The sequence below is a fragment of the Ovis canadensis genome, chromosome 10 (assembly GCF_042477335.2).
Source record: "Ovis canadensis isolate MfBH-ARS-UI-01 breed Bighorn chromosome 10, ARS-UI_OviCan_v2, whole genome shotgun sequence".
In the NCBI taxonomy this organism is placed as follows: Eukaryota; Metazoa; Chordata; class Mammalia; order Artiodactyla; family Bovidae; genus Ovis; species Ovis canadensis.
This window is the reverse complement of record NC_091254.1, coordinates 67,289,519-67,577,876: the sequence shown is the minus strand read 5'-3', so window position 1 is coordinate 67,577,876 and position 288,358 is coordinate 67,289,519. Positions and strand designations below refer to the sequence as shown.

Here is a 288,358-nt window from a genome sequence, read left to right as displayed (position 1 = left end):
TCTAGGTTTCGTACTTTCCTTCCTTACTGGAGAGTTGTTGCTGGCAAGTGACTATACTCCTTAATCCTCTCTCCCTTTCACCTACATATAGACATTGTGACTGACTTGCCCTGTGGAATGAGAGCAGCTGTGATGATGTCACCTCCTTGCTGTGATGAGAAGCCACAGGTTGAAAATGGCAGAGCCCCCATCCACTTGGACCATGTTTAAGTGAATGGGGCAAAGCACTTCAACTCCCCACCAGGAACATCTGTACTGGAGTACTGTACAAACAAAAAATGTAATTGTCCTGTTATGTGACTAGCATCTGGGGGGTTTTGCCTTAAAGTGGTTAGCATCACCATAATAAATACATGGTAGATATGTTAATAATTATTCAAAATATCTATGAAACAAATTTGTTACACTATGCTTTCTATAGAAGTTAATGCAGATGGGGAATCTGGATTACTACAAAAGTTAGAGAACAATGTCAAAGAGGCCATCTGGGTAGAGCTTCATTTTGTTTTATGTCTTCATTGATCCATCATGATACAGATTCTAGCCCACTGTATAGTGGGTTCAGAGTTAAATTTGTTCAGGTGACCTAACAGCCAAATTAATAAGAAATAAATTTATAAACCCTGATGCCAATACATTCATTTATTATAACACCTGTACTGGTCTGAGTACCCAGGGTAATTCTGAGAATTACCAATCCTACCTTTTGAGTTGTTTTTTTGTTGTTGTTGTTGTTTTTTTGCCCTAGATCCTATGAAGACCATAATCCTGTTAACATAATTACTTTAAATAGCCAACCTACAGTGCGAATGAGTAGATCAATGTTACATCGTAATCTCCCTGCAAATATATCTGACTCACTTAGTAGACAGAGACTGGAAGGGATTTATTTCAAAACCATTTTTAAGATGGTGCTAAGTCACCTCAGTCATGTCCAATTCTTTGCAACCCTCTGGACTGTAGCCCTCCAGGCTCCTCTGTCCGTGGGAATTCTCCAGGCAAGAATACTGGAGCGGGTTTTCACGCCCTTCTCCAGGGGATCTTCTCGACCCAGGGATGAAACCTGCATCTCTTACTTCTCCTGCATTGACTGGCAGATTCTGTGCCACAGCACCACCTAGGAAGCCCTTTTTAAGGTAGATTGCTCTTCCAGATGAGGTAAAGAATCCACCTGCCAAGGCAGGAGATGAAGAAGACTTGGGTTCGATCCTTGGGTCAGAAGACTCCCTAGAGAAGAAATGGCAACCCACTCCAGTATCCTTGCCTGGAAAACTCCATGGATGGAGGAACCTGGCAGGGTCCTGGCAGGCTCCGTGTGGTCAGAGTCAGGCACAACAGAACCTGCAGACATGCTCTACAAATGACTACAGAAATCTGCTTTATATGGATATTTAATAGTTTTACTCTAAACGATTGACATTTCCTTCATTGAGGGACCATATTATGCTAAAAAAAAAAACACAAAATGGGTCATAATATCATAAAAGACAAGAAGTAGGAGTGAAAAAAGAGGATTGAACAATTAGATAATGAGAAACCCCAAGAGCCTTGAAGAGATGTAGACATCAAAGTGAAAAGATGTTTCCCATGACATCGGTACCCAGATCGGTGGTCCAAAGGAAACCAAAGTGATTGGCTTATTTATAGAATCGCTGTGCTTATGTTCACGTTCTGTAAATACATCCCACATGCCTGAAGTAAATGAAACTGGTCAATGTATTCAAAGAACACCTGGCCCATATGTTCTTCCTTCCTGAGTCAAAATTCAAACCAAAAATGCCCCATCAAATAGTGACATTTCCTGAGTCATGTGATTAGAAGGCCAAATGTAAGAGGTCATATTTTGCAGGATAAGTAACAGAGAAACCTTAATATGAAAAAAATGTTTTAATATTTAATGGGGATCATGCCAACAGAATAGAGCGTATCTAATGAGGAGTTCTAAATGTGCTTGGGCCCACTACAATGTCAGAAATATCCTATTACAAATCAAAGGTCATAGACTGTGAAATGTGCTTTAAAATCTGTGTAGTCAGGAAAATTTTGTACAAGGACTCTTCTAGTAAACTCTGCAATAAAACACCTTTTCTATCAATGACCTTCATTGTGTTAGTCTGGTCTACCAGAGAAGATGTATGCTTCACAAGCAAGAACTGAATTTTTTTCCTTCTTTTGTCTTTTTAGCCAAGAGAATTTCATGGACTGTATAGTCCATGGGGTTGCAAAGAGCTGGATACAACTGAGCAACTTTCACTTTCACCTGGAATGGAGACAAGGAAGACAATCAACTGGAATGCAGAAATTAGAATGTTAGAGCTCTTATTAATGTCATTCGACTTTGTAAATGCTTAAAATTAACATAATATTTTATTTATAAAATACCTATTTGGGAATACATACACAAACTTCTTAATTAATAGTGATGTAGGAGTAAACATTTCTAGACCACTACCTTATGGAAACTAGCATTAAAAATTATTAAAATAATGTGCTGACTGGGCTGTTGCCATGCCAGTGGTATAGCTGCAGAGAAAATGAAATGGTTGCCCTTGAGATTGAATTCATTCTTTCATTCAGCAATTATGTATTGGGTACCTACTGTATGCCAGAGGCTGTGTGTGGCAACAGTCACCAGAGGAATGATTGTGTTGTTAAAAATAGAGTGAAGTGACAGTAAGTCCATGACCATTTTCCCCACTGGAACTGTCCTTCCTTCTTCTAAAAAGCGCTCTGATCCCTTTTCTCCAGGTAAGGACCTCCCTAGAGGAACCACAATTAGTGTATGGCTGAGAAACTATGATTTACACTGTGCTCACTTAGTGAATATTTACTGACCTACCGTGGGACTGTCAACACAGAATTAAAAAGATAATTCAATGATTCCAATACTGCTCAGGGTTGTGAAGTGCATATACTTTTCAATTATAGGGTCCAGGATCCCAAGAGAAAAAATGGGATCCGTATACAGTTGCCATGAGTGGCAAAGAATAATTTCCTACTACATCCTAACAACTGCCCTAACAGATACCTGGAGAGACTTACATGCTGCCTTCATATGTAAACATATAATTAAATATATACAAACAAATATATAGAACAGATTGTGATACAAGACCAAAATTATAATGATCCCTGAGTTTAATGTACATGAGGGGATACATTGTAATTGACAAATTATACACATAAGGCAGCCACATGATTTGGAATAATGTGCTCCACAAAAAGGAAATGTCTGATGCACATTTGTTTTTTTCTTTTCTATTTTTTTTTCCTTCTTAAAGAACATTTATGTAGCTTGCTTAGTCATGTGATTTTCTGTCTTGCAGACATCTGGCTGAGTATGTCATGATGCTGTAATGCGTGTTGTGTCTCTCAAAGCAATATTTCTCCAAAATTCAACTCCTGTTTAAACAAAAGTAGCTTTCTCTTTCCACATTAAAATTAAGATTTAAAAAATAGCTTCAAGGGCCCTAGCATTTCCTAGGTCTATAAGAAAGGAGCTTTAGCAAGATTTGATCCATCTTCAAAAGAACCACAATCCTCAAGAGAAATCTATTTATGTAGAGTTCACAATGGTAAACCATGTGGTTGTCTTGATTACCTTAATAGATGAAAAAGTAGGAATCAGTCAACCAGCTGACTTTTACTCCCCTCACTCAGACATCTAATGGATGAGGACTCGAAGCAAAAGATTATTGCCTTTTTTGGCCACAGAATCTGCCAGAAACAGTTTCTGCTCTGAAGCACTAGGAAGAGAGAGAATTTTGAATGTCATTGGCTTTCCTCCATAATTCTTGATTCAGTATGTCTGCCAGCAACTTTCAATAAACTCTTCATTGTCCAAAATTATTCTGATTCCTGGAAATAGGACTCAATCTGATTTAGATTCCTGTGTTAATAATCAAAGATATCATAATAATATTATGTGAAGAATTAAGAATTGTCAAATGTAAAAGATTGTGTTAGTAAAAATATAAACATGTTTTTCAAAATTATAAACATACCTTTTAACATACCCCAATGTATGTGTGTATGTAAAAGAGAAAACATATGCTATGAAAATATGATATAGACTATACTTAAAGTTATTTAGTCTTAAGCTCTCAGACTCACAAATAAAAAAGACTCTAGTAGTCTAGCAACATAGTTTTGAAGAAAGGAAATGTGGAAGCAAGCCAACCTAGGAACTGATTAAGTATTCAGCAGAGAATTTTCTGTGATTCTGTCAAAAGGCTCTGTCAGTGCATTTAACTATGTGGACAAAAGGTTGTTGAAAACACACAATGGATTTTTTTTTCCAATTCAAATGCTATAGATGAAGTGATATTCACATAGAAGCACACCAGATCTTCAAAACTTAATAAAAGCCATTCTATTCATTTTATGACTTGAACTTGCAAGTGAAGTAAGAAACTAATAAAAAGCAAACATTAAAAATATATCTTTAGGAATGGAATTCTTACTTTTTAACATATTTACTTCAAGGCATACATTCAAGAACAGGGCAAGTGCTGGGGCAGACACAAAGCAGAGATGTAAGCAAGTTATTTCACCCTGATATAAGAATAGCATCATTTGTATTCGGCCTCAAAAGTCTCATTATGTGAAAAGTAGGCACACTTTTGTCTTGGAATATTTGTAAAGAGAAATCACCAGTTTAGCAGAACAGTCTGAAGACTTACATTCAAAGCAGCCACATATTCAAATTTGGATTAAGCCTGAGATGTAAGCAAAATGACTCCATATATTTTAATGGCTGTTTGATTTAAAACTTCTTTACTTCCATGAGTCAATAGGTATAATACTTTCAGTCAGTACTAACTCAACAATAGAGAAAAAAGCAACAGGTCAGATTGTATTTATGAGGACATGAGAATTCTGTGCTCTTCTTCCAGCTAAGATTCTGTATTCATGTGTGTGTGCGCTAAGTTGCTTCAGTTATGTCCAACTCTGTGTGACCCCATGGACTGTAGTCCACCAAGCTCCTCTGCCCATTGGATTCTCCCAGCAAGAATATTGGAGTGGCTGCCATGCCCTCCTCCAGGAGATCTCCCCAACCCAGTGATCAAACCCATGTCTCTTAAGTCTTTTGTATTTTCAGGTAAGTTCTTTACCACTAGTGCCAACTGGGAAGTGCTCTGAACCCTGTAGTCAAATCATAAAAGTTCTGATTAGAAAGATCTTGGAAACATTTCAGAGAGAATTGCTCAAACTATGCTGTACAGACTCCTCAGTCTCATGGGGGCCAACAGGAGAGGAATGAAGTGATAGGGGGACAGGAGGACCAGAGATGCTCTGCTTTTCTAGTTAAAACTACTTTACTGGGCTTCACTGATGGCTCAGACAGTAAAGAATCTGCCTGCAATGCAGGACACCTGTGTTGGATCCTTGGGTTAGGAAGATCCCCTAGAGAAGTATTCTTGCCTGGAGAATCCCATCAACAGAGGAGCCTGGCAGGCTACAATCCATGGGGTAGAAAATAGTTGGACACGATTGAGCAAATAACACACATGTAATAAGACATTAACAAAAAAAAGAGGAGTGTTCTATTTTTTTTTTAAATAAAACCTTTCCTCATTTTATAGAGACTAGAACAGAAACTTAAGAGAACATACTTTCTTAAGTTCACAAAACTAGGTAGAGACATAACCAAAGTGGATGTGTTTACTTTGTCCAAGCTCACCTAGTGAATAAGGTATGTAATAAAGAGGCCACTTCTATTTAACATCGTCAAGACTTAGAAAAATCAGTCAATAGATTTAGGAGAGGCCATCCTATCCAATCTCCCAGCCAGCACAGACATCCTTTCCATAGTACCTATGACAGACGGTTATTCAGCCCCTGTGCGGCTATCTCCAGAGACAGGGAGATCACTACCTCATGTGACAGTACATTCTAGAGTGGAGGCATGTCTAAATTAAAAGTGTTTTCAGGAGCTGGGAAAAAAAAAACTCTACTACTGGAACTTTGGACTTAAACCTAATTTATGAGCCAAGCAAAGGGATAAGCAATTCAAAATCATTGCAAATATGAATTTTAGTGTCTGTATTTAACACATTTAGGCAGAATGTATTTCTTCTGCCCTCTCATAAACTTCAATATATCAGTAAGGAAAAGTTTGAGCAGCAAATCACAGAAAACTTGACAAACAGTGGCATAAACCATAAGTGTAATTTTTCATTTTCTTATTAGGTGATTTGGAGATAAGCAGTACTTAGATAGATACAGTGGTTCAACAATATTATTCAGGACTCAGGCTCCTTTGCTCTTTTCAGATTCTCAGCATTTGTCTCTTTCTGTCTTATTAGTAATGTTGTCTTTCATTTGAAGGACAACTGGCTTAACAAAAAGGGGAAGCACAAAGAAGAAACATTTTTTAGAGTGTCTCAAAATATTATACAGGTAAAAGGGCTCTCTGGCTTATGAAATTATATATTGGATTCGTTTGGTAGGAAATTTCATTTCTTTCAGAGGAAATAAAATAATCCAGCTAAGTTGCTCAATTACAGTAGACTTGTACTGAATCATTCTGCTTACCTTTTACTCTAATTATAAATACTTCTGTTATAATAAAGCTTTCCATGAAGATTTTCTTGTAGGGGAAGAAGACCATTAGTGGGCCAGAAGACTACATTCCAAGGTGGTTAAATAAATTAAAAAATCACAGAAACTTTGAAGCTGTATGAAACTCAATTCATATCTGGACTTGGCCATATACGAGTTGTGTGAACATGGATGGTTTATTCAATATTTTTGAACTTCAAGTTCTTCATCAATAAAATAGGAGCCTCCATAAATAAGAGAGACAATGTAAAAGTTCAAACAAATAGAAGGAATGTACTGATTGGTTTCAGGAACAAGGGAAAAAGGAAGGAAGTTCAGAAAGAGGCAGAAAGGGAAGAAGGAAGGAAGGAAGTTATTTTTCCATTATTTAGTTGATGTTTTGACTTATATATAAGTACTATAGGAGATTAGTTAGAATAAGTCAGTCAAAAGTAACCCCTGAAATCAAGAAATTTTTTGTTTGGGATCTAAGGCCTAGTTTTAAGCTCTGGAACTCAAATCTGTAAACTACTCCAAGTTTCTTTGCTCAAGCAGGCATAGTCATCGCAAATGATTGCTCCAGACTGCACATTGTGGATATCATACTCAATAGCTTTCTATTGGGTGTAATGTCTAGACTTGTTCCTGATTCTGCACAAAGAATGACACCAACCAGGTCCCCGCCTTCTAGCAGTTATCCTCTGAGATAGTCAGTACATATATACCCATACTGAAGCGTGGAGACAGCACCAAGATGCTAGTGGCTATAATATGATATCAATTCAAACAGAATATTCTTCCCCCCATCAATGGAATTTCATTTTATCTTCCAATGGCAGAATGCAGATTAAAAGTCTAGTTGTCATCCTGCATCTCGTTACTGACTTTAGTCACAGAAAAACCAGCTATCCTGAAAATCACTGAATGTGATCAACAAGGACTCAAGCATATGGGAGTTAGTATTGTGTGTGACAGAATACAGAGTATTTTTCCTTAAGCTAAAGAACTTTACCAAACGTCATTTCCAGGTTAAAACAGCATACATTTTGATAGAAGCTGCAAAGAACATATTTTGTTTGCAATCTGGCTGGCAGAAAGGGGGTACCGACTGCCCATCACTGGGAAGAAAATGACGGGAAAGTTTTCATTAAGACTGAACCTGCAAACAGCTGTCAACCAGGAGGTGAAGCAGGATAGTCATAAATTATGAGGAAGATGGAATTACTGGGCCCCAGCTAATCCCTAAAGAAGATACACTTGTTTTAAAAAGGAAACAGTAATTAATAGGAATCAAAATTATTACCCAAAAGAAAGCTTAATTCCAAAAGGAAAATAGCTTTTTATCATGAATCCAATATTCTAATAGTTAAAACATATATTAAACCAGCATTTGTCTACAAATGTCTCTCCCTCAACACTCCCGTATCATCCCCCACAGAAGCCCGTCACCAGACTTACACATACATCAGCAACCAAAAACCTGTTATTCTGTCTTCCTCATTTTTCATGATAGACAAATGGAATGTGGAGAGTTTGAAATGCTGATGGTTTATCCAATGGAAGTGTTTAGAGGTGGAGAGAGACATGGATTTGTTGTTCTGGCTCTCTGTAGGTCCCTGAGATGGATCGACAGGTATCTTCATCCAGATCCTTGGTTGGTCATTGTTCCCAGATTCTGAGCCACCAGTGGCCTAGATTTAACTTTTTCTGTTTCTGTAGATTCTGGTCGACATCCTCACGTACTTTGTCCACAGCCTGTGTCTGTTTTCTCCCAGCATGTATAAGCCAGAGCCATTTAGAATGCCCTCAACTATAAGGATTTCTAAATTTCTCAGGAATCTACAGAGAAGTTTCTAGGATTTTGGAAAAGATGTTTTGGGAGTGGACTATACTTTGCTGCACACTGTAGTAGTTCATTATCCCTAAAGGAAATTATTCTTTGTGAATTATGAACAGAACCAAGATGTCATCATTTTACTACTGACCCTTCAACTAAAGCTATTATCTTGTCCATGGAATGATACCCAGGCCTGTGGTTATACAGAAATAGCTTATCCGTTTCTTCTTAGAGTCAACATTCAGCAAATATTGATAGCAGCTGTTGCTGCTGATGTTTAGTTGCTCAGGCCTGTCAAACTCTTTTGTGACCCCCATGGACTGTGGCCCGCCAGGCTCCTCTGTCCATGGGATTTCCCAGGCAAGAACACGAGTGGGTTGCCATTACCTTCTCCAGGGGATGCTTCCAACCCAGGCACTGAACCAATGAATCCTGCATTAGCAGGTGGATTCTTTACCACTGAGCCATCAGGAAAGCCCATTGGCCAGGCTATTTGGGTTTAACTTTCCTAATCTCCCTTACAGAAAAGATCCCTTCCCAGAATTCAAATTTCTTATAATTGAAAAGATACTAAGCAAACTGTCAAACAAAATAGGAGTTTTTCAGATAATTGTGCAAAGAGTTTTTCTTTGGCTTGTATAGGACAAACATCAGTAGCTGTTAATCTGTATTTCTAAAAACAAACTTTCCTGTCTTTCAGACAGTTCAGACCACAGTACTGAGTGGTTTGACTATAGCTCGAGTAGAAGGCTTTTCTGATTTAGAAAACTGCTACTCGTATTTGAATATTCACTTGTCCATCCTCACCTGATTCATTTATTTACTTGATCTATCCCCACCGGCTTCCCTAGAGCAATTCTGGTGGCTAGGTGATTTTTTAAATTTAAATAAAAAACAGAATGAGCTAGCCACGCATCTTCTCTTGTTTTCATTTACAAGATGTGCTTGCTTAATAAAGTAGAAATGCTAGGAGAGATGACAAGTTCAAACTGGGTGGCAATTTGGCCAAACCTGAACTGCAGGGGGAAGGTGTAAAATGGTGGATGAATGAATAAAGTGGACGGGCAATTTGGGGTGAGTGCTTTGGGGACACCACCTGCTAAACACTGAAACCTTTAGAAACATTGCTCATGTGGAGAATGAAGGGTAACTGTGGGCAAGAATTAAGAATTGTAGATGAGTCCAGTGGATGGAGACCGTTAACAGGGGGAATACACTGAAGTTACCAAAGTGAGGACAACTGTCTTGTTAGCACTTAATTAGGATGATAGGTGTATCCCTGGTACCCTATCAGGCCTCTTTCTTACTTTTAAATTGTAAGAGTTGGGTTATTAGGCATGGTCTCTTTAATTACCTTTATATTCACTTGTCCAATAAAACTGATAACAGTCATAGTGTCCTTCAGACTCAAAACATTAACTCTACCAGCAGTGCAGATGAATAAGAGAGAGAGGACCCTGTCCACCTCTAATGGGGCTTTTCAACCAGCCCTCTAATCAAGCTTATTGCTGTGAGCCCTGAAGATCCATACAATTACATGAATATTGGAAGGAAGGCTTTACTCTTTCCCTCTAGTGTCCATATGAAAGCTCAATCTCACCCAACACAACACATGTAAACTACTCAAGAGACTTCTAGGAAAAGAACACCTGGCTGGACTTGGATTCAGTACCCAACATCCAGTCTATGCGATAATATGTACCTGACATCAAAGTCATTGGTTATTTTAGGAAATCCGCATTTTGGGGCTTCACTGTGAAAGTGTTAGCTGCTCAGTCATGTCCAACTCTTTGCAACCCTTTGGACTGTAGCCCACCAGACTCTTCTGTCCATGGGGATTCTCCAGGCAAGAATACTGGGGTGGGTTGCCATTCCCTCCTCCAGGGGATCTTCCTGACCCAGGGATTGAACCCAGGTCTCCCACATTGCAGGGGGATTCTTTACCATCTGAGCCACTAGGGAAGCCCAGATGCTCTTGAGTGCTTCATTATATTAATGCACAGAATTCAGAACATTATTCCACAATGGTTATTATAAAAAATTTATTCATCTTACTTGATCTAATAAAATGTTTCCTCCATAGAATTACAGACAGGAGCCTAACTGACTGAATTTCCACATTGGCACTTATTTGGGCTTTACTGAAATATGACATCTGTGAATGACTGGAGGAAAAAGTGAACACAGCCCCTCTGGGCTGGCCAGAACTAGGAAATGTTTGGCTTGCCTTTTTAACACAAAAGAAGCCTGAATTCTAACTCAGGCAAGATGGTTTTTTGAGTTCAAAATCTTCTCAGTCTGCTGGCTTTCCAAATAAAATCGCTATTCCTTGTCCCAATAACTCATCTCGACTTATTGGCTTGTTGCTTATTGTGCAGTGAACAGTAAAAGCTTGGACTCAGAACAAATATTCTAATAAAGTGAAAGTCTCTCAGTTGTGTCCAACTGTTTGCGACCCCATGGACTATACAGTCCATGAAATTCTTCAGGCCAGAATGCTGGAGTGGATAGCTGTTGCCTTCTCCAAGGGATCTTCTCAACCCCGGGATCAAACCTAGGTGCCCCATATTGCTTTACCAGCTAGGCCACAAGGGAAGCCCAAGAATACTGGAGTGGGTAGTCTTTCCCTTCTCCAGCAGATCTTCCCAGCCCAGGAATCACACTATGGTCTCCTGCATTGCAGGCAGATTCTTTACCAACTGAGCTATCAGGGAAGCCTATTCGAATAAAAGGATTTTAATAAAGGGAATAACTACAAGGGTGAGTGCTGGGTTAAAGAAACCAACAAGAGATACCAAGGCACGGAGATATTAACAACAAAAGGAAGTCAAGGCTATCACTTTGGTTAAAGAAGCAAGGAGAGGAAATAGTGTCATCAGAGCACAGTGAAGTCTGGAGCCACAGAGGAGGATCTGCCAGGGATGAGCTGTGGTACTCAGCTACTCCCAAAGACAATCAAAGAAGAAAGAGAGAGGACATGAAATACACTGATTATCTTTCTTCTAGCCCTTTCATCTCCTGTCAGTGTTTCCCTTTGGCTGAGACCAATCAGAATTCAGAAAGGGAGCAATCTTCTGGGGCACAAAGCAGAGAGGATAATAGATTGCAGAGAGGGCAACAGAAGAACCATAACCACCAAGACTCAGGAAAACACAAGAGAAGGCAAAAAAAAAAAAAACACAAAACTGTATAGAGTCTTCTAATCATCTCCTCAAATTCCTAGAATCTTCTGAGTAAATTCCTAAAAAAACCATTAACACCTATAGTTTTTACCAGAAAATTCATGGGCCTGTGCCAAATGGCTCTGGTTTGTACATGGTGGGAGAAAACAGCCACAAACTGGGGACAGAGTACTTGAGGATGTTGTCCAGAACCCACAGAAACAGAAAAAGCCAATGCATTTGGTGGCTCAGAATCCACCCTTGAGTCCTCTTCCAGTCACTACCAGCCTCCTCAAGGACAACCACTCTCATGAATTCTATAAACAAACATTAGATTTAACTGATTCAAACTGTATACAAGTGGAAAAAGACATTTTGTGTGTCTGCTTTCTTTCATTCAATACTCTGTTTCTAAAATTCTCCTATGTTGTTGCATGTAGATGGAGCATATTCATTCTCACCGAAAGAAGTAGGGACTTCCCTGGTGGTCGAGTGGTTAAGAACTCGCTTAAGAACCCACCTTCCAATGCAGGGAAACATGCCCACAGGGAGACTAAGCCGATGTGCCACAACTACTGAGCCGATTTGCAGCAATGAATGTTCTGAGTGCCCGCAGCTAAGACCTGATGCAGTCAAACAAACAAAATAAATATTTCTTTAAAGAAAGAAGTGTACGAAGTATATGAAGATACTTCAACTTATTATTGATTCTACTATTGAGCAGGCTTCCCTGGTGGTTCAGATGGTTAAGAATCTGCCTACAATGCAAAAGACCTGGGTTTAACCCCTTGGTCAGGAAGATCCCCTGGAGAAGGGAATGGCTACCCACTCCAGTATTCTTAGCTGGAGAATCCCATGGTCAGAGGAGCCTGGTGGGCTACACTCCATGGGGTGGCAAAGAGTCAAACAGAACTGAGCGACTAACATTTTCCCTTTACTTACTTTCTTTTCATGGACAATTTTGCACATATGAATTTTGAATATGTATTTGCATTTCTTTAGGGAATGTAAGCAGGAGTAGAATTATGGGGACATAGATATACATATTAATATGTCAAATATTTTCCCCAGATAGTCCAGTGATTGTTCCTATTTATAGTCGAACTAACAGTGCACAAGCATTCTGGTTACTTTACTTCCTTACCAGTATTTTGCATTTTTTTTTCTTTTTTCACTTTAGCCCTTCTAGTAGATATATATTCAGTTACATTGTGGATTTAACTTGCATTTTTCTGATGACTAATAAAGTAAACCATGTTTTAATACATATTGATCACTTGGATGTTCTCTTCTTAGGCATTCCAAAAGTAATTAACAGAATCAATTATTACAGAATTAATTAAAGATAACTAATACTGGCATAATTACCAGTGAAGTGTCTATTCCAATATTTTGTCCATTTTTTCTATTGATTTTTATATTTGTTTCCTTTTAACTGGTAAAAGTTCTTAGTACATGATTGCAAATATTTTCACCCACTCTGTGAGTTGTATTTTTTTACTACCTTGGTGATATCGTCTGATGAACAGAAGTTCTCAATTTTAATATCCAATTTACCATTTTCTCTTTCGTGTTTCAGAGGGTTTTTTGTCCCTGTCTAAGACATTTTCACCTGCTCTGGGATCATGAAGATGTAGTTCTAAAAATTTTGTTATTGTTTCTTTCATATTTACACCTTGATGTGGATGTTGATTTTTGTGAGGTAGAGTCAAGTTAACTTATTTTTCATATCAATATCATATTGACTCTGAAATATTTATTCAAAAGATCATTCTTTATCTATTATATGGCAGTGTCAACTTTGTCAAATCAGATAAGCATTTACAGGCAGATCTGTTTATAAACTTTATCTTGTTTCATTGTTCCTTTTCTTTTCATACTTAAGCCAGTATTGCATGCATGCATGCTAAGTCACCTCAGGCATGTCCTGCTCTTTGCAACCCCATGAACTGTAGCCCATCAGGGTCCTCAGTCCATGGGCTCCTCCAGGCAAGAATACTAGAGTGGGTTGCTATGCCCTCCTCCAGGGGCTCTTCCAGACCCAGGGATGGAACCCATGTCTCTTATGTCTCTTGTATTGGCAGGCAGGTTCTTTACCACTAGTGCCATGCCCTTTAATTAATGCTGTAGTTATTAATTATTAATTCTGTTAATTACTTTTGGAAAGAGGTAGGTAGGTAGAATAGGGAAAAGGAGTCCAAAATGGTGGTGGCTAAAAGACAAGGAAGGGAAAAGCCCGCAAAAAATAGAACAAAAGAAGGTCCGAGGACCGGAGTGAGGAGCTCAGGTAAAACAAACAACGCTCCTGGCTGGCCCAATGTACATAGGACAGGCCCAGGGAGAGATAAACATATAAATAGAGGAGCCAAAGCTAGCTCTCTCTCTCTCTCTCCCCTGGGCACTGGGGCGCTCTTCTCCTCCTGTCTTCATGCCTCGAAGATGGATTTTCCTGCTCTCTTCTAAATATAATAGAGCTGTAACACTGAGCTGTAACACTGATTTGTCTAAGAGCTATAACATGGTCTATTCGAGACCTGAGAGCTATAACACGGTCTATCCAAGACCTGAGAGCTGTGACATGCGGAGGGGGCTTTAATGTCCGTCACTCCAAATCTTTGTTGTGGCAAGACAAAGAACCGAGGAACATATACTCGAGTGACAGAAAGCCTGAATATTTTCATCTGGAGTGGGGACTGTTCAACCTACTACTGGTGCCCTGAAACTATTTGTTGAATTATCAGGTAGATATTTTATATTTTTATTTCAACAGATAGAGTTTAGTAATTTTAAAAGTTTGAGAAAAGTTGAGAAATATGGTGTGCCTGTTTTTTACACAGAATGTAAGAGTATATGAAATTTCTACATGAAGATGACCCCCACTAACACTAGATAACACGTTCCTATTTTTTGTTTTTCCACAAGGACTTTTTATGGAACAAAGATGGGGGAAATGGCATTATAAAAGTTTCAGAAAAATTAATTTGGTAAAGTTCAATACTCATTAGTGATAAAAATTAACCAAACTAAAAATAAAAGGAAAATTCTTCCACCTAATAAAGGTCACTTATGAAAACCCTACACCTAATGTCATATTTAAAAAAAACAATGTTTTCCCCCTAGGATCAGGAACAAGGCATGGATTCCGCTCTCTTTACTTCTATTCAACAATGTTCTAGCCATAGAAATGAGACAAAAAAAACAAAAGGAAAGGAAAAAATAAAACTGTATTTTTCCACAAAAACACTGCTATAGGTAGGTAGAAAAAACTACAGATAGAATCTATAATAAAAAATATACAAGAACTAATAAATGAAGTTAGGAAAGCTGCAGGATAAAGATCAACATATAAAAACCCATTGTATTTCTGTACATGTATATTATGATACTGTATAATCACTTCAGAAAATAATAAACACTTAGAAAATTTTAAAAATTTACATACCACTTTTAAAATCTTTCTGAAACATAAACTGCTTGGGGACAAGTTTTTAAAATATGTGTAAAGTCTTTTCAATGAAAAGCATTGTTGAGAGAAACTGTGTGCTTAGTCACTCGGTTATGTGCGACTTTGCAACGCCATGGACTGTAGCCCACCAGGCTCCTCTGTCCATGGAATTCTCCAGGCAAGAATACTGGGGTGGGTTGCCATGCCTTCCTCCAGGGGATCTTCCTAACCCAGGGATTGAACCCACATCTCCTGTATTACAGGCGGATTCTTTACCAACTGAGCCACCAGGGAAGGCCTGAGAGAAACTGAGTTGGACCTAAATAAATGCAGAGTATACTCTATATATATGGATTGGAACATTTGATATGGTTAATGTCAATCCTTCTGAAAATTAGCTATAGATTTGATGGAATCAAAATCAAAATCCTAGCAGTTTCTTTTCTAAGAATTGACAACTTGATTCTAAAATATATATGGAAATGCAAATAGCAAAAACAACTGTGATAGAAAGGAGAGCCAACTTGGAAGAGTTATTGTTCTGACTTCAAGATGTACTATAAAGTTATCAGACATGACAGTGTGGTATGAGCAGAAAAAAAGAAATTTAGAGCCATGGAACAGAAAAGAAAGTTCACAAATCCATATATATAAGGTCAATAATTTTTTAAAGAGATAGTAAAGTAACTCAATGGAGAAGGACAGAATATTCTAAGAAATAATTTTGGAATGATTGGATACTCATGAACAACAATTAAACTTGACTCTTAGCTCACAACATATGCAAAATTAAATAAACAGAATACATACCTCTACGTAAAAGCAAAAGTTATAAAACTTCTAGAAGAAAACATTGAGAGGGTAGCAGGCAGGAAGGCCAGGGGTCTCCAAACGGAGGAAATAGCCTGCAAGTGTCAGACATTTTTACCTCTCTTATTAAGCTGCAGGAGGAAACAAACTAGCGATATATTTTTCCTTCTCTATACAAATTTAAAAGGAGGTTTCTCTTAACATACTGTGTTGCCATAATGACACCTGGTTTCACCTGAAGTTAACTATTCTCAAACCTAGAGATAACCAATGCCTTTTTCTTATGGAAATGTTTGTCTTAAGCTAAAAAGCAGAGACATTACTTTGCCGACTAAGGTCCGTCTAGTCAAGGCTATGGTTTTTCCAGTGGTCATGTATGGATGTGAGAGTTGGACTGTGAAGGAGGCTGAGTGCCGAAGAATTGATGCTTTTGAACTGTGGTGTTGGAGAAGACTCTTGAGAGTCCCTTGGACTGCAAGGAGATCCAACCAGTCCATTCTGAAGGAGATCAGCCCTGGGATTTCTTTGGAAGGAATGATGCTAAAGCTGAAGCTCCAGTACTTTGAACACCTCATGCGAAGAGTTGACTCATTGGAAAAGACTCTGATGCTGGGAGGGATTGGGGGCAGGAGGAGAAGGGGACGACAGAGGATGAGATGGCTGGATGGCATCACAGACTCGATGGACATCTGAGTGAACTCCGGGAGATGGTCATGGACACGGAGGCCTGGAGTGCTGCGATTCATGGGGTCGCAAAGAGTCGGACACGACTGAGCGACTGAACTGAACTGAACTGATGCTAATGTACTATGCATTTACCCCAAACTCTGTCTTCAAGTCGGTTCCGCCTCTTGGCTCAGAACCTACTTGACCAACCAGTATGTTATACTCAGATATTGTTCCTCTAATCTATGTAAATGAAATTATTTGTATGGTGATCTGCCCTTCTTCAAGAATCAAGTTAATCATTTTATGGCCCAGGATGATCCATCTGATGCCAAGATTATCCCAAAATGCATCTTATGGGTGAGGGGCCTGGTGCCATTCTGAGTTTCAAGACATTCCTTTCTTTCATTAACAGACTGCTAGTGACTAGATAACATCCAGCTGAAGACTAGCAGGGGGGTACTCTTTCTGCTCTCTTCTGATGCCTATGTCAGAAGCTTTCTCTATCTCCTTTATACTTTAATAAAACTTTATTACACAAAAGCTCTGAGTGATCAAGCCTCATCTCTGGCCCCGGATTGAATTCTTTTCCTCTGGGGGCCAAGAATCCTGGCATCTTTGCGTGATTCAACAGCAAATTTTCAACATGGGAGAAACATTGTTAACTTTAGGATGGGAAAAGATTTCTAAGAAATGACCCAAAATGAACAATTAAAAATGATAATTAGGCACCATCAAAATAAAAAACTTCTCTTTGAGATCAAGAGAAAACAAAAATATAAACCACCAACAGGGGGAAAATATTATGCATTATATGTGAAAATGAATTTTAACAAGGTTTTGCACCTGAAATCCGAAATTTATATGACTATTTTCCTATTCTTCCAAGGTATTCTCCCAAGAGTGGCACATAATTTATGCCGTAATGAAGCAATGGACAGCAGATAATATATATAGTAGGTGCCTTTGGGCATAAGTGGTTAATTCTTTCACAGAAATTCCACTGAGAAAGAATGTCAACTCAATAATAAGACAATTAACCTAATTGTAAAATAGTTTATGAGTCAAACACACTTCATGAAAGAATATATGTGAATCATCAATATTACTATGAGAAAATTTTCAACATCATTAATCATTAGAAAAAAGTACATTCAAACTACAGTGAGATCTCACGCACAGCCATTAAGTGGATAAAATTGAAGACCCTGGCCATACCAAGTATTTGCAAGGAGGTTGAATGGTTCGAATTCTCATATATTGTTTTTATTTTATTTATTGATTTGGCTGTGCCAGGTCTTAGTTGTGGCCCACAGGATCTTTGATCTTCACTGCAGCATCTAGGATCTTCAGCTGCAGCGTGCAGGATCTTTAGTTGAGGCGTGCAAATTCTTAGTTTTAGCATGTGGGATCTAGTTTCCTGCCCAAAAATCAAACCTGAGCCCCTTGCATTGGGAGCACAGAGACTTAGCCACTGGGCCACCACGGAAATCCCTCTTAGATATTGTTGATGGGAACATACATCAGTTTGGAAAGCAGTTTCTTATCAAGTTAAACATACTCCTACCATGTTACCAAGCATATCTATTCCTAGGTGTTTACCCAACAGAAATGAAAACACACATCTACATAAAGATTTGTACACAAATGTTCCCAACAGCTTGATTCATAAACAGCCAAAACACCAGAAACAAGCCAAATCCAATTACATGTTGACAGGAACACATAATCCTGGACACAACCAACCCAAAACCTAACCTGGAAACAACCCTTCTAAAGCTTCTGATTTAAAGTATCAACTTTAAGAGTTCCTTTTCTATCCTATTAGAATGTGAAGATGAGAGTCCATAGAAAGTAAACACTTAAATGAATGAGTTTGCTCTTGGATTTGTTCTCACACTTCCCTCTGTGAAGCAGGCAGAGCAGGGAAAGGAGACCATTCTTTGTGTCAGTGGTTCTCAACCTGGCCTGCACATTGGTTCCATCAGCAGAACATTAAAAACAAAAACAAAAAAAAAAAAAACAGTATCTGGGTTGGGTTCTACCCCTACAGATTCTGATTCCATTGCGCTAAATATTGTCTAGGCAAAAGGATTTTTTTAAAGTCCCTCTCAAATGCAGGCGATTCTCATACGTAGCCAAGGTTAAGTACTATTGCTGTTTTTGAGGACAGTCATTCTGACAGGCATGAAGTGATATCTCACTGTGGTTTTGATTTTCGTCACCCTGGTGATTGATGATGTTCAGCATCTTTTCATGTGCCTGTTAGCCCTTGGATGTTTTCTTTGGAATACTGTAAGTCAGCTATAGCTCATGTTTGTTAAATAAAGAAGTTTTGCTGTTGACAGCATCTCTAGCTCTTCTGCAGTGAGTGTGATGTATTAGAAGAATGCATGGGATTATTATGACAACCAATTACGATCACACATATAACGGACTTGCACAGTACCTGGTATATGGGAGATGTCCAAAAATTTTTTCCCACATTCCTACTTCCATTCCAGTTTCCCCTCTAAAACTGTATTTCTCAGGGAGGCCATATTCCTTTTAGGTGACAGCTTCACTATCAAAATGGGCTTCCCTGCTGGCTCAGCAGTAAAGAATCTTCTTGCCAATCAATACAGGAAACAGGGGTTTGATCCCTGAGTTGGGAAGATTCCCTGGATTAGAAATGGCAACCCACTCCAGTATTCTTGCCTAGGAAATACCATGGACAGAAATCCATGCGATCTCTGGAAATCCCAGAGGAGCCTGGCAGGCTATAGTCCAGGGGATCACAAAAGAGTCGGACATGACTTAACAACTAAACAACAGCAACAAGAATCAACCACCAGAATCATAAATCCTTTAGGAGTTAGGAAAAAAGCAACAGTAGGAATGAGAAGAGGGCTGTTCATAGGCAGGATGGATAGATACCCAAATGTGGTATTACCTAATTAAAACTCTTACTGTCTGTCCCTTAAAGGAAGCCAAAACTGTGATAAACAGAGGTCCTTCCTTGGTAGTCAATTTGTTTCTCAAAGATTCTAAAAAGAAAGTTAAAGTAAAGAAAGTAAAAGTAAAGTAAAATGATGGTGTGAAGTTACGATCTCTTTTTAAAATATAATTTAGGCAAATCACTTAGACTTGTTCCACCGTCCCTTGGCACTCTCTCCAGAGAGGATAATATGATGTCTCCTTACCAGACAGGTGCAGTGGGAAGACTGGACAACTTTCCACAGGCCCCTCAAGATGAAAGTCATCTGACAAACTGAGGAATGGACTTTTATAAACTTCAGAACAAAGTTATATTCTTTGCAAATCAAAGAGTGAGCTTGGTCAACAGATATGTTTGTCCTCTTTGGGATAAGTTTAAAAGTTGAGTAAAAGTCAACATCTCTATATAAGGTACATCCAGCATTGTTTAAAGATAAATAGCAGGTCATCCAGGGGGCAGTGTGGCTGTGTTATCCATACAGACCACTGAAGCAACCTGAAGCAATTTGCTTCTTACTGACTTGGACTATAGTTTAATAATGCCATATTTGCCTTTTAGAACACGTGTCAAGCAGGCAACTTCATTTTCCTTCACATAGGAAATGAACTGATGCTCCCACAAAATGACTTGCAGCAAAAGACATTAATGGCTCTTCTAGTCTATTTTATCAGAAGAAAGTAAAGGACCACATGAATACCACATGATATCAGTCATTTCCTGACACACTGGCTTAGATTAATAAATAATAAAATGGGAAGTAACTAAGTTGTCATTTAAGGGCTATAATAAGCTTATTTGTATAAAACAATGTTTTATCTTATGGTAGGTATTTACCATCCACCAGGAGCTTATTTCCTACCTAAAGGTGTGAAGGTTCTAATGGTCCTGCTTTCTACTTGTTGAAAACGGAGTGTTTCAACAACTAGATATTACTATATATTCATTCCATATTTCTGAGACACACATTCTGTTTTCCCAAACAAACTTGGAAATTTTATATTGGCTCCTAAAATCTTGTACTGATGTACCTTCCAGAAGGTATTAACTTTGGTGCTTTAAATGGCTGTATAGTCAATATGTCTGTATTGTAACTTTTATGGAAGTCTTTACTGATTTCATAGAGAACTATAGTGTAATAGCAAATCATTATCGTGTGCTTACAAAGCGTTCTACTTTATCTGCACAATAGCCACATGTATTAGGTAATTATTCTTGTTTCACAGGTAAGGAAACTGAGGCACAAAGCAGTTAAGTAATGTGCTCGAAGTCCAAAAGTGAGAATTGTTGAAACTGATGTCTGAAACTAGGCAGCCTACCTCCCGAGTTTATGTCTTTTACTCCTATGCTATAGTGCCCCCATATTCATTCTTTTATAACATCTTACTAACCTTATTTAAAGAAAGAAACAAATCTTTTTGTTGCCAATTCAGGATCCCAACCATAGCTCCAAATCAACTTAACTTGGTTTTGCATCCAAACCCACCTGTCTTTACCCCTTCTTGCACACGCTTTAATTGTTAGAGTTCTTGTTTCCTCTGCATTTTAGTTGATTTTGGTGATTAAAGAGCACTGTTCATCTGAAACAAAAGCAAAGACATTTCTGCCGATAGCAAAAAATGACAGCTGAAACAGCATTTAAAGTACATCTTGAATAAATGTTCAAAAGCATGCCCTTAGGGCAATTTCCTGTTTTACTGGAAAATCTACTTTGCTAGTGTCTGATAAAATTGTATGAACAGTGGAAGCTTAATTCTCCAAGGCATGTTCTATGAAGCATTTGACAGCTTATCTGATGAAATCCACTCTCCTACCAGTTCAGAGACCATGAGCCCCTCATGGAGGAAGCCCAGTATGAATGGCTCTTGTAGCCTCAGGGCTGATGTTATTAGTTCCTAAATGAACTGATTAGTGTTTCGTTGACTTAGTTCCCAGCATCTCATATGCTTGACATGCCAAAGATTTCCTATTTTGTATAATCAAACCACTGTTGGAAATTACTTGCTTGTGTGTGGAAATCTTATTACATCTATTTAATATTTTGAGCCATCTAGGTGATTCAATAAATTTAGACAAAATTAAATAACAACTTACAAGAGATAAGATGAGGTGTCAGTCCAGAGCCACAATTAAATGTTTCACTTCCTAAAACTATGGCAAGAATAAGTAAGAACAAGCATTCAGAGTGTCGAGTGGATGCCCCAGTGCCTCAGAACTAACACTAGGTGGTAGAAAAGATTATGACACAGAAATGTGTCTTATTAATAAAATACTCCCCATCACACAAGTCAAAAATACATCAACAACTCTTAAAATTCAAGTACATGTCCTTAAAATTTTCAACCACAGATCCAATGATCTATACCAAGCTGATTAGCCTATTCTGATCAGTAATTCTGAGCTTATGATTATACACCTAACCAGTATCAGAGTCTTTGAACTCTAAGCATTTGTCAGAATTTACATATGTGTGTGTGGGCACGCATCTCCCACCCTCCTTGGATCAAGTGCTAATTAGTACTGATCAGCCTGCATAGAGAACAGTATTTATGACCTGATGTAAACCAAAGTGATCTAACATGTATCTTTCAGGAAGCCATCCCAGCAACAAGCTGGATAACCAATAGCCTCATTTTGGGATCTCCACAGAATTATTTTGGGGGTCCTCATGGAACTGTTTTTTACTTTGGTGTGCTGTCATAAAGGACTGGGCTGTGCTTAGTCACTCAGTCGTGTTTCGACTTCATGGACTGAAGCCTGCCAGGCTCCTCTGTCCATGAGGATTCTCCAGGCAAGAATACTGGAGTGGGTTACCATGCCCTCCTCCAAGGGATCTTCCCAAACAGGGATCAGATCCAGGTCTCCCACATTGCAGGCAGATTCTTTACCGACTGAGCCACCAGGGAGACAAACATGAGAATTTGGGGTTTATTTCCCATATAGATGCATGTAGAAGGGAATGGCACTCCACTCCAGTATTCTTGCCTGGAGAGTTACATGCACAGAGGAGCCTGGTGGGCTACAGTCCACTGAGTCACAAAGAGTCAGACAAGACTGAGAGACTAACATAAGCACACCATATAGATGCAACAGAGAAAGTTATTTCTCATGCTGTATTGCATCTTTTATGAGAAAAACCCAGGATACTTTTCTGGGGTTTCAAAATTGCTCTGCTTTAGAATAATTGGTTAATTTTTGCCTTATGAACACTGTAAAGAATGTTTTTCTTTTTCTCTTCTAGACAGTGTAAAACCAAAGTTGCAGCTCATTCAAGAATATGCACCAGTTTCTGATGAGCATTGCATGTATTTATCTGAGATTCATCCTACATTTTTTTATTGACCTACGGTGGAATTGACCTGCATTTTGTATTCCAAGGCCAAATTTGCCTGTTACTCCAGATATCTCTTGATTTCCTACTTTTGCATTCCAGTCCCCTATAATGAAAAGGATACCCTTTTGAGGTGTTATTTCTAGAAGGTCTTGTAGGTCTTCATAGAACTGTTCAACTTCAGCTTCTTCTGCATTACTGGTCAGGACATAGACTTGGATTACTGTGGTATTGAATGGTTTGCCTTGGAAATGAACAGAGATCATACTGTTGTTTTTGAGATTGCATCAAAGTACTGCATTTTGGACTCTTTTGTTGACTATGATAGTACTCCATTTCTTCTAAGGGATTCTTGTCCACAGCAGTAGATATAATGGTCATCCGAGTTAAATTCACCCATTCCAGTCCATTTTAGTTCACTGGTTCCTAAAATGTCAGTGTTCACTCTTGCCATCTCCTGTTGGACGACTTCCGATTTGCCTTGATTCAAGCAAACACCCTCTTCCAACAACAGAAGAGAAGACTCTACACATAGACATCATCAGATGGTCAATACTGAAATCAGATTGATTATATTCTTTCCAGCCAAAGATGGAAAAGCTCTATACAGTCAGCAAAAACAAGACCAAGAGCTGACTGTGGCTCAGATCATGAACTCCTTATTGCCAAATTCAGACTTAAATTGAAGAAAGCAGAGAAAACCACTAGACCATCCAGATATGACCTAAATCAAATCCCTTACAATTACACAGTGGAAGTGACAAATAGATTCAAGGGATTAGATCTGATAGACAGAGTGCCTGAAGAACTATGGACAGAGGTTCCTGACATTGTATATGAGACAGGGATCAAGACATCCCTAAGAAAAAGAAATGCAAAAAGGCAAAATGGTTGTCTGATAAGGCCTTACAAATAGCTGAGAAAAGAAGAGAAGCTAAAGGCAAAAGAGAAAAGGAAAGATATACCCATTTGAATGCAGAGTTCCAAAGAACAGCAAAGAGAGATAAGATCAATGCAAAGAATGAGGAAAGATAAGATCAATGCAAAGAAATAGAGGTAAACAATAGAATGGGAAAGACTAGAGATCTCTTCAAGAAAATTAGAGCTACCAAGGGAACATTTCATGCAAACATGGGTACGATAAAGGGCAGAGATGGTACGGACCTAATAGAAGCAGAAGATATTAAGAAGCGGTGGCAAGAATACACAAAAGAACTAAACAAAAAAGATATTCATGACCCAGATAACCATGATGGTGTGATCACTCACCTAGAGCCAGACATCCTGGAATGTGAAGTCAAGTGGTCCTTAGGAAGCAAGACTAAGAACAAAGCTAGTGGAGGTGATGGAATTCCCATTGAGCTATTTCAAATCCTGAAAGATGATGCTGTGAAAGTGCTGTACTCAATATGCCAGCAAATCTGGAAAACTCAGCAGGGGCCACAGGACTGACAAAGGTAAATTTTCATTCCAATCCCAGAGAAAAATAATGTCAAAGAATCTTTAAACTACCACACAATTTCACTCATCTCACAAGCTAGCAAAGTGATGCTAAAAATTCTCCATGCCAGACTTCAACAGTACGTGAACCGTGAACTTCCAGATGTTCAAGCTGGATTTAGAAAAGGCCAAGGAACCAGAGATCAAATTGCCAACATCTCCTGGATCATTGAAAAAACAAACATGTCTTTCTGCTTTATTGACTATGACAAAGGCTTTGACTGTGTGGATCACAACAAACAGTGAAAACTTCCTAAAGAGATGGGAATACCAGACCACACGACCTGCCTCCTGAGAAATGGATATACAGGTCAAGAAGCAACAGCTAGAACTGGACATGGAACACAGACTGGTTCCAAATCAGTAAAGGAGTACGTCAAGGCTGTATATTGTCATTCTGCTTATTTAATTTATATGCAGAGTACATCATCCAAAATGTTGGGCTGGATGAAGCAAAGCTGGAATCAAGATTGCCAGGAGAAATATCAATAACTTCAGATACATAGATGGCATCACCTGTATGGCAGAAAGTGAAGAAGAACTAAGGATCCTCTTGATGAAAATGAAAGAGGAGAGTGAAAAAGTTGGCTTAAAATTCAACATTCAGAAAACTAAGATCATGGCATATGGTCCCATCACTTCATGGCAAATAGATGGAGAAACAGTGGAAACAGTGAAACACTTTATTTTCTTGGGCTCCAAAATAACTGCAGATGGTGACTGCAGCCATGAAATTAAAAGATGTTTACTCCTTGGAAGGAAAGCTATGACCAACCTAGACAGTATATTAAAAAGCAGAGACATTACTTTGCCAACAAAGATCCATCTAGTCAAAGCTATGGTTTTTCCAGTAGTCATGTATGTATGGATGTGAGAGTTGGACTATAAAGAAAGCTGAGCACTGAAGAACTGATGCTTTTGAACTGTGGTGTTGGAGAAGACTCTTGAGAGTCCCTTGGACTGCAAGGAGATCAACCAATTAGTCCTAAAGGAAATAAGTCCTGAGTATCCATTGGAAGGGCTGATGTTGAAGCTGAAACTCCAATACTTTGGCCATTTGATGTGAAGAACTTACTCACTGGGAAAGATCCTGATGCTGGGAAAGAATGAAGGCGGGAGGAGAAGGGGACAACAGAGGATGAGATGGTTGGATGGCATCACTGACGCAATGGACATGAGTTTGAGTAAACTCTGGGAGTTGGTGATAGATAGGGAAGCCTGGAGTGCTGCAATCCGTGGGGTCGCAAAGAATCCGACACGACAAAGCAACTGAACTGAACTGACGGTGGATTTACAGTGTCATGTTAGTTTCTGGTGTACAGCATAACATTTTTATGGATTATTCAGTCCATTAAAAGTTATTTAAAAAATAATCGCTATATTTCCCTGTGCTGTACAATATATCCTTATTGCTTATCTATTTTATACATAATAATACACATTTCTTAATCTCATACCCCTATCTTGCAACTCCCCCTTCTGTCTCCTGACTAGTAACCTCTAGTTTGTTTTCTACATCTGTCAGGCTGTTTCTTCTTTGCTATATTAATTTATTTGTTGTAATTTTTAGATTCCATGCATAAATGATATCATATAGTATTTGTCATTGTCCGGCTTATTTCACCAAGCATAATATTCTCTAGGTCTAACAATGTTGGCACAAATAGAAAAATTGCATTCATTTTATGGCTGAGTAATATTCCATTGTGAAGAGGAACTAAAAAGCCTCTTGATGAAAGTGAATGTGGAGAGTGAAAAAGTTGGCTTAAAGCTCAACATTCAGAAAACAAAGATCATGGCATATGGTCCCATCACTTCATGGGAAATAGATGGGGAAACAGTGGAAACAGTATCAGACTTTATTTTTCTGGGCTCCAAAATCACTGCAGATGGTGACTGCAGCCATGAAATTAAAAAGACGCTCACTCCTTGGAAGAAAAGTTATGACCAACCTAGACAGCATATTCAAAAGCAGAGACATTACTTTGCCAACAAAGTTCTGTCTAGTCAAGGCTATGGTTTTTCCAGTAGTCGTGTATGGATGTGAGAGTTGGACTGTGAAGAAGACTGAGCACTGAAGAATGGATGCTTTTGAACTGTGGTGTTGGAGAAGACTCTTGAGAGTCCCTTGGACTGCAAGGAGATCCAACCAGTCCATTCTGAAGGAGATCAGCCCTGGGATTTCTTTGGAAGGAATGATGCTAAAGCTGAAACTCCAGTACTTTGGCCACCTCATGCAAAGAGTTGACTCATTGGAAAAGACTCTGATGCTGGGAGGGATTGGGGGCAGGAGGAGAAGGGGACGACCGAGGATGAGATGGCTGGATGGCATCACTGACTTGATGAATGTGAGTCTGAGTGAACTCTGGGAGTTGCTGATGGACAGGGAGGCCTGGCGTGCTGCGATTCATGGGGCCACAAAGAGTAGGACACGACTGAGCGACTGAACTGAACTGAGCTGAATATTCCATTGTATATGTACATACTACACATTCTTTGGCCATTCACCTGATGATAGGTATCTGGGTTGCTTCCATATCTTGGCTATTTAAATAGTGCTGCTAAACAGTGCTGGGAAAACTGGACAAATACATAAAGAATAAGGTTATAACATTTCCTTACACCATATACAAAAATAAGGAGGACTGAACACTTAAATATAAGACCTGAAATTATAGAACTCCTAGAGGAAAACGTAGGCAGAACACTCTTTGACATAAATCATAGCCATATTTTTCTAGATCTGTCTCTTAAGGCAAGATCAAAACTAAGCAAATAAGACTAATTCAAATTGAAAGGTTTTGCACAGCAAGGGAAACCATTAACAAAACAAAAATACAACCTACTGAATGGGAAAATATTCACAAATGATTTGAGCAGCAAGGGGTTAATATTCTAAAATATATAAACAGCTTATACAACTCAATATCATGAAAACAACCCAATCAAAAAATGGGCAAAAGACTTGAACAGGCATTTTCTCAAAGACATGCAGATGGTTAACAGGAGCTTGCAAAGATGTTTAATATTGCTAATCATTAGAAAAATGCAAATCAAAGCAACAATGAGATATTATTTCATACCTGTCAGAATGGCTAGCATGAAAAAGATTGCAAATAACAAATGTGGTGAAAATGTGGAGTAAAGGGAGCCCTTGTACACTGTTGATGGGAATGTAAATTGGTGCAGCCACTATGAAAAATAAAACAGAAGTTCCTCAAAAAACTAAAAATAAAATATATGATCCAGGAATTCCACTCCCGGGTATAAAGCCAGAAAAAAATTAAAACACTATTTTAAAAAGATACATGCACCCCAATGTACATCCTACATTTTAAATCTCATCTATTCTTGGGATGTTTATCTTCTTGCACTGATTTGATCACAAACATCATCTAGATTCAGAGTGTGTATTCCGGTCACTTGAAATTTCACTGGAGTTTATCAAGGCATAAATAGATGAATGAATGTCCTGGGGTTAAGCACATTATTTACATTTCAAGGTGATTTTTGTGATTGTGTGACAAGGCTGAAAATGGGAACAAAGATACAGTTACTGATGATCACGAAAATCTGACAAATTCAGTAACAAAACATTCCATTTGCTGGCTCTACAATACCAAGATAATTACTTAATTTCCCCAAGTCTCATTTTTTCTTAATGAGAAAGGTGATATTTCATACAGTTGTTACAAACTATTATTCATTATCTAATCATGAGATCATTTATTCATTAATTCAACCAGTAGAGTAGGTTGTGTACATACTACAAAGTGCTCTGCATACTAGGAACAGAGCAGAAAATAAGACAGGCAAGGTTCCTTCTTTATTCTTATGAGAGGAGATGGAAAATAAGAATATAAGCCAATAAACAAGATCATTCCAATAGAGTAAGTGCGGTGAATGCTGACAGAGAAGTTGGTCATAGGAGTCTTCTTAAGAAAGTGACACTGAGCTGAGACCCAAGTGATGAGCAGCATCAGTTATACGAGACAGAGGGAGGAGCATTTCAAAGCAGTTCAGGCCAAAGCATCAGCAGATTTAAAGGCCACGAGATAGAAACTCACTTGTTTCCATCAAAGAAAAGGAAGAAGGTCACCATGCTGATTATGGTGGGTGAGAACAGAAGGATTGGGAAGAACCGAGAACACATCCACCACCTTCTCTGTACTTGGCATACAGTCAGTCTTCTTATGTGGTAGATGTCAATTACTGTGTTTCAATATGTTTAAACATAGACTGGAAAGCAAAGATTGTTTGAAGTTATTTTTGCCACTCTCAGGCGTAAAACAAACAAACAGAAAATACTTCATCTAGTTCTGCCATGAGCCAAGTCATAAAGCAGAAAGTAAGAAAGATGATGGGTAGAGTGGGACAACGTCAGTTCCCTGAAGAGGCACCCAGGATTTGTCCTCTGAGCATGGGCATAAAACAAGAGCTGTGTAAAGGTGTATAAAATGTCATCACCACACCTCCAGGGTCCTCACAAAGTCCTGACTCTTGATGAGGGTACAAAACAAGGACTGAGAGCCACGGTGGGTTAGTCCTCAGCCCCTCTCCTCCAGTAGCAGATACCCCACAATGGAGCCTCTGTTTCCCCTCTAGAAAAGGTAAATTTTAAAAAACCCATAATAGAGCCTCTGCTTTTCAGGTGCTTGATAACTACTAAGACAAGGTTATTTTGTTGTTGTTCAGTTGTTAAGTCATGTCTAACTCTATGCGACCCCATGGATTACAGCATGCCAGGCTTCCCTGTCCTTCACTATCTCCTGGAGTTTGCTGAGATTCATGCCCATTGAATTGGTGATGCTATCTAACCATCTCATCCTCTGTCACCCCCTTCTCCTCCTGCCTTCAATCTTTCCCAGCATTAGGGTCCTTTCCAATGAGTTAGCTCTTCTTATCAGGTGGCCAAAGTACTATGCGTACACTCTGTGCACACAAGACTATGCACACACATAAAGAGAGAAATGACTATGGTGCAATAGGAACAATTACTACTCTCTGCAAAAACTGACCAATAATACGCAGTATATGCCATGTTTTACCAACATTCCATCTTTGAGGATGTATGAAAAATACCCTGGAAATTTTTGTATAAAATCGTCCTTTAGAAAAACAATAGCTCTTTATTACATAAGTTAACACAATTGTATAGGAATTTTGGGAAAACATGAAGCCTTTTGATCATTTTAAACCTGTGATACTATAGCCAGCATCCTGAACAGCCTTAAACTCTCATATGGTTTGTTTTGTTAAAGAGATAAATCCAGAAGCCAAACTCATATAGCTGAATTATCTTCAGCATCTAGAATCAGGTAGAATTCTTTCTAACTTTTTTCTTTTTGCACGCCCAGTTGCTAAATCATGTCCAGCTCTTTGCAACCCAATGGACTGTAGCCTGCCAGGCTCCTCTATTCATAGGATTTCCCAGGCAAGAATACTTCTCCAGGGTATCTTCCCAGACCAGGAATCAAACCCATGTCTCATGCTTGGCAGGCAGATTCTTTACCACTGAACCACCAGGGAAGTTCCACCACCAACACGATGGGCTTTCACAATGGTGAACATGTTCCATGTAAGAAAACTTCTGATCTCAACTGAGAGAAACAAAGCAACTACTGAAGTGTCACTGCTCAAATGCAGTTCTGCAGGAGCTTGTATTTCCCCAAGGGCCCCAGGAACTTCACAGTAGAGAACATTCCAAACTCTGTGCCCTCCGGAGTGTCTTGGGGACCAAAGAAGCTGGTGTTTAGTTGAATCTGATGCCCTGCAACTGAGCACTTTTCATCAAGCATCACAGTTCATAAACTCATGAGAAAAGATGGTAGGATCTCCCTTAATTCCTAAAGTAGATAACAAATGTAGAAGGAAGGATTCTATTTAACTCCTACTCTGGGGAAAATTTATAGATAAGATAACAAATGGTAGAAACACCACAAAAAAACAAAAATACAGAAGATCTGATGTGACTTCTTGATATCTATGTGAGTTTTTATGAGATAAGAACCATCTGGCAGTTGTCTGCAGTTGGGGTTGGAATTTTGGTCTTGTTCCTCTGTCGCTGTTATTGTAGTTCATTTTATGTGGAAAAACAGCAGCTAGAGTGGCCTTTGAGACTTTACTTTTAACCTTCTCTTCTAAGATCTTAGAACTTTCACATGGTGGACATAAAGCTGATTTATGGGGTTCTGAAATCTGTCATAGGCTTGGGGCTTTCAAGCCTTTCCCAGATGATAAAGAATCTGCCTGCAATGCAGGAGACCCAGGTTCAATCCCCAAGTTGGGAAGATCCCCTGGAGAAGGGCATGGCAACCCACTCCAGTATTTTTGCCTGGAGAATTCCACGGACAGAGGAGTCTGGCAGGCTACAGTTCATGGACTCGCAAAAGAGTCAGACACAACTGAGTGACTTTCATTTTCTGAAAACAGTCAAGTCTTTGTAGATAAGCATTCTGTAGCAAGTTGGGTGAATTTGCTTTTGCTATTTAAAACTACTGATACTTCCTTAAAAAGAAAACCAAAACTAGCCTTGAAACATTTCTTGTAACCCAGTGATTCACCTAGAACAGCAAATATACTCATCTGGTTCTTTTATAAGATGTTGGGATACTAACACTCCAAGTTCAAGTTCATAAAAGACTGCAACTTTCCTAAAATGCAAAATATTTCCCTCAGTTATTGGCTGTGGGAATTTTTTCCAAGTTATTTTTTTCCAAACGCACAGTTCATTTTGTAAAGATGAATCTTTCTAACAGGACTTGATTGAAATCATGAGACCCACATTTGACAGTCTGCTTCTCAACCCACCTTGAGCTTCAAGATTCAGTAACGATGATGGGCCTCTGTGGTTTATGTAACAGATGCTTCTTTGTGAAGCATAAGTGCAAACTGAAATGTGGGTAGCAAGGCTTTTCAGAGTTCACACGGATCTCCCATCCCCATCTGTTCTTAGCCAAGAACCTCCACACTGGCTCTGAGTACATGTTTCTAGAAGTTCTTATTTACTCCATTTAAAAACAACTCAGAGCAGTTGCACCTCAACTTACATCATTTGGTTTTCAGGCAGCCTTCTCAGTGTCAGCTCAAAATGTCCCCCACAGTCTAAACCAAAAGTTCACTGTACAAACTTGGGCAAGATTCAAAATATAAATCACAGGTGCTTGTCAAGTTCATGTAAGCACTTGAAGGCTCCCCAAGGACACGTGCACAGAAAAGCTGACTACCTACAAGAGACAGAGAAAGGCCAGCTCGGGTCAGTGTGTGGGTCCCCTTTCCTCCTGCACCTCTCAATGAGTCCAGAGCAAAGCCTGCCTCGCCTTCCTCTTTGTGAGCAGCAGGGGAGTGTGACAGACACAACCTAGGCAAAAACCAAAGTTGTAACCTTGTTCCAGGGACGTCTTGGAGCACATCTTGTCTCTGTAGGCTCACTCACTTCCACGAAATAAACAAAAGAGGCAGCAGAACTCAAACTCTCCAGAGAGTAATCCCTTCCAGGACTCAGCTTTCTGAAATGCCATTATTTGTCACTCGGCACGAAAGTCTTCTATGTCCTGAGCAGTGACTATGCAGGAACAGTCCTACCTACACAGGAGGACCAGGACCCGCTGCCAGAAAGCATCTCAGAGACAGGCAGAGAGGACTATGAGAGCGAAGGGGCAGCCTGGTGAATCATGCACAGAGGGCAGGAATTCTGCAGCTCCACGAGCTGCTGAGGACGCAGATTCCCCAACTAAGAAGATACTTCACAGAAAGAGGAAAAGTCTGGGGAAAAGGGAGGAGTCTGAGACAGATCACAGGTAAGATCCATAGAAGTTTCCACGGAGGTCTTCTGTGATGCTATGTGTAACACAAGAACAGGAATGGGTCCTCTCTGTCCTCAGCCACACAAAAGCAGAAGAGCCAGAGGAGAGTCGGGGAATCACCTGGTGGGAATTCCTAGAGAAAACGCCAGTGACGCGGCCATCACTGGTGTCAACTGTGTCTTTACAAATTAAGACCTCCCCTTCCCCCCAACACACATTTGTTGTTCAGTCACTAAGTCTTGTCTGACTCTTTGTGACCCCATGGACTGCAGCGCACTAGGCTCCCCTGTCCTTCACTACCTCCTGGAGTTTGCTCAGACTGATGTCCCCTGAGTCGATGATGCCATCTAACCATTTCATCCTTTGTCTCCCCCATTCTCCTCCTGCCCTCCATCTTTCCCAGCATCTTCACATCATCTGTAAAATCAGAAAACCAAGGGAAGTAGACAGAAGAAAGTAGAAATGTACAGAAAAATTAAGAGAATGTTGAGAGAGATGAGAGATGGAGCAAGGTGAGAGGGAGAGAGAGAAGCATGGAGGTTGGGTGCAGGGCACAGAGACTGCTTCTCTTTTTTATTGGAGTCTAGTTGACTTACAATGCTGTGTTTCTGCTGTGCAGCAAAGTGGTTCAGTTATGCATATATATCCTTCTCCTGTTGATCACAGGATATGGAATATATTTCTCTGTGCTATACAGTAGGATCTTGTTGTTTATCCAGACATTGCTTCTCTTTAAAAAGAAAACAACAGGATCGCTTCTCCCAGGGAAAGTGTTCTAAGCATGGGGACTACTAACTTTACCCACACTTGGATGAAGCTAACATTTTCAATTGAACTATTTTTATTTCTCCAGAATAAGAGAAATCCAAGGAGATAGATGCCCCTCTTTTGGCATAAGCTTCAGCACACAATGGCGCAGGTGGTGTTTGCATGACTTTTCTAAAACTTCTTAGAGAGGGAAAGTAAAGGACTCTGCTACTAGAACCTTTGCATATGTTATTCCAGTAAATTCTAGTAGCAATTTCTTGATCTTGCCAATATTATTCCTACTTTGTGTAAAGAAATAAAAACTCAAGAGGTTGACTGAGTGAAGTTTGGACAGATGGAAATCAAAGATTTGAACTCAGACTGTTTGGCCCTGGAAATTATGTACAATCACTTTATCCCACACTGCCTGTGAGTCCAAGCACCTATAACTGAAGAACTCACCTCCTGTACTCATTTATTTTATGAAATCGAAGTTTCATGCAACTTCACAAAGACCTTGAACTCTGGCAACCTCAGCTATTTTAATCTTAACATTAATGTATTACTAAACAAAAACAATATTGCTTTATTTTTTAATTCAATGTATTTCTTAAAGTGAAAGTCACTCTGTCATGTCCAACTCTTTGATACAATCCATGGAATTCTCCAGGCCAGAATACTGTAGTGGTTGCCTTTCCCTTCTCCAGGGGATCTTCCTAACCTAGGGATCGAACCCAGGTCTCCTGCATTATAGGAGGATTCTTAACCAGCTGAGCCACAAGGGAAGCCCAAGAATACTGGAGTGGGTAGCCTATCCCTTCTCCAGTGGATCTTCATGACCCAGGAATTGAACCAAGGTTTCCTGTATTGCAGGTGGATTTTTTACCAACTGAGCTATCAGGGAAGCCCAACCAGCTATTTAATTGCTGCTGCTGCTGCTGCTGCTGCTGCTACTAAATCACTTCAGTCGTGTCCGACTCTGTGCGACGCCATAGACAGCAGCCCACCAGGCTCCCCCGTCCCTGGGATTCTCCAGGCAAGAACACTGGAGTGGGTTGCCATTTCCTTCTCCAATGCATGAAAGTGAAAAGTGAAAGTGAAGTTGCTCAGTCGTGTCCGACCCTTCGCAACCCCATGGACTGCAGCCTACCAGGCTCCTCCATCCATGGAATTTTCCAGGCAAGAGTACTGGAGTGGGGTTGCCATCACCTTCTCCATTAAATTGCTAAATAATATCAATTTGCTAAATTCCACCCCACTGCTGCACATCAGCGACTCTTGTTGAGGTGACCAGTGGTTCTCTCCTGCCAAATCCAGTTGTCCAGACAGTCCTCACCTCACAGGACCTGGTTGATAGGATTTGACACTGTTGATTATTTCCTCCATTTGAAAGTCTTTAGTAACTTAGTTTTCAGAAAATTACACAGTCCGGTTTTCCTTCTGCCTCAACTAATGGCCCTCCACAACCTCTCGTGCAAGCAATTTCTCCTCTTCTTCCCCCTTTTTTAGCCACATCAACTCCCTAATTTATTTTATCTGCTGTTTCAGTTTCAAATACCATCTGGATATCCCAGACACAAATTCTGCCATAAGCTTCAGATTTACATTTTGAATTGCCTAGACATCTTCCAATGAATCTCTAACAGGCAGCTCAGATTCCGTGTATCAAAAAAAAAACCCAACAAAATCCTTGCTTTCCCCTCAAATCATGATCCTCTCTCAATCTTTCCACTTTTAGTAAATGGAGCCTTCACTCACCCAGTTGCTTCGGCTAAAACTGCAGGAGTCATCGTTAAATTCATTGACCTCTTACATAGTGTATCAAATCCAACAGTAACGCTTTTGATGTAATCTTAAAAAAAACGCTGAAACTGCTAAGAGAGGAGAATTTAAATGTTCTCACCGGAAACAAAACAAAATCCAGTAAATACATGAATTGATTAATGCATCAATAGTAATTAACTTTTTGAGGGGAATATTTTCACAGTGTATACAAATATAAAATCAGCATATTGTACATTTTTAAATCTTGCAATTTCTTTAATCATATCTCAATGAAAAACTGTATAAAATAAAATAATAAATTTTATGGTAAACATTCTAAAATCCAGACATTTCTTCACAATCTATTGCCATTTTCCTAATCCCAGATTCCATCATCTCTCACCTATACACTTCCCAGGTGGCACTAGGCATAATGAACCCACCTGCCAACAGAGGAGACATAAGAGATGCAGGTTTGACCCCTGGACCAGAAAGATCCCCTGGAGAAGGGCATGGCAACTCACTCCAGTGTTCTTGCCTGGAGAATCCCATAGACAGAAGAGCCTGGCGGTCTACACTCCATAGAGTCACAAAGATCAAACACGACTGGAGTGACTTAGCCTGCATGCACACTCACCTATACCATTGCAGTAACCCCCCCAACCCCCAACCCTAGCTTCTTCTCTTACGCTTTGAAAATATATTCCCAACACACCCAGAATAAAAGCCAGCTTTTCATCTACAAGTTCTTACGTGACCTGGTCCTGCCAGTCTCTATGATCTCGTAGCCCATTCTTCCCTCACTCATTCTTTTCCACCCCCTTCTCTTGGTTCATCAAACACACAAACTTACTTCTACCTCAAGCCTTTGCATTCACTGTTTCCTCTGCCTAGAATGCTCTTTCTCCAAACCTCCTCATTCATCCATCCTCTCATTCCATTCACTTCTTTTAAAATGTTACCGTCTTAAAGAGGACTCCCTTACTACCCAACCAGAGATCTTCCTCCATCTTTGCCCTGAAGTGTACACTGTATTTTGGAAAAGGCAATGGCACCCCACTCCAGTACTCTTGCCTGGAAAATCCCATGGACAGAGGAGCCTGGTAGCCGACAGTCCATGGGGTCGCTAAGAGTCAGACACGACTGAGCGACTTCACTTTCACTTTTCACTTTTATGCATTGGAGAAGGAAATGGCAACCCACTCCAGTGTTCTTGCCTGGAGAATCCCAGGGGTGGGGGAGACTGTTGGGGTCACAGAGTCAGACAAGACTGAAACGATTTAGCAGCAGCAGCAGTACACTGTATTTAGTTTCACTGGATGTCCTAACATATAACATATTGTGTGTTTATTATTTGCCACCCAAGTTACTAATTCCATATGAGGAAAGACTTTGTTGCATTTGTTCTAAGTGGTATTTATAGTGTATAGAACAGTGTGCATGCATGCTCAGTCATAACTGACTCTTTGCAACACCATGGGTTATATAGCCCACCAAGCCCATGGGATTGTTCTGGCAAGAACACTGGAGTGGGTTGCCATTTCCTCCTCCAGGGGATCTTTCTGACCTAGGGATCGGACCCATATCTCCTGCATCTCCTGCACTGCACGCAGATTCTTTACCCCTGAGCCACCAGGAAGCCGCATATATCAGTACCTAATACATATTAGGCCCTCAAAAAATACTTGTCAAGTGAATAAATGAATCAATGAGTTAGTATTGGGGAATAAAGTGGAAGGAAATGGAGAAAAAAAAATGTGCAGAAGAGGCCTGGGTCAAGTGACATTGGGCCTCAAAGGCCACAGGAAGGAGTTTGGGTTCTGTTTTAAATATAGTAGAAAATCTACATTGCACCTTAATGAGAGATGAGGCATTATTTAAATAATGTTTTAAAAGATGACTGTCTGCTTTGTGGAGAATGACATGTATGATTTCATGCAATTTTTGAAAATGTATGTACAAACCAGATTTTGGTAAACTGAATAATATTCTCAAGGCATCACAGTAATCCTTAGTCTCATAAGATAAAGAATCCATGGCAATGGAACTACTGTTTATTTTATGGAAACAGATTTTCCTATGAAGGTGGAATAAGAGCAGAAACAACTTCAGATATGCCGTACATAGATGCAAAACATCTTAATTTAAAAGAAAAATAATTATTTCAAAATATCTTAATTTTATCCTCTACAACCTTATGGACCTAGATCTTTTTTTTATAGTCTATTTGAACAAGGAGAAAATTTAATCGCACTGTTAGACTTCTTAAAGTTACTTTTACTTTAATCAGGCAAAAATAATATATGGATATAGAAGAAAAGGCATAATGTGAAGAAAATGAAGACAGGGAATTATAAGGCATGGAAAAATTTATCTTCACAAGTTAGACACATTTAAGCTTATTTTATCTCACCAGAACAATATAGCTTCCCCCGAACAAGAAAGGAGGTTTGCAACTGATTAATAAACTCAAAACAAACTTTGAACTACACAGAGGAAATATTAAACATTATACATCTTTGCTTTGTGCTGGGGCAATGAGAAGCCATATTTTGTGATATTCCAGTCTCAAAAGTGGTTTAAACAGAAAGTATGTTTCATGCCTGTTCATGCGAACTTTTTCTTATCAGCAACATTCATGAAATGAACAGCCATTACTCTAAAGGGAATTCCCAGGATTGGGAAACTGAGGCAAAAAATGTGCCTGAACAGCATGGGAAATGCAGCCAATTAATAATAAAAAGAGGCCTCGAACTAAGGGTCCTAGTCTACCCTTGCACAATTCACATTTCCTTTTAAAATGTTTACATGTAGAAGATGGATTCAATTAAGATAATGGAAGAAACCAATTCTAACCTCATGAGTAGTGCACATAGAAATATGAAACAGATGAGAAGTTCGTTTGCAACCAGTTTTATTTCAGGAGAAGGGAAGGGGGACACCCCTCCCACAAAAAGGAAGGGTGAGTTTGAGGCAGACTTCTTCATTAAGAACTAACAAATCCAAACCAAAGACATATCCTTCTGTGAAAAAACAATCGGGCAAATGTGGGTCACATGTGAGTTAACCAAGCAAAATTGGAAGGCTTGCACATCGTGTTGACAATGCATCTGCATAGACACAAAGTGAAGCAGAGAATGAGAATGAAGGTTTTTAAAATTTATTTATTTGTAATTGGAGGATAATTGCTTCACAATATTGTGTTGCTTCAGCCACACATTAACATGAATCATCCATAGGCATGTGTATGTCCCCTCCCTCCTGAATCTCTCTCCCACTCCAACCCTATCCAACCCTCTAGATTGTCACAGAGCACCAGGTTCAAGAAAAAAGAAAATGGAAAATGAAAATCTGGTTTATCTCCTCTTCTTAACTGAGGGCTTTCCAGGTGACTCAATGGTAAAGAATCGACCTGTCAATGCAGGAGACATAGGTTTGATCCCTGGATTGGGAAGATCCCCTGCAGAAGGAAGTGGCAGACCATTCCATTCTTCTTGCCTGGAAAAACCCATGGACAGAGGAGCCTGGCCAGGTACAGTCCATGGAGTCACAAAAGAGTCAGACATGACTGAGCTAGTCTTAACTGAATACCAGTCCCAAAGTGCAATGTTCTTGTATTGATGGTAAGCTCCTTGAAGGCAAGAGACATGTCTTACTACTCTTTTTAATCTCCAATATCCACAACTCAATGAGTGTTGTGATGTGTTTGTTCTTAGTTTCTCAGTTGGGTTCAACTCTTTGCAACCCCATGGACTGTAGCCCACCAGGCTCCCCTGTCCACAGGATTTCCCAGGCAAGAATACTAGAGTGGATAGCCTATCCCTTCTCCATGGGATCCTCCCAACCAGGGATAGAACTGGGGTCTCTTGCATTACAGGCAGGTTCTTTACCAGTTGAGCTTCCAGGGAATGAATGTTAAATAATAATAATTGAAGAGAAGAAGCAGAGGAGGCAGAAGAAAAGGAAAGTGGAGGAAAATAAATGTGTTATTATCAGAAGGCTTTGAGCTTGCAATAAGAAGTATTAACGAAGAAGCCAAAACCAGGGCTTGCAGAATAGGGGACTATCTTCCTTTAAGTATTTAACTTTAATTGCTATGTCAAAGGTGATGCTAAAGGTAAAGAATGCTTCTGGCAGTGTAGGAGACATAAGAGGTGCAGGTTCGATTCCCGCATCGGGAATATCCCCTGGAGAAGGAAACGGCAATCAACTCCCATATTCTTGCCTGGAGAATTCCATGGACAGAGGAGCATGGGGTGCTATAGTCCACAGGGTCACAAAAGGTCATATGAAGGGACTTAGCACACTCGCATGCACACTGTGTTAAAACCACTCTTCTAGCGTTAGTAGAGAGCACTGTCTAAATCCAAGTACACATTCCAAATGCAGCTTTACAAATTGGCTCAGGATCATAATTCCTTCTGGATCTCAACAAAATTGAGATTGTGGTGGGGGATGGGAAAATGACCTCCCCGCACCCCTCATTCCGCAGGCAAAACTTCCCAGGGTCTCTTCCAGTGCCCTGGCTTCTTTTGCTGGCTTCCCTCTCCACCAGCTCTACAAGGTGGACAGAGGGGAGCTATCATCACCTCTGGAAGCTTGCCACTCACTTATGTTTCACATACTAAAAATGACCAGAAGGAACCTTTGATCCCTATAAGAAAAGGACAACCCCTTTTACTGAACCTATCAATGGACACAGCTGAACTCACAGAGCTGCTGTTTTCAAGCAGGATTTGACACTGTAAGCTTCCAGAAGGTAGAATTCTCCTGGTTTCTGCTTGTAAAGTACACATCAGTGTCTCTTCCACAGTGTGTCTTGATACTTCTGATGGTAATGATCACTCTGAGTGATTTGGTTAAGCTAGATAATAATTTTATCCAAGGAAGCGTTACTCATGTCTGGAGAGACTGTACTGATCAAAAGATTCTAAAAGTAGGAATCTGGTTCAGCAGGTGAGCCTGGCAGATACTGCAAGTCCAGGCGGGCATGGTTCAAAATATTCAGCCAGTTAATATAGGAGGAAGAAGGGTAGAGCCACACAAGACACCAGAAATGAGTCCTGTGAAAACAAAGGGAGGCAATGATCTGGGCTGACAGGCTCAAGCAGGGATTTTCAGCTAAAGGGATCGGATTAAACAAATGCGCTTATCTCTAGCTCCCTCTCAGCCCTAAAATTTGGAATGAAGGATAAAAATGATACTAATTAATAAAAACAAAAAGCATTATAGATGGGATAATAGGAAACAATATATGTCAATATCATTTTGGAAGTTGGAAATTCCAAGAACTAATTATAATTGATTTAATGGAGCCAAAAACTGAAGTCAGTTCTCAAAAGAATGTGAGAGGGGGGCTGATACAACAGAATTCATTCAAATCTTTGTAAGAAACAGACTTCCAAGTCCACTTCCTGGCTTTCACAGCTGGGTGACCAACACAGACATGAGGCATGAGATTTATTCTCTCTGAAACTGGACCAGAAAGGCTCTGCCAGAAGAGGGGCTGAGAGAGGTCAAGGGTGAAACACCTCACTTAAAACAGGGGATTGTATTACATTTTGCATATTGAATAATGTCTTGCTGTGTGAGTGAACAAACATTCCCAGGTCTGGAACTGCAACCAGAAGGTTGGGGCTTGGGAGAATAATTTATGAGGATCAGTAGGTATAAATTATCATATGGGCAGAGGGCTCTGTCTCCCTGGAGATCTTGTAATGAAGGCACCTCATTTTTCTTAGTCAATAATAAAATGAGAAAAAACAAAATGCGATAACCAAAACTCTTTGGCAAGCAACTGTTTTTATAAATACTTTACCTTGGAGAATTTCAAACATATACATAAGTAGAGGGAACGGTGAAACAAACCCATTACCCGCATTCAACAATTATGAACCTCAGCAATTGTTAATTTATTTTCTATTGTATTTCTTATTTACTCCCTTCCTTCCCCGGCACTTCCTTCTTTCCCTTATTATTTTGAAGCAAGTCGCACACATGTCATTTCATCCACAAAGAGTTCAGTATTTCTATCTGAAAAAAATACATATTATAAAACTTCATAGATTTAGAACTAGAATATAGGTATGAACATTGATCAAAGATCATTTTGATTGGTTGAGTTTTCTATATTCAGTTCTTTTAAATTAAAAAATAAGAAGACTAGACCTACCTGCTGGTCTGTTGGTTAAGCATCCGCCTGCCGATGTAAGGGACATGGGTTCAATTCCTAGTCCGGGAGGATCCCAGGGTAACCAAGCCACTGCACTGCAGATACTGAGCCTGTTCTCTAGAGCCTCGGAGCCAGAACAAGAGAAGCCACAGCAATGAGAAGCCAGCACACCTCAAGGAAGAGTAGCCTGTGCTCACCACAACTAGAGCAGGCCTGCAGGCAGCAAGGAAGACCCAGGGCAGCCAAAAATAAACAAATCTTCAAAAGAAAAAGGTAGATCACAGAGTCAGGACATAATGGCATAAAAGCCAGTTAGAGACATCATCAAAATGCCCTTAATTAGCCAGTGCAATATTTAAGTGACTTCCTAAAAGTGAGGCACTGCTTGGAAGTAAAGTGTAAATGAGTACCCAGAATGATATGGAATCAATGAGCTTCAAAGAAGTAGGCATTTATGACTCTGTGGATGGTAGGGTTTTATAAGATCTGCTACTTTCTCCAGTGACTTGGGGTTGTGTGAGAGCAGCTAAGACAGGAACATTTTTCCTTAAATGATTCGAGCTGGAATTGGCTGAAAGAAAAATGCATTCAAGATTTAGAAGGTGAAAGGGCAGCGGCAGCCATGTTTACGCTGGGAAGACTGGTCATGAGCCAAGTGCTATTGTGCCTCCCATCATGCACATTGTCACGGACAGGCTGGCTCACCTTGGCGGTGTAGGGCAACATCCAGGCCTCAGTTCTTTCAGCTTCTTTCAGATCTTACCCTTCAGCTCCCACACAGTAAAGAGCAAGGAGCATCAGTTCTTTTGCAGTCACCCACACCATCAAAGTAGAAAGCATGGAAGCAATCAAAGAAGACCACCATGAGTTCCAGCAAGAGACCGACACAAGTACCCGCTAACCTTCACTGGGTTTCACTTTGTCCTTCATCTCCCACACTTCATGCCCTTCTTCCCTCCGGCTTCTCCCACCTGACCTAGGCCCAGTACTAGCCATGAAGGCAGCGTTTTTACATAATGACTTAACAAGCTCCCATAATTACACAAAGTCAAATCTCTATAATAAATCTTTTTTTTAAACCACTTCTGCTTCTCTGATCAAATTCTTGCTGATACACCTGCATGAAATCGATTAAAAATGTATGGTCTAAAGACATTTGAGGAATTGCTATTGGCTTCCATTTTGCATCTGGGCTCTTTTAAGATAGCACATTTCTCAAAATCAATGAGACATAATGTCTCTGAAATGCACGTGTAATCTTAATTGGCACAATATGTTAAACTTCCCACAGCCTGCTCAACTTCCATTATTTAATTTGATAAATTTATGAGAATATGTGAGCATTTAGCAGAGGGGGTTTGGGGACCTTCTTGTTAATAATTGTGGATAGGCTTAATGGGGTGGAAGTCAAAGGAGCTACTGTTAACACTTTAGAAATAGAGATGTTCAGTTGAGTTTCCTATTTGTCTACAGGGATGAGGTAAACCTTGACTTCAAAGTCAGTTTAGGGGTTTCTAGAAGGTATTTGTGAAATATGGGGCCTGGCTGAGAGGATGCACATGAGAATTTCATGAAAATGAAACACTGGAAGAAGATAAATGAGGCAAGAAGCAGAGAAAGCTACCCTGTTGCTTCATTTGTCCCTTTAATCCTTTGCCCCAAAATATTTACTAAGAACAGACTACTATTCTCTGAATATAAGGTGGGCAACTGGACAAATGACATTCTGCCTACATGAAATTTATTCTTCTTGAATGTGGACTTAAATGAATAAATGGATGAATGATTAAAAAAAAAGCAAGCAAAGAAAGTGACATAAACAATACAACATAAATCAATACAGTGATAAGTGCTATGAAGACGGTAAAATAGGGTAACTGGGGAAGAAAGTAAGAGGGAGGAAGAGTATCTATCTTGTTAGGGTAGTCAGGGAAGACTTCTCTGAGGAGGTGACATTCGTGCTAAGACAAGGTGATAGTATTGAGGTGATCACATAAAGATCTTGGGGAAGAGCATTCCTGGCAGGGAAACCAGTAACCACAAAGGCTCTAAGGTTGAAATGAGCAGAGAAGTTGGACATGGCTAACGCATGAGGAGGGTGAAGATTTGCAGGGCTTTGTGAGTCTTACTCATTTCTGTGGGAAACCATGAGAAATTTGAATCAGGGACGAAATCTAATCTGATTTATATGCTGAAGAATCTGTCTGCCTAGAGGGATGAGAGTAAAGGACCAGATCCCAAAGGATCATTAGTTTTATCTTAAGGTTACCCAAACAAAAGCAAGGTAACAATCTGTGAGCATCCGTAACAACTAGGTAGTTAATGGCTGGTGTGCTGCGGTCCATGGGGTTGCTAAGAGTCGAACACGACTTGGTAACTGAACAACAGCAGCAGTGAGTGGCAGCTGAGTCATCCCACCACCATGTAATATCATGTAGCAATTCGGTATCAATACTAAGTTTTGCTTAACTGACTCAGGAGGTTAAGTGGACATTCTCCAGTTCTGAGACTGGGGACCCTCATGAGAGCCTCTGAGGCCTGGAGTGGTATTGCAACCACAATCTCCACTGAGGATAGGAGTCATGGCTAGAGGGAATTATTCATCTCTGATCACTGTCAAGTTAGAGGGTTCAGACCTCACGCCAACTCTTCTGACCTGAAAGGGGTTGAAAAGACTGTTAGGAATTCAACATGAAGAACTAGGCTTACAGGCAAGATGCTTAATCACTTGAGAAACATCTCAGTTGTGACTTATTTATCTCCTAAGTGACTTTGTTCTGTTGCCCTGTTTATTTCAAATATTTGAAGCTCGAATTTTACTGCTCAGGAAGACTGAAGACAAAACCCTTATGTTATTTGCAAAGCATGCTCGGGCCTCCAAATGGGCTGTCAGAGGAGGGCAACAAGCATGGGTGTGCATGGAATGTGCCAGAGAGGCTAACCTAGTTCTGAGGCTAAGAACAGCCAGCAGCCCAAAGCATGGTGTCTAAGTTCAAGCAGAGATGTGGTTGTGATCCAGGCTCTTTAACTGAGAAGAGGTCTGAACCTGTGACTTATTAATAAATAAGGCATAGGTTCAGGGCTTCCCAGGTGGTACTAGTGGTAAAGAACCCTCCTGCCAATGCAGGAGACGTAAGAGATATGGGTTCAATCCCTGGATCAGGAAGATCCCTTGGAGGAGGGCATGGCAACCCACTCCAGTATTCTTGCCTGGAAAATCCCATGGACAGAGGAGGTTGGCAGGCTTCAGTCCATGGGTCACAAAGAGTTGGACATGACTGAAGCAACTTAGCCTGTGCACAAGGCATTGATTCATATCCCATTGTGGAGACATGAGGATCCTGAAAAGTTTTGAGTGAGGAGGGAAGAAAACCATTTTTGTAGGTATAAGGGCAGGTAGGGGTTAAAATGGCACCCCATTCTAGTACTCTTGCCTGGAGAATCCCATGGATGGAGGAGTAGGCTGTAGTCCATGGGGTCGCTAAGAGTCAAACACGACTGAGCGACTTCACTTTCACTTTTCACTTTCATGCATTGGAGAAGGAAATGGCAACCCACTCCAGTGTTCTTGCCTAGAGAATCCCAGGGATGGGGGAGCCTGGTGCACTTCCGTCTAAGGGATCGCACAGAGTCAGACACAACTGAAGCAACTTCACAGAAGCAGCAGCAGGGGTTAAAATGTAGTTGCAACCCTAACTCAGTAGCTTGTGGCTGGGTTGCAACCCTAACTCAGTAGCTCATCCCAGTGAGACCATAAACAGGAAAACTGAGCCCCAGGCAGAACAAATCCTAGAATTACTCCAGAAACAACCTGCTTGCTGAGGCCAAGCTGGTCTGTACACTGACCAAGTACCAAGCAAGACTGAGCTTCCAGCTATAATTCTGTAGCTCCTGCAGCTGAGGAAGATAAGTGGAGGTGTGCTGGGGAGCCAGGTTGCAGGCAGGTAGATTAATCCTGGCTTTCATAGAAAGTATCCCTTGTTGTTCCTTGCTGTACGTTGCCCTTTACGCTTTCTGTGCTGACACTTTTGCCTGCTCATCATAACCTGCTTTGCACAGAATAGGTTTATAAGATGCTAGGATTTTAGGTAATGAGATATCAAGTACTAATTAAAAAGTTGACTTCTGATTGTTGAGATGAGGCATTAGGTTCAATCCCTGGATTGGGAAAATTCCCTGGAGGAGGGCATGGCAACCCACTCCAGTATTCGTGCTGGGAGAATTCCATGGACAGAAGAGCCTGGTGGGCTACAGCGCATGGGGTCACAAAGAGTCAGACAGGACTAAGTACACACACACCCATTACACTCCGCTAATCTTCTAGGAAGGACAGTGATGGAAAATCAATTTATGTTTTGGGCAAAGCTTTTGCTTCAACCCTTACACTGTCTACTTCGACTGCACAAATCTGGGGGTGGCAAACATTTTCTGTAAAAGGCCACCTGGGAAACATTTTAGGCTTTGCAGCCCGTGTGGTCTGTTTCGCAACTACTTGACGCAGCTACAGACAATATGTAAACAAATGAACATGACTGTGATCCATTAAAACTTTATTTACAAAATCAGGTAGTGGGCTGGATTTGGTCCACGAGCTGTAATTTCTAACCCCTGGTCTATATCATCACTCGTCAAACATTTCTGATCACACATCATATGCATATATATAAACAGACACAGGCATACATACACACATACATACATGTGTAAAAATAATGTACATAATATAGTATTTATATTTTAACATGCACAGACAGTAGTCATTTTAAAATCCCGAGATGAAAATGTAAGTGAAAGTTCTAACATTTTCTTCCCATCCTTTCAGCTGATCAGCCTGCGTTACTGGGGGACACACACTCAGCTGTCACCTCTGTAAACACAATGTAAGCAAATGAGTGAGTGAATGAGTGTGTTGTATTTGTGCACACAGATGCCTTCATTTGCATTACGATCCACTCCATGGTCCAAATAGTGAGTAATAAATAGAATAAATAGGGCTTTGAAGTCAAGTACAAACCTAGACTTAAATTCCACCTCTCCCATTTGCTACATGACCTTGGAGGAGTAAATTTCTCTAAGCTTAGTTTTCTCTTCTGAAAAGATTAACCTAAAAAATATATAATTACGTTTGACACGTGGATTAAAATTTATTTTCAAGTGTTCAGTGAAGTGCCCAGAACACAGTAAGAACTCAAATCTGTGTCTTTCTCTTGCTTTTCCAGCAAAATTAGAAGTCAAGTCTAGCTGACATGTCACGTCTGAAGCCATAAGCAATACTAGAGTTTTCCCATCTTCCTCCTTCAAATCACACCTCTTCTTCCTTCCCATCATGACCCAACCTGTTACCTAACTCCACCCATTCGAGTAGACACCACGCAGTGGTGTGCCCACGAGAAGAAGGGCTTCCCTGGTGGTCTAGAGGTGAAATCTACCTGCCAATGTGGGAGACATGGGTTCGATCCCTGGTCGGGAAGATCCCACATGTCTCAGAGTAACTAAGTCCTCACATCACAACGACTGAGCCTGTGCTCTAAAAACTGTGCTCTGCAAAAGGAGAAGCCCCCACCCCACCCTTGCTGCAGCTAGAGAAAAGCCTCCACAGCCACAAAGACACAGCACAGCCAAAAATTTAAAAATGAATTAAAAAATAAAATTATAAAATAAAAAAATTATTGATCAAATTTCCTTGTGAATAAAGATATAAAAATAAAATTTTTTTAAAGGGCTCTGGGATTCCACACTTCACTTCTGCCTCCTTAGCCCTCACAGAGATCATTCCCTACATCATAATTTGCTACCTACCATCCCCCAAGAGATTGGCTGATGTCTTTACTTTCTCTGCATTCTTTAAAATCATTTTTCTTGGTGAGGCAGCTGGGCCTAGAGTGGAACCCGCACCCACTTGACTGCACTCACCAGCCTAAAGGAGCTATCAGACTTTCATTCCAATGTCCAGGGCTTTTTCTTAATCCTTTGGAAATAATCAAAACATCTTCTGTGAATCAAAAGAGCATTAACAGAAATTAGGATGTTAATGGCAGAAAGATTTCTGCAGAGTAACATACACACAGCGTTCTGGTCCTCTCTGGCCGTCCGCGTTCATGGCTAACCTGTGATATAAAAATCAGATCCAATGGACTGTGCCAAGCATGTCATCCTGTCTTCTCTTGCCTAGAGAGTGACTAACTTGGGCCCAATAAGCACAGACATGTCATTTTCCTGAATCACCTTGATGTAACTCTTACTCGAAGGAGAAGGGGACGACAGAGGATGAGATGGTTGGATGGCATCACTGACTCAATGGACATGAGTTTGAGCAAACTCAGGGAGACAGTGAAAGGGAAGCCTGGCGTGCTGCAGTCCATGGAGTCTCAAAGAGTCAGACACGACTGAACAACAGCAACTCTTACTACATCTTTCATGCAGAGAATTTTCAAAATGCTGGTTTATACACAGAAACCATGAAAACCCTTAGAAAGTGTAAGGCAGGCACTGAGACAAGATGCTAAGGCTCTGTCACAGCCAGAAGAATTGGATGCAAGATCCTTTCAATAAAACCCAACAGAGAAACACACGGTCATTGTTCTGGACGTTTATCAGTCCTGTAACAAGACGAGCCAAACACAATCCAGACCAATTTATCTCAGCAGGATGTCCCAGGTCATCTCTCTTAGAACAAAGCCCTCCTGATTCCATATGGAACAGGACAAGCCCGTCCTGATTAGACAGAGAAGCGCTGGTAATATGATCTGAATCAGGTTCCCAGGACCCCAGTGAGGCCACAGGAGAGAATCCATGTGAACCTGCCCTGAATGCTCAGAAGCACAACCAGAAGCTTTGTTATTGATATTTTTAGCTGCCTTTGTGTTCCTAGCACTTGGCTGGATATGCTGGATGGATACAGGAAGATCAAAGACTGTCCTTCCCTTCAAAGAGTCCCCATTTGGGAGAAAATAAAAACCTCCTGGCTGCTGAAGACTTGCTTCAGTTTGCATTTCCACACCCTCTGGAAGCCTCTCCTTTCCCCCAGTGATTTCAGAGGCACAGCATCAGCTGGGCACAATGGAACGAAATGGAGTTTCTACCTCAAGAGGCTGGGAACAGATAAACCGAGTCTTTTAACAATAATTCTGAGACTTCTCTGGTGATCCAGTGGCTAAGAATCTACCTGCCAGTGCTCGGTACACGAGTTTGATCCCTGGTTGGGAAAGATCCCACCTGCCGAGGAGCTGCTGAAGTCGTGAACTGCTGAAGTCGTGAACTGCAACTACTGAGCTTGTGCTCTAGAGCCCGGGAGAAACAAGAGAAGCCACCGCCCCTGCATCGTAACTAGAGAGTAGCCTTTGCTCACCACAACTAGAGAGAGCCCGTGCTCAGCAGCGAAGACCCTGCACAACCAAAGATAAAGAAATAAAAACCATAATCCCTATCTGAGGCTTACTTTTTAGATGCATCTCAATTTGATGACTGTAGTTCCAAACCACCAAAAAGAACAAAATATAATGCAAGATATAATACAATAGACATCTGAGTATCTATCCCCCCCAATTTAATACACTTTAACATGTTGCCATTTTGGCTTCAGAAATTTATTTTAAAAAGTATGAAAATTATAGTTTTAACTACAATCCCAATCCCCCATCTCCTTCCCCTCCTAGCCCCAGGACAATCAGAATCCTGAGTGTGGGATTTATTCTTCCTTGTGAGTAGTTGCAAGTTTTGTTATAAACATGTACACATGATACAGTATATCACTTTGTTTCAAATGAAAATTTTATCATTTTGCATAAATCCTTTGCCACCTACTTTCTTCATTCAAAACTATGTTTCCATTCTATACTGATTGGATTTCAGTATAGTTGAAAAGATACATTTCCAAGATTTTTCCATGTTATTTCATAGACTGCAGCCCATTCACTTTAGCTACCATAGTTCTCCAGTGTCCCAGGGCTTTTTTTAATCCACATTCCTACTGATGCTATTCTAGATTATTTCCTATTTTTTATTGTTATAAAAATTACCTCAGTGAGTGTTTTTCTCCTTGAATCTTTTTACTGTATTAGGCATGCATGTTGCAAATTTGCTTTAGTCGTGTCCCACTCTTTGTGACCCTATGGACTGCCAGGCTCCTCTGTCCATGGGATTCTCCAGGCAAGGATACTGGAGTTGGTGCCATGCCCTCTTCCAAGGGATCTGCAGACTCAGGAGTCAAACCCACGTCTCTTATGTCTCTTGTATTGGTAGGCAGGTTCTTTACCACTAGTGCCACATGGGAAGCCCCATATCATACATCTGTCTTACCTTTTAGTTATTTTAACCATCTCCTCCTTTTGGGTATAGTTATGAAAAAAATAAAGGACAAATGTTCAACACACCCCTTCACCTAATCTTTACATGTGCGTCTGTAACAACCTTATGTGCCTTCCCAGACATTTATTCTGAATTAAGAAAAACTAAGTTTGTTGACAGCAACTAAAAATATCTCTAATAGCAGCAAAGCACGTAGAAGGCAATGGCACCCCACTCCAGTACTCTTGCGACGGAGGAGCCTGGTAGGCTGCAGTCCATGGGGTCACGAAGAGTCAGACACGGCTGAGCGACTTCACTTTCACATTTCACTTTCATGCATTGGAGAAGGAAATGGCAACCCACTCCAGTGTTCTTGCCTGGAGAATCCCAGGGATGGGGGAGCCTGGTGGGCTGCTCTCTATGGGGTCGCACAGAGTCGGACACAACTGAAGCACCTTAGCAGCAGCAGCAGCAAAGCAATCAAGCATTCATTTATTAACTTTCTGAGGGTTGTTTTTTCCTAAGGACTTGCCTTTCCATGACCAAATGGAGAAGATCTACATTTCCAAAATATGGTTCTTTCTAGACCATAATAAGAGAGTTTTTTCCCAAGGTATCTTTAAACTGCGGTTTAAAACGGTTGATTCTGGAATTCCCTAACTATGGAAACATACACCATTCTATGTTCCTCACATGCCCGTCCTGAACTGCTCTCCTTCAAAGAATTGCCCATTTCCATTTCAAGTACTGAAATGCCAGTCTTACCAGGGTGGTGACTCAGACACCCTGGGCCACAACAACTCTAGGGACCAAGTTCACTTCCAGGAAAGAGAAGAAAATGAGCTCAGCATGGCTGGGATGTTCCTGGAAACTGGTGTCTGAGCCTTTGAGGACATGAGTGTTGGTGATGTCTTTTTAGGTTCTAGGACTTGGGAGATGGGGAAGAGAGGGGTGGGATGATGAAGAATTACAGTAAGAGGTATTTGCTTTTTTTTTTTTTAGACTTTTTTCCGCTTTATTTCTCCTCAGCATTTTATTTATTTATTCATTATGTTGAGCTGTGCTGGGTCTTCCTTGCTGCATGCAGGCTTCTGCTAGTTGTGGCAATGGGGTCCCTCCCTGGTTGCGGTGTGCAGGCTTCTCCGTGGTGGCTTCCCTTGTTGCGGAGCACGGGCGCTGCGGCACAAGAGTTTCAGCAGCTGCAGCTCCCAGACTCTAGAGCACAGGCTCAATAGCTGTGGTTCCCGTGCCCAGCTGCCTGGTGGCACGTGGGATCGTCCCAGATCGGGGATCGAACCCGTGTCTCCTGCATGGGCAGGTGCATCCTTTGCCACTGAGCCACCAGAGAAGCCCCTATTTTATTTTTTTTTGGTGGGGGGGGGGACTTGGAGTTTTATAATGAGATATTTAAAAGAATGATTAAAAAAAAAAAAAAAGGAGCCTGCATTTTGGAGCAAATCCAAAACCGGAACGCCCAGCTCCAGCAATTTTGTAGTTTGGGGGATTTTTCACTAGGTGGTGTGTTACTCCCCCTCTGCTCCAGAATATCAGGCTCCTACTATCCAAATGCCACTCAGGGTCCAGGTCAAGTGCCCAGAGTCCAGAGCGTGACCCTCTTCCAGTGCAGCCCATCTGAGAGACGCCTCCTGCCAACCCCATGCAGCCAGTAGGCCTCCTGCATTGCCTACTGGTCCCAGCAGCCAAAAAAAAAAAAAAAAAAAAAGGCCACCAAGCTGAAGGCCTGTTACCTGTCCCTTCCAGAACCAAAGCATTCAGCTGCATGTGTGACCCACACCCCCAGACCTCATCAGACTCTTCATGTGTCCACCCTCATCAGCTTAGCTTTCCCATCTCCACAGTTTCTTGATCTCATCCCACCCCACGCTGAACACTTCTTCCATCCAAATACATCTAAGCCCCTGGACTCCTGGCCTGTCTACCTACAAGTTTGACTATGCACCAACCTATCTGTTGAGTACCTTGTCTATCAACTCAAGGTCAACCAGAGCATCAGCAGTTATTTTTCACTTCATTCATACAACAGGTTTTGTTGTGCACCTACTAGTTGCCTGGCACCACAACAGGTCTAGTAAGAGGGCATGGCCTTCATCTTGGCGGGGGTGGGGGTGGGGGCTACCATCTATTGTGAGAGACCAAGAAGTCAACAGGCCCCTATGATGCCAGCTGATGAAGGGCTATGAGATCCACCAGCCACAGGCCACCCCTCTCAAAAGTGGTTTCAGGTAACTTCTGAAGCAGGACGTGGAGATAAGGAGAGGGTTGAGGAATATGAGCTAGAGCAGAGCAGCACAGAGGCAGAGGCTCAAAGGCAAGAGAAAGCAGAGCAAGGGAAAAATTTTCCATGTGACCCTGGTAAGAAGGAGGGAAATGAACTCCACACATGGGTGGCTGCTCTTGGTGCGCTTCAGGCCCTTTAGAAATGTGGAAACAGGATCTGGCTAACCCAACCCCTCCCCAGACAGAAGGGTCAGGGTTAGCACCTGTGACGATATAGCCCTAAGTGAAACAAAAGGCAGGGAATTCATTCCACACCCAACTAGAATGTTCAGGCCCTCCTGCTTACTTCCTAGTGACGGAGCCACAGGGTCAGGTCAAATCCAACAACAATGTTAAATGGTCATGGTGGGTCGCCACAAGATCGTAGTGTGTCCAGGGTAAAGACAAGAAGGGATTCAAAATACTATGGACCTTTCCCTATTCATCATTACCTTCAAGCCTTAAAAGGCCTACAGTCTAAGAATGTTTTTTACATGTGCTGACTCACTCCAGGCAGGACTCCACTCTTACACTAGTTAAGAGAGTGACATCGGTCCACCCAAGTGGTACCACAAGAGCCTCTGGTTATTAGCACATGTAGCGAGGCAGGTGATTGAGGTTCAAGTTCAGCTTGGAAACTCAGAATGGCACTTCATAAAGAATCTGAGTCGGCGTCTGGACTTGATGACTCCATTTCCTCAGGGCCCGTGGCAATTTGGCTTTCCATGGATCACCTGTGCAAGAACATAGGCCAGAGATGGACAGAAAGGACAAAAAAGAAAAGGAAAATGGAATAAGAGAAATCCAAGAGGAAAGAGAATTCCAACTGATTCTATCGGATCCGACCCCAAAATAAATGGCAGCTCTTTTGTTATTGATGGGATTGATTCTCAATAACCAAGCATAAACCACTTTTTGCTTACACCACCAGAACACTCTAAATAATTCACTTAACAGAATTCCTATTCTCTGCAAAACAGCATGTTTACAGTTAATCCGAAAATATAACTAAAACAGATGTTGCCCTCCTGTGGACTGAACTGGTATTGCTAATTATCTTGCAAGAATTTTAAGTGAACTTCTGAGGATTACATGTTTGTAATTTGCACCTATAATTGTCTGTATTAATTCACTCAAAAATAATTATTTTTTTCATAAGTATATTTGTGTTTCTTTCTAACGTGAAAATGTTTCCAGATGGCCTATTTAAACAAAATGTGTCCCTTCACAATGTTTTTCAAACCGTGGATCATGAAATCAATTTTTTGAAATTAATTTTGTGAGTCATGATAAATTTTTTTAAAGAGTTATAAAATGGAACAGAAAAGAATAAGTAGAAAATATTAGAAAGGATTTAAAAGATAAACATCCTCAGCAAGACCAGGGCTCATTAAGAAACGGGCATTGTGAAGTGTAATTGGTGCAAGACTCAAGTGACCGAACAATGTAGCATATGCGTATCTTAGCTGTTGCTGTCTAGTCTCTAAGTCATGTCCGATTCTTTGCCATCTTATGGACTACAGACCACCAGGCTCCTCTGTCCAGGCAAGAATACTGGAGTAGGTTGCCATTTCCTCCTCCAAGGGATCTTGCCCACCCATCGATGAACCTGCCTCTCCTGCATAGCAGGCGGATTCTTGACCACTGAACCACCAGGGAAGCCCATATCTTAGCTAGAGGAGGTCTTTTGCTCTTTTCTTCACTAGTATCTCACTCGATTTTCTGACACAGGGTGGTGAATTTGACCGTCAACCTAACAGCAAGGGACTTCCCTGGTGGTCCAGAGGCTGACTCCCAGCTCCCAATCCAGGAGGCCTGGATTCAATCCCTGGTCACGGAACTAGATCCCACAAGTCACAACTAAAGATCCCATATGAAGACTCCCTCCTGCTGCAACTAAAATCCAGCACAGCCAAATAAATATTTTTTTTAAAAAAACGTAGCGGACCAATGGATGTGGAAGATAGAATTCTAAAGTGGCCCTAAGATTACTGCCCCCTGGTGGACAGTTTCGGTATAATCCCACTTGCGTGCGTTCCCTGCAGGAAACTAAGAGAATCGCTCCTCTGATTAGATTACTAACCTATTGACTTTTGAGCTAATCAAAAGAGATTATTCAAGTGGGCCAAATCTAATTAAGTCAGCCTTTAACAGGACGGAAAGTGAAAGTCGCTCAGTCGTGTCCGACTCTTTGCGACCCACGGAATTCTCCAGGCCAGAATACTGAAGTGGGTAGCCTTTCCCTTCTCCAGGGGATCTTCCCAACCCAGGGATGGAAGCCAGGTCTCCCTCATAGCAGATGGATTCTTTACCAGCTAAGTCGCAAGGGAATCCCTAACAGGACTGGGCCTCCCATTAAAAGGACAGGAGCCATGTAGCCAGGTAGGACCTTTAGGAGCCGAGCCTAAGCCAGGCTGACGGCCACCAGAGTAGGGCCCTTGGGGCCACCATTGTTAAGGACGTGAATTCAACCAACAGCATGAACGAGGATAAAGGAAGAACCCGAGCTTCAGAAAGCGCGGCATCCCGTGAGACGCCTCCATTTCAGCTCTGAGAAGCCCTGAGCAGACAGCCCAGTTCAGCTGAACCTGGACTTCTGACCTATGCAAACCATAAGATAATAATCTTGTGTTGTTCTAAGCCACTAAGTTTATGACAGTTTGTCAGGTGCAGCAATAGAAAAATAATAAGAGTTAATGTTCCACAATTTAATGTTATACTTGACAATCCATCGTGAAGCAAAATACAGCTAGTTTTATCCTTTGCAAAAATGTGGGGCCTTTTCACTGAGTATGAGTTAAGAACTTTCAGTGTTACTTAGGGTGCTTGTCACGTGCTCTGAATTCTTAATCGTAACTGTGTCATTACAGTAGTCCAGCTGTCCTTCAAATCGATGTTATTAGAAGGTAAAGAGAACTGCATGCAAAATTCAGAGTTATGCTCAATTTTAGGTTAAACTACTGGATCTAAAAATATGAACTGTATAAAAAATATTTCTCTAATCAACAAACTGATTTTATTTGCATCTCATTCTAAAAAGAAAAAAGGACAGGATTTTATAATATCATCTTATGTTTGTTTAATTGTGCAATGAAAATAATAAACCAAACAGTATGCTCTTTCAAATAGTCTTAAAAACAAAAGTTTACACACTTCAAAATTGAGACACCCAGAAACACAAAATGTGAATTTATTAATGTCCCTTGAATATTATTTAAGTAGTGAAGCAATTGGTAGTTTCTTAGCCATTCTACGACTATTAGCCTCATATTTGCTGTATTTAGAAGTTTATCATGTAGCAAAGGAAGAGATAGCAGCCAGCAAAATGAAGTTCTTCCTACACATATAGATACGTTTTATGAGACTTTCATGCTAAATATGCTAATGTGTGAAAAGCTCTTTTTTGTTTGCTTTTTAAACCTTTTGAACCCCTTCACTCATTTCTCTCACCCCACATCCCCCCATTCCCATTTCTGGTAACCACCAGTCTCTAAGAGCTTGGTTATTATTTTTTGATTCCATGTATAAAAGAACATACATTATTTCTCTTTTTCTCTGACTTAGTTCACTTTACACAATAGCTTCCGGGTCTACCCATAATATATAATATTCTACTGTGCGTGGGTGTTTCCTTCGTGATATACACATGTCACATTTTTTTATCCATTTATACTTCCACGGACACTGAGGTTGTTCGCATATCTTAGCTTTTGTAACTAATGCTGCAATGAACATGGAGTGCATGGAACTTTTTGATTAGTGTTTTCATTTTCTTAGGATAAATATCCAGAAGTTGAATTGCTGGATCGTGTGGTAGTTCTATTTGTAATATTTTGAGGAACTGCCATGAAAGTGAAATGTGTTAGTCACTCAGTCATGTCCAATTCTTTGAGATTCCATGGACTATAGCCCACCAGGCTCCTCTGTCCATGGAATTCTCCAGGGAAGGATATTGGAATGGGTAGCCATCCCCTCCTCCAGGGGATATTCCCTACCCAGGGATTGGACCTGGGTATCCAGCATTGCAGGCAGGTTCTTTACAGTCTGAGCCACCAGAGAAACCACCATACTATTTCACATTAGCTGATATTCCCAGAAACAGTGCACAAGGGTTCCTTTTTCAACACATCCTCACCAACACTTATTTCTTGTCTTTTTGCTAGAAGCCATTCCAGCAGGTGTGAGATACCTCACTGTGGCTGTGATTTGCATTTCCCTGATGATTAGTAGTGTTGAGCCAGCTTTCATGTACCTGTCGGTCATCTGTATGTCTTCTATGGAAAAATGTCTACTCAGATATTCTACCCGTTATTAAATCAGATTGTTTGGGGTTTTGCTATTGAGTTGTATGAGCTCTTTATATATTTTGAATATTAACCCATTTATCAGATGAAAATGAAAGTGTTAGTCGATCGGTCATGCCTAACTCTTTCTGACCCCATGGACTGTAGTCTGCCAGGGTTCTCTGTCCGTAGAATTTTCCAGGCAAGAATACTGGGAGCAGGTTGCCATTTCCTTCTCCAGGGGATCTTCCCAACCCAGGGATCGAACCTGGTCTCCTGCCTTGCAGACAGATTCTTTACTATCTGAGCCACCAGGGAAGCCTGTTTATCAGACAATTTGAAAACGTTTTCTCCCAGCCAGTAGGTTGCCTTTTTATTGATGGTTTCCATTGATGTGCAGAAGTCTTTTGAGCTAGTCCCACTGATTTATTTTTGCTTTTGTTACTTTTCTGGTTGGATTCAAAAAATTCTTTGCCAAGATTGATGTCAAGGATCTTACTTCCTCTAGGAGTTTTAGGATTTCAGATGTTATGTTCAAGTCTGTAATCCATTTTGAGTTAAAGTTAATTTTTGTGCTTGGGTAAGATAGTGATCCTCTCTTTATTTTGCATGTAGCTCTCCAGTTTTCCAATACCACCTATTGAAGAAACTGTCCTTTCCCCCTTGTACGTTCTTAGTTTCTCTGTGCTAATGTATGTGAGTTTATTTCTGGCTTCTCTATTCTGCACCATTGATCTAGGTATTGTTTTCATGCCACTATCACAGTTTGAATTGCTGTAGTTTTGTAGTAGAGTTTAAAATCAAGGAGTGTGCTGTTTCCAGCTTTGCTCTTCTTGCTCATGGCTCCATACAAATTTTGGAAGAGGAACTTAAAAGCCTCTTGATGAAGGTGAAAGAGGAGAATGAAAAAGCTGACTTAAAATTCAACATTCAAAATACTAAGATCATGGCATCCAGTCCCATCACTTCGTGGCAAATAGATGGGGAAACAATGGAAGCTGTGGCAGACTTTATTTTCCTGGGCTCCAAAATCATTGTGGATGGTGACCGCAGCCATGAAATTAAAAGATGCTTGCTCCTTGGAAGAAAAACTATGACAAACCTAGACAGCTTATTAAAAAGCAGAGATGTTACTTTCCCAACAAAGATCTATATAGTCAAAGCTATGATTTTTCCAGTAGTCATATATGAATGTGAGCGTTGGACCATAAAGAAGGCTGAGCACCAAAGAGTTGATCCTTTTGAACTGTGGTACTGAAGAAGACTCTTGAGAGTCCCTTGAACTGCAAGGAAATCAAACCAGTCAATCCTAAAGGAAACCAACCTATTCATCCAATCAACCAATATTCATCAGAAGGACTGATGCTGAAATTGAAGCTCTAATACTCTGGCCACCTGATGTGAAGAGTCTACTCATTGGAAAAGACCCTGATGCTGGGAAAGATTGAAGGCAAGAGAAGGGGATGACAGAGGACTATATGGTTGGATGGCATCACCGACTCAATGGACATGAGCAAGCTCCTGGATCTGGTGAAGGAGAGGGAAGCCTGGCGTGCTGCAGTCCACGGGGTTGCAAAGAGTTGGACACGACTGAGCGACTGAACAACAACAATACAAATTTGGGGATTGTTTGTGCCATTTCTATAACAAATACCACTGGAATTTTGATAGAGATTGCATTGAATCTATAGATTGCTTTGGATAGTGTGGACATTTTAACAATATTAATTCTTCCAACACATGAGCGCAGAATATATATTTCCATTTATTTGTGTCCTTTTCTTTTTTTTTTTTCTTTAATGTCTTGTAGTTTCAGTGTACAGGTATTTAACCTCCTTGGTTAATTTTATTTCTGGGTATTTTATTCTTTTTGATGCAATTGTAAGTGGGATTTTAAAAATTTCTCTGACAGTTCATTATTAGTGTATAGAAATGCAGCAGATTATTAAGTATTGATTTTGCATCCTAAAACAAATTCACTTATTCTAACAATTTTGGATGGCATCTTAAGGGTTTTCTATGTGTAATATCATGTCATCTGCAAATAATGACAGTTTTACTTCTTCCTTTCCAATTTGACTGCCTTTTCTTTTTCTTGCCGAACTGCCATGGCTAGAGCTTCCAATACTTTGTTGAATAAAACTGTTGAAAGTGGGCATCTTTATCTTGTTCTTAATCTTAGAGGGAAAGCTTTCAGCTTTTCATCATTGAGTATGATGTTAGCTGTGATCTTGTCATATACGGCTGTTATTATGTTGAGCATGTTTCCTTCATACCTGCTTTGTTGAAAAGTTTTTGTCATCAATGGATGCTGAATTTTGTCAAATATTTTCTCTGCATCTGTTGAGGTGATTATATGATTTTTACCCTTCATTATGTTAATGTAATGTTTCACATTGATTTGCAGATGTTGAACCAGCCCTGCATCACTGGAATAAATCCTACTTGACCTGGATATATGATGCTTTTAATGCATTGTTGAATTCAATTGGCTAATTTTTTCCCAATCTTATGAGAAATAATTGACATATATCACTGAATAAGTTTCAGGCACAGGGCATGATGGTTTGATTTACATATATTGTGAATGATTACCACAATAGATTCAGCTAACATCCATCTTCTCATAGAGATACAATTTTAAAAAGGGAAAAAAATTTCTCCTGTGATAAGAACTCTTAAGATTTACTCTTAGCGTATCTATCTGTGTCAGTTTCTGTGTCAATCATAGTGTTAAACATTACATCCCTAGTATTTATTTACTTTAAAACTTTCCTTTGTAACTCTGGACCAGCCCCGTCCAATTTTCCCTCCCCCACCCACACTGCAAGCCTGACCTATTTTCCTATGAGTTTGGTGTTTTGGGTTTTTTTTTTTTATTCCACACAGTAAGATCATACAGTATTTACCTTTCTCTAACTGACTTGTTCAATTTGCACAATGCCTTCAATGAGATTCATCAATGTTGTCACAAGTGGTGATATGTTCTCAGTTTTATCGCTGAATTACACACACACACACACACACACACATATCGCAACTTCTTTTTCCATTCATCCATCTATGGACACTCAGGTTGTTTCCATGTATTGGCTACTATAAATAATGTTGCTGTGAACATGGGGATACAGATATCTTCTCAAATTACTGTTTTTGTTTCCTTTGGATATATTCCCAGAAGTGGAATTGCTGGATCATATGGGAGTTCTAGTCATAATTTTTTAAGGCTCTTCCATAGTGTTTCCATAGTAGTTGTATCAATTTACAATCGCACCAACAGTGCATTACTTTTTCCCCATATTCATGCTAGCATTTGTTGTCTTTTTTCTTATGATGGTCATTCTAACAAGTGTGAGGTGATATCTCATTATGGTTTAATTTGCATTTCCCTAATGGCTAATGATGTTGAGATTCTCTTCATATACCTGTTTGCCTTTCATATATCATATTTGGAGAAATGTTTATTTGACTCTTTACTCATTTTTTAATTGGTTTGATTTTTTTTTGTTATTGAGTTGTGTGAGTTCTTTATATATTTTTGATATTAACTCCCTGTCAGATATGAGGTTTGCAAATACATCTTCTCATTCTGTAGGATGTCCCTGCCAAAAATATTTAGAGCATGTCTGCCCTGCAGACACCAGCAAGAATCAAGAAGACTAAGTTTGCAGAACCCCAGACCATAGAGGAGAAGGTGGGGAGGGAACAGAATCTGAAAACAGGAAGATTATTTAAAAGATGACAGACAAAGCAATTAATTTCTTAGGTCCTTACCTTCACTATATGCAATCAAGGGACTAACCGTAGCCTACACTTTTAAGAGATGGGGTGTTTACTTTTGGATAAAATGAATAATGATTCACCTCCAGGGCCACCAGACACAAAGGAGAGGGATGGTGAGAAGCTATCCTGAAGTCAGGGGATTCAAGAAGATTCAGCATCCTCCTCACACAATGGAGGACCTACCATCAAGCTTATTTCCCCAAAGCAAGAAGTCAGAGGGTCCCTCTTTGGAGATACTAAACCACCCTAGAGTTCTGACACTTGGGAGTCATCACAAGATCACAAAAAGCCACTGATCAAATATTCAGCATTCAAAGAATCCATTGATCAACAAGCCCCATAGACACGTCTGTCTTTCCATCAAGCTTAAGTGCCTCACTGCTAAATATCATCAGTCTCCACATGCCAGAGAAAGACCAAAAGAAACAAAAAGAAGCTTTGAAGGAACTGAGAAAATAAAAGAAATGGAGGAAAATTTCAAACAACTCTATTAACTTTCTCAGAAAGGGAAAAGAACATACTGCTTTCATGAAAAAATAAAACAGAATACTATGAAAAAGGAATAACAGAACACTAAAAGGAGGTCATAGGAATTCAAAATAGCCTAAATTTAAAAAAAATAAAAACTGTTTGAAACATATTAGAGGAGATCTCAGGAGAGAAATGCAAAAGAATGGATAATGGAAGAGGAAAGATAGGAAAGTCGTAGTAATAACAGCAGCTACAACACAAAAATAGAAAATAGGTATGAGTTTCATACAATAGAATTCACAGTCTATGGCAAGACCAAAAAAACTACAAACATAAAATTTTTTCTCTGCCCTTTGGCTTCTTCCCTCCTCTCTGTTGTGCACTGTGTATCTTGCAGTTAGGCATCAGCGAAACCTCCTTCATGGGCAGAAATACCTGCTCCGCTGTAAAGCACAGCATTCTCCTAGCGCCCATAAGACAGCTCCTTAAAAGAGAACATTCCTTCTTGATCTTGCAAAGAGTCACTATGGCCCACCACCTTGTACTTGCAAATCTGGATTTTGTAACTGTCAGTAATACTTCATTTAAAGTACAGTCCTGCTTAAAACACACACTCACACACACACACACACACACACACATAAAGAAGCTCCAGTTCTTGGAACTTTCCGAGATGGTGTTCCTGTGTCATAATCCTCAATTTGGCTCCAGTAAAATTTTCCATTTCTTCTTAAATCAACTGAGTAATATTTCGTTGACAGTTTTCAGATTTCCAGACCCCTTTGGGCACCAAGTACAATGTAACTGGTACACCAAAGGGTCAGAAAATAAAAGGGGAAATATAAAGGACTGAGAAGAACAGCATGGGATTTCTGAGTACTGACACTGGGATCCAGATGACAATAAAATGCTGACATCAAAATTCTAAATGTAAATGACTTTCAAGTTGGAATTCTATGTGACCCGTCAAGTCACCTTAACAAAAGCATACTTAAACCTGATATGTCTTCAAAGCATTATATCTTCTGTACACCCTTTTTCAAGGAAGCTATTGTTGTTTTTCAGTTGCTAAGTCGTGTCCAACTCTGTGACCCCATGGACTGCAACACTCCAGGCTTTTCTGTCCTTCATTGCCCCCTGAAGTTTGCCTAAACTCATGTCTATTGAGTCAGTGATACCATCCAACCATCTCGTTCTCTGCTGTCCCCTTCTCCTGCCCTCAGTCTTGGGTTGACCCAAAAGTTCACTCAGGTCTTTCTGTAACATCTCTAAAAAAATCCGAATGAACTTTTGGGCCAACCCAATACTAATAAGTGTCCTCCATGAAAATGCGGAATATACTGAGAGTGATCTGGTGTTAGGAAACAGGAGAGCCAGTCCAGGAGAGAAGCAAAGGAAACTCAGCTGTGCAGCAGGCTCAGGTAACAACAGAAGGGAAGAGGCTCCAGAGCAATGTCTGCAGGGAAAATAAAGAAAAATTGGGATTGATAAATCAGACATTTTTTGACTATCAGAGCTGTATGGAATGTACAGCAGTTTTTTTAATGAAATGGTTATTGCATAGCACAGGGAACTCTGCTCTATTAATGTAACAGCCTGGCTGGGAGCGGAGTTTGGGGGAGAATGGATACAGGAATATGCATGGCTGAGTCCCTTTGCTGTCCACTTGAACCTATTAGTATCACAACACTGTCAATCAGCTATACTCTAATACAAAATAAAAACGGTTAAAATAAAGAAATAGTCATTATCTCCTAGAAAATATAGTATATGAAGTCAATATTGCTGAGGTTAAAAGCTTGTTTAATTATACTGGGGAAATGGAGGGAAGATGTGGAAGAACGTGGGTAGCCTTGAGCAGTGCTCACCAATATTCCAAATCGCTTCTGCTTCCTGGACACCCAAGATCATGTTTCCTACTTCCTGTGCAGCGAGAGAGGCCGTGTGAGCAGCTCTGGTTACATGGAGTGGAGATGGCCCACATCCCTCTCGCTCTGGGGTACTCGGGGCTTGGTCTCTGTCTGACTCAGTTTTCTCTCTGCTTTGATGAGCCCTGCTGCTCCCTGTTGAGAAAGTCCTGTTATTGGAAGGGGCAGCATGACTACTGTGTAGCAAAGCCTGCTCTGATTCCACTGGACCCCAGGCAGTGGTCCCCAACCTTTCTGGCACCAGGGACCAATTTCGCGGAAGACACTTTCTCCACAGAACTGGGCAAGGGGCATGGTTTGGGGATGATTCGAGTGCATTACATTCATTATGCACTTTATTTCTATCATTATTATTATTATTATCAGCTCCACCTCAGATCATCAGGCATTAGATCCTGGAGGTTGGGGACACCTGCCCTAGAGCACACAAGAGAAATGGCTGTTTTTAGCCTGAAATGTGGAGATTCGTTGTTACTACAAGATAATCCACATCAGGGGTTAGGAAAACTTTTCTGTAAAGGGTCACAAAGTAAACATGTTAGGCGTTGCAGGCCATGCCTCGTCTCCGTCACATATGCTCTACACAATTCTATAAAAATGTAAAAATCACTATTAGCTTGTATGAAGATTGTGGGAAGATGGGCTGTGGGCCGGGATCAGTAGTGTGCACTGTCAGCCAGCCAGTTGTGTCTTTTTTGTTGTTAATTTTTATTTTAATTGGAGGCTAATTACTTTACAATATTGTAGTGGTTTTCACCATACATTCACATGAATCAGCCATGGGTGTACATGTGTTCCCCCTCCTGAATCCCCCTGCCCACTTCCCTCCCCATCCCATCCCTCAGGGTCGTCCCAGTGCACCAGCCCTGAGCGCCCTGTCTCATGCATTGAGCCTGGACTGGCGATCTATTTCACATATAATATACATGTTTCAATGCTATTCTCTCAAATCAACCCACCCTCGCCTTCTCCCAGAGTCCAAAAGTCTGTTCTATACATCTGTGTCTCTTTCGCTGTCGCATACAGGGTCATCGTTACCATCTTTCTAAATTCCATATATATGTGTTAATATACTGTATTGGTGTTTTTCTTTCTGGCTTACTTCACTCTGTATAATAGGCTCCAGTTTCTTTGAAGCTGGAGAAGGCAAAGCTTTGTCACCCAACATAGCAGATGGGGAGATCTGGGGACTTAACACCCTTTTGTCTGCCAGAAGACGCTGAACAAACATCTCAGCTCTGAGTGGGAGACCCTCTGGGGTGTGCTCACTCTTTCCCAGAGTATAGTTATGGGCTTCAGTTTTGGCAGGTGGCCGAATAAACCCCCTTGAGTGCCCCCTTTCCTGGTTCTCCCGATTCCCACTCACCTGTGGCACGTCCCACACCTCCCAGTTAAACTGCTGACTGTTGTCTCAGAATCTGACTCTGTTGTCATTTTTCACTCAGTCATGTCCGACTCTTTGCAGCCCCATGGACTGGAGCACACCAGGCTTCCCTGTCCTTCACCATTTCCCAGAGTTTGCTCAAACTAATGTCCACTGAGTTGGTGATGCCATCTAACCGTGGCATCCTCTGTCCTTCCCTTCTCCTCCTGCCTTCAAACTTTCCCAGCATCAGGGTCTTTTCCAGTGAGTCGACTCTTTGCATCAGGTGGCCAAAGTATTGGAGCTTCAGGATCAGTCCTTCCAGTGAATATTCAGAGTTGACTGCCTCTGGGAAAAGTCAGATGAATAGAACTGTGCGTAGCAGCCCAGCTGTTACTGCAGGAATGGAGCCCTTCTGTGCTACTGACTTAACTGTCAAGCGGTGAGAGATAAGGAAAACGACATCAGAGTGGTAACCCACGTCATGCCCCTGTCACAGCAACACACCTGTGATAGCTTCTCATCTGGGAGGCTGCGGAGAATGGACCACAGCCCCTACTCACATCTCATCATTGGACATGACGTTCACCGAAATGGCTCTGCCAAGCCCGTGTGTTAAACTGGCTTAGCTCTGGTTAAACACTCTTCTAGGAAGGGACCAAACTCTGCCTATCTTCTCCAGGTCTCCTATGTCTTTCCCTTCCCTATCCACAGTCTGAAGGCAAGCACAGTCATCTCTGTGGTGGGTATGATGCGGTGGTCCAATGGGGGTGGCTCCCTCCCCTGCAGAGAATAGCTGAAACCCTTATCCCTCAGACTTTCTTGCTGTAAGGATTCCAGATGCACCCCAGGCTCCACTGGTCAGATGCTCTTGCAGGCGTGTAATTACCCTGGGCGTGTGCGTGCTCTGTCGTGTCTCTTTAATGTTGTTCAGTCACTAAGTCGTGTCTGACTTTTTGGGTCCCCATGGACTATAGACCTCCAGGCTCAGCTGTCCATGGAATTTTCCAAGCAAGAAATACCAGAGTGGGTGGCCAATTTCCTAATCTAGGGGATCTTCCCAGCCCAGGGATCGAACATGCGTCCTTGTGTCTCCTGGGTTGACGGTTGGACCCTTTAGCAAACATCTGACGTTTTGTGGGCAAACATGGAGGCACTGGCTTTATTCTGTGGCAACATCAGCAGGAGTCCCTTATCTGATCAGTGCTTTCATGGGTGGGACACGTGGGCACAGGATCCATCTGCTTTTTGTTGCCGTAGATCTGGAGGGCACGGTGATGAAGCCTGGATGCAGCATGTCCTGGTCCCTGGACCAGAGCATGGACAGTGCATTAGTGGAGCCAAGGATTCCTGGGCAGCTTCTGATTGTCTGCCCCATCTCTGTACCATTATCCTGTCTCCTGGTCTGCAATGCGGGGTAAGGAGCTGTTCTCAGAGGCCCACCTGTCTTTCCAGTGATCTTACAGGCATTCATTTCCTACATCAAATTCCTTCTGCTTCAAAACAGCTAGTCTGTGGCCCCTGCACTGAACCCAGGCTGATGCCGTCTTAGATGGCATTCTTGCCTTCTTCTCTCGGCAGGAGTTGGCTCCCTTCTGCACTCTGCATGGGTTCCAAGTCCCCCTAAATTAGCCCTTGCCCACACCTTCAGCTGAGTCTCTTCCAGCGCTCCGCTGCATGCAGCAGGCTGCTAAATGGAACAGCTCACCAGACTGACCAAGCATTTTAGCATCTGTTCTTGCACATGCCATTTCCCTGCTCATGTACTGGCCCCTCCACAAGGAATGACCACCCCACTCTGTGCTCACTTCCACACTTGGCTCTCTGTAGTCCTTTCTCCATGTAAAATGAATTTTAACTTCACATTTGTACAAGTTACTTTTTTGGCTAAAAGCCAGGGTTCACATCTGAGCTCTGACACCCAATAGCTCTGTGACATTGTTTAACTTCTCTAATAGGTGACAGAAAGACACATGGCATATGAGCTCATGTATATGGTGACTCTAAACAGGAACAACAAGAACGAGCTCCTAAATTCAGAGAACAAACTGCTGGTTCCCAGAGGCTGCTGGAGAGTAGGTTAAAAATGGGTGAAGAGGGTCAAAAAGTATCCATTTCCTGGTATAAAATTAATTCTAGGGATGTAGAAAAACAAAATAAAGTGGGGATGCTAATAGTATTTAGAGGCTTCCCCGGTGGCTCAGCAGTAAAGTATCCACCTGCAATGCAGATGTGAGAGACTCTGGTTCAGTCCCTGGGTCGGGAAGATCCCCTGGAGGAGGTGACCTACTCCAATATTCTTGCCTGAGAAATCCCATGGACAGAAGAGCCTGGAGGGCTACTGTCCATGAAATCAAGAGTCATATAATACAACTGAGCATATGACTGAACATGCACACACACTCAATAGTATTTACATCAGTGGGTGTTTTAACTGCGCTTTCTTAGATTTGTTATGTCTGTTTGGCATCCGTTCATCAGAGTCAAACTATCAACCAAGTGTTGACCTCTCTCCTGAGTGGGCAGACTGGCTGCTTCAAGGCCGGGTCCCCAACCCCTTCTTATCCAATTCTCACACATCAAACCCATACTCCCCAGTCCTCATCAAACCAGGGCCAAGTACTAAGCAACTAGAAACACCTTATAGCAAGCCCCCCGCCACCCTGCCCCTGGAACTATTCAGATCAGCCAGTTCTAGACTGTTTATTCTGCCTGGCTATTCTTCCTTGCAGAGAACCCAGCTAGAGACTCCAGCCTAGACTTCCGCCTCCTGACCACAGCCTGGCTCTGCGTGCTGTGACCTGCCCCTTCCTCTCCGGAAATGTGAGTCATAAAAGTCTTCTTTCAGTGGATCAACCTCCTGATGTCATCACTCAGTCACTTCCACAAATTAAAATCATACAGGTGTAATTTTAGAACAAACTGTGTGAAGATTAAATTAGAAGAAAACTTCTAAAGAGCTTCATGGAGTGCCGGGCACATAGGAAGAAAAGTGTTAGTGTTACTATTAATAAATAGCTTCCCACTGAACTTGGGAGTAAAATTCAAAGCCCTTCCTTACTTGAGGTTCCACCAGCTCCTGCTCCTGCCTCTCTCTCCAGCCAGGGCTGCCTTTGTGGGCCGGGACCTGTGCAGTGGCACGTAGCCTGGTGCTCAGAAGGGCCCCGTGGTTGGTTTAATGCTGGACTGCTGCCATCCTGTAATTCTTAGTGTGTTTTCACACTGTTCATTGTGAACTGGGCCCACAAAACACGGAGCCAGTTGGGCCATTAAGGTCCAGCCCCACCAGCGTTTTTTGGCCCTGTATACACTCCCAAATTTTTCGTCTTTACCAAAAATAACTATCCCATTTGTCTTCATTTAATGAATTCATATGCATCCTTAGCTTAAATCTCTAAAGGCCTTTCTGGAGCATCCTCCCCACTCCTCCCATCCCTGTTATTCTGTATCTTAGCTCCTTGCTTGTCCCTTTATAGGAAAGACATGGTATTCGTTAGACTTGAATTTCTCTCTTACTAGAATCAACAGTGTCACTTCCATGAAGGCAGAGACCACAACTGACTTGCTGGCTGGGTCACCCTGGGAGCCTCTCAGAACAAAACCTGACAGCCTCAGAGATTTGTTGGCTGAGTGAACTCAGAACCTGTTTTAAGATCAAACTGCTGACCTTACAGAAGCTGGTCATTCCCTTGGTCCCGTCACCACTCTTTCTCTAAATATCTTTTATCATACAGTGTTGCACTGTTTACATGGCTAAGTCTGATTTCTCTGAATTTTAGGGAGTCCCCAAAATCTAAATATTGTCTCTTCTCCCTAGTCCCTGGCTGAATCATGAATTTCACATACAATTAAAGAGTTAGATGTAAGGTGATTTGGGGGTCCTTTTGTTACCTAGGAGGATGATAAAGGTAAATTATTATTTGATAGGTTAAGAGCGCAAATTGTCATTTTGGGGGTTAACCACTAAAAGAGCAGAGGAGGATTAGGGTATAATTTTCAAACAGGAGACAAAGGTAGAATGAAAATACGATCTAAAGGAAGACAAAAATGGGGGAGAAGGAATAGATTTAACAAACAAAACTCATTAAGAAGGTGACAGATTTCTATCTAAATATGTCAGTAATATTTTATATACAATGGCTTAAATGATCAAGTTCAAGGACAAAGACTTTCATTATAGGTTTTAAAAAGTACTGAACCGTATGCTGTTTAACCTAATAATAGAAGTTTGAAAGCAAAGGTTTAAAAATATATGTCATACAAACACTAAAAGAAAGATGTAGCTATTTAAGATCTGAAAAATAGATTTTTAAGACATTTTAAAAAAAAGATAAAGACTAGTTCAAAGGTAACAGGTTCACTTTGCCAGGAAGATGAAAGATACTAAATATGTACACACCAAATCCTGTGGCATAAGAAGACATACAGCAAAATCTGACAAACTATAAAGAGTATATAGATAATCCACTGATAAAGAGGTTTAATCATGCTTTTGGAAGTAGAAAAAACACAACATCAGATTTTTAAAACATGACTGGACTGGACTCCAGGCCCCAGTCAGTGACTTTACCACTAAGATTTATCACATACGTAAGGGAGAAATAACTCCAATATTAAACAAATCCTCCCAGCTACAAAAACACAAAATACTCCCCAATTCATTTTATGAGACTAACACCATCTTCATTCCAAAACCTAATAGGGACAGTTTGAGATGGAAAAAGTATAGAACTATTCCAAAAATTGGACAAAACTTCTAAATATTAGTAAATCAATCTATTTTTAAGAAGAATAATGCATTATGACCAAGTTGGATTTATCTCAATAATTCAAGGTTGATTCAACATTAGAAAAATCCATCACAAAGTCATCACATTAATAGATTAAATGAGATAATCAAAAAGCCAATGCTCTGTGGCAACCTAGAGGGGATGGGGAGGCAAGTGGGAGGGAGGTTCAGAAGGAAGAGGATGCATGTAGCCCTGTGGCAGATTCATGCGTTATATAGCAGAAACCATTACAATATTGTAAGTTAATTATCCTCCAATTAAAAATAAAATTTTTTAAAATGAGAATCACATTTTAATAGATGCAGGAAATTTGTTAAAATTCACATTCTTTTATGATAAACAGCTCTTTAGCAAATTTGAAACCTAATGGTAAAACCAGAAAGCTTTTCAGTTAGCAGAAAGATGGGTATCTGTTATCATTTATATGTAATACTTCATTGAAGATCATAGGCAAGCTATAAGAAAGAAATATAACATTCATACATTTGACTGTGTATATGAAGATTCTAAATATAAATTAACATAACTTACATACATTTAAGGTGGTTGAATAAAACATTTGAAACCAACCATTAGGAATGAAATTTTTAAAATATCCTAAGTATAACATCACATAAAGAAGTATCACAGACCTAGAAATTAATCTTGCAAAAGGCATTTCAGTCCTCTGGGGAGAACCTGCATATTTTTATTGAAAGAGAAATTAAAGAATACCTCAGTCCGTAAAAGAAGAGGTAGACCATATTTGAGGATTTTAAAATTTAGTATGTAAACAGTCAATTTCCAACATATTGAATTATAACTTCAATGCAATCCCATCAAAATTCCAACAGGGTGTTTTTCTGGCTAGTTTATTTAAAAATACATACGGAAATGCAAAGGAACAAGAATATCTATGACACTCTTCAAGGAAAAGATACCAAAACTACTCCAGTTAGCAAAACCTAAGTATAAGGCTGTTTTGTGCTTAGCTGCTTAGTCGTGTCATACTCTTTGCGGCACCATCGACTGTGGCCCACCAGGCTCCTCTGTCCATGAATTCTCCAGGCAAGAACACTGGAGTGTGTTGCCATTTCCTTCTCCAGGGGATCTTCCCAACCCAGCAATCGAACCTGTGTTTCTTGCATTGGCAGGCAGATTCTTTACCACAGAGCCATGATGGAAGCCTGTTATGTAGCAATAGCTAACTAGTACAGATGTCAGCTGGGCTAGATTGGCTGAGTTCACTCAGCACCACAGTTCCCTTCTGTGTAGGAGAACTGAGCTTCTCAGGACCCCTTTTCCTGTGTGAGTTCTGGTTTATTACCCAGTGTGAGGACTGCATGTGAGACAGAGGGTGTCCGTGAGCTCAGCCAGAGGACCATGGTTTTCAAACCTTCCCCACCCACAGCTTCATCTCTGTTGGAGGAACTCCATCCCTCTAGGGGCCAGCCCAAACACGTAGGGTTTTTCTTTTGGTTTCTAACAGTACATCCAATCCACAAAGAAATCCTGATAGCTAGTTTTAAAAGGCAGCCTGAACCTGACCATTTTATCTCCTCCATCACTATCCTGCTGGCCTAGCTCATCCTCTCTTGCCTAAATCGAACAGTTCGTCTTTATGCATCTCCATTTCTCAGTCTCTTCCCACCAAATATGAGTGATACTTTTAAAAGTCAAATCATGAACGCTGCTACTCAAAACCACGAACAGCTCCCATTCCAGACTAGAGTCAAAGCCTCGCTGTGGCCCACATGCCCTCCACAGGCCTTTCCCTGTCTCCTTTCTGCCCTCATCTCTACCGCCTCCCTTGTGTTCCTTCTGCCTGCAGCCACATGGGCCTCTCTGCTCTTCCTCAGACATCCCAGACAGATGTACACTGTCCTAAGCCCTCGCCTAGGCAGCTTCCTCATTTCCAGCAGCTCTTCTCAAAGATGGCCCAGTCAATAGGTCTGGGGTGAGCTTGAAGATCTGCATTTTTAGTAAGCTTCCAAGAAATGCTGATTCTAATGCTGCTAGTGTGAGGACCACGTTTTGAGGAGCTGTACCCTAGGGCCTCTATTGATGTAATAAATTAATTTCTCTTCTATGCATCTGGAATAAATGTTCTATACTACGCTAGAGAGAATTGTGAAAATGACCACCAACATCATTTTGTGTTCAGTAGAATTCCAGGTGAAAGAGGCTGTGAAATAACTTTAGGGCTGGCCCTCCAGCTCTAAGTCTTTGTTCAGGTCTCAACTTTTTAGTGAGATCTACCCAGATGACCCCACTTAATAGTGTGATCTCTCCCCATCTCCATTCTCTCAACTCTCCGTACGTTCAGCTCTTTCCTTTTCCTTTTTTGCCATAGCACTGAAGACCTAATGTACTGCAATTTACTTACTTGTAAGTGGTTTAGTATCTCTCTCCTAACTGGAATGTAAATTCCAAGGTGCAGGGATCTTTGGTTTTTATTGCAAGGGCTGAACAGACTCTTTTGAATATAAATGAAATAGTTGATTTGCAAATGAGTTAAATTCTTTCATCTTCTCAGCAGAATATAAACTAATTTTTTATTAAATGTACTGACTTGACTACGTATGTTCACAGCAAGACTGCAGTAATGGTAAAAACAGACTTCTGAGATCAGATATACCTGGATTCAAAAGTCAGCTTCACTGTTTTTCTCCATGGAACTATGTAGAAAGGCACACTTTCTAAAAATAAAAATCTCAAATAACTTCAGAAAAACTCTATTTTAAAACTTAGCATTAAAACCTTTACCTAACCTTCCCATAGCACCTTCTGGCAAAAAGTTTTCCAATATACATCAAATAAAGTGTAGACTAATAACACCTTGCTGTTTCACTGACACTGAGAAAGTACTTCAAGTTCAACCCCCATAAAATACTGGCATCTCCACTGACAGTATTCACCCAGGAATGGGTTTCTGGTTCTTTGGGTTCTAGTGACCTTCCTACGTGGGACCCAAACCCCACTACAAAACTAAAATCTCACATCTCTTATCCCAAGCATTTGAGAGAAAGAGTTGTTTACAAATGTGAATACTCTGCCTACCCACTTTAGGTCTGACCGACCTGTATAAGAGCATTGCAACGCTTTCACAATTGCGGTGAAACACAGGTGTGGGGCTGGTATCATTTATGCTGCACATCCATGCGTGACCTGATATTGCCGAAATAGTCTTTATTTCTGAACATTCCAAAACAGCGGTGTACACAGTAACAAATATTAAGTCATATCCCATAAGAAAGCATTCATTAGTGCAAATGGATTTTGTAAAAGGTCTATCAAAAAGATTTATTTGCTTTAAAATGCATTCATTTCCAGAAGCATTGTTAATAAAACGTTACAGTTTCATCCTCTGTAAAAGTATTGAAAATCAATTGTGGTACAGTAGCAAACATTGCAGGTATTAAGTGCAATGAGCTAGTGATGCCATTATAAATGTCAAAGCCAGGAATGACAATAAATTAACAATGAAAACAACAAGACCCATTTCACACTGCTGTCTGGCTGTCTCCTTGTAATGCTTCAGCTTACATTGTGCTCATTCAACAGAAAATTATGTATCAATTGTGTGATGGATTTTTGCTGATATATCCCTAGAGCTAAAAAAATAGTACCTTACCACAAAAATATTTTTATGGCACAAAATTTAAGTTGTTCCACAGTGGTTCACATAGGTGTAAAAAGAAATAGGCACAAAAAATAAAATTCCTGTAAACTATAAAAAAGTAAATTTCAAAGCATACGTTATATAACCTAGTTGTAAATATGCAATGTATTAAAATACAGAACATGTAATGGGAAGATGTTTAGAACATGTAAGTAAATTGAACAGGTTAAAAAAAAAAAACAAAAACCTCAGATGGCAAGGAAAGCATTATGGATACACCTCAATTCTCTCAAAAAGGATTCAGGTACATTATCAGTTCTACAAAAACTTCCTAGCTCTAAGTGTCACAATACTGCAACCGTGGATCTGTGACCACTGCAGTATCTCAGGCAAATATTTAAGTGCAATAATTAGTCTCTGGTGATTGGTCCACTGAAAAACAATGCAGTAGATGTGTTAAAATGCAGAAGGGAAAGAATATCCTGACACCTGCTGTTACCCAGCCAGCTAGGTAACACGACCCTCATTTCCAGTTCTTTCCCACTCCTTAAGGGTACAGAAAATGGTATCAGTAGCAACCGTCTCTCCAGTTTCCATCCCTCAGCGTGCTGAGTGAAGACAGAGGCTTTGGAGGCTGAAGGAAACTGTGAAGGGATTAAAAAAGGAAATGGCTTGTAAGTAACCAAGCAAGTCCCGTCACTCTCTCTGGTCTCCCCACCCCCACCCCAGCAGCGACAGCGTGCTGGCACTTTCCCACGTGTGCCTTGGGGCTCCGGCCGTCAACAGGCGCACTGCAGGAAAACCCAGTTCTCAGCACGTGCCACGAGTGTCAGTGTCGTATGTGCACAGGCAGATGTGTAACGTAAGTGGAAAATGACCAACATCCTTAACATGTAGTAAGAGCATTTTAAAATCAGAGAAAGATAATACATGACAGAAAAATGGCCTGTAAATATCAGCGGTTGCTTCACTGAAAATTTCTTCATGTAATTCTATTTGTATTCAATCTTACAAATAATCAAGAAACTTGCCTATTACGTTGGCAGCGAATTTTTAAATATGTTAAAACCAATGTTTGCCTAAGTTTGGGGAACCAGACCCTCTATCTGGCAATGACAGCCTATCCAGGAGATTAGTTCGAAGACAGACATCCAAGGACAAATATACTGTCCACAGTTAACATAAGCATCAAACAATGTGATTCTATTCAGTCATGAATGAAACACAGCCCTGCATTGAACTAACATGCATGAAAGTGATTTCCATCTGGATAGTAACATTATTTATTTTGTTTTGCAATAGTTTCTAAATTTGCTTTTGATCTGAGCACCTATTATGCATCAGAAAACAAAAAATATACATACCTAATGCATAAATAAAGGAAAATTTCTTATTCCCACATCTTTTGCGAACTGTCACCATGGTTCCCCCTCCCTCTCCTCCTTCAAATACTAATTTCTTGTAAGGTTTGTATGTATTTACTGCCTCCATTGTTGCATCATCTAATCTGTCAACTCACTTTTATGGAATTGTTTTTTAACCATAAAACACTCCAGCAGATCCACTTCAGAAAGGGCACAACGTGACTGTGAGCTCATTGAACATGTGCCTGGCAAGCAATGTGGAATTTAAAAAATTCTACCTGGAACATACCAAAGTTCCCAACATAAGCTAATAAAGCCCCAACTAAACATCACTACGATGCTTTTTAAATCAAGACTGTGGGAGGAGGGTGTGTTGTGTACATGCCTAATATCATTTGTGACCATTCTGATTAAAAAAAAAGATTGAAAAGTATTAAATCCAGAGGCAGGAGGTCATGAGTCAGGGCACAAGGGGAAGAGTAACCGACCAGGGTTAGACAGAGGAAACGTCAGGGTGGTGCCTGCAGACCACAAACAGGGCTACAAGGAAGAACGGACCAAGGCTCTCACCTTCTGACAGGCTGTGCAATTTTGCTTCGAGGCAGGTTACTCCCATTTATTGCCAGTGAAGGTCTTGGAAGTGCACTGCGGCCCATGACGCCGGAAGCTGCAGCTTTGGTGGGGGTGGGGATCCCAGTGTTGGAGTATAACTGTAAGCTGTTGGATAAGGGCGCATTACTGCTGCCCTGGACGGTTGGGCTCACGTAGGCCGTGGCTTTAAGAGGCTGCCGCACTGACGCTGGGAAATGTCCCACGCTGTGCATCCTGTGCTGGAGCTGCCCTGGGGACGGAACTAGGAGGAAAATGAACATTGCACGTTCACCACTGCCTGCACAGGTGCCATGTTCAAAGATGCTGATGCTGTCTGAAAGGTTTTAAATGCACATACAAAGGTGTCTACATACTGGGCCCAGCTTCTTCTAAAACACAATATATATAAAGTGTTATCGTTCAGCAGCTAAGTTGTGCTAATCCAACTCTTTGCAACCCCATGGACTGTAGCATGCCAGGCTAAAGGCACCCAAACGTTAAGCCTAGAGAGAAATGAAAGTGTGATATGAACACACTCATGTAACCATACCCACATCAAGACAGCAAAACACTGCCGGCGCTTCAGCAGCTTCTCACATATCCTCTCCCAGTCAACATGCCCCCCAAGTGACTGTTACTTTCACTTTTATCACCACAGATTTGTTATTCCTATTTTGATCTTCATGTAAATGGAATTACAGAGTATGTTCTCTTCCGTGACTGGCTTCTTTGACTCAACATTATGTTTTTGAAATTTATCCATATATTTGCATTGAGGTGAGGTATTCCACGGAATGTATTTTATAATCCATTCTCCTGATGATGCAAAGCTTGGTTACTTCTAAGTCTGGGGTTTTATGAACATTCTTGAATATGTGTTGGTGTTCAGATGTATTATATTACAAGTATATTCCAAATTTATAACTATTAGGATAAATGAAGTTAGCAAAGCTGCTGAACAGAACATCAAAACAGAAAAAAATCAGTTGTATTTCTAAATTATCAGTGAACTAAAATTTAAAAAAAATATTACTTATAAAAGCATTTTTAAGATAAAATACTTAGGAATAAACTGAACTACATCTGTATTAAACCTCTATATAGGAAGCTACATAACTTTGACAGATAAGAAGATCTAAGTAAATGAGGGGATATTCCATGTTAATGAATTAGAAAACTAATATTGTTAAGATACCAATTCTAAAATTTATCTACAGATTAAATGAAATTTCAAAAAGTCTATCATTTGAAATGAAACTCCAGAAGAGTTACTTCAGGAAGGCAGTCCTATTAGTCCCTTTAACTCTCCTACACACAAGACAGATAACTACATTAAGTTTAAAAAGAAATAATAGAGAAACTAGTCAAGATTACTAGACACAATCCTAATTTTACAAATGAGAAAATAAGGATCAGAAAGGATACATAGTTTCCCATGAACTTATGCCCAAGCAAAGACCCAGACTCCAGCTGCAGACCTAGTGCCCTCCTTCCGGAGTCGCCTCTCCAACCTTCTCTGTTCACTTTGTTCACTCCAGAAGGCACACCAGTCCAGAACTTGCTCTTCATGAAACACAAGCGTGATGTTTATATACACGTACGATGTATAAAGGATATTCGCTTAGGGATCAAAGTCAATGAGAACAGAGTCCTGGGATCTGAAACAAGTTCATGACTGACCTCCTCTTACACATTAACACTCAAGTTCTTTTGTTTTCTCTCATTATTATGCTTGAGTTACACACAATGATTTTTCTATTTCCTTCATTTCTTTATGTTTATTAATTGCAATTCTTTTATAAAGAATTTCCCCTCTTCTCCATTTATTCAATTAAGTATGAACCTATGATTATTTAATCTATGGGTTATAATCTTTTAATATAATCATTTATTCTGTGGCTCAATCTGTGGCAGGTTTGGTCTCTGGTAGTTTCATTAAGTTGTTTCCTATATCCTTTTGACATGCTCTCTCATCATTTTTTCAGGACTTCCATCAAGACTTTCCATTGTTTGTAGGGTATGTTCTATTTTGGGTTACTTTGATTTTTCTGGCACTCAAACTGTACTACTGATCCACATTGAATTAGAGCTCACAAAAACTCCTAAGCATTACCCTAGTTGCTACTGTGACTACTGTATTTCCCCTTTCTATGTTTATACTGTTGACTTTTATACTCAAGCACAGAACTTCTAACTCAGTTAAATTTCATCATGATGTATCTGGCCACCTGACCTAACCTCCTGACATAAAATTAGAAAGCAGCCCTCAGTTTCCCACCATTAGTTCCTAGGCTATCTTCTGTGTCTTTACACAGGCCTTTAATTCAAATATTAACAGATGAAGCCCTAAGATCCAGCCCTACAGCGTTCATTTACACATTTGTTCAAACATCTCCTGAGAGCTATGGTCGACGCCCAGGAAAAGCCAATAAGCTAGTATGGAAGATAAACATAATGGCAGTCAAGTGTAACACACGGAGCGACGCAAGCAGCGACCGGAAACCTGACCCGTTCTCAGCATGTTCTAGAGGCACCTGGGGTAGTGTATCGGGGGCACCAAGGCGTCTGCTGGGTGGAAGCTGAAGACATCTGGTTGACAGTGCTTGGCCACACACTTGGCCTTCCAGGTCTGGGCACATCCGTACTGGGCCTGTGGCCTTGAATCTGCCTCCCAGGGGTCAGTCTTGGACTTAACCCTGACTGCCCATACAAGTCAGAGAAGGCAATGGCACTCCACTCCAGTACTCTTGCCTGGAAAATCCCATGGACGGAGGAGCCTGGTAGGCTGCAATCCACGGGGTGGCTAAGAGTCAGACACGACTAAATGACTTCACTTTCACTTTTCACTTTCATGCATTGGAGAAGGAAATGGCAACCCACTCCAGTGTTCTTGCCTGGAGAATCCCAGGGATGGCAGAGCCTGGTGGGCTGCCGTCTATGGGGTTGCACAGAGTCGGGCACGACTGAAGCGACTTAGCAGTAGCAGCAGCAGCAGCAGCAACCCATACAGGCAGCATGGGTTGGGGGTGGGGAACCTGGAGCCAAGACATCCCCACACAAAGTGAGAACACAAAACACTAGACTGTGCTCTCACCACGCTCCTCATCACTGGGTAAAACACACAGAGAATGAAAGGCTGTGGGCAAACTGCAATGGGGCAGGTAAATCCTACTCTTCAGTCACACTAGAACAGAACTGCATTTGCCCTGGGAAAGCTATGGACTGATGCAAAACAAGACCACGGTAAGAGCTGGACAGAAGAGCTGTGCTTTCCTCTGAGTAAACATATCAAGTGCACAGCTAGAAAGAAGCAGGACTGCGCAGAAAACATTTTTGTATGATGAGCAGAGAGATCAATCACCATTCAGGGCTTCTACTTCTATCCTTAAGTATAAAGGCTAACATAATTTGCTAATTATTAATTGGTAACATATAATTTGCTAATTATTAACAGGCACCAGTGAAAATACTTCTTAATGGTGAAATACAAAATAAAAGTCACAAGGATAAAGGTTTCCTGTAGTGTTCAGAGAGAGAAAGAAAAATGAAATAGTAAGATATTTTCCTAATGGTGTTATAACTAACTGAAAATTACCAAAAAATCTGTCATACTTACTACAAGACTGTATTCTTGAAAGTCCATTTGCAGCTCCATGCAAGCTTGAGTCAAAACTCTGACTATTCCGCACGGTGACTGGAGAACTCCCATTGCTACTAACAGTGGTTGTACTTGGCATCCGAGCTAGGTTAGGCATACTTCTTCGGAGCTTGTCTAGAAAAGTATTTTACTGTGTTAAAAAAAAATCACTACTTTTATGCTGATTAAGACACTAGATTTCAAAAGTAAATACAAGGAGAAATCATATTTTGTTCAATGACAAACAAATTATCACACGTGTTATGAACTCTAAGAAGCTAACTGATTATCCCTCATATAGGGAGACACTTAATGTCTTCAGAAAGGCTCCACCAAACAAACAGCTAATGGAAAGCATTTGTTCTTTAAAAAAGGGAGGGATTAGCTAGTCAATTAGCTGTCTGTTCTTAGATAAAATTATATCAAAATGAGGTTAGACAATAATCTTACAGCCATTAACATAAAAAAAACCTACAAATTGTTACATATTAGTTAAAAAAAAAAAAAAACCTAGAGGTGTCAAACCAACTATTACTGAAACTTCTGCTAGAACATCAAAAAGGAAGAAATTCTTAAAATTCTACCTTGAGATGTTTTGAGATAGCCACTCATCACATCAACATGATCACATTAACTTCTAGGAAGTTTTAAGGGTCACGAGTATGCCACCAAATCTTTGGAGACTTCAAACACTTCCCTTTCTTTTTCTTGCTGAATACACCTTCTACCACCAAGAGGCAGCAGAGGGTAAGCCACGCACAGACCTCAGTGAATTTTAATTCAGCCACGAAGCATCTTAGCCTGTACGCACACACAAGACTGTAGCTCTACAATGTAGACAGTTGCCTCTTTATTAATACCATGCCCACAAGCTAACGTATATATATCAGGTCATTCAAGCTCAGAAAACAGATATATTTGAATACTAAGCAAAAACTCATTCAAGGACAAACCTGATTCCTTTTTCTCTCCTTCACACAGACACAGCTCCATCTCCATCTCTTAGATCCCTGAAGTCACCTATCTAAAAAGGGGTGTTATCTTCCAAGTTTCACCTCCCTTCCTCGTCCTCAACTCCAAGTCCCGTCAATTCTGCCTCGTAAATATTTAGCACATCTCCCTCTAGCACCTTAGCACAGACCTCATTATCTGTCATCCACATTTTCACAAAATCCTCTTAGCGGGTTTCTGTGCACCCTGTCTGTTCCTCCCCACCGTCCATACACCTGGTGACTTCCAGCCACTTCCTAAAACCGTCCAATCACTCCCCTTCCCCTTCCTCTGAAAGCCCAAGCTCCTGGGCTGAGCAAAGACCCTTCCAAGGTGTGGTCCCTGCAGACCTCTCCACCCTCACCTCCTGCTGCCCCTGCCTCACAGCCTGCTTGCCAACCCGAGTGAACCACAGAGTTTCCAAATACTTCACGTGTTCCTGCATCCGTGAGCATGCTGGTCCTTCCTCTTGGACACCATTCCTCACTTCATAGAATGAATGAATGAATGCATATTTATGCTATACAGTGGGCTTCCCTTATGGCTCAGCTGGTAAAGAACGTGCCTGCAATGTGGGAGACCTGGTTCGATCCCTGCGTTGTGAGAGCCCCTGGAGAAGGAAATGCTATCCACTCCCCATTCTGACCTGGAAAATTTCATGGACTGTATAGTGCATGGGGTCACAAAGAGTCAGACATGACTGAGCAACTTTCACTGACTCGTGGTATACAGTGTGTTAGACAGGTGAGTTTCCAACTCTCAATGGGATTATAGTCTAGACCATTGTTTCTCGATCCTTTATTCTATTATCCATCTTTGGGGGTCCATTAAGGAATAAAGGCAGCAGCCAGTTACCCACAAAACATCTCAAGCTAGCCTTCCCGTCAATACAGGTCCTCAGACTAACACCACCATGTAGCTGATTGCCCTCCTCCCCCCACAAAATCCTAAAAATTACAGTTAGCAAATGTTCTGTAAGATTTAATTATTTCTCATTCCTAGCAAACTACTCCAAATACAGTAGTCCCTCCCTTTCTTATCAGCAGGTGATACGTTTCAAGACCCTCGGGAATGCCTGAATCCATCAACAGTATTAATACATAGTACTGAACTTTGTAAAGCTTCCCTGGTGGCTCAGATGGTAAAGTATATGCCTACAGTGCAGGAGACCCAGATTCAATCCCTGGGTTGGGAAGATCCCCTGGAGAAGGGAATGGCAACCCACTCCAGCATTCTTGCCTAGAGAATCCCATGGACAGAAGAGTCTGGCCGGCACAGTCATGGAGTCGCAAAGAGTCAGACACAACTGAGTGGCTAACACACACACTGAACCTTAGGATGCTTTTCCTACACAGGCACTGACAGGCAGGTAGTATACAGAGCCTGGATACACCTGACAAAGGGAGGACTCGCGTCCCACCTGGGACACAGCAGGAAGGCACAAGATTTCCTCACAGTACTCAGGACAACGCACACTTTAAAACTTACAACTGTGTATTTCTGGAATTTTCCATTTAACATTTTCAGACTGCAGATGACCATGGGTGACCAAAGTCACAGGTAAAGAGGGACTACTGAGTGCTCCTTTTAATCCCATGAACCCCAGAAATATTCCAAGGACTTTGAAGAGCCATCCCTTTTGAACCCAGGCAGTGTAGGAGCTATGGAAATAGTGAAGTATTAACACACACTTCTGTTTTATTTTTAATTAAATTAGATCAGTATTATAACAATTGTTTTCTTCCATCTATATTATTTTAATAATTTAGAAAAATGATAGATTAGTTTCCAAGTTACAACTCTTATTCTACAGTTTTGTTTAAATAATACTGTGGTAACAAATGAAGGTTCAGATATCTGAGCCATATCGATAAAAGTTTAAAAAAAAAGTGGAGATGAGGGAACAACCTTTACTTTTTTAGCACTTTTACCTTTTTCAGAAATTTTTGTTCCGGGTGAAACAGTCATAGTTTCATTGATTCCTTATAACAAACTTAGGTTAAAGGATTACATGTTACATAAAGGAGAACGTATATCAGATGACTTGATGTCCAACTATACCTGAGTTATTTGTCTACATTTTGCAACCAAATGAATGAAAACTCAGAGACATGGAAAGACAGGGAAAAGGTATAAGTGGTAGGCCAGGCTGGCAACTCAGCATCTACCAGCCTTCAGGGCTTATGTGCTCAGCCATCAAGTTGATCTGCCCGAAGTTCAATCCAGAGAACAGCTGTTATCTTCCATTTCCTTTGCATGCAGAGACCAGCCCTTTTAGAGAAATAAAACTACCACAGTCAGACACTAGGCTGAGATATGTTTCCATTTTCCTAATAGGAACCATCGTAACACAGGTTTAGGTAAACCCAATCGGTTTCATAATGGTGTTGAATGTAAGTTAACACCACTTTTCTAAGGGGGAACAATGATCCCACTGATAATACTAATCAAGATGCAGGGAGCATCTGCTGGATAGGCAGGATGTGACCAAAAAAAAAACCCCTTCACGGGAACAACTCTGGGTGCGCTCTCCCACAGTTTTAATGATCCAGTAGTTACTGTCTTTGATATAAGCTTAAATAAATTGGTCATCAGTGGCAGTCACTTTACCTGCCACAGTTTTTAGATTTGAAACCTGAAAGTATTAAAGAGATAAGTTCTAACTATTAAACCTTAAATATGTTCAAATGATCTCTCAATTCGCATGAATAATTACAAGTACAAAGGAAGATAAAGTAAAAACTTAGTACACGCTGGCAGGTGATGACTAGTACAATTTGTATCTGCCCTTGCAATATTTTTAAATAACTTGCTTAAGTGATCATTTCTGGGCCCAGGTGTGAGAAATGGTGCTATATAATAATTCAAAAATATTAGTTTATAAATACGGCTTGTTTCTCTATATGCTATAGGAGGATCATTATCGTAAAAACATACCAGGCTAAAATATCACATGATTATTCTCCATATAGCTCTTGGAAGTCATGATCTAACTCCTGGGAGTGGGGAAGGAAGATAAATGATGAAGAGGGAGGTAGAAAAAAAATACAAAAAATACAAAAATACATATATTCCAACCCTCTGTGCTGACATCAGGACACATACCTTGCTGTCACCACACACAACTTCAGCCTCCATATCCGCACTGCTGTGCAGACTTAATTCTAGATGTCAGGAAGTCAGGGGAAAGCACGCCCCAGCATCCCCTAGGTCTCCACATGCATGAGCAGCATCCTCGCCAAGCATGGTCGTCCAGGCTCACCATCCAGCACTCTGAGCCAGAGGCAGGCGGGGAGAGACGCGGGGTTTCAAGAAAGACAAGGGAGGGTGCAGCTCTGTGTCTCCAACTCTATGAAGCTCTTCCATGAGCCCCTCAACTCCCGCAACCCTGCCACACTATACTTGGACCAGGCGCAACATAAAGTTGCTTCCCATTTCTGACTCCATCTGTTACATCACAGAGGTTTTCTTGAAGCTGTAAATCTCTAAGTCTGGGACACGGAATCAGAAGCTGATCAGTCAGAGACTTAAGTGTACACCAACTGAACTGGTAAGGTCTTGAGGCTGCACTTAAGGTCACCTCGGAAACATTTACCCATTATTTATACTGACCTTAAAACCCATTTCTTGGCCACATAGGAAAGATCTGAGCATATCAGATACCAAAGCAGCATACAACCTACCTCCTCCGTTGGTCCTATTTGGCTGCTGATCTGGAGTCTGGACTTGAGGTGAATAATACTGTTGCTGCTGGTAATTATTCGAAGGAAAATACTGGGAACTGGGGCTCCTCCTACACTCCCGAATGCTGGAGAAAGTCTGTGAATGGGGTATTCCTCTTTGGAAAGGGGAACATCTTGGAAGACGGGGCTGAGGTGGTGGCAAATGATCAAACTCCTCCTCATCCTCCAGGCTGAATCGATCATATTCTTGATCACTACATGTCCCTTTTTTTCCTGAATTCAGTGACACACTGGAACTGTGTCTCGACACGGATGCTGAAGTAGAAGCATAATCTTGCCTGAGACCTGTAAGAACAACAGGAAATGCTATTACCTTAGGAGGCACTGCAGTTTGGCTTAATTATCGAGTTCTAGTTCATCAAATACTGCAGGAAAATTCACACCAAGCACACGATTCAAATGGAGACCCTCTGTCTTGCTCTTAGTTTACTAAAACCCAAGAAAATAGACACATTTACCTACCAAACAGACAGCTAATACTAGACTATCCTGTTTTAGGGGGAAAAAAACCTGACCTAATTCTAGGGATGATTAAATACATGGCTCTCGTTCATCAATCAGTGTCTGTCAATATCCCTAAGCAATTCCTGATGAAATCTGGAGAGATGCTTAGGAAGGGTGCTTAGGAAAACCTATTCATCATCATTAGGAGCAGTTAACTCTGAGTTAAGACAATTCAAAGAATCAACTCTCTGCCCAGGTAGGAGCTCCTTCTGCTCCCCACCCCAGCTTTCAAAGTCAAAGGAAAGTTCAAAACCTAAGGCACAATATTTTCTTAACAAGGTCACTTCTCTTGTTCTTTTTGTTACTAATATTACCTTTTTGAAAGCATGCTGACACTTCAAAACTTCAATCATTTGGGGTCATCCTCAATGACAGTCATCTAAAAATAGTCAACCTGCAAGTCTCTGCTTATTTATCTCATTGCCAACTCACAACTTTTTTTAAAGCGATCTGTGCCTGACTACTTAACTTCTGAGGCTGACATCTCATCTCTCAGCTACCTATTTTTTTGAAAGAGTTACTGTCAGTTTACTGTTACAAAATATAAAATGATCACTTTTCCTCTCAAAATGTTATCTTATTAAATCCTGCACAAGCAATACAGTGTTTCTCATAGTAGCCTTACTCAATTCTAACAGCAGGAAACTGTTTTTGCTCAAATGATACTTGGCTATCTCTATTTATGTTGGCCTGAGAAGCTAACTCCAAAATAAGCTGAGCCCAGTTCTGTGATCTACATCTTCTTCTGCCTTTTGATACCATTAACACCATGGAAGTCGTTCACGCTCAGATTACTTGCTGTAACTTTACTGCACAACCGTTTCCAATTATCCCCTAAACTGTCCCATTTCTAATTATCTCCTCTTCCATAATTATCTATCTTTAGAAGTGTATGTTTTTTATTGAAACATAGTTAACTTACAATGTTTTGTTACCTTCTACTGCATGGCAAAGTGACTCAGTTATACATGCACAGATACATTCTTTTCCATTAGGGTTCATCTCAGGGTACTGAGATAGTTCCCTCTGCTATCCAGCAGGTTCTTGCTGTTTATCCACTCTATATATATTAAAAAGTTTGCATCTGAGAAGGCATTTTTAGTTGAATTTTTATTAAGATAACTGCACACTCACATGTAGTTCTTGGGAATAATAGAGATTTTTTTTGTGCATTTTGCCCACTTTCCTTTGATGGTATCATTGTGCAAAATCATAGAATAAAAGGACAACTAAAATACTGGCAGTATACAAACCCCTCTGATTTAGATTTTCCCAGTATTATTTATATGTATGTACATGTGTTCATATTAAATTCTATACAATTTTATCACCTGTAGACTGGTATAACTACCACCACAGTCAAAACTGCGACAGGCTCCCCAAATCCCTCATGCTGCCCTCTTAGAACCATGCCCACCTCCCTCCTGAGAGCCCACATCATGTCCCATGTCCCTGAGCCCAACAGCCACTACTATGCCATCCATTTCTAAATTGTCATTCAAAAATGTTATCTAAAGGGAATTATACAGTATGCAACCTGGGGCATCTTTTTCACTCAACATAATTCCCTGGAGATACACCCAAAATGGTACGTCTAACAGAATTTCTTCTTTCTTCTTGCTGAGCAGTACTCCACAGTATGGAGGTATCCCAGCTTGACGGACCACTTATTATTGAAGGACATCAGAGATCATTCTGGTTTTTAGCTATTATTATAAATAAAGCTGCTAGGAGCATTCATGTACATGTTTTCTGTTTTTGAACACAAGTTTCCATCGTTCTAGGATAAATGCCCAAGAATACGATGTGCTGGGCCTTATAGAAATGGCAGTTACTCTAAGAAACTGGCAAACTAGTTTCCACAGTGGCTACACTGGCAATGTTTTTACATCCACGTATTTTGGCTGGAGTATATCTCAATACTGTACAATGGTCATGAGGCTGAGAAGCACTTAATTAATTGCTCCTCCTCCAGAGTAGGGCGGTATAAGAGAAAGAACAGAACTGTTTGCCCATTACCTGGGGGAGAAATGCCTGAAATCTTAGATTTCAAGTAGAAGCCTCTAGTGTAAGACATTTTCTAGTTTAAAAAGAAGGACATACTTTCTTCTTGCAGACGAGCCATGATCTGAACATCTGTGAGGTCCTGTAACTTGTATCCCATGGAGATAGAATCATCTTCCAGCTCGGAAGTACTCAGCTCACTGTCTATGGATGACTGGGGACTGAGAGGGGAGCCCCTGGATGTGTAACCTGAAAATAAGGAAACATGTTTGTTATTAACTCTAAAGAATGGATATCTGTATGTGCTTTACATTACAGTTCATACATCAACAGTCAGCAAATCAAGGCATTCTCCAATCAAAGGACACAGAGTGGTTGATGGACATATTAAAAAAGAAAAAAAGACTCCTTTGTATTTTTCATAAGTCACCAAAAAAATGACCAGCACACCACTGTGACAAGACAATGGCAAGACAATATGCATGTTTTCACATGTTTGTAATTCGCATACACAAAACCACTCATTTTCTGTTTTTTTTTTTTCAAAGTGAGTTTTCATAGTTCAAAAACCACTCTCTGCTGTACACTACAAAAAACTGTCAAGAAGGCAGATTTCAGTGGATTTTACATACATGTATTTTTTACCACCATAAGACAAGAAAATTCAATACTGCTAAACCTGCATCCTATTAGCTTAAGTATATACCTACAGGCATTAAGATGCACATGCTGTACACTTCCAACTAATACTCAGACACGCTTGTTGCTGGTAACAATGGATTATATATTTTAAAATAAATTTTAATCTGGTACATTTTTTAAACAGGTGCAAACAGCAGTGCCATACATGGATAAGAATATCACACATAAAAGGCACATGTCCACACAAAAGCACATACAAAACCTGCATAAACCTTTATCACTCTATCTGTGATGACAGAGTCCTCACAGGAGACTACAAGTCACTCAGGAAAGTAAGTAGTGACTTGAGATAAGACAACCAAGGAAGGAAGGACCCAAGAGAGAAAATTGTAAGAATGGAGTCACACCAGTGCTCAAACAATGAAGGAAATGTTGAGACGGCCATCACATAAAACTGTGACTATTCTTTCTACATAACCTTGACTTAAAAAGCAATCAAAAAGTTTTTAAACAAGATATAAAAGTCTTACAATCTTCAACCATAATGAAAGTACCTCTAATTTTGTTCAACATTTAATTTTAAAAGCACATTTGGAAATACATATATGTAATATATACATTTGATAAGGAGGGAAAGCTGCCTGCTATACACAATGAAGAGCAGATTAATGATACCAAAGTATAAATTAATGCTAGCCTTTTTCGTACCCAATGTAGGTGTACAGCAAACTCCCCATTGTGACAAAATTACCCTCAAGCTTTTCAATGAAAGGTGGATTATTTTTTAAGCTGTGTTTGGTGACCAATTCACAAAGTAAGCAGCTAATCAAGAAGTTGAAATATTACCTGTTCTTTCAGGTGTTAGTATTGCTTTATTTGAGGTTTTAGAGAAGCTGGGAGTATTAATGCCATTGCTATAAGGGCTGAGTCTTGCCACAGGACTATAAGGAAAAGCCAGTGAGACATTTGAAGGGAAGAGACTTCGCCATCGGCTGGCTGTCACAGAAGCAGAAAATAAACAGCAGCAGTTAGCTATACAGAAGCAAACATGGACTGGTCAGAGAGAAAGAGAAGAGGTCAAAAAAAAAAATAAATAAAGAGACAAAGCAACTTTTCACTCTTAACTGACTCATTTATCTTAGGGAAAAATGTGTAAAAATGGGCTATTTGTGAATAAGGGTCCTATTTCTACCACCATGAAGAACAAATCAATCAGAAGCACCTTGATCACAGTCAGTATGTCTATATAACAATGAAAATTTGTCTTTCATTTCCTCATTATGAATGTTTTGTTTTTCTATTTCTGCACAAAAAACTTAAATGTTTTAATAATATAAAATGTTAAGGTCAAAAGAAAAACTCAAAGCAATTTATAATTACAGAAACAGTTCTTTTAATATTAACTGTTAATGGTCCTATAGTTTTTTCCTCAAGGTTTATTTTCAACCCATTTAATATTAACAAATGTTGATCAAAATATTTTTATGAAAACTTGTTCGTGGATTATGGAAGAAACTTAAAATGACTACCGCATTTCTGAATGGGCTTGAGGCCAAAACAAATTTTATGGAAAAATGATCTATAAAAATAACACAAGGGTGTATATACACCAAAACTTACTGACAGTTATTTTAGATAGCAGGCGTAGAGATAACTGATAATCTGTTGGATTTTTTTTTTTTCATAAAAAAAATTTTCCAAATTTTCTGCACTGAACATGTTATTTACATAACTTTTAAAGGTAGGATTACACATATTATTAATTTAATACTATAAAATAAGGAAGAAAGGAAATGGTAACCCACTCCAGTATTCTTGCCTGGGAAACCTCACAGACAAAGAAGCTGGGCGGGCTACAGTCCATGGGATCGCGGAGAGTCGGGACATAATTGAGCAGCTGAACACAGACACAGAAAGGAATGCACCTGCATGAGCAGGTGATCTAACTGTACATAATCTCACATGCCGCAATTAACATATTTCCCTCCCCCAAAATTCCCAGGACCATAGGATCATAAAAACACTTTAAATTGTAAAAAAATAAAAAAAATAAAAAAAACAAGTCACATCTAAAATCACTCCCTCTCTCTTCATGGAGTACAGATTCCTGAGCTAGTCAAAACACACTTTCCTAAAAAGCAATCACTTAGATGTATACTAAGTGGATACTTAGTATATATAAAAGCAGGATAGGAGGGAAGAAATAAAAAATATAAATTATATTAAGTTTCACTTTGAGCAGTAACTTGGTTATATTTGCTGGAAATTTGACAAAACTTGAAGAAACATGTATAAAAAGGACTGCTCTGAAACGCACTCCCTAGGACACTTTTAATGAGCGATGCTAATGAGCAAATAGCTGAAAAGTGTTCAAAAATGGGAGGCAGTGGGGTGGAAAGGAAGAAGCTGTGGGCTGTGGGCAGGCAAGAAAGTTAACGAGCTTCAATCCCAGGGCTGGTGAGGTCCTTGCAAAATATCACCAAGGTTATTTACAAGAGCAAAATGCTTCCTGTTACTTCAGGAAGAATTCTTGAGAAATAGTAACATCCCATATGAACAACTACAGAAGTACCTGTTCCCTATGTAGATGAAAGAACTAGCTGAGGAATCTGCATTCAGCAATTCTGTTTTCAGAATCCACACTTTTCAAGAACTGGACTCTGCCAGGAAGCCACGTTCCTGGTTGACACCAGTCATGACCCTTATCTAACATGCAACTCTCTGGGGGTTAAGGAGTCCTTCCCAACCTGCCCAGAGCAGAGATGTGCAGAGCTGGTTGGTATTCCCTGCCCTAAACCACCAGATATGTACACTGAGCCCCAGACACACTGAGAAATAGCAGTTAAGATACAATACCCACTATGTAGTTTGTCTCATACCTTCAAAGTTTCTCATTAACAATTCTGTATTAAAGAAGAAAGAAATGCCCAACTGCTCTTTGTGACTGCTCACTTGCCTAACAGATGATGTTACATCACACCAGTCTGATCACTCACCAGATTACAGTGACTGCGTGTTCTCACCCACAGATGCAAGCGACAACGCATCACAACTAAACAGCATTCATTACTCTGCACAATGACTTCTGTGACCCAGCCACCCAGCATAATGGCACAGTGATTGTGGCTATGACAGCAAGATCCCAACTAAGAACACAACTAGCCATCTATTGCGAGAAAGAAAGCTCTGCATTGTCCTCTTGGCATGGAGGATTTTAAGAAAAGGGAGGAGAACTGTTGCGGAGGCAAGCAAACAAAACAATGATGTTGTATTCGTGCCCAAGGTTGTGGTGCAGGAGGAGAGGGGAGTTGAGTGGAAGCCGCTGCTTCCTAGTTATTCTTCACTCTGTAGCTGAAGAACTGAACAACTTTAACGGGAAGCATTTTCATAGAGATTAAAAACAAACAAAAGAACTTTTCATAAGGCAGTTTTGCTTTTCCCAATTAATTAATGGATTTTCTGCATATAAGGATGTCAAATTATTTGAGAGGCTTGCTATGATGATCAGAATGACCCTAAGAATCTATGTTTGGAAGTGAGAGTTGGATGGTAAAAAAACCCAAGTGTCCAAGAACTAATGCTTTTGAACTGTGATTTTGGAGAAGACTCTTGAGGGTCCCTTGGACCGCAAGGAGATCAAACCAGTTAATCCTAAAGGAAATCAGTCCTAAAAGCTACAACACTTTGGCCACCTGATGCGAAGAACTGATTCATGGGAAAAGACCATGATGCTGGGAAAGATTGAAGGCAGGAGGAGGAGGAGATGACAGATGATGAGATGGCTGGATGGCATCACCAACTCAATGGACATGAGTTTGAGCTAGCTCTGGGAGTTGGTGATGGACAGGGAAGCCTGGTGTGCTGCAGTTCATGGGGTCGCAGAGAGTCAGACATGACTGAGTGACTGAAGTGAAGAAAGGAGCAAGACAATTTTTTGATGAAGGCCAAAGTAAGTGATAATTTGGCCTTCTGAACAGCTAATTTTCCTATCTTCCTACTCCAGAGTTTTAAGTAAAGGGCTTCTTCAAGTCAGATTAAACAGACTTGTTTGGCAAGTCTTGACTTGGCAAGTCATTCATCCCTAAATGCCTAAGTTCAACTTTCTGCCAGAACACTTCTGTCTGCACCCGTGTGGTCCTACAGCCACTTCCTTGATCAATACCCTGGCCATCTCTTGCTAAAGCAGCACATCTATTTCTCTACAAACTTTCAGCCATCCACGCCGCCCTCAGCCAGCCTGCTCTGAGCATCACCCGCAGGCTTGTGGCGGTCACCGACCACTTTAACCGCTCTCCTCCTTTCTCACGTTAGTGCAGTGGCTTTTCACCAAATACAACATCTGGAAGGTAGTACAGATCATCTCACTCGTACCCTTATCCACTCTCCTGCACCCCATGGCCCACATCTAAAGAGTTTCTAAAGCTTTCTTGTTAAGAATACAATTGGTGTTGGTTAACCTTTCAACTTTGCCACCTTCTATCTAATAAGCATTTTCTATTGAAATAAACGTGACAAAGTATCAATACTAAATTGTGGATGGATCCCTCATCTTCCTAGAGAGAAGCTAGTTTGAGTGTCTAATGGCCTATCAAGTTATTTTATGTACACCTTCAAAGTTATCTAACTTCAAAAAATAAATTACACTCTACCTGTGAAGCTATTTTTTATACATCATTAAGCAAAGTATGACTTCCTCTGCAAAAATCAATTTGATAAATGCTCCAGTGGTGATAATGTCAAGAAAAATCATAACAGATAGGTAATGGGACAGGTTTAAAAAAGAATGTAAAGATTTTAATTTTCCACACTAAATATTCCTAACAAAAATTTTTCCAGAAACAATGACACTCCATATCTTGATCATCTTTGCTTAGATTCATTGTAAATATTTGAATTTTTGTTGAATATATATATATATCTATGCATATAATCAAAATCTAAGAATTCAGCATGGCTTAATTCACATAAAAAGAATAACTGATCTAATGTGAAAATCCTAGTGATAATCCTCAAAAGGACAGTATACATCAACCTAAAAAAGTTCAAAATAAAGTAATGCTCTACTGTGGGAACCGTCATTTTCACACTTTCCCCTCATTACAGACAGAGCCAGCTGAGTACCTAATACAATGTCCAACACATAAACTTTGACTGTGGTTAAAATCTTGGCAACTTCACTAATATTCCCCTATTTCAAACCAGTCTACCATTCCTCCTTTCACATCTAAATGATTCTGCCAACTTTCTTAAACCTACTATAACTACAATTTAGTGTATCTTTGAAGACAAAGGTGAGTTGAGACATGTCAGTCCAGCTTGAGACCGGCTGAAGCTATACCTGTAAGAGCACTTCCTAGTAACTGCTCAACTGCATCACACGTGCAAAGACATGAACAAGAGATGCATATTCAGGGAATGGCCAGTGTTAGGACAGAAGCAAAGGGAATGTGGAGAAGAATCGGGGCTAGAGACAGTGGAAGGATCTACTTACGTCCTGTCACAGGCAGCAGGGTTCCCCAGCCTCCAGGATCTAATGCCTGGTGATCTGAGGCAGAACTGATGTAATAACAGAAATAAAGTGCACAATAAAGGTAAGGCACTTGAATCAAACTGAAACCATCCCCCCATTTCCAGCCTGTGGAAGACAAAAAGGTTGGGGACTGCTGGTATACAGTATTGGCCTTAATATTCAACTAGTGTTTTGACTTTGTAAAGGAGAAAGTCATGACCAGCTATGCTATTTTATGATGGCATAAACAGCCATACAGATGATGCACTAATTGGGTAGAGACTGATGACTGCAAGACGGGTTAGGAGGCTTCATAGCGGAGCTGGTAGAGACCTCACAAGGTACAGTGACATCTAAGCTCAAATGGAGATACCTGGTGGCTCAATGAATACAGGGAGCAGAGCAAAGAAGGAAGGCAAGGCCAACACCATGGATTCTAAGACACAGATGTCATCCACTAAAATGGGAGAGATGAGATAAGCATGCTTAAGAAAAAATGAACTGAATTCAAGGACATGCCTACATGCTGGTGCTCAGTAGAGTCAGAATTCAGCAGAGAGGGCTAGAGACAAAGAGACCAGAGGACATCAACAAGTAACTTAGGTGAAGCCACAGGCATGAATGAAAGCACCCAAGGAGACTGTAAGGAAGGAAAAGAGAAGAGGCTTAAGGAAGGAGCATTTAAGTGTGAGAAAGGGAGAATGAGCAGAGGAGGCAGGAGACGAAGGTGGGTTTTGTGGCCTCTTATCTGTAAATCAGAAGGCAACAAACGTGCTGAGAAGGCAGAGGCTGGAACAAAGAATCTGTGAAGTAGTAATGACCTGGGACAAGTATAAGCTATTATGTAGGCGAGTCTGGACAGCATCTCTCTGGAAGAAAACTAATCTCAACAGGCAATCCTAAACAGAACACATGACATTAGCAAGTGTCCTCTTCATGATTCTCTAAAGGGCATTTATGTCCTATTGGGTTACGATAGTTGAACTGTGGTGGTTGTATTATTCACAGAAATGTCAAAGTGACCACTTGTTATAAATAGTAAGGGAAAAAATAAAAACTCTAGTGACTAAAGGTTATTTGCCACTAGGGAATTTGAGAGATCCAGGGTACAATCTTAGTAAGAGGAGTTAGATGTGAGTTTGGAAGGGCTAGATGGCTGTGTTCAATGCCAACAAAAGTCAGAAATCACAGCAACAGGCCAACGCAAGAACTGGCAAATGTTTTCTGTAAAGGGCCAGCCAGTAAACACTTCAGGCTTTGCCACCATGAGGTCTGTGCTGCAACCACTCACCTTTGCCCACTCTACCATCATGGCATTAAGCTAACCACAGAGAAAACACACATGAGCGACTATGGCTATGCGCCAACGAAACTTCATATACACCAAGGGCTGAATTTAATAGAAAATATGGGTCATGAAATACTATTAATTTCTTTCAACCATTTAAAAATGTGAAAGAGGCCATACAAATACAGGTAGGAAGCCAGATATGGCCATTATCTACCAACCCTTGGGCTAATAATACACATACCAGTTTTTTAATATTCCCTCTGATAAATATATAGGATTAATATTCTAGTGCAAGGGTACGTCAGAGGTTGAGATGTAACAGTGAGGGCCGATAGCATGCTTCTTCACTGTCATCTTTTCCTAACATGTTGTAGTAAAGACACACAAAAGGCTGAAAGACACTGGACACCAGAGCTCCGGTCTCCATTTTGCCAGATGCTAGTTCTCAGATCTGGAGCAAATCTGTGTAGCATCTTTGTGTTCCTGTGTTCTCGCTGGAAGAGAAGGTGTGATCATCGGAGGGTAACAGGCAGGGCTGTGGTGAGTGTGAGACAGAAGTTTGCAGCATGTGTTCACAAACCGCAGAGCATTTTTTAAGGAAGACTACAGAAAAGGAGGGGTGGCCTGTGAAGAAGGCTGAGCACCAAGGAATTGATGCTTTTGAACTGTGGTGTTGGAGAAGACTCTTGAGAGTCCCTTGGACTGCAAGGAGATCCAACCAGTCCATTCTGAAGGAGATCAGCCCTGGGATTTCTTTGGAGAGAATGATGCTGAAGCTGAAACTCCAGTACTTTGGCCACCTCATGTGAAGAGTTAACTCACTGGAAAAGACTTTGATGCTGGGAGGGATTGGGGGCAGGAGGAGAAGGGGACGACAGAGGATGAGATGGCTGGATGGCATCACGGACTCGATGGACGTGAGTCTGAGTGAACTCTGGGAGTTGGTGATGGACAGGGAGGCCTGGCGTGCTGTGATTCATGGGGTCACAAAGAGTCAGACACGACTGAACTGAACTGAACTGACAGAAAAGTGACAGCGAGTTGGGGCAAAAACATTTTATTAAATTCTGAGGGAAAATGTCCTAGAAGCTAGGTGGAAGAAAGGAAGAATGCAGAAGTGATCCACTTTTCCTAATACTTAGGCAGTTTAGCCTCGCTTCTCAAAATGATACGTATGCTTTTTACATTATAGCTCATTTAAATGAGTCCCCAGGCTTAATCTTTCCTCAGCTGTTACCAACTCAAACAAAGTACTGAATCCTGAACCTTCAACAGTTTGGCCAGGATAGGTCAACAGTTCTCACTTATTTACCCAAAGACTATCTCAGAGGAAACAAATGTCCCAAATGACACATTTTCTAAGAAACCCTGTTTCTTCAAAACCACAGGCTCCTAAGTCATATCTCTGACTCTTAAATAATGTTGTTCTTTCCCATAGAGTCTCAGAAGGCAGAGGAAAAGGAAGCAAGGAGGGATTCACACGCACTCAATCCCTCCTATTTTATCCTTTCTTTTATGCAACAGGTAGGCAGCCCTCAGGGCGTCCCAGATGGAGACAGTGGTAAAGAACCCCCGTGCCAGTGCAGGAGACGCAACAGGCACGGGTTGGACCCCAGGTTTGGGAAGATCCCCTGGAGGAGGGCATGGCAACTCACTCCAGCATTCTTGCCTGGAGCATCCCCACAGTCAGAGGAGCCTGGCGGGCTACAGTCCATAGGGTTGTAAAGAGTCAGGCACGACTGAAGCGAGTGAGCACACAGGCAGCCCTCGGTTTTAAGCCAGGCTGAAGATTTCAACTATACAGCCCTTACAACACCAGTTACAGGGGGCTCCAGGATCACTGAAGGGCGGGCGACAGAACTCTTCTCGTATTGGCAACAGACCACAGCATTTTGATCCAAGCCCACACGTCACTGGGGCAGGAAGAGCTCTGTTTTCACAAATCATTCTCTCCAGAATAAACTTCCTAGGTGATCATATTACAGCTTTATGTATCCACAGTCCGCAGAAATGCTTGGCACACAGATGCACTCAAGTGTTTGGACTAAGCTTAAACATGGGAATTAAAAACCCTGGGGAAATGCAGCATTTTACAGGTTCACTATTACAAACTGACTGCGCAGACAGAGGTAAAGGTTTTCTGGACTTAAGCTAACAGGATGTAAGCATTGCCGACTTGGCTCCCACCTGCGCCAGGCCCCTGGAGTAGTAACATACGGCGTGTGGCTTATCTGATCCACTGTTATTACTTGGTGGACTTCAGTGGCATCCATTTCTCCATGGCCTGATAAAGAAGCATATGGGATCTAGGGGGTCCTATTGCTACTCTGAAATAGGTGATCATTAGTGCTCTTTCCCAAATACAAAGTAAAGAGGGTCCAACTCATATGCATGTGCCAGGGGATTCACAGAGAGGTTAAAGACCTAGACGATGAGGTCCTTAACTGGTGCACTCTCACAGGCTGCCTCATCAGAGTCAGTTGCTCCTCACACCCAAGTCTCTCCCTCTTCCAATTACACCTAGAAAAACCTACTAGGTTAACTTGAATCTTTTCCGACAAGTTCAGTTCATTCAACCTATGATGACAAATGTAATGATTTAAAATTATATGTTTTATACATAAATACATATACCTATGACCCCAGAGCATGCTGATACTCAGTATTTAAACTTGTAATTATATTCAAGTGTAATAGTTTATAATTTATAAAAACATGACTGCCACCACTAAGTAACATTAATGAAAGAGTTCATTTAAGCATATAAATAATCCCTAAAGATAGTCAAGAAAGTAATTTCAACATTAAGATTTAAAATGTATTAGATTTGAAAGGAACTAAAAGATGTTGTATATTCCCAAAGACTGGCAGATAAACGTTTAATACTTGTTGAATACAAGTTACAAAATTTCACCACGAAGGAGCATTAGTTAATATTTATTCTGTAAGGACCAGTTTCATAATCACTCTTAATCTGAACTTCAGAGATAAACTAATGTTGCTGGTTAAAGGATTCATCATCACGATTCAGGCATTAGGCCTTTGCTACTTTTCAGACCCTCACCAGTCCCAAGACCACATGCTGAACACTCTTGTCTCGCAGCTACTACTGGGTCCTTCTCAGGTCTTCCCTAACCAGGACGATGGTCTACAAGTCAAGCTGGCAAAAGAGGGCTGGGAAGAGAAATTCTGTGGATTGTCAACTTGTTTCCACTTAATCACTGGTCAGAACTGAAGATAAGCTGCCAGCTTTAAGTGCAGCTTTAAATCCAGTGTTATCCGGGGCTGGAGTGACCTCTACAGCTTCACAAGTCATCGTCATCATCAGACTTTCCATCTGCAATTAACAGGGGAGATTAAAAATAAATCTAAACTTGGTAGTAACTAGACTTCAAAGGCATGTTTAAAAATTCCCTTGCAGAGAAGTCAGTTCCCTCCCCAGGTCTGATTGCTATGGCTTACATCAAATTTAAGGACAGTGAAGATGGCCACAAAATGTGAGAAGAGGGCCTATGTGAAAGTAACAACAGAACTGCGAAGAACAAGGGGAAAGAGTGACTGAAGGCTCTGTTGGCACGTGGACTGCACACAGCTGTTCTCAATTTTGACGAGAGCCAAATCATGACAGCTGGTCAGAACAGTTCGCAAGTTCTACACGGCAGTGATGAGCAGGGAAGATGTTACAGATTCTGAGGCTATGAAGAAACAGGCTACATGACCTCACGTCTGAATACGGTGAGTTCCCCCCAACCAACACTAGGGACAAACTGAAAAGAAAGTGTTAGTCGCTGAGTCGTGTCTGACTCTTTGTGATCCTATGGACTGTCAGCGCACCAGGCTCCTCTATCCATGGAATTCTCCAAGTAAGAATACCAAGAGTGGGTAGCCTTTCACTTCCCCACAGGATCTTCCCCACCCAGGGACCAAACCCAGGTCTCCTGAACTGCAGGTGGAGTCTACCACTGAGCCACCTGGGGGAGCCCAGATAACCAGTAAGAGTCTTTCTGGCCATGAACACGTACAGTCTGCTGAGAATCCAAGCCCAGGAGGCCAACAGACAGCACCAGTAGACGTTCCTAGAGAGAAGAGTGCTAGAAATGGGTTCTGTACCATCCTGCCTGTCTAGTGTCTCATGAGCTGGGGTACTCTTCTGTCAGGAAGGGGCACAAAACATGTGGCCAACATTCCAGTGCCCTAAAAGGCCTCTGACCTACTAATCTTGAGCGGTGGTAGAAAGGAAACCTAAACAGCCAAGTTTTGACATAGCAGAAACATTTTTCGGCCCTAAAACCAACCACCTCCATGATTTTATTAAAATATCTGCATGGAGAAGAACATTAAAACATACACAAAAGTCAAAAACAGATCCCTTTTCCAGGACTGTTGCTTTGGAATTCCCAACAACTATGTAATTCACATGTGAATACAACTTTAAGTAGACAAACCACCAGCTTGTTTGTACCTGACTCCCTGCAGTGAGAAGTTTCGACATGTAGGGCATGCTCACCCTCTCCAACCTTTTATCCACAGATTTGATGGTTCTATCTCAATGTTGTCAAGGTTTCCTGTGAATTCGTTCTGTGCTAAAGCTGGGTTTAAGGTTACCACTGGCTGTTAAGCCATATAAATGTGGCATTACAGTGTTTTGGTGTAGTAAGTACCATTAACTGGAGAACTGAGCATTGTCAAAGGCCCCAAGAGAAAAAGCAAAAAGAGAAGTAATTGTTTGGCACTAGACCCGAACATCGCCAGCCTGCAGAGTCAATTCGTTTTCTTGTATTTCTTGCCTTCTTCTAGGTCATCTCAGTGGCCAATGTGTTTGAGAGCTGATCCATCTTTTTCCCGGTACTTTTTCCATCATGAAAATAAGGTGCATAAAGTAAAATTTTCTAAGTCTTCACAGATCCGAAAACTTCTTCCCATTGTCTCCATAACTTATTATTTGCCTGGGTACAAAATTACAGTTTGAAATGAACTTTCCCTCAAAACTTTAAAGATATGTTGAAGAGAACTTATTTCTTCCTTAGCACATTTTTAGGATTTTCTAGTTAACCCTGGAAAATCTGAATTAAACCAGGATGTCAAGATCTTTTTTCATCTATCCTAGTGTACACTGACGGCTTGTCTTTTTTTCAGCTCAAAGAGAATTTCTTCCGTTATTTACTGATTCTTTCTTCCTTTAAACTATCTGTTCCCGTTTCTACAACTGTTAAAGATGAGAGATTCTGGGTCTGTCCTCCAAGTGCCCTCAGTTCAGTCGCACAGTCGTGTCCAACTCTTTGCGACCCCAAGAACTGCAGCACGCCAGGCCTCCCTGTCCATCACCAACTCCAGGTGTTTACCGAAACTCATGTCCATCGAGTCGGTGATACCATCCAGCCATCTCATCCTCTGTCGTCCCCTTCTCCTCCTGTAACTTCTCTCAATTTTCTCTTTTGGGGAGATTCCTTTGCCTAATTCAGATGAGTGGCTTGGTTCTTAGCCCTCTCCATTTGTACTTCAGTACTTTTGAGAAGTTAAAATGGCTAAAAATAGTAATACTTTGACCACTGCTCTTCTGAGCAAGCTGTTCTTGTTTGAAAACTGTATTACCCTCTTAAATAGGAACGCATTGAGCTCTCAATTCCCATAGTTACTTCCTCCTACAAAGTCATTGATCTATTTTGTTCATGTCTTAAGTTTTCTCAAAACACAAGTGAGACTTGACTGCTGGTTCATTATTTATGAATAAAGACTAAGTTAATCTGAATACGTAACTAGCATGAGTTTCTTCTGCACTAGTATAGGTATTACCCCAAGCTGCCTCTAAGAAAACAGACAACAGCCACTACGTAAACAGGTGGACTGTTCCATAAGCAAGCTCCCCACAGGTGCCTGGACAGAGAGCAGCAGAGGGGCTGAGATTCCCAACCACACAAAGGAAAGAGGTCTCTCTCTGAGGGGAGGAAGGTGGAAGGAAGGCTTTCAGAGTTCCTCCAACACTCCTCCTACCCGCTTCTTCAGTCTAACACCTGGCGTCACCTCGAGCTCTACCTCTCAATCAGATCTCTCTGCTTCCTGTAAGAATACATACCTGGTTTTACCCTGAAGATGAGACACCCCACCACTTGTGGTCATCAGCTTCAGCACACACTAGCAACTCCTACTGCGAGAGTATCCTCTTCCTGATTCCACTTCATTATCCAAAAAAAAAATGCAATGAAAATGGAAGATCATACATGGTCACACTGCATGTGCACACTTACACATGTATATGAACACACACACACACACACACACACACACAAGATGACTAAAACCTGAATGTCATATGATTTATACTTTTAAACACTCACCCCAGTTCACTGAGCTATACTCTTACAGCTGTAAGAAGTGGAAAAAGACTACACTCACAAGTATTCAACACACAGTGGCAGGAGCTCCAAAAATCAAACACATGATACTTGCCATTATATACTAGTTTAAAGCACCATGTATTATAAATACATGAGACTATCAATGCCTTGTATTTTCAAAGTCAATTAAGCACAATGCAGTGTTTGGCCACATTTTAAACTCCTGCTTCTCACAGGAGGTCACACAAGAAATTCAGGATGTTAATGAGAGAAGCAGAAGGAAACATTTTTAAGTTTAAGCTAAAGGGACAGGGAGGCCTGGTATGCTGCAGTCCATGGGGTCACAAAGAATCAGACACAACTCAGCGACTGAACAAGTTAAAGAATTATCTGAAGAAAATGCTAAAGCCTAATTTTAACATGCCAAAGAAATTTCAAAAGTCGCTATTTCAACTTTCCAAATCTCGCCAGATTTCATGAAATGCTCAGTCATGTAAGCCAATTTATACAATACCTTGAAGATTTCCTGCCTGTCCAAAGTCAAGCCACTCCTTTGCCTAAACTATTCAAACGCTTCCCGACCATCTCGAGAGAGTCCAGAGTCCTCGACCCTAGTTTCTTGAGTCACTCAGCTCACGTGTTCTCTCTTCACTTCCCTGAGCTCCACTCCCACCACGAGGGTCTGCCAGGGCCTCTTACATCACGAGCCTCGTCCCGCCGCAGGGCCTTCCTACAGCAGCTCTTGTGGTCTGGGCTGCTCCCTGCCCTCCTCCCCTAGTATCACCAGCCGAACTTTTGCTGAGGCTCTGACATGTCACATCCCCAGGAAAGCATTTCCCGGCCATACCCCCTCAGGGCCCTGAACATCACGATGCTTGTTTTAAGGCAGGGGCCCCTACCTTTGGGATCTAACACCTGATGATCTGAGGTGGGGCTGATAATAAAGTGCACAATAAATGCCATGTGCTTGAATCACCCCAAAACGCCCCCAGCCCGGTCTGTGGAAAAACTGTCTTCCATGACACTAGTCCCTGGTGCCAAAAGGGTTGGGGAACAGTGGTTGAGGGAAAGGAAACAAAGAGAACGAGAGCTGCAATCCGTGTCAGCCGTCCCTTGTACAGGATCACCATCTCCAAAGGCCAGACGGACAGTTCATCCCACTACTGCACCCTCAGCCCTCAGCACTGCACCTGCACCGGGCAAGTGCTCCATACATTTAGTTCACGATTCAGCATCTGAATCATCTCTGATCAAGGCCTAGTGTCTCAGGAAAGGGGTCTACAAATTCTTCCAGAAACTGGCTGTCTCGTAAGCGGTCCCAGGGCTTCCCTGGTGGCTCAGTGGGTAAAGAATCTGTCTGCAATGCAAGAGATGCAGGTTCGATCTGAGGTGGGGAAGATCCCCTGAAGGAGGAAATGGCAACCCACTCTAGTATTCTTGCCTGGGAGACCCCATGGACAGAAGCCCTGGAGGGCTACAGTCCATGGGGTCGTAAAGAGTTAGACACAAAGGAGGGGCTAAACACACAGAGGCCCCAAGAGACAAGTATGAGCACCTACCAAAAGAAAATTCTATTGCCATAAAGACAAGTGCAATCAATCATCAAGAGCTGCGCGAAAAGCAGTCAACAACTGCTTTGGGAGAATCTGTTTTGTTTTTTTCTCCTTAGGGTAGATAACAAAATAGCATATCAATTATGTCTTCATTATAACAAATGTTATTACTGTCATGTAAGTTATTGCTTATTTTAATAAATAAGCTTATTTCTAATCATGGTAGAAATGCAAAACAAAACTAAACCAAACAGAAACACATGCATAATTGGCAAAATAAAAGCAAGGGCAACTGTTTAAGAATGTGTGGCAAATGACATATCCATGTTGCTGGATATAAAGGGACGGAAAGTGTATTTCATGGGAACACAGTCCCTATTAGTGTGTTACTTCCTGTACTCAACATCCTTCCCAATAACGAGGCACACACACTGGAGCTATCCCAAGTCCCAAAGCAGAGCGAGGCAGTGATGGAAGCACATGGCCGTGATGATGCAGCTTCGATTTCCAGCACACAGAGGTAACAGCAAATGTCAAGAGACCCTGTCTCCATAGAAACATTTTAGTGTGATTCCAGATTACTTCTCCAACAAGAAAGGGAACCCTTTACGAAGCTTACCTAAAATGAACTGTATGGACTCAGTTTTAATTTTGTCTTCCGAATCCGACAGAGCACCTCAAGACTGGAAACATGAGCTGATGGAGATAGCATCTCAGGCCACGCAAGGAGAAACTGGACAGGCTCCGGGAGACAGACACTCGATAAGGTTCTTAACGTTCAATTTGTGTGGCTTTTGCTAATGAAAAAGGCCACCTTCAGAGCACTGGGTTAGCTGACAACTTCCTTCTTCACTGGCTAAACTTAGAAACACTCCATCATAACAACTAAGACAAGAATGGGAACTGATGTCATATGAAGATAAGAGGAAAAACTCTATAAAGAAGCAATATCTCTTCTCTCTTCACATTTGCTTAGGACATCTTCCCAGGGGAAATGAGAGACAGTCACAGGGAAACATGACCCAAGATGGCTAGGTGTGCAGGGTGACACTGTTGGTGAAAACTATACCCATGCTCAAGTGTGACCTGTCCTGATTCAATAGCTGTGGACATTCAAGAATCTTAAGGCAAGATAAGCTTTTATTAACTGGCCCCAAATTAACTGAGCCACACTATTGGGTGTTTCATATTACTTAGATAGATTTTTTGATCGTTACTTGGTTATTTAACGTCCCAGTCTCATGACATAGACTTAACAAAAGACTCTAGATTAGCCTTATTCCAATTTAGGATATCATGTGAGTTAATGCTACCCGTGAAAGTTCTATGAGTATTTGTTGTTTATATTCTAAGGGGTGGGGGAAGTGGGCAAGAATGAAGACAAGTGTGTCAGAAATGGAACAGAGATCTAAGAAAAGGGATAAAGAGGCCTCTTGAATTTCCTACTATTACTGAATAAACTATACTTGTAAAACTTCCATTTGAGACCCCTAGCTGTACCAAGTATCTTTATTTATAGGTAGAGAAAACAGTCTCACTCCCAAAGGAGAAAAAAAAAACAAACATTATTCACTGTCTATCAATAGCCAAACCAAGGGGATTCCCTGTATTTTTTGTTTCACTCTCTAAAGAAAGAACTACATATTAGGAATGTGTCCATACATTTACATAGCAGTTCCCATTTTTCAAACTAAGTTCCCATTCAGCATCTCCTGAAGTCTCTCTAACAGCCCTGTGAAATCTGTTAGACAGCCCCACTTAAAAGCAAGACACTAGAAACGCATGACAGGCCTGACTACGGAGTTAGGTAGGGCTGCTGCACTGGGAAGCGCCACACCCGCTGGACCAACAACTCTTCCACACATCCCTTCATTCAGCCGTGAACAGTGTCTATTACACGCCAGGTTCCCTTCTACAGTTGGTAAGGCCAACAGAACAGAGTCCTGTCCTTCGGCAATTTAGATACAACCCTGGTCTCAAAGAAGATGGTCAGTGATGTTTGTTACGTGAAGATGCTGATGGTTCAAGAGAGAGACAGAAGTCTAAACAAAAAGAAAAACACTTTATGACTGAATTACTTGAGACTTCTAGAATACATGGCATACACTACTCCATTTGACCATGCATGCTATTTTATAAAGTTTAAGTTAAAAGTGTAATTTCTGATGCCAGTTAATTAGCTGTAATGATTAGCTATAATTACTCCAATAAGAATTCTTCAGTATGGAGGATTAACTATGATTTCTTCTCTATTCTCTTACAAAACCACCATAAAACTGCAGCTAACCCAAGTCTAAATCCACATGGAGAAGAGGAGAGGAAATATTATCAGACTAAGAATCATTTTATTTAGAAGTTTAAAAACCAGACAAACATAAGGTGATGGACACAGTTGGGTTTCAACATTCTGACGGTCCACAATGGAGGATAAGTGAACAAGGGCCTGGTAAAGCTCTGAAACTGAAGGTACAGGTCCCAGAGGGTACGGCATTCTACCCTACCCTACCCTACCCACAGGGAGTCTGTGGTAGCAGACACAAGATGACTGAGGCAAAGTGTATGGGAAAAGCACTAAAACCCTTAGGCTCCCTTTCTGGCTCATGCAGCTGCTCCTCTCCTGCTTTATCAAAGACAGGTTTCATCACTTAACCTGAAATACAAAGCTGCTAGATTTACAATACTTCACACAAACAAGTGTGCCTTACGAAAAGACAGGGGGATCAAGAGACTGTCTGTGAACTAGCTTGTAAACTCCATGAGGACAGACTTCAAATATGTTATAGGCACTTCTGGATCCCCATCACCTGCAATAGTGCCCAACACATAGCAGGTCCATAATAAATACGTGGCAAGAGTTTAGCAGATGCGCTTTTTAAATCTTCCAAGAAAGTAGAATACGCCCTGCAAAAAAAAAATCAAGAGTAAAAAAAAAAAGGAGAAAAATATAAAATCTGAACACCAGTCTAGGAAATTCAGCATCTGACTAAAGGAGTAGCTAGAAAGATACAGAGTAAACTGGAGGGGAGGAGTGATCACAAAGACGCAACACATGAAATTTTGCAGAACTAAAGTTTCCAGATTAGAAGTGCCCGCTGTCTAGCACCAAAAAAAAAAAAAAAAAAAAGGAAAATACCAGGAAGAAAAGACTTTAAATATTCAGTGTACTTTAAGCAGAGTGATCAAAAATGAGAACGGTACAGGACTTCAACAGCAATCCTCAAGCTAAAACATAATGTGACACTACCTTCAACTGCTGGAAAGGGTTTCTAACCAAGAAATCTAAATGCAGCCCAAAGAACAATCCAGTGTAAAAGACAGGTCCAACAGAGTCACTTTCAGACATACGACATTTTCAGCGTTTACCCCCCCCCCATATCCTCTATCCTCTCCTGCTCCCCACAAAAGCCAACAGCAGAGTACACTTCACTAAACTAGGGAAGTTAAGTAAAAGGGAGTCTCCACTATTAGCAATATGATGCAGAAGACACGATGCGGAATTCCCAGGATGAGGGCCAAGGAAGTCCCACCATGATAGATGCGCACAGGCCTACGGAGAACAGGTAAGGCTGCGGGGAGAACGGAGGCCGCTACCCGGAGAAGAGTTAAACCTCATGTAAACCCTTGGTGGGCATCCACATCTAACCGCACTGGGAAGGTTTCATTTGGAGAGTCAGAGGATAATTAATTACAAAGGTCACTAACTCTAGGAAAAACAAAGTTAAATAAAACAAAAAAGAAACAATGATAAAATACTGCATGGCTTAGATATGACTCTTGCTATCATAATCAGTATTCATGTATCCTAAGATTGGTAAAAGCTACATGGGAGAATATGCCGAGAAAAGAAAATAGCTGGGGAGGGTGAGAGGTGGGAGTTAAAAATGAAACCGTCACCACTCAAAGTAGAAAGCCAACCGATAAGGACTAAATTGGATAACTCAGGCAGTAGCCATAAAATCATGGAATTTAAAAAGTGGGTAGACAACAAAACCAGAAAAGCTTTTAAGAAAGTGCATCTGGGTAATAAAATGGGCATGGGACAATGGGGTGGGAACTTGCTATTTTCCTTATTACGTCTAGAGGACTAATACTCACTAAACTATAGATGTATTGTGCTATATAACATATTAAGCTTCAAAAATTGTTTTTTATCCTTTGGACCACCTATTCTAATCCATTTCTTCTTCTCTCATAATGGGATTATGGATCATGGATCTTTGGAACAAGAGCATTTAATGTTACAGCAAAAGAGGATTTAGATTTATATACAAATTTAGTAAAGGACTAATTTTGGATTTGAAAAGCTAGTTCCCTGCTCGAACACTTTCATATGAAAGTTAAATTACACTATGAATTAGACTGTAATTCATGTCCTCCTGACCTCACAATTCTGCCTGAGCCCTTTACCAATGAAATGAAAACTAGATAATAAGGCACTAGATAAAATTTAGATAATATCTAGATAAAATATCTAGAGTAAAAAACTAGATGAAAAACTAGATAATAAATCTAAAGTCTCAAAAATAACCGATTAGGATTATTTTTCAGCTACAATATGCTACACTGTGTTAAATCACCTTGTGTGCGAGTGAACTAAAGCAGGGGTCGGCAAACCTATGACCTGGGTGGCCTAAATCCATCCTGCCTCCTTTTATAAGACCACCAACTATGAATATTTTTAACCATTAAAAGTGGTAAAAAGCAAAAATTTTAAAAACAGTGTATTTATTGACACATGAAAAAACAATCCCATGGAAACTCAATTCTCTGTCCACAGCCTTGTCCATCAATGTTTGTATATACAGCTGTTTTCTAGGGATGGCAGAATTGGATGGCCCACAAAGCCTAAAATATTTCCTGTCTGATCTCTTTCATATTGTTGATCCTTGACTTAAAGGATTCTAACTGAATTTTATTTTTATTTCAAATGAAACTGAGCCAAATGCATAGATGAAAACATACACAAAAGAAGTCCTTGAATCAGAGGTGTCTGAATAAGGAAACTTAAGGATACAACCCTTGAAAGAGAAAAGCCCAGGGAGTTTGCTGATCTGATTAGGGCCATTCAGGGAACTGGGACCAGAATCAAGAGCAGAGTGTTGGCCATCCTCTTACACATGCATCTGTCACCAAAGTTTTAACCCTAAGAAAAAGAAATGCAAAAAGCCAAAATGGTTGTCTGAGGAGGCCTTACAAACAGCTGAGAAAAGGAGAAGTGAAAGAAAGGGGGAAAGGAAAGATATATCCATTTGAATACAAATTTCAAAGAAGAGCAAGGCAAGATAAGAAAGCCTTTCTCAGTTATCAATGCCAAGAAATAAAGGAAAACAACAGAATGGGAAACACTAGAGATCTCTTCAAGAAAATTAGAGATACCAAGGGAACATTTCATGCAAAAATGGGCTCGATAAAGGACAGAAATGGTACGGACCTAACAGAAGCAGAAGATATTAAGAAGAGGTGGCAAGAATACACAGAAGAAATAGATAAAAAAGATCTTCACAACCCAGATAATCATGAAGGCATGATCACTCACCTAGAGCCAGACATCCTGGAATGTGAAGTCAAGTGGGCCTTAGAAAGCATCACTATGAACAAAGCTAGTGGAGGTGATGGAATTCCAGGGGAGCTACTTCAAATCCTAAAAGACGATGCTGTGAAAGTGCTGCACTCAATATGCCAGCAAATTTGGAAAACTCAGCAGTGGCCACAGGACTGGAAAAGATCAGTTTTCATTCCAATCCCAAAGAAAAGCAATGCCAAAGAATATTCAAACTACGGCACAATTGCACTCATCTCACACACTAGTAAAGTAATGCTCAAAATTCTCTAAGCCAGGCTTCAATAGTACATGAACCATGAACTTCCAGATGTTCAAGCTAGATTTAGAAAAGGCCAAGGAACCAGAGCTCAAATTGCCAACATCCACTGGATCATCAAAAAAGCAAGACAGTTCCAGAAAAGCATCTACTTCTGCTTTATTGACTATGCCAAAGCTTTTGACTGTGTAGATCACAAGAAACTGTGGAAAATTCTGAAAGGGATGGGAATACCAGACCACCTGACCTGCCTCCTGAGAAATCTGTATGCAGGTCAGGAAGCAAATCAGGAAAGGAGTACGTCAAGGCTATATACTGTCATTCTGCTTATTTAACTTATATGCAGAGTACATCATGCGAAATGCTGGGCTGGATGAAGCACAAGCTGGAATCAAGATTGCCGGGAGAAATATCAATAACCTCAGATATGCAGATGACACCACCCTTATAGCAGAAGGCAAAGAAGAACTAAAGAGCCACTTGATGAAAGTGAAAGAAGAGAGTGAAAAAGTTGGCTTAAAGCTCAACATTCAGAAAACCAAGATCATGGCATCCGGTCCCATCACTCAAATAGATGGGGAAACAATGGAAACAGTAACAGATTTTATTTTCTTCTCCAAAATCACTGCAGATGGTGACTGCAGCCATAAAATTAAAAAACGCTTGCTCCTTGGAAGAAAAGCTACGACCAACCTGACGCTACTGCTAAGTCGCTTCAGTCGTGTCTGACTCTGTGCAACCCCACAGATGGCCTCCTACCAGGCTCCCCCAACCCTGGGAATCTCCAGGCAAGAACAACACTGGAGTGGGTTGCCATTTCTTTCTCCAATGCATGAAAGTGAAAAGTGAAAGTGAAGTTGCTCAGTCGTGTCCGACTCCTAGCGACCCCATGGACTGCAGCCTACCAGGCTCCTCTGTCCATGAGATTTTCCAGACAAGAGTACTGGACAGAGACACGACTTGGCCAACAAAGGTCCATCTAGTCAAAGCTATGGTTTTTCCAGTAGTCATGTACGGATGTAAGAGTTGGACTATAAGGAAAGCTGAGTGCCAAAGAATTGATGCTTTTGAACTGTGGTGTTGAAGAAGACTCTTGAGAGTCCCTTGGACTGCAAGGAGATCCAACCAGTCAATACTAAAGGAAATCAGTCCTGAATATTCACTGGAAGGACTGATGCTGAAGCTGAAACTCCAATACTTTGGCCACCTGATGCGAAGAACTGAATCACTGGAAAAAACCCTGATGCAGGGAAACACTGAAGGCAGGAGGAAAGGGGACGACAGAGGATGAGATGGTCGGATGGCATCACCGACTCGATGGACATGAGTTTGAGTAAGCTCCAAAAGTTTGTGATGGACAGGGAAGCCTGGCATGCTGCAGTCCATGGGGTCACAAAGAGTCAGACACGACTGAGCGACTGAACTGAAATCCTTTGTTCCTACTCCACTCATCAAACTTTCTATTACTACATCACTTATTCCGTTTTAGTTAAAATGCTAGTAAAACTTGCTGATTTCTAATTTGGCCTTCCCCATAGGTGGCTCAGTGGTAAAGAATCTACCTGCCAATGCAGGAGACTCGGGTTCAATCCCTGATTTGAAAAGATCCCCTGGATGAGGAAACGGCAACCCACTCCAGTATTCTTGCCTGGAGAATCCCATGGACAGAGGAGCCCTAGCGGGCTACATTTCATGGGATCACAAACAGTAGGACATGACTGAGCATGATACACTTAAAAAGGATGTCTGTCCCCATTTTCTGCTAACTACGCCAGTAAAGCAGTATGGAATACTACTTAAGACCAGTCTTCAGTGTCTGGGAGACCCAGGCCCTGGCTCTGCTTCCAAGGACCACTGTGTCCTCATTAATACTTTAAACTTCTCTAACCATCCCTTTTCTCACCCCTAAAAGTGAGTGGAGTCACTGCCTCAGATAAGCACAGTTAGAACACAATGAAAGATGTCAAGAACTTAATGTTCTAACTGTCCGAATTAAGAGCTCAAGAAATGCTGTCTTATCATGTCCACATTTTATAAACATTTGTTACCCTTCAAGAGTTTCATAGGCCATGTTCTCAAACCTCAACGTGCTTAGGAACTGCACTGGTGACCTTGTCAGTGTAGATTCTCTTGGCCCTACTCCCAACTACACTGATTCTTTCATCTGGAGGGTTAAGATTAACGCTTAACCCTGTTTTCAACCTCCAGTGTGATCTGGACATGAGTGATCCATGGAATAAAGTGTTCCTCAATAATGAAACAGATACCAAGAGCATAGGAAACAAGCAAAAGTCTCAGTAATCACAGCCGTAAGTACTAGCCCCCTTTATCAAAACAGCCAAGAGCTGAGTACTGCTCAGTCCTTTTGCTTTTTCTTTCCCTGCTACAACTGTCCTGATTTTTTTTTAATGTATGTTGGGCTCCATAATTAATGTTACATAGAATATGAGACTATCTCATAGTTTATAAAGGTTAGGACTTCCAGTTACACATCCAAGTAAACATTTAGGGAACTCAAAAGGTCTGTACCCAGATCCCAGTGGAACCCCAGTTTGCTATCTTGGAATTCAGCCACACAATCTTATAACCATCTGAAGAGAATGTAAGACTGATCCATTTTATTTAGTGGTATGTTTGTAAACAAAGAAAAAAATAGAAAAATATGTATTCCTACAACACTCAAAGAAGCTGAAAACAAGCACAGAACTAAATATACTCTACACTGAGAAACCCTCTTGTGTAAACATGTGCAGTGAATTGCATGCAACACCCCCCTCAGGATAAGGTGCTTCAGTTAAGTGTCTACTCCAAAACCAGCAACAAGACCCAGTGGACAGTGGCAGGAGTTTGAGAAGGTGGGTAGACGGGTCGCGGTTACCTTGCTCCAGTCTAAAGCACAGGGAACGCCTTGCCGCTTCCATCTCCGGAGTCGGGTTATCTAGGACATGTCTACACCACTGCAAAGGGCTCAGGGATTTCTCTGATGACGGGAATGTCTTTGAAGAGCCAACGTACAACCTTAAAAAAAGAAATCTACATTATAGGGATTATATAGCTATATCGAGATTACCTCTCTTCTACTTGAGAAAACAACATGTATTTAACAGTTTCTATAACTTAACATTTAATTATTTCAAAATACCAAAGTTATTTTTAACAGACAAACATCCCCGAGTAGAAGATGACACCTTCTGTAGCTTGGTGGCAATGAGGACTTCAAAAAACTACGGAACATTGTCTCAGCGGGTCAAAGATCTGAGGCTTTTGTTACTGAACTGACCTCGAAGGGGCCACCATGAGGATTTGACCAGCTCACTTGTATTTCTGGAAATGAACATTTCCAACGCATCTCTTTGATGACAGCATTTTCTGTGACCTTAGGCTAATACATATAAACATGATGTGGCAAACTAGGCGAATTTGATTTGCATTTAAAAAAATAAGTCTAAAAACAAATGAAAGTCAGCTATGCGTTGATTCCCTCAACCCTTAAATATATCAGGTATGTCCCCTGTCTCAGATCTATGCTAAATTTGGTAGGTCCTTACTTCTCAATTAAAACCTGACCACTTTCAAAAATCTGTTTTGGGAAGGGCTCACGCCAGCACACTATTACACAGAAGTGGGCAGGATAACCACCCCAGAGGCATTACAAGTCATAACATGGATTTTTCTCTCCTGGATGTACTGTTCAAAGGTACATTTTAGAATATTTTCCAGTGACAGGGCAATACAAAAAGCTTTCTCTTCAGGCTTAACCAGCAGTTGACTAAAAAAAGGAAGAAAGAAAATTACAATCACAGGCTCCAGTAATTGACCTTGCTATATAAAGCAGTACTCTAATTACAAATCTCATTAAAGTAAAACTCTTTCAAGCAAAGTTACCATAATTCTAATGCGGTGGTATTCCTGAAATAACACACTTTGTTATTCATTCTTTTATGTTACAGTCTGGTCCACCACCTATCAGAGTAATTTATCTCGGATGGTTGAGGAATGTACTATTTAGCAAATTTCCCTTATAGTTCACGGTTGGCAAGCTTTTTTCTATAAAAGACCAGCTAGTAAATATATAGGCTTTGGGGCCACGGTTTCTGTTGTAACTACTTAATTCTGCCTCTGCAACCCCAAAATATCACAGATGATAAATAACAAGTATGGCTGTGTTCCTATAAACTTTATTTATAGATACGGCATGCTGAATTCCCCATAATTTTCACATGTCACAAAACAGTATTCTTTTGATTTTCCCCAGTCATTTAAAAATGTAAAAATCTAAGCTGATCAGCTACATTTTAAACCAGGCAGTAGGTCCAATATGCCCATGGGACACGGTTTGCTGACTCCTATTTGACAGGAAGGTTCTAAAATACCTCTTTTAATCAATTTAATAGTACTCCTTATATATTATTCTTCCCTTAGAATGTGCCCCACAGTCCTGCCTTCACTGACAATATATTGGTTAGTTCCAAATTCTTATTCCTGAGTCCCACCTTGGCCTGCTACGGCAAGATGATTAGCAAGCTATGTGGATCCTTGCCTTTCACCATTCCTTGCTGTCAGACCCCTAAACTATTACCACAAAGCTCTCTCTATACCCCTAGGTAAACGTTAGTCTAGGCCAGTTGTTTTCAATCTTTGACGTATCAAAATCTGAGGATTTGTTAAAACACAAATTGCTAACACCTGATCATTGCTGGCAGCTCCAACCTACCTGATTCAGTAGGTCTGGAGTGAGATCAAAGAATCTCAACATCTAACAAGTTCCCAAGTAATGCTGATACTGCCATCTGGAGACTCTACCTTGAGAGGGATGTGCTGGGCTGAGCCAACTGTGCCAATTCCATTAATCCCATCTGCCCAATGATCAGTTTAAGCACACACACTAGACACACTGAGCAATAAAAACTAAGGGGAAATACTTTGATGGGCATGTGAGCAAGTTTCTCCCCGTGTTTAAAGGGGTCACAAAAGACCCAATTATGTTTCCTACAACAAGTGCACTTTAAAAATAAATGCACGTGTTAAAAGAATAACAGAAAGACAAACAAAACCTACCCACAAAGAAAGTCAAGGCTCAGAAAGTTTCATTATCTAATTCTACCAAATATTTGAAGAACAACAATTCTTCACAAATTCTTTCAAAATAATAGAGAGAGGACATCCTAACAGTCTATGAAACCAGCATAACTATGAAACCTAATACCCAAACCAGATACAGACATTACAAAGTAAGAAACTAAAGACCAACACCCTTTATGAACACAGAACCAATAGGTCTAAATGTTTTAGCAAATTCAGTACAACCATATGTAAAAGGAACACATCATTATCAAGTGAGATTTATCCCAGGAATGAAAGGTTGGCTTAACATTCAAATATCAGTGTAACTTACCACATATACTAAAATAGAAAAACCATATGATAATCTCAAAATACAAAGAAAAACATATGATATCCATTCCTGATCAAAACTCAGTAAATTGGAAACAGGAGGAAACATCAGTCTTACTAAAGACGTCTACAAAAAAGGCTTAGAGAAGAAAATGGCAACCCACTCCAGTATTCTTGCCTGGAGAATCCCATGGACAAAAGAGCCTGGCAGGCTACAGTCCATGGGGTCGCAAGAGCGGACACGATTTCGCAACTAAACCACCACATAAAAAGGCTCCTTAATGGTGAAAGGCTGAACACTTCCCCCTTAATATCAAGAACAATACAAGGTTTGCAGGTTCTGGCCACTGCAATCAGGCAACAATTTGGCTTGGATAGAAACAAGTATATCTGTTTTATGACATGACCATCTATGTGAAACACTGAGGAATAAATAAAGTGAAGTGAACGTTGCTTAGTCATGTCCGACTCTTTGTAACTCCATGGACCATACAGTCCATGGAATTCTCCAGGCCAGAATACTGAAGTGGGTAGCCTTTCCCTTCTCCAGGGGATCTTTCTAACCCAGGGATTGAACCCAGGTCTCCTGCATTGCAGGCAGATTCTTTACCAGCTGAGCCACCAGGAAAGCCCAAGAATACTGGAGTGGATAGCCTATCCCTTCTTCAAGGGATCCTCCTGACCCAGGAGTTGAACCAGGGTCTCCTGCATTGAAGGTGGATTCTTTACCAACTGAGCTTATCAGGGAAGCCCGGAATATACAAAAAAATACTAGAATAAGTGAGCTTAGCAGCAAAAGTGTAGGACACCAGATCAAAGTACAAAAGAAAGGAGCAACTAAAAAAAAAAATTAGTAACTATCAGTATTTTTGAGATTTCACTTCCCATTTACAATAGCATAAAAAAACCGTAAGATGCCTAAGGATAAATCTGACGAAAGATGCAAAGACCTTTTCCTTGAAAACTACAATCATCCTGAGAGAAATTTTAAAAGATATATATAGACAGGCCATGTTCATAGGTCAGAAAACTAAATATTGTGAAGATGTCACTTAGCCCTAAACTGATCCATTTAACAAAATTCCAATCAAAATCTCAGCAGGCTTTTTGCAAAAGCTGATTCTAAAATTCATATGTAAGTGCAAAGATCCTAGAAGAGCCAAAACAATGGATTCAGAGAGCTGCTGCTAACTAATTAAGACTTATTACAAGGCTACAGTAATGAAGACAATTTATCAATAGGATGACATGAAGATAAACAGATCAATGGAAAAAATAGATGGTTCATAAATAGAAATACAAATATATGGAAAACTGATTTTTGACAAACTACAAAGACAATTCAATGAACAGGAAGCAGTGTTTTGAACCAACAGTGCTGGAACAAATACATGCAAAAGGTGAGCCTTGATCCATACTTGACACAATATCCAAAGTTAACTCAAAACAGATCACAAAAATGTGAAATCTAAACTGTAAAACTTTTAGAAGAAACCATAGACGAAAGTCCTGCTGTCTTTGGGTTGGCAAGTATTACTTAGACACATTTTTTAGACTGCAAGCATGATCTAGGAAAAAAAAAAACAACTGGACGTCACCAAAACTAACAAGTCTGTCTGCTCTTTCAAACAGACTATTAAGAGAATGAATCACAAACCATGGATTGAGAGAAAATACTTACAAATCATTTATCAGATAAAAGAACTTATAAGGGGAATATATGTGAAATTCTGCAAACTCAATAAGCAACCCAGTTTTTAAAAAATTAACAAAAGATTTAAACAGACATTTCACCAAAGATCTATGGATGGCAAACAGATGTTGAAAAGATGCTCACCATTACTCATTAGGGAAAAATGAGAGCCCCAGTGAGACACTGCTACACAGCTATTAGAATGCCTAAGGAGAAGACTAGCCATAGCAAGCCTTGGTGACAATCTGGTGCAAACAAAACTCTGCTACCCTGCCAGCAGAAATATAAAATTCTGGCAGCTTCTTTAAAAATTAACATACACCTACTCTCTGATCCAGCCACTCAAAAGTCATAAAAGTATTTACCAGAAAGACACAAATGCTGTGTGTCCACACAAAGACTTAATAGCCCCAAACTGAAAACCTAAATGTTCACAAAAAGATGAACAGATAAGACAAACCATTATTGTGCCCCTATCATCTAAAACCCTCACAATAAAAAGAAATGAACTAGTGATTCATATAACACATGAATTTCAAAATGATTAAATAAAGTCCCCTACATCAAAACCCTCAATTCACAAACTTTCAAAGCTGCAAACATGCATTCATATCTAACTAGTCACGTTAAGTTATCATAGTTCACGTGACTGGCATACGCTGTCAGTGAACGTGCACTCATCCTCTATAATTGGTTGTTCTTCTGTGTACTTTTCTGTGCGGGACTGTATAGAGGACACTATCTTTAAACCCATGATGTATGGAAGCAAGTGTAAAAGCAGCAGTGATGTAGTGGGTACTACTAAGAAGCGACAAGCAATAACAATGGAAACAAAAGTGAAAATAATAGAGCGAAGCAAGGCGAAACAGTGGTAGAGCTGTTGCACTGTACTACGGTACTTTTTAAGGTACTCTACTTAAAGTCTAAAAGTGTATCTTCCTTGTTTATGTATTAATTGTGTTAAAAGTATTATAAACCTATTACAGCACAGTACTATATAGCCGATTGTGTTAGTTGAGCACCCGGGCTAACTGCTGGACTTAAACAAATGCACTCTCAGGAAGAACTCATTTATATGCAGGGGACTTGTCATATCTTGATTTAAAGAAGCCAGACCAAACAAAAAAAGGACATGCTCTGTGATTTCACTGATAAAAAAGTGCAGAAAATGCAAACTAACCTAGACTGATAGAAAACAGACCAGTGGCTGAGTTGGAGGTGGTCAGGATCAGGAGAGAATGAAATACAAGGGGCCACGAGGAAGTTTGGAGTGTTGGAATATATTCAGTATGTTGACTGTGGTGATAGTTTTATGGATTATACCTATGTCAATATATACAAAATAGTACATTTTAAATATATGCACTTTGCAGTTCACTTACACAGTAATGAATCTTTACTAAAAACGTCACAAGACAACAAGCAGCTGACTGCATCCTGTCCCTCAGTGAGCCCGGAGCTGCCATCTCTCAGGTAGGTGCCACAGCCCCCACAGACATGAGCCACAACACCAGCCACTGTGCAACTTCCTTCTATTTCAGTTTCTTTTAATAAAATTTCCTCACTGCTTAATACACAAGTTCATGCCCTGCCTGAGCCTTGGATTGTTTACAAACCTCTCTCAGCACCCAAGTGAAGTGCTGCTCTGCACATCACCTCCAGCCTCTCCCGGGACAACTGCTCCTTCCTCCTGCCGCTAGAAACCTCCACCAACCAGCCTGCCTCGGCATTTCACACACTCCCACCAGTCTGGGGTTTTTTTTTTTTGGTAGTGTGTTTTACTTTTAGCTCGCAGGGATCCCCTTAGAAAGATGTCCTTAATCTCTCCATGCCCGCGTAATCTGGTTCTCTCATCTGACCACATGGCCTTACAGCACACTGAGAAGCAGCACTCACGTCCCAGAGGCATTTGTGACTGCTCTGGGACCCGCTCTGCCATGCTCACGTACAGGGAGTTATCTCTTTCGTCTTCCGTTGTCCATTCATGCTTTCTGCTACTATGTCTCACCCTTATTCTGCAGTTCATAGAATCTGGAGGTGAGCCTATGACTGAAAGCAAAGAATTCACTTGAAAGTCTGCATAAGGAATAACTGGGACCTCAGATCACCTCCTCTGCTGCATACGCACAGTCCCACCACTCCTCCACCACAACCTAAGTCCAGAGGCTCACTATGTGGCTAAGGGTGACCCAGAGAAACTCTGACTTCAGGCACGCCAAACTTAGCTGAAAGAGAGAAGAAGCACTTCACTGAACCAGAGGGACGAACTGAAAATCTTCTTGCTAACTTGCCCTGTTTTCCCCTTTACATTCCTAAAGCTGACTGCCTTCTATCTCCCAGGAGTACAGAAAGTTTATGTTTGGAAACCCAGATGAACTCAAGAGAAGACCTAGAGGTAATGAAACCTAAACTGACCACCCAGCCCATGTCTAGTAAAGTCAGCCAAAGAGCTCCACCCACAGAGCCTTGACAGATCCATTTCAATACCACCTTTGGGTATGAACAGACAACAGAAGACATCAGATACGTGGAATATTCCTTTTAAGAAAACCATGAGACTAAAAGTAGAAGCGGGAAAAAGAACTGAAGAGAAAAACAACGCAAGTAATAGATGAGAAGTCCAAGACAATTATAACTGACATCATCTGAGAAAAAAATGTTGTATTCACAAGACAAAACCAGGATATTTACAAAGAAGTAGCTCCTTCTTTCTTGGCAAATGAAACTATTAAACTTGTTAATAGAAGAAACAAAACATTCAATAAGTGAGCTTGAAAGATCAAGTTGAGGAAGTCTTCCAGGAGCAAAACATAAGGATTAACAACAGGAGAAGAGGGATAAGAAAATTAAATGATTGTACCAGGCAGGGCCAATCGGACTATTTTAAGTTCTAAACAACATGAAAGTGAAGAAAGTTTTTGTAAAGGCCAAAAATTGTCCAAAGTTGAAGGCAGGCCATCAAGTTCTAGATTGAAGGCACCCACAAATGCCCAGTGCAACAAATGAACAGACAGACCCATACACGGTATACAATGACACTTAAGAGCCTTAGGGATAAAGAAAGAAAACTAAAGAAAAAGTCACAAAGAATTTACCATCCAAATCACAGTGCACTTCAACAGCTGTAAAACAATAAAAACTGAAACAATGGAACAGGGCCTTTAAACATGAGGAAAAATAACTGACTTAGACTTTTATAGCCAGCCCAACTATGAATCTTGCATGAGAATAGAATATGGACATTTTCAAATACACAAGATTTCAAAGTCCTTCTCATGCATGTCCTTAGAAAGCTATTGAGGCTGCACCCCACCCACAAGAATAAATGAAATTCTGAGACAAAGGTTTATGAAATAGGAGATCAGTACTACCAAGAAACCTAAGGAATTACCAATGCCAACAGCACTGTGCCTCTAGTCTAAGGAGCCATCAGTAAAGGATGGAGCGATGGAATTAAGGGTTCTAGAAGGGATGGCACTACAAAGCAAATTTTTAAAACCAGATTTAAGGTATTATCAAATATTTCTGAACTTCTTGAGAAACTTGATGACTCCAGGAGCATGTTTAGAAAAATAATTAGTAACTAGTAACAAGGGATTAAAGAAAGTGAAAAGAAAAGAGAGAGGCTGTTACTAACTCGTGGGAAGAACAAAGAGATTAGAGAAAATGAATTAACAGGGCTCAGCTAGTAACAGTCGCAACTAATGATTTAAGGGAAAAAACTATGAAAACACTTATGAGAAAGAAAAGAACATGGCAGATGAAGGGAAGAGTGCTTAGTCTTTATTTTCTAAAACAAGTCTATAGCTTTTGAAGATCATGTAGTGTAAAGACTTTAGAAATAAAGAATGAAGAAACTGCTACAGGAGTATACAGCAGTATCTATATGGAAGACTCAGGGGTACGAGACAGTTGAAGACTGTTGCTTTCTGCAACAGGTCTCTGTATAGATGAGTTTTTTGTATTATTTACATCCTATTTATTGTATTACTTTGACAGAACTTTAGAAGCACTATGAAAATATATGGCATGAAGACAAAGGATCATTTTTAAGTCAGCCTCTAAAACAAAGTTCCCAGGATAGTTTTGAGCCTACTCTTTCTCTGGCTAGGCCTAGAATTGGATTTAAAAGGAAGTAAAGGGCAATTAGTTATGAAGACCATGTGGTTACAAACTCCCCGAGTATGTCTCCAAAATTACATAAGCAAGGTAAAACCTGTGTTTCTCATAAATGGCTATCTCAGCAATGTTTACAATATCCTAATTTGCCACTGTTAATACAACATACCTCCTACCAATTGCTCTTTCACCTTCTACTGCTTCATTGATGGTATGTTAGAATCTGGCAAGAATATCTAAAAAGGCTTAGTCTAAAACTTGAGGATCCTACAAATACTAGAAAAGCTATCATTTAAAATGTCACACTCTAATTTTCCTTCCCCTCTCTTCAAACCTTCCAAAAGTTAATATTCAAAGCCTACCATAATAACCCTTAATGCTTCAAATGTATTTCAAAATGTCTAGAAAAATTGTCTTGGCTAATCTCAACGTTTGGTTCTAAAAACAACCTTTTTACAGATAATCAAAAATAAATGTTACCGCAAAACAATTACATGCGTGTCACAGACCTGTCATGGAAGAGGAAAATGTGTCAACTTTCAGACAAGCCATTTTAAGAGGCTTCAATCGCTAGAAGTTTTATATTAAGGAAAGGTAAAACACGGTAGCTGATTAACAAGCAATCAATCTTTAGTCAGCTTAGATTCACTAGCACATGCTAGGGTTAAGCCTGTCAGAAATCTACCCCCACTAAACTATTTAAACGGCTACATCAAGTCTAAATTTTAGTTATTGAAGGGTCCGAAAGCAGATACTCCCTCTCATTTACATTTAGATCTAAACTCTATTTCAACCTCTCCCTGCAGGGTTTTCAAAGTTATTCATTTAAGAAGGCACATCAGCACAGACTTCAGTCAACTCCCCTTGCTCTGAGAAAACACTGCATATTTTCAATTAACATTGTCAGAAAGTGAAGTACCCTCTGGTCTTTTCACTGAAAATCAATTATGAAAAAAAAAAAAAACCAACCAGTTTAGGTGGTCTAATTTAGCTGTGCCATATGTATAGCACAAGGTGTTCAACAGCTTTGATGCAAAACTGGCAATGATTTTAGCCAGCTGTCCAGGGTCTTGATGTTATACAAGGAGGACGAATATCTCATTCACTAAGCTTTCCGTAATTTGTATATACCACCATTTTACCCTTGTATCATTAAGAACTTTTCTGTCCTTCCCAACTGAGCAAGTTAAAATCCCTGCCACATCCCTTTTACATAAACCCCAATACTCTGCTAATTGCCACTCCACTAAAATAAATGCTTCCTTATATGGTTATATTTTATATCAGCTGGCATGTTTTTATCTTGGCATTGTCTGAATATGCTCGTCTTCTGGTTGAGGTGTGCAGGCCCTGAGATGCCCCAGCACTACACTATCCTCAAGGGAATTGTGCTCCTCTACTTGTTTTTCCAAAGCCATTTTGCTTTAAAACAGAACAAATCGGAGTTAGAAAAATCTAACTTTAGCCATAATGCACAAGTGCATGTACTATTTCAACGCAGGACACATATACATAAAACTGAAATAAGTTTAATCAAGCCATGTTTGCATTGTAAGATACAGATACTCTGATCCTAATTTTATAGTCTATTGCACTTCATTAAAAAGTAATACAGGTCAGTCCATGAAATGGACTTCACAGCCTACTAATGGGTCACAACCATGCCTGGAGGAAAAAAAATAATCAATGGTGTAAACGCTTTTGAATCCACATAATCTGATTTTTAGTCAATTCTTTCAGTAAATAACTGAGGAAGTTCACATAAGTTATTTTTCCTTGGCGCTTCAGTCCCTTAACACTGAAATAGGTCAGAGAAAGGTCTAGTATGCACTGTTCCCATCACCACTCCATACCGGTCTGATTCCCTCTCCTGGTCCTAAGAAGGACCCTGGTCCTTTTTAGCCTGGTTACACTGGACAGAGCCCTTTAAAACATTCTTTTGTACAGACCAGCAAATCATCCATGTGTGAACTGGGACTTTAGTCCTTTTGAGCTTTTAATTTGCTGCTGATGGTCAGTTTCTCTGCTGTACTTTCCAGTCTGTGGTCTCCTGAAGAGCTAAGGCTGTCAAGTTCGTAATATGATGGCATCCACAGTAGAGCAGGATGTAAAGTTTACTATAGGATTATAATAACTGGACTTAAGAAGATTCTGAAACCACCATCAACTTAATTTTCACAAATTTAATTCTAGCAGAACTGTGCTAAAATAACCAGACTATACTGAGGCAAAGTTAAACACTTTAAAATTCAACTAAGATAACAATTTGAAGAAATTAAGACAATTGTTTTGTTTCAAAGCTTTTCTTCAAAACAAAAAGCAGAACACATCGTTCTTACATCCAATTTTTTTTTTAATCAGAAGATGCTTTTAGGTTAAACAACTTGTTTGGGAAAAAAGGCCTATGAGATCTGACTGATTAATAAACTATCACCAAGCAAATATTATTCTGTTATTCACCTTTTCTACGCATAACTCTTGAGCCAAATTTTGCCTAGGTTGTAATAGAAGATGAACAGTTATATTCTAAGATTTTATTTGAAGAAGTAGACTTACATAAAAGAAATTCTATAATGTTCAATGATTAACCTACATTTGTGAACATACTTTCCGGGACTATCCTTCTCTATGACATTTAAGCAGGAAGTACTATTCTAAATAATCAATTTGTTTAACCCATTAGGAGAAAGTCATGATAAAAATGCATGAAAAATTGTAGGTAATAAAAGTTAACAGTAACTTATTCCTTAACAGTGTTACTTTAATAATGAATCTAAAAAGAAAAGATACAAATGAACTTACAAAACAGGAAGAGACTTATAGACTTTGAAAACCAACTTATGCTTGCCAGGACAAAGGGATAGTTAGGGAGTTTGGGAAGGTCATGTACACACTGCTATATTCAAAACGGATAACCAACAAGGACCTGTTGTGTAAGACACAGAAATCTACTCAATGTTATGTGTCAGCCTGGATAGGAAGTGGGTTTGGGGGAGAAAGAATCCATGTATATGTATGGCAGAGCCCCTTCACTTGTATACCCGAAACTACCACAAAATGTTAATCAGCTATAATCCAATATAAAACAAAAAGTTTAAAGTCTGGGCAAAAAAATGATCCAACTGTTTGCACAGGGGGACAAACTGGCAAGATACATCCAATGAAAGCTAAGTGTAAAAGTACTGATGTGTACATTTGCATGTTAATTTGTATAATTATCTTGAAGGTAACAGGGTTAACTGAGTCACAGCAGTAAATTAAGGGCAAAACGGAAGACCTTTGTGACTTTATGTTCACTTCTGTGTTTTGTCTTTTGCCATGAATATGTAAAAATTTTAAATATTTTTAAAATAATCAAGTACCTATTTTGTCAGCTTCAATTGTTTCTTAATAAATAGGGGTGGGAAGTAAAGCTGCTCTCCTGCAAACATACCAGGGAAGCCAAATGACATCACCAGGGTGGGACATGAGGTTTATAGGGATGAAGAACATCAGAGAACTCTTCAAGCATCAACAAGTGGGCTTAGTTTTGAAAAGTAAATCCCGTTGACTGCTTGTTCCGCAATAAACCAAGTACTGCAATACAAAAATCTCAACATATAAAAGTGCTATGATAGGAAGTTTTCTATGAATCAGGCGACTTAAAAAAAATTTAAGTGCATCCCACTAAGATTAAAAACCTCTCCCTGTTTTTCCACTTGGGATTCTAACCTTGGTTTGTTCTGAGGAAGATAACTCTAAACAGTGTGCCATTGGTCTGTAGAAACATCTGTAAAGCGTCAAGGCACTGATTTATTCATTCACCTATATATTTGATGAGGGAAATTAGTAAATCCTGCTACAACTCAAACCTGGTTAGATTTGCTTCAAATCATCTGAAGTGCTAACTGGCTAATCTCACTAAGTAGGTAGTTTTTTAAGTTACTTTAATGCTGTTTTGACAAAAATTTAACTACAAAAAGAAACCCTAGGTACCAAAATACTAGCAACAGTTGAAGGATAACAAACTATAGTTGAAATCCATTTAATAAAAGAAAATATTACAATTATATTCACAACGTGTGTGCTAGTAAATCTAATACATTTGTAAAATAGTAAGTGTATCATAATAAGTTTTAAAGTGCTAATAGTTTTAAAGCACAGGATCGATCCCCATCCAAAACACAGTAAGTTTCCTTCTATTATTTAAGTACACATCTCCAGAAAAGGCCAAGTGGGGACTAAATCAATCTAAAATAATTTGAAAGTGGCGAAAGGGCTTACAGTTACTAGGTAAGAACCACCATGAGGGCATCTTCTGGTGCCATATTCAGGCTGAATTTGAGGTTACAATACAGCCTGGACTTTTACAAAAATGAAACTGTTTAAGTTCCAGAAAGCAGTGAGTGGCTTCAATATTCACACCCTGCGCCTCCAGCCCAGCTGCCTGAACGTACTCAGAAAGAGGGTGACTACCCCTATTTATAGAAAGAGTTCCAAGTATTTTGACTCTCAGAATCACGGCAATTGGTGAATCTTACAGTCACAGTTCTCACCTTAAGAATGTGGAAAAAAAAAAAAAAGGAACCAGAAAGGTCTCCATCTTTCATTCCCTCCTGAGCAATCATGGAACAGAAACACAAAGAAAGTGAGGAAAACCCAACGTGAAGACAGGAAGAGGACCTGAGATTAAAGAGAAAAGGACTACAACTGTTCTTCATGCCACTGCTAAGTAGAGGTGAATGCCGTTCACTTACCAGGCCTGAACCTAAGTCCCACCTGATCTGAAGGGTCTACTCATCTGACCACATTACACTGCCTCTAGTGACCGAGGACAACATGAACCAACCAAAAGGCATGAAGTGACTACTCCATGAGCAAGCACCATTAAAAATCAGAACTATAACCACTACCGCCCCCAGGTACTCACTCAACTGTGAAAATAGAGCTAACAGATTTCAACCGAATAAGGGCTGCCAGCCTCAAGTTTTCTGATAAAGTTCCTAAAAAAAATTAAATAAAAGCAGCTTCTCTAAGCTCACTTTTCTTGAATCACCATTTTTTTAATTTAAGCAAGTTCCTCGGGTCCTAGGTAACAGTGCCTTCAAGCTGCTCACACCATTCCCCGAAAAGAATTTTTTTTTTTAAAAAAAAGACACCATTACTGATAGGAAAGCGAGTTCAGCACACTGCGAAAAGCAAGTCAGTCTCTGATATGAGAAGCTATCAAACGATGCAGCGAATGAAGACAACCAACAGACAGAACGAACCTGTTCGAGAGAGAACCATCACTAGGTGGCTTAGGGTACCAAGAAGGTAGGGACAGCACGCCAATGCTGCCCAGCCTTGCTTTGGGAGGACAGAACAGTATCAGCGGAGATAGAGGCCAACCCCTACCCATCCCCCAAAAGACAGACCAAAAAAAAAAAAAAAAAAAGCAGGACTGAGTGACAAAAAGGCAGCGTGGATTTTGCAGTTAACGCTAACGAGGAGCTTCGTACCCAATCATCAGCAAAGAAGACAAAACAAGGAGATGAAAAGGACCAGCTCATCCCCAGACAACGGGTCAGCCTGGTGATGGATCAGCCTGAGCTATGAGAAAATAGGTTTCCACCCTGGTCAACAGCCTCTGCTTACCGCCCAGCTCAGCATCAGCCAGGTCACCCCGTCTACGGACGATGGCTGTGGTCCCCCTTCTCCCGCCCAGCCCTCGCCCTCCCCCGGGGGTCGCAGCGAAGCTCGGCCAATACCAGGTGTAGTCGTCCTCGTCCCGCCAAGCGGCCAAGCTCTCCAGGTCCAGCGGCTCCACCTCGTCCAGCAGCGTGGGGGGCGGCGAGGAGGGCGCGGCGGCGGCCCCCGGCGGTGTCCCCGCGCCCCCGGGCTCCGGGCCGCCGCCGCCGCCGCCCGCGCCGAAAAAGCCCGCCGCAGGCTTGAAGTAGACGAAGGGCGCCTCGGGGGGCTGCGCCAGGCTGCAGAGCAGGGAGGGCGCCGGGCTGGGCAGGCAGTAGGTCCCCGGGAAAGCGGAGCTGGAGCCGCCGCTGCCGCCGCCGCCCCCCGCAGCCAAGGCCAGCCCCAGCCCCAGGCCCCCCGAGGCGGTGGCGGCGGCCGGAGGGCTCCGCGGGGCCAAGGGGCTACAGGCCCCGGCGGGCGGTGGCGCGGCGGGTGGCGGCGGCGGCGACAGGAGCAGCAGGTGCGGGGCGGCGGACGCGGTGGCCGTCTGGCTACGCAGCTGCTCGTTCTGCTTCTCCAGCATGCGCACCAGCTCCTTCAGCTTCTTCACCTCCAGCTCGGTATTCACCACCTGCCCGGAGCCCGCTCCGGAGCCGCCCCCCGCCGAAGCGCATTTCACCTGCTCCGCCATCATCGTGGGCCCAGAGGGCGCCTCGGACACCCGGGGAGGGGGTGGGGCTGTGCCGAAGCGCCGGCTCCTCGCGGCGCAGGGAGAAACTACGGCTCCTTTCCTACCGCCCCGGCCCTGACGGCCGAACACGTTAGGCGGAGGCCGAGCGGGCGATTCGCATCAGCACCCGGGCCCAGCCTCCCGCCGAAGCAGCAGCCGCCGCCGAGCCGCTCTGCACATGCTCAGACCGTCCCTCCAGTCCCCTGGGCGCCGTGGAGGCTCCGGGTTTTAGCCGCGGCCCCCGGGCGGGGCGGGGCGCGGGCGCCGGGTGGGCGGGGCCGGGGTGTAGGACGAGCCTTTGAGGTGGGGGCCCGCGGCGCTCGCGAGGGGCGGGGCGCGGGCCGGGGTCCTTGGGCCCCGCCCCCAACCCCAGGTGCCTGATTGGACCCGGCCAGCACTTTCCCGCCACCGGCACTTCCTCTAGCCGCGGCCGGGGAGCGAGCTGCGCCGACTTGAGAGCCAGGGGCGGTGTTCCAAAAAAGCAGGCGCTGCAGGTGCCTGCCTCGGCGGGAGGCAGCGAATGCCCGCAGGTTTGCTCTCTTGCCAGAGCGCCTGTGCTGAACGACAGCATCTACTGGCCACTAGCTGGTTAAACCAATAGAAATCCAAAAGGCCAGGGAACGTTGAGTACCAAAAAGTAAAAACGTGGAGCGGAAAGGCTTTGAGATGATGCTGTTAAGCCCCTAATTGGTAATGCAAAAACAGAGTGGCGAGAGAGCGAAGAGTCCAGGAGAAAGAAAATCGCCCTCACTAAGAGGGGGAGAGTGACCAGTTGGTAAAGAGCCAAGTGTTCAGCTTATTCTAAAGTCGTCCGATTTGAACTGTTCTGCTACCACCAGTGTTTAACACGAAAAAGAGCATTTTTATACCATGTATATATTCATACATTCATTAAACAAAAGATCTTTGAGCTCCTAACTCTGTGCCAGATACCGTTCTAAGAGTTGGCCAAGCATTCAAGTGAACAAAACAGACAAAAAATCATTGTGGGAGAAACATGAGTAAAATTGAATGATGTTCCATCTGTTAAATAATTTACAAGCTCTTAGGTCAGACTTGCTGGGGTGGGGTGGGGGTGGGGTGGGGAAGAAAAGCAGAAAACCTAGGAACTCTGAGCCGGGTACCCCTGCGAACTGCCTTTTCTTCCATCTTCCGGAAATTATTGATAGATCTGCTTTTAAACGGGGTTGGGGGAGGGTTCTTAAGCAGAAGAACTGAGTCAAGTTTCATTCCATTAATATTGACGTAGCATTTGCGGGTGTTTAACACGGAGAAAAGTCTGAGGGCTTTATTATAAGACACTTCCGCACAACTGGCTCTCATCCTCAGATGATACACTATCTAGTAAAGCTCTGGGACTTTTCCATACCAGTCTGTGTGACCATGTACCACATCCCTCTGGAACTGCTCCCATATTGTTTCTGTTGGTTTTATGACAGACACAGCTCTGTGCCTTCCTGCTCAGAAACACTTGTGTCTTGTCAGTTGCCCATTTATATCTCCAACTTGTATGTGTAGGGAGCGTGATCTCCATTTCACTTGCTTGGTGAGATATTCCGTAAATCAGATAAATATGTGTAATTGGTTCCCTGAGTCTTCCTACCAAGCGTCCCAGCTTGCTAGACCACCGGAACCACCTGTATCACCCATCACCTTTCCAAGTTTCAGTCTAGCGGCTAGATATTCTGGTTATTACTAAAACCTGGAGAAGTGGAGTAATTCTACTGAAAGTCCTAAAGTAAAGAATCTATGGAAGGATTTTCCGCATGCTCAGTGGCAGATGCAGAGAGCAGTATCCTTGCAACACAAAGAAAGGGAGACAACAGATACAATGAGAACAAAGAGCTGCTGGGTTCCACAGTAGCAAAAGAAATTGGGAATAGGCGCAGAAGAGCGAAGGCAGTGAGAATTAAGACCTAAAGAAAAGGAGTCATTTTTCTGCAAAATTTATATACCCTGGAGGAGAGAAAAAAATCTCGCTCCTCCCCCATATACTTAGTAAGGTGTATAGAATATATCCAAGCAACCAGTAGTCAATCCTGAGAACTGTTTTCTAAGTAGCAATTCGTATTTTAAAAAATCTTTGTTGTTTCCAAAGAGAGCATTCCTTGAAATTTAGACCTCGGAGAGATGAAACGGTCCCATCCTAAGTTTCTATACTGCATTTCTTCTTCCAAAAAGAAAAATTTGCCCTCTTCCTAACTGTTTTTTAATTGTGAAGAAATTCAGGTCTAGAGAAATTTTAAATCTTCTCTTTCTTTACTATAAATCACCTCTTTTTTTTCCCCTTCTGGGAATTACATATGTATACACCCAGAAACACTCAAAATGCACACTGATTTTAAGTTGCTTATCTCCAGGATGCCTGTCTCTTTAACTCGTAATTAAAGAGGTTGATGGTGTCAAGGTTTCAATTAAGCAGTCTTGATTTTTTTATTTTGATGCAAATTTGTAAGCTGTGTGTGTTGAAAGAAATTGCATGCCTAGCTTCTCAATTTTAAAATATTTTTGTTTTAAATGAAATACATGGGGTGATTGCAGAGATTTACAAACAAGATATGGAAAATAAAGGTGCATATTTCATTAAAAACTTTATACTTTAAGGATACATTTGAAACATCATAAATTGATGAGAATTATCCATCTATCTCACATTCAAAATCAGATAAAGAACCAGTGCTTCCCATTCCTTACACTCCAGAACTGTGGTCACTGGGTCACTCTAGTGAAATTCAAGAGAGAAAATAACTTATTTTGATTTGTATTTTTCATATATACCTGTAATAGTATCTATGGACATCAAATTGATTCATCCACAAAATTGCAAAGACAGCATAGTTTCTTCCTGAGTCTGTAAATCTGATTCTCCATGTTAATCTAGGAACAGTCCATTCTCCTAGTTTCACAGATAGGCTAACAAAGTTAGATTACTTGCCCAATGCAGTCTTGAAAATGACAACAATTCTTGGCACAGTTTCTGGTAGCCCAGCCACCGTTCTCTTTGTGCCTTTGTCTCAGAGTGAAATTCTACTAAGAGTAAGCCCCTTATGTTTTAAGTCCAGATTTTCCATCAGTGCAATGGATATACCCTAATATGACCACTACATTCATTCAGGTTGATAAATCCAAATACCATAAGGAGAGAAAATCACCTGATACGTTACCAAGGGTTGTGTACTCAATCATGTCCAATTCTTTGTGACCTCATGGACTGTAGCCTGCCAGGTTTCTCTGTCCATGGATTTTCCAGGCTAGAATACTGGAGTGGGTTCCCATGCCCTCCTCCAGGGGATCTTCCCAACCCAGGGATCAAACCCGTGTCTCTTGCATCTCCTGCATTAGCAGATGGATTCTTTTACTACTGTGCCACCTGAGAAAATCACCTGAAGATTAAAGATCCCCAGCTCCATTTTCAAGTTCATTTAGAAAGACCACAGTCTTTGATTATTTTTTTTCCTCTTAATTGAGATTCCTGTTTATCCATGCAAAATAGTTCTGAATAATATGGGTCCCCACTACCCTTGTCCAGTGCCTAGCAAGTCTAGCACTTAGCAAAAACACATTGAAGTGTCTTTTTAAAGAATAGATGAATAAATAAATAAATCCCCAAGTTCTAGCTGAAATTTAGACAAAACCCTAATAGGTTACTTCTATAAGCCTCATTTGTCATATGGTAACAGCATGGGAGGATTAGAAGGCTTTTTGCAGACTCCATGATAATTATTTCTTGTCTGACCTAATTAAAGGCTAGAAAAATGCTTGCTGCATTAATGTATGGATTTTAGAGTAAGGGAATAACACAGAGAGAAAACAAAAATATATTAAGCCAGAATTTATGTAAATCAATCTCTGTATGGGTTGCTCCATTCAGACCCCACCCAACTCTACCACTAGAATTCACACCAACAACCCCTGTAATTATACCCTGTAAGATTACATATAGTGGTAGTTACTATAACAATAATAGTAATAATAATAATTCTGTTGACTTGGCAAGGTATCCTTGTCAGAGCCCTTTTTAATGAACACTTATCAGGTATCTGTTATGTTCAAGTCACGATGCTAGATAACCTTTTAAAAGTAAGACAGTGTCTCCACCACCAAGACCTTATCGAGTTGGTGAAAGAAGCATATAAACAATTGATTAAGACTTAGTGTGTTATGTGTCATGATAAAAATACAAGTCAAAAGCTTAAGGAGTGCCCAAGAAGGAACAATTAATTTTGGCTAAAATTTTGGGAAGACTTCATGTAGAAAGTATATGTTATTTCATTTGATTCTCCTTAGCAAGCAAGCGAGGCATTGGGCAAGTACTGTGATATTCATTTATCAGACAGAATCTGGGCTATTTCAAAGCAACAACAGAAGAAGGATACAGCACAGAGCTCTAACTCCTGATCAATATCATTTCCTCTGTGGTCAATTTGTTTTGTTTTTATGACTCACTCACACATCTACCATGCCCACTAAAATGAAACTTTAAATATTTACCTTAATTGTAGCTAGGGGTCTTACTAAATGCCACATGTTCAAAGCCCTTTACTTGTATTAACTCATTTAATCATCAAACGCCCTTTGAAGTACTTTCTATAATTAGTCTTGTAAATGAGGAAACTGAGGCACAGGAAGTCAAACAAATTACCCAAAGTAGTGTGCTCAGTCGCTCAGTCAACCCCATGAACTGTATTCCACCAGGCTTCTCTGTCCATGTGATTTTTCAGGCAAGAATACTGGAGTGGGTTGCCATTTCCTCCTCCAGGGCATCTTCCTGACCCAGGGATATAACCCTTGTCTCCTGTGTCTTCTGCATCAGTAGGCAGATTGTTTACCACTAAGGCACTTGGGAAGCCCCTGCCCAAAGTTACCCAGCTACAAAGTGGCAGAGCCAGGAATTGAAAGCCAGGCAGTCCCAGCCTGTTCATTGCAGTATGTCTTTTCTGGTCTTAAACTGATCCCAGCAGAATACCATACTCTGTTCTTAATGGTTTATCAAGAAGAACTATTGACTTATGCAAAATCAATAGCCAGGAATGCCTTGAACAAAGTCTGATTCATTAACAAGCAAATATTACTGGAACTTAAAAAGTCACCAAGCACAGATGAGAAAACAGTAGGTTTCCAAAATCAACAAAGTTGCCAGTGCTGGTACAACAATTCTGACAGTACAAAGGCTATTCATTCAATGCTTATTTCTGCACAGATGACAAAACAGCATGAACTGTCACTGCTTTGTACTGTATTTCTAGGCATTTGGATTCTTCACATGTCAAAACCGCTCTTAAGAATACTCAGAGGAAACCGAGTCACAGCCTATGTTGGGTTTGAACAGATCCCATCATGATTTTGGATGTATTTAAAAATTCAAAAATGTAAAAATAATTTTTTGAAGTTCATAAACATTTCAAAATCTGAAACTTTCAAAACTAAAACAGACGCTTTTGAACAAGTTGTTCTTTTTGAAAGGAAACATATAAGGTTACTTAAACCTTGAAAAATAGGCATCTTTTCATTTTTCCTTCATTTTTTTTAACTTTATAAGAGAAAAATGAATCTGGTATAACTTGAGTCTTGCTGGCAAAAATTGGTACTCTATATTACCATTGCACTGGATGTCTAGAGCTTTTGAAAGTGTTTGAATTTTGAACAATCTAATTTCTTGTTTTCCTCAAATGTTTCTCTCATCATAAAAGTCAGTGTGGTAGTTTTCTTTCTTTAATTCAAAAGAGCTCTTTTTTTCTTTGATAATTTCCAGAGCTTTTATTTAAAAAAAAAAAAACTTCTTTGCAAGAATTTGTGATCGTACTGGAGTGTTAGAAATCAAAGTCAGAAATCATTTGAAAGTCTGACACAGCAGAGCAAGAAGTCTTTCTATGATAGTGAGTCCTTTAGTTCTCTTTCAAGTTACTGGCATAGCTGCAAGGACATTATGGGAATCTAAGCAAAACGCAATACAGAAAACAGTGCAGTGTTCTCTTGGCATAGCATCACATTCTAGAAATTATCAGTATAAGCCAGCCTCAAAGAAGTCACTGCAAGTTTACTCAAAGTAAACCTACTCATGCAAGTTTACTCAAAGTAAACCTAACCATGGGCAGTGCACATAATGAATTTTCAGAAAATGCAATAATTGATACCCATAACCAGGTTATCTGTGTTTCACTGTTACACTCATCCCAAATCCTTCATGGAGGCAACAGTTATAATCATGTCACTGAAGGACTTTGTCATCATGATTACAAATATATTCTTACTTCTCATCTTCAGGAATATTTTTTGTTTGTTTAGTTTCAGAAAGGAAGTGTCAATTAACAGAAAATACTTTATTATGAACTAATTTTAGGGGGGCCACAGCACGTGGCATGTGGGATCTTAGTTCCTCAACGAGGGATTGAACCTGTGGCCCCCTGCATTAGAAGGGTGGATTCTTAACCACTGGACCACCCCGAAAGCCCCAGAAAATACTTTATTAAAAGATATGATACCTTTCATCAAAAGAGAATGCAAAATATCTCTGGGGTATATTTACTCTGAGAACTAAAGAATACCAAACAGGATGAGGGGGTCAGACAGGGGTTAACTACTAGACAGATTTCCAGCTTTGCAGCAGTTTAAAGCCTCTGTTTTCAGACTGTAGGCTTTATTTAATGGTAACTGTAAGCATTTTCTATTAGTTCATGAAAACAGTGTCTGAAAGTTCTCCTGTGCTACTGAAAACCTGGAAACAGAGAAAACAACGGACAATAAAATTTTAAAAGATCAGGCTCAGTAGATGATGAGACCAACAGATTGCAAATACAGATTCAAAGAAGAGAGATCTAAATTAATTTCGTTCATTGAAGACAGACATCTTCCACAGAGTCTAATGTGGAAACCTAACTTGAAAGTGAGATGGAAGCAAGCTGTCTCTAGGATGCTGCGGCGTTGCACACATGGACACACAGGGAGAGAGCTAGAGTGGGACTCAGAAGACTGTTGTCTTTGCTCAGGTACCTATCATTGTTAAGGCTGTGGTGAACTATTGATTCCTAGTTCACCAAGGTAAAGGTAAACTTGCCTGCCAATGCAGGAGATGTAAGAGACGCGAGTTCAGTCCCTGGGCTGGGAAGATCCCCTGAAGAAGGCCATGACAATCCACTCCAGCATTCTTGCCTGGAGAATTTCATGGACAGAGGAGCCTGCCAGGCTGCAATCCATAGGGCTGCAAAGTCAGACAAGGCTGAAGCAACTTAGCATGCATCATTGCCGAGGTAAGATTAAAGTACCTGCACAACCCGCATGATAGCTCAGAAAGCTACTGCCTGAAAGTGGCAAAAATTCCTTCCATCCACATTTCATCACCCAAAGCAAGTCACAAGGTTACATATACTTTTAAACCAACAGGAGTATGTCATGGAACTTAAACTGTGGACAAACCCCTGTGTCTTTGTTTTCTGAAGTAAAATGCTGCCTCAGTAGTTAATGACTGGGAAATGCAAAGGAGTAGAAACAAACAATAGCTGTTGGACTGGGGAACTAGTAACAATTTAGATTATAATTCTGCCACAGAGCAGAATCACTGAACTCGCAGTTCCCTGAAAGATATAGATAAAGGCCGGACACGCATTCCTGAGTTATTTTTACAGGAAGCAGACCCCCTCCAGATGAAAACTGCTGACCACAAGAACATAGACCCTAGACTAGTTAAAACCAGAAGGTTGATGACACTTCAGACTTCACCTTGATGCCAACCAATCCAAGAACTGTCCACAATCACGCCCCACTCTTTGAACACTATGAAACTCCTCCCTACCCTCTCCAGCGTTGGAGGGCACAGTTTTGAGGGCATTAGGCCACTGTGGCCCCCTTTGCCTGGCAAAGCAATAAAAGCTACTCTTTCCTCCTTTACCCAAAACGCTGTCCTCATGTTTCTAATCGGCACCAGTGACCAGAGGCTGAGTTTTGGCAACGGTATCCTGTGACCTGAAGGAGAACTGGAACTATTTAGCGTACAGCACTGCCTGAAGTGAAAAGTGGAAGTGTTAAGTCCGTCCCTCAGTCGACTTTTGCAACCCCGCAGACTGTAGCCCACCATGCTTCTCTGTTCATGGAATTCGTCAGGCAAGAATACTGGAATGGGTTGCCATTTCCTTCTCCAGGGGATCTTCCTGACCCAGGGATCATTGCAGGCAGATTCTTTACCATCTGAGCCACCTACGATGCCCATAGCACTGCTCACTACAATGTAATTTTAAGTAAATGTTTCCTGCTACTAAATAAATTGAAGGCTGAGATTTATCTTAAATATTTTGGCTGACTATTTTAAATTTTGGAATCTCCTGCTTTTATGGTTATCTGGCTAGAAATTCATTGTGGTTATATCTTGAAATTATTTGTAATTTAATAATATAGTTTTCATTTAAATATATATCTAAACTTTCTTATTATTTTTTACTCAGTTCAGTTCAGTTCAGTCTCTCAGTCATGTTCGGCTTTTTGCGACCCCATGGACTGCAGCACGCCAGGCCTCCCTGTCCATCACCAACTCTCAGAGTTTATTCAAACTCATATCCATTGAGTCAGTGATGCCATCCAACCATCTCATCCTCTGTTGTCCTCTTCTCCTCCTGCCCTCAATCTTTCCCAGCATCAGGGTCTTTTCTAGTGAGTCAGTTCTTCGCATCAAGTGGCCAAAGTCTTGGAGTTTCAGCTTCAACATTAGTCCTCCCAATGAATATTCAAGACTGATTTCATTTAGGATGGACTGGTTGGATCTCCTTGTAATCCAAGGGACTCTCAAGAGTCTTCTCAAACACCACAGTTCAAAAGCGTCAATTCTTCAGCACTCAGCTTTCTTTATAGTCCAACTCTCACATCCATACACGACTACTGGAAAAACCACAGCCTTGACTAGATAGATCTTTGTTGGCAAAGTAATGTCTCTGCTTTTTAATATGTTGTCTAGGTTGGTTATAACTTTCCTTCCAAGGAATAAGCGTTAAAAATTTCATGGCTACAGACACCATCTGCAGTGATTTTGGAGCCCCAAATAATAAAGTCTATCATTATTTACACTGTTTACCCATCTATTTGCCATGAAGTGATGGGACCTGATGCCATGATCTTAGTTTTATCAATGTTGAGCTTTAAGCCAACTTTTGCACGCTCCTCTTTCACTTTCATCAAGAGGCTCTTTATTTCCTCTTTACTTTCTGCCATAAGTGTGGTGTCATCTGCATATCTGAGGTTATTGATATTTCTCCCAGCAATCTTGATTCCAGCTTGTGCTTCCTCCAGCCCAACATTTCTCATGATGTACTCTGCATATAAGTTAAATAAGCAGGGTGACAATATACAGCCTTGACACACTCCTTTTCCTATCTGGAATCAGTCTGTTGTTCCATGTCCAGTTCTAACTGTTGCTTCTTGACCTGCACACAGATTTCTCAATGATTCCTTATTTAATGGCATTGTGATTAGAAGTCATTGGCATATAAATCAGATTCACTGACTCTTTAAATTGAGATATAATTGGCATATAATATTATATTAGTTTCAGGTGTACAACATAATGATTCAATAACCATATGTGTTGTGAAATGACCACCACAGTAAGTCTAGCCAACATCCTAATGTATTTACATTTTTTTCTTGTAATGAGAACTTTTAAGATCTACTCCCTTAGCAACATTCAAATATATAACATGATATTTTTAATCTGTAGTCATCAAGCTGAATATTATATCCCCATGACTTATTTATTTTATAACTGGAAATTTGTACCTTTTGACCACCTCTCTACCATCAAACCATGCACTCTGTATCTATGAATTCATTTTTTGGTTTTGTTTTATTGTGTTTTGTTTTAGATTCCATATGTAAGTGAGATCAGACATTATTTCTCCTTGTCTGAGTAATTGATTCATTGAAATTTGTTGAGACTTCTTTTGTATCCCAGGATACTGCCAGCATTTGAAAATAATCCGAGTGTGCTTAAATAATATATGTAATTCTATTTGTTAGGTGCAAGATACAAAAACACTATATATTTATACACGTATAAATATATAATACTTATCTAAACAAAGTCTTCATGAAATTATATATTTATGAAAATATATTATGAAATATATAATTTGTATAAATTTATTTGAAATCAAGTCATTAATGTTATTCAAATCTTCTACAGTCTTGCTAGATTATCAGTTATTTGGTTGAAAAATGCTTGAATGTCTTATCTTGATATTGTATGTATGAACGTATATATTCGTTGTGTTGTATATTTGTGCATATATGTTCAGTTCAGTTCAGTTCAGTCACTCAGTCGTGTCTGACTCTTTGTGACCTCATGAATCACAGCACGCCAGGCCTCCCTGTCCATCACCATCTCCCAGAGTTCACTCAGACTCACGTCCATCGAGTCCGTGATGTCATCCAGCCATCTCATCCTCAGTCGTCCCCTTCTTCTCCTGCCCCCAATCCCTCCCAGCATCACAGTCTTTTCCAGTGAGTCAGCTCTTTGCATGAGGTGGCCAAAGTACTGGAGCTTCAGCTTTAGCATCATTCCTTCCAAAGAAATCCCAGGGTTGATCTCCTTCAGAATGGACTGGTTGGATCTCTTTGCAGTCCAAGGGACTCTCAAGAGTCTTCTCCAACATCACAGTTCAAAAGCATCAATTCTTCAGCACTTAGCCTTCTTCCCAGTCCAACTCTCATATCCATACATGACCACTGGAAAAACCATAGCCTTGACTAGACGGACCTTAGTCGGCAAAGTAATGTCTCTGCTTTTGAATATACTATCTAAGTTGGTCATAACTTTTCTTCCAAGGAGTAAGGGTCTTTTATTTTCATGGCTGCAGCCACCATCTGCAGAGATTTTGGAGCCCCCAAAAATAAAGTCTGACACTGTTTCCACTGTTTCCCCATCTATTTCCCATGAAGTGATGGGACCAGATGCCATGATCTTCGTTTTCTGAATGTTGAGCTGTAAGCCAACTTTTTCACTCTCCTCTTTTACTTTCATCTAGAGGCTTTTTAGCTCCTCTTCACTTTCTGCCATAAGGGTAGTGTCATCTGCATATCTGAGGTTATTGATATTTCTCCCGGCAGTCTTGAGTCCAGCTTGTGTTTCTTCCAGCCCAGCGTTTCTCATGATGTACTCTGCATAGAAGTTAAATAAGCAGGGTGACAATATACAACCTTCACGTACTCATTTTCCTATTTGGAACCAGTCTGTTGTTCCATGTTCAGTTCTAACTGTTGCTTCCTGACCTGCATACAGATTTCTCAAGAGGCAGGTTAGGTGGTCTGGTATTCCCATCTCTTTCAGAATTTTCCACAGTTGATTGTGATCCACACAGTCAAAGGCTTTGGCATAGTCAATAAAGCAGAAATAGATGTTTTTCTGGAACTCTCTTGCTTTTTCCATGATCCAGCAGATGTTGGCAATTTGATCTCTGGTTCCTCTGCCTTTTCTAAAACCAGCTTGAACATCAGGAAGTTCACGGTTCATGTATTGCTGAAGCCTGGTTTGGAGAATTTTGAGCATTACTTTACAAGCATGTGAGATGAGTGCAATTGTGAAGTAGTTTGAGCGTTCTTTGGCATTGCCTTTCTTTGGAATTGGAATGAAAATTGACCTTTTCAGTCCTGTGGCCACTGCTGAGTTTTCCAAATTTGCTGGCAGATTGAGTGCACCACTTTCACAGCATCATCTGTCAGGATTTGAAGTAGCTCCACTGGAATTCCATCACCTCCACTAGCTTTGTTCATAGTGACGCTTTCTAAGGCCCACTTGACTTCACATTCCAGGATGTCTGGCTTTCAATTAGTGATCACATCATCATGATTATCTGGGTTGTGAAGATCTTTTTTGTATAGTTCTTCCATGTATTGCCACCTCTTCTTAATATCTTCTGCTTCTGTTAGGTCCAGACCATTTCTGTCCTTTATCTAGCCCATCATTGCATGAAATGTTCCCTTGGTATCTCTAATTTTCTTGAAGAGATCTCTAGTCTTTCCCATTCTGTTGTTTTCCTCTATTTCTTTGCATTGATCGCTGAAGAAGGCTTTCTTATCTCTTCTTGCTATTCTTTGGAACTCTGCATTCAGATGCTTATATCTTTCCTTTTCTCCTTTGCTTTTCACCTCTCTTCTTTTCACAGCTATTTGTAAGGCCTCCCCAGACAACCATTTTGCTTTTTTGCATTTCTTTTCCATAGGGATGGTCTTGATCCCTGTCTCCTATACAATGTCACGAACCTCATTCCATAGTTCATCAGGCACTCTATCTATCAGATCTAGGCCCTTAAACCTATTTCTCACTTCCACTGTATAATCATGAGAGATTTGATTTAGGTCACACCTGAATGGTCTAGCAGTTTTCCCTATTTTCTTCAATTTGAGTCTGAATTTGGTAATAAGGAATTCATGATCTGAGCCACAGTCAGCTCCTGGTCTTGTTTTTGTTGACTGTATAGAGCTTCTCCATCTTTGGCTGCAAAGAATATAATCAATCTGATTTCAGTGTTGACCATCTGGTGATGTCCATGTGTAGAGTCTTCTCTTGTGTTGTTGGAAGAGGATGTTTGCTATGACCAGTGCATTTCCTTGGCAAAACTCTATTCATCTTTGCCCTGCTTCATTCTGCATTCCAAGGCCAAATTTGCCTGTTACTCCAGGTGTTTCTTGACTTCCTACTTTTGCATTCCAGTCCCCTATAATGAAAAGGACATCTTTTGGGGGTGTTAGTTCTAAAAGATCTTGTAGGTCTTCATAAAACTGTTCAGTTTCTTCAGCGTTACTGGTTGGGGCATAGACTTGGATAACTGTGATATTGAATGGTTTGCCTTGGAGACGAACAGAGATCATTCTGTCATTTTTGAGATTGCATCCAAGTACTGCATTTCGGACTCTTTTGTTGACCATGATGACTACTCCATTTCTTCTGAGGGATTTCTGCCCGCAGTAGTAGATATAATGGTCATCTGAGTTAAATTCACCCATTCCACTCCATTTTAGTTCGCTGATTCCTAGAATGTCGACATTCACGCTTGCCATCTCTTGTTTGACCACTTCCAATTTGTCTTGATTCATGGACCTGACATTCCAGGTTCCTATGCAACATTGCTCTTTACAGCATTGGATCTTGCTTCTATCACCAGTCACATCCACAACTGTGTATTTTTTTTGCTTTGGCTCCATCCCTTCATTCTTTCTGGAGTTATTTCTCTACTGATCTCCAGTAGCATATTGGGCACCTAATGACGTGGGGAATTCCTCTTTTGGTATCCTATCATTTTGCCTTTTCATACTGTTCATGGGGTTCTCAAGGCAAGAATACTGAAGTGGCTTGCCAGTCCCTTCTCCAGTGGACCACATTCTGTCAGACCTCTCCACCATGACCCGCCCACCTTGGGTTGCCCTGCAGGCATGGCTTGGTTTCATGGAGTTAGACAAGGCTGTGGTCCTAGTGTGATTAGATTGACTAGATTTCTGTGAGTATGGTTTCAGTGTGTCTGCCCTCTGATGCCCTCTTGCAACACCTACCATCTTACTTGGGTTTCTCTTACCTTGGGCATGGGATATCTCTTCATGGCTGCTCCAGCAAAGCACAGCATATATGTTCATGATTTATATCTTGTGTATAATTCATTATTATGTAATTTTTTCTTTGGGCTTCCCAGGTGGCACTAGTGGTAAAGAACCTGCCTGCCAATGCAGGAGATGTAAGAGACAGAAATTTGATCCCTGGGTTGGGAAGATCCTCTAGAGAAAGGAATGACAACCCACTTCAATATTCTGGCCTGGAGAATCCCAATGGACAGAGGAGCCTGCCAGGTTACAGTTCATGGGGTCGCAAAAGAGTTGGAGGTTCCTGAAGCAACTTAACACTCATGCACACCTTACCAAAAAATTAAAAAACACCAAGGACAAACCACTGTTTAATAGGATTGTAGTAGAGTTTGAAAACTAGGATAAAGGATACTTTTTAAATAAACATCTCAGAATTGTACTTGTGATGGTTTTCACCCCTTTTTTGGGAAAGCGTGGAATGGAGATGATGAGGAAGGTTTACATTTAGATTTGTTTTAAATTTTAAAAGCTGTTCTTTTAAATTTACCATCTGTTACTTCAGTGCTTCCAAGTGGCTATGGTAACTGTTCAGGGCTTCTAGACTGAACAGTGGTATAATTGGGTATGGCTTGACCCCTACTGGGCCTTTCTCATGGAGGGAGATCAGCTTATTGTGAATCTTGTCACATTACAAGAGGGTTCCTTTGCAAAAATGTTAGCCTTCTGGTTGACGCATAGCAGAGATAAGAATTAGTTATAGACTTTCTGGTGACTCATTTGAATTACAAGGTGCTAACCCTGCAAAGAAAATTCTGTTATCTTCCTGAGAGAAACTTCTCTATATACCCCAGTATTTCAACATTTTGATACAGATCTTAAATAACACTAAGTAAATATGCTTAAGGTATGTGAATTAGTTTTTGCTAAGAACGAATGATTCATACTCTCAGTGTTAAGTTTCCATCCCTTTCCTGGAGGTACTTTTATTTGTTGAAGAAATTACTGGAAATATTTTGCTGATAGTGGTGTTGATAGAGCCATTTGGAGATTGTGATATGTGCACCATAATATGGGCTATGGGGGAAAGGAGATATTCACTAAGACCAATGAGTTTAACCTTACAACCTTGAATTGAATTGTAATAACAGTGCAGATTCATGTATATTTTTTGTGAAAAAAATTATTTTTAGCACTATCCACTGAAATGGGCTAGAGATATTGATCAACCCAATAGCGATGTTACCCTAATGCCTAGAATTTGGTCTTTAAACACCATTTTCCACAGAGAGAGATATAGGTCCTTGAAAAAAGAGGCTAATAGGAGGTCTAAGGTAGGAAATATACTAGATAAGCTTGAAACGTTTTATGAAAGTCTAGTTGGATTGTGTGAAAAGGACCTGGAGCCCACTTGAATAAGCGCCTACCATTCAAAGATCAGACAACTTAAGTATCAACAAGGAACAGTCTCTGACACGGATTGAAACACATCAAATAATGTTTAAATCCTGGGGTTCAAAATAATACTTGAATACATAGATAATCTTTGGAGAATACTAGGGCTTTGAGTTATTTTTTTGGAAACTGTTAACTAAACACTTCCCTGGTGGCTCAAATGGTAAAGAATCTGCCCACAATGCAGGAGACATGGGTTCGATCCCTGGGTTGGGAAGATCCCCTGGAGAAGGGAATAGCAACCCTCTCAAGTATTCTTGCCTGGAAAACCCGTTGGACAGAGTATCCTGGTAGGCTACTGTTCATGGGGTTGCAAAAAGTTGGACACAGCTGAGGGATTAATACTTTTAAATAAAGGATAAAGTCTTTATCCTGCCTTTTCTATACATATTCAGACTAACCAAATTGTGGATGAGAGAAAGTGTCTTTTTATAGATGTATTCTGGCTAATAAATGAAAAGGGGAAAGTAGAACGAAAACATCACATTTTGAAATTGCCATGAAATTGTTAATACCACCAAATGAAAGACAGTATGTGCTTCTGATGAAAGTACCCAATATCACTTATGAAGTAGTCTTCATATAGACACACACATGCATAGCACACCACCACTACAACCACCAGCCTCAAACCTAAACTTAACCACATCTCAAGACAGAGCAATACGAGGGCCAAAAACATGTCGAAAGCCATCAACATGTAAACAGTAGGAGACTTTCTGAGACAAGCAACTCAACTTCTCCTTCTCCCCATCCCCTTCGTTATTTCCTCCTCTCCTACAAAACGACAAAACTGCATGGTGGAAAAAAAAAAAGAGATGGAGGGGAAAATCTTTAGATTAAGAGCCAAGAGCATATTAATCAAATGCAAAAAACAGAGCTTTTGGAATCGTGATTCAAACAAACTTAGAGAACAATGATAGTATAAATTGAGACATGTGAGCACTGCCTGGAATTGGAGTAGATTAAAAAATTACATTGGAGGAGGGAGATGCACTGATAATACAGTGTCAGTGTTTTAAAAATGTAAACATAGTAAATTGCTATATTGAAACACTTTCATGAGGCTGAGGTAAGTGGGAGTGGGGATGGAAGAGTGGAGGGGTGGAGGAGGTGGGAAAGGAAAGTTTGTTTCTTTCTTTTGCCAAAAGAATATATAACTTGTGTTTCAAATTCAGTTTTAATGCACCCTGAACCATGTATATGAGCAGTTTAACAATTAATGGATGATACACTTAGGGCACATACCTAGTGGGAAGTTTCTCTGTAGCTCATTTTCCTCTACTAAATGAAGTGTATTGGAACTTGATGGCAGATTCACTCATCTGCATATATACTAGAGTTTATAGAATGTGCTTAGTTGCTCAGTTGTGTCCAACTCTTTGCGACTCCATGGACTGTTGCCTACCAGGCTCCCCTGTCCACCGGGATTCTCCAGGCAAGAATATTGGAGTGGGTTGCCATGCCCTCCTCCAAGGGATCTTCCCAACCCAGGGATCAAACCCAGGTCTCCCCCATTGCACACAGATTCTTTACTGTCTGAGCCACCATGGAAGCCCAAGGATACTAGAGTGGGTAGCCTATCCCTTCTCCAGGGGATCTTCCCAACCCAGGATTCAAACCAGGGTCTCTGCATTGTGAGTGTATTTCTGTACCAGCTGAGCTATCAGGGAAGCCCATTTATAGAACAGAAGTCTCAATACCTAATGAAAGAGTTAAAATACATATGTGCCTGCATTTTGGTATTTTGTGTTTGTTAAAATTTGGTAGAATCCTAATTTTTTTTTCACTTTTCCTCCTTAAATTAATCATCCAGCATTGAGCTAGAAGACAACCACAAGTAAAATAATAATAATAATAAAGGAGTTTTTGAAGCTTAATATTTTGAAACTTACATATGTAATCTTCCCCCCTGTAGTATGTATTTCCTTTACCATATCAAAGTATTATGGAATGAAGCACATCAGCAGCAATTCTTACAGTATTTCTTGAATGACTTTGCTTCCACTTACAATTGTTGAAAATTTTCCTGGGTTGTGACATCTCTGAAAAGGTAAGATATTAGATCCAGAAACACATGCATGTAGACTGTATGAAACACAGTTGATGCCCAGTGACTGGAAGTTACTGTGTCAGAAAAAAATAGTTAATATCGACATATGCATTGATTTTCCCCATTTCCCTGCCTATTACAGAATATCTGCATTGGTGAGCCCCGCTTGCCATCGCTTCCCACTTCCTAAAGAGGATGGATAATTTTGCGCTGAATTTAAGCCTAAATTAATGTCTAAACAATGTGATGAGAAAGAAGAGAGAGAAAAGGAGGAGGGTGGTATTAGGTAGGCTATGAGTTTAAGAGGGTTTTTTTGTTTTGTTTCTGGTTGGGGGAGATAGGATTGGGGATGGGGAAAGAGGACTTTAATAAAAACGGATGTGGAGCATGTATTTGGGCCCTCTTGAATGTCCTTTGAGAGTCACTACTGAAAGGTGGAATTCTCCTTAATTACATTTCAAGAGTTGAACTATGCTTCTTGAATAAATGTAGCACTGTGATGGGACTGAACCTGAGTGTCTCTGGATTTACAAGATTTACAATACTATTTACTTGAAATATGTGTAGTAAAGGATTAGCATTGCCCAGAGAGCAGTTTGCCTTTGACTCCTGGGAGATCCCTGGAATGCCCTGCCTTCTATGTGTGTCTCTATTTGTGGGGGGACCCTGAGCCACTCCAAATGTTCTATTCTAACTCTGAGATTTGTGGTGAAGGCTTTGGGCCACATAGTATGAGCCCTATCTGGGGTGGAGGTAGGGGGCTGTAGACTAAGGTCAATGATGTGAGCCATCAACCAAGTCTACCTGACTGAACCCCAGTAAAAACATCTCAGCACCAAAGTTGAGATGACCTCAGGTTGTCACAACTTGGTGTGTATTGTCATACATAATTGCTTGGAGAAACAGGCATGGGCCACACAAATCCACCTGGAGAAGACACCTGAGGACCTGTGCCTGGCATTTCCTAAATCCTGCCCTGTGTGCTTCTTCCTTTGGCTGATATTAATCTGTATCCTTTCACTATAATAAACCATAACCAGGAGTATGACAGCTTCTGGAAGTCCTTCCAGTGAATTATCGAGCTGGACAGTGGTCTTGGAGACCTCTTGAACTTGCAGTTTGTGTCAGAAGTTTTGGGGGCTCACAAACTTTACAGAAGTGCATGGTGAAATCTATTTCTACACAAAAATGTAAAGTGAAAAAAAATGTATGGAAAATCATAAAAGTGAAAAAGAGGACTGCATTTTAGAAAGGAACCTAAGACTATAGACCAGTATGCTATTTATCCTGCACTTCCTGGGTGTCTCAGTGGTAAAGAATCCGCCTGCCAATGCAGGAGACACAGGTTTGATCCCTGGGTCAGGAAGATCCCCTGGTGAAGGAAATGGCAACACACTGCAGTATTTTTGCCTAGGAAATCCCAAGGACAGAGGAGCCTGAGGGCTACAGTCCATGGGGTCACAAAAGAGTCCAACATGACTTAGCAACTACAACAACAACAACAAGCTATGCTTCCAGAAGAAATATTAGAATATATATACAAAATAGCAAGATATAAAAAATAATATGGATTTATCTTAATTTTACTTTTTTTAGAGTAGTGATAAATATAGTAAATCAGGGGCATATAACAAATAAAATACATATCAACTTTGGTGAAATTGTTATTTGGTGCCAGGGTTTGACTCTTTCAAGCATCTCATGTTAAATGAGATCCAAAAGGACTCTTCCTCAAGTTCAATAGTGACACACGTGCACAGTACAAAAAATAACTTAGGAAAGAGGAAATGTATACAAATGCAAGCTAGGACAGAACTTGGTTTGCAAATGTATGGCACAAATTGATCCAGAATCATAAAAACCACAAGTTAAGTAGGAGTTAGCAGTGCGTCATTGTAATGCCAAAAGTTAATAAAATACTGAATTATCTAAATAAGAGAATGGCATGTGAAGCTTAGTCTGTCACTGTGTTCTATTCTGGTGATATCATTTTTAGATGACTGCGTTCATTTTAAAACCCCACATTTCGTGAAAGAGACTTCAGCATGTTGGGTTCCAATCCTAGCTTTGCCCCTGACAGACTGGCTCTAGCATGGAGCTGTTCAGGAACAGAAGTCGCCAGTCCTCTTCATTTCTGGATCCTGTTAATGAGCGTACTGGGTCAGAATCATACGTAAATGGCCACACAGATCTAAAATTCTTTGTTCATCAAGGAAAGACATTATTGGGACTTTCCTGGTGGTCCAGTGGTTAAGGCGACATGCCTCCAAGACAGTGGGTGCTGGTTCAATCCCAGAGCCAAGGTCCCAGGAGCCTCGTGGCCGAAAAAGCAAAGCATAAAACTGAAGCAATGTTGTGACAAATTCGAAAAAGACTTCAAACATGGTCCACATCAAAAACTCTTAAAAAAAAAAAAAAGACATTATTAACAGGGATGAGGATTGGGAGGTATAAATCACAATGTCTTTGTATGCCAAAGCATATTTTATTTATAGGAGACCCTGGGTTACCATCATCCAGCGATAAGCTCTCCGGAGGAATGAATCAAGAGTAAAGCTCACTGGGCTCTGTGCCAAGACTACAACCTGCTCTCCCAATGCATTTCTCTGTCTTCATTTAGTGCCAGAAACCTTGACACCTATTGCTTGGCTAGGAGACAATGTCATGACCTTCCTGCTGTTGTTTTTGTTGTTCTTCTCAGTCCCATGGACTGCAGAACGCCAGGCTTCCCTGTTCCTCACCATCTCCCAGAGTTTGTCCAATTCATATCCGTTGCATGGTGATGCCATCCAACCATCTCATCCTCTGTCGCCCTCTTCTCCTGCTGCCTTCAGTCTTTCCCATCATCAGGGTGTTTTCCAACGAGTCAGCTCTTTGAATCAGGGGGCCAAAGTATTGGAGCTTCAGCTTCAGCATCAGTCCTTCCAAAGAGTATTCAGGGTTGATTTCCTTTAAGATTGACTGGTTTGATCTCCTTGATTTCCAAGGGACTCTGCTGTTAAGCGTGGCTAGTTGAATGTGAGTCACAGGAGTGAGGGCATATTCTTTATCACATCCTTTCTTTTTCTCTTGTTTCAGCCAGGGGCACAGTCACAAGAGCTAGCTTTGATCATGAGATGCTAGGAATGGCAAAACAATACGCTTTAGACAATTTTGTGGACAGAGTCTCCTGTTTTCTTATGAGAAAAAGAAAAAAAAATCCACCGTGTTTGAATCACTGTATTTTAGAGATTCTCTGTTATAGCCACTTCATTGTGCCCTGACTTATTTAGAAACTGGTGCTGGAGATAGGCTGCTATCAAATAAAAGCCTGAAACAAGTGGTATGGGCCAGCTGTTTGTGCAATAAGGAGCAAGGAAGTGTTGCAGGCTGGAAATTTGATGACCCTTGTTATGCCATGGAATAACATTTGGCAAAGTTCTTGCCTACTTTACCATCTGAGCAACCAGGGAAGTCCTGCCATTTGCAACAAGGAAATCTTGCCATTTGCAACAAAATGGATGAACTTGGAGGACAGTATACTGGTGTATACTTAAATATGGGTTTCCCTGGTGGCTCAAATGGTAAAGAATTTGCCTGCATTGCGGGAGACTTGGGTTTGATCCCTAGGTTGGGAAGATCTCCTGGAGAAGGGAATGGCAACCCACTCCAGTATTCTTGTCTGGAGAATTCCATGGACAGAGGAGCCTGGTGGGGTACAGTCCATGGGGTCACAAAGAGTCGGACATGACTAAACAACTCTTGCTCACTTTAGCTTTGGAGCCCGTAGTTCTAGCTGAAAAGATTGAAAAAAAACTCAGAGAGTCAGTACATGTTTGCTGTTCCTTACTGCATTTAACAAGATACCATGACGGAGATGAAGCAGGTGTCCATTAGCCAGTCTGCAAGCATAAATACTTAAGCATTGCAGTTCTGCTTCACTGAGAGCTGCAGTCTAAGTTGACTGAGAGTTCAGTGTGTGTGTGTTCAGGTGCTCAGTTGTGTCCAACTCTTTGTGACCCCACAGACTGTAGCCTGTCAAGCTCCTCAGGCCACGGGATTTTCCAGGCAAGAATACTGGAGTGGGTTACCATTCTCTTCTCCAAGGGATCTTCCTGACCCAGGGAGGGAACCCATCTCTCTCGTCCTGCATTGGCAGATGGATTTTTTTTTTTTTTTTTTACCACTAGCATCACCTGGGAAGCCCAGTGAATGAGCATTCAATCAAGCTAGAAAAGCGAACTTCAACTTTATGACAAAGAGCAGAAGACAGCAATGTTTCTCAGAGACTGTACCAGGCCTTCCATTAAACACTCTCCCTCAGACAACGCGAATCAACTTAACTGCAAAGGTCATTTAGTTGAAGGAGAGGGATGAACTAAGCATAGTTCAGTTCAGTTCAGTCGTTCAGTCGTGTCCAATTATTTGTGACCCCATGAATCGCAGCACACCAGGCCTCCCCGTCCATCAGCAACTCCCAGAGTTCACTCAGACTCACATTCATCAAGTCCATGATGCCATCCAGCCATCTCATCCTCAGCCGTCCCCTTCTCCTCCTGCCCCCAATCCCTCCCAGCATCACAGTCTTTTCCAATGAGGCAACTCTTCGCATGAGGTGGCCAAAGTACTGGAGCTTCAGCTTTAGCATCATTCCTTCCAAAGAAATCCCAGGGCTGATCTCCTTCAGAATGGACTGGTTGGATCTCCTTGCAGTCCAAGGCACTCTCAAGAGTCTTCTCCAACACCACAGTTCAAAAGCATCAATTCTTCAGCGCTCAGCTTTCTTCACAGTCCAACTCTCACATCGATACATGACCACAGGAAAAACCATAGCCTTGACTATTGAAAACATTATGGAGGAAGAAAATGGCAGCCCACGCCAGTATTCTTGCCTGAAAAATCCCATAGGCAGAAGACATGGAGGACTATAGTCCTTGGAGTTGTTAAGAGTTGGACATGACTGAGCAACTAAGCACTAGCAGGTACAGTGAAGGTAACACAGAGTTCCCATACACCTCACACAGAGGTTCATCTATTATGAATACCCTACATTAGTGTGGTTGCTTTGCCACAATTCATGAGTCAATTATGAACTAAAGTCTTGGATGTGAGGGTGATCTGGCTGCAACACCTGTCACCATACTGATCACCAGGGATGATGTGGTTGATCTGTCTGACTAGGTAGGTGACCTCCCTGTCTCATCACTCCCTGTGTGTCCCTCCCAATGCTGCACACTTGGTCCGCCCTCCCAGATGGAGGAGGACCATTCTTGGGTCAAGGGTATACGAAACGCGTGCTCCCCTGCTAGAACCTGCACACAAGCTCTCAAGGTCCAATTGTAGAAAAAAGAAGGGTAGCCAAGCTTCCAGGACTCCAGACACATCCTAATGAGTCTACATGTGGCAGTCTGCCTTTGTTTAAAATTTAAAAAAAAAGAAACACTAGAGCCTCTATTTTATTCTGAATTCTTTGGGAATAAAGGGTTCTTTCTTGTTTCAGGGTCTCATCCAGGAACCACATTACATTTAGTTGTCATGTCTCCTCAGGCTCTCTTTTCTGGCTGCAAACGTGTTTCAGACTTTTAAATTTTTGATGTCTTTGACAGTTTTGAGGAGTACGGACCATTCAATAAAGATGTGTATTTTCCCTGGTGGCTCAGTGGTTAAAGAATCTGCCTGCAAGGTAGGAGACACTCTGGTGAAGTAGGTTTGATCTCTGGGTTGGGAAGACCCCTCTGGAAAAGGAAATGGCAGCCCATTCCAGGATTCTTACTGGGAAAATCCCATGAACAGGGGAGACTGGTGGGCTATGGTTCATGCAGTGTCAAAGAGTCTGATATGACTGAGCAACTGAACACACACACACACACAATATGTTGGGGGAAAGAAGGCTTCAGAGAGGCTGTGCTATTTTTATCGTATCTTGTCAAGTGCATACTAGTAATGTGATCAATTATTGTTGATGTTAATTTCGATACCTGTCTGAAATTTCGATACCTATATTTTGTTTGTCAGATCCCTCCTCTGTAAATTGCTTTTCTTCCTGTCCCATTCTGTGCTTTGGAAGGTATGTACTGTGCAGCCCACATATAGAAAGTGAAGGGTTATGTTCGACCTCCTTGAGGATGGAGTAGCTCCATCAATTATTTGGAATTGTGCATAGGAGATTTGTGTCTCCTCCATTATTTACTTATTCAATCATCTATTTATACCAGCACTGACTCGCAAACCTTTATTTTATACTTTGGGTTATAATTCAATACTATGTTATTTATTCAGTTGCTCAAATGTCAGCTTTGGCCACTGGGAGCTCTTTCAGTCGACTCCTATGTCCCTTGGACATATCCATATCATTCCTGTGTACCTCTGTATGTGCACGTGTATGTTTGAGCATTTCCTTATTTCCTGACACTACAAGATGTTCTGGGTGCATCTTCTCTACATCCTGCCCTAGCCCTAAAACCAACCATTTCTCCGAGGACCCTTTGTCCCTTTTATTGGGGAATGGTATTAAAAATCAAGATCTGGATTTATTGCCTCTAAGCTCTGTCAGCTGACAGAGCAAGAAAATAAATATATGTATACTAACCCAAGTATTAATAAATGTGTATACCTATAGATATTTCTATATATAATCACCTGTGTCTATATTAAGGTAAGCATGAAATCATATTGATGTCTCTAACTCATTCATTACCACAAGAATCCTTCCTGTTTCCTCCCCTCCTTATCTGCAATCTCCAACTCCAAAGGTAAGAAATCTGGCTCCCACCAACTATTGTCTCTTTACTAAATTATCAATTCCAGTATATATATATATATATATATATATATATATATATATACTAGTTTCAGAATTGTTAACTTGACTCCATGAAAAACAATTGGACCCACTAGAGTATAGTGTTCTTGCAGGTACTTGTGTCTTTAGTCTTACACACTCCACTCATTTCCAAAGTTACTAAGGTCAGCACATTTTCCTCTCAGCACCTTTCCTGAGACTGTTTCACACATTTGCGATACTATTGGATTCTTTTGCAGCATTCCACATTCCATCCTGGGATCCCTTGCTCCTGAACACCTAAATAAGACTTAAAATGTGCATTTGTTAAAGTTCATTCTTTGAACTTCAAAGTTCTTTGGGTTTTGACAAGCGCATTGTCATGTGTTCACCATTACAGTATACAGGATAGTTCGATGGCATTAAACGTTTCCCCATGCTTCACCTATTCAGCTCTCCATTTCTCCAGCCCCATTCCCCCAAAGCCCCAGAAATCACTGATCTTTAATACTTACTCTTTCTTGCACCTTGTCTCTATGGTTTTGCCTTTTCTAGAATGTTACATAAGTGGTTTGGTTTAGTCACTAAGTCACATCCAACTCTAGCGACCCTATGTACTGTAACCTGCCAGGCTCCTCCATCCATGGGATTCTCCAGGCAAGAATATTTGAGTGGGTTGCCATTTCCTTCTCCAGGGGATCTTCCCGACCCAGGGATCAAGCCCGTGTCTCCTGCACTGCAGGCAGATTCTTTACTGACTTAGGTACCAAGGAAGCCCATTACATAAGTGGAACCATACAATATGGTTTCTTTTTCAGACTGGGTTTTTTTCACTTAGCAACATGCATTTAAGAAGTGTACCTGTTTCTGAAGGTTTGATAACTCATCCCTTCTTATTGCTGAATATTATTCCATTGTATAGATATACCACAGCTTTGTTGAGACACTTGTTTACTGAAGGACATCTTAGTTTCTTCCAGTTTTTTGATGACTGTAAATAGAACTGCTATAAACATTTATGTGCAGCTTTCTGTATGAACATAAGTTTTCAAATTAGTTGGATAGAAACCTTGGAGCACAATTACTGACTTATGTGAAAGAACACGTTTAGCTTTGTAAGAAACTGCAAACTGTCTTCCCAAGTGGCTGTGCCATTTTGTACTTGCATCAGTAATGAGTGCGTGTTCCTGCTACTCTGCGTCCTTGCCAGCAATTGGCATTCTCAGGTTTTAGCTTTTAGCCATTTGAATAGTCAGGAAGTAGGCTCATCATTATTTTAATTTGCATTTCCCTAATGAAAAGTGACATTGAGTGTCATTCATGTTTATTTGCCATCTGTATATCTTCTTTGGTTAGGTGACTCTTCAGATCTTTTGCCCATTTTAAAGTTATGTTTGTTTGTTTGTTTCCTTAGTGGTTAGTCTTCAGAGTTCTTTGATATGCAGAACAAATTCTTTATCAGATATGTACTTTGCAAATATTTTCTCCCAATCTGTGGCTTATCTTTTCATTATCTTAACAGTGTCTTTCATGGAGCACGCATTTTTTTAACAAACTGAACTTAAATCTTTTTTTTTATTTTATAGATTGCACTTTTGATGTTATATCAAAACACTCTTAACCAAGTTTAAGGTCATGTTGTTTTTCTCCTGTTTTCTTTGAGAAGTTTTGTGGTTTTGCATTTTACGTTTAAGTCCATGATCCACTTTGAGCTAATTTTTGTAAAAGATGTAAAGTCTGTGTCTTGGTACTGCTTTTTTCTTTTCTGTACATGGGTGTCCAATTATCTCAGCACTGTTTAAAAAAACTATTCTTTCTCCATTGAGTTCTCTTTGTACTTTTGTCAAAAATCAGTAAACTATATTTGTCTCAAAATAATTTTAATCTGTTCATGAAACCAATTATATTCAACAATGTCTTAATGAAACAAATTTAAAAGGCATAAATGAATTCGATGAAATATCACCATTCATTTGATGATGTACATTTTTAATAATATATTATGAAACAACCACAGCTTATCCCTTGTCTGCTTCTTCAACCTCATCATTTCATGCTCACTAATTCCAGCCTCCTGGCAATCTTTCTGTAATTGCCAGGGTCACACTTGCCTTAGGGCCTAAACACTTTCTTGTGGGAGACTTTCAATCCAATTTGCCTTTTATGGACCTGAAGGGTCCTTGAAGCTGGTGATCTTTCCTTTTCTCTTGGGAAAAGAGGTGAAATTAACAAATTGTAACTGTCAAGAAAGTTACATCAAGATCTGTATGTTCCTTTCAACCAGATACATTATTCATATTGCCACAAAGGAATAGAACATGTAACATTTATAAAGTTCCTGTGAGAAGTCTCTTCTAGACCTGAAATGATGCTGCTTAACTGTTTACTGTCTCTTTTTGGAAAACAGAAAGGAATTAGATCCTGAGTGCTGCCTCAGATGAGGTGAGCAGTTGTCATACCTGGCCCATTGCTTCCACTTCAGGTGAGCATTGGTTCAGACCCACCTCTGACACACTCACTCCTTTATCCAGTGAGCAGCTTCAGCCTGAGGACCAAGATGGAGTAACCATTTGGTGTAACCCACCCGTTGGCAGAGACCTGAAAGCTATCTACGTAATATCTGAATATTGTTTTGCATGCGGAATAGAGGAAGCTTAAAAATCCTTTGACTGTTCTCTGTCTCTTGGCATCTATGAATTTGGATCTCATACTTAAGAGAAACAAGGACACATTTAGCCCAGAAAGTTGAATGATTTTGGCCAATCCTAAAATATCTCCTCTTGGAGTGCTTTTCCCCAGGCTAGTTCCTTCTCATCATTCAGCTGTTATCTGAAATATCATCTGACAGTATTACTTTTAAATACTACCCCTTGACCTGGTTGCTGTATTTTATTTCCTTCATGGTCTTATTTGCTTTCAGAAATTATTGTGTTTATTTACATTTTGTCTTTCAAATTGCTCTTCCAACCTTTCTTTAGAATTTAAGTTCCATGAGGGCAGGAGTCTTGGCTATTTTGGTTACCATGGAGATCTGGGACATAGATTCTAAACGAAGATTTTTAAGTTATTGGAAAATGAACAAATGAATGAATCAATGACGGTAGATTATAAGCCATGCATTTTTTCCTACAGACTCTAGAATGATTGGATTTTCATGTATGAATGAGAATGTTTCAAAGGCAATGAAGTTAGAAGATCTTTCCCAGGTGGTATTTATAAGTGATGCTGATAATCAGTTTCCTCTATAAATTGAGACCATTGCCTAACTCAAGAGGCATCTGAACATTTCAATAATATATCAGAAGCCATACTTCTCAAACAGCAGGACAAAAAGGTCCAGTAAACGTGAATCAGGATGGTGCCCAACAGTTGTGTTGTGACAAAGTCAACAAGCAATTCTGTAGCACATACAAAACATTCCACAACTCTTAGGTATCTAACTAAAGAGTTATCTGAGAAGGGGGTAAGCGTAGATTTATAGATCATGCAGTGTTTGGGCTGGGGGGTACAACAGCACATCAATGTTTTAAATCTCACATTTTAAGTAGCAGGAAATAGACTCACGAGACAAATGGCCAATGCAAGTTAATACAGGTATATATGAGTGAAAAGACTGACTTAAAACTCGACATTCAAAACACTAAGATCTTGCCATCTGGTCCCATCATTTCATGGCAAATAGATGGGGGGAAAAATGGAAATGGTGGCAGACTTTATTTTCTTGGGCTCCAAAATCATGAGGATGGTGACTGCAGTCATGAAATTAAAAGACGCTTTTTGGAAAAAAAGCTATAACCAACCTAGACAGCATATTAAAAAGCAGAGACAGCACTTTGCCAACACAGGTCTGTCTAGTCAAAGTTATGGGTTTTCCAGTAGTCATGTATGGATGTGAGAGTTGGACCACAAAGAAAGCTGAGTGCCAAAGAAGGGATTTTTTAGTACTGAGGTGCTGGAAAAGACTCTTGAGAGTCCCTTGGTCAGCAAGGAGATCAAGCCAATCAATTCTAAAGGAAACCTTGAATATTCACTGGAAGGACTGATGCTGAAGCTGAAGCTCCAGTACTTCAGCCACCTGATGTGAAGAACCAACTCATTAGAAAAGACTCTGATGCTGGGAAATCTTGAGGGCAGGAGAAGAAGGGGGTGACAGGGGATAAGATGGTTGGCTGGCATCACTGACGCAGTGGACATGAGCTTGAACAAGTTCTGGGAGTTGGTGATGGACAAGGAAGCCTGGTGTGCTGCAGTCTATGGGGTTGCAAAGAGTCAGATATGACTTAGCGACTGAATAAGTGTCTCTGGGAACTGTTGAATGCTATGAAATAGGTAGAATACTAAAAATAATTTATTTACATTATACCAAATAACCAGTATATTCAGTATACACAACAAAAAATATATATCACAACAACAAAAAATAACATTAACATTGTTAGTTTGCCTCAATGTAGACCAAACAGTCACTTGTTTTGGTAGAGCTCTGAATCAAGCTGAGCTGGAAAATGTCCCAAATGCTCATGATTTTCTATCATAGTAAACAAGTCAGAGAGTGCCCCAGTTGTGAGAACTGGACCATCTCATCACTCATATCTAATTATAGGAGTGATTGCAATCAAATAATTAGGGATGCACGGATTACTTCTTGAATAAATTTTTATTTCTTGGCCTTAGTAAAAGAAAAAAAAAGATTTTAACAGATTCTATCTCCAAGATTACTAGATAAATTTTATTTTGTTTTTTGAAGAATGTTCTCATAGTAGAGCAATTAATTATCTTTTAGAGACATCTTTTGATTAGTAATAGAATCCAGGACCTGGTATTCTGAGATGTAGGCACTTGTGTCCAGGAAAAATATGCCAATCATAACATAATTCGCTGCAAATAAAAATGAGATCTTACAAATTGTTTTAGAAATCTGTCATTCCTATGGTGCAAATAATCCCAGACATAATGAAGCAGACTTGGTAAAATCAGCAGCCCTTTTCACTTCACTCTGTATCTACTCTATTTTTACAACAGCTTTTGGTTTAATTTAATACATTATTGTAGAAGAAAGGGTCCATTAAACAGCTACAGAAGAGTGAGAATCATGCCCCTTTTAGGTTGTTTTTTTTTTTTTTTTGAAGTGAAGCATTCAACAGTAGAGTCCTTTAAAAATGGTATTCAAATGATTTTTAATTACTACAAAGGCATTGAGATGTTAATACACTTTCTATAAAAGAGAGGGCTACTATTCTACTCATCCTTTCCTGCCACGAATTTCAACTCTAAGAAAATTATTTCTTTTGATCCACTCTGATAGCATGTAATAAGAGAACAATAAAACATATGGCTCAATTACCACCACTTCTCATCCAGCATGAATTAATGAATATCAAATTATTATTAATTGTTTTTTCTGGCTTCCTCTCCATAGGACAATGATTACACATTGCTGTGTTTTGATAAGTATTTAGTGTTTAACACTTTGTAGACCAGTGTCTAACAGGAACAGATGCTTGAAATCATTATATGAAAGAATCATTCTTTATATTTAGCAACACTTAGAAAATAACGTGATTATCTTTTTGGTCTCCTTAGTTTGTCAGTTTTTTTATAACTGCCTTAAACTCCTTTAGAATATCACCCTGTCTCAATGTTCCATATGCTTTCCTTAGAGAAGCAGTTCCTATATGCATATAAAATAATGTATAAGTGTGATGTCTCAATTTTAATAATAATAATTTCATACAAGATTACTGACTTTTCAATTCCTTAAGAAAAAGCTCTTTAAAAACCAATGTTATGGCTTGAGCAGACAAAAAATTAAGCAGCATAGCACAGAATACAATAAATTATGATCGCTACAATTGACAATATCAATGTCATTGAGTACTATTTATAGATGACGCACAGGAAGATTCTGTGTAACTGACCGTTTTATTTTTATAAGCCATCTGTAAATATAAGGTGCTGTGTAGTAGGAATAGGTATAGCATGCTAAAGAACATGTCTTTGTAGTCCATTACCATTATGTCTCATAGATCATTTACAAATCCGAATTTTGAAAAGAAAGCGTAACAAATTATAATACGTAAACTATACATGCCATGTGATTTTTACCCATTGCCAATAAATGCATGTGTTTGTATTTATAAAACATGTTCTATAAAACTTATATCTGTAATAAACTAAAGGACGACAGCAACATTAAATTGTTTAGATATCCTATCTAGTTCCACATGCTTAACAAACACAGATTCAGGTATGATTCTAAAGATCAAACAAAACTTGCTTTATAATCTGAGAGTTTTGGAGCAGAAAGTGACCTCACCTCAGAAATCGTTTTGTCCATTTCCCCTCATGTTACAGATAATAGCACCAAAATCTGAATAGTTTAAGTGATTTTCTGAGGTCCATACACCTTTATACACTAACATCTTTCTGCCAGACTTTATCTTTCTGCCAAAATTTCTGTCAACATTTCTTCTGCACATAAGAAATGTACATATCTTGCTTCCTTGACAGTTTTGTCAAGATGTCAGTAACATCTGTAGATCCAAATCCCTAGGGAAACAAAGATGAGAAATTGGGAATCTTGGTCTCTAATGGAAATTGTGATGCACAGCCTAATACTGAGCAGAGATGGACCTGGTCAAGGCTGACAATGCTCACTGCCATCAGAAACATCCTTTCTTTGATGTTGGTAGCTAGACCACTTGAATTTTTTGTCTCTAAATCTAACCAGATACCAGATGGTTCCCTTTATGTATGTGACCTTAGTATAAGCAATTATATTATTTATGCAATAGCAGAATTGTTATACAAAGAGTCAGTCATTGGTGTAAAAGCTTTTTTAGATTACATGTTCTTATAATAAAAATTTTAATTCTTCAGTGAATACTTTCCTCTTGATTTTCATGTGCCAGAATTACTGAATCCACTTGGCTGAAAAATGTAAAGAAAATAAGTTATATATACAAATTCAGTACAAAAATAAGCTTATAACTAAAGTTTTAAAAATAATTATTCATCAGTGAGGGTGGGGGTGGACTAAGCAATGTACTTTTACTACCTACTGAATTCATCACTGCGGCAAGGCTTTTGGTCATACTGTGAATATGAAGCACTGATGCCCTGTATTCATATTTATGACATGCTTGAGAGTCATGTCTTGATAACTTACATGTACTATAAAAGTACACACAGACAGGGAGGAAGACACAAAGACATCTGAGTGTTTTGGTAACCACATCTCCTAAACCATTTCATGGACTCTTGGGACTGAAAGTTTTAGAGCTGCCACCATGCATATCAAGGCCCCCTGATGTAACACTGGATCCTGATAAGTCTGTTCAATGAGGAAGAAAAAGGAATATGAGAATGGCTGGAATATGAGAAAATAGAAAGCCAAGTATGAATATAATTAGCTTTGTTCTTGTCATTGATTCTGCAGCCTGATGGAACGTGGGTTTCTGAATATTTTTCAGAGCATTTTCCAGCTGTAGCCTCCAAGCACCTCATTAATATGACACATTTGTCATTAAATTCCATATTTTGGATCCCATGTAACAACCGCAGATGTTCTTTTCCATTCGCCACCAGCAGGAAACTTTCCCTTTATACACCATTAACTTTAAAGTTTCCATTTAAAATTAACATTAAAAGGTGTTTAGTTTAATAACCAAATTAAATTACAAAAGTATATTCCAGTGCAAATGTAAAAGGTCATTCACAGAAATGCACTTTAATTCTAACAATGATCTGAGCAAAGAAGATATATTTTTGTTTGCAAAAAACGGAAAATTTCCTACAATAAACGACCTACGCTTATTTGTATCTATGCCTGGTCTCATATCAGAAGAAAGCATAAATTTTGACTTATTTTATACCAGAAATGGAATGCTACCATTGTATCTGCAGCTGAATCTTTAATATAATTAATAAAATACTTTCCATTTTTGAACTATTTCAACGGTATCTAAAGCTCATTAATGTCAGTGATAGCTTCTCACAGAGCTCAACACTTACCTACAACTTTAGAGTAGCAAGATTCACAATGTATTGTCTGTCTATAAATCCAAATACTGTCACCTGCTTGTAGGTTTTCCAAAGGTTGTTTGCATATTTCACACTAAAGGAAAGGTATGTATAAAGTTTACATTAGATACAAAGTTTAGATTCTTGGTTAACAGGATTAAAAAAAAGAACATTTTACTTTATTCCGTATCATCCTTTATAGCAACACTCTGATGAAGAGAACCATGAGAGAAAGTAAGAGTATACTTGTCTGATCCACACACCAAACTTTCCAAACAAATTCTCTCATAAATCCCTCTACTATGAAGGCGTGCATTTCAGGGCATACCTACTACTGAAGTTTCTACCTAACTCACAATAGAGTAGATAAATATTTTCAAAAATTGGTCATGCCAAAGACAAGATCACTGTTGGATATTGCAAATAAGAACACTAAGTGTATTTGTGTATTTATTGTTTGCTTACTAATGGAGAGCTATGCTGTCCTGATATAGTGTCATTGAGCAAAACAAACTTCTGACTCCAGACACAATTTAGGGGGAAATTTGTTTCAAGTTATGCTGGTTAAAGAGGCAAGAAAGGTTTAACATCTACCTTAAACCTGTGCTCACTGGAGCAAGTCTACTGCCAACTGGCTGGCTTTCAAGTTCATCGACGCAAATTGTCATAGGTCAGTTAGACATGTTTAAGCCAGTTCAGGTAATTCTCTATAATTATGGCTATAGAGTAATCTGTCTTTTCTTAGGAGTGTAGGGATATTTTTATTCTCAATAGTATTTTATGATTAAAATGACAATGGAAATAAATCATCTAAAATATAACAAAATGGAAATTATTCCTATTGACCAAAGGCAATAATCAGGAGAATTTTCTTCTTTAAAAAGTTTTGTGCATGATAATTTAAAATAAAGAGCCTTAGACTAATTTTTGTTCCACTGAATAAATTTGAATAACTTCAAGGAAATTTTACTGCCTTATAATGAAATAATTATGAAATTTTCATGTCTTACTTTATATAGAATTCTATATATGATGGTCTAAATTTGGATTTTGTTGCCTCAAAATGAGGCATTGAATTTGTTATTACTTTGTGTCATTGCCTGAAGCTAATTGAAAGAGAAGCAATCAAGTGTCAAAGTATTGGGCTGGCCAAAAAGTTCATAACATCTTATTGGAAAACCCAGACTTTTTGGCTAGCCTAGTATTACATCTACCTGACTGAATCAGATAATTTTCATCAATCATAGAATCTATCAGCACTAGAAAGGACCCTCAGATTCAGGCTGTGGTTCTCAAACTGGCTGCCTGTCAGATCTATCTAAAGTGAAAGTGAAGTCGCTCAGTGGTATCGGACTCTTTGCGACCCCATGGACTATAGCCTACCAGGCTCCTCTGTCCATGGGATTTTCCAGGCAATAATACTGGAGTGGATTGCCATTTCCTTCTCCAGGGGATCTTCCCGACCTAGGGATCGAACCCAGGTCTCCCTCATTGTAAACAGACGCTTTACCGTCTGAGTTTCCAGGGAAGTCTAAGATCTATGTAAGAAGTCTTAGATCTATCTAAGAAGACTTTAAAAACACCAATGCCCAGAAATAATCTCTAAGATTCATGATGTAATTGGGGCTGGTCTCAAGCATTTTATTTTTCTCATCATCTCCCCGAATGATTATAATGTTCATCCTGGCTTGAAAACCACTGGTCTGATCAGCTATGTCATTTTACAGATGAAGAAACTTAGGCTAAGCTAATTTAGGTGATTGTCCAAAGACACACGGCCACAATTAGTGTCAGTTAGAACTCAAACTCAGGTCTTCAGGTTCCTAGCTAAGTGCTCACCTAGTTGTACCAAGAACTATATTGTTGACCTACCTAATACTTTTGTGAAAATTAAAAGAAATGGCATATGAAGGCACAAATTGTGAAGCATCCTACTATGTATACTTTATTATTATTATTATTATTCTACCAAGACACTGACATTGACAAGTTGCTCAGTCGTGTCCGACTCTTTGCAACCCTATGGACTGTAGCCTACCAGGCTCCTCTGTCCATGGGATTTTCCAGGCAAGGGTACTGGAGTGGGTTGCCATTTCCTTCTCCAGGGGATCTTCCTGACCCAGGGATCGAACCCCAGTCTCCCGCATTGTAGGCAGATGCTTTACCATCTGAGCTACGAGGGAATCCCAAAAGAATTTTATGAAGGAGGAGAAGGAAGTGAAAGTCACTCAGTCATGTCTGATTCTTTGCAATCCCATGGACTATACAATCCACGGAATTCTCCAGGCTGGAATACTGGAGTGGGTAGCTTTTCCCGTCTTCAGACGATCTTCCAAACCCAGGGATCGAACCCAGGTCTGCTGCATTGCGGGCGGATTCTTTAACAGCTGAGCCACCAGGGAAGCTTATTTCACTACTGCTGCTGCTGCTGCTGCTGCTGCTAAGTCGCTTCAGTCGCTTCCAACTCTGTGCGAACCCAGAGATGGCAGCCCACCAGGCTCCCCCGTCCCTGGGATTCTCCAGGCAAGAACACTGGAGTGGGTTGCCATTTCCTTCTCCAGTGCATGCAAGTGAAAAGTGAAAGTGAAGTCGCTCAGTCGTGTCTGACTCAGTGACCCCATGGACTGCAGCCTACCAGTCTCCTCCGTCCATGGGATTTTCCAGGCAAGAGTACTGGAGTGGGGTGCCATTGCCTTCTTCTCTGGCTCATTCTACTAAGCCATATATAATTATAATTAATCATGCTCTCAAAGGCAGACTGAGTTTTAACTATTGTTAAGCCCATCGATCCTAATTTTATGATGTAAGAAGCCAGTAACTTCTTCTCAAAAATTTCTTTTCCTTTTTGGATTTCATTATATATTTAATGCAATGTGGAGAAGGCAATGGCACCCCACTCCAATACTCTTGCCTGGAAATTTCCATGGACAGAGGAGCCTGGTGGGCTGCTGTCTCTGGGCTCACACAGAGTCGGACACAACTGAAGCGACTTAGCAGCAGCAGTATGACTTATGAAAATGCTGCAAAAACTTTTCTAAAGAGAACAAATGTTTATCTTTTTATAGATTTAAATATGTAGAATAAGAGTTATCAGCGTGTCAGTAATCAACTCTAAGCCTAAAGTCAAGAGAGTAATTATAAACCTTGGAGTTTCAGGCTGAGAAGTCAAAAAAATATTTAAACAGTGCATTATTAATGTGCATGACAGTGTTTCTGAAAGTTTTAACTTCATCTCATATATTCCATTAGATAATTATTTTTATTCTAGTCATTTTGCAATTTTGTATGAGGATTAAATGCAAGAAACACAGCCATACCTTGAAGCAAGTTGAATGGCAGCAAATTTGTAATTCATCTAAAATCATCTTGGTTTCTGTGCCCAGGGGTTTTCGACAGTAAGTGCACATGTCTCTCTCAATGACAGACCTATAGAGATGTAAGCAGTTAAAAATAAATTTGTCATCATGAAGAAAACAGATGTATTCCCCATAAAGTCATATGGCAATAACATGTTAATTTTATTGATACTTCAGTAAACTGTGTAAAAATCATGGAAAGTTGAGGACTTACTTATCCTAGTAATAGACTGGATTCTTCTAGTTATTTCAGAATGATATCAAAGAATTAACATAAAAGACAGTTTCAAATTATTAATTCATTAGCAATCAAAAGTGCATCTGAGCAGGTTAAAGATGTTCACAGTTTCCTAATTGAACTAGGTCATAAGTACCCCCTTGAAGCTAGAAGAGGGTTTTAAATTATTAATGTACATATATCATAGAAAAATTATGTTGAAGATTAATATAAAAATTTAATTCTCAAACATTCAGTAGTACAAAAATAGGAATCCATTCAAGAACATGTTGGTAAATTCACAAATGATGGATACCCTGGACTATAGAGTCCAGAATCACCAAATTCTCCCTTGCTGATTCTCTTGGTATCATTGCAAGACTCAGAATATTAGGGTGACTTTAGTGACAAAAATTCTTTGCTGTTTACTTTGGAAAAATAATGTTCAATAGTAAATAAATGATTAGCAAGCTCTAAAGCCCTCGAGTGACATTAGAGCCTTAATAAAGGGTCAATACGTATGTGATTCTTATCCTTTTGGAAGGTCTTAGATAGTCTTAAATAGCACCTTGGGCAGAGTTTACTAGTCTCAGGGTGTTAGCATAAAAGCCTAAAATTTCCAAAGTACTGGGGTAGTGAAATAAAATAGCTAATACTTATAGTGCTAATATGCTTAACCTGTGCAGCACATTTTCCATGCATTTTGCATATATAAACCTGTCTATTCTTCATAACAGCTCTGAGAAGCAGGTTACTCTTATTTTTATCATTATTGTACACAAGAGGAAGATGAGGCATAGAAGGGTAAGTCATGTAGCCAGTGAGGGGCAGAGGCAGGATGTGAATAAAAGCAGGGTGGCCACAGAGCCCTAGGCGGCCTCTGGGCCTGCCCGTTGACTGGGCTCACTAGATGATAAGAAACTGGTTATGCCCAGAAATGATCAATCCTATCATCAGGACCAGGACTCAAAGCAGAGAGGAGGGAAAGAGGATGGGAGGTGGGGGTAAGAGAGGCTCCTCTCTCCACAGAATTCTCCAGACAAGAATCCTGGAGTGGGTAGCCATTCCCTTCTCCGGGGATCTTACTGAGGCAGGAATTGAACCCTGGTCTCCCACACTGCAGGCAGATTCCTTACCAACTGAGTCACTGGGAAGCCCATGCATATGTACACACACACTTAAATTTCCCATTTAGACTGTAAACTCTTCCAGAGTAGAAAGCAGGCACTTTCTAGCATCCTTGCATTCCAGAGACACTGAGAGAGGAGCTGGGAATATAAAGAAGAGCGAGAAGGTCTCCTTCAGGGAGAAGTTGCTTTCCACTAGGGTAGCCAGGTGGCTGGATGATCACCATGTATTAAGGACATGTGAAGAGTTAGGAGAGCACAGCCAGATGAACAGCTAATCTCTGGGGTGAAGTAGGAAAGGCTTGTCAGCATAAATGCCAGGTGAGTTAAAGCTTGAAGGTGAAGGAGCTCTCAAGGGGAGGTGGGGAGGGGCATGATGGAAGGGTTCTAAGCAGAGTGAACAGAACATGCCAAGGTGAGACACAATGAAGGTGGCTGGAATGGTTGAACTTTAGTCCCTATTCAGCAGGACAAGGTTCTGCAGGCCCATAAATCCTGTGCAGAGGATTTGGTCTTTATCCTATAAAGCGGTACTGGCCAATTTACTGTGTGTGTGAGCTTAGACCACAGTACTTTTAATGCATTTTCCAATACAATCATTACTATAAGCTTAATATGCAGAAAATGATTTGAAACCACTTAAAGTGACAAAAGTACATATAATGACTTAAAACTCTAATTTATTAAGAATTTAAATTGTGATCATAAACTGAAGCAATGTTTAGTTCTTGGGTACTATTAGGAAGAAAACATACTAAATTCAGTGTTTGCCCTAGTACTGGGTCTCTCAGTCATAAATTTTCATACCCTAATAATTTAATGTGTGTGCATGCTCAGTCACTCAGTTGTATCTGACTCTTTGTGACCCCATGGACTGTAGCCCACCAGGCTCATCTGTCCATGGGATTTTTCACACAAGAATACTGAAGTGGGTTGCCATTTCCGTCTCCAGGAGATCTGTTTGACTCAGAGATCAAACCCATGTCTCCTGTATCTCTTGCATAGGCAGGCAGATATTTTTATCTCTGAGCCACCTGGGAATCTCTTATTTTATATATAGTAGTATATATACATCAGTCCCAGCCTCCCAATTTATCCCTTCCCTCCCCCATCCCTTGGTAACTATGAATTTGTTTTCCACATCTGTGACTCTATCTCTATTTTGTGAATAAGTTCATTTGTACCCTTTCTGATTCCCCATATGACAGACACCATATATTTGTCTGTCTCTGACTTAGTTCACTCAGTTGATAATCTATAGGTCCATCCATGTTGCTGCAGATGGCATTATTTTGTTCTTTTTTTATGACTGCATTAATGCTGCTGCTGCTACTGCTTCAATTGTGTCCGACTCTATGCAACCCCATAGATGGCAGCCCACCAGGCTTTCCCGTCCCTGAGATTTTCCAGGCAAGAACACTGGAGTGGGTTGCCATTTCCTTCTCCAATGCATGAAAGTGAAAAGGGAAAGTGAAGGCGCTCAGTTGTGTCTGACTCTTAGCGACCCCATGGACTGCCACCTACCAGGCTCCTCTGTCATGGGATTCTCCCAGCAAGAGAACTGGAGTGGGGTGCCATTGCTTTTTCCAACTGCATTAATGACTTGACTTTAAATGGGATTGACATGATTAGATAAGAAGTGTGGGGAAACAGCTAATTTCTCACAATAATCAACATAAAATGTTACCTGACTGTCAACGGAGAATTGACTTTTGCTCTGATGACTGAAAAAATTTCAAGGACCACTTGGGGAACAGGAGTGAAATTCTTCATATGAAGAGCAATACTTTAGTGAAGGATGTTTTCCTTCACTTAAGCTAACCGTTAAAATATGAGCCCACCAAACTCTGAAGTTGCTGATGCTCTTACTAAGATCATACTGTTAGTCAAAGATCTTTTCAGAGTATTTTGAAAAATCTAGTTCTGCTTTTTTTTTTTTTTTGCTTATCTAGACAGTATTTGTGGTGCTCACGTAGTCACATCAAAGAGCTATGACTTAAAGGCAAGACACTCATAAGACCCTTGGTAATACAAGATCTCACAAAAGTGACCAAAAGAGGATATAATTTTGATGCCTGGTTCATCTGTGTTTCCCTCAGCAAATGGGACATAGGTGTTTTGTTTTGTTTTTTTTCCTGGAGTCATTTATTGAGTATCCATGAGGTGCCAAGGACTGTGTTCCAAGCTGAGGCTGTGCATAAAAATATGTCCTGACCCTCAGTGAGTCTTATTTCAGCACCAGCGACAGAGAAACACCGTCAACAGAATATCGGACATTTGCATTACAGCTGGTTTCCAGTGGTTGGGTTGCAACATGAATTATTTATTTTCTTTTTCTCTGCTGGAAGTCTGCAGACTCGTGTCACATGAGTGTCACCTATTTGCCCCACTGAGCATTACATGCTAAAAGAGAGTAATCAAGAGCAAAATTCTGGGGTCAGTTTACCGGCATTAAATTGATGCTCACTCTAACCCTCCCTCCTGGGCACTGAGCCCATGCTCGGAGTGGGTCGTAGCAGTGCATCCATGCAGCTGTTTGTAAGGTGAGCTGGCTCTAGAAGACCACAAGGAGAGAGGGCTGAGGACACGATCTAGGGATGCAGTGAAGCCTAGAGGCTAATAATGTGGGGGCAATGGGGACCCCAGGGATCACAGCAGAGACACTCGCCTGGGAGCTAGCTGTAAACACAGAAAGCTCTACTGGAACGAAGTACATCAAAATCAGAGAATGACGGCCAGGAAGCCAAGCAACAAACTCCTGGATGCAGAGGTGGTTGTACTTCCTTCCACTCATACAATCAGCAGTAGAACAGTCACTCTCGGGAGGGGCATCTTCAAGTTCAATGGACAATAAGAATGCTATATATATATATATATATATATAATACTTGTAATACTCTAGTATATATATAATATATATATAATACTTGTAATACTGTAGTATATATAATATATATATAATACTTGTAATACTCTAATATATATATTATATATATAATACTTGTAATACTCTAGTATATATATAATATATATATAATACTTGTAATACTCTAGTATATATATAGTATATATATATAAAACACTTGTAATACTTTAGTATATATATACAATATATATACTTATAATACTTTAGTATCTATATATAAGTATATATATACTTGTAATACCTTAGTGTGTATATATATACACTAAAAATATTAAATATATATTATAAGTGAGTACATGTATACATATCTAATAAAAACATGTTATTTATAAAAGTAAATATACACATATATATGTAACCCACCAGGCTCCTCAGTCCATGGATTTCTCCAGGCAAAAATTCTGGAGTGGGTTACCATGCTCTCCTCCAAGGAATCTTCCTGACTCAGGGATCGAACCTAGATTTCCTGCATGGGCAGGCAGATTCTTTACCATCTGAGCCACCAAGGAAGCCCAAGAATATATATGTTTATTAATATATGTGTGGATATGGGTATATATATACTTGTATGAATGGAAGTACAAATATACTCACCTATCTGAAGTCGAATAAACAGTTTGTATGTATTTTCCAGAGACAGTCTCCTGATATCCATCCTTTGGTGATTTGCTAGAAACAAGCACATACGGACATGTGAGAACTGGGCTATTTCCCTAGTGTTGAAGTATTGATGTATATTAATACCCCTATGTAGGCAAGGAAGCGTGCATACACACACATACACACACTCGCTATTGTTATTCTTTGTGATGTTATATGTCAGGACAATGTACTAACCCTTTTTTTTTTTAACCTGGAGAAGTATTGATATGCAAGTTACCTCCAAGGTGACATAAGTTGACATATACCCCTAAATAAAGAATGGGGCAAGGAGAGCGCAAGCACAAGTGTAAGCAGGAAAAGCAGTTATCGTTTTTCATGAAATTTGTCCTTGCACCTCCTTTATTTTTACTAAAAGAAAGCTAACTGTTGTTCTAACATAAAGAATATACACAAAGCATGACTATACTCATTGCAAGCAAATATAGACAGACATCATTCACGTAGAGAAATACTCTTGAACTTTTGGGGGAAACTTTGGAAGCTTTTATTTTTACATGAAAACATCCAAGAATTTTTTAGAATAAAGCAAAAAATATTTTAACTTTCGAAAGTCCTCTTTGTTCCTTTTCCGCTCCAGTTTGTAAATGTCATTCGCTCCTGGAGACAAATGAAGAGTGCGTTGCGCTAACCGGCTGGCTGCCTGTAATTGCCTCCCTGGTAAGTATGCTACCTAGGAACATATGAGGACCAGAAGCAATGTGTTCCTATTATTTCATACAGTGAGGGGTAACTCCACATGCCTCACCTGGGATTTTTTAATGAGCAAATTCTCTCTCCCCGCAAACAACCTGCAGGCATTTGCAGTCAGAAAGAGAAACTGCTTTATGGAACACAGAGCCCACAGTGCTAAATGAGTTTGTGCATATTGATGCACGACATGTATACAGACATTCCCATTTTATGGGTCAGAAAACTGAGACTTGAATTGAGACAGGAAACTGAAGTCAAGTGGCTTTGCTGAGGCCACATGGTCAGTAAATGACAAACTCAGATTTGATTCTAAATCACTGTCGATTTTAGGGAGAACTGGATTAAGCAGGAAAATCAAGGTTGAGGTTGCATTTCACAAGGAAATTTATTCTTGGGTTTGAAAAATCCTTTTGAGGGGGAAGGCTGCTCAAATCCGGACACACCTTGAATTTATGGCGGCTCCACACCCACCCCGTACACTGCTCTCTGGTCTCTTTGAACTGGGTGATGATCAACACGTATACAACCTATAGTTCATCCATATTTAAATGCCCCACTGTTACCCTATGCCACAATTAGGCTAATTCTTTTTTATAGACCCTGAAAAACTGAATAACTTGTGAATCCCTGATCTTGGTGGACATTTTCCTCGACATCCATCACATCAGGCAGCAGAGTTTCTGGGCTTGAGCATATTTACTAAAAAGTTATACCCCTTGTTTCAGATTAGAGGTGAACAATAGAAACAATTAAAGTGTGACTCCAAATTAACACAGGAATACTTGTGTGATTTTATAAGGTTCGTTATGGGCATGTATGTTTATTTGACTACTTTCAAATAACTATCCTATGATGTATACATGTGTTATATTAAAATATTATTTAGTTTGTCCTATGACTTTGTATGATTATTTGACAACTACTTAAAAATATGACTTCCCTGTAGCTCAGATGGTAAAGAATCTGCCTGCAACACAGGAGACCTGGGTTTGATCCCTGAGTTGGGAAGATCCTCTGGAGAAGGGAATGGTGACCCACTCCAGTACTCTTGCCTGGAGAATCCTATGGATAGAGGACCCTGGTAGGCTACAGTCTATGGGGTTGCAGAGTTGGACACGACTGAGCGACTAACACTACTACTGATAATAATGGAAAGATTATAAAGAATTATTAATATATATCTAGAACTCAGTACTCTTTTAAATGGTCTGTTATTCGAAAAAAATAAGCATACCTTAAAAAATGACATTTCTTCTTAAACACAGATTATTTCAAAATTATAAAATACATAAAGCAAAATACTTCAAATAAATTTCCAGTACCTATTCTCCACGTATGTCCTTGTGTACACAACTGTATCCTTTGATCCTGCATGCCTGGTTTCAGCATTGGAGCTGCAATACAAACCATTTGACTTTATGTTTAAAGTTTGTTTATAGGATAATCAAATCAACAAGGCAATTATCCAATCCAATGAAAAAATAATGCTCATATATGCCTTCTAAACTATAACCTTTGAAATAGAAATGTTAAACTGGTATTAATCCATTTCTGAAAAATTTATTTATGTTTCCCATTTTGTCTTAACTTCTACTGTCTTGGCCTATTTCCAGAATACTACTATGAAAATCGGTCGCTCGGGAAGTCTATTGTAGACCATAATGATTACTTTGAATATCTGTGTACTATGTTTCAGTGTCTATTGCCCTAATGTCTCATTCATACTTCCAAACCATTGCTTTCTCCACAAATCTCAGGCAAAAAGTGGACCTTAATTAACCAACATGATAACACCTGATTCAGTGAAACCTTTAAATCTATCTAAGGAAGTCAGTTCAATGTCACAATCATGTTTTTAAAAAAATTACAGACTTTTAAGGAAAAATCACATCTACATTTATTCATAACTGACAGCTTACCAATGACCAAGATGTTTACTCAATATCTTTGTACAAGCCTATAAAGCCACTGGTTAAAATTAAAAATTTCTGCATTTCAAACAAATATCATATATTAATGCATATATATAGAATCTAGAAAGATGATACTGATGAACTTATTTGCAGGGAAGCAAAGAGAACAGACTTATGGACATGGGTAAGGGGGGAGGAAGGAGGGGGTAGGACAAATGAAGAGAGTAGCATGGAAACATATGACTAACATATATAAAATAGATAGCCAACGGGAATTTGCTGTATGACTCAGGAAACTTAAACTGGGGCTCTGTAACAACCTAGAGGGGTGGGATGGGGAGGGAGACGGGAGGGAGGTTCAAGAGGGAGAGGACATATGTGCGCCTATGGCTGATTCATGTTGATGTATGGCAGAAACAAACACAATATAGTAAAGCATTACCCTTCAATTAAAAATAAATAAATTTAAAATTAGAAATTTTTATTGGAACACAAAAAAAGGCACAAAGACAACAACAGCAAAATTCAAAAATTTTCTGTATTTCAAAGGAAGGATCAGGTGGCATGTGGATGTTTTCTTTAAAAAAAAAAACAACAAACAGGATATAAAAAAGCCAGAAGGAGAATGGTCCTGTCATTTATTCTATAATTGACCACAGTACCTGAGCGTCTTTCTGGCTTCATAAGCATAGGCAGCTGTTCTAGAGGATGGGCTGATTAAATTCTCAGTAGATCCAGTGACCTGGCCATCTTGCCTGAGAAAGCAAATGCAAATATTTGGCACTGAAAATCAAGGCCACTTAGAGGATTTTTGTTTTATTAAGATTCTGCTCAAACAACATTTTTTAAAAACATATAGTAAAGCTGTTTCTGTTTGCCTGGTTTCTGCACATAAACACAGACAGAATACATGTACTATTTTACTCTTCCATAGACACAACTGTCTTCCCATTATGAATAATCTATAGGCACGTGTCACATTACCTAACAGTAGGACAGAATACTTTTTTAACCAAGGGCAGGAACCATATGAACCTGGCTGCAGTAACATTCTCACAGCACCAATGCCATTTTTGAAAGTTTTTCATGTATAACATATCTGGGAGTTTATCTATTTAATGAAAATTATCTGGGGTTGCTTTGAGAAATTCCGGTTTCCGTTTTAACAGAAAAGCAGTACTTTGAAGATCACTAAAGAACTTTGACCTAGATTTCTGCTAATCTAAAAATGTCACTCTGCTCAACAAAGTGTAGGCATATTTGCTTTTTCCTATGAAACAGTGGAAAATTAATGCAGGCATAGTGAAAGCTTTAGCTCTTTTTCTTTCCTCATGTTAGAAAACTCTGACAGAGGCAAGACATAAAAATCAAGAGGAGAATTTAGATCTCAATCATGATTTATCATTCTTGCCTGGACTGTTCCTTCCATTTCCAGGTAGCTTTTAAAGAAGAGAAAAACAATTGTTCACATATTATCCTCTCTGGCATGTGGAAAACCATCTTCTAGTTTTAAGACAGATATTTCAAAAGATACTTGGCAATGAGAAAGTAGAATGAATATTATTAGAAGATTCTCAAATGTGATCATTTATGTCATTTCGGAACAATAGACCTAACTAGGAACTATTTGGAAATATTCAGATCATATAGTAAATAATATAAAACCCAATTTCAGCAAATAGTTTGAAAGGACAAAGGTTGTCAATGCGTGTGAAATGTGTTTGTACTGCCTCAGAAAGGTAAAATCACACATTACCAGTTTGTGAAACCTGTAGTAGGAATGGGAAATACTTTGCAAACAGTTCTGATAAGGATTGAATTGTGTCCTGCCAAAAATTCTTATATTGAAGCCCTACACCCCAGTGTGATGTGGAGACAGGGCCTATAAAAAGGAAATAAAGGTTAGGTGAAATCATAAGGGTGGGGCTTTAATCCCATAGGACAGGATGTCCTTATAAGAGGAAGCTTATAAGGACTAGAGCTTGCTCTCTCTCTGAGGACACACAGAGGAAAGGCCACGTGAGGACATAGTCAGACACAGTCATATGCAAACCAAGAAGAGAGTTCTCATCAGAAACCAGTCCTGACATTGGTCCTCGTGAATTTGATGTTCTTGCTACATCGTGAAAGGATTCAGAGATAGGTAAGAAGTAGATTTATTTAGAGAAGAGCACAGACAGAGTGTGGCCATCTCAGAAGGAAAGAAGAGAGAGGCTCAAAATGTGGTATGGTTAGTTTTGGTAGACAGGGTAATTTCAGAGGCTAGCGAGTGGGAAGATTACTCCAACTATTTGGGGGAAGGGGTGGAGATTTCTAGGAACTGGGCCACTGCCCACATTTTGACCCTTTATGTCTGGCCTCAGAACTGTCATGACGCTGGTGGGTGTGTCATTTACCATATGCCAATGTATTTGGTCACCTTATGTGAAAGTTGACTCATTGGAAAAGACTCTGATGCTGGGAGGGATTGGGGGCAGGAGGAGAAGGGGACGACAGAGGATGAGATGGCTGGATGGCATCACTGACTCGATGGACGTGAGTCTGAGTGAACTCTGGGAGTTGGTGATGGACAGGGAGGCCTGGCGTGCTGCGATTCATGGGGTCACAAAGAGTCGGACACGACTGAGCGACTGAACTGAACTGAACTGAATGTGTTACAATGAGCATATAATGAGGCTCAAGGTCTTCAGCCGTCCTGGACCTAGTTGGTTTTAACCAGTTTTTTCATGTCCTATGGCCATGTCATTCTTTCTAAGGTTTTACCCTGTGCCCTTCCTCCTGTTTCAACAGTATCTTGATCTAGAATTTTAGTCTCCAAAAGAGTGAGAAAATAAATTCTGTCTTTTAACGCCTGGTCTGTGGTATTTTGTCATAGCAGCCTGAGCAGACTAACACAAGAAGCATCTCCTGGTTGTGTTTACAGTGAGACTAATGACAATACTTTATAATCGTCAATAAAAACCAGAGGTTAGTAAATGAATTTGGAATGTGGAACAGCAAATCCTTTCTTGGATTTGCTCCTCTTGTAATCTGGGAGGATAATACACTTTTTTAAAAAGAAATCTTTTATTTTGGATCATTTTAAAGGTATAGAATAATGGCAATGATAGTTCAGAGAATTTCACTATACTCTTCACCCAGCTTCTCTTAATTTTAACATCTCACACAACCATGATCCATTTGTTAAAACTAAATAATTACCGTTGGTACAATGTCATTAGCAAAACTACAGACTTATTTCTATTTTACCATTTTTTTTTCAATGATCTCCTCTCTCAATTTCAGATCCAAATCAGGATACTACTTCCACATAATCACCATGTCTTAGGGTCTGTGATAGTTGATAAGCCTTTCTTTATCTTTCATGAGATGGTGATAGATCTTACTAAGGAAATTCTATCTTGATGCCAGTAAGCGGTAACACTAATTTTTAACATTATTTAGAATCATAGAAATAGTTAGAGAAACAATCTTTGGAAACCAATTAAATAATCTGTAGTGCTTTTAAAAGTGCTTTTAAAAAGGATTACTCTCTAAAATATATAAGCAGCTCATACAGTTCAATATCAGAAAAACAAACAACCCAATCAAAAAGTGGGCAGAAAACCTAAACGGACATTTCTCCAAAGGCATACAAATTTTCAATAAACACAAGAAAAGATGCTCAATATTTCTCATTATTAGGGAAATGCAGATCAAAACTAAAATGAGGTATCACCTCACACCATTCAGAATGACCATCATCCAAAAATCTACAAAAAAAAAATGTTGGAGAAGTTATGGAGAAAAGGGAACCCTCCTGCACTCTCAGTGGGAATGTAAACTGATACAGCCATTATGGAAAACAATATGGAGATTCCTTAAAATACTAGGGAAAATCTACCATATGACACAACAATCCCACTACTTGGCATATACCCTGAGAAAACCACAATTTTAAGAGACATATGTAACCCAGCGTTCATTGCACCAATACTTACAATAGCCAGGACATGGGAGCAACCTAGATGTCCATTGACAGATGAATGGTTAAGATATGGTACATATATGTGATGGAATATTACATATATGGAATGGATTTGAATCAGTTGTAGTGAGGTAGATGAAACTAGAACCTGTTACACAGAGTGAAGGAAGTCAGAAAGAGAAAAGCAAGTATTGGAATATATATATGGGATTTAGAAAAGTGATCTTGATGAACCTAGTAGAGAACAGAGTTGTGGACACAGTGGGGAAAGGTGAGGGTGGGATGACTGGAGAAAGTGGCATTGATGTATATACACCATCATGTGTAAAACAGATAGCTGGTAGGAAGTTGCTGTGTAAATTCCTGGTGCTGCGTGACGACCTAGAGGAGAGGGATGGGGGAGGGGAGGGAGGCTCAAGAGGGAGAGGAGAAATACATATATAATTATTATGTCTGACTCACCTTGTTGTACGACAGAAACCAACACAACATTGTAAAGCAATTTTCCACCAAGTAAAAAATTAAATTTAAAATGTTACTGGGTCCCCGCATCAGATATTCTGACTTAATTGGTTTAGTGTAGGGCTTCCCAGGTGGCGCCAATGGTAAAGAACTCGACTGCCCATGCAGGAGACATAAGAGACCGGGGTTCAGTCCCTGGGTCAGGAAGATTCCCCTGGAGGAGGGCATGGCAACCTACTCCAGTATTCTTGCCTGGAGAATCCCATGGACAGAGGGGAACCTGGTGGGCTACAGTCCATAGTATTGCAAACAGTCAGACAAAACTGGGGCAACTTAACAGGCACATGACTTGAGTACTTGGATTCTTTTAAATCTCTCCAGTGAGTCTCACATGTAAGACAAGGTTGAGAACCACTGCCTTAGAGGCAATGTGACATTTTATCCAAAAGAGCACTGATTAAAGTGTGGTCCCTGGATCAGCTAGTGATTCTGATACCACTGCAAAGGAGAACTCTCCACCAAAGTATTCCTCTTAAATGCCTTGAATAATGTTCATAAAAAAGAGCTTAAGGCTCACAGTGTTTTTTGCTGGATAGCTTTATTATTAAGTTATCCTTCACTGAAATAAATTGCTGAATTGTAACTTAGGATCAATGGTCACAGTTTCATTTCTAAATTAAATAGCTTCATAAACTATAAACTAAATATTGTGTTGGAACTTACAAAATTCCAAATGGAATTTCACTTGAGAAAATGTTTTCTGCAGTGGAAGTTTACCTTGAAATTTTAGCTATCTAAAACTTTTATACACAGACATTTGATGTGAGAACATCAAATGGTACTGCTGATTTAAGAAAACTGGTAGTTCCTCAAATGGAGTTACTATAGGATCCAGTAATTCCACTCCCTAAGTATATACCCTCCCTAAGTCCATCCTAGAGGAAATCAGTCCTGAATGTTCATTGGAAGGACTGATACTGAAGCTGAAACTCCAATACTTTGGCCACCTGATGCAAAGAACTGATTCATTTGAAAAGACCCCGATGCTGGGAATGATTGAAGGAGGGAGGAGAAGGGGATGACAGAGGATGAGATGGTTGGATGGCATCACTGAGTCAATGGACATGAGTTTGGGTAAACTCCGAGAATTGGTGATGGACAGGGAGGCCTGGCATGCTGCAGTCCATGGGGTCGCAAAGAATCAGACACGACTGAGTGACTGGACTGAACTGAAGTATATACCCTACCAAGAGAAATGAAAAAACTCTGCACAAAACTTTTATATGAATGCTGATCACAGCATTGTTCATAATGGTGAATTACAATCTGATAGTGGAAACAACACAAAAGCCCATCAGCTGATGAATAGATAAAATTCTGTCTATTCACATAATGGAATATGTGAAATTTGGCAATAAAAAGAAATACTGAGACATGTTACAACATTGGTGAATTTTGCAAACATGCCATGTGAAAACAGTCAGTCACAAATATTTTATGATTCCATTTATATGAAATGTCCAGAATCAGAAATTGAAAAAGACAGAAAGTAGCTTAGTAGTTGTCCAGAGCTACGGGCTGGGGAAAAATGATACATGACTACTAATGGGCATGTTGTTTCTTTCTGAGTTGATGAAAATGTTCTAAAAGTGATAGTGGTGATAGTCTACAAATCTGAATATACTAATCAGATTGCATATATATTTGTGGATATCCAGTTACTATACAGAGTAAATACATTCATAAAATAGAATAAGTCTCAGTTTAACAGATTTATTTAGATTTCCATTGTCCTGTTTGACTTAACTTTGGCAACCTGACTCCAATTTCTTTTTCTTTTTTTAAATTAATTTTCATGAGGGTATAGTTGCTTTACATTGTGTGTTAGTTTCTACTGTACAGCAAAGTGAATCCATTATGCATGTACATATTTCCCTCTTTTTTGGATTTCCTTCCCATTTAGGTCACCGCAGAGCACGGAGGACAGTTCCCTGAGGTATACAGTGTCAGGGTGCTTAATCACTCAGTCATATCCAACTCTTTGCAACCCCATGGACTGTAGCCCACCAGGCTCCTCCATCCAGGGGATACTCCAAGCAAGAATACTGGAGTGGGTTGCCATTTCCTTCTCCGCTGCTATACTGTGAGTTCTCATCAGTCATCTGTTTCACACATAGTAGTGTATATGGAACAACAGACTGGTTCCCAATTGGGAAAGGAGTATGTCAAGGCTGTGTATCATCACCCTGCTTATTTAACTTATATGCAGAGTACATCATGAGAAATGCTGGCCTGGGTGAAGCACAAGCTAGAATCAAGATTGCCGGGAGAAATATCAATAACCTCAGATATACAGATAACACCACACTTATGGCAGAAAGTGAAGAACTAAAGAGGCTCTTGATGAAAGTGAAAGAGGAGAGTGAAAAAGTTGGCTTCAAGCTCAATATTCAGAAAACTAAGATCATGTTATCTGGCCCCATCACCTCATGACAAATAGATGAGGAAACAATGGAAACAGTGACAGATGCTATTTTGAGGGGGTTTCCAAATCACTGCAGATGGTGACTGCAGCCATGAAATTAAAAGATGTTTGCTCCTTGGAAGAAAAGTTATGACCAATCTAGACAGCATATTAAAAAGCAGAGACATTACTTTACCAACAAAGCCCCTCTAGTCAAAGCTTTGGTTTTTCTAGTAGTCATGTATGCATGTGAGAATTGGACTATAAAGAAGGCTGAGTGCCAAAGAATGGATGCTTTTGAACTGTGGTGTTGGAGAAGACTCTTGAAAGTCCCTTGGATTGCAAGGAGATCCAACCAGATCTCCAACCAGATCCATCCTAAAGAAAATCAGCCCTGAATATTCATTGGAAGGACTGATGTTGAAGCTGAAACTCCAATACTTTGGCCACCTGATGCAAAGAACTGACTTATTTGAAAAGACCCCGATACTGGAATGATTGAAGGTGGGAGGAGAAGGGGACGACAGAGGATGAGATGGTTGGATGGCATCACTGACTCAATGGACGTGAGTTTGAGTAGGCTCTGGGAGTTGGTGATGGACAGGGAAGCCTGGCGTGCTGAAGTTCATGGGGTCACAAAGAGTCGGACACAACTGAGCAACTGAACTGAATGGAACTGATTGTATATATGTCGATCCCTCATTCATCCCACCTCCCCTTCACTCCTTGGTATCCATACGCTTATTTGCTCTCTACATCTGTATCTCTGTTTCTGCTCTGCAAATAGGTTCATCTGTATCATTTTTCTAGTTTCCACATATAAGTGATACACCATATTTGCTTTTCTCTTTCTTTCCTCACTCTGTGTGACATTCATGTCTCTGCAAATGGCACAGTTCCATTCCTTTTTATGGCTGAGTGGCAACTTGACTTTAAATAGCACAAAATAATTTCAGCTGATAAACACCCAAGAAGTCACTGCAAACTTTATAAACCTCTTTTGCATAAAGAACAAAAGTTTACTGAGAGCTTCTGCTGTGCTGTACGCAGTTGTTCAGTTGTGTCCAAGTCTTTGTGACCCTATAGACTGTAGCCCGCCAAGCTCCTCTTTCCATGGGATTCTCCAGGCAAGAACAATGGAGTCAGTTGCCATGCCCTTCTCCAGGGAATCTTCCCAACCAAGGGACTGAATTCATGTCTCCTGCATTGCAGGCAAGTTTTTTGTTTGTTTTTTTTTTTTAACTGCTGAGCCACTAGCAAAGCCAGTTTACTAAGAGCTTACCATTTTGAATTGTTTTGTGTATTAGGATTGACTTCCACAAAACTATCAAGGTTTTGAGTTCTTGTAAAACTTACAGATTTTAAGTATATAAAAATAACTATTCTTATGGTAACCAAAGAGGATAGCAGTGGTGGGGAGCAGAGATAAATTAGGAGTTTGGGATTAACATGAATACTACTAAATATAAAATCAGTAAACAACAAGGACCCATTGTATAGCACAGGGAACTATACTCAATATATTGTGATAATCTATAATGGAAAAGAATCGGAGGAAGAATATATATTATGTATATGTATAACTGAATCCCTTGGTTGTACACTTGAAACTAACACAACATTGCACATCAATTAAACTTCAGTAAGAAATAAAATTAAAACAAGGAAGTATTCTATTTTGGAGAAATAGAGAACTTGAGACCAGAACACCACTTTAATTTACTAATTTTCTCTACCTGATCAAATCTCTTAATCCCTGATTCTCAATTTTCTTTCAGTGAAATCTTTACCCATTTTGAGAGTCAAAGTAAACTTTCTATTCTGTAAACAGAATGAAGTGACATGTTAGTCTCTCAGTTGTGTTCGACTCTTAGTGACACCATGGACTGCAGCCCGCCAGGATCCTCTGTCCATGGAATTCTCCAGGCAAGAACACTGGAGTAAGTAGCCACTCCCTTCTCCAGCGGATCTTTCTGACCCAGGGGAACCTGGGTCTCCTGCATTGCAAGCCTGTTTACAGGCTTCTCTGTGAGCCACCAGAGAAGCCTGTAAACAGAATAGATGGGCACGAAAATTGGGCCCAGGGATTTCTTTTCAACTTTTATTTTTTTTCAAGTGAAAATTTTTATCATAGTTGTTCTGTCATGGCTGGGGCAGTGCTACACTTTACATTTAATTTGTAGCTAGATCCTGTACAAGACTGTGATAGAACTGAAGACGGATGAATGATATCTAGACACAGAACTCAGGGATGAGCAAAAGATTTTGTAGCAGTGGTTAAGGCCTCTGGGCATAACTGACTGTGATGATCACAACCCCACTGGGAGAGGGGAGCATTTGTGAATGTACCTGTGGTTGTTGGGTTATGTTAGGCAGGAGGCACAGATGAAATTGTAGGGAAGAAAAGGAGAGCATGCACACGTTACTGGGAGCCACGGTGTTTCCATCACACACCTCTTCTACACAGACGGCCACGACCCCACCTTGTTGAAGGAGACTGGACAGCCTCAGAAAGCTAGAGGAAGAAGTTATGAGGAAGGAGAAACTGGGAAGTGGCTAAAGTCCTTGGTTACCAAACAGCTATAGAGTAGAGAATGAAAGCGTTAGTCACTCAGTCATGTCTGACTCTCTGTGACCCCAGGGACTATAGCCCGCCAGGCTCCGCTGTCCATGAAATTCTCCAGGCAAGAAAACTGGAGGCAGCCATTTCCTTCTACAGGGGATCTTCCCAACCCAGGGATCAAACCCAGGTCTCCTACACTGCAGGCAGATTCTTTACTGTCTGAGCCATAGGGAAGCCCTGGTAGAGAATAAGGACATAATAAGTAGAGGGAAGAAGAGGAGAAAAATAGGCAGAGGCCAACACTCAGGAATGACTGAGCGACAGTAATGACAAAGACCTAGGGCTAATGTCTGGGGACTCCTGATGGAATGCCCTCTGGCCAAGGACGAGCAACCTTCCAGGGAAGGCCTCTGTGAAGCCTGGCCAGCCTAACGCTTCTGCCCTGGAATTTCCATTTCCTCATTAATCTTTCCATGTGCTTCCCAGGTGGCGCTAGTGGTAAAGAAGTCTCCTACAAATTCAGGATACCAGACACAGGTTCCACCCCTGGGCCGGGAAGATTCCCTGGGGAAGTGAATGGCTACTCACTCCAGCATTCTTGCCTGGAGAATCCCATGGACAGAGGAGCCTGGCAGGCTGCAGTCCCTGCCCCCTGAATTTCCGTTTCCTCATTAATCTTTCTAGTAAGACCCTGTTTCATGAATAAGCCCAACTGAAACTGAAACACCTCTCAAATCGCATTCAGGGAAAAGTTCTTTCATGATACTTCATCGTTTATGGTCAGTTTTAAAGTCTTGATCATTTCCAAATAATACTTGAAAGAGATTGGTTAATTGTAAGCCCAGTACCATTCCCAAAATGGTGGATCCTTTTGACAATGTATCCTCCCTTGTTCTCTCAAAGGCTTGCTTGAGATCATGGAAAGAGAAAGCAGAAGATGATTTAGGGAATGAAGGGGACAGAAAGAAACTATGTACCTCGCACAGGAAAGAGCCTTTAACAGACAGGAAAACCAAGCAAACCAAGCAGTGAGCCAGTTCCTCTACTTTTCTGTCCTCTGCATGAACCAACAATATCACTTATTCACATAACAAAAAATTTTTAAACAGAAAAGGCAGCTGCACCTTGCTGCTGCTGCTGCTAAGTCGCTTAGCAGCCCAATAGGCTCCCCCATCCCTGGGATTCTCCAGGCGAGAACACTGGAGTGGGTTGCCATTGCCTTCTCCAATGCATGAAAGTGAAAAGTGAAAGTGAAGTCGCTCAGTCGTGTCCCACCCTCAGCCACCCCATGGACTGCAGCCTACCAGGCTCCTCTGTCCATGGGATTTTCCAGGCAAGCGAGGAAGGTTAAAAACAGAAACCTATTGCTTTTAGGGCCCTCCCATATGTGGGGGGGAAGAACAGTTAAACATCTAAAACTTTGAAAATTGTTTCCTAATTTAAACAATCTGTAACAACAGTGAAGCATAGCTTCCATCCTAACCTTCCTTGTAAAAGAAACAAAAAGTGCAACAGTTTCAAAGCCAGGATCCTCTGAGGTGTAAAGAAATTCCAAAATTAGGTCCCATTTCCTGGCTCTGACAAATCTGTGCGTTCTTTTAGCACTAGGTATCCAAGGCAGAGAATCTCAAAGCGCTTTCTGCACCGCTGAAAACCTACCAAGCAACAGTAAGTAAAAATAAATCTTCACAGCCCAAGTGCAGAGCACTCAATTTCCGTCATGCCTTTTACACTAAGCCATTGAACAGCAGGCCTTTACTCAGAAATTCTAACAGAATTCAAATTTTGTTACCTTTTTTCAGATCAGCTATTAAGCACCCTGTGGGTGGTGTTGCTTAGTTGCTCAGTTGTTTAGTTGCTCAGTTGTGTCCGACTCTTTGCAAGCCCGTGGACTGTGGCCTGCCAGGTTCCTCTGTCCATGGGATTTCCCAGGCAAGATTACTGAACTGGGTTGCCATTTCCTTCTCCAGGGGATCTTCCCAACCCAGAGATTGAATCCAAGTCTCTTGCAGTGGCAGGCAGATTCTTTACCACTGAGCCACCAGGGAAACCCAAGTACCCTGTACATTTTTCTTTAAATTCAGATAGTATTTATATTTAAACATCATAGTACAGTTCAGCCTCTCAGAAAATCGTCGAGGGTTACATAATTTATGAAGGTTCATATAGAATTCATAAGAAAAACGTAAATTAGAATAAGTCTTACCTTTCATTCTTATTCTTAGACACATTGTAATTTATGTCAATTAAATTTTCTAGGTTCTGGTCTCTACAGGAAAAAACATAAGCAAATATTTAAATATATATATGTATATGTGATTTAGTTACATATGATTTTAAGAAATAAAGCATTAGAATAAAACATTTTAAACCAGTACATAATTTTAAACATAGGCATTTGTGGTTGTAAAGAATATGGGACATTGAAAATCTGACATTGAACTATTAGATCTATACAACTCAAGTAGAGCACAAATTACATTATGCTGCTGCTGCTAAGTCGCTTCAGTCGTGTCCGACTGTGTGCAACCCCATAGATGGCAGCCCAACAGGTTCCCCCATCCCTGGGATTCTCCAGGCAAGAACACTGGAGTGGGTTGCCATTTCCTTCTCCAATGCATGAAAGGGAAAAGTGAAAGTGAAGTTGCTCAGTCGTGTCCGACTCTTCACGATCCCATGGACTGCAGCCTAGCAAGCTCCTCTGCCCATGGGATTTTCCAGGCAAGAGTACTGGAGTGGGGTGCCATTGCCTTCTCCTTTACATTATGAGAGAGAAGTAAACTAAGTTTTTTGGAGGTTTGAGAAATTCAGTCTGAAAAGAAACAACTGATTGATATCTATCAGTTGAGTGAATACTTACTTCACATCACAAAGGACTAACTTGTGTATTATTTCCATGTGGATTATCTAGACCTCACGGAACCTTGCAGGACAGCATACAATGCTCAGCAACTCTAAGTGAATTTTCCAAGGTCAATTAACTAATTTGTAAAAGAGTCAAGGCTTGAAGCTGAGCCATCTGCTCATCTGAAATCAATTCTTCAATATTTAATTAGAGTCTTCATTCCAGATTTTTGCATAACAGAGACATGAGAAGTCAACCCAAAATTTGAATCAACAGTCCACAATGTGGAGGATGAATGGGATAATTAGATTCTTAAATCTTGGGCTACAATGATTTGTCACACTTTCATGAGATACAGTGTTCTCTGGCATGTTATGTACATATTAGCTGCTTATATATTTTTTTTATAATACTGAAAGTTCTTAATCTTTTTCCATGAGTTTGGAAAAGCTTTGTCACCAACCCTACTGGTTTGCAGGATGGTTTAGAAGTAAGAGTGAGGCCATTTCTTTTCATGCATTGGAGAAGGCAATGGCAACCCACTCCAGTGTTCTTGCCTGGAGAATCCCAGGGACGGGGGAGCCTGGTGGGCTGCCGTCTATGGGGTCGCACAGAGGTGGACACGACTGAAGTGACTTAGCAGCAGCAGCAGCAGCATTTCTTCCCCTACTTTTATGGGCCAGTTAGTCAACCTTTCTAAGCTTCCTTTTGTAAACTAGGATAACATCTAAGTTTATAACGTTTCAGTGAGAATAAATGAGTTAGTGTAAATAAAATTTATAGGCACAATGTCCATAGTTATGCCTGAACTGAGTAAGAATAAACAAGTGATAATTAATGGAAGTGTAGTGACGCAGCAGTTGGCACTATGAATTCCAAAATGTTGAAGGACTGTATTTTCATTTCTGCTGTAACTTTTCACATCTTTAGCATTAACTCCAGTTTTCATAAATCTCCCTTCTCTGGTCCTGAATGGTAGATTTCAAGTAAGGTTCTTTTACATGGAATCAGTGTATAGACTCAAATTGATATTTATAAGGATAAAAGATAATATAAAAGTCTTTGTATTTATGTGGAGTGAGACTTACTACTCTTTTTATATAACATCCAAGCCATCAATAATTGATAATGCTAATTGGGCAGCATTCCATAGCTATACTTAAAGTTCACATTTAAAATACTAGCTACATATCTTTGAAAATGTAGAAATTAATTAAATTAATTTTTAATGTGAGTTATAGTAGAAAATATGCCAATTTAATATATGTAAAAAGCAAAGGATTTCAGAAGTAGCTTGGAAGTATCAAAATCATTTGATGCTACAGTCTGAATAATATAAAATTCAAAACTGACTTCTCCAGCATAGCTGCTAAAACTGTGTGAGGAGACCTCCCAGATCTCATCTTTTGAATTTAGAAAGAGAGACAGCAGGCTTTTCCTTTGTAACTCTTGATCAATTCAGTTCAGTCACTCAGTCGTATCCGACTATTTTCGACCCCATGGACTTCAGGATGCCAGGCTTCCCTGTCCATCACCAGCTCCCAGAGTGTACTCAAACTCACGTCCATGAAGTCGGTGACACCATCCAACCATCTCATCCTCTGTCGTCCCCTTCTCCTCCCACCTTCAACCTTTCCCAGCATCAGGGTCTTTTCCAAAGAGTTGGTTCTTCGCATCAGGTGGCCAAAGTATTGGAGTTTCAGCTTCATCATCAGTCTTCCCAATGAATATGCAGGACTGATTTCCCTTAGGATTGACAGGTAGGATCTCCTTGCTGTCCAAGGGACTCTCAAGAGTTTTCTCCAACACCACAGTTCAAAAGCATCAATTCTTTGGCACTCAGCTTTCATTATAGTCCTTGATGGTCCTTCCTTAATTACTAGAAGCTCCTCTTGACCTCAGGACTCACCATAGTATTTTGACAGCCAGGGTATTAAATTATCCTCCCCCTTAATGTTTAAAAATAATACTTCACTAAACACTTGTGAATAATAGATTAAAAATTAAGTATTTAACTTAACTTTAAAGGATCATGGTCTTCCATAATCCAGTTTCCCAGCAATGTCAAACTGGGATGGTTGGCAGAGGCAAACACTGAGAGAGAAATCTGAATCTTAGGGAAGGAGAATTCTATCCCAGGAAGTGATTCTCCCTCCAAAGCTAACCTTGGATGAACTGAGTGGCATTTTTAAAGGAAGCTGGTGTTTTTCATTATGACTTAAGAATAAAATCACATTACTGTGACTTAACACGGCCTTGCACGCAGTAGCTGCTCCAAAAATACTTATGGCCTTAAATGTATTTAAATTCTCTTTTCTCCTTCTCTGGTGGAAATTTATTGCTACCTTACCCAGCTCTGGGAAAAGACATGAAAAGGACGCCAGGGGAAAGATGTTAGACCCTGAACCTTTAAGGTAGCCAGCTCTGCACACATCTAGGTACAGAGTGTACACCAGGACCACAGAGAAAAAGTTCATAAGAGATGGTGATGGACATTTTACCTCCATTTGCATCAGTCACCCAGAACCTGCCTTACTTCACCCCTGAATTGCACATATTTCTTTCCTTTTTTTCACTCAGCTTCCAACCCTGGCTTTGTTTCCTTATTTTGGAACACTTCCTTATGGGGTCAAATATTGCCCTTCCACCAAATTTATATGCTTAAGTCCTAACACCAGCATGTCAGCATGTGCCTTTATTTGGAGATGGGGGTCTTTACAGAGATCCTCAAGTTCAAATGAGGTCATCAGTGTGGGTCCTAATCCAATATGAATGGCATCTTTATTAGAAGAAGGAATTTAGGCTTGGATACACACAGATGGAAGACAACGTGAAGACAAATGGTGAAGACAGCCCTCTACCAGCCAAGAAGGGCGGCCTGGAATAGATCCTTCCATCTAGGCCTTCAGAAGGAGTCAGCCCTACTGACTTCTTGATCTTAGACTTCTAGACTCCAGAATGATGAGAAAACAGATTTCTGTTTTAGCCCACTCAGACTATGGTTCTAGTTATGGCAGTCCCAGTGAACAAATACAGATTCACTTCTGCCCTCACGACAGATACTATTATGTACAGTTCCTCGGCCTGATGCTGGCTACCCTTACCTGCTTGGCACTTTTCACTCCCGGTTGCTACAAATACTGCATCTTTGATCTGTCTATACTTCCATTCTCCACCCCCACCCCCAGGACCCAATCTTTTAGATCCTAGCTATGGTGAAGGAGGGCAGAAGTGGATTTAGACCTAAGCAAGGAGGAGACACCAGAAGCTCACAAATCCAACCACTCCAGGTAGATAATTCAAAATTGGAACCTGTACTTGCCTTCAAAGAAACACACTCCCAAAGGGATATAACTGTGAATCATCAAATAAGCCATGTTATTAGGGTTATAGAAATTTTGCTGGTTTTATTAAATAGTGCCGCATATCAAGTTTGCTAGAGTGGGCTATAAGATTTTATTCTGAATCCTCTATACTAATATTTAAAGCAAAATTAAAAGTTCCAGGTTATGAAAAGTACAAAATGTGGATTTGCTATGGCTGTTCACCCTGATTGGTGTCACCAGTTAGGTTTGGAGATACAATAAAAAAAAGTTCAGAATGCCCATAAACTTCCCAAGCTGAAGAATGTGAAAATAAATTTTCATTTTTTAATTAAGACCACATCTATCACGTCATGTCTTTTACACCATGGTAGAAGATGAAAAGCTGTGAGTCAAAGTGTGAAAAATAGATTTTTATAGAAGCCCAGCCAAATGCTGCCGGGTCGAACAAACGCTTGATTCCAAACCCTTTCTGTGGCAGTTCGATAGAAGGATGACCTGGTAATTTTGTAATTTTATGAGCAGTCGGAATCAACTTTAAGAAAGACCACCAATTCTCTGTGAATCCAGCAAGAAGTGCTATAAAGAAATTTTGTTAACCATAGTAACTAAAAATGTTTTTCTTTATGTAGATTTCAAAAATTTAGGGACAAATATGAGTTATCTGTTATAAAGAATCATAGCATATATTTTGAATGTAGGTATTTATCTGTTATAATCATGTAATTTATTTTCTACAGCCCCATTAAGGAATATAACACTTCTTAAGAGAGCAGATTAAGCCCCCCCCCCAAAAAAAAAAGAGAGAGAGAGAAAGATTCCAGGGACCAAGCTATCATTATGTCTCGTATAATACAGGTTTTCATAAGATATGCTCTACATGGAAGTTAACAGATCACTCCCAACTGCTCTTCCTCTCTTATGAGGATGTGGGAGGTGTTTATTAAAAGCGGCAATATGTTTCTCTCTCTACAGCTTACTTAAATTGTTTTTGCAGAGTATCAAACACATTTGCAAAATTAAAAGCCTCCATATAAAAAATTCACTATGGTCCTTCTTTTATGCCAAGAACTAAATCTTAAGCTTTAAGCTTTAGTTCAAAAGGAATATTTATCTCTCTGAAAGAAGTATAGGACACAGTGAGATAACTGCTATAACGCTTCAACTCTACTGACTTCGCAAAATGGGTCCAGCATTACTTATTTTTATAATTAGCTTTAATGAGGGAATCTTAAAGATTTTATATTAAAGAAAGTAACAGGTCCATAGAGAAAATGATCAACTTAGATATTTTAAATATAAGATATGATCAAGAATTTCAGTGGCTCTAATTCACTCTGGTTCATTGAGATTGTGGTTTAAAATAGAGTCATTGGTTTAAGCAAGGAAGCCAGTCATAGGATATCAGATCCCTCCAGTCTGGTTTTACTCCTGAGAGCCCAGAGTGTTAGAGTCATGAGGCACTATAGGTTTTATCTAGCTAGGGGATCACAGGCCTTCATTTATTTTGAGATTTAGCATGTAACTCAGAGAACATTTATTAAGCACCTACTATGTGCCACACATTGTGGTATGCACTGTAGATAAAGAAGTGAACAAGACAGACCCAATATTTGCTCTTAAAAACCCAATAGTTGAAGACAGATCATTAAATAATAATTCCCTGTAAGAGGCAAACATTCTGCAGAACAGAATAATAGCTTGAGAACATCTAGAAGGACCTGATACAGAAGTGATGGGTCAGGGTGGGCTTCTCAGAGCCTGAGTAAAATACATCTAAGCTCACATCTGAAGTATAAATAGCAGTTATCCATGCAAGAATGATGGCGGAGGAGCAAGGTATGAGCAGGTCAGAGAGTGAGTGGCTGGACTTTGCTTGTGGGTGGAGCCTAGCAGGGAATGGGGGTGGAAAACCTGTGGAGGCAACATCATGCTAGGCTTTGGAAACCAGGGTAAGGGGTACACGTTATCCAGTGGCAATGAGAAGACACTGAAGGATTTCATCAGAGGAAGGACAGGATCAGATTTATGTTTTAGGAAGATCACTCGACAGTGTGGCAGACGGACTGAAGGACAGAAGGTATCACTGACAGCAGATGGACTAGTCAGGAGACCTCACAGTAAGCTGGGCTATAGTAGCAAGTGGGGATGATGAAGTGTCTCAGTTGCTGAGATAATTAGGAGAAGCATTCAAAGTGACCTACTGATTTCAGGGAATGAAGCAACAGAAAGGGTCAAGGTGGCCTCCCACCTCCAGCTTTCTGTCTTGGGCAGAAATGTGAGAAGGACGCAATAGGGAGATAGGAAAGAATTCTTGTCTCATTGAAATACTAGCAAGACATGTCTCAGCAAATAGGAAACCCTTTATAAAGAAGGAAGCATAATATTATGAGAGCTTCCCAGGTGGCGCTAGCGGTAAAGAACTTGCCTGCCAATGCAGGAGACATAAGAGACGTGGGTTCGATCTCTGGGCCGGGAAGATCCCCTGGAGGAGGACATGGCAACCCACTCCAGTATTCTTGCCTGAAAACTCCTATGGACAGAGGAGCCTGGCAGGCTACCTTTATAGGGTCAGAAACAGTCAGACACGACTGAAGCCACTTAGCAAGCACACAGTGCATAATTCTACAAATAGTTCAGAATACTTTTTCTACTTTAGATGAACGATGCCCTTCTAACAGTAAAGACCTGTATCACTGGATGTGTTTCAACCTTCATATGGGAGCAGCTGCTTATAGGCTACAGATAACTGAGAAATATTTATCTTTCTTTAATGTTGGTTCATAAAAATGTGAAACTCACTGCTAAAAGTCACAGGGTTTTTCCCTGAGTAAATGAAAATTCTGTGCACATCTGCATTTATTCACATTGTTGGGTTCCTAGAAGAGCTCAGGGACACCTGCTCACATTCTGATTGATGACTGAAGTTTATTCCGCCCCTAACTGTGAATTAAATATACAGCTGCTGGAAATGTCAGCAAAGTCACACAAAAGCAACTCTGATTCACTGCTGTTATACTATTAAATAATCAGTGCTCCTGTCACACTGAATTGGATGTAAAAGTGCTTTGCGGCTATTATTTCTACAGGGAGGCATGTTAAAATGCCCCCTCTCTTTACCCATTAAAATCGATGGGCCACAGAGATACACTGTAGATACAGGTGACTGAACACAGTGAATGAACTCCCTTTTTTCAAATAGGCAGCTCAGTCTTCCCTGTTTATTCTGCGATGATTCTTGAATATCCTGGTTGATTATCATCAAATCAGCGCCCCCCCACCCCGCCCGCCTCCTTGTAGCTCAGCTGGTAAAGAATCCGTCTGCTATGTGGGAGACCTGGGTTTGGACCCTGGGTTGGGAAGATCCCCTGGAGAAGGGAAAGGCTACCCACTTCAGTATTCTGGCCTGGAGAATTCCAGGGCTTCCCTGGTGGCTCAGGCACTATAGAATCCACTTGCAATGGGGAGACCTGAGTTCAATCCCTAGGTTGGAAAGATCCTCTGGAGGAGGGCATGGCAACCCACTCAAGTATTCTTGCCTGGAAAATCCCCAAGGACAGAGGTGCCTGGCAGGCTATAGTTCATGGGGTCGCAAAGAGTCAGACATGACTGAGTGATGAAGCACAGCATGAATATATATACACTATCGTGTAAAGTGGATAGCTATGAGAAGTTGCTGTATAACACAAGGAGCTTAGTCAGGTGCTCTGCGATGACCTAGGGGGGTGGAATAGGGGGAGGGAAGGGAGGCTGGAGGTAGAGGTGGAGAGGAGGACCGGGGGTGGGTGTGGGGAGGCAATATACATGTAATTTGGGCTTCCCTGGCGGCTCAGAGGATAAAGCATCTGCCTGCAATGCAGGAGACCTGGGTTCGATCCCTGGGTTGGGAAGATCCCCTGGAGAAGGAAATGGCAACCCACTCCAGTATTCTTGCCTGGAGAATCCCATGGACAGAGGAGCCTGGTGGGCTACAGTCCACGGGGTCGTGAAGAGTCAGACACGACTGAGCGACTTCACTTTCACTTTCACTATGGTTGATTTGCATTGTTGTATGGTAGAAACCAACACAACACTGTAAAATTTTAAAAAGAAAAGGAAAAAAACCCCACACAAATAGAAAGGGCAAATGAAAACACTAATGTAGAAAACAAACTAAAAGATTTAAGAACCAGGCTGATAAGCATGTCACACTGTCCTGTTGCTGCCTGTGGCTTCAAAGCACTTTTCTGTATGTTATTTGCTTTCTTCATCCCAGAATGGGAAAGGAAGTCGCTCAGTTCTGTCCGACTCTTTGTGACCCCATGGACTGTAGCCGACCAGGCTTCTCCATCCATGGGATTTCCAGGCAAGAGTACTGGAGTGGGTTGCCATTTCCTTCTCCAGGGGGATGTTCCTGACCCAGGGATCGACCCTGGGTTTCTCGCATTGTAGGCAGACGCTTTACCGTCTGAGCCACCAAAACCTCACTATTTACCATTAAAAATTATGACTCTCCTTGAATGGAATGATCAACGCTTAAATCACTATGCTAAATGGTAAAGGCGAACACTCCTCTCTGAAATGAACATCTTTTACAAAGCAATACCAAAAGCATAAGACAACTTCCAGTTACTACCAAAGACTGAAATAATAATTCACCACCTGATTAAAGTACACACGCTGAAGATACAAACACTATCAGTTGTAGTATAGTCTTAAATATACATGCAAAAACCTAACTAATTTGCATACAGTGTTGAAAAAGGGCTTTCTACATTCAGTTATGCCTGGTAAGTAAGCCTTGTTTTAAGACATGGGTTTTGTAAATATGGTTATCATTGAGGCCTCTATCTCTTTGGGAAATAAAGGATCAACATATTTTTTAGAAAGAATATGTAAATCACAATAATAAAACTATAATATTATTCAGTTATAACTATGGCTTCCTTGAACTTTTAAAACAATTTTTCCTGAAAAAATTAATCTGAAACAAACTGAACTACATGTTTTCAACATATACTGATCTTTATCATGAATTAAATCCTTCCATTGTAACTGTACTTCTAAGACAGACATTTCAGGAATGGTATGCAACAAATCCTATTAGAAATAAGGACGATATTCAATGAATAATGAGCCATTATCACTAAGATCTGATTAATTTTTCGTGCCTTTTTTATCCTGACACTTTTCACTGGGAGTTTGGTAGTTAATTCTGGAGCATATGGATGTTCATAAAGACTGAACTTGTTTGTTGATCTTGGTTAGCTACTCCATTAATTCCTACAGACTAGTGAGACTAGAATAGTGAGACTATAATTCCCAGCTATATATTTATTACAATGAAATTTCAGATCAGCAGCACAATGTAGACTTCTGATACAACGCACTCTGGACATTATCAATGAATAAGCTCTTTTGGTGAAAGATACGACATAAAGATAAGACATAAAGACTTCCTGGAGAAAGAAATAGCAACCCATTCCAGTATTCTCAGCTGGGAAATCCCATGGACAGAGGAGTCTGTGGGCTATGGTTCATGGGGTTGCAAAGAGTTGGATACAACTTAGCAACTAAACATGTATGACATAAAGATAGTGAACTGTAAGATATTTACAAAACTCAAAATGGAAGTTCAAGGGTAAAATCTGCTGGATTTGCTGTGGAGCTGTAATTCTGAAGACGCAGTATCCTTTCCAATACTCTGGTCCTCTGTAAGCATCTATGTAAATCACTGGTTTGGTCCAGCTTTTCCAAAATGTGTTTTACTCTTAATTTATTTCACACATTTTTCATTTCAGTCCTGATACTCTATTTCCTATGGACAACAAATATTTGCTTTGTGCAAAAAAGAAATACGCAACTGCATGTGAAAGAGTGCAGTTGATTCCAGAAGAGTACAGCATGTTCTTTGCTGACAGGAAACACATGGGTTATAAATGTGTGCTCATTTGAACACAAGAAAAACAAAAGGCTTCTTTTTTTAAAAAGAAAAGAAAGAAAGAACGTTGGGTACATGTCAAGATAGTTAGGCAAAGTCATTTACCGCTTAGTATTCCTGAGTGCTGAAGGTTTCACTTGAATGAGATTGTCTAAAGCTTGGCTGTTAAAAAGAGAAGACACACACTCTGATTAGTAATAGGGCTTTTTTTTTGCTTGTGCTAGGTCTATAAACCAATATTATAAATCTGCTCCACTCAGGAGCAACAGACAGGAGAGCTATGAAATGACTACTTTTATTTGATTACCTTTGATTGCTTCTGATGACTGCAGGATTCACTTTGATGAGGTTATCGAGATCCTGGTTTCTTTAAATAGAAAAATAAAAAGGTTAATTATAAATTCTTTTGGTAAGCTCACTAAGATTATAAATTTGCTTGAACTAACAGTAAAACAGAACATCCTTCCTACCCAAAGTACAAAAATTAATGCAGTTCTATTACCTTTGATTGTTGAGGAGAATTTCAGGATTCACTTTGATGAGCTTATCAAGATCTTGATTTCTTTAAGTGCAAAAAAATTAAAGCAGTTTTGTTAGAGATAATCCAGGTTTAAGTTGGTTGGAACTGGAAGAAGGGATTGGCTATTTTATCATTGGTTGTTATTGTCAGACTCTCTTGCTACCCCATGGACTGTAGCCTGCTAGGCTTCTCTGTCGATGGGATTTCCCAGGCAGGGATACTGGAGCAGGTTGCCATTCCCTTCTCCAGATGATCTTCCCAACCCCAGGATTGAGCATTGGCAGGAGGATTCTTTACCACTGAGCCAACAGGGAAATTAATCTGTGACACCTATTGGTTTGGCATAGAACAGATTTGAGATACATTTCAACCAATCCAGGGAGGATACATTATGTAGGATCACGAGAAAAACTACTCTGACTTTACACAGTTTGTGTTCAGAGCCCATCTACCAGCGCACGCTGACTCAGAGTCCACAGCAAACATCTTGTGATTTATCACTTTCACTCTGCAATGCTTTAACAATACGAAGATACAAATGATTACAAGGCCCTTGATATTTTAAAAATCATATTCATCAACTAATGATATCATTTTATAAAAAATTAATAAGCTCCAAAACTGGGATTATACTTAACATAAGGCTTGGCAAAGAGAGCTCCAGAAATCCATCAAAATTGTGACTTCTCTTTCCTCTATGATGACTTAAAAAGCTGAAATCATGGTCAGATTAGGGACATGCTCTGATAACTGTCCACTTCCCAGTTGAAATGCTATCACTTTCTTTCCTCAGTTAGAGAACATGGTTTGCTATCACTCATTGCATCCATATAATATTTTGTTTTTAAGGGCTGGAAATTAGTGATTTTTCAAAGTGTTCCTCTAAACCACTTTATCATATTTATCCAAAGAAATAGAATAGCCCCCAGTAGCAAGAAATCTTGGGATGGATAACACCTGCTTCCAGTCAGTTTTAGACAGTTACCTGCCTGTATCTCTTTCCCCCTCCAAAATCCTCTTGCCTTAAATAACAATATAGTTTACTCTTCAAAAGTCTGATGGGAGATTAAGAACTAAAGGAGAACCACTTGGAGGTTAATCATCAAAAAGTCTGAGAAAACCTACATGGGAAAAGAATCTAAAAAAGAGTGGTATACGTATAACCTGAAACTAACACAGCATTTTAAACCAACTATATTCCAATAAATTTTTTTTAATCTGAGGAAATAAATGTTGTGCAGTTCCCTCCCCAGCCCCTAAGCATTTCCATAGAATTTGCTTCCCAGCTTATGTCTTCACTGAGTTTCAGCTCTTATCCTTGTCCTCAGATCTCCATGGTAGACAAAAAGCCCTTAAACAAATTTTCACTGTTTTGAATTATCTTCAGTAATAATATTCTCAGTTAAAGATAATCAACTGGTGTCTACAAACAGTATCAAAGAAATGACAAACATATGAGAATTATCCAAAATATAATGTTCTTGTATAAACTGGTTACAAAATCTGTGTAAAATTAAATTGTGCCTGAAAGACAATCTTTAAAATGTTGATTGTAGAATAAAAATTTGCAGAGGAAATAATATGTTCAAAGGCCTCAACCTTTTAATACATAAGATCAATCTCAATATTTTTGTGTAACTACATGTAATTTTCACCTACCAGCATAATTAAGAGTAAATTGTATAAAAAAGCAAACATGAACGTGAGAAATTCCTTTTTTACTGTTCTGCTCAGGACAGAAAACTTGGTTCATTGCAAAACTTAGAACTGTGCTATATCATAGAACGGTATCATAGTTCTAGGAGTACTACAATCATAGAAGTCATTAAAAAATACATTTTACATCATAGCTCAATACTTTACCTTTTTGTCAGTCAGGCAGACACACACACATAATAAAATATAAACTTCACAAAGTAAGACTTCCCAACGTAAGAAGAACTCTCATTTTCTGTTTTCACTTTAGTTAATTGGGGGGGGGAAATGCTGACTGCCAGTCACTAAATTAATTACAAGACCATTTAATGGATTTTCATCTACAATTTGAGAATCACTAGCTTAGAAAACATATAAACACATGCTATGATTTACCACTTCTCCTAAAATGACAACACCTGTGTTAATAAAGCAAATCCTGAATTGCCTTGATTGATAGTATCATGCTACATATTTTAATGAATTGAAAACTTATAGACACTTTTTTCAGGCCCTGGATTCTTTAAAAAACACAGGAATCTGATATCTAAATTTTATCCAAGAAACAATGTTATGTTTTTCCTATTCAAGTTACTGCTTTCATTTATTTTGCTTTAAGGATATAGGGGAATACATCAGCACATTTAGCTATCATTTCTTTCACGTAGGTCTCCCAGGTGGTGTAGTGGTGAAGAACCCACCTGCCAATGCAGGAGATATAAAAGATGTGGGTTTGATCCCTGGGTGGGGAAGATCCCCTGGAGGAGGGCATGGCAATACAGTCTAGTATTCTTGCCTGGAGAATCCCATGGACAGAGGAGCCTGGCGGGCTATGGTCCATAGGGTAGCAAACAGTCGGACATGACTGAAGTGATTTAGCATGCACCCACTTGCATGTAGTTCAAAAGTTATAAGGTGTTTTGTGGTCATTGGCATAAATTTGCGCCATAGTCACTTCAAAGACAGAAGTAACGTTTCACATGACCCTGTGAAAGCAGTGGAGGACATCCTCTAGCTGTCCCATGGCAAGAGCAAAAGGCCTAGCTTTGTAATTTCCACTCTTTCCTGAGGTGCTAGATCAACTTTCATTTATTTTGAGATCAAAGTCTGTGGACTGTGATTTAAAGACCAGGAGTTGGGCTGGGGGTTGAAAGATCTCATGGAAGGCTATGAGATATTCACCCCTGGCCTCTGTCTTCTCATCTGTAAAATGAGAAGACTGGATTGGGTCTAATCCTCTGCCCATCTTTAACATCTTCTACTCCTAGGAATCTATGAATATAAATTTTACTGGTTGTCATATTTATTGAATTAGCTATTTTATTTCTCCTTTTCTTTTCAAATGCAACTCACTGACAATACATTCTATATTCAGCAAGCAGTACATATATTAAATTGACAACCTATTATTGCCTTGGAGTCCCATCTATGTGCCCCCAGTACATAATTAGCTTTAATCTATGATAATTGCCTGCTGTTAATAAGATTGAGTATGTCTACTGAATTCTCTTTTTTGGCACCCACGGCCTATAATTATACCTAATGTGCACCTAATGATACCTAGTTGTAAGCTTCAAACCCAGTAGGTGTTCAGTAATTATTCACTGCCTAACAGATCACAGAACCACTATTCATCTTCCACTAGTTTTCTCCGTGACCCTGGCCAAATCACTTAACCTTTCTGAGTCTTAATTTCCTCTTCTGTAAATTGAATATATTTGACTGGAATGTGAAAAGTGAAAGTTGCTCAGTCTTGTCCGACTCTTTGCAGACTCCATGGATTGTAGCCTGCCAGGTTCCTCTGTCCATGGGGATTCTCCAGGCAAGAATACTGGAGTGGGTAGCCATTCCCTTCTCCAGGGGGGAATCTTTCCAACCCAGGGATTGAACCCAGGTCTCCTGCACTGCAGGCAGATTCTTTACCACCTGAGCCACCAGGCCCTGCTTTAACTGGAATAGTGGTTTGCGAAATTGTTCAAACTAACTGGGCTATGAGTTCTCTGAGGTTCCTTCTTTCCATCTCCAAAATTTGTGATTTTTCTATGTACCAGATAAACTCAAAAAAGTGAAATCATAAAAACATTTAAAAATGTATACAAATATACATATATCTATAATAGTGGTGTATAATGATATAAAAATCTAAATATATACAATATTACATATAAATATATAATCTAAATATATGCATATGTCTGTGAGGCAAAAATTGAATTTCATTTTTCATCATCACAGATACTACATTATCATTTTAGGTCCATTACTTTGCTAGGAGCAGCAAATCATCTAAAAAATAATGAACCTCATAAAATTTCCACCAACTATCAAACACTTTCCAAAAATAAGATGAATAAATTTGCTTATAATGAATCTAATGAGGTGTCCAGCTCTTTTTCAAAAATTAACAACCATTAACAAATTTTAGTCAAACCCAGAAACAAAGGTATTGCCATCAATACTACAAATCATAAACAGGGCATAGACTAACTATGTTTCTAGCCCAGTCACTCCCTTCGCTTGCTTTATCTGAGTTGTCTTTCTTTCTATTAGCAAATACATATCTTATTTATCAGGGATATATAAAATTCATGATGACTTTTCAAGATTTACGTTCAGTTTGCCCATGGAATGATTACAAGCCATTTATATTCATATTATGCTTAGTTAAGGAGAAACAAACCACAGCAAGTAAATAACATCTTTGTCTTACCTAGCCGTGTTTTTGACAGCTTTGGGGCTTACGTTAATAAGTTCATCAAGACCTTGTTCACTGCTAAAACAAAATAAATGGTCAAATGCAGTTGGAAATTAGAAAATTTTATGACTGGTGTTTTTTCTTTTGACACTTGTAGATCATTTGATGGGATCCTAGACAAAAAGTGATAAATGTACTGAGTTTCTACTTTGTCTTAAATAGTTATCTTTTTTAAATCCTCAAAGGAACTGAATTAAATATCACCATTCTCTTTTTATAAATAAATTGAGTTGCATGAAAGTTAAGGCCTTCTTTAGGCCAAGTATAGGAAATAACTGACAGTGAATTAGGTAGCCACACGTTGCCTCCTGTCCACATTCTTCCTCTCTCTGTTCTCAGTAATTCCTTACAACTGCACGAGGCTTTTCACCAACATTATTATCAAAATAATTTTGAGAGGCAGCTTGGAGTTATTCTCTCATGCTTTTCTTAACTTTTGCTCCAGTGGACAATGAGTCTTAACTTCTTAAGAAGACCGGAGCATATTCAAACTCTTGCAGAAATATTATAATCAAGTATTGGAAGGTTATGTCACCAAATTTCTGAAGAGTCATTTAAAAATTAATCCTCAGGTTTATGAAAGAGAATAAAGCCAATATTCTTTGGTTTATTCAGTTTTATGAACTTATAATTTATTAACTAAATTTGCAGTAATAATCTAGTTAAGCTATAATTGCATTAAATGAGTTTCTCAGGTAGTCATTATACAGAATTAGCTTCAATATTACAATTTGAACAATATTATTATATAACAAATTGAAGCAATATAAAAACCTATCCAGCATTGTTACATGTCAGCAAATCAATTTCTCTCTCTTTCTTTTTTTTTAATATCCCTTTCAAACATCCTTAGCCAAATAATTAACTTTATTCTGGGGCATAAATTGAAGACTTGCTCATGAGTCTTCAACAATACTAATAAACTTACTTTTTCTTTGCTGAGGGAGTCACTTTAATAAGACTGTCCAGGTCTTGGCTCCTAAAAAATGTAAATTTTAATAACTGGTAAAATCAAATCAAATCAGTTATAATTTGTATATTTTTTCAATCGTAATATTGAATAAAATGATTGTTGCTAATTCAAAACTTCACTTTATTGAATATTCTTTTTAGTTCTCTGTGAAACCAGAGAGCTAATATAAATTCATTTCTCACACAACTACATATATATGAAAATTTATTTTTATTCTTATTCCTTTCAAGATAAACTCAATTTAAGTTGCTCTTAAATTTCTTATTCCTGTATTGTATTTGGTACTAGAATCAGCATTTAGAATTTGTTTCAAGGTTGTAATGAACAAGATAAAAATTTGAATTGTACATCGTTTCAGTGCATTCCTTGCTTCCCTCTCCTCAGAATAAAACAAAACAAAAACCTGGAACTTTTTTAAAAAGAGTGTATTTCCTGATTCTAAGGTATGGATGTAATATAAATAATATGAATATGTAATATTGAGGCAACTCCAAGATACTAAACAATTCAGAATCATGCTTCATGCATGATCTATATCAGAACAAAGATGACTTGGGACAATAAGATTTGCTTTTGTACTCAAAAAGGCAATATATTTATTTTCTTTATAATAAATACATTTCTTATATTTATTTTTTATAAAATAAATAGAGGAAAACAATAGAATGGGAATGACTAGAGATCTCTTTAAGAAAATTAGAGATACCAAGCGAACATTTTATGCAAAGATGGGCTCAATAAAGGACAGAAATAGTAGGGACCTAATAGAAGCAGATGATATTAAGAACAAGTGGCAAGAATACACAAAAGAACTGTACAAAAAAGATCTTCACCACCCAGATAATCATGATGGTGTGATCACACACCTAGAGCCAGCCATCCTGGAATGTGAAGTCAAGTGAGCCTTAGGAAGCATCACTACAAACAAAGCTAGTGGAGGTGATGGAATTCCAGTTGAGCTATTTCAAATCCTGAAAGATGATGCTGTGAAAGTGGTGCACTCAATATGCCAGCAAATTTGGAACACTCAGCAGTGGCCACAGGACTGGAAAAGGTCAGTTTTCATTCCAATCCCAAAGAAAGGCAATGCCAAAGAATGCTCAACCTACTGCACAATTGCACTCATCTCACACACTAGTAAAGTAATGCTCAAAATTCTCCAAGCCAGGCTTCAGCAATACATGAACTATGAACTTCCAGATGTCCAAGCTGGTTTTAGAAAAGGCAGAGGAACCAGAGATCAAATTGCCAACATCCACTGGATCATCGAAAAAGCAAGAGTTCCAGAAAAACATCAATTTCTGTTTTATTGACTATGCCAAAGCCTTTGACTGTGTGGATCACAATAAACTGAGGAAAATTCTGAAAGAGATGGGAATACCAGACCACCTAACCTGCCTCTTGAGAAATCTGTATGCAGGTCAGGAAGCAACAGTTAGAACTGGACATGAAACAACAGACTGGTTTCAAATAGGAAAAGGAGTATGTCAAGGCTGTATATTGTCACCCTGCTTATTTAACTTATATGCAGAGTACATCATGAGAAACGCTGGACTGGAAGAAGCACAAGCTGGAATCAAGATTGCTGGGAGAAATATCAATAACCTCAGATATGCAGATGACACCATCCTTATGGCAGAAAGTGAAGATGAACAAAAGAGCCTCCTGATGAAAGTGAAAGAGGAGAGCGAAAAAGTTGGCTTAAAGCTCAACATTCAGAAAACGAAGATCATGGCATCCGGTCCCATCACTTCATGGCAAATAGATGGAGAAACAGTAGAAAAAGTGGCTGACTTCATTTTTCTGGGCTCCAAAATCACTGCAGATGGTGATTGCAGCCATGAAATTAAAAGACTCTTACTCCTTGGAAGGAAAGTTATGATCAATCTAGACAGCATATTAAAAAGCAGAGACATTACTTTGGCAACAAAGGTCTGTCTAGTCAAGGCTATGGTTTTTCCTGTGGTCATGTATGGATGTGAGAGTTGGACTATGAAGAAAGCTGAGCACTGAAGAATTGATGCTTTTGAACTGTGGTGTTGTAGAAGACTCTTGAGAGTCCCTTGAACTGCAAGGAGATCTAACCAGTCTATCGTAAAGGAGCTCAGTCCTGGGTATTCATTGGAAGGACTGACGCTGAAGCTGAAACTCCAACACTTGGCCACCTCATGCGAAGAGTTGACTCATTGGAGAAGACTCTGATGCTGGGAGGGATTGGGGGCAGGAGGAGAAGGGGACGACAGAGGATGAGGTGGCTGGATGGCATCACTGACTCGATGGACGTGAGTCTGAGTGAGCTCCAGGAGTTGGTGATGGACAGGGAAGCCTGGCGTGCTATGGTTCATGGGGTCGCAAAGAGTCGGACATGACTGAGCAACTGAACTGAACTGAACTGAGGCAATAATAGCTCTAAAAGGGGGCTTCCCTTGTGGCTCAGTGATAAAGAACCCGCCTGCCAATGCAGGAGACAGGTTTGATCCCTGGGTCGAGAAGATGCCCTGGAGAAGGAAATAGCAACCCACTACAGATTCTTGCCAGGAGAATCCCATGGACAGAGGACCCTGGCAGGCTACATACAGTTCATGGGGTCGCAAAAGAGTCAGACATGACTTAGTGACTAAACAACAACAATCTCTAAAAAGACATTTCTGTTTTTGTACTGGGCTTTCATATCAACTCTAACACCAAACAAGATATATATCTTGATATATATTATTATTGGACAGTTTATTATATATCCTGAAAAGAAAAGAGACTAGAAAGGCTTCTATCACCTAACTAATCTTTAGGATTAATCTATACGTGAATTTTATTGTGTTCATATCCTTCCATGTAAATTATTGCAATCTATTATATTGAATTATTTGAAATTGTCATCTTGTGGGTCAAAAATTGTCGAATGTCAACAATTTCATAAGATTCAACCTAATAGATAACTTCTTAGGTATCTTGTTTGAACTAAGCATTGATTGGTGCAATGGGGACTCAGCAATGAAGAAAAACATTAGCAGTAATAGTAACAGCAATGCTGCTGCTGCTGCTGCTAAGTCACTTCAGTCGTGTCCGACTCTGTGCGACCCCATAGACAGCAGCCCACCAGGCTCCCCCGTCCCTGGGATTCTCCAGGCAAGAACACTGGAGTGGGTTGCCATTTCCTTCTCCAGTGCATGAAAGTGAAAAGTGAAAGTGAAGTCACTCAGTCGTGTCCAACTCTTTGCGACCCCATGGACCGCAGCCCACCAGGCTCCTCCGTCCATGGGATTTTCCAGCAAGAGTACTGGAGTGGGGTGCCATCGCCTTCCCCAATAATAGCAATAGATAATGTTTAATAAGTACTTGGGGAATAAATGCTTCATAAGCTAATTTTTCTGGTAATTCACAAAGAAGGTAATTCTTACAATCCCCACTTTACAGATAAGGAAGCTGAGAATTCAAGGAGGTGAAATGATTTGTCCAAGGCTATACAGCTAGCAGATATTCTCTAAACTAAAAAATGTTACTACCGAGTGGAAGAGATGAACACATGACATAATGCAAGGCATGGCAGAGGGTGGGTGCTGAAACAAGGCTCACACAGATCGCATGGGAAAGGTCACATTACTAAGGCTTTCTTCACTTTACAAACTAAGTCATCTTGGAAGAGGGACAAGGGATAACTGTCTTTCATAGAACCTTAATCTGTAACATAAAGTATTACGTGGTCTCTGGATTTGGTATCTGACCCTCAGACAGTGACAATACATTATACTTATTTAGTGAACAAAATATAAGGACAATTTAGAACTCAGTATTCAAATAAAAGAATGATAAATTCTTCGCTCTAACCATAAGGTGAATGAAGCAATATATGCAATGGAGGCTGTGTTTTGGAAGCTGTTCCAAGTACATGCAAGGTTGATCTTCTTCACCTACCCACATGAAATACTGCCTAGGAATCAGCAGTCTATGGTCCTCAAGCTAAATCCAGCCTGAAGGCTGGTTTTACAAGTAAAGTTTTATTGGAACATAGCCATTCCCATTCCTTTACAATGTGTTATTAATGATTGCTAGTTTAAATAAAGACTGTTTTGGGCCCCTATACCTGAACTTTTACTCCCTAGCCCTTTAAGCAAAAGTCTGACTCCTGATCTAGTCTAGTAAACTATATGATAACTATCTACTGTAAAAATAGAATTCCTAGAAGCAAAGTAAGATAGAAAACTCTGTGAGAGAGAAGATGTGTGCTTTGGTACCTTTTGTATTTAACTCACATTCAAACTAGCATAACAGTATGTGTTTATAGGTTCATGGTTTGGCTATATCCCTTTGGTTACTTAATACAGTGTACCTTAAAGAAAATTCTTTTTTGTTATCTTTATTATTTCAACGAACTAACTATAATTTTTTTAAATGACCTCCCAACGTTAGGAATTATTGGAGTATAAATGGAAGAGGAGAGGAAAAAAATGATGACGGATGGAAGATGAATGAAGGAGATTTTCTTCACATGAAGACCTTCTCTTAGGCTGCGTGTCTCTAGGAGATTGTTTGGGGAAGATACTTCATCCCAGGAGGAATCTCGATTTATTTTGAGGAAATCCCAAGCATGGAAAACAAATCCCACATGGATAAGAGATTATTCTCATATTTTAAGGAGTTCCTCCACAAATATTCACAGCCAGGAAGCCCTGAATAAGGGAATTGAACACTAGTTTTCTGACACAGAGCTGTTGTTTTGGGTCCCCTTATTGGCGGTTTCTTTGATGGAACAATCAGTTTTATCATATTTTCTAAGTTGAACAGAATAAAATGGAGAAATAGAAGAGTTTCATAATCCTCACCCTTGGTTAGTTTTGTTTGTTTCCGGAGTCATTTTGATGACGTTGTCAAGACTTTGGTCCCTTTAAGACATGGAAAAAGGGATGAGATCCTATGACAGGTTACATCAAGTGGTTGAAAATATTTACTAAAATGGAAAAGCGTTTTTTACTACAAAAATATTTTACTAGAAAATATTTACTAAAATAGAGATCATCTCAAAGGATTGGAGGTTTTCATTGTTGACTCTGAAAATATATATTTGGACCCAACTATAACCACATAGAAATAATGAACAATAATTAGTGGTTTCAGAAAATTCATGATGTGCCAGGCACTGTGCTAAGTGATTTATGTGATTTATATGATTCAGTGCCCATATCAACCCTATGAAATAGTAGAAAAATATTAATAAACAGAAACCTCAATGAAATAGAGTTGGGAGACCAGAATGGGGGCTCTCTCCTGCCCTGTGACAATAGCAGAAGCCAGCAGGAAGAGGAAACACTGTTCTCCTTGCCTGGCAAGGACTCAGCCAATTGAAAAGCTGTGAACTCTGTTTACTTTAGTCCTCCCAATCTCTGTTCCCCCCTCCCCTCTATAAAAGTGTTCTTCCTTCCCCTTCAGGGACTTGGATGTGGCTCCCCATGGTTGCAGACCCCAGACTACAATTCTCTGATGATCCGAGCAAATCCGTCTTGGCTCGAGAAATATCTGACAATCTATTTGTTTCAGGTCAACAATAGGAAGTATCATCATCTCCATTTCACAAAAGGAAAAACAGACCCACAAAGATGAAGTTTTCCCCACATGGCCTGTAGTGGCAAGGCTGGAATGGAAAGCTATGTAATTAACCCCAGAGTGTGCACACTTGGCATAACAGCAACCACCTTATTGGAAATTATTAACTGAATTGACATTGGAAGTGACGAGGGAACATCTGGCCCGATTTCCTCACTGTGAGGATGAGAAAACCAAAGTCCAAACAGGAGTGTGATCAGGCCCATTTCTCACTGTTAGTGAGGGCAGAGTCATGCCTAGACCCACATCTCTGGGTTCTGGTCTGATGCTCTTTCCTCTCTCTTGTGCCATCCCTCTGCTTAAGAAAAATAAACAAACCAACCAATAAAAGTGTCCTGACCACTACTGTTTGGAACAGGGAACTCTGCTCTGTTATGTGATAGCCTGGATGGGAGTTTGAGGGAGAATGGATACATGTATACGAATGGGTGAGTCCCTTTGCTGTCCACCTGAAACTATCACAACATTGTTAAGCAGCTATACCCCAAAATGAAACAAAAAGTTTTTAAAAAAGAAATAAGTAAAATAATTGCATATAAAAGACTCTACCCAGTAAACCATCATTTCCCTCAGCCCTTGACAACCAAACACTTTGTTTTCTTGGTTGCCAATGGGTTTGCCATTCTGGATATTTCAGATAAATGACATATAATTGTGAAAAAAAAAAAAAGGTGACTTGTCCATCCTGGGAAAACACTGCACCTCATGAATCAAAATACCTACATTATATTAGAAATTGGCTGACCAAAATCTTTAACAGCTTACATATGAGGTGGTGCAGGTTACATGGTTTTTCTTGAACTATCATTGATACATTGATACTATAGCAGTGTCAGTCTGCTGAAATGATGATTTAAGTATGTTTTTAAACATTGGTTATCATGAAACAAAAAAGAGGAATGTACTAAATCTTACCCTTGCACACTTTTCCCAGTTCTTGGGTTCACTTTGATGAGGTTATCCAGGTTTTGGGAACTTTAAACAAAAAGAAACATAGTAAGTAAAAATGAAATTATATCAACTAATTAAGTCAAGCTAATTACTTTAAAGGATATATGTGCTCAAGATGAATTTGACAATTAAGTTTTGAGAGAAATCAATACCAGTCTATATGTTTCACTTAAAAGAGTAAAATTTTTGACTTTCATTGCTATCAGTTTCCTATATACTCTCAAAATAAAACAATAAAACTAGGGGAAGATTGAGTTTAAAAGATCATCTCTGGAACTATTTGCCCGAAAAATCTTACCTTGTCAGCCCCATTTGGTATTCTACCTGATGCAATAGCTATAATTAAACTGTGTTTTGTTAATAATTTCCATTTAAAGGGATTTAAATGGAAATTTAAACACTTTTGTATTTAAACACATTTTCCTTTAAAGGGATTCTATATCCATTATTTCACATGATCTTTATAATAATCAAACAACAAAAGTGGAACAGACATTATGATCTTCATTTTATAACTAAAGAAGTCTCAGCTTGGTATTCAAGGGACTTGCTCAAAGATACCCAGCTGATAAGTAGTGGAATTCAGATATTTTGACTCCAAACCTCTTTTAAACACAGCTTCTCTAGTGAAAGCCACAAACTGATTCAGAACTTGATGCACAAATTGATGGGAAGGAAGAAAGATAAGGTATAATCCTCACCTTGGGTTACTTCTGTTAACTTCAGGGGTCACTTGGATGAGATTGTCAAGACTCTGGCCCCTTTAAAACATAGAAAAAGTGGTACGGTTAATAACAGATTACAACTAAGCTGATAAAACTATTCATTAAAACTCAGAAACAGTGTAAGCAACCGAAATCATGCCAAAGAGCTGAAGATTGTTAAAAGCACACAGAAGTATGTAGGGATTTATACATTTATGAAACTTACTGAGACTCAGAGAGACAATACTTTAATCTTGGAGCCATCAGGCACTAGCAAATACTGAGATAGGCCTCTACTTTGATTCATTGAACGCTATGCCCTTAGCCTTTTCCAGGTGCACTAAATATATTCTGTAATAGTCTGTGTACACATTCCTGGAACATTCCACAAGGCACAACTCCACCCATCAGCTTCCAACATGCTGTGGGAATTTTGAACTTTGGAGAACCCTTATTTTGTAAAATTGTCAGCCGTTAGCAGATTTTCTGTTTAAACACTGGATTTAGATAAGTGTACCCTTAATATTCATTTGAAGGACTGCTGCTGAAGCCGAAGCTCCAATACTTTGGCCACATGATATGAAGAGACAACTCATTGGAAAAGTCCCTGATGCTGGGAAAGATTGAAGGCAGGAGGAGAAGGGGACGACAGAGGATGAGATGGTTGGATGGTATCACTAGCTCAATGGACATGAGTTTGAGCAAGCTCCAGGAGATGGTGAAGGACAGGGAAGCCTGGCGTGCTGCAGTCCACTGGGGTCACAAAGAGTCAGACATGCATGACTCAGCAACCGAACAACAGCAACAAGAAGCAATTTGTTAAAGTCTATAATATACAATCTGTTATCTCTTGCTCGTACCTACTGTGTATTAAAACTACAAATTTTGACTGGTTGTGTTGGCAATAAACAATAAGATGAAAATCCATCAACTTTTGAAATGTAAGTTATAATGTAAAACTGTAATGTAGAACACCATGTAGTCACTGAGAATGACTCAATATTTTACAGTTACCCTTTAGGATATGTGCTTCTGATCTTAATGGAATTTTTCTTTTTCCTATTGCTCCTACATGTGTTTTCCACATTCCCAGTGCCAGCCAATGTGCCTCTGATCTACAGAGGATACCATATGGGAAAAGAACATCCACAGAAGGCACATTTATACCCTGTATCCCCATGCCCTATGGCCCTGCTAGGATCAGATCATAAAGTCTCCAAGGTGGTGTCAATGCAACATCAAAAGATACAGATATCTGGAAGCAGCAAGCTAGATGCTGACTCACGTTCTTCCTTATTTGCAGATGTCTGAGAATGTGCACATCCATGCTAAAAGCGGCAATAAAAAGTTTGAACATTTTTCATGCAAATAATGAAATTGTTAACCCCGAAAAAAACAACTATTCTATCCCAGAATATCCTATGTTGATTTTTTTAACCCTTTGTTGCCTAAACAAAATATGTGGAATTTGAAGGCTGCTGCTGCTGCTAAGCCATTTCCTTCTCCAATGCATGAAGGTGAAAAGTGAAAGGGAAGTCGCTCAGTCGTGTCTGACTCTTCGCGACCCCACAGACTGCAGCCCACCAGGCTCCTCCATCCATGGGATTTTCCAGGCAAGAGTACTGGAGTGGGGTGCCATCACCTTCTCCGATTTGAATGCTAGTGGCTGAGAAAAAAATATTCCCAGGATTCTGTTTCTAGTACTTTGAGTACTAGAAACAGTAGTACTCATTGGAGTACTCAAGAAGAAATCCCACAGCATTAAGCATCGCAACTCCTCCCTTGTAATATCTGTGTTGGTTCTGTTGGAGACCTTGATCTCTTTATATTGAATAAAGCACACAGAGGGTTGTCTAAATTTTAAGGTTCATAAACTCAATAAAGAAGAATGTGCTAGTGGGAAGCAGTGGGTGGGTGGGAAGCAGTGCCTCATAGTGTGTATCTCTTCAATACTTATGCAGTCTTTCAATCCACAAACAGTTACAGAAAGCCTACCATGGCCCCAAGTGCTGGGATAGCTGTGACCAATACAGACAGGCTTAACCCTAAAGAAACGTCCATTCCAGGACTTCCCGGTGGTCCAGCGGTTAAGAATCCACCTGCCAATGCAGGGGACTCTATTTCCATCCCTGGTCTGGGAAGATCCTACATGCTGCAGGCAACTAAGGGCACCACAATTACTAGAGTTTGGCACTCTAGAGCCCACAAGCCACAAGAACTAAAGCCCACATGCCCTACAGCCCGTGCTCCACACCAAGAGAAGCCACCACAAAGAGAAACCCATGCACTGCAACTGGAGGGCAGCCCCCACTCACTGCAGCTAGAGAAAGCTCACGTGCAGGAGCAAAGCCCCAGTGCAGTCAAAAATCATAAATTAAAATAAATAAATTTTAAAAAGAAGCTTCCATTCTAACTTGGCGAGAGGCAGGCTATGCAAACCTATAAATGAATGCTACAATTCTAGATAATAACATATGGTATTAAAAATCAGTGCCTGGTGCCTGTGATGCTAGGTTTGGAGAAGGGCGTGGTGATGTAATTATATTCAATGGTTAGAAACAGTCTCTTTGAGAAGGTAACAGTTTGGAAATAGAGCCACCCAAAGTGGGAATAGCAGTCACAGAAGTGTTAAGGCAGGAGTGAGGCTGGATAGAAAAGAGGTAAGTTTGGCTGGACTTTACTGAACATATGAAAGGCCATTGCTCAAGTTTAGAACTTAATTCTACCTGAATTAAGAGAACTTTAAAAGTTTTTTGATAAGGGAGGGAGACAATCTTATTTTATCTTTAAGACAGCCACAGAGTTTAATGATGCTTGGTGAAAGGAAAAAAAGAAGACTACTGCCCTTAAAGCTCCCAGGAAGCACACACATACAAATACACAAATAGACACAAAGACTGCAACACTCTTACACACATACACACAAGTACACACACATACACAATCGTGCACATAGGTACTCATATACATACAAAAGCACATGGGTATACTCACACATATATTCAGGCACACATAAGCATTTGTGCAGATGTATACAGTCACACATATGTCTGCACATACATGCTACACTCATATGCATTCACGCATGTAGACACACAAGTATGCACACACAAGTATACATATGTGAATGCATACATTTGTGTGTGTGTGCATGTGAACACATAGGCATACACACACCCCCCACCACAACCTATGAAAAACAATAGGTAATGATTTGAAATACTCTCTGTAATAAAAATTAGAAAGGCAAAACATAAATTTTTCTTGTAGAGTCAAAGTAAATTAAGTATTTGAAAGTATCTAAATTATTGTTGTCGTTTAGTCACTAAGTCATGTCCAACTCTTTGTTACCCCATGGACTGTAGTCTACCAGAGTCCTCTGTCCCTGGAATTCTCCAGGCAAGAAAACTGGAGTGGATTGCCATTTCCTTCTCTGGTGGATATTTCCAACCCAGAGATCAAACCTACATCTCCTGCACTGGCAGGCAAATTTTTTACCGCTGAGCCACCAGGGAAGCCCCATCTAAATCATTAAGAAAACATAATTCATGTGAATCTTTATTATTGCTCTTAATTATTTGTATCTCTGATGTGCCAAGTGTGATAGTATTATGATCTCTAAACTGAAGCATGGGGCAAGTGACACAGTCAGAATTTGAACTCTGATCCTTTAGACTCCCTGCGCCCTTTCACTGCCTCAAGCTCCCTTCCAGAAACACCTAGGTAACCAGGGAAATCAGTGCTTTCTTCTCAGTTTATTGGCTGCAAAAAACTGCATGTCTGTAACACAACGGGTCACTGGGTCTGCAACCACACCAGCATTGCTGAGAACAGGACGGCCTGACGATGCACACCAGCTTTCAGCCAGCCGGGCCCTGGCTCTGATGGGGCCTGCAGGCATTAGTGCCACATTTTAGAATCAACTCATAATATCATGTACCGAGTGAATGGAATGGAAAGAGGTTCAAAAGAAACCACATGGAATTACTTGGTACGCTTCTCAGCAACATGACAACAAGCTCAGTTTCAGATATGATCCATCTGTCTTTTAAAAAATAAAAAAAAAAAGCAAGAGGACATAAGCTTTCCAGATTTCCTTGGCAATTCATGGGTAGGGCAAGTCTTTTACAAAGTACGCTTTGTTAACCTCTTCATCTTTAAACATACATTACAAAACATACATATATACACACTGCACACAAATATAGTATACATGCACACACAATCTGTACACAAACACATTCACACACACTACTTACACACCCACAGAATACACTTATTTATATATGCTATACATGTACACTTGTATACACATACTACTTATATACACACATATACATTTATATATATATATACACATTGTGATGGGCTTTCCTGGTGGTTCAGATGGTAAATAATCTGCCTTCAATGCAGGAGACCTGGGTTTGATCCCTAGGTTGCGAAGATTCTCCAGGAGAAGGGAATGGTATCCACTCCAGTATTCTTGCCTGGAGAATTCCAAGGACAGAGTAATCTGGTGGGCCGCAGTCCATGGGATTGCAGAGAGTCACATGGCTGAGCAACTAACACTTTCACTTTCTTTTCTAAAATATTTTTTATTTTTACTTTATTTTACTTTACAATACTGTATTGGTTTTGCCATACATTGACATGAATCTACCACGGGTGTACATGCGATCCCAAACACGAACCCCCCTCCCACCTCCCTCCCAACAACATCCCTCTGGGTCATCCAGCCCCAAGCATGCTGTATCCTGCATTAGATATAGACTGGTGATTTGATTCTTACATGATAGTATACATGTTTCAATGCCATTCTCCCAAATCATCCCACCCTCTCCCTCTCCCTCTTGAGTCCAGAAGTCCGCTATACACATCTGTGTCTTTTTTGCTGTCTTGCATACAGGGTCATCATTGCCATCTTTCTAAATTCCATATATATGTGTTAGTATACTGTATTGGTGTTTTTCTTTCTGGCTTACTTCACTCTGTATAATCAGCTCCAGTTTTATCCATCTCATCAGAACTGATTCAAATGTATTCTTTTTAACGGCTAAGTAATACTCCATTGTGTATATGTGCCACAGCTTTCTTATCCATTCATCTGCTGATGGACATCTAGGTTGTTTCCATGTCCTGGCTATTATATCCACACAGTGATGGTTAATTTCACATGTCAGCTTGACCCGGCCACAGGGTGCCCAGATATTTGGTCAAGTATTATTCCAGGTGTGCTGTGAGGGAGTTTGGGGATGAGCTTAACATCCGAATCTGTAGACTGAGTAAAGCAGATGGCCATCCCCAGCATGGGTGGGCCATGGCTATTCAGTTAAAAGACTGAATAGAACAAAAGGGCTGAGATAAGAGGAGACTTTGCCTACCTGAGTGCTTGACCTAAAACATTGCTCTTCTCTTGCCCTTGAACTGAAGCTTAAACATGGGCTCTCCTGGTCTAAGGCCTTCAAACTGGAACTGGAACTACACAACCGGTTGGGTCTCCATCTTGCCAACAATAGATCTTGGGAACTCTCAGCATCCATAGGCGTATGTGCTAATTCCTTATAATAAATCTCTCTTTCTACCTGTATATCCGACTGTATTTCTACTGCATATTCTACTGTTTTGTTTCTTTGGAGAATCCTGATTAATACACACTCATACACATATCAACACACTTATATATACATACGTACATTTATACATAACACACTTTTATATCTTTAATAAATAGAATTCACTTAAAGTATATATTTTAAAACTTTTGATTTATTTTATATTGGAATATAGCCAATTAACAGTGTTGTGATAGTTTGAGGTAGACAGCAAAAGGAGTCGACATACAGATACATGTATCCCCTCTTGCTCAACCTTCTCTCCCATCCAGGCTGCCACATAACATGGAGCAGAGTTCCCTGTGGTATACAGTAGGCCCTTGATGATTATCCATTCTAAATATAGAGCGTGTATACATGACATTACTATTTACACTGTACATACACATACGTGCTCACACACACACACACATACATACAAAGAAATAAATAGTAGATAAAGGTAGTCAAGTTCCCATTAAATTTCTCAAAATCTACCTTATAGCAGATGTCACCTGAGAATAAATTGCAAAAGGTCACTTCTGTGTATCAGTCATATAGAATTGCTTAATATGATGTATTTGGGAAAAAATAGTTCAGTGTAGTTTGAATTCCAATTTGCTCTCCTGAATACAAGTACTCAGAATTCCAGTGAGTTTATAAATGTCAAAGGAGAAATGAAAAGCTTTAAATTACTTACCTCTTAATATTTTTATTTGTTTCAGGATTTACTTTAATAAGCCCATTGAGGTCTTGCTTCCTTTGAGTAAGGAAATGAGTTTTAATGAATGTCATTAAAATAAAACACTAATCAAGTGAACAATGATTGGAAAAATTAAGAAGTGATAAAATATATACATTTATACATTCTCTAACAATGTAATTTTTAAAGCTATAAATGCAAATTAAAACTCTTCTCTCACATCCTGAGCTAAAAACCATTTAAATTTCTTAATTTATCAACAAGAAACTTAGCATATTTCTGTTTTATTCTCAAAATGTGTGTGTATATATTAAATGACTTGCTATTTAACAAAATCAACTTTGCCCTCAGATACATCTTATTTGAATATCCCAGATGGGTGGCACTGAAGTAAAGTAAGCTATTAATAGATAAAGTTCTATACTGGATCCAGATATAATATAAATTTCCATCTAATAAATCAGATATAATTGCCTGTTCTATTTTTAGATGACAGTAATAATATAAATAATAGTTTTACAGTATTAAAAATAATAAGAAAAATAGATGTCTTCATATAAATGCAACCATTCCCCCAAATCAAGCCTTTTAGAATATAATTAGATTGTGTGTGTGTGTTGGTTGCTCAGTCATGTCCAACTCTTTGTAGCCCCATGGACTGTAGCCCAACAGACTCTTCTGTCCGTGGGATTCTCCAGGCAAGAATACTGGAGTGGGTAGCCATTCTCTTTTCCAGGGGATCTTCCAAACCCAGGGATCGAAACCAAGTCTCCTGCATTGCAGGCAGATTCTTTACCTTCTGAGTCAACAGGGAAGCCCATAATTAGATTATGGTAAATTATAAGAGCAAGAAAAGGCCTTAACATGGTAGGAAAATGAATGACTCAATTCCTGGGGAGATGCATGTTTCCTCCATTAAAAGGCACTGAGAAATATCAGAAAGGGCATAGCCTGAATTCAAAGGGGGCAGTAGGAGATGGCAGAAGTACTGTGACTGGGCCCTGCTGCCTTGTGGACCCAGCTCTGAGCAAGGCCAGGATGAGAGGCTCTTACTCACAGTGTGTGCACCTGCCCAGCGCCTCCCTTTAGACTGCCTTCTGAGACACCATCCTTAGAGAAGTTGATGTCATGAGTTTTAGCCAAGCCTCACTCTTGGTTACCTTTGCCATTTTAAAAACTCACTTTTAAAATGTCAAGATTGTATTTTCTTTAGACACAAAGGAATTCAATTCAATAACTCACCTCTAAAGCCAAACCAAAATCTGGGAGAAAAGGCAATTTCCTATCAAACATTGGGACAATTCTTCAAAAATAAGCAATTTTATGGGGAGCAAGGAGGAAAGGTCATGTGACCCATCATTCTTACCCAATTCCATGCTAGTAAAACATGTTTCTGAAATTAAAGTGCTAAATCATTTTATCTTTGTGCTTCCCTGTGGCTCAGATGGTAAAGAATCTTCCTGCAATGCAGGAGACCCAGGTTCACTCTCTGAGTTGGGACGATCCCCTGGAGAAGGAAATGGCAACCCACTCCAGTATTCTTCCCTGGAGAATCCCATGGACAGAGGAGCCTGGCAGGCTACAGTCCATGGGGTCACAAAGAGTCAGACAGTGAAAGGTCACGTAGCCCCTCATTATTATCCAATTCCATGTTAGTAAAACATGTTTCCGAAATTAAAATTTCAACTCATTTTATCTTATTGTCACTTACAGAAATCAGATTTAAAGACAATAGCATGTCTTACCCAGTGGTGTTTGCACTTTCTTTGGGATTCACTTTGATAATGCTATCAAGGTCTTTACTTCTTAAAAACAAGAAAATTAGTTTCAAAGTATTCCCATAGTATTTTTTAATATACACACTCCACATTATTGATGATTAATTCAAGCTTTTGGAGAAAATTATTAAACTAGTATTAAATTCTTTTTGTTACAAAACATCTATCAATAAAAAGTTAACTTAATTTCTAGGATTCTATAGGGCTACATAAATTTAAATTAAAATAGAACGTACTAGAGACTCTCCAAGGTAAAGCTTGGCGCAATAGGGTTCAGACACAGAGGAGAGGAGCCAGACTCAAAGCTATGTCCCCCTTCAATGGGCTGAGAAAATCATACAGCTAACCCAGGAGAAAATAACCAAGATTCGGAAACATAAAAGCTGATCTCACCCTCTGCTTGTCTGATCTGTCGTGGCATTTGCTTTAATAACCTCTTTGAGATCTTGGCTTCTTTGGGAAAAACATGAAAACCTGTATCAGTTAGGTTGCATTCAGTTTTCCCTGAAAACCGTATAAACAAGAACGTCCCTGAAGGGGTGTCAGATGTTTCCAGGGCCAACTGACTGGAGAAATTGTGATGTAATTTTTCCTTAGCTTATCTTTATTAATTTCCACAGTTTAAAAAGCTTCACCAGGACTTCCCTGGTGGTCCGGTGGTTAAGATTCTGCACTCCTAATGCAGGAGACCCAGGTTCAATCCCTGGTCTGGGAACTAGATCTCTCATGCCACAGCTAAGACCCAAGACAAACAAATAAATTAAAAAACACACACACACACACACACACAAAAACACTTTACCAACACACTTCTCACTTTGCTTTTTTGTCCTTTATATTTCTCAATTTGAATAGAAAATCTGTCTCATTTTTAAGTTATTTAAGAAAATATAGAATAACAGGCTTTTCTGCACATTAGTGCAACTCAAGCATGTGGTCTTATGGAAACAGGATTCATCATATTCCTTACTTCCTCTCTCTGACAGACCCCAAAGTGCAACAGCTCATCTGTGACAGAGGAAACCATAAGACTCCATTTCTAATGAGGTGTAAAAAGCTAACATGGAAAAAGGAAGCCCCATCACATTAGAAGCTTTACTTACCCTTTCTCGATTTTGTCAGCCCTTTGATTAACTTTAATAAGACTTCCAAGGCCTTGGTTTCTTTACAACATTGGAGGGGGTGGAGAGAATGGAGCAGTGGAGAGAGAAAGAGAGAAATTCAACAGCAGATTTCTCACAATAGGAGTAAGATATTATCAGTACCTAAAACATCAGAAGTCTTTAGAAATATTTAATTCAAGCGGCTCTTCTCATGCCAAATGCTGATATGCTAACTATCCTATAGTGAGGACCTAACCATGACTCAGTCATGATTAACTCAATTTAAAAGTTCTTTCCACATTTCAACTTTTGCTTTCTTTATCCTTCGAGGGTGGGTCGGTGGGAAGCTAACTTTAATACGTGTGTTGAGATATTGTCTGCCTTAAAATCATTCATATCAAGGGTGGAAATCAGAGGATCAACATTTTGAATCTAAACACTTTGAAGATTTAGAAAAGTCATCTTTAATAAAAAGAAACCTTGGAAAAGCAGAAATAACTCTATGATGACTTCAGTACTTTATATAAGTTGGTCACAACCAATAAAACTTTCACAGGCTGATAGCTTAAAACAGGGAAAATGAAAGCTAATCTCTCTAAATCCCCTGATTGTTCAATGTTATTTTCATCTGTCTCTGTCTTTCACTGTGATAGGACTGTTGACATCTGAGGTTTTCTTTCTGTATAAAGAAGAAGGAGGGAAGAAGGAAAAGGAACTACGCCTGCCCCCTACTACACCATTGAGAGCTGTCTTTTCTGCATCAAAGCCCAGTCACCATCAAGTTATCCCAGATCATAAATCATTCCCTTTTTTCCTCTTCCCTAGCCCATACAATGATTGACTTGTGATACTCATCTTCTGTTTCCTGATTTCCACCACTTTAATAGAACTTTCCAAATTTCATTTCTTAAAGAATCTGAAATCTCATCTTCTCCTCTAAAACTCATATAACCGCTTATAGAGAATTGACTGCTTTCTTACTTCATCTGTTCTCTATTTGAAAAAAAATGAAATAGAGTATGCACACATGCCTCATCTGTGACAGAGGAAGCCATAACACTCCACTTCTAATGAGGTGTAAAAAGCTAACATGAAAAAAGGGAGCCCCATCACATTAGAAGCCCCATGCACATTAGAGTGCATATCCATACTATACTCTGCTAAGTCACTTCAGTCGTGTCTGACTGTGCGACCCCATAGACGGCAGCCCACCAGGTTCCCTCATCCCTGGGATTCTCCAGACAAGAACACTGGAGTGTGTTGTCATTTCTTTCTCCAATGCATGAAAGTGTAAAGTGAAAGTGAAGCCGTTCAGTCATGTCCGACTCTTAGTGATCCTGTGGACTGCAGCCTACCAGGCTCCTCCCATGGGATTTTCCAGGCAAGAGTACTGGAGTGGGGTGCCATTGCCTTCTCCTCATACTATACTAACAAGTTGTTAATAAGTATTTGATGTCTGAATGAAGGTGGTGATTATCAACACTTTTTACTATATAGACTTTGTTAAGTGTTCTACATTAGAGAGGGTTAAGAAGGCATACTGCCAAGCTTGACCAGGAAAGTTAGAATATCTGCCTGTGCATAGATTGGCACAGATGAATGGTTTTTAAAGATAACCAGGACAATAGAAATTGTCATGTTAGGAAGGCAAATCTAATGACTAACCGAATACAAGGTAAAAATAGCCAATCTGGAGAAAAAGCAGTGGAGACCTCATATATCATTAGCCTTATGCAATTCTGGATTGTTCTGGGAATTTTCTTTAATGAAGCTGTCAGAAGTTTGATATTTTTCAACATGAAAAATAATATCAGTAGTAATTCATTTTCTAGTATATCAGTGTCAGTCTAGAACTGTAAGTCAACTTCTTTAAATATTCAGTTACTGACCATTAATTAACATTTTTTTATGATACAAAGTCAATAAAAGCATGGCTTTTGACCTTGAGATGTTTACAAGTGCATCTGAGTGATAGACAAATGAACATTCCAACTGAAAAATGCTTTAGTCCTTGGTAAAGACTTCAGGGGTGATAGGCTATACTACTGACATCAAAATGTCTTATAGTGAATATGTTTGGTCCATAAACCAGCCTATTGTCCACTGCTTCGAGTGATCTGTTTGACTTCTTTCACTTTTAGATGTAAAAGGGAACTTGGAGACCATCTATCTAGATCATACCCTTCATTTTATGGACTGAGGAAACAGAGGCCACTTGTCCAGGGTCACCCTGGTTGATCCTAGTGACAGAGGTAGCACCAAGACACTCTCCCCTCCATCTCCTGACCCTGATCAAGGGTCTGTTCCACCAGCCTGTCTGACTCTTGTCTTGAGCAGAAGGTCTCCCCCAGGAAATGGCTCACAGTTTACGAATCAATGAAAAAAGGCTGTAAGAGTCTCAATCACATCTTACCCTTTGCCATCTTTATCTGTCCGGGTATTCACAAACATGAGATTTTCAAGGCTTTTGGCTCTAAAAAATACAAAGAAATTAAAATAAGAGACTGCATATTGAAAAAAAATTATGTGTTATCTTGAAAGGTCAGATACAGTAAAAAATTTTCATGAATTGCTCATTTACTCTTACTGAATAGAGCAGCAGAAATCCTTCTGGGCAATTATGTCTGAACTAAATGTACAATACCGAGTGCACCACCCCATCTGTTAGCACATTTTTATGCCAGGGAAGATAACTCCCTTCCAGCTAATGTCTGAAAGAATAAAACAAGCAATCTGGGAGATAATATTTTCAGGTTAGAGACAGATGCACTTACCTTTTCTCCGTTAATTCTGACTTAAGATTTGCTCTGAAGAGACCATCGAGACCTTGATTTCTTTAAAAGAGTTGAGTAAAAAACCTTGTCACTATTAATGATGGATACTTAACTCATCTAAGCAAAGATCAGTTTATATCTGAGACAGGAAATAGAAGTTGTTTGGGAAAAGATGAGCCACGATTCCTGAAATCACTTTATTCCAAACAGATTTTTTTTCCCTAGACTCAAATATTAAATTGCAGTGGACCTTGGAGAGAAGAAAAGAAGATACACACTGGGGAGCCTCAAGCTATAATAAGTCCATTGTTTGCACTGTTTGCATTCAAGAAGTGATATTCTTTTTTAATATGAGCCAATATTTACAAAGCTGGCCGTGACACGTGGACGCCTGGAGTTTCAGGATCTCCTGAAAGTGTCCTGCAACTCTGGGCTTAAATTCTCACATTGCAACTGTAGCTGAGAAACAGCCAGGCAGCCGGGACCGGCACTCCCTCCATGTTTCAGAGCCAGCTCCCTTCATGCATCTCTACTCACCTGGCCTCATCAGACTGTGGAGTCTGATTCCTGATCTAATACTTCCTCTGTAAATTAAAATTTAAAAAAAAAACTGAAAAGCAGCAAATCATAGTGAGTCGTTGGTTCAGTTCAGTTCAGTAGCTCAGTTGTGTCCGACTCTTTGCAGCCCCATGAACCGCACCACGCCAGGCCTCCCTGTCCATCACCAACTCCTGGAGTCCACCCAAACCCATGTCCGTCAAGTCGGTGATGCCATCCAACCATCTCATCTTCTGTCGTCCCCTTCTCCTCCTGCCCTCAATCTTTCCCAGCATCAAGGTCTTTTCCAATGAGTCAGCTGTTCGCATCATGTGTCCAAAGTATTGGAGTTTCAGCTTCAACATCAGTCCTTCCAATGAACACCCAGGACTGATCTCCTTTAGGATGGACTGGTTGGATCTCCTTGCAGTCCAAGGGACTCTCAAGAGTCTTCTCCAACACCACAGTTCAAAAGCATCAATTCTTCAGCGCTCAGCTTTCTTTATAGTCCAACTCTCACATCCATACATGACCATTAGAAAAACCATAGCCTTAACTAGACAGACCTTTGTTGACAAAGTAATGTCTCTGCTTTTTAATATGCCGTCTAGGTTGGTCATAACTTTCTTTCCAAGGGAGTCGTTGGTAGTCATTTATTAATAGATCATTTTTGTCAACACAGGGCATGAACAATCACATCTCTTTATCATCAGATCTGTGAACTCATTTGACACTTGCTTTGCTTCTCCTTCACTCTGGTACCTACTTATTTCGTGCGTTAGTGGGCCAAGTAACAGAGAGAGAACTAAAATTGCACTTCAAGCTTTAATTAATAAGATCTTTAAATTATGCAGTTACAAATGATTCAAAATAAGCAGGTAATATTAACTAAGAAAAGTGGGTTTTGTAATGATTAAACTAAAAACATTCAGTGACCAAACGAAACTATTTACATACTAATATAATAGAATTTCAGGAAGATAAATGTGTTTATTTTTATAACTGCTTTACTGAACAATGGTGTATGAAAATCAATGACACTTTAATATTAGTACCTTTAAATTGTAATAACCATTTGTAACAATGATGAAGATTTCCGCAAGCTTTTTGTTCAAGATTTGTAGGATACTTTTCATGCTCAAAACTACTGAAAAGTAAATTCAGTACTTACCTATTCAAACTTTTGTTCATTTTGATGAGATTATCCAATTCTTCACTTTGGGAAAAGAAAGAATATCTCCCATCAGTAAAAGTCAGGGACAGATTCAGCGTAAAACAACTATTTCTGAGTTTTCTGAAGTTCAACAAACATCCCACCTTCATCATCCATGAAAAACATGTCTACCTGCCAAAGCTCTCCTCAGACAGACCTTTCTGCAACAAATCTTTCCCAGTCCTTTAAGTGAATAGAGATCCCTACATTTTTGGAAGCCTTGCAGTGTTTGGGGTTTTTATATCTCCTTTATGGTACTTACCTTGCTGTACTTTGTAATGTATTAGATTGGCCAAAAGGTTTGCTTAATTTTAAGTAAAAATAAGACGTGTTTTTCAGAATCACCAAGAATTTTATTAAATAACATATTTACTAACCAAAATTTTTTTTTGCCCAACCCAATAATAATCACACAATTTTCTCCTTGCTTCTACATATGTGAGTGTGAGTGTTCATAGAGAGAAACACAGACTCTACGCACATTCCCACACCACTTAAAATTTAGATCAGCTTTATATTGGATCCTCTTCAGTGCTTAATCTGGAGTTTTTCACACAGTAGATGCTTAATACAAGGTCAAATTGCATCAAAAAATACAGATATGTTGACTTATTATAGATTCTATCTTTGCATAATGTGCTTGCACAGAGAAAATTTTGGAAAACACTTGTTTATCAGTAAGTCTGGTCTCTTTCTTGAATTCTACTCTCCCTCATTCCAGATCAGCTAGATTTGCACTCCTGTTTTTGTATTTGAGAACTGTGAAGTCTATTGGCTGCTTCTTCAGGAGCTGCCTGTTTAAGCTAAACCCCTGGGTTCTGGAATATTCCTTAGCTCAGCCCTCTCCCCCAAGAAGGCGGCCGGAGTGGTTTTTCCTTCCTATTTGCTCCTCACAGAACCTCCTCCCCTCATCCCTTCTATCCACCTGCTTTACCCTCATTTCTCTTGCCTTCCTCATCCAGTTTTCCAGTTCATAAATCTTGGGTCTCTCTTCTTCCTGCTCTAGAATCACACATTTTCCACACTTCCTCAATGTTCCTCTTTCTTCTTCAGTCATCACTGGTATAGACCAAGAGGCCAAGTAAGTAGGTAGTTAGACATTCAGGTTCCCAAGTCAGGGATACTTGGCTTCCAATCCAGGCTTTACTGCTTATTACTTGGTGACTCTGGGTGAGTTGTCTAACCTCTTGCTCCCTCAATTTTTAAGTCACAAAGTAAGAATACTAATGGTCCCCACCTCAGAAAAGAACCAATAAGTTAATGAATAGAAAGTGATTAGCGTGATGCCCAGCATGTCATAAACTCTCAATTAATTTTGGCAATTATAGTAAACAGTTCCCAGTAAATATTAATGTTTTTACTTTTAAAATGCTCACTATATTTATTTTTTAAACTGAATTTAGAGGCACCAGGACTTTGGCTCAGCTCTAGAGAGGTATAGTCACTGAGTGACTAATGTGCTTGGAGATGCCTGGTACAGCAGATCACCAGAATAGTTACTGGGATGGTCCTCTCAGGGGCCTGAAAAACTTATTCAATCAACGGCTATCACAGAGATGAATCCTTTCAAGTAATATTTCGTATTCAATGGTAGAGTCAAAGGCTGAGAATAAATATAGAAATGTGAAAGTTGCTGATCCTGACAAAAAATGGATTAATGTTCTATCCTTGCATGGGACAAATGTTACCCAGACCCTAATACAACGCTGTATTGTCATCTCTTACTTGAAATTCTACCTTCCAACTCTGAGGCTACAAATCTGTTCTATGTCCCCTAGGGAAAGAGCAAGCTCTATACATTTCTGCTCCAAACCTTTCTGACTGATGAGTCACAATGATGAGATTGTCAGGATTTGAGGTTCCACAAGAAAATTAGCATAGATCATGAAAAGACACTGTGTGAAATTAAGTAAAATGGGGACTGCATTGTGAATGAAGAAGCTGAGCTTTAAAAATGGCATCCAGTTGATGAAAGCTTGGATATTAAGTTTTACCACTGCATTTGCAATAAACTAAATGCTCTTAGTCAGATAGGAGTAATAGTCCATTTCCCAAAGGAGTATTACAAAGCAACTCAGATAAAAATAAAAGCTATATCAAGTCCCTACATATAGCCCAGAGCATCAGACATTTCCCCTGGTCCCCATCAAAGTAGCAGCTTCTTCCTGTAAAGAACGTGTCTGGCTGTGGAATTTGTGTATCCTGGTGAGGAAGAGGGGACAGGAAAGTTAATCCAACTGAAGCTCTCACTGTTTTTGTTTGACTGGTGCCAAACCGTAATTGCCCTTCGGCATCACTCACCTATCTCTCCCTTAAACAGCTGTCAAAAAATTATCCAATCCAAAAAACTGTTCAATCCCCGTAAAAATATTACCTCAAACAAAAATAAATAAATAAAATGAGAAATCTAGATACTTAGACAACGGAAGAAATGAAAATGAAAAATTAGGATACTTTCCACTGTCTCTTTCCAAATTTAGACTGTGTCCATGAGTTGCAGAGAAGAGCTCACCGTCACTTCTGTGACTTCTCTTCAGGTCTTTGAGCTGGCAGTCCTAACAACCCTCTTAGCACTGCTAACTTCCACTGAACAAGGGAAAAATTCTGTAGGCACAGGATTAAACCACGGAATGCTTATACCCAAGGTTTTCTCACTGCTCAGCATTGTCTTACCATTATCCACTATATAAACACTTCTGCTTTGCACAAAGCATTGTGTTAGCCTTTGTAGATGGCAGATGGTGAGAAAGACAAAATATCTGCTCTAGGAGATTAAAGAGATAACAAAGAAGATGAGACATTTACATAAATACCACAAGACAATACTAAATATGATTAGCTGCTATGTAACTTGAATAATAGGATTCTAATCACTTAAGGAGGCAAAAGTCACATCTCACTGGGTCACTCACTTGGAAAAGACCTCACAGAGGTGTTGGTATCTGATCTGGATCTTGAAAAATGGGTAGAACTTGAATGTATTGATATGGTGGCCTTGAGGCTGGAAAAGCCCTCATGAATAGAATGGTATAAACAAAGGCAGAGGCTCTGGAAACTTCAGAAAGGAAGTGGTTTAATTTGGTATTGAATGTAGGATAAATGCATTGGTGAAGTCCAAAATTTCTAAGGAATGTTAGGTCAGAGCCAGGTTAACAAGGGCATTGCATGAAGTTATATGCAATTGACTAGGCCGTGGGAAGCCAAGTGGAGTGATTTTTCAAGTAGAATCATAGAAAGAAAACTCCAGCAGTGATGGGTAGTGATGGTCTAGTGGAAGAAGAGACTGGAGGAGTGTCAGTCAATCTGAATAGCTACTCTGATAACCTGTAATGGAACCAATGAGGGTTTGAACTGGGTGAGACCATGGGGGTGTGCAGGGCACTTTAGACATTTAATCCATACATGCCTGATACTACGCAGAGGGGTCAAGATGGAAGAATCAAAAATGATTCCAGAAAGGTGAGCTTGCCTGAATGAAAGAACACAGAGAAGATAGGAAATACCGCATTTGGGGAGGAAGTTGACAATAACCTAGGGCATTCTATAGGGGGGTGCTGGGGAGATGGGTAAACACAGATCCGGGTCAGAATATAAATTCAGGATGGGGGTTTGGAGCAAGGTCACCACCATGAGCATCACGCCACAGAAGAGAAAGCGGAGAGAGAAGAATGTCCATCAGTGTCAGTATTACCCATTTCTCAGGAACTCTAATCCAGAGACTGACTCTTTCTTCCTTCAAATTATATATAATGAGCAGCATCAGGATTTCGTTCATATTTGGAAGATTTAAAGGTACTGGCTAAGCATTTTTGAAACAGAGAGAGAAGAAAAATGCAAGTTCAAAACCTCTTGAGCACTCACCCCTTGTTAGTTTTCTGAAGCGAAGTGGCCACTTTGACAATGTTCTCCAGATCCTGACTCCTTCAAACAATGAAAAATAAACTCATGTCAATGACAACTGAGCTATGCTTAAAGGAACTAAAGTATCTGTGTTCAGTGAAGAAAGCAAAAGTCCATAAGTTATCAGAAATCACTGACTTTATCTGAATAACAACAGCCTATCCCATCAGCTCACAGCACTCACACAGGCGCACACGTGCACGCCGGTCACTCCACCCAGGCATTGCCTCTGCCACCTAGTGCTCACTGAAACAATTACAGTTTCTCCTAAAGACGTGTATCGGCTATGTGCAAGTTACATACTTAAAAAGGATAGGGGGGAAGAATTGAATTAACTGCACAAGTAAACACAAAGTATGTTCAGAAGTTTTTCTATCAACCATAGAACATTATAATGTCATTGAGCATACATTATACATAACATTATAATGACACTGAGTATACATCCTTGGGCTTCCCTGGTGGCTTAGATGGTAAAGAATCCACATGCCAATACGGGAGACCTGGATTCGATCCCTGGGTCGGGAAGATCCCCTGGAGAAGGGAATGGCAACCCGCTCCAGTATTCTTGCCTGGAGAATCCCATGCACAGAAGAGCGTGGCAGGCTACCACTCATGGGGGCACAAAGAGCTGGACACGACGGAGCGACTAACAGTTTCAGTTTTCAAGGAGCATTGAGCAACATATTCAGAAGATCAATCAACCCCTTATATGAAGTGAACGTATCTGTCTTCTTAGGCTTCCAAAGGGAAAGAAAGCACATTTAATACTGTAGGATATGTGGAATCACCTGACATGTAATGGACTTAAATCGCCAGGTCATGAAAAGGAATAATTTTAGGTTTACCTGAATTGAGACCTGTGTTTCATAAACAATACTGTATAGAAAGTTAACAGAGTTCCATGAAGAAAGAATTTTGGAGTCAAGTAAACTGAGGAAACATAACTGACTTTTAGAGATTTGGACTGTACATACACGCACACTGAAGGCTCTGGAAATTCATGATCGAGAACCCTATTCTCCTGTGTTTCCTAAATGTGTTGTCCTTTAAATGTCTCTTTCCCAGAACATTCATTGATATCTTGTGGTACATGGGACATACTGTAGAACATGCTGTACCTTAAGCCTGTAGGTACAAGGTATTCCCCCCAAAGGTAAGGTATCTGTGTGACATAAGTCTAAGCATCACAGGGGATAATAAAGAGAAAAAAAAACATACATAAAATTTTGCACTTTGAACAATGTTTTCAATTTAAAAAATTGTTTAAAATAAAGATTTATTATAATGGTTAAGATGGTAAATTAAGCTAGGCTTCCCAGGTGGCTCTAGTGGTAAAGAACTTGCCTGCCAATGCAGCTAGACATAAGAGACATGGGTTTGATTCCTGGGTTGGGAAGATCCCCTGGAAAAGGGAATGGCAACCCACTCCAGTATTCATGCCTGGAGAAACCCATGGACAGAGGAACCTGGAGGGCTACAGTCCATGGGGTCGCAAAGAGTCAGACACAACTGAAGCGACTTATCCCACATGCACAAGATGGTAAATTACTGCTGTGTTTTTTACCATTAAAAAAAAAAAAACTGGTTTATCATATTGGTTGACTTATAAAATAACATTGTTCAAAAACTAATTTCAAAAATAGTATTTTTTCAAATAAATAAATAAAGATACATCTAAAGCAAATACTAAACTAGATGGGATGTTTAAGACAATAGGTGTAAACCAGGACTGTCATGGGGAAATCTTACTCAAAAGCATCAGTACAATTTGTAAGCCTTTTACTGATGGTGCAGGAGAAGCTCAGTGACCTTATCATACAGCCAATTCCAAGCAAAGGTTTTGTAGACATTCAATCAGATGACTGTATTTCCACCTATTCCCTTACACATCAACGCCAGCTATATCATAGACTCTGGGACAAGTGTTAGGAATAAAGAGAGATTTTCCTTTCTTAAGGGGTTTGATCTTATTCTGTTATCATATTCAGGGAATTTTGGTTGTTCTTAATGTAATACTAAGAAATAGCAATAAAAGGAATAAAATTCTCTAAGTACATATACAATGATTTATTACCCACTATTGAAGTCAGCTGGAAAACTGATTTTGTCCGTTTTATTAATTTCATGTATGTTTCAGTGTTCTAATAAAGCATACTTTATCATTTATACAATTAAATAAATATAAATATAGAGATATCAGGATAGATCATTGTACCTTATACTTCTTTCAGCAGATCTGTTGGCTTCTGTATATACGCTTGGTTTAGCTGGATATATCTGCCTATATTTTTCAAATTAAAGATAATGTCTGTTAGGTAAGAAAACACTTCTCTGTTAAATTTAAATTTATGAGAAAACATTTACATTCAAAGAGATGAAAGTGTGCTTGCTGGAATAATAGCTCTATGGAAATAAACTTCTAAATATGTTCATGTTCATTTATTTTAGTTTTCAGTCATCAATAAAGCAATTATCTTTATTAGATAAAAACACTTATCTCAATTAGATAATGGTAAAATGTTTTTAAATAGTAAAAATCATGTTTTGTTAGGTGTCAGAGGAACATCTTTTTCTCAAAGACTCATCCCATTTGAATACTATCATAAAATATATTTGCTCAGATAATATGGTAAACACTTTCCTTTTTCCAGCACACCCACTACATTAGGAATGACCACACTGAGCTGTTAGAATTAAATTTTACAATGTTAGGTTCTGTGACAATTTGTGGTATAAGGCTTTTCTCGGCTTTTTTTCTAAGTATCTAATTGACCTACTTACACATTCTTGCTTGTTCTCAAGAAACTAAATTCGACTATTTTTTGTACTCCTGAGGACATGTGTTAATTACATAGGAAACACTTCCCTTTCATATTCTTTCATTAAAATCATCTTGCTGTGATTAAAGTAATCAGGGTTTAAAACATGCAAGTTGTCCTCATTTTATATTTAAGATCATTTGTGGAAGAAATAAATTAGAGTAGTAAAAACAGATTAGACCAGTTCTGATGAAATTTAGCTTCTTTTGAATCTATTCAATTCACTGCTCTAAAATCTAATGTTTTGAATTCAGGACGTACTAACACCAACTTTTTTTAGCCCTCTAAAAAATCCTATTCATATTAATATTAAATTGCTCAATATTGCCAAAGTAAAAGGAAAAATAATATAAGATAGAAAGCCTGAAAAGTTATTTTCAAGTGTATAACCATTGCGCAGATTAGAAGTCATAAATCTGGCCTATATTTTTCATTAATTTAAGGAAGAAGAATTTTTTTAACATTAAAAAAATATTATCCTGTCCTCCTAAGGACAAAATTTCAAAGATCCTGTGACATTTCAGTGAATAGAAATTCAGACCTGAGTTTTTAACACATTAGGTTGAATGCCTAAAGTTACACAGCCCTGTCATGCAATTAGCATTTTCTTGTCAAAGTTATCCTCTTAATAAAGAATAGTTTTCCAATAGTCCTACATGTTGTCAAAAAAAATCACCATCAAAAAGTTAAAATACAAAAGAATCAAAGGCAGGCCATCAAGCAAGTCTAATGCATTCAGTCTTCACTGGGACATCATTTAAAAAAATCTCTCAACAATAATGGAAATGTGCTGTGTAGGTCTTGGAAAATAGCTTGAGATTAGTAAACTGTTTAACAGCAACACATGGGGAGGTGCTCAGGTCTCCAAATTAGTCTCTAAGTATTTGTTTCTAAGTATTAATTAGAGAGCACTGGAGTTTCAAAATGGAAAAGCAAGTCTGTCTTTTTTTGTTGTTGATTTGGATGCAAGGTAATTATAATATTTTTCAAAATTTGTTATAGCTTTTAAATAAGTTATGAATGTCTCAATAAGACTAAAGAACTACCCAAAGGTATTTTCTAACATAAGGGAGGGTTTGAACAGTAACACAAAGTTTTAAGAATATCTTTTGTGAGAAAATGTAGCTCTTAATGGGAATCTTAACTAGTTAAGATATATATATGTGTGTGTGTTTGTGTATAAATATATATATATACACACATATTTGTTCTTGTTGCTGTTGTTCAGTAGTTAAGTCATATCCAACTCTTTGCAATATATATACATATCAATATATAAGCAATATATATATACATATCAATAAACGGGCTTCATTGATGGCTTAGTGGTAAAGAATCCACCTTCAATGCAGGAGACATGGGTTTGATCCCTGGGTCAGAAAGATCCTCTGGGGAAGGAAATGGCAACCTGCACAGTTTTCTTGCCTGGGAAATCCCATGGACAGAGGAGCCTGGCGGGTTACTATCCCTGGGGTCACAGAGAGTTGGACACAACTGAGTGACTAAATCACCACTGCCACACGTGTATACATATATATTTATATACAGGGAGGGAGGGGTTCCTTACATATTGGTTCCCAGTACATAAAGGAGAGGAAACCTGAGTATGAACATCTCCTGGGCTGACTATTGCTCAGTTTCCATCTTGAAAGTCTGTTTCCATAGGACAGCTACCGGCCATAAGTCTCCAGAGACAAACATAAATACACGTTTGTGTGGGCAAATGGAATTAGTGCCGCTTTCCAAGTGCTTCTGCAGTGAAAGTGAAGTTGCTCAATCGTGTCCGACTCTTCGCGACCCCATGGACTATATCCTACCAGGCTCCTCTGTCCATGCAATTTTCCAGGCAAGAGTACTGGAGTGGGTTGCCATTTCCTTCTCCAGGGGATCTTCCCGACACAGGGTGGCTTAGAGGGTAAAGTGTCTGCCTGCAGCGAGGGAGACCCGGGTTCTGCAGTGAACCTGCACAAAAAACATACCCATGCTTTGCACAAGTCACAATTCATATGGTGTCATTTCCTTTAAACTTCGTTTTGCAAGAAATTCTGGAATGCTAGATCTTACCTATTATTCTGCTTCAGCTGGTTAGGAGATGAAACAGCGGAACTGGGCTTTGGAGGTATCGGAGGGTGAACAGTTGGTTCCCTTTAGAACAGAAAACAGCAGTTCATTTCACCATGGAAACCAGGTAAATTTTGGCTTCTATTCACCAAATGCGTTTATTGTCTATGTGGAAATATCTCACGCGTCTTACAACCCCCGTGCATGAGCTATTGGAAAGGCCAGGACGTTTGGAGTTCTAAACTTTAAAGAAGTCAAATCTGTAAATTACAGAATTCATTTAATCAGATTTTTGGAAACCCTGTCCTCCCCAGCTATAGCTTGAAACATTATGTGTACTTTAAACAGCTTAGTAATTTACTAGACTATTTCACTCAAGTTGTGATATTTTGGGTCAGCAGCACATGAACAGAGTAAATGGTTCCTGGACTAAATTAACATATAAGCTTCTTTAGGAATTATGTCAACTATCAAGCTGCTATGGAAACAGCAAGAAAGGTTTTCAATTCCATAGACCTTAAGATGAAGTTGATTTGAAGCTCTTAACTAAATCCACCTTAAACATTGACAGCACAGGCCGGTTTGATGCTGGCAGAGCTTATAAACACTGTCAGCCTAAACTTTCCAACAAAGCACCAAGACAGCCTCTGAAATGGCATGATTTGATCACCCAGGAACTGAAACAGGCAATTATGGGCATATTTGGGGTGGAGTCAGCTCTTTATTCGGGTTTCCCTGGTGGCTCAGTGGTAAAGAATCCACGTACAGTGCAGGAGATGCAGGAGACATGGGTTTGATCCCTGGGTTGGGAAAATCCCTTGGAAGAGGGCATGGTTATCCACTCCCGTATTCTTGCCTGGAGAATCCCATGTCCCACAGAGGAGCCTGGCAGACTGCAGTCCATAGGGTCACAAAGAGTCAGACACAACTGAAGTGATTTATCATGCACACACACAGCACTTTACCTAGGGCATGTCACTTCCCTACCCCCGAACTCCCACCCCAGTAGTTCCCCATAATCCTCGAGTACGTTCCATAGAAATACCCTGTGATCTCGACTCTGTACCTCTCTGGCTTCTGCGTTGCACTAGGGAGCATGTAGGCTCTGGAGTTGGGCTGCCTGAATTGCCAGCTGTGTGATAAGGGCCTAAATTATTCCATTTCCTCATTTGTAGTAACCCTTCCAACAGCACTGTGGGGGTGCTGTCGGGACTGAATGAAATCATGCTTTTATTTAACACATTTATTGGTAGCTTTCTATGCATGAGGCACTCTACAAAGTGGATAATTTCCCTGTTTTCAGAAGGTTTTCAATGCACAAATAAATAAATGGCAGATGAATAAAAGTACTAAGAAGACAATAAAGCAGTGAGAGAATATAGTGATGGTGTGGGAACACCTGTGTGTGAGGTGAAACAAGCCAGGACCTGCAGGAAGTGATCAACTGAGCCAGGAGGATGTTGGAGAAAGAGCATCATCAGCTTTGCAATGGCATCTGACACTTGCAACTGGATGAGACCGCTCAGGAAGTCAGCCTAGGCAGAGAAGGAAGAGGGCCAAGGCTGGAACCCCGGATCCCAGCAACATTTAGACATCAAGAATAGGGGGAGGAAACAGCAAAGGGATCTGAAGAGAAGCAGCCAAAGAGAAAAGAAGAGAAATACAAGGGTGTGGTGCCAGGAAGTCAAGGGAGACAAGTGTTTCCGGAAGGAGTAACTAGCCTTGCCAAATGCAAGACATTTGACAGATCAGATAAAACTGGGGTGAAGAGTTACCGTGGTGTTGGCAATATAGGGGTCATTGATAAACCTGACGAAGGCAGTTTTGATGGAGCAGTAGTGAAAAAAAAAAAAAAAACCAACCTCCTAGGAGTGGATCTCAAAGAAAATGGGAGACAGAGGGATAGACATAGAGAATTCTTTTGAGGCACTTTGCAGTGAAGAGGGAAGAGAAAATTGGGAAGCTACCTGAAAGTTGGTAGGGCAATGAAAAGTACGAGAGTATGTAGATATGCCAATGGAATGTTCCAGGGAAGATGGCAAATTTGATGGTTCCGGAGAGTGAGCAGAAAATGCTTAGACATGGGAAGCAAGAAGATTGACAGCACATGCAGGAAGGCTGGTCTTGGAAGCACAGAGAGCAAGCTCATTGAATCCTCTCTTCAGTCCCAGAGATAAGTATTCTACTTCTTCCTACTTTATAGATGAAAAGATGCAGGCACAGAAAGTGAAAATAAATACCCTGTGATGATACAGCTGGTAAGGGGCAGAGTGCAAAACCCAAACCAAGAAGTCTGGCTCCATAAAACATCCCCCATGATGCTGTCTCTCAAGGATTCTTTGGGCAACACCAATGGCTCCGCTGAAGTCAATGCTCATGGAACTACAATAAGGCCAATACCCATTGCTTTCTTCTGCCATACTCGGTTCTTCAGGGGCAGGAACAGATTGAACAGAGAGTGGATTTAAGGAAGCTTCTAATTCAGCCAAGAGAGTGCAATAAAGACTGATGACAGGGAGGAGAAGGGGATCTGTGAGGAGGTGATTACAGTGAAGGGCTGTGGGAGCTGAGATGGACATGGAGGGAAGTGAGGATGTGAGGGCAGAAGGGCTGTGGAAAGATGGTAGAATCAATTGACTGGGGGTTGTGGGACTGGGAAACTTCTGGCATCAGAGGACTGGAGGGATTGAACCAGAAAGTGTAGACAGAAGGTGAGTAGGTGGAAAATGGAAGCCAGAAAAGGGAAAGCTTTGAAGTTTTGTAGTGTATATGGTTTCTTACAAGGGGAAAATCTGTGGGTGGCTGGGGTAGGGCAATGGACAAGATCATTGGAGAGGAGATCAAGAAAGTGAAAGTCCAGGATGGGAAGGATCCATTACATGAATTTGGGAATCACCAGGCATTATGAGGGCTTCCCTGATTGCTCAGTTGGTAAAGAATCCACCTGCAATGCAGGAGATGCCAGTTCGGTTCCTGGGTCAGGAAGATCCACTGGAGAAGCGATAGGCTACCCACTCCAGTATTCTTGGGCTTCCCTTGTGGCTTAGCTGGTAAAGAATCCGCCTGCAATGTGGGAGACCTGGGTTCGATCCCTGGGTTAGGAACATCCCCTGGAGAAGGGAAAGGCTACCCACTCCAAGATTCTGGCCTAGAGAATTTCGAGGACTATACAGTCCATGGGGTCAGAAAGAGTCGGACACGGCTGAGTGACTTTCACTTTCAGGCATTACGATGGGAGGAGTGTGGGGAAATAGTGAGCCAAGTGCTGAAGTCCCCACAGAGTGAGGGTGAGATGACTCCAGGGAAGGAGAGACGCTCACAGGAAATGGCTTCAAGGAGGGCAGGGAGAAACAGAAATTAGCAATAAGGAGCAAACAGGATCCCTCCTCTTCCTCCAGACCACACAATGCATGGGATTAGAAGAAAAGCAGCTGTTACTGAGAAGGAGGCTGGGGGAGTAGGGTTCTCTGGGAGAACCCACCAAGGAGGGGAGAGATCATTCAGTCAGGGACGAGACTGAAGAGGAGTGAGTTTTGACGATAATGGATGACACATCCAGGAAGGTTCTGTGGACCGGTTTGAGGGGTTGGGATGCTGTAGGGCTGGGTCACAGAGAAAGCGATGGCACCCCACTGCAGTACTCTTGCCTGGAAAATCCCATGGATGGAGGAGCCTGGTAGGCGGCAGTCCATGGGGTCGCAAAGAGTCAGACATGACTGAGCAACTTCACTTTCACTTTTCACTTTCATGCATTGGAGAAGGAAATGGCAACCCACTCCAGTGTTCTTGCCTGGAGAATCCCAGGGACGGGGGAGCCTGGTGAGCTGCCGTCTATGGGGTCGCACAGAGTCAGACACGACTGAAGCGACTTAGCAGCAACAGCAGCAGCAGCAGGGCTGGGTCAGGTTCAGTGATGCACAGAGCTCTGCAGGGATGGTCCAGGTGATAAGAAATGATCTAACTGGGGTTCCCATAGGGATCCATGGCCACAGGGGTGGGAGACATGACGGAATTAGTCCGGAAGCTTTTCTGGCTGAGTGTGGCAGTGAGTCCCTGGTGAGAAACAGTGGAGGAGTGGACACAGAGCACAGTGGGTCTTCTGGTCCTTGTGGCTTTGAAGCCAGCAAGAGGGCAAGGCAAGGCTTTAAAGCACCGCCTGGCTTAGTGTAAGGGTTGTGGCTGCTGTTGTTTTCATGCCAAGTGGTCCCAGCCCTGTAACAGAGCCAAACCACCGGCACTTCCTAATCCCATCCCACCCCACACCACGGTCTCTCTCCTCTAGGGCGTACCTCCTGCTACTTTCCACCTGGAGAGCCCTCCTTGCCCTTCAGCCTCTGGTTGAGGGGGTTAGTGGGTGGAGTGGTACCCAATGCTCTGGTGAACACTCTTCTATGTCTCCCAGAGTAGTGCACCTTCTTCACAACACATACTGTGCTGGTCTGAATTGCACATAATTTTCTGTCTCCACCCTGGCTGGACCGAAAGTCCCTAAAAGGATAGTTACACACTACCAAGTACTAGGATTGTACACGATGTTGATGCCCGATAAAGATGTGTTGGAAAGGGGAGCGATTGGCTGAATTTTTATTTGGTAAGAAGGAAAATGGGTACTGAACAGGAGTCTAAAGCTTTGAAAATCTGTTCAAGGTTACCTGTCCCATAGAAGTCCATTGTCCGTTGTTGACTCCACTACCAAGTACCTGGTAGCTCAGCTGGTAAAGAATCTGCCTGCAATGCGGGAGACCTGGGTTCAATCCCTGGGTCGGGAAAATTCCACTGGAAAAGGGATAGGCTACCCATTCCACTATTCTTGGGCTTTCCTTGTGGCTCAGCTGGTAAAGAATCTGCCTGCTATGTGGGAGACCTGGATTCGATCCCTGGGTTGGGAAAATCCCCCGGAGAAGGGAAAGTCTACCCACTCCAATACTCTGACCTGAAGAACTGCATGGACTGTATAGTCAACAGGGTCGCAAAGAATCAGACACAACTGAGCAACTTTCACTGAGTACCTGGTGGGCGCTGGCTGCTCAGATGAGTTATTGTGTAATACGATATGCCTGCAAAAAGTAATTTACAGGAAAACACTCTCCCAAGGCAATTAGATGTTCTTTTATTTGTATTGATTGTCATCATCTTCTCTTCTCAAAACATATCCCTGTGTTGCAACAATGTAATGTCACTCAAATAATAATGTGTCTTTCATGCATCTGTGTTGATGAGCTGGTTATATGCATCTCTTCCAGGGACAGAGGAAAGGATAAGAAGTTGGTTGGCCCCAGATATTAATGAGTCTACACAGAGCACTGGATATCTAAAAACAGGCAGGAGAGTAGTAACAAGATGGAAAGGAAGTTTACAAAAAAGGAGACAAGGGATGGTGCCCAACTTTGCTTATGCCAGAATCACAGTGATACAAAGCTAAGTTTTTTCCATGTAAAGTGGTGCTAAGTTACTTCAGTCGTGTCTGACACTTTTGTAACCCCATGGACTGTAGCCCACCAGGCTCCTCTGTCCATGGGATTCTCCAGGCTAGAATACTGGAGTGGGTTGCCATTTCCCCCTCCAGGGGATCTTCCCAACTCAGAGATCAAGCCCTTGTCTCTCATGTCTCCTGCATTAACGGGTGGGTTCTTTACCACTAGCCCCACCTGGGAAGCCACTAAGCCCTCAAAGAGGCTGGAAAAGATTGCCTGGATGTGTCTGAGAGGCAGAGATGAGTAGAGAAGAAGATCTGGGTGTACAGGAAGGAGATGGTTTGGGGAAATAAAAGTCAGATGTGCATTTGTGAAGGCCAAGAAAAGCAGAGAAGCGAGAGTAATGCATTTACACCCCTACTGGGCTGGGCCAGGGCAAGGCCACGCTGACTTCAGTCCATCTCAGAGGAGCTTTTTGCATCTCCGCAGTGACAGTCACAGATGACAGAACCCCGGCCCTGGGGGCAATGAGAGGCGTCATTCAAGCTGAGCCAGGAGCTTGAGGCCACGCCAAGCGGGGGCTTTAGAATGCGAGAGTGAGACAGGAAGCTGTGGCCTGGAATGTTTCGAAGAGACAAAAACAAGAGACATTTCCGTGAAATGATCTTGTCTGAACACCACTGTGAGATGTGCGTTTAAGCTTGGATCAGTTGACCCTGGTTCACCCCTGTCTTTCCCTCCAGCCTATAAGACCTTCCTCGGGGTTGATGACGCCACACTAGCTGCTATAATTGTAAAAAAATAACTTCCAGGGATCAAAAGGCAGCTTTCCTGGGCAACATTTGAAAACCTGCAGATTGTAGCCCGAAGGCCAGAGCTAATAGAAATAACACTGTCAAACTGTTTATGTTCCCTCATTTCCATAAGCTCCTGCAAAGGTCACCTCTTTGTATTATGGTTTTTTGGAAAACATGCTTGGCTCTGTGACTCGTGTTCCAGAATGACTTTGTGAAGAACCTTTCTATGACTCAACACAGGTCAGGGCTGAAAGAATAATTGACTCTTAAAAACTGATGGTGAATTTTGTTTTACTTCGTGAAGTGATGTAGCCGCTTAGCAGCATGCTTAGCTGTTGTAGTCTGCCAGTAGAATTCTTATTCCAACAATAGCAAAAGAAATGGAGCTTACATTTTTTTGAGCTTCAGTAACATGTCAGCTTGTCCAAGCTGACATACTTCTCACATACTTTATTTTATTTAGTCTATATCTATCCTGGGGAATGTGTGTATGTGTGTGTGTGTGTGTATTTATATATATATATATATAATATATACAATTTATTTTTTTCACTGAGTCTCAAAAAAGGTAAGCAATTTGCCCTGGGTCACACTGGTAGTAAGTGACTCAGCCAAGGTTCTAACCCAGTCTTACTCGTGTCTGATTCCATGTTTTCTCCTCTATATCAGGCATCCCCTTGGTCTGTGGCCTGTTAGGAACTGGGCTGCAGAGCAGGAGGTGAGTGGTGGGCTAGTGAGTGAAGCTTCATCTGTATTTACAGTTGCTCCCCACCGCTCACGTTACTGCCTGAGCTCCACCTCCTGTGAAGATCAGCAGAGACATAATAGACGTAATGCACTTGAATCATCCTGAAACCATCCCCCCTCCCTAGTCCACGGAAAGATTATCTTCCACAAAACCTGGTGCAAAAATGTTGGGGACTGCTACACTCTATTGTACTGTACTAAACCATTATTCTTCCAGGTATTTCCAATGAAAATCTAATAACAATAAGAGATCCTGCATTATTTGCTTGCCCAAAGGTGTCAGTTCAAAATCACTTATTCTACAACTGCCCTAGTTATTATGTTAGGACATATAACAAGCAAAGTTGGGCATTCAAGACTAGGAAAGGTGTGATGTGGTCCATGGTCTCAAAGAGCTTGCAGAATGCAAGGCATTCTAAAGATTCCAGAAAATAATCTTTCGATTATTTGTTCAAAAGCATGATTGCTCTAACAGTGTCTTACTTTCAGTGGCCAGGAGCCATTTCAATGAACCACACCACAACAAAGAGCATGCATTGAACAAAAATTTCAGAGACCTAGGTTTTAGACTAGTTTTGCCACTGACTTCCAGTTTGATCATGGAAAGAACACTGACCCTCTCTGAAGAATCTGCTTCTTCATTTATAAAAGGATGAGATTGGCTCAGATCTGTGGCTGGCAAACCACGCCATGATCATGAGAAGGCAGAATATTGCAAGGAATCTTCAATTCCACAGTAGTCGTGAATACTACTTGCTATGCGCTAAGTACCCGGAATATTCATATACTGTACTTTCTAAATGTATGACTATTCAGTTGTGGTTAATAAAATTTAAATGGCATAATTTAATATAAGAACACAAATAAACTTCAGCTTCTAATAGACACAGAGGGATAGAAATTTTCAAGTATTGCTGAATTCATAGCAGCACATTCTGAATTAACTTTCTCCTCATTCTATTAAAATACTAAAAAAAATAACATATCCTGACTCAGGTTTATGTTTTAATTATTTTGAATAAATATAATTGGTATTCTAGGCATTCAGATACAATTTTAAAATCACTATACTTTGACATTTTACTGAGCGTTTTAGACTTAGTTTTTGCAAAATGGCTTCTAGTTAATACAAGAAGATGTTTGTTGTGATAAAAATTAAATATAATGATTTAATTTAGGGTGACAGCAAACTTCGTAGAAGGCTTGGTACCAATAGTGTTAAAAATGTTGCAGCATAATTAGAAAAGCTACATTTTACCATTTATAGTTACAGATGGGAAAATATAACTGTAGTGCAAGGTTGCCATAGCAACCCACTTCTCAATCAGATTTTTTTTTTCTCCTCCATATCTACCAATCAGCTAAGTGGAAGTGAAAACCACTGAAAGAGAAGAGATTGAAACAAATATGGACGAGAAATTATGAAAGTACGTAACAAGCATTTCACAATATGGTGATTTCTTGCATGTGTTTCCACTACTTTAATTTTACCAGATATTATGCAATTTATTTTCTGACTTTGGAAATGATTGCAGAAAAAAAACACATTGGTTTTTTGTTTTTGTTTTTTTTTTTTTTGGTGGTGCTGGTGATTTGCTTCATTGCTTCTCCAGAATCACTACAATGGGTAACACTGTAAACATTCATATTGTTTAAGCAACTGCTACCTAAATCTGGCTTCCACGAGTTTCTTAAATGAGCTTCATATGCCATCAAAGCACTGTATCTCTGCATCACCTAAATACAAAGGCATATGTACTTAAATTTACCGTAAACAGAATACCAAGAGTTGAAGGTGGGTTCTAAAATCAGAAGCGACTTTAATATTAACTTCCTAGAAATGCTGCATCTGTATTTTATTGCAATTTGACTGAGCACTTCTCACGAATGGCACCTATTATCCACACCATTGGCTCAAGTCCTGGCATATGTTATCACTCTTTTAAAGACTCAAAGAAAAGAAAAAGTTTAAGAGCTTGAGAAATTAAGATAGACACTAGTGATTGCTGACAAATTGCTTTGCGTCAGGCTTTCTGATAAATCTTAAAATGAAACAAGTGGAAAAGGAAAAACTTTCACTGGCTCTGCCCTTCTAATAATTTTCCATATTGATGACACATGTATTTCTTTTATATGTATTTCAGAATCTTGAATATATAGAGCTCAAATTACATTACACCAAAACATTAAAACAGAAGCAATATTCTGAAATAATGAAAGGGATTTGAACACGGGAAAGGGGGTAAACCCGTGATCACAGAGGAAGGAGAGACAGATCACTGCAATGAGGAACAAAAGTTGTAGAGCTAAAATTTGATTCAGTCCTGATTAAAATGGAAAGAAACTATAGGTTCTGATGGCAGTTGAAAACAGGATTTCAGAGGAAATAATCTTGTTAACCCAGGTTGACAGGTTTCCCTGGTAGCTCAGCTGGTAAAGAGTCCACCCATAGTGCAGGAGAGCCCAGTTTGATTTCTGGGTTGGGAAGATCCCCTGGAGAAGGCATAGGCTACCCACTCCAGTATTCATGGCTTCTCTGGTGGATCAAATGGTAAAGAATCCGTCTGAATGCGAGAGACCTGGGTACAATCTCTGGATTGGGAAGATCCCCTTGAGGACAGCTCGGCAACCTGCTCCAGCCAGTATTCTTGCCTGGGGAATCCCCATGGACAGAGGAGCCTGTCCTGTGACAGAGATGGGCTACAGTCCAAGGGGTCGCAAAGAGTTGGACATGACTGAGTGACTAAGCACAGCACACACAGCACATACAGATTGGTCATTCAAAACCCTGTGCTAGAGTTTTCCCTTCTGAACAAGAGAAGAAAGAGATCAGAGAACATTTATATCCAAGGACCAAGGAGTTACATTAGAAAGCAGCTAGAAAGAGTTTTATTTAAGTTCAGAACTTTACCTGCTGTGTCTTACTACCATGAATTACAGCTTCTTTCTCTACGTGTTTTATCAGAAAGAGGGCAAGAGACTTTCAGAGACATTTGACTCTTAATTCCAAAATGTTGTTTGATCAGCAGATCTTAACCTTCTCATTGCAAGACTAATGTGTGTCATACATAAAATGACACTTGTCTTAAGACATTGCTTATTTTCTTCAGCTCTACTATATAGTTATATTAGAAAATTTAACTTGCTCATTTAAAATCTAGTTGAATTCACCGATGTGATAGACATGAGTTTGAGTAGGCTCCAGGAGTTAGTGATGGACAGGGAAGCCTGGCGTGCTGCAGTCCATGGTGTTGCAAAGAGCTGGACACAACTGAGTGACTGAACTGAGCTGAATTCACCAACCTCATGTTAATTATATAGACAGAATGAGATGTAGATATATTTCTAGATGTAGCTATAGAAATATCAATGGCTGTAGACATAAGCATAGACTTGTAGAGTGATAGGTACAGATATACATATAAATATAGAGAAAAGTGTGATATTATGGGTTCTTCTATTGATTAAAAAAAAAAAAAGCTTAAGACCCTTTGTGTACAGCTTACATCATACCTGTAACAGATTTTAATCCAACACAACACCAATACAAGTTGTCAATCGAAACACAACTAAGTTTGGTTCTTCCACACTACGTAAGTCAAGGAAGGGAAAACTGAGGAATGGGGTAGTCCATGGGGTTAAAGATCACAGAGAGGTTCAGTTCAGTTCAGTCGCTCAGTCATGTCCAACTCTTTGCGATCCCGTAAATCTCAGCATGTCAGGCCTCCCTGTCCATCACCATCTCCCAGAGTTCACTCAGACTCACGTCCATCGAGTCTGTGATGCCATCCAGCCATATCATCCTTGGTCGTCCCCTTCTCCTCCTGCCCCCAATCCCTCCCAGCATCAGACTCTTTTCCAATGAGTCAACTCTTCGCATGAGGTGGCCAAAGTACTGGAGTTTCAGCTTTAGCATCATTCCTTCCAAAGAAATCCCAGGGCTGATCTCCTTCAGAATGGACTGGTTAGATCTCCTTACAGTCCAAGGGACTCTCAAGAGTCTTCTCCATTTTTTTTTTAAGGAATCTCCACACTGTTCTCCATAGTGGCTGTACTAGTTTGCATTCCCACCAACAGTGTAGGAGGGTTCCCTTTTCTCCACACCCTCTCCAGCAATTACTGCTTGCAGATTTTTGGATCGCAGCCATTCTGACTGGTGTGAAGTGGTACCTCATTGTGGTTTTGATTTGCATTTCTCTAATAATGAGTGAAGTTGAGCATCTTTTCATGTGTTTGTTAGCCATCCATATGTCTTCTTTGGAGAAATGTCTATTTAGTTCTTTGGCCCATTTTTTGATTGGGTCGTTTATTTTTCTGGAATTGAGCTGCAGAAGTTGCTTGTATATTTTTGAGATTAGTTGTTTGTCAGTTGCTTCATTTGCTATTATTTTCTCCCATTCAGAAGGCTGTCTTTTCACCTTGCTTATATTTTCCTTTGTTGTGCAGAAGCTTTTAATTTTAATTAGATCCCATTTGTTTATTTTTGCTTTTATTTCCAGAATTCTGGGAGGTGGATCATAGAGGATCCTGCTGTGATTTATGTCTGAGAGTGTTTTGCCTATGTTCTCCTCTAGGAGTTTTATAGTTTCTGATCTTACATTTAGATCTTTAATCCATTTTGAGTTTATTTTTGTGTGCGGTGTTAGAAAGTGATCTAGTTTCATTCTTTTACAAGTGGTTGACCAGTTTTCCCACCACCACTTGTTAAAGAGATTGTCTTTACTCCATTGTATATTCTTGCCTCCTTTGTCAAAGATAAGGTGTCCGTATGTGTGTGGATTTATCTCTGGGCTTTCTATTCTGTTCCATTGATCTATATGTCTGTCTTTGTGCCAGTACCATACTGTCTTGATGACTGTGGCTTTGTAGTAGAGCCTGAAGTCAGGCAAGTTGATTCCTCCAGTTCCATTCTTCTTTCTCAAGATTGCTTTGGCTATTCGAGGTTTTTTGTATTTCCATACAAATCTTGATACCTTATGACCCAGCAATCCCACTGCTGGGCATACACACCGAGGAAACCAGAATTGAAAGAGACACATGTACCCCAATGTTCATCGCAGCACTGTTTATAATAGCCAGGACATGGAAACAACCTAGATGTCCATCAGCAGATGAATGGATAAGAAAGCTGTGGCACATATACACAATGGAGTATTACTCAGCCGTTAAAAAGAATTCATTTGAATCAGTTCTGATGAGATGGATGAAACTGGAGCCGATTATACAGAGTGAAGTAAGCCAGAAAGAAAAACACTAATACAGTATACTAACACATATATATGGAATTTAGGAAGATGGCAATGACGACCCTGTATGCAAGACAGGGAAAGAGACACAGATGTGTATAACGGACTTTTAGACTCAGAGGGAGAGGGAGAGGGTGGGATGATTTGGGAGAATGACATTCTAACATGTATACTATCATGTGAATTGAATCGCCAGTCTATGTCTGACGCAGGATGCAGCATGCTTGGGGCTGGTGCATGGGGATGACCCAGAAAGATGTTATGGGGAGGGAGGTGGAAGGGGGGTTCATGTTTGGGAATGCATGTAAGAATTAAAGATTTTAAAATTTAAAAAATAAAAAAATAAAAAATAAATAAATAAAGGCAATACAGATAAAACAGAAAAAAAAAAAAAAGAGTCTTCTCCAACACCACAGTTCAAAAGCATCAATTCTTCGGCGCTCAGCCTTCTTCACAGTCCAACTCTCATATCCATACCTGACCACAGGAAAAATCATAGCCTTGACTAGACGGACCTTAGCTGGCATATTCTCTGTTTTTGAATATGCTATCTAGGTTGGTCATAACTTTTCTTCCAAGGAGTAAGCGTCTTTTAATTTCATGGCTGCAGTCACCATCTGCAGTGATTTTGGAGCCCAGAAAAATAAAGTCTGACACTGTTTCCACTGTTTCCCCATCTATTTCCCATGAAGTGATGGGACCAGATGCCATGATCTTCGTTTTCTGCATGTTGAGCTTTAAGCCAACTTTTTCACTCTCCTCTTTCACTTTCATCAAGAGGCTTTTTAGTTCCTCTTCACTTTCTGCCATAAGGGTGGTGTCATCTGCATATCTGAGGTTATTGATATTTCTCCCAGCAATCTTGATTCCAGCTTGTGTTTCTTTCAGTCCAGCGTTTCTCATGATGTACTCTGCATATAAGTTAAATAAGCAGGGTGACAATATACAGCCTTGATGTACTCCTTTTCCTATTTGGAACCAGTCTGTTGTTCCATGTCCAGTTCTAACTGTTGCTTCCTGACCTGCATACAGATTTCTCAAGAGGCAGGTTAGGTGGTCTGGTATTCCCATCTCTTTCAGAATCTTCCACAGTTTATTGTGATCTACACAGTCAAAGGCCTTGGCATAGTCAATAAAGCAGAAATAGATGTTTTTCTGGAACTCCCTTGCTTTTTCCATGATCCAGCAGATGTTGGCAATTTGATCTCTGGTTCCTCTGCCTTTTCTAAAACCAGCTTGAACATCAGGGAGTTCACGGTTCACGTATTGCTGAAGCCTGGCTTGGAGAATTTTGAGCATTACTTTACTAGCATGTGAGATGAGTGCAATTGTGCGGTAGTTTGGTTCGGGGGAAAAACATTCAGGAAAATGATCTCTCCTTGTAATAACTGGGAATGGGTGTGTGGGAGAAAATGAAATCTCTGGGAAAGATTAGGTGATGGAAAAATGAAGGTTCACAAAATGAAGAACAGAAATGAGAGTGAATGTTGGTATTAACGGGAAATTCTTTTGCAGAAGAGGAGAAAGGGGAGAAAGGGAGATGGAGACCAGTGAATAAGTAAAGGTCAAAGGGAAATAAAGTTAGCATGGGCTATTAGCTAGTATTAAACATCACAGTTCTCCATTTTTATCTGTTCTTGACCTATTTCCATCTTCTTTTTGTTCTTCTGGGGATAAAGATCTCTTTTTGAAACCTTTGATTTCCTTTCATCATTTAATAATTGCTTCTAGTTTTCGGCTTCTGCTGAAAAGGCTACTACTTCTCAGCCCTGAGAATGCACTGGTATTAAAGGTGAGAAATAGAAGCAGTACTTCGAGCTGTTCCAACAAAAAGCACTTTAGGAATCAAAGGCATTGCTATATTACTATTATTCTCTCCTTTCCCTGAAAGCTTTGGATAACATTAGCTCTGATCCTCAAAGAACTCAAAGTCTTTTGGTCTAGCCATTCTATTAATAATCTGTGACTTTAAGAAAGGAGTGGATATTTAAATTCATCAACCTTATCCAATAATCTTCTCTCTGCCTTAAATCTGGTGCTAGGCATCTGATCCAGAAATCAGAAATAGCAGCACTGTAACTTATTTTATCTTCCATGTAAATCACATCCAGCTATGCATAAACTGTAAGGGCATGTAGCCAGGCAGTATCAGTTCTGTTCAGAGATCCATGGCTGAATGTGCACTGAGCTCATATGATGGGAGTGCATGGAGAGCCCTTCCGTATCTTTACACAGTTATATAACAGTTGCTTATTATGATGGTAATTTACATGAACAATGGAATAACAGATAAAAGATAAAAATAAGTTATTTGGGAAATTAGTAATAAATGTTTCTAAGTATCAGTTACTGTCTATCAAGACAAAATTGGATGGAATATACAGTGGTATCTTACAATAATAACTTGGGTAGTTCCATGAAAGGTACCACTCGTGGAGAAATAGCTAAACACAGCCTGAGGAGAAAGGAGGTTATAAATTAGGGACATAATCCATATTTGGCAGTTCATATAATTGGAAACCACCCACAGGTTTACAAAGATGAACAGGTTTAAAAAGAAAATATTTTAAGAGAAGGTTGGTATAATTCCAAGCTGTGATTATTCAACATGTCCAATCATTTTATACATATGTTATACACATATAATACATATGTACACACACACACATATATAGATGAAGCCAAGGGTATGAAAGACAGTTTGAGTTCTTTTTGTCTATTAGTCAACTAAAGTTATTTATGTCCTTATAGATTCAACTTAAATGATAAGACACTTCCAAATATACCTATTATTTGGAAATAGAAGACACATTAAAAGCCTGTGCAACAGCTGAAAACTTTGGGAAATAAAACAGTCTCATATGAAACAAGGGCACTGCTTCATACCCTTTTTCCAAGTGTTGGATTGGGAAAATGAATCCCATTTAAACATGGAAATATTGGGTGAAGATATTCTAGGGGTTGATGACATGGAAATAATTTTGGATACCTAAAACCAAAACCAACTTGGAGACCTATTTTTCTTCAAGTGCTAATGACAACAGATTATGAGAGGCCTCCACTGTGTCTGTTTCACTGAAGGCTTGAGTGTAGGCTCCGTGTTTTGTTCACTGATATCTCCCAAGATCCTAGAACAGTATCGGGCATACAGTAATCAGTTATTATTAAATATTTATTCAGTTAAATGGTTGTTGACATTCCCAGTATGGAAATTGTAGAACCAGGTGTTCTCCACATGGGCTCTAATTTAGTGATAATTATTGCTCTCAACAGCAACAAAAAAGTAAGAGCAAACACTACTCATCTGTCACTTTACGTTTACCAAGAACTTGCCATACACATTCCCATCCTGACATCTGGGTTCATCAGAGCAAAAATGACTGTGCACCAGAGCCCACACTGGGGCCCCACCTAGTGATGGCCCCTGTTCTCTCCCCTGCCCCCATTATGGATCGAATGACGTCCTCTCCAAATTTGTTTGGAAATAGGGACATTAGTAGACACAAGTAGGTAAGGCAGGAGTCATGGACATAAGTAGCTGAGTTGAGGTGAGAGCATACCAGCATTGGACGAGCCCCATTCAATAGGACTGGTGTCCTTATAAGAGGGAGACATTTGGACACAGACAGGCACACAGGGTAAACACCACGTAAAGATGAAGGTGGAGATTGAAATGGTGCGACCCCATGGACTGTAGCCTGCCAGGCTCCTCTGTCCATGGAATTCTCCAGGCAAGAAGACTGGAGTGGGTAGCCATTCCCTTCTAAAGGGGACCTTCCTGACCAAGGGATCAAACCTGGGTCTCCTGCATTGAGGGGAGATTCTTTACCATCTGAGCCGCCAGGGAAGCCCTTATACAAACTAAGGAACACCAGAGATTGGTAGGAAAACACCGGAAGTCAGGAAAAAGGGTGGAATAGATCCCCTCTCAGAACCCTCAGAAGGAACCCCGTCAACACCTTGATCTTGGGCTTCCAGCCTCTGGAACTGTGAGACAATACATTTCTCTCACGCCACCCACCTTTATGGTACTTTGCTACAGCAACCCTTAGCAAGCTAAAAATACAGTCATTTACTTCTCAAAGCATGTCAGATTTCCTACCAGGCACAACTTGTACCCTGACCTCACTTTCACTGGGCACTATCTTATTCAGAGCTCAGAGTTCACAAAATTGCCTCTGCTTTATTCCAAAGCATCCACAATTACATGTTGTCAATATCTAACACATTCTTCCATCATGTTACATAGCAATTACCTCTGACATCTTTCTCTTACCTTCTGCTTGCTCCTGTGCTTGGGGTGGTGTTGTAACCTGGAGGGGGTGGTGGAAACCAGGACTGTCTGTTAAGAAATGACATCAGTTATAAATATTGTGCTCGAAAGACCTGACCCCACCCGCATGTCTTCCAGGAAAAGCTGAAAATAAATTGACAGGTAAAAAGGCAATGAGATGACTTTCGTACAAGGTCTTAGAGATAAAATGAAAACTATTTAGTTCCTGCCATAGGAAGTAACGGCCTATATTGCAGGCAATCTGCTCTCCCAAATAAATCCTTTTGCCCATTTCCTTTGACACTAAACAATGTAGACACTTCTTTAAAAAGAAATCTGCAGGAAATCTGGAAAATAATAATGTGAAATCTATATGGTAGGTTCATGGGTGCTCATTATCAACACACCTCTCTGTTTTTCTGCGTTTCTGAAACATTTCATAATAAAAATAACAACACTCTTATGTTCTACTCAAAATATGGTTTTAAAAAATCTGTATGACAGGAAATGGTGAAAGTAAGAATATTGAAAATATAAATGAATGCCACAGCAATGCCAAGCTCAATTTTATATAGATGCATATGAGCAACTAAGCACACACATTTATACATACATGTACATATATATACACACACATGTATATCCAATTAGAAAGATGCCTTCCCATTATTAAGACATCATTTTAGTTGGTAGAGATAGCTGAGGACTTTGTCAAAAAGACTAAGTTACAGATCAAAAATGATGTTCAGAGGAGAGCAAGATAGCTTGGAAAAGGAAGATGAAGGATAAGGACAGGAGAGTAGTTTAAATTCTCGAAGCTGGTCTATTCTCTGAGATTGCAGGACTGCGCTAAGATGGGATGGGAGTAAAGCAAAGCCAATTTCAGCTCAGTGCAACCCCCAAGAGCTTAGTCAAGGCACGTCACAAAAGAGAGTCATGCTTCTGGCTGCAATGTTCCTGAATGATGCCTAGCCTATCAGAGGAAAGATTCTCACCCTGGGTAGGAGATTGAACTAATGGACCTTAAATTTCCCTTTCGGTTTCTTCTAACAGACAAGACAGGATCAGGGGAAGTGTGAAATTTGGATCCAAGAGAAGGGTACTCTTATTTCCTGAGACTCTGTAGACACAATCAAAATTTCATCTGTGGAGAAAATAGAATCAGTCATTTCCCTGCAGGAGAACTGCAGGAGCAGCGTGGCAGTCAGCCAGCTCATCAGCAAGCACTGAACACCTGCCCTACACCAGGCATCGTCCTGTGCGTGCGTGCGAAGTCGCTTCAGTCGTTTCTGACTCTTTGCAACCACATAGACTGTAGTCCGCCAGACTCCTCTGTCCATGGGGATTGTCCCAGGCAAGAATACTGGAGTGGGTTGCCATGCCCTTCTCCAGGGGATCTTCCCGACCCAGAGAGGAGCCCATGTCTTTTACATCTCATGCATTGGCAGACAGGTTCTTTACCTCTAGCACCACCTGGGAAGCCCAAGCATGGTCAGAGGAGCAAGCAAAGAAAATAAGAAAATTTGAAAAGCACTGAGGTTCACGAATGCTTGTTTTCCATTCATGTCATGATTCACAGGCACTATGTTCTCTTCAACATGCAAAAATCACTTCCACCATCCCATTCTGTCACATGAAGAAGCTTCCACCGCTGAAGATCTGCCTCTTCCTCCATGCCTACTAGATAAAAGGAAGTTAGCACAAGCGAAATTGGAAGGCCGTGCAGGGGAAGTTGAAGGAAGAGGTAGTCAGCACGCAAACAGAGACCGACGCCTCCAGATAGGACCCTTGACCCTGAACGTGGAGGAAGCCTGATCTACAGAGCAGAGGCGGCCTCCAAGACGCAGACTGGTTTCTGGAGTCTAGTGACGCTTGGCTACACTGCAGACGTTGTGCAGGATAGTTCCTTGTAGTAGGACTCTTAACATGTGTTACCTGAAGTAGCTTTGCTATCTGAGCTCTAGCATCAAAACATTACCCAGCTATTCAAGACCCTAAGATAGCACATATGAAAATAAGAGCAGATTTGTGGTTATCAGAGGCAGGGGGACTGAGGGAGATTGGAGGACAGTGGCTAAAAGGTAAAAACTTACATTTTTTTGTCCTTTAGACCAACTTATTTTATAACCATTCGAAATATCATCCAACAAAAGACAAAGATGTTATAAGTTCTAGGGTTGTAATATATGACATGATGACTACAGTTACCATGATTGTATTATACACAGGAGTTCCTATGATGGTAAAGAGTCAGATGGTAAAGAGTCTGCCTGCAATGTGGGAGACCTGGGTTCAATCCCTGGGTCAGGAAGACTCCCTGGAGAAGGAAATGGCAACCCACTCCAGTATTCTTGCCTGGAAAATCCCATGGACAGAGGAGCCTGCCAGGTTACAGTCCATGGGGTTGCAAAGAGTCAGACACGAGTGAGCGACTTCACTTTCATATCATTTCATGATACATAGAAAAGTAGTTAAGAGAGTAGATCTTAAGAGTTCTCATCCAAAGGAGAAATGTTTCTATTGACATAATGGATGTTCTGTGAGATGATGAATGTCGTGCATGCTAAGTTGCTTCAATCGTGTCCAACTCTTGGTGACCCGATGGACTGCAGCCTGCCAGGCTCCTCTGCCCATGGGATTCTCCAGACAAGATACTGGAGTGGGTTGCCATGCCCTTCTTCAGGGGATCTTCCCCACCCAGGGATCGAACCCGTGTCTCTTATGTCTCCTGCATTGGCAGGAGGGCACTTTACCACTAGCGCCACCTGGGAAGATATGATGGATGTTAATTGAACATATTGGGTGATCACCTCCCCATATGTGTAAATCACACTATACACCTCAAGCTTACACAGCGATACATGTCAATTATTTCTCAATAAAATTGGAGGAAAAGATAGCATTTTTGAAAAGGAGATTGGGGAGGAAAGGACTGAAGTGTGAAGACAGTAGGCACCGGATCCCCGGGAAAGGGAGCAGGGAAGAAGGAGGAAGGGCGGAGAGCGAACTCTAGATGCGGCCCGGGGGCCTTGGATGATTCGGTGCAGACGTTAATAAAGATCAGTCTGTGAGAGAACAGCAGGAAGAGGGGCCCCCAACGAGCCCATCCTACCTCTTTTTCTTCACAGGAGTAGTAGTGGAGGTGGAAGCTGGGGTGTTGGTGGCGTTTGCACCGGACAAACCTCCGGGTTGCCTGTTTTGTCACAAGAACAAGCAGTGAGCACATTGCTGAAACTTCATTTTATCTCCCCTTTGAAAGGACTTACAATCTGCTCCTAATCCCACCACAAAATGTTTCACTTGAGGATGAAAGAACAACAACAGAAAAAGTTCTTCCTTAGTTTACCCATTATACAAATCACCTGGCTTTCATTCAGATAATTAAAACAGAAGGAATTGAATGGAAAAGTCATTCATTATATGACATTCTATGTCTGAAACCCAGACCAATCGATTTCGATGTGCTTTGATTCCACATCAAAGGATTCCAACAAATATTTTAAAATCCTGTCTATGCTGTGACTCACAGAATTATATTACAATTTTTTAATTAAATACATTAGCTTGTTTAAGAAAACATTTAAAAATCACACTGTTTTAAAGCTCTGTGTGTGTTAGTTGCTCAGTCGTGTCTGATTATGGAAGCCCGCTAAGCTTCTCTGTCCATGGAATCCTCCAAGCAAGACTACTGGAGTGGGTTGTCATTCCCTTCTCCAGGGGATCTTCCTGACCCAGGGATCGAACCCAGGTCTCCTGCATTGCAGGCAGGTTCTTTACTGTCTGAGCCACTAGGGAAGCCGAATCTTTGTTTAGCATTTGTTAATACATGCAGACCCTCAAAAAACTGAAGTGACTCAGGCCTGTCTCAACTATTGGAGGGCAGTCCAGGGTGAAAATTACTTTTTTTGAAAATACAAATTTAAAAATCAACCAAGTTTTCAAAAATATATCTACTTTGCTTGTTTATAACCACCATTAGTACATTCCAGGGAAAATGCATTTTGTCTATACAGATTGTTAGCAAAGCCATGATTTCAAGACTCAGCTGAGCTGTAGATGTGATGGGTGTTTTGGGAGGCAAGTGAAATGTACAAGAAGAGAGTTGCCATAGGACTAGGAAAAAATTTTAAAGTTCTATGGGCAAAAAACTAAAAAATCTAGACTTTTAAAAAGAAAAGAAATAAAGAATGACTTAAGCTTCAGTGTTTGATTAGAGCAGAGGTTGGCAAACTTCTTGTGTTAAAGTCCACATAGAAAGTACTTTAGGTTTTGCTGACCACTTCAGTATTTCTATCAATACTATTCAACCTGTCAAAGCTGGGGGTGGAGGGCGGGGCATGGCTGTGTTACAATGAGACTTTGGCCTGAAGACAATATACCTTGATTTTTTCTTGGACATATAGGAAGAAATACACTTTATTCTTAAAATGTAAGATCATTTAGAGAAGTACATACGTCTTTGTCACTTCTGGTGGTTGAAACGTGGACACATTTCTGGTAAGAAAATGAGAAGGCAAAGTTTGAGCAGCAGCAAAGAATAAATTCTTACATCAATTTGCAGTTGTCCATGAATTTAAAGTTATTACAATTAAAAGTTAATATTAGTTGTGAGAAAGAAAAAGAAAGTATCAGTAGTTGAATACATTTGAAAAGTTGATCTCATGGCTTTTCACCTTTTGTGTATTAGATTCCAGAAAAAGGTGTTTTTCTTTAGAAATTTCATCTTTTAAGCCCAGTGTTTTTCTTTGATGGGTTCAATAATTTTTGTACCATAGGAATGTAAACTTTACATTTACATGTATTTCGTAATACTTCCTGTTGCCCCAGGATAATTTAAACAGACACAGAAATGGGGTAGAATGATGGCCTGAAGCAATGAATTCTCTTCATTGTGAAGCCAGGAATAAGAGTTTATTTCTCTTTAACCATGAGCAGGAGCCAAGTTTTTATGCCAGAATTATTTCTGTTTAAAAAAATACAGGATAAGGGTTTACAGAAAGATAATAAGTAGGACTGAAGAACTGTATGCAAGTAAGTAATGCTTAGAAAAATATTGTACTTGAACCTTTCCCCAAGTTAGTAGATACTGGTACCTATTGGTTAGTCGGTTATCCAGGGTATTGGCCTTATATGTTTTAGCAGCATCATTTCTGTTTGAAATCCTTTATAAAGAAATAAGACAAAAGTCTGGATCAACATTTAGGTTTTTAAACTCCTCTTAGACCTCTTTCACCCTAGAATCACTTCACAACATAACGTTTCTCTAGTGAAAACAATTGCTTTTCAGGTATCACATTTTATAAAATTTTACAATAAAAAAAACTGTTATACTCACCACAAAATCTATTTATTAGGCCATTTTGATACAGTTTGTAACTTTTAAAGTTTATGCTTTTTAGCTAGACTTTCTGACTCATTAGCATTTAATTCATTAACTATTTCCTTTTTCATTGTTGTTTAATAATTTACCCAATGACAGTACTTTCTATGTCACTAAAAGGAATCAATGGAAGACTTAAGCAATTTAAAAAAATGTTCTATGGTATCAGTTCAGTTCAGTTCAGTCATTCAGTCGTGTCTGACTCTTTGCGACCGCGTGAATCACAGCACGCCAGGCCTCCCTGTCCATCACCAACTCTCAGAGTTCGCTATGGTATAGACAATGCTATATTTTTGTCAATCTCTTTGTTTTCCTTCTGGGCACACAGGAAGACTGCATATCCCAATCTTTAGTACACGTATATTGGGATCATGTGATTGAACTCTAAGAATATGGACAGAAATATTATTCATGACTCCCAAAACCATCACAAAACCTCTCGCATGATCCCCCATGCTCTTTCCTCCTCTTCTATTGCAGCTTTGGTGCTCATGGGTTGAAGATGGAAGAATTACAACATGGAAAGAACCTAGGTCTCTGAGTCATTTTATGGAGCAGAGATTTCCCCTAATTTTCTAGGATATCACTTTGAACTCTGCTGAGAGCAAGCAATAATCTTCTATTGGGCTAAACCATGGAGATTTGAGGCAGGGGAGAGAACTCGTCACAAGAATTGCTCTACCCTGGCAAATTTGTTTACATTGACTAACACATTGTGTTAATAGGTCCTGGGGACCATCAGAGGTTTAAAACACTCTAAACTCGGGTCTCCATAGGAGAGTAGGTCTGGGAAAGGTGTGTTTGTCTGTCTTTGGGGTCAGAAGACAAACTAGGAATCCTGTAGCCTGCATGCCAGTGGTGGGATCTCACAACTGCAAGCCCTAGAAAAGCACATCAGAAAGGAAAGCTCTTCCTGAGATGTGAGGCTGCCTTCTGGATTCTGCAGGTTTCCACAAAACTGCAGCCCCATAGACTGCAGCCCACCAGGCTCCTCTGTACATGGGATTCTCCAGGCAAGAATACTGGAGTGGGTTGTCATTCCCTTCCCCACGTTGCACAAAACTAGGATGGGGAAAAATTAGGTTCTGGAAAACAAAAGGTCAGCAAGATTCTTCTGCTGATCTCATATTATGGGTCTATTATTAATATAATTTTCTCTAAACTGTTATCTTTATCATTCATGTTATTTTTAAAAAATTAGCTATGGTAGTGAGCACATAGCATCTGTTTCTTTTTTAAAGATATTTATATATTTCTTTAGGCTGCATTGGGTCTGAGTTGCAGTACACAGGATCTTTCTTGTGTTAAGCGAGATTTTTCCTTGCAGTGGGTGGGCTTAGTAGTTTCCGTGAGCAGACTTGGCTGCGACCCCACATATGGGACCTTAGGTCCCTGATCACAAATCAAACCCGCAGACTGCAAGGTGGATTCTTAAGCACTGGACCACCAGGGAAGTCCCACCATCCACTTTACTACAGGGCTTTATATAAACTGTTCCTGGGAAGATGGACGATAACCTCGCCTTGCTCTAAAAGAAGCTCATGATGGAAACATATGGCTTATTTTTCCCAGCTTTAAAATAATTTCAATTCCTAGATGTCATTGTGACATGTGTAATTAAAACATTTGATAAATAATTCTAATACATGAAATTCCCCAAGTCAACCCCACACAGTTCCTGTTTATGGTGCATAATGACGATACCTTGAACGCAAACTGGTAACTCTTGCATGCAAAAAGGGAGGGATACTGAATCATCCAGAGCTCCATATTCTCAACTGACTGTTCACAATCCAGGTATTAACTTGTACAGAATGAATCCACATTTAAAACTCATGATGTGGAAGAGGAAATGGCAACCCACTCCAGCATTCTTGTCTGGGAAATCCCATGGACAGAGGAGCCTGGCGGGCTACAGTCCATGGGATTACAAAGAGTCGGACACAACTTAGCAACTAAACCACCACCATCCTCAAGGTATTAATCACTTTTACATTCACTTGTTCGTTTAAAAATCCTCTAGTAGATAACAAAGTTCATCTTCCTAATGACTTGTAGGGTTTCTACAGTGATTAACAAGGTTTGAAATTAGTGTGTGTGGGGGCAATGGAATAAAACAGAATCGCTTGTTATGCTTCCTGAAGGATTGAGTGTCTGTTATATAAGAAAATATTATATGATGGTGATAATGATCTTAATTGAAATTTTTTTTAGAGATGTCATATGTAAGGGGTCTAATGCTCAGAATACCACCATCGAAATTGAAGCTCATAGAGAATGTAAAAATAGAAAGCAAATAGGTTTGAGAATATTCTGGCATAAATTATTTTTAGTTAATGAGGAATGTAAACCTTCAGTGTATCTCTTAGACACTTTAGTGCTGCTGCTCACAGAAGGTGCTGGCACTTACGTTTGATGTGCTGTCCCTCTGGTTCTAGATATCCTTTGTTAAAAGCAGGAAATAAGATGGAAAAATGTATCTGGATGGAAATGTCACTCTGTTGATTTGTAAATTATGAATGTATACTTAAAAAAAATAATTTAAAGGTGTAAACAAATGATTAGTATTTAACTTGATATAGCAGTGAAAAAAGCAAAATAATAATAATAATAATGTGAGCCATCCTGTATTTTGGCTGTTGCTTTAATAAAGGATTTGCACAGACATGCAAAAAAAAAAAAAAAAAAAAACTCATGAAGATCACTCAGGTGCTCATTAGACCAAAGACTACAAGTATATTCTCTGCACTAATTGCTACTGAGCCTCTGATATGTTTATATTTAAAGGGCTCTGCAGTAAATCATGGTGAATATCATAAACATGATGTCATGTAATCCTAAATCGTAAAACTTAAATGTTCCTTGCAAACTACTCAGACTTTAGAGCCATCTATAAGATCTTCATAGAAGATAAAAATAATCCTGGGAAATTGCTACTCTGGTACCCTGAAAATAACAATCTGTCTAAAGAAAACAGAACCTTAATTTCAAACATCTTCAAGGTTTAAATAAAGGAGGATTGTGATGTTAAAATTAAATGAAATTAATCAAAATTCTACAGTGTTGGTCTTTGTGGGCAATATAGCATGGAATAATCAAAATAGCTACCTTACTACTCTGCAATCTTCTCTGCTCTTCAGAACATCACTACAAGGTAGATGTAATTATTTTCATTTTATAGATGAAGAAATAGAGTCTCAAAAAATGTGAGTAGCTTTCTCTTGGCCATACAACCAGGAAGCAATCTGTCTCCAAAGTCTTTCCAGTAGGGCCCACTGTCATACACCTGGTTCTGTAGTCTAATTGTTGCAACATTGATGAGCAACATGTCTTTCTTCAGTTATTATTTTTCACCTCCACTATCTCTTTCACAACACTAGGGGGATAAGTCTATAAATAACATATAAATAATTGTGTATAATGTAGATAATAATTTATATAAATATAAATAATATAAATCATAATGGACAGAACCATCATCCCAATGCGTTCATCAATTTCTCATTTCTTAGGGAGATTAACTTGGTAGTTCCCTTAGAAATGAAGTTTCTATCAACTTGTGATATGAGATAGATTGTTTTAATAGGAGTCAGTCTTGGAGACAGGAAATACTTAAACAGAATCAGCAACATGATCAAAAGAACCAAAGGAAAAGTTACACTTCCACAACAGAACACTAGAGGTCTCCCTAACTGCGGTTTTTCAAAATTAGATATGAAACAATCTTCAGGATTTGAGCCATATTAAATGCTACGGTATACTATTGATTACCTATGTTTCTTTAGAACACTTCACAATTTTACCAACAGATTTATATTTTAAAAGGGAACTCTTTAAAGGTAACTCAGTACTTTTCTCATATTTATTTATTACACACAATAGTACTAAAATGGCACACACGTGCACGCTCCTAACATATTTGACCATCTTCCTCCTAACATTACTTCTCGTCTTACACTTGGAGTGCCCGGCATGATGGGGTCTGACTCCTGCTACCAGGGCTTGCCTTTCTTGACCTCTCTGTTCTCTCCCTCACACCTGTGCCCACACTTAGAGGGATGAATGTAGTTCACTGTTGGGGGTGAGCTGGGGATAGGACTGCCTGGGGAAGCTCATCTTCCAAATATGCACTGCTAATCCTCTGTGTAGATAAAGCAAGAAATCTCTGGCTTCATTTTCTAATTTTTAAAATGAAGGGTTTGGGCTGGTGTGGTGGTTTGGAATTTTGGCTGCTCATCAGAATCATGTCATAAATTTTAAAAGATGCCCAAGGCCCCCTCAGACTAATTAGATTAGGATTTACGGAATAAGAGCTGTTGGAACCAAATTATCAGTGCAGTCGAAAAGCTCTCTAGGTGATTTGGGCTTCCCTGGTGGCTCAGATGGTAAAGAATCTGCCTGCATTGCTGGAGACCTGGGTTCAGTTCCTGGGTTGGAAAGATACCGTGGAGAAAGGAATGGCTACCTACTCCAATATTCTTGCCTAGAGAACCCCATGGACAGAGGAGCCTGGTAGTAAAGAGACAAGACTGAGAAACTGACATCTTCACTTTCTAGGTGATTCTAATCTGCTGCTGAGGTTGAGAATGACTAACTGGCTTGACTGTGAGGTCTGGTCTAGTTCACTGCTGATGTTCTAAGGTTCCATCTTGACTGGCCTGATATAAACACTCAGACACAAACATTCAGCCTGTAAAGGCTTAGGTCTCCCGTATTTACCTTTCTTGAGATAAATTACCTCACTTGTAAATTCATCCCTAAGGGTTTCCTGCTTCAATTAACAGAGTTCTAGGACAGCCCGCAAGGCCAGGATGAACAGACAGAAGCACTGTGACTCCCCTCTAACTCAGGGCTGTGGAGATGCGATCCTGGGTAGACACTTTCACAAACTTAATTCTTGTCAAGGTTGTTAATTACAAGAGAGATGTCACCCCCTTAGTTTGCTATTAGGGAGATCGACTTAAAAGCCTATAAAGAGTGCAGAAGTGCATGCATTTGCTGTTTTAACTGACGTTGGCCTGGTCTGAACATGGAATCTATTAGATGCCATCAGTTTCAGTGTATGTGCTGCAAGGGCAGCAGGTTGCACGTTTGTTTCCAAAGACAGCACATCTTTAGCTTATGGGGTGTGGCTTCAACTCTTGATGGCCTCGGGCATTCACCGTGTCTAGACTCCGAATGAAGATATGAACTTTGTTCTTTATGCTTAATAAACACTTCTGTACTCAGCTGCTAAGTTGTGTCTGACTCCATGCGACCCCATAGACTGTAGCCCACCAGTCTCACGTCCCTGGAATTCTCTAGGCAAGAATGCTGGCGTGGGTTGCCATGACCTCCTGCAGGTGATCTTCCCCACCCGGGCATTGCACCCAAGTCTCCTGCGTCTCCTATATTGGCAGGCAGATTCTTTACCACTGAGCCACCTGGGAAGCACCTCTACCAGATATAAAATTTAAACGTGGCTTGTAGCATTTACGCTTCAACCTGAATAGATATTCCTTGGTTTTCTGTTTATGAGCCCTTCCTTTCCTTCCATCTAGGAGTGAGCCAACAACAGGCACAACACAATGACTCATGTATAGCCATGTGGTGACTCTATGGCCGAAAGAGCAGTTTTACTTTCTAGAGTAAAGAGCCAATGTCTTTATCCTAGAGTGAATCAAATTACTGTGTTATTAAAATATATAGTCTCTCCATAAGACAGTTAAAATGAAAACTGCTGTTTCTCTGCCTCCGGAATGGAAAAACAGAAGTTAGAACAAGAATTGGTGACTCGTACACAAAAAAAAACTATATTCTCCTTTTAAAATTAAGCAGATAACACGCAGCGCCCATCCCATCTATACTCAAACCAGCTCCTTTAGAATTTTTCCTTTTGATGTACTATTAGCAAGATTTTAGGAAAATAGCATAGCAAGTCAACATTTTGTGAGTTTTGAAGAAGATAATTCCATCTTTATAGCCCTCTGTTCCTGGGGATAAAATATAGTTTGAAGCTCACTTTGGTAAACATTTAGCTGCCTCATGCCTTATAAGAAATGGGATTTAACATATCTTATACATTCCACTTGCTGGTTCAAAACACCTTACCTGTCCAAAGTGTCATCAGATCTGTACCGACTGATTGTGGCCTTTGGCTCTTCCCTCTCATTTGTTTTCCTGTAGCAAAAAATAATTATAGGAAGATCAAATAAATTATAAAAAGTAGTTTATACAACTTCCACAGATTTAGTAAAGTCTTGGCCTATTGGGGTAGGAGATATATATGTTACCAAGAAAAGACATATTTGGAGTACCAAAATTGTCCCAGGCTTTGACCTGACTAGGATAAACTAGCAAACCCAATTCCCCATGCTAATAAAAGAATTCTTCTTTAGGTCCAATTAATCTAATTACAATGTAACATATTCAAATTGAGGATAAGGATATGTGAAACAAGCAACACAACATGCAAAAGCATTAATTACTAATATGTACCGCTTTCAGTGTTGTTGTTGATTTTTATGCGATAGGAACTCAGTCCCTTATCATCAGCTCTGTTGTGTTTACAGTTTCATCAGAGCCTTATGCCAGCACAATGGCTACATACAAATCAGTCTATTAGGAGTTCAGCACCGTGGACAGGGTTGAAAGTAGAGGCCTTGCTGGAAGAAAGAGGGAGCAAGAGAGAAGAAGAGAGAGAAACAGGAAACAGGAAGAAAATGAACAGAGGAAAGTGGTAGAAGAGAGAAAGGATGGATGGGAAGAAGAGAAGAGAGGGGAGCCTGGGAGAAGTAGGGGAGGAGAGACAGTGGCAGAGAGCTGAGACAGATAATTTGAAAAAGAGGGAGCAGAGAGAAGACAAGAAAGTTAGAGAAGGAACCATGATCATCAAAGCACTGGGGATAGCTTGATCAGACTGATCATTCAGCAAGAAGAGCCTATTCAATGTCTTAACCCTGTGATACAGGGAAAGTAAGCTCTTTGGAGAATTCTACCATGATTGACTGTATTTGCATTTCAAAGCATCATTTGAAGCTAACAGATCAAAGGTACTGAATCAGAAAATGTACCAAAACAGTATACTATTTAAGATGCAATTTTTAACTTGATGTAGTGTATCTTTATTAAGCAAATATTTGCAGGTATAAACCATATACTGTATTGATGACAGTATATCATCAGCAGTATATCATCAGCTGAGGAATGAGTTACGAATTAACTATAGACCCTGCACACACAGAGCTAGAGGGAGAAGTAAGACATGTATGTCCAAGCATAGAAAGCGGTCAGTATCAGAAAAGAGGTTCAGGTCAAGTACAAGGAAGTTTGAAGCTGGGAAAGCTTGTTTGGAGACGTGGGGATCAGAGAAGTCTTCCTGGATGAGATACAAGTTGAGCTGGGACTTGAAGGATAAACCGACATGAATGAACAGAGATAGAAGGAATAGTGTTTGTTAAGGAAAGAATAATGTTTATAAAAAAATAACTAATGCAATCTCTTGTGTTTTTAAGGAAACTCAGAGTGAGGTTATGGTGAGACTCATTAGCAGGTATAATGCATGGGTGCAGATGGAACTGACCCCCATCCAGGAAATAGCTCCTCATAGACGCCATTGCTTTGTCTCATTAGCTGCTTCATTCTTTCAGGTACTTATCACCACAGAACATAGCATACTGTGTTCATTTACATTCAATCTCTCCCTCCTCTACCTTTAACCAGAAAGCTTCCCTGATAGCTCAGTCGGTAAAGAATCTGCCTGCAATGCAGGAGACCCTGGTTCGATTCCTGGGTCAGGAAGATCCACTGGAGAAGGGATAGGCTACCCACTCCAGTATTCTTGGATTTCTCTGGTAGCTCAGCTTGTAAAGAATCCACCTGCAATCCGGGAGACCTGGGTTCGATCCCTGGGTTTGGAAGACCCCCTGGAGAATGGAAAGGCTACCCACTCCAGTATTCTGGTCTGGAGAATTCCAGGGACTGTATAGTCCATGGGGTCACAAAGAGTTGGACATGACTGAGTGACTTTCACTTGAATCACCTAAAGTTTTATGGAAGCAAGGGTGTCGTTTTGTTCCCAGACTGCAAAACATTGTCTTGCTCCGAAGGGCATCTCCACTGGTACTCTTTGTTGTGCTTTCTGCCTCCTTTGACATGTGTTAATGATCTTGCAGAGAAAGGACATAGTAAAATGTCCTGTTGTTTATGCATCCTATGAAGCTTGTCTTCTAGCATGACAAGACAATTATTTATTTTCCTTTATTTTCAGTCTCTGCTCACGTGGAACGCTTGGGCATGTTATCACTTCTGCTGGAAGTGCCTCTTTCCTGGCCCCTTGCTCACCAGCTACCCTTTCCTACTTGGAAACAGCTTCCATCCTTCAAGCAGCAACACCAATGAGCACTTCCTCAGGGCGGGCTTCCACTCTTACAGTCAGAGTTACCCTCTGCTTCTTCCCATAGCATGACCCACACTTCTACAAGCACTTTGCATGGTAAATCTGAGTATTTGTGTCTATGGATCCACCTTTTTCCATGAAATGTGAGAGCACCTTAAGATCACAGCTGGCATCTAATGAATCTTTGTATTCCCAGCACCTGGCACAGTGTCAGCACACAGTAGGTGCTCCAAAATGGTGTTGGGTGAACACCAAAGTGGACACAGCCTCTGCAGAAGGATGGAAAAGTATCACACGGATGTCTGTTTGTGCAAATGCAAGGAGAAAAGTAACCTACACTACCTTTTATAAAGATATCATTTGAGATACTCGCCAAGGAGTCCAGGGGGAAATGTCTCAGGCGTATAGATTTTTATTTGTGAAGATAAAACAGCTCAATGTGCTGCTTTAGCCAGAATGCTGTCCAGCAACATGAAGGGTTCAGGTAACTGATATAATTTTAAATATATAAAATTACCATAGAAGGCATTACAATTACATTATCTTGAAACATGGCTTCCCTGGTAGCTCAGATGGTAAAAAATCCACCTGTAATGTGGGAGACCTGGGTTTGATCCCTGGGTTGGGAAGATCCCCTGGAGGAGGGCATGGCAACCCACTCCAGTATTCTTGCCTGGAGAATCCCATGGACCGAGGAGCCTGGTGGGCTACCGTCCATGGTCACAAAGAGTCAGACATGACTGAGCAACTAAGCACACACACATATCTTGAAACATTAAGAACACGAATCTTAGTTTTCCTGGTCATGCTTCACAACAACTATGTTCTTTAATAGTTCCAGACAAAGGCAAATACAATGGAGGGTGTGTTTTCCACTGGTGCCTGGATTCAAGTTATCAGGTTCCCCTTGTTTGGTAAGAGAGGGCCAACAGAGAACAAGAACATAAGCTTCAAAACCATGAAGACCCAGGACAAGCCACAGGACAGTCAGCTAAATCACAGAACAGTCAAACAGAAGAACTAAGGCTGGGAACCCAAAAACCAATGGGATACGTCATGTAGAGGGGGGTGAACCCAGGACCCTTCAGTTCAGTTCAGCTCAGTCACTCAGTCGTGTCCGACTCTTTGCGACCCCATGAATTGCAGCATGCCAGGCCTCCCTGTCCATCACCAACTCCCGGATTCCACTCAAACTCACATCCATGGAGTCGGTGATGCCATCTAACCATCTCATCCTCTGTCATCCCCTTCTCCTCCTGCCCCCAAATCCCTCCCAGCATCAGGGTCTTTTCCAATGAGTCAACTTTTCGCATGAGGTGGCCAAAGTATTGAAGTTTCAGCTTCAGCATCAGTCCTTCCAATGAACACCCAGGACTGATCTCCTTTAAGATGGACTGGTTGGATCTCCTTGCAGTCCAAGGGACTCTCAAGAGTCTTCTCCAATACCACAGTTCAAAAGCATCAATTCTTCGGTGCTCAGCCTTCTTCACAGTCCAACTTTCACATCCATACATGACCACTGGAAAAACCATAGCCTTGACTAGATGGACGTTTGTTGGCAAAATAATGTCTCTGCTTTTTAATATGTTATCTAGGTTGGTCATAACTTTCCTTCCAAGGAGTAAGCATCTTAATTTCATGGCTGCAATCACCATTTGCAGTGATTTTGGAGCCCCCCAAAATAAAGTCTGACACTGTTTCCACTGTTTCCCCATCTATTTGCCATGAAGTGATGGGACCAGATGCCATGATCTTTGTTTTCTGAATGTTGAGCTTTAAGCCAACCTTTTCACTCTCCTCTTTCACTTTCATCAAGGGGCTTTTTAGTTCCTTAGAACACGTCAAAATTCTGAACACTTTTTGAATGGTTTAGAAAAATTCACATATAAAAACTCCAAAATAGATATATTCAAAGTGTCCACTTAACTTTTTTTAAATTTTTATTTGGGTATAGTTACTTCAGGGCTTCCCAGGTGGTTCAGTAGTAAAGAATCCACTTGCCAATGTAGGTGACATGGGTTTGGTCCCTGGGGGTCAGGAAGATCCGCTGAAGAATGAAATAGCAACTCAGTCCAGAGAATCTCATGGACAGAAGAGCCTGGTGGACTACAGTCGATGGGGGTCACAAAAGAGTTGTGTCCAACTTAGCAACTAAACAACAACTGTTACTTTACAATGTCTGCTTATCTCTTTAGAACCCCACCATGAAAAACAATCATAGTCCTTCACTAAGTATGTCTTGGTGGTAGACGCTGCCCATGGAACTGGATAAAACTTTAGTCTGAGAAATAACTAGGTTCTTCTGCTGGGTGTGGCTGTTTGTTTGTGTGTTAGTGTCAATGTGCTTTAGTAAGAATATTGTCTATTCATTTTATCAATCTTAGAATATTTACATCATTGTGACTATGAGTTTTGCTTAAATTTTCCTACTAATTTGATTTGTCTGGCCACTGGCCACTGAGTATCATTTAGCGATTTTCCACATGCCTAGGAGTTTCTGAAAAGAAATGTTGTTTTCAGTCGCTAAATCGTGTCCAATTCTTTGAGACCCTATAGACTGCAACACACTGGGCTTCTCTGTCCTTCACTATCTCCTGGAGTTTGCTCAAACTTATGTCCATTGAGTCGGTGATGCCATCCAACCAACTCATCCTCTATTGCCTCCTTCTCTTCCTGCCCTCAATCTTTCCCAGCATCAGGTATTTTTTCCCTTGAGTCAGTTCTTCGTATCAGGTGGCCAAAGTATTGGAGTTTCAGCTTCAGCATCAGTCCTTCCAATGAATATTCAGGGTTGATTTCCTTTAGGATTGACTGGATTGGTCTCCTTGCTGTCAAGGGATTCTCAAGGGTCTTCTCCAACACCACAATTCAAAAGCATCGATTCTTCGGTGCTCAGCCTTCTTTATGGTCCAACTCTCAAATCCATGCATGACTACTGGAAAATTACAGCTTTTCCTCTATGGACCTAGTTGGCAAAGTGATGTCTCTACTTTTTAATATACTGTGTAGGTTTGTCACAGCTTTCCTTCCAAGTAGCAAGTGTCTTTTAATTTCATGGCTGCAGTCACCGTCCGCAGAAAAGAAACGTACTGTCCCATAAAGCAAGTGAACTCAGCTGTTATTTCTCTTTTAGGGTTCCTTTCTCTAAGGCTTGGAAATATCTTATCTCATCATGTTTTTGTGGGAGCCTTTGCTCTTTCCCGTCAGGAAGGCCACCGTGGTAGGGTGAGCAGTGGATTGATGATTCTATACCTTCAAACTGTATTTGGGGAGCAGAAAGCTGGAGAAGCATAGTTTGCTTTGTGAAAATCCCTAATGTTGTCAGATTCTCCTTCACGTGCCCAGAACATCAGGGAAAGCCTGTGGCTAGGCACCAATATTCAGCCTTGAACAAGTCTACTCTCAAAAACAACTGTCTTTGTGTTTCTGCTAATGATGTAACTTGTCTGAAACACCTACCTGTCCAAGGCATCGTGGGAATTATGTCTGTGGAGCACCGCCCTACCGTAATTTTCATCTCTGCAGAGAAAGAACAAAATTAAGTCACATGAAAAGTTATCACAGTCTTTAGTAAGCATTAAATAAGGCAAGCAGGAAATAGCTCGCAATGCTTGGCAAAGTTAATTCAACCAGTCACCACTTGAAAGATCACAGTGAAAAGAAACAAGTTTGGGAGTACAAACGACCATTATTCTGATTTATCCCATGAGATTTCCAGGTGATTCCACAACAGAATGGGTGTTTGCTTTTTGGTTTTGGTTTCTTTCATCAGAGTGTGGGAATGCTCAGCCAACTACTTTGTATATATTAGAAGCATGCTTTTCTGCAGGAAGGCAAACTTTTTTTTCAAACATGTTTTAAATTTAATTAAGCCTGTTATGTCTGAAATTTTTCCCGTTGATGACCTTGATAGTTTTCCTTGATAAAGTGTAGGAAAATACATACCAGTATTTGTGGTTAAGAAGGTTGATTGTTCACAGATTAAGCCTATTTTTGACCCATGAGATTATATGGTGTGCTCTGTTTGGTCCTTACAATACCCTATAAATTAGGCAAGGGAGACACTCATATCCAATTCACAGATGAGAAAATTGCTCAAGAAGTCTGTGGCTTTCCTAAAGCTAAAAGATTAGCAAGTGGCAAGGGTAGGTTTAGGTCCCAGATCTCTATATTCCAAACTTTTGCTTTTCCTGCTGGTCAATCATGCAATAGGACTTCATACATAAAATCCTAAAATTAAGTATTTCTTATTTTGTACAGTGGACCTGAAAATACAGGCAATGTTGTGTGTGTACGTGCTAGGTTGCCTCAGTCATGTCTGACTCTTTGCAACCCTACAGACTGTAGCCTGCCAGGTTTCTCTCTCCATGGGATTCTCCAGGAAAGAATACTGGAATGGGTTGCCATGCCATCTTCCAAGAGACTGTAGCCTGCCAGGTTCTTCTGTTCATGGGATTCTCCAGGCAAGAATACTGGAGTGGGTTGCCATGCCCTCATCCAGGGGATCTTCTAAACCCAGGGACTGAACCTGCATCTCTTATATCTCCAGCATTGGCAGGCAGGTTCTTTACCACCTGGGAAGCCCACAGGCAATGTTAGGAAATGTCAAAACATGTAGTAAAGACTTTGGTCTTGAGCCAAGGCAGAGAGTAAGTATCTGAACCTTTCAATGTGAACCCAGTCAAACCTGAAATATCACATTTCTCCTGGTTCTGCTCCACTAATGTTACTCAACACTCTGGAACCACTGACAATAAAGCTATAAAAGAACTACAGTAGATAATTAAAAAGAAAGACGAACAGTGAAACTGAAACAATTCCAGCAAATATACACCCTCAGAGATCCCAAGAGAACCCTCCAGATTCCCGGTATCCCCTCCCTACACTTGGGGGAGAGCAGCAGACGACAGACGCAGTTTTTGCCTAAAGAAAAATTCTAACGAGGAGCCCAGCACTGGGCCAGCGAGTGTGGGGGAGGCATCAGAGCCAATTTCCCCTTCACTGAGAAGCTGTCACACCGTCCAAGCTTCCCTAGGCCTTTTTAAGGAAGTGTGTCTGGCATAAAACCATCGCTCCTACCGACTGTAAACTGTCTTAGACATCTCTATCTCCCCACATCTGTGCAAATACTTGCAGCGCCAAATTTACCTTTGATCTCCCTCTGTCACTTTGGAAAAATAGAAATGTCATAATAGGTTTCAAGAGAAGCAGTAAGTGTTGCTTTTTAGAAGGAAATGACTGTAGTCCAAGGGTGTTAACTCCAAAACTTAGTGTGTGGAACTGATTGTTGTCTAAGAGTGTTATCTCCAAAACTTAGTCTATCTCCAAATACCCCTATGGTTCCTTAAAATAGTAGAATTTAACAACAGAATTTAAGAGACATTTTTGTTCACCAATTACAAGTATGCTCCTCAAACAACCACTCATGGATAGTTTAGTAGAAAGCTTGGAGTAAGTATCCTGTAATGCAGCGCTTCCCATCTTCAGTGCTCTTGACATTATGGGTTTGCTCATTATTTGTTGTGAGGAGTGTCCTGCGCATTGTATTAATAGGTTGTTTAGTGGCATTCCTAGTCTCTACTGACTAGATGCCAGGAGTACCCCACCCCTAGTTTTAACATCTATTAATGTCTCCTGACCTTGTCAAACATCCCCTCGAAGCAAAATTGTCCCTGACTGAGAACCACTGGTGTAACAGAAAGACAATGGGTCATGTTGCTCTCAGCTCTACCATGTAATAGCTGTGTGCTCTTGGACAAGTTACCTTACTTCTCTGAGCCTCAGACTCCTCTTCTGTAAAATGAGAATGTAATACCTACCTTGTATGATCTCTTCAAGAAAATTAGACATACCAAGGGAACATTTCATGCAAAGATGGGCTCAATAAAGAACAGAAATGGTATGGACCTGTCAGAAGCAGAAGATATTAAGAAGAGGTGGCAAGAATAACACAGAAGAACTGTACAAAAAAGATCTTCACCACCCAGATAATCACAATGGTGTGATCACTCACCTAGAGCCAGACATCCTGGAATGTGAAGTCAAGTGGGCCTTAAAAAGCATCACTACGAACAAAGCTAGTGGAGGTGATGGAATTCCAGTTGAGCTATTTCAAATCCTGAAAGATGATGCTGTGAAAGTGGTGCACTCAATATGCCAGCAAATTTGGAAAACTCGGCAGTGGCCACAGGACTGGAAAAGGTCAGTTTTCATTCTAATCCCAAAGAAAGGCAATGCCAAAGAAGGCTCAAACTACCACACAATTGCACTCATATCACATGCTAGCAAAGTAATGCTCAAAATTCTCCAAGCCAGGCTTCAGCAGTATGTGAACCATGAACTTCCAGATGTTCAAGCTGGATTTAGAAAACACAGAGGAACCAGAGATCAAATTGCCAACATCTGCTGGATCATCGAAAAAGCAAGAGAGTTCCAGAAAAATATCTATTTCTGCTTTATTGACTACGGCAAAGCCTTTGACTGTGTAAATCACAAGACATTGTGGAAAATTCTGAAAGAGATGGGGATACCAGACCAGCTGACCTGCCTCTTGAGAAACCTGAATGCAGGTCAGGAAGCAACAGTTAGAACTGGACATGGAACAACAGACTGGTTCCAAATAGGAAAAGGAGTACATCAAGACTGTATATTGTCACCCTGCATATTTAACTTATACGCAGAGTACATCATGAGAAACGCTGGGCTGGAAGAAGCACAAGCTGGAATCAAGATTGCCAGGAGAAATATCAACAACCTCAGGTATGCAGATGACACCACCCTTATGGCAGAAAGTGAAGAGGAACTAAAAAGCCTCTTGATGAAAGTGAAAGAGGAGAGTGAAAAAGTTGGCTTAAAGCTCAACATTCAGAAAACTAAGATCATGGCATCTGGGCCCATCACTTCATGGCAAATAGATGGGAAAACAGTGGAAACAGTGTCAGACTTTATTTTTGGGGCTCCAAAATCATTGCAGATGGTGATTGCAGCCATGAAATTAAAAGACGCTTACTCCTTGGAAGGAAAGTTGTGACTAACCTAGATAGCATATTCAAAAGTAGAAATATTACTTTGTGAACAAAGATCGATCTAGTCAAGGCTATAGTTTTTCCAGTGATCATGTATGGATGTGAGAGTTGGACTGTGAAGAAGGCTGAGCGCCGAAGAATTGATGCTTTTGAACTGTGGTGTTGGAGAAGACTCTTGAGAGTCCCTTGGACTGCAAGGAGATCCAACCAGTCCATCCTAAACAAGATCAGTCCTGGGTGTTCATTGGAAGGACTGATGCTGAAGCTGAAACTCCAGTACTTTGGCCACCTCATGCGAAGAGTTGACGCTTTGGAAAAGATCCTGATGCTGGGAGGAATTGAGGGCAAGAGAAGAAGGGGATGACAGAGGATGAGATGGCTGGATAGCATCACTGACTCGATGGACATGAGTTTGAGTGAACTCTGGGAGTTGGTGATGGACAGGGAGGCCTGGTGTGCTGCAGTTCATGGGGTTGCAAAGAGTCGGACACAACTGAGAGACTGAACTGAACTGAACTGATGATAGTTGTGAGATTTAGTGAAGCTTTATATGTAAAGTATCTAGCATCTAGCTTGACATGTAAGAGGGAATCAAGGAACATATGCATATGTGTGTATCTATATATGTAGATACACACGTATGTACATACATGGGCTTCCCTGGTAGCTCAGCTGGTAAAGAATCTGTCTGCAATGCAGGAGACCCCAGTTCAATCCTGGGTCAGGAAGTTCCCCTGGAGAAGAGCTAGGCTACCCACTCCAGTATTCTTGGGCTTCCCTGGTGATGCAGACAGTAAAGAATCTGCCTGCAATGCGAGAGACCTGGGTTCAATCCCTGGGTTGGGAAGATCCCTTGTAGGAGGGCATAGCAACCCTCTCCAGTATTCTTGCCTGGCAAGTCCCCATGGACAGAGGAGCCTGGCAGGTTACAGTCCATGGAGTCGAAGAATCGGACACAACTGAGTGACTAAGGGGACACACACGTATGTGTGTGTATGCTGCTGCTGCTGCTGCTAAGCCGCTTCAGTCATGTCTGACTCTGTGCGACCCCACAGACGGCCTCCTACACACACACACACACACACACACACACAATTTATAATAAATATATCTGGGTTGGACAAACACCTATTATAAACCCGTGCTGGCAATGAGGCAATATGTTTAGGGACATAGTCTTCAAACCTTTAAACATACAGCTAATAGATGTAATGCTTAAAACAGACAATACTTTCTTGGTGGTAAATGTCTTGACTCACGAAGTGACACTGCATTTGGCACCTACCTGGATCTAGAGGTATACAGCCAGTGGGAAGTAAAATGAGCCAAGAATTTATCTATTTCACTTGCTCATAAGGAAATTTCAGATACATTATTATTAAACTTGTAAACTTGGAGTCATACTTCCATTTGTTTCAACAGACATGATCAATATATACCAGGAATATCCCCATCATGGACTAAATATTACCTTTTTGGAAACTGGAATGTCTTTTTTTTTTTTTCAGGTTATTAATGTCTATGCTACTCATAACGATGAAATCCTGCTTTCTCTCACTCACAACTCATATTCTTTTAGGTATATGGATATTTAAGATGGTAGAGATACTGTTAAAAATCTGATATAACCAATGTATGCTTACTAAATCTTACCAAAAATGAGGCCAAGCAACAAAGTGCTTTAGGAAAAAAAAGCATCCACTTTCCAGTTGGCCATTAGTTTCCCAAATGGAGAATAGCTCTTTCTTCTCCCCCTTCCTCCCTCCCCACGCCCTCTTACCTTTCTTCTTCAGGACGTTTCTTTATCCAGCTGTTATCCTGTAAGAAAGTCCTTCTTTTGTTGACCTCCTGGAAACCCTGTTGCCTCAGTGTGGTCCCCTGTGTGGTAGTCTTCATATCTAAGAACAGAAAAATGAAACCTCAAGAGATACAGTGCCATGGAGTTGAGTGTGTGTTTGCTAACTTGGAAATCTTGAGAGGTGCATCTGATGGTCCAGCCTCCATCTTCTAGGCTAGAACCTCCAGTACTATATCAAAGTAGGATGCACTGGCAAGAAAGAACAAATCCCACACCTATCATCAAAGATAACATAACATATAAGACTGCTCGGGTGCCAACTGAAACTACCTGTGCACGTTATGAAGCCCTGCCCTGCACCTGGGAATGTAGAACCACAGGCCTCAGCTAAATCAATACTGCCACTTTGCTCAGAAAGAAATATACCTTGGAAGGACACACAAGACTGTTTTGGAAGTGCTTATAGTACTCAATAAGTCCTGGTGCTTCTGATTATAAATAATGTGATTCTTTGATCTCATGGGAGTCAGAAGTACAGAAGGTCACCTATACTTGATTTTTAAAAGAAATCTTTGAATTGCAATTGGATGAGTGAAATCTACAGCACCCTGACTTTTATCTTAAGCCTAACTTTGGCCATGTTAATGAAATTAGACTGCTGCTTCTAAGCATTTCATAGCTACATGAAAAAATTAGGAACTATGGATTGTTTTCCCCAGATTTTTAAAATTTCGGAGTAAGGGAAATGGCAGCTACATTACCGTTTCCTGTGGGAGATGTTTTTCTCAAGGTGAGATTGGACATGCTCCCTTCCAGCCAGGACCTAAAAGAAAAATGGGGATGGGGAAAAACACGACAACGACTTAACAAAGAATCAACAAGGGGCTCGTTCATTGCTAATGATACACAGTTTTCAATGTCATGGACAGTCCCATAACCTGGTATAACAAACACATGATATAAACTGTCCCCTGAGAACATGAGAGTTCATCTATTCCAATGTATTTATTTTACAGATGAAGATACTGAAGTCAGGAGTATTTACTGTCCCCTATGTTACAGGACAAGCAATTGACTGAATCAGCCCATCAGTTAATTCATTTATTCAATGACTAAATATGCACTGAGAGCTTGGCACTGAACCAGGAGGTGGAGGCAAGAAAGATCATATGACAAGTGTCTGTTCTGGGGCCCTAAAGGTACTGTGAGTCCCAGGTGTGGCCTTTCTGCTTAACAGAGAAGTCAGCCCTGAATTTCCACAAATGTGGGACTCTCAGTTTTTAAACCAGAGAAGGCAGTGACACCCTACTCCAGTACTCTTGCCTGGAAAATCCCACGGACGGATGAGCCTGGTGGGCTGCAGTCCATGGAGTTGCTGAGTCAGACACGGCTGAGCGACTTCACTTTCACTTTGCACTTTCATGCATTGGAGAAGGAAATGACAACCCACTTCAGTGTTCTTGCCTGGAAAATCCCAGGGACGGGGGAGCCTGGTGGGCGGCTGTCTATTGGGTCACACAGAGTCGGACACAACTGAAGCGACTTAGCAGCAGCAGCAGCAGTTTTTAAACTGGAAAAGTCCTGGGCCAATAGCAATGACTTGGTCACCCTAGGTGGGGTGTTATATTTTTTGCAGAGTCCATCCCACCAGATGGTGTATAGAATGTGGGAGGGGCCCTCCATCTTGAGTCAGAATCGAGTCCTAGGTCCAGCTTCATGACATCAAAGTTCTGAGCCACTTAATCTCCCTGTAAAATGGTCTAACGAAACCCACTACCTACCCATAAGGGTGTGGTGATCATCTGAACAAGGTACACAAAAATCACCTTGTCAAACTATAAATGAGTGAGACTTAGAGTTGCATCGTCAGACAGCAGTTTACAGGTATAATGTGGGGGTTATAAAGCCCCCATCTCCCACCCTCTGGTTCAAATGTATCTCCTACGATAATGGCCTATAGGACCTGAAAAGGTAAAGATATATTTTGTGGATCAAGGCATCGTTTCCCTGGGGTCTTCATTTAGAATATCAGTGCCCCAAGGTGGGTGAGAAGTGGAAGCTGCTGGTGACTTTACCAGCCTAGTGCTTGGCACTATGGGCTCACAGCTTCATCTCTTCTGGGAAATTGCCCTTGGCTGGTGGGACTGCCCGTTATACACCCTCATCCATGACACCTGCAGCCAGCAACTTGACTACCCTGGAATGCAGAGCCACGTCTGCAGGCGACTGGTGCTTCCGCCCTCGCCATGGCAGACGTTGGGCCAGCAGGGGGCGCATCATTGCCGAGCTCATTCCCCTGCCTCCCCAACCCTCCCCCTCTTCCCTTTCTCCTTCTCTCAGACACATACCCTTCATAAATCACAGGCACCCAAGGGCCTCTCAGTCACTGCTTCGAGGGGACCCAACCTCAGACTAACAACCAGCATAAGACTGACAGCTATTCACTCCGCAGAGAGTCTCAAGGTCTCAGTGAAATTTAAAAGTTGTCATTAACTCGTGTCCAACTCTTTTGTGACCCCATGAACTGTGGCCTGCCAGGCTCCTCCGTCCATGGGATTCTCCAAGCAAGAATACTGGAGTGGACTGCTATTTCTTTTTCCTGGGGTTCTTCCCAACCCAGGGGTCAACTCACATCTCCTGTTTGGCAGACGGATTCTTTACCACCTCGCCACCAGGGAATTGGAAAGACCTGCATCTAAGGTTTACTATTTACTGTGTCCCTTTGGGGATGATATTTGTAGTTCAGCTCCCTTCTGTGTAAAATGAGATGAACTGTGGTTGTTTTGAGGGTCAGATTTGTCCATCAAGATGATGACACAGGCTTCTATCACCTCAGAAAGTGTAAAGCAAAGACACAGAGGAGGTGTGGTTGGGAGTGGGGAGGAGATGCACAGCCTGGGCCACTGGGTGCTGGACACGCAAGGGGTGTAGGGCAGACCCTGTCTCATGTATTTGAGTGAGTGAGTGAGTGAGTGAGTGAGTGATGTCGCTCAGTCATGTCTGACTCTGCGACCCCATGGACTGTAGCCTACCACACTCCTCCATCCATGGGATTTTCCAGGCAAGAGTACTGGAGTGGGTTTCCGTTTCCTTCTCCACAGGATCTTCCCGACCCAGGGATTGAACCCTGGTCTTCTGCATTGCAGGCAGACGCTTTACCGTTTGGGCTACCAGGGAAGTCCTCAAAAGTGAAGTTGTTCATGTATTTGGAGGCCCCTCAAATTTGGAAGAAAGGGGAGGAAAAAGGACCTGGCAAACTTCATTCTCAACCACTTGTTCACTTCACCTCAGTCTGGCCTCACTTCTCCGGGCTCTTGGGTAACCAACTTTCTGTTTCTAAATGGGCTCTGATAAACCTTTTCCTGAGCCAGTAGAGACCTGAAGGGTTCGTAGCCAACTGAACTGGGATTCTGACGTGAGCAGAATGCTGAATGTACAGCTGGTAATGTATTTGGAGAGATTGCAAACTCAACCATGAAACACAGGGCAGGGTCCACAGAGAAGAGGCATTTGGCAATTAACTGCTTATTTGTCTCTCCCAAAAGACCGAGCATCCTGTAGGTCAGACCCAAGGCTGTCTTCTCATTTCCAGCCTGTGGGACAGAGTAGAAGCCCCTTCAGTGCTTACTATGCACTGAGTTAGGTCCTTTTCAAAGTTTCTAACACCCCAGTATCTCAGGATGTGTCTGTATTTGGAGGCAGGGCTTTTAAAGAAGTGATTACATTAAAATGAGGCCATTAGGGTGAGGCCTAATCCAATCTCTCCTCTGACCTTATAAGAAGAGGAACTTGGATGCACAAAGACACCTTTTCTCTGGTGTGAGAGGACGCAGACAGAAAGAAGGTGGCCATTCTGAAACTGAGAAGGGAGGCCTCAAAACTGAGGACACCTTGATCTCAGACTTCCAACCTCCAGAACTATGAGACAACAAATTTCTTTCTTTCTTAAAAATATTTTAAAAAATCTTTTGGCCCCACCACATGGCATGTGGGATCCCAGTTCTCCAACCAGGGACGGAGCCCCACCCCCTGCATTGGCAGCTCAGAGCCTTAACCTTAGGACTTCCAAGGAAATCCCCTAGATAACAAGTTTCTCTTACCAACCTGTGCTACTTTGTTTTGGCAGCCCCAGCAAACTAATCGAGTCCTTATGGGGGAAGTAGTTTAAACATTTCTAAAATAGCCAAGTCATTCAAACAGCTTCCTGCCACCGTATCTCTGAACTTCATTTTTTTAATGGCCCCACTGCACAGGGCAGTTGTCCATAGCCATAGTATCTGTTCTCGACAGGGTAACTCACGGGCATCATAAACTCTTCCTCACATAAACTCTGCACAGCAGCTATTACCTCCGTCTCCCAGATACGACACCTGAAGCTCAGGGAGAGGATGTAACCTGCCAAAGTGGAAACAAGCAGAATCTGGTTCTAAAGTGAAGCCAACTCATTCCTCGGCAACCAGCAATAATGCTTGTGATGAGTCACTGCAAGACAGGACAGGTACCTAGCATTATATTGAGAGAGGGTAGGTACACAGCAGGGCCTGTCTGACTCTTGACATCTCTGGAGTCCCGTGATCTCTGCCCCCAGTGCCTGGCAGCAGGAGAACCAGGACAGCTTCTGAAGGAATCACTGCAGCAAACAAACGCACAGAGCAGCCTAATCTGTGTATTCCCTGACACTTCCTAGCTTACAAACCTATGTCCGTACAAAATGTGCACACAAATGGTCATGGCAGCATTATTCCAAATAGCCAAAAAGTGAAAATAACCCAGATGCCCATCTATGGATGAATGGGTACACAGCATGAGGTACACCCATACAGTGGAATATTAGTTGGCAACTAAAAGAAATGAAATGTTGATACGCATTACAATGTGGATGAAACTTGAAATGAGCTAAGCGAAAGAAGCCAGACTTAAAGGTGACCTATGTAGGGTTCTATCTGGATGTTGTTTATTTAGATTTTCCTTGGTATCCTCCCCATATTCCACCTCAATTTCCCCCCAAGCCAGGCTTCTGCTGCCCCTTTAGGCTCTGCTGGGTAAGAAAGAGGAGAGTTCAGACAATAACAATTCTGTAGATGATGTTATAGTAATATATAATTTATCTCATTTCATTTCCATAGCCATGTTCTAAGAGTAATATAATCCCAACTTAGCAGAGACATGGCTAGAACAGTGGCTGAGAGGCAGAGGTGGAACTCCGCCTGAGGTTTTCCAGCTCAAGGTTCATCATCTTTTCCTCTCTGCCAGGGACTCCCTGCAGTTGTAGAGAGAACAACACCTCCTCTTTACCTTATATTTACTCTTCCCCAGTGGCTCAGCAGATAAAGAATCTGCCTGTAGTACAAGAGATATACAAGACCTATGTTTGATCACTGGGTTGGGAAGATCCCCTGGAGAAGGAAATTGCAAGCCACACCAGTATTCTTGCCTGGGAAATCCCACGGACAGAGGAGTGTGGTAATATGTAGCAACTCCGTATATTTGGGCTTCCCTGGTGGCTCAGATGGTAAAGAATCTGCCTGTAATGCAGGAGACCTGGGTTCGAAGCCAGGTCAGGAAGATCCCCTGAAGAAGGGAATGGCAACCCACTCCAGTATTCTTACCTGGAGAACCCCATGGACGGAGGAATCTGGAGAGCTACAGTCCATGTGGTCACAAAGAGTCGGACATGACTGAGAGACTAACACACACATGCTGTTGCTGCTGCTGCGAAGTCGCTTCAGTCGTGTCCGACTCTGTGTGACCCCATAGACGGCAGCCCATCAGGCTCCCCCATCTCTGGGATTCTCCAGGCAAGAACACTGGAGTGGGGTGCCATTTCCTTCACACACACATACACACCTTCTATTCAAGGCTGGCTCTAATCAGATCCTGCTAAAGTATCTGATATTTTCACACTTTGGTAGCCAGGCATTCTCCAGAAGGAGTCATAAGCTCCGACATCCAGACAAGATCAGGGCCCTTACTGCTGTCTCCCTGCCAATGATTAGCCTCTGCTGCTGCTGCTAAGTCGCTTCAGTCATGTCTGACTCTGTGCGACCCCATATACGGCAGCCCACCAGGCTCCCTTGTCCCTGGGATTCTCCAGGCAAGAACACTGGAGTGGGTTGCCATTTCCTTCTCCAGTGCATGAAGGTGAAAAGTGAAAGTGAAGTCACTCAGTCATGTCTGACTCTTTGCGACCCCATGGACTGCAGCCTACCAGGCTTCTCCGTCCATGGGATTTTCCAGGCAAGAGTACTGGAGCGGGTTGCCATTGCCCTCTCTGATGATTAGCCTCTGGTATCCCATAAACACCTCTCTGGCTCCACCCAGAGTCTCTGGGATACTTTCTAGGAATAGCTTCCAATGACCTCACTCGCTTTCTCTGGGACACCCCAGTTTCAACTTGTTCCCTCTTTCATGAAAGTTCCTGGGAAGAATTAGGCCTTTTGTACTTCACATTTTCCATCTCTGAAACTGCCAGACTGAAGGTAAAAGTGGCCATCTTTGGACTATGAACTAACCTCAGGACTGAAGTCACACACTAACAACGGCAGAGCGGGAAGTTAGAAGGAGCAGGGTTCCTTACAGAGTTGCCAGACAGCCCCGGATGATCTAATTCTTAACTTTGGGCAAGAGAGAAGTAAACCTCCTAGTTTCTTCCTGAGTATACTCTTTCATATTTTTATCACTCAAGCTTAGTGCTCTTCTTGCCTGTTACAAGGTCGCTATGTAGGTCTGAAACAGAAGGTCTAAAAGCCCATGGTGGTCTTCAAAATATGAGATACTAGTGACTCTTTAATCAGTAAAACACTTTTTCTTGCAACATGTCCGTGTGTTTGATGCCCCTAGCAAGAAAGATCATGTGTTTAGTTCCTACTGTTGCTTCAGATTGTGCCACATGCTTAGTGCACATCGTCTTATTCAATCCTCCAGGTGAGTATCATTACCTCTAATTATAGGAACTCAAGAGAGGCTAAATAACCTGGCCAAGGTCACAGAGGAAGGGACAGCCAGGAACTGCAATTAGGTGCCAGGGTCTTCTCAGGGCAGGATACTGTGTGTTGCACAAAGTATCATGTGATGTAGCCAATCCCAGATATGCAGGAAGTGCCCGCAAGTTCCAAAAGATGGGAAATAATGGGAGAGGAGCTGGGAGGAGCAGCAGTAGTAAACAGCTGCTCCATCACCACTGGGCAGCTCAACCCCGAGCCTCTCCCCTCCCGTGGCCACACCGACGCCGTGAGTGGCCTGGCACTATTCCTTACCTGACTCCTTCTCTGAATCTCTCTCCCTACTCACTGGCTTGATAATGTTTTATACGCTTTCCTAGCTGCTTGCTGTCCATTGACTCCTTTTAAACTACCAAAAGCTTAAGTTGAAAACTCTGATGTGAAATGAGACAGGAAACTATAATGTATTCTATTTTTAAATGATAATAGTTTAATAAGTATGCAGGAGCATTTTTTAAGTGAAAAATGACTAATAACAGTGGGAAATTTTTTTTTCCATCAAATCTACATGTTTCACTCACAACTGCACAAACTTCCTCAGGGTTATCTGCTCTTTTATTTTTCCTTAGGACCCATTGGCCACAGCACCCTAATTATCTCCTTATGTCAGCCCATTTGGTGGTCCCAGAACCATTTCTAGAAGCTCCAATCTAAAACCTTTAAGGTGTAAGCTCCTCTTTCATCAACCTCTAATTCCACAGAAATTTTACAATTTACAATGGAACACTCTCCATCTTGACCAGAATATACATTTTTTACATGTAAAGAAATTTTCTATATTGCTATTAAAAATGGATCAACAATATAGGTCCTTGTGAATAATGCTCTTGTTAAACAAATAACTGTTTGTAGAATGGATTGGAGATTAAAAACCTTTCAAATTGGTAATGTCAAGAAATACATGCAGCAAAATCTCATTGTTATATTATTTTTTAAAGAAATTACTTATTTCAGCAGCTGAGATTATGCTGTTTCATATTTACTTAACACCCAGATAATCACACTTCAATAGTCTCAGTTCAGCCAATTAGATTAATTTCTAAGTGCTTTCCTTGGCCTCCTTCCAATCAAGTTTTAAACTTCTCATGAGAACGATGCAACTGTCATCTTGGCCTCTCAAAATGCCATTACTGGCACATATGCCAACAACTATATTTTAAATGTGTAATATCATGGGAAAAGATGTGTAAAAAGATGTGTCTCTATTATGCTGGGAGTTACAGAAACTTTTGCCTTTTAAACCACCAAATGCTTAAGTTGAAAACTCTGATGTGAAATCATGTTGTCAAAAGTCAATAGGGAGGGACTTCCCTGGCTGTCCAGCGGTTAGGACTTCACACTTCCACTGCAGGGACCTGGGTTTGACCCCTGGTTGGGGAAGCCACATGGCATGGCCAAAAAAGTCAATATGGTAAAAGGAAAAAAAAATTTTTTTCCACTTTTGGCCTCTCTTTCATTTCCTCTTAGTGGCCAAACACCAGAAGGTGCTAGTTTGTATCCAGTTCTACAGTTTTGCCCAAAGACATGTGTATTTAGATTTTAGAAAAAAATTGGTCTTCTTAAATTCTGAATTACAAAGCCAGTTAAGTTTTCCACTGTTTTTTTTGGATGCATTTGAAACTATCAAACATCCCCTATTTCTTCAAGTTGTTGTCCCTTTTCGGATCCTCTTCATCTCCCTCTGAGCCTTCTCAATTTCTATCTTGAATAATAGCACTTCCTTGAGAGATTTAGGTCATCACATGATCTGCCTGTCGCCGGAGCCAGTCAGCCCCAGCTCCTCCTAGCCCAACTCTAAGACTGCCCTGGGTCACCTCCCAGCTAAGCTGCACTCCTCTCCATCTTTTGGGTCCTCCTGACAAAAAGGCTTTGTGGGTTTCTCTCTTCCCTCCCAAGGACAAAATGCCTCTCGATATACCTAATAAGTGCTATGGGTTACCACTCCCTGCTAACTCTCCCTAAGAAAGATTGTGTGAGCAAAGCAACTGGAATGAGGTGGTGCAGAGATGAAAGAGACCAGGAAGAGCAAGACAGAAAAGAAAAAAAAAAAAAATGCAGAGCAGAAAATAGGATAACAAACTAGAGGATGAAAGAAAAAAAGAGAAAAACGCCAAAAAGAGTTCACCACTGATACTCGGTCATGTGACAGTGTTAGCCCTATTCAGCTTAGATTGTATATGTATTATGCTTAGGGCTTCCCTGGTGTCTCAGCAGTCAAGAGTCCGCCTGCACTGCAGGAGCTGCAGGAGACATGGGTTCAATCTCTGGGTCGGGGAAGATCCTCTGGGAGAGGGCGCGGCAGCCCACTCCGGTATTCTTGCATGGAGAATCCATGGACAGAGGAGCCTGTTGGGTTACAGTCCATAGAGTCACAAAGAGTCAGACATGACTGAAGCGGCTTAGCACGCATGCATGTATGTATTATGCATAATACATACCCACATAATGCCTTAAGGCTGATACTGTGATTATCCTCCTTCTCCACCTAAGTAAACTTTATAATGAATGATTTCAGTGAAGTCAGAGTCTTTTTGCAGAAGGCAGTGCAGGAGTTGGAAATGTAGAGAGGGGGTGATATTAGTCCTTTCTGTTTTATAGCTGAGTAAACAGTGGAAACAGTGTCAGACTTTAATTTTGGGGTCTCCCAAATCATTGCAGATGGTGACTGCAGCCGTGAAATTAAAAGACGCTTACTCCTTGGAAGAAAAGTAATGACCAACCTAGATAGCATATTGAAAAGCAGAGACATTACTTTGCCAATAAAGGTCCGTCTAGTCAAGGCTATGGTTTTTCCAGTGGTCATGTATGGATGTGAGAGTTAGACTGTGAAGAAGGCTGAGCGCTGAAGAATGGATGCTTTTGAACTGTGGTGTTGGAGAAGACTCTTGAGAGTCCCTTGGACTGCAAGGAGATCCAACCAGTCCATTCTGAAGGAGATCAGCCCTGGGATTTCTTTGGAAGGAATGATGCTAAAGCTGAAACTCCAGTACTTTGGCCACCTCATGGGAAGAGTTGACTCATTGGAAAAGAGTCTGATGCTGGGAGGGATTGGGGGCAGGAGGAAAAGGGGACGACAGAGGATGAGATGGCTGGATGGCATCACCAACTCGATGGACGTGAGTTTGAGTGAACTCTGGGAGTTGGTGATGGACAGGGAGGCCTGGTGTGCTGCGATTCATGGGGTCACAAAGAGTCGGACACGACTGAGTGACTGAAGTGAAGTGAAGTGAATGTCCTTTAATAAAAAAAGAAAACAAGGAGAGTAGGAAAAAAATTTGCTCTCTTTGGAAAAAGGTTTTTAGGATGAGTACTTTGCCTCAAGTAACACAGCCAGTGCACAATTGGGATTCCAACCCAAATGGACCTGACATCAGAGTTCCTGTCCCAGAAGCTGGGGAAATAGAAAGGTGCCAACAGGTAGAAAGTTACCAGGTTAAAAGAAAGGGTGAGGAGAATGACATTTCCTTTGCAACAGAAATGGAACTCCACCAAGAGAGAGATTTGGGGCAGACTTTCTCTGATCTTCTTAATAAAGTATGATGAGAACAGCAGAGAGATAGTTGGATGCTCCAGAGTTAATTAACTCTCCAGAGTTAATTTACTGAGCTTCTAATATACTTAGGTAAATTGATATCTTTTTTAAACAAATAAATTTATTTTAATTGGAGGTTAATTACTTTACAATATTGTATTGGTTTTGCCACACATCAACATGAATCCACCACAGGCATACAAGGAAAAGACCAAATGTGAATAGTTGCCTAGGAGAAATCACTTAAGTGATAGGGGGAAAACTAAAAGCAAACACAGACTATGGAAATAAACACAGCAAAACTGCTTAGAATGACATATGTAGCTTGGTGGTATTCATTTTTGTGTATGAAAAAGCCTTCATGGTTCAATAATACCTACTAGTACTTGCTTCCCAGAAATCACTGATAATAGGGAAAAATGCCTAGAAACTGAAAAAAGCACAAACGCTATTAAACTATTTTCAACAGAAGAATAAGAGAGACTCTATAATTACAAACCAATAAACAACAGCATTATCTTCTGTGAGATAAATACAACAAACCACCAAGCAACTAATTATCACCTAAAAGAACATGAAATATTACGTACGAATAAAACAAACAGCGCTTCACGAAGTGTAAACGTTAATAATTGCATTTAAATTAGTGGACTATGTTTAGCCTTCACACGCACTGTAGAAGGAAATCCAATAATTACGAGGCTGGGAAAGACTTGCTTAGCCTGCTGTGATGGTTAGAAATTTGCTATTTCTTTAGTTACACAGCTTCCCAGTCTACACTTACCATTAGAAAACTTGCTTACTGAGGGTGAAATAGTTCAGAATGTAGCACAGAGGAAATCTTGGAGCCAGCGAATCTGGAGTGTGAAAACCATCGACCAAGGGCTTTCCGGGTGACTCACTGGTAAAGAATCTGCCTGCCAATGCAGGATATGCGAGAGAGACAGGTTCAGTCCCTGGGTCAGGTAGATCCCCTGGAGAAGGAAATGGCAGCCCACTCCGGTATTCTTGCCTGGGAAATCCCACGGACAGAGGAACCTGGAGGGCTACAGTCCATAAGTTCACAACAGTTTGGACACAACTGAGCGACTGAACAACAAACCATCGAACATAAAATGCTTTTACTGCTTGTTCTTGCTTTTAGCGTGAGCCCCCAGCTGCCCTTGTTTCCACCACCAATCTCTACTGAAGAATGGTTGATAACGTCAAGTTGCAGCATGCAGAGTCCTAGTCTCTGTGACAGTGATTAAATTCATATCATGACTCTGGCCTAATGTTTATTATTAACAACAAAAATGGTATCTAATAAAAATTATCTATTGCCTGAGCCCCTCAAGCACTATTTTCAGTTCCAACTGAAAACATTTGCTAAATGAGTGAAAGTGAAGTCGCTCAGTTGTGTCCAACTCTTTGCGACACCGTGGACTGTAGCCCACCGGGCTCCTCCATCCATGGGGTTCTCCAGGCAAGAGTACCGGAGTGGGTTGCCATTCCCTTCTTTAGGAGATCTTTCCAACCCAGGGATCAAACCCAGGTCTCCCGCATTGCAGGCAGATGCTTTAACCTCTGAATCACCAGGGAAGCCAAAAAACTCAAATTTAGACCATGCACTATGAACCAAAATACTGTTCCCTAAGTTCTTTATCTTAATCTTATATCATATTCACTACAGCTCTGTCATGTGGTCAGTCTTCATCTCAAGTTTACACAGTAAAATCTCTCATTGTATTAGTAATATATGTTCAACAGAAAATGTGGAAAATATAAGAAAGCACAAAGAAGGAAAAAGTCAGATACCTTTCATCAACCTTTGTTCTTTTCCTCCAGGGTTGTTTTATTATCATTATTATCATTTTGCATATTATAGCCTATTGATGCACATTTTCAATACCGTTTAAAAATATTTGAATTATTAATTCTTCTGCAACTACAAAATATTTCATCTTATGGGTCTATCAGTATAACATAACTCCTCTGTTTTTTTCCAACAAAACCATACAAATCTTTTGACCACATCCTTTATTATTCTTATCTATGTCTTATAGATCTTTAGAAGTAAAATTATTTGCCAAGGGGTGTAACTTCTAAAATGTATTTGGTCTCTATTGTGAAATATGTTCCCATAAACTTTATACCAGTTTACAATCCACCCTCAGCACATGAATGTCCACACATTGGCTTATTTATTGGATTTAGAATTGTCATTTATTAGTCTCTTTAATGATTTAATAGGTGAAAGTGGAATCATTTTGGCTCAAATGCATATTTTTATGATTTTACTGGTTATTTTCTTATTTTGTGAATTATCCATTGATTAATATTACAGATTTCTTATTGCTTTCTTATTTTCTTTACAGGAAAATGTTTATATGTCTGACATCTTTTTATGTCAGAAATATTTATTTTTACTTTCCCAGTATTCATTTGGCTTCTAATTCTGATTTTTCACTAGCAGTTTCTAACTTTGTAATTCTCTCTCTTTGCCCTTATGAATTCTTTCACTCCTTAAAACCCCTGTAGACCATCAATAAAACTTTTTTTCTGACCTCAAAATCCAAGTGATCACCAAATACTGTAACTCTTCTCCTAGATCTCTCTTGATTGTCTTTCTTTCTATATTCAAGCTGGCATGATCTGCTTACTGTGTTAACAGCTTCCTACCTATATTCCCAATCTCTAGACTTTCACTCTAAATCCATTCTCACAAGTCACCACTCTGCTTAAAATTCTTCAATGGCCTCCATTTCTGTCAGGATAAAATCCAAATTGTTGACAAGTCTGTACCTTCTGTAGGTCTTCTTTCTTTCCACTCCCCATGCTTCACTCAGACTCTACTTTCAGCAAGACTAGGGAATTTAGCCACGCAGTTGTATCTGACCTTTTGTGTCCCCATGGACTGCAGCCTGCCAGGCTCCTTTGTCCATGAAGTTTTCCAGGCAAGGATACTGGAGTGGGTTGCCATTTCCTTCTCCAGGGGATCTTCCCAACCCAGGGGTTGAACCCAGGTCTCCTGCATTGCAGGCAGATGCTTTACCATCTGAGCTACTGCTAGACTAAGTCATTCCAATTCCTGAGGGCTCCATCCTTTTCATCACCTTTATGCTGTTGCTCACTCTACGGTTTTTGCCTAAAGCATTCTTTCTGAGCCTCTCTTCACCCTTATTCTCCTTTCAGGAAAGACTTTCCAGGTCGCACATTACATATCCTCCTAGAGGCATTCAGTGATGCCATCACAACCTGTCTGTACCTCTACTTCTCCAGGCTGAGTTAAGAGGCTTACTAAGTGTTCACAAAGCAAAGAGTACCTCTCCATAACAGCATTACCATACAGACTGCCTGTTTGTGTGGCTGAATAGTTTGTCTCCAACACACACACACATTGTAAATCTGAGGGTTGTAACCAAGACCATTTTCTCTACAGTTGTATTTCCAAATATTATTATTGTATCTGGCACATAATCAATTCTAGAGGAACATTTGTTGCAAAAATGAGATGAATAAATATTTACACATTTTCTTCTAATTACAGAATGTATTTTATTGTTACATAGAAACTCCAATCTATATGAATTTACTTTGATAATCTCTTTCCCACTGATACATGATTTTTCCTTTGTCACATAAAAAATTTCTTATATATTCAAGAATGTGCTTCACGGCTGTCTCTTCTGTTCCATAGATCTACCATTAGTTTTTTGCAACAGAAACAAACTATTTTAGTTATTGTCTTTTTATAATAATTTAAATATTTAATACAAGCACGCCTCACTAATTTCCCTTGTAGAAATTCTATCAGCTATTCTAATTATTAATTTCTTAAGATAAACATTAAAATTATTTTCTTTGATTTCAAAACTTCTATCAACACTTTTGATTGGAACTGCATGAATCCTATAAAGTGGTTTAAGAAGAGCTGACATTGATGACATTCAATCTGTTCATCAAGGAATCTACTCAAAGATGTTTTTTCTCAACAAAGTTTAGGCCTTATAGTAAACGTCTGTGATTTTCTTAATCTAGGTCCCACATTTTTCGTACGGAATTTTTTTCTCCATGTTTTACATCTCTTTGTGTTTTTGTGAAAGACTATGTAAGTCATATTATCTTATTATACAAATATATGCATAATTAAGTAGGAACCCTAAATTTTCTTTTTATTCACTGGTACTGTGAGGTAAGTATGATCATACAAGCGACACTTGGTCAAAGTGGGGTCACAATTAAATCCAAGTCTATCTGGATTCCAGCCTTCTGTAGATTCCTTTCAAATGTTTACTTAACAAGAGAGAGAACACTGGGAAAGATGAGGGAGGAAGGTAAGGCTGCAGGGAGGCCATTTTCTCCAAAATATTTAAAATTAGTTCTTGACGTGGATGTACTATGCATTTCCTGTGGCTTCTGAGAATTTTCTGGAATACTGTCACAGTTTCCTGAGATGGGTGTATTCTAGTTAAAAAAGTATGGTCTATATGATTTCTTACTTTCTCCCAGAAGGTTCCATTAAAAGGAGACTTAATCATATTTTAGGCCAGGAAAACTTGGGTCTAGAAACAGAGAGTAAATTATTTAGACACTTAGAGCTCTCAAGTATACAATTACAATGAGTTCAGAACTAGAAGTAAGCCAGTTGTTGTTTAATGGATAGCTATAAAAAGCACTTTTCCATTTAATAATCACAGTTAAAGGATGATTCATATCTTTAAAAAATTTAGCAACTAACATAAACACAAATGTAATAAATATAGCTGTTCTTTGACAGAGCATCCATTTAAGGAAGGGCCTTCACCAAATTCTAAAATCACATGGACTTCTTTACAATGCACTAGAAACCCTTAAGAAATATATTTGATAAAGACTTTCGATTCAAAAGTAAACTTCAAGCAACTACAAACACGTTTCCAGTAATTAATACACAAAACCCTTATTTCAAAGTTCTCAGCAAGAGAAACATGATCAACCAATAGCCTAGAAGCAGGATAATGTCAGGAGACAAACTGTGGGACCAGCAAAGGTTTCCCATGGACCACTGGCTGGTCAATGAGTCTATCACATCCCTCTTGAAGAGTGCTTGGAGTCAATGCCCAAATCATAGGGTCGCTATCAGTGAAAATCGCTTAAGTTGACTGCTTAGTTAACTATATACAGTTCATCCCACAGTCTGGGCTTTGTCATTCAAAACATCTCCTCTTTGTTGACAAAGTCCCCAGGAAAATTAATCTCTCAGCTATTTCAGTCAAAATTCCAGCAGTTAGAGGAGTCAGCCAGGTGAACAGCACCTACAGACTGGCAGCCAAGGTGAGGCTGGCTCTGAGTGTGAATATCACAACCTGTAACCTACATACAACCTACATGTGCATACTAAGTCATCTTCTTAGACGGGGCTGACTGCTCCAGTTGCAAACTTATGTCAGTTGGCTCTAAGATTTCACATGAAGCTAAAATTTTAATAAAAATCCTGGCCTTTTATCTGAATTCTCTGTCTACCCTGACATTCAGAATTGACCAAATATGTTACTAAAATTTTTATTGATGTAATCTCACAGTTTTCTCAAATTGATTTTCCTAGTACTTAAGTTCTAGAAGACAGCAAACACCAGAAGGACCGTTTGTGCATTATAAACGGTGGAAGAGAAAGCCAGTTTTAAATCTGATCACATTTCATGACAAAATTATAATCCGCAAATGCCACCCTTTAGCTTTCTGATTGCTATAAATGTTTGAAAACCAATTATAAAATTCCTCAGTAACCTTTGAGCACTGAGCTCTAAATGCCTCTGAGATGGCAGGTGACCTGCTCAGCAATGGAAAGTGATGGAAGCTCTAGAATTCAAGGCCAAGACAGATGTGCTGGGGGAAGCATACTTCTGAAGGAAAGAGGCTCTCGTTCTAAGCGTGATTAGCGCCTGGGTTTGACTCCCACAGCTCTGAGTTTTGAATGGAAATGGTGGAGAAAAAACACAGGTCAGGCAAATCAGCTTAGCTATTAATTATAAAGGAAAGCCTGGTTAAAATAACTTTTCTATTCCTATCAAAGGACTTCTAAAACTGGTTTTTCAGGACGAGGATTTCAATAGACATTGAAAATTGCCCCCACGTACATTAATCAATTTGTAAATTGGAACTCAGGATATAACATAGTCAAGTTGGCAAAATGCACACGAACGAATCTCTGCAGGAAACTGCATACCACCCCGCAGACACTTAATCCCGCCCTGCTTTACTCCTTGGTACATTCACTCAATAAACATGATTTTCTTATTTGGAGAGGACAGGGCGGAGGGCTAGCCCTCTCACACAGCTCAGTGACTGACTTGCAGTGTTTTCAGCAGCCAAGAAAAACAAATAAGACTTCTTATCTCTAAAACGGTAGAGCTCACCATTTCAGTAAAAGCATCATCTGTGAAGACAGTGGGCTCCTTTTCAAAAAGGTTTTTATAGTATCTTGAGAAAGTAAACCAGTAAATGCTGGCCCCTCGACTTAAAGAATTTACTATCCTTATGTGTGACCAGATTTGCCAGCTGACAGCTCCCACATGGAAACTCAAATAGGCTTTCATTTCTCTACTGCCAGAAATGTGTAAAATTGTGGAGAATTTAAAAGCAACGCCATCTAAAATCACAACAAAGAGCAGCAGAGCTGTGGACAAGCAGAGCAGCCAGTTGGAAGCTGTCAAAATTTCACTGGAAAGAGGACAAAGTTAAGAGAGTAAGTTCTAATTTTAACCACTTGTAAAGGAAGCAGAGAAAGTGATGCAATAAAGCAAATGTCTTTACCTTTGCAAATATAATTCAACTTACCTGTCTTGGGCAGAAAACCAGGACTTTCTGTCTAAACAATCTGCAGTGATTCCCTCGGGTGATCCAGCTGAGACGAATGAGTACGTGGGGTTTACTGAAAGCAGTTTCCACCTCCACCTGCCTGTGTTAATGAACAGTTCAGAGGCTTCTCCTTCAGTGGCTGAGTCACCCAGGGAGGGGGTGGGTGGTATGAGAGAGGGTGTCACCTTGTACAAATACCAATTCAATTAAACCAGCTCACTCACCGACCTGCTGTCTTTGGTGAATTCTTTCTGCAATTTATGGCCTCGGTAGACCAAAAATATGTACTTCTGTTATCACCCTTTTAATTGGCATCAACAGTACATACAACTCTACCTTGACCAGGTGCCATAGTATCCAATCTATTTTGGATTCTCTTTTAAAAAACAAAACAGAAAACTTAAGCTGGGAGGAATCTCTTCTCTGCCCATGGTGCCTGGAAGACTGGGGCCCAGATACACACACAGGAAACACACTGCTGTTTGGAATCAAGATCCTTAGGAGAGAAAAGTCCTTTGGAAGGCTGAGATCAGGAAATAGGAAAGCAATCTGTTACATCCTGAAGTAAACGTAAGAATTCTGATCGTTTTGTGATTTCACCACCTATAAAAATGTGAAAAGCATCCTGGAAACTTCTTTCTCATCTGAGAGCAGCAGTAGACTCCAGTGTCGACACCTGCTTGGAGAGCAAAAAACACTGAAGCGGAGCCACACGAGGTGGGGGCCCTTATTACAGGTTCTGAAATGTACCTTCCGTGACAGCCAGGAGTCTTTAAAGAAGCTTAGTGAATCTGGAACACTGCTGAGAGGAACGAGTCATTAGAATGTCCTGGGTCATCTTTATTCATCTGCCACACCAATAATTAACCAGATCCTCCCCATTTCAAGACAGTTCCTGAAAAACCACAGTCCAGTGGAGCTACAGTCATAGAAGTGACCTATAAGAAGATACAGAAACATTCCCATTAAAAGGTTCAGGCAATTGCAGGATGCAGTCATTATAGACTGGGACATCCCTATCTTAATGTGCCCTTATTCTGTGTTGAGGATTTGAACATTTAAAATGGAAAACAAGGACTTCCCTGGCCATCCAATGGTTGAAACTCCATGCTTCCAATGCAGGGGACAGGGATTCGATCCCTAGCCATGAAGCTGAAATCTTACATGCCGTGTGGCTGGGCCAAAAATTTAAAAAAAAAAAAAAAAAGTCAAATGGAAAATGTTCTCTAAAGGTTATATTTATATACATATATATGTATATAAGTGGTGGTGGTCGTGGTGGTGGTTTAGTCGGTAAGTTGTGTCCGACTCTTGGGACCCATGGACTGTAGCCCCCTAGGCTCCTCTGTACGTGGAATTCTCCAGGCAAGAATACTGGAGAGGGTTGCCATTTCCTTTTGCAATGTATATATGTATATCTATATTCCCTGGTGGTTCAGATGATAAAGAATCTGCCTGCAAACCAGGTTTGATCCCTGGGTTGGGAAGATCCCCTGGAGAAGGAAATGGCTATCCACTTCAGTATTCTTGCCTGGAGAATCCCCACGGACAGAGGAACCTGGTGGGCTACAGTCCATGGAGTCGTAAAGAGTTGGACACGACTGAGCAATTAACACTTTGACTTGAGAGATATATATATACACATACATATATATGTATATATAATACATGTTTATTCAGTGCTTTCAGAGAATTTTATGTCTGAAAGGCATTTTAGAAATACATTTAAAATTTCTGTGAGGCCCATAAATATTGGTTGGACTGAGGTTTGGATATTAATATTACAGATGAGATAGTTGAAAAACCAAGATGTGACTTGGCTCATCTCAAAAAATAAGTATTTTTTGAAATATTGTATTCAGGATCATTCAGTATTCATTTAGCTGAATGAAGGGCTAAAACAGTTTCAGAGTTAGCTTGTAGGGACAAGTAATATATCACAGAATGCTTAAATGTATGTTTTCATCCTTTGTAGAATATAGAAACAGAAAATAATTTTCTACTTTGCAATGAAGAAAAATATACTGCCCAAGATACATTATAGATTTTGAGCTTCGAAACAATCATTTCCGCATGGAATTGAAGATTTTTGTTATTAAAATTGTTTAATTATTATTTTATTATTCTTTTACCTATACTTTTACCTATACTACTAAGTTACATCAGTGTCTTTCCGTTTAGAACTAAGTCTTTGATTCAAAAAAGGGCTAATTCTAAACATCTGGACAAAATTCAGACTTCCTCATTGCCAAACAGACATTCAGGCAAGACTGCTGAAAATTAAGAATCTCAAAGTTCAAAGAGGTCAATCAGGTATGTGCCCGGGGGTGGAGGCGGTCAAATAGGTTTAGCCTTAGTTTCACTCAGGCTTTGAGCTGGGGAGCTTTGAACATGCTTAGAATAACTCAGCTCTACCACGCCTAGTTTACTGTGAGAGGCAGAGTTCTTGAGACCTCTAGAATGTAAGCTCCTAGGCTGGGATGGCAAATGTTTTATCCAGGTTGCCAATGTCAACCGCTTGGCATTAGCTGCCTGGGGTGATAAAATGAGGTTTGTAAGGTGACTTTGAACTTACATACAAGACTCCTTTCGGAGAAGGCAATGGCACCCCACTCCAGTACCTTTGCCTGGAGAATCCCAGGGATGGGGGAGCCTGGTGGGCTGCCGTCTATGGGGTCGCACAGAGTCAGACACGACTGAAGCAACTTAGCAGGAGCAGCAGCAGCAGCAGCAGCAGACTCCTTTGTGGTGTGCTCAGTAATGCCTGGGAGAAGGCAATGGCACCCCACTCCTGTACTCTTGCCTGGAAAATCCCATGGACGGAGGAACCTGATAGGCTGCAGTCCATGGGGTCGTACAGAGTTGGACACGACTGAGTGACTTAGCAGCAGCAGTAGCAGCAGCAGTAGTGCCTGACTCTTTGTGACCCCATGGACTGTAACTCACCAGGCTCCTCTGTCCATGGGATTCTCCAGGCAAGAATACTGGAGTGGGTTGCCATTTCCTCCTCCAGGGGATCTTCCCAACCCAGGGATGGAACCTGCAACCCTTGTCTCCTGCTTTGGCAGATGGGTCCTTTACCACTAGCACCACCTGGGAAGCCCCACACAGGGGAGGGCCACTATCGATTGGTTCTCAGACGGGGGAATGTTTGCTGAACCTATTGCCCGAAACAGGACAGTGCTTTTTCTATGTGTGGTATTCCAGTGAAACAAACAGCAAAAAAAAAAAAAAAAAAAAATGAGCACTTGTTACTACATTATAAGGAAAGTAGCAAATACTTATACAACACTGTCCATGTGCCAGGCATTGTTTTAAGAACTTGCCGTACATTCATTTAAGAATTGCTAATGTTATGTGCCAGCCTGAATGGGAGGGGGATTTGGAGGAGAATGGATACATGTATATGTATGGCTGAGTCCCTTTGCTGTTCACTTGAAGCTGCTGCTGCTGCTAAGTCACTTCAGTTGTGTCTGACTTTGTGCGACCCCAGAAATAGCAGCCCACCAGGCTCCCCTGTCCCTGGGATTCTCCAGGCAAGAACACTGGAGTGGGTTGCCATTTCCTTCTCCAGTGCATGAAAGTGAACATTGAAAGCGAAGTCGCTCAGTCGTGTCTGACGTTACTATAATATTTTTAAATTAATTTATTTTTATTGAAGGATTGCTTTACAGAATTTTGTTTTCTGTTGAACCTCAACACACATCAGCCATAGGTATACATATATCCCCTCCCTTTTGAACCTCTCTCCCATCTCCCTCTCCATCTCACACCTCTAGGTTGATACAGAGCCCTGGTTTGAGTTTCCTGAGCCATACAGCAAATTCCCGTTGGCTATTTTACATATGGTAATGTAAGTTTCCATGTTACTCTTTCCATGTTACTCTTTCCATACATCTCACACTCTCCTCCTCTCTGCCCATGTCCATAAGTCTATTCTATATGTCTGTTTCTCTGCTGCTGCCCTGTAAGTAAATTCTTCAGTACCATTTTTCTAGATTCCATATATATGTGTTGCTGCTGCTAAGTCGCTTCAGTCGTGTCCAACTCTGTGCAACCCCATAGATGGCAGCCCACCAGGCTCCCCCATCCCTGGGATTCTCCAGGCAAGAACACTGGAGTGGGTTGCCATGTCCTTCTCCAATGCATGAAAGTGAGGAGTGAAAGTGAAGTCACTCAGTCGTGTCCGACTCTTAGCGACGCCATGGACTGCAAGCCTACCAGGCTCCTCTGCCCATGGGATTTTCCAGGCAAAAGTACTGGAGTGGGTCGCCATTGCCTTCTCCGATATATGTGTTAGAATATGGTATTTATCTTCCTCTCTGACTCACTTCACTCTGTATAATAGGTTCTGGGTTCATCCACCTCATTAGAACTGACTCAAATGCGTTCCTTTTTATGGCTGAGTAATATTCCATTGGGTATATGTACCACAACTTCTTTATCCATTCATCTGTCAGTGGACATCTAGGTTGCTTCCCTATTCTAGCTATTGTAAATAGTGCTGCAATGAACAACGGCGTACATGTGTCTCTTTCAATTTTTATTTTCTCAGGGTATATGCCTAAGAGTAGAATTGCTGGGTCATATGGTGGTTTTATTTCTAGTGTTTTAAGGGATCTCCATACCGTCTTCCATAGTGGCTGTATCAATTTACATTCCCACCAACAGTGCAAGAGTGTTCCCTTTACTCCACACCCTCTCCACCATTTATTGTTTGTGCATTTTTGATGATGACCGTTCTGACTGGTGTGAAGTGATATCTAATTGTAGTTTTGATTTGCATTCTCTAATAATGAGCGATGTTGTACAATACTGTTAATTGACTATACCCTCAATACTAATTACAAAGTTTAAAGTAAAAAAAAAAAACAACACAAGAATTGCTATGAAAAATCCTCACCTCCTCCTGGTCTGAATGTTTGTGTCCTCTCAAAACTCACATGTGAAATCCTAACCTGCAAAGATAATAATGCTCTGAAGTGGGGCCTTTGGGAAGTGCTTAGGTCATGAGGGTGGAGTCTTCTTGAATGGGATCATTGTTCTTATAAAAGGGTTCCCACCCCTCAGAGCTTTCTAGCCCCTCCCACCACTAAAGACACAGTAAGAAGATGCAGGCTGTGAACCATGAAAAGGGGCCTCACCCCACCATGCTGGCATTCTAATCTCAGACTTCCCAGCCTCCTGGAAGAATCAAATTCCTATTGTTTCTAAACTACAAGGTCTGTGTAATTTTGTTTTAGCCACCTGAACAGACGAAGATACCTTCTCATCCCACAGAGATTCAAAAAGTGATGCTGAAAATCCAAAAGAAAAATATAAACAGGACAAATCAGCAACTCAAAGCTCTCACATCTGTCATTCAGGGACTCGGAGAGGTTGAAAGATAGAAGGCTTCCCACTTTCCTCCCAGATGGAGAAAAGAAATGTTATGTACATGTTGCAACAAAAGCAGTATCATTAGAGTGGTAATTACAGTGCCAATTTCTCTTGGGCTGGGAGTAGACAGATGCCAGAATTAATGAATTACTGCCTTACTTCCAGTGTTGCAAGAGCAAGTGCATTGCTTAATAGGCACTGGTAGTGCCAGCATGATGCCCAACAGAGACCCCGCGGGAACCTGGGCACCATCACTTGTGCAGACCCACCGCTCACTGTGGACAGTCACTTCAGTCTCAGGTCCATGTCTTTCTTAGTGCAAGGATTAGAATGACATCAATCTCTTTACCACCCAGACAGGGTGCAGTGAAGAGATCAGGTTTATTTAATCACAAATCCATACCTGCACTTTACACACAACACCGCGAGGACCCAAAAGGGCTCAGCCCTGAGTTCCTGAAGCTTTCTGACTCTTCTTAATTCTCCAAACAGGTAACTACCTTTACCCAAAGAAACCAGCAGAGATAAGGCAAGGTAAATGATGATTATAATGACGATAAAAAATAACAACAGCAGCAACAATAGTTTAAAGATGTTCCAGTCACTGCTTAGGGCTTTCAGTTCAGTTCAGTTCAGTCGCTCGGTCGTGTCCAGTTCTTTGTTACCCCACGTGCTGCAGCATGCCAGGATTCCCTGTCTATCACCAACTCCTGGAGCTTGCTCAAATTCATGTCCATCGAGTCAGTGATGCCATCCAACCATCTCATCCTCTGTGATCCGCTTCTCCTCCCGCCTTCAGTCTTCCCGAGTATCAGGGTCTTTTCCAAGGAGTCAGTTCTTCAAATGAGTTGGCCAGAGTATTTTCAGCATCAGTCCTTCCAATGAATATTCAGGACTGATCTCCTTTAGGATGGACTGGTTGGATCTCCTTGCAGTCCAAGGGACTCTCAAGAGTCTTCTCCAACACCACAGTTCAAAAGCATCAATTCTTCAGCACCCAACTTTCTTTATAATCCAACTCTCACATCCATACATGACCACTGCAAAAACCATAGCTTTGACTAGATGGACCTTTTGTTGGTCTCTGCTTTTTAATATGCTGTCTAGGTTGATACTAGCTTTTCTTCCAAGGAGCAAGTGTCTTTTAATTTCATGGCTACAGTCACCATCTGCAGTGATTTTGGAGTCCAAAAAAATAAAACCTCTCACTGTTTCTATTGTTTCCCATCTATTTGCCATGAAGTGATGGGTCTGGATGCCATGATCTTCGTTTTCTGAATGTTGAGCCTTAAGCCAAATTTTTCACCCTTATCTTTCACTTTCATCAAAAGGCTCTTTAATTCTTCTTCACTTTCTGCCATGAGGGTGGTGTCATCTGCATATCTGAGGTTATTGATATTTGTCCCAGCAATCTTGATTGCAGCTTGTGCTTCATCCAGCCCAGCATTTCACATAATATACTCTGTGCATAAGTTAAATAAGCAGGGTGACAATATACAGCCTTGACATAATCCTTTCCCAATTTTGAGCCAGTCTGTTGTTCCATGCCCAGTTCTAACTGCTTAATGCTTTACGTATATTATTATTTCATTTAATCCTCACAAAAACCTTACACCATAGAAACCATAGAAACTGTGGTTAGGTGATAGACAGCAGAAAATGGAAGCCTAAGATCACACAGTTGGGAGTTAGACATGTCCAGAATTCCAGTCTAGACAGGCTGACTGCAGAGCCCGCAGTCTTGGGTTTGCAGGTCCACTGCCTCCCCAAAGTGCCAGAAAGGAGATGGGCACTTTACCCAAGAGACAGTGGCTGGATTATAGGGTGAGCTACATTGACATCAGGTCTGAGCCCTGAATGATAGGTGACAGTAAAGAACAATGGCTTTTATCAGTAAATGCACATGTATGGACTTCCCAGGTGGTGCTACTGGTACAGAATCTGCCAGCCAATGCAGGAGACGTAAGAGATGTAGGTTCTATCCCTGGGTCGGGAAGATCCCCTGGAGGAGGGCGTGGCAACCCACTCCAGTATTCTTTCCTGGAGAATCCCATGGACGGGAGAACCTGGCTGGCTACAGTCCATGGGGTCGCAAAGAATAGGACACGACTAAAGCGATTTAGCACACGCACACACACACAGTTCTGGTACTGTTTCAGTCCCAGTGGACAGAAAAATTAACGAGACCTGGTGATTGGTCTCCAGGCGCTCTCCATGTTTGGGGAGATGGACAGTGAATTAAGTAATTATAATACATCAAGATAAAGTAATACAGAGCAATTTTGAGGGTGTCACATAGTGAGGAGAACTTAGAAGACGTTGTTGACACTCAGTTTTGAAGTTCAGGTGGCTGAGAGGGGAATGAACCATTCATCCATTCTGCCGCCCTGGATTTTCTTCTTAATGTTTCCAGATTTTGCTTATGATTTTGCTTATAGTTTGGAGTTTGGCAATCTGAGGCATGGCTGGTTTAATTAATGAGAGACTAGGAGCAGAGCTTGCCAGGTAAGCAGGGCTTGCCACCAAACTCACCTCAGTAGTGTCAAAGTTGAGAAACCCCAACTGAAATCTTTGCTAACTTCCTCCTTCTTGCTGTACCCACCAGAATCAGCCATTTTGCAGCCCAGCAAATTCAGTTCCCCATGGCCAAGAGTGAGATTTGGAGCAGACCTTATTTTATCACTTTACCAAAGCAACAGAGTCAGCATGGAGTGATCATTGATTATTTTAACGGCTCCAAAATCTTCCAACAATTTATCAAGATTCTAGTATTTTTATGTTAATATCTTTATGCAAACAGCCTTACTTAAAAACCCAGACTGTTATTTCATAATTTCACGATCATTTTTTATTTTCTTCAATTCACAATCTTCCCACTTTACATTAGTCTCTCCACAGCTAAATATTTCACGGAATTACATCAAGCAGCCCCTTGCGATCAGAGGCCAGGCCTGTAGATTTAGCTTTATTCTAAGCATGTAGCATAGTTGTGACACATAGTAACACCAGTATTGTGGACTGAATGAAGGGATAATAATCACAAACAGTAAAAGGACCTTGTTGTTGTTATTATTGTTCAGTTGCCCAGTCAGGTCCGACTCTTTGCCATCCCATGGACTGCAACCCCATAAAAGGACAGATACAAGGTATAGTCACTGTTTGCCAAATATCCGGTTTATCTGCTTTCTAAATCTGATTTTCTAATCAAATTTTTCCATCTCTGGCTGGAGTATAAGCTATAGACTATATAATAGGCTCAACTAAAGGCTATATGATCGGTTCTTCAACTCTCCTACAGGTTACAACTTTCACTATTCTCTTAAAAAAAGAGATTTCTCTGCATCTTATAGAGATTGCTCAAATCATATTAGCATAGCTGCCCTTATTGCCTAAGGTTGAATCCTTCACTGTCATCGCCTCCTCCTCCCCCTCTCCATTCCATGTATGTGTGTTAAGTAGCTTCAGTCAAGTGTCTTTGTGACCCCATGGACTGCAGTCCACCAGGCTTCTC

General features: G+C 40.4%; 2 protein-coding genes and 1 non-coding gene across 12 annotated transcripts; 1 reads left to right on the top strand and 2 right to left on the bottom strand.

The window, feature by feature from the left end:
- Positions 1 to 71,084: 71,084 nt before the first annotated feature.
- On the bottom strand, positions 71,085 to 123,308 carry SLAIN1 (SLAIN motif family member 1). 3 transcript variants are annotated; one of them, XM_069602355.1, is made up of 8 exons: positions 122,455 to 123,308; positions 108,398 to 108,537; positions 85,859 to 86,008; positions 84,470 to 84,619; positions 81,803 to 82,147; positions 77,109 to 77,264; positions 73,472 to 73,754; positions 71,085 to 72,181 (listed from the first exon to the last, which is right to left on the bottom strand). In XM_069602355.1, exons 1-8 carry the CDS (start codon positions 123,066 to 123,068, stop codon positions 72,106 to 72,108), a joined length of 1,914 nt encoding a protein of 637 aa, XP_069458456.1. In that variant the 5' UTR covers positions 123,069 to 123,308; the 3' UTR covers positions 71,085 to 72,105. The 3 variants fall into 3 exon arrangements, with proteins under 3 accessions (XP_069458456.1, XP_069458457.1, XP_069458459.1); XM_069602356.1 differs by lacking the exon at positions 85,859 to 86,008; XM_069602358.1 differs by lacking the exons at positions 85,859 to 86,008; positions 108,398 to 108,537; positions 122,455 to 123,308 and adding exons at positions 97,886 to 97,985; positions 98,662 to 98,759.
- Positions 123,309 to 152,826: 29,518 nt separating this feature from the next.
- SCEL (sciellin) lies at positions 152,827 to 279,608 on the bottom strand. 8 transcript variants are annotated; one of them, XM_069602354.1, is made up of 34 exons: positions 279,448 to 279,533; positions 262,878 to 262,939; positions 262,099 to 262,216; positions 256,753 to 256,812; positions 251,007 to 251,075; positions 244,630 to 244,698; positions 243,992 to 244,030; positions 242,649 to 242,729; positions 239,540 to 239,605; positions 223,063 to 223,143; positions 220,395 to 220,460; positions 218,138 to 218,197; positions 214,235 to 214,279; positions 212,527 to 212,586; positions 212,166 to 212,225; positions 209,753 to 209,812; positions 209,043 to 209,102; positions 208,617 to 208,676; positions 206,869 to 206,928; positions 200,575 to 200,634; positions 199,838 to 199,897; positions 198,145 to 198,204; positions 193,280 to 193,330; positions 192,307 to 192,369; positions 187,884 to 187,943; positions 187,689 to 187,748; positions 187,487 to 187,543; positions 177,500 to 177,562; positions 166,500 to 166,592; positions 165,247 to 165,318; positions 163,166 to 163,240; positions 158,263 to 158,371; positions 154,937 to 155,039; positions 152,827 to 153,853 (listed from the first exon to the last, which is right to left on the bottom strand). In XM_069602354.1, exons 2-34 carry the CDS (start codon positions 262,918 to 262,920, stop codon positions 153,837 to 153,839), a joined length of 2,160 nt encoding a protein of 719 aa, XP_069458455.1. In that variant the 5' UTR covers positions 262,921 to 262,939; positions 279,448 to 279,533; the 3' UTR covers positions 152,827 to 153,836. The 8 variants fall into 8 exon arrangements, with proteins under 8 accessions (XP_069458455.1, XP_069458449.1, XP_069458448.1 ...); XM_069602348.1 differs by having other exon boundaries at positions 192,307 to 192,366; positions 279,448 to 279,523; XM_069602347.1 differs by having other exon boundaries at positions 208,617 to 208,673; positions 279,448 to 279,523.
- On the top strand, positions 209,292 to 209,364 carry TRNAR-CCU (transfer RNA arginine (anticodon CCU)). Its single transcript has one exon. It is a non-coding gene; the product is annotated as a tRNA-Arg (tRNA).
- Positions 279,609 to 288,358: the final 8,750 nt, after the last annotated feature.

Excerpts from the sequence above, each read along its gene's own strand:
- SLAIN1 (XM_069602355.1), bottom strand. The coding sequence starts at position 123,068 with ATGATGGCGGAGCAGGTGAAATGCGCTTCGGCGGGGGGCGGCTCCGGA. Across the intron at positions 73,755-77,108 it reads TTCAAGAATACAGTCTTGTA|TTCCGTCCCCAGGGCAGCTC; the intron begins GTAAGTATGACA and ends TTTTCCTCCTAG. Across the intron at positions 72,182-73,471 it reads ATTGCACAGCCTGTCAGAAG|TTTCCTTCAGCCTCCAAAGC; the intron begins GTGAGAGCCTTG and ends ATCCCTTCACAG.
- SCEL (XM_069602354.1), bottom strand. The coding sequence starts at position 262,920 with ATGTCCAATCTCACCTTGAGAAAAACATCTCCCACAGGAAACG. Across the intron at positions 244,699-251,006 it reads TCTGATGACACTTTGGACAG|GATTTCAAACAGAAATGATG; the intron begins GTAAGGTGTTTT and ends TTCTTTATAAAG. Across the intron at positions 206,929-208,616 it reads GAAAGTGCAAACACCACTGG|GAAGCAAGACCTCAATGGGC; the intron begins GTAAGACATGCT and ends CCTTACTCAAAG.